Source organism: Rhinatrema bivittatum, unplaced genomic scaffold (genome assembly GCF_901001135.1).
Source record: "Rhinatrema bivittatum unplaced genomic scaffold, aRhiBiv1.1, whole genome shotgun sequence".
In the NCBI taxonomy this organism is placed as follows: domain Eukaryota; kingdom Metazoa; phylum Chordata; class Amphibia; order Gymnophiona; family Rhinatrematidae; genus Rhinatrema; species Rhinatrema bivittatum.
Window position 1 is genome coordinate 5,419 of NW_021820693.1, and position 288,358 is coordinate 293,776.

Consider the following 288,358-nt stretch of genomic DNA (forward strand, 5'->3'; position numbering starts at 1 on the left):
TAATACTGCCAGACTGTAGGTGGCACCAGCCTAGATATAGGTGGAGTTTGGTTTGTAAACTTCTGTCTCCATCTGCTAGAGGGGGGGGGGGGGGGCAAAACCCAGGAGTCTGGACTGATCCTCGGTACTACAGGAACGAAAATTAGCAAAAGGTAAGGACCTAATTTTCTTTTAGATGCTTCTGTAGGGAAGAATGTAGCAATCTGTTATGGGTCAACTCCCCAGGGAAGAGGAGTTGGCAGTCTGTTCGATGATACTCTTCTGAGAAGAGGAGCTAACAATAGATATATTGTACTTTACTACTGAGATAGCAATCTATCATGCCTCCGCTACGGAGAAGCAATCTGTTGTATATAGGCTGCTGGCAAGTCCCATAGAAAAGAGAAGGTAGCTATCTATATAATGCTTCCGTAAGCGGTGGTAGTGGTCAGTAGTGGTTGGCTCCCACAGAGTGACAGTAGTGTAAGGAATAACCACTTGGAGGAAATGGTGAATCCCTGGGCCAATGGCAGATGACAGCACCCCCAGGAGGAGATCCTGAGAGGAACCACTGGCTAGGCTAGAATATGAAATAAACACAATAGTTCTTTATTAGGCTGGAAGCTGAACCACCAGTGGTGGCAGTAGTGAGTCGATGTGTCCAGTGGGGCTGAAGTCCTTCTGATACTGGAATATAGTCTCTGGGTCGCTGAGCTGTAGAGAGAGACTAGAATAGTGAGTAGACAGGATATACTGGATACAAGACGGTACATTCACAATAGTAGATGTCTGCAATGGTCTCTATGCCACAAAGAGTCTTCAATACATTTAGGAACAGGAGCCGTAGGCGAGCACTGGTTCCTATAAACAGTCTGTAATAAGAACTCACAATAGTTGTATATGAAATGGCTTCTAGAGTAGAAGAGAGTCTGTAAAGGATTCTAGGAACATGGGCCCTCGTGGAGCGAGTACCAGTTCCTATCTGCAATCTTGCCAATATAACTCTCGATCTCCGTACCTGTGATAACGTCTTGGATGGAAGGGCGTCTTCAGAGCTATAGGAATGTAGGCCCTCGTGGAGCGAGTACCAATTCCTATCTACAATAGAACTCACTGAGTTCTCGTCTGCGATTGCTTCCAGGCAATGAGGAGTCTTCTGAGTATTCCGGCAATCTGAAATCAAGAAGAGAGAGTGGAGCCCCCGTGGAGCAGGTACTCCTGGTAAGTTTGAAAAGGCCGAGCAGTGGAGAAGGATTCCCCTCGCTGACTCTGATAGTTGTTGCAAGTATCATGGACTGCCGAAGCAAGTCCTGTTGGAGTTCCTTGCTAACTCGTTAGAGATTAGCAAACAAAGACCTTTTAAAGTGAAATTGGATGATGTCACTACGGGGGGATGCCCCCGAGGTTCGTGCCCTTGCTAGTACAAAGTCTGGAGTGCGTGCGCCCTTACGTCATCGGGAACATGGATCTATAGCGTCAAGCCAGCCCGGGGACACCGGGACCAAGAGGCAGGGAGAAGCCACCGCTGCATCTGTCCGTCAGAGCCGAATGGAGTCGCTCCCAAGGTAGAGAGGGTGGAGTGAGGGGCGAGAAGAGGCATGAACGCAACAATATATTTGCTTTATAAACCTTATCTACATTGATTGGGATTTTAATACCTAAGTATTTCATTTCTCCTCAACAGATTCTGGAATGCCCAGAAAACACAAGTTCGAACGCCTGTCTCTGTTCTCCAAGTCGTCTAGTTTATCACTGAACTCTGTAATCTTTTTTTCCTGGGCCACCATCTTACTGGCAGATGCTAGAGAATCATCTTCAAGGACAGATATGCGGTCTTCGACTTGATCCAGTCACGGAGCTAACTTGGTAAGTGTAGCATTTACTTCAGATAGTTGGGCTGCGATTCCAGCCAATTTTTTTGTCTTACGCTGCTAGGATTGTCTCTTATGTCAGCAATAGTTACCGTTGAAGGAGGGTTATCACTCATAATATCATTGCCGACTGCCATTTTGGGATCTGGGCCATGAGGTTTTTCCTTTTCTTTCTTACCTCCTTTAGTTGTCATCGTTAGGGAGGTTCTTTGTATATAATGCACTATTGACATATGCTTAACTCAGATTTGTAAAGCTTTCCGCTGGAGTCCGAGGAATCGGTGAGGATTTTATCTGATTGTGGGAGCAGGCACTTGGAGCCGACAAGAAACCCTCCTTCTCGGCTCACCACATCACGTGACTCCTCGGTAGATTTTAAAAGTGTTGCTCACGCAAAAACGGCCCCATACACATGTATTTTAAGAAGGTGGGAAGTACATGTGTCAAGAATAAGAAGGCAGAAAAGGGTGGGGCCAAGACTTACATGCATAACCCACAAATTTTTCAAGGCTGGCCAGGCAATGTGTGCCATGTTACCTACATCACTTTACTACTGGTCCTGATGAGGAACAAGTCTGGAGACTTTGGGCCAGATGGATCTTGGAGAGAGTATGTGTTGGAACCTTTATGTGCGTCTTCATAATTGACTGGGGGACGGAAAGAGAGGAGAGGGAGAGAGAGAGAAACAATCTGACACTCTATATATCTCCCATTGTAAGAGGGGCACTTTCAACTCAGGATGGGTTTTGGGAGGGTGGTGTTACATTGCCTGCATAATGCACAAGGGTATGTAGACCCTTGTAACACTGCCCCTCCCCAAAACCAACCCTGAGTTGAAAGTGCCCCTCTTACAGTGGAAGATTTATAGAGTGTCAGAGTCTCTCCCTTTCTTTCTCTCTCACCTTCTCCCTCTCCCTTCCCTGGTCACTTGTGAGGACTCGCATAAAGGCTCCAACATATACGCGTGGTAGGGATATTTTAAATGATATGCTTGCACGATATAAAACTGAGTGTATTTTTCCTTGCATGCTCAATGCTCGCTTTATGGGTGCATGCACGCTCCTTTTAAAATTTTCTTGCAAGGGAGAATATAATCCAGGGGATGAAGTTCTTCTGTGCGCAAAATAAGAGCTGAATCTGGGGGTGATCATATTGTTGGAATTATCCCTCGAGATTAGAATTCCCAAACCCAGGACACTCATTATAAGACACAACTCTATAGGACATGATAAAATTGTATGCCAAGCTTTATTTAGCAAATTGTGTATCTTTCCTTAGCATAAACTCGTGAACCTATCTTGGTATTGTGTGAAATAAAAAAAAAAAAAAGAAAAATAATTAAAACCCCAGCATGAGTGTGGTCACATGATGTATTGGGCTTGGTAAGATACATCACACAGCGCCGGGTGCCGCCTCCCTCATTTGAGCCTTTTTTCACTTTTTTAGAGTGCAATCCGCTCCTTTGTGGGTTACTGCTGTGGGACACGGTACAGTACATGCTGGTATGTTTTTGGACAGTTTTTCAGCGGGAATGGCTTTTCACTCCGTGAAACGGGAAAAAGGGAGGCTAAAACCCACATCTCTCAAAATGGCCGATGGCATGGGAGCTGTGTCAACAGAGGATTTGGATGCCATACTTGTGACAAAGCTAATAGAGGCTGTTGTGTCGGCCTTAGATGATCGTTTCGCTCAAATTTCCACACGAATAGAGGAATTAAAGTCCTCTCTTTCAGAGCTAGATCCTCGTTTGGATCATGCCGAGGGCAGAATTTCTAATGTGGAAGATGCTGTCCTGCAGTTAGAAAAACGGGTGCACAGCCTTGAAAAAGACATGCAAGAAAAAAACGTGAAGCTGGATGATTTTGAAACTGAGCACGCAGGAAGAATCTACCTTTTGTTAGTATAGTGGAGGATGATTCCACTATTGATGTGGCAAAGTTATCGGAAAACTGACTATTAACAGATTTGGGCCTTTCTGAACTTCAAGGTAAAATGATTTTTGAAAGAGCTCACCGTATGGGGCCTAAGGTGCCAGGGAGATCCAGGCCCAGAATTGTCATCGCTAAATTGTCTCAATTCTCAAATAAGGATTGATTGTTCTTGCCTTTTATAAAAAAAACAAAACAAACTATTGTTTTACAAGGAACACAAAGTGCTGATCTTCCAAGATTTTCTAACTGTGTGATGCTGCAACGATGCAAATTCTCCTCCTTTTGTTCCTGTCTGGCTCAATATAATATCCAGTTTCCTTTGCACTACCCTGCTCAACTTCGAATATGGTATCAAGGAAAACGGCATGACTTCTGAGTTGCTGAGGAAGCCCAGCAGTATGTGAAGCAATTACAGTTTAAGGAGATGTGAGGAATGGTATTTCAGCTCCCTTCCTTGGATACAGTATGTGGTAAGCCCGGCTGGACTGTTCGTTACCTTTTGATTTTCTATGCAGAGACTGTGGCTTATACTTTAACTGCACGGATTGTTTTGTTTTCCTTGGCTTCAAACTGTAGTTACCGTAGCTGGATTATCTTCTATTTTTTATTTTCTACATGGTAATGGGGTTTGCACAAAACCTGCAGGGATTAATTTCTTGATTTTACCTTTGACATGATCTGCTTTTGTCTCCATGCCCTTTTCTTTTTTCCCAGTGGCATATTGCTTTGGACAAGGATAATAGTAGCTGGAATGCTCTTTACTGTTTGACATTTTTATAAGTCAACTTGGCATAGCAGTGCTTTTGCAGGTCTGGCTTCATTAGGAGAAGCATACAGACATCGTTATTGTTGCGTCCATCGGTCTCAGACGGCTTCAACCTTTGTGCCTCACCTATTTCTCTGCTCTCCCCGCTAGCCTTGGGAAGATGGACACCGCCGCGTCTGCAAGCAGCTCTCTCCAGCGTCTCCAGAATGGCTATGGCGTAGCCTCAAGCCATGTTTCTCCTAAGGGCCTCCTAGGGTGCATGCGACCCACGTCTTTATCCACGTCATGGCGGAAACCTCGGGGGCGTCCCCCTCGAGTGACATCACGCCATCCGGGTATTTAGCCTGCCCGCGATTGCTAACTAATCGAGTTAGCAAAGACCATTATCTAGACAAGGACTCGGATTGGATCGCCTCTGGTCTAGCTACTCTGCCGCTTCCTTGCTGCTGCTGGAAGCTCTCTATTTTCTAACCTGGGCACCTGCTCCTCGGGGGCCCTTTGCTCTCTTCCAGGTATCCATCTGGAATTAGGTACTCGCTCCGAGGGCCTGCTCTCCCTGACTCGGTGCCGGAGTACTACTACTACTACTTCTGCCTGCTGGATTGTTCACCATACAGCTACATCTCTGTGAGTAATCTAACTTCTCAGTCTATCTCACCTACAGCTCCGCTGCGCTGGGAACCTGCATTTGGATCCCTATACCATCTCAGCGAGACGGGTCTCCTCTGCCGAGGGCCCCAGGACTGCTGTCTACGGATTGCCTCAAAACTGCCACCTCTGGTGGTATACTTAGCTGTACTAATAAAGACAAATCTCTGTGTTTGTGCATCCTGAGTCTAGTCCAGTACTGTGGCTCCTCACGGGGCTCCTCCCTGTCGGCTTGGTTATCTCCACAGTACCCAAGAATCCACTCAAACACCTCGAAGCCATAACAGATTGCTAACGCCATGGATTCGGCTCAGCTCACTGCTTTGCAGGCCATTCCAGGCCTGGCCCAGCGAATCGCCGAACAGCAGAATGCGCTGGAGAACTTGACGGCTGTATTTAATCAGCCACACACACAGATGAACTCATTGACCACTTCAGGTAAAGAAGTAACAACGCAAGAAGTAACGGTCAAAACTATTGTACCTCTATCTGCTCCTACTCACTTCACAAGGGAAGTTTGGAGATGTAGAGGATTTCTCAACCAATGTTGCATGCATTTTTCCTTGCAACCTAATCATTTTCCTACAGCCTATGCCAAGACCACCTACATCTTGTCTTATCTGGACGGAAGAGCGTTGGCTTGGGCCTCTTCGCTGTGGGAGCGCGATAACCTTATCCTACACGACCTTGCCGGGTTCCTTGAACTGTTCAGATCAGTATTCGATGAACCTGCCTGGCACACGACTGCAGGATCTTCAGTGGTTCATCTGAAGCAAGGTAACAAACCTTTATCTGACTTCGCCATAGAATTCAAGACACTGGCATCTTAGTTACATTGGGACCCTAAATGCCTGAGGACCCTCTTCTTTGAAGGACTGAACTCCCTTTTGAAAGAAGAGCTGGCAGCTCGCGAGATGACTGAGACCTTGGCTGAACTAGTGAAGCTGGCTACTAGGATTGATCATCGACTTCATGACAAGGTCCAAGAGACCAAGCCTCCCAGAAGACCCCTTCAGGGTGAAACTTGAGTTAAGTCAACTCCCAGGCCTACTCCTTCGTTCCCAGTTGCTGGTGAAGAAGAACCAATGCAATTAGGCCGCAGTCACCTGACTTCAAAAGAGAGAAGAACGTGAAAGAGGTTGGGCCTGTGCATGTATTGTGGACAAGCTGGTCATTCTGTGTAAACATGCCCTATATGTCTGGGAAACTGGTAGACCTAAGTCCTGTGGGAGGACTCTTCTTAGGTCTAACCGCACCCTCTCCTTCACTCTCTCTCTCCCTGTATCTTTGATCTGCAGACCTTTATAATACCAGACTCTTGCCCTTGTGGACTCTGGGGCAGGAGGCAACTTTATCTTGAAGTGACTAGTGGAAAACTTGCGGATCCCCACCACTACCATGAAGTCTTCACTACTCCTGTCTTCAATTCATGGGGAGCCCTTACCGGGCGAAGTAACCTTGCTCATCGAACCAGTGCAACTACAGACCGGTGCTCTCCATACAGAGGCTATTTTCTTCTTTGTGTTAGAGAAGGCCATGCACCCTTTAGTACTGGGGCTACTGTGGCTGCAGCAGTATATACCTCAATTCAACTGGGCCACTCTGGAACTTTCTCGTTGGGGTCCAGATTGCCATGGTAAATGTCTGATGGAGGTCTCTCTTAAACCCTGCATGCCAACTACCCTGTTGATGCCTGGGTTGCCGCCTCAGTATGCATCTTTTCAAGATGTATTTTCCAAAGAAGGTGCAGACGTACTACCTCCACACAGATCCTACGACTGCACCATCAATTTAAAGCCTAACACAGAACCATCCAGAGGAAGGGTTTATCCTCTCTCCATAACAGAAAATAAAGCTATGTATGAATACATTCAGGAGAATCTTCAGAAAGGCTTCATAAGACCCTCCAAGTCTCCTGCCGGCGCAGGCTTTTTCTTTGTGGGGAAAAGGATGGAACATTGCGTCCATGCATTGACCACAGAGGTCTAAACGAGATCACTGTGAAAGACCGCTATCCCTTACCACTCATCTCAGAGCTATTCAGTAGACTACAAGGAGCAAAGATATTCTCCAAGCTTGATCTCAAAGGAGCCTATAACCTAGTTCGCATCCGCTCTGGCGATGAATGGAAGACAGCTTTCAATACCCGAGACGGGCACTTTGAATATCTAGTGATGCCCTTCGGCCTGTGCAATGCACCGGCTGTCTTCCAAAACATGATGAACGACATTCTGCATGATCTTCTCTACAAATGTGTCATTGTGTACTTAGACGATATCTTGATATTTTCCCAGGACATGAACACCCATCTGGAGGATGTCAAAAGGGTGCTACAAAGACTTCGTGAGAACCGCTTATACGCCAAGTTGTTTAAATGTGAATTCCACAAAGAATCTGTGCCTTTCTTAGGGTACATTCTTTCAAATAAAGGTTTCCAGATGGACCCACAGAAGCTGGAGAGCATTCAAAAATGGACACAACCCACAGGTCTAAAGACTCTTAGACGATTTCTGGGATTTACCAATTACTACAGAACATTTATCAAGAATTACTCCTCTCTGTAACTGTTCCGCTAACAGCAGTGACTAAAAAGGGTGCAAACATCGCCAATTGGTCTACGGAAGCAGTGACTGCATTCCAGAAACTGAAAGACACCTACTCCAGTAAGCCATGCCTCAGACATCCAGATCCAACCCGGCCCTTTATCGTAGAGGTTGATGTCTCAGATGTGGTTGTAGGGGAAGTACTAAGCCAGTCTGGTGATTCTAAGACCTTGTTTCCATGCTCCTTTTTCTCCCAACGCTTCTCGCCAGTGAAGAAGAACTACGGCATTGGGGATAAAGAACTACTGGCGATAAAGATGGCATTCGAAGAATGGCGCCCCTGGCTTGAGGGTGCACAACACCAAATCACTGTTTTCACAGATCACAAAAATCTGGAGTACCTCTATCACGCTCAGCGCCTAAACCATTGACAGGCGAGATGGTCCCTGTTTTTCAACAGATTTGACTTTGTGCTAAAGTATCGCCCTGGAGATAAGAACGTCAGAGCAGATGCCCTTTCTCATCATTCCTCTCCGAGGATGTACCCAATGAATCTCAGCATATCATCGATCCAAAAAGAGTTATCTTGTCTGCTACAATCCGATAACTGTGGACAAGACCATTGTACCCAAGAATCTTAGGAAAAAGCTCACGACTCTAAACTGGCTGGACACCCTGGTCAACGCAGGGTGTCCTATGTGTCTATAGGAGGGAAGTCTTATATTGGGGCCACTGAGCACTCATCATTTTCCATTTTTGTGTATAGGAGCAGTCTTATGTTGGAGCTGCTAAGCCCCCATTGTTGTTCTGAGAGGGGTTGTTATGTTAAGGTCTAAAATGTCAAGATAAAGTGTCAAAATCATTTTCCTTTTGGTGCAGTGATTTTAATTTGTCAGCTTTCAAAATGTGAATAAGCAGCATCTCTCATATCTTTGTATTTTGCACAGTATAACAGGAAATGTGTTTCTGTTTCAGTTTCTGCATGCAAAGTCCGGCTTCTTGGGGTTTCCAGTTCAGTTTTCATCTGCATATTTCTATCTATAATTAGTGGTGACTTATTCTGTATTCGTCTGAGGGTTAATCCATATTCTGTCTGTATGATCAAGATAAGGTATTCTATTGGTGTAGTTTCTGTGTAGCAAGCTGTAGATGTCCAGCTTGTTCTGTATTCCAATAGGGAGAGTATTGTTCCCGCATCCACTGGGTCTTCTCCCTTCCAAATTGTGTACGGACGACAACTTCTGCCTCCGCTTCCACTGTCTCTGTCAATATCATCACCCGCGGCACAGACCACTGCCCAAGAGTTGTATCAACTCTGGGAGGACACTAAACGACTTCTACAATTAGCTGCCCAGAGGGCAAAGAAATGCTATGATGTCCACCATCGGGCAGCTCCCCAATTCAATCCTGGTGACAAGGTATGGCTGAGCACGCACTTTATTTGCCTGATGCTGCCTTCTGCTCATTTGCTCCCAGATACATCAGGCCTTTCCCCGTACTTCGTCGCCTAGGCCCAGTTATGTACAGCCTATGCCTCCCTACATCGCTCAAGATCCATAATGCCTTCCACATTTCTTTGCTGAAGCCGCTCATCCTCTCTGAATTCTCCAAAAAGCCACCTGAACCCCAACATCTGGTGTCAGAGGAGGACGTCACCTATCAAGTTCAGGATGTCCTGGATGTTCAAAAGCGTGGAAGATGATGGGAATACCTGATTTCATGGGAGGGTTTTGGACCCGAAGAGAATAGCTAGGAGCCTGCAGTTAATATTCTCGATAAAGAACTGATCAAGCAGTTCCACAGGTCTCATCCTAGGAAACCCAAACTTCCAGGAGGGGGCCCTAAGAAGGGGGGTACTGTTCCGCCCCATGGTCACCAGTGCATGCAACCCCTGTAGCTCACCTCCTTCTATTCAGTTTTGGCTCCATTGGGGGAACTCGCAGCCTCTGCCAGCTGTCATCGACCCTCCTCCCTCCGTTCCTGGGCGTCCCAAGGCAGCATGGACGCTGCCAACCTCCATCTTGGCCTCGGGGTTCCCTAGGCGCACATGCTCCCGGCCAGCTTTAATCACGTCATGGCGTGAACCTCGGGGGCATCCCCCTCAGATGATGTCATTCAACTCGGGTATTTAAACCCACAGCTCCAGAGCACTTAAGATTTTGGCAACGAGTTCATTCTTTGGAATCCTTCTCTCCATTGGACGTCATTCTGGTTCCTTCTTCCATGGCATGAGACTTCCAGGGTACCCACTCCTCGGGGGGGCCCCCCTTCTGTCTACGCGGGCTATCCGCTCCTCGGAGGGCTTTCACCTGAACTTCTTCCTGCCTCTGTTCCTGAGGTCTTCCCCCGGAACCTTCCTGATTTCTTACAGGCCCTTGTGAGTACCACTGCTATGACAACGAGAGGACCTCTCTCCGGTGTACCCCACCTTGCGGACCACTACCATGATTAAGCTGAGGACTCTCTCCGGTGTACCCCCCCCTTGCAGACCACCACCATGACAATGCTGAGGACTACCTCCGGTGTACCCCGCCTTGTGGACCACTACCGTGACAGCACTGAGGACTCCCTAAGGTGAACCCCGCTCCGCGGACCATTACCGTGACTTCACCTTGCCTCGCTGACATACTCTGTTCCACGGACTTTCAGACTTACAGAGTCTGTACCTATCTTGGGCATTCCCCGCCCTCTGGGTATTGCCATCATCTACTATTCCCGCCTCCTGGGGCCACTCTCTCTTCTCAATACTCTACTCCTGCTGCATCCCATCCCGCAGTCGAGACTTACCTCCCCGAATCGCAGGCAGGCTAACCGGACTGCCCGAGCCTCTAGGCGGTTGATGTTCCACCCTGACTCTTCTCTGTTCCACCGTCCTTGGGCGGTGATCCTCTTTGCAGTGTGCTCCCCATCCGCTCAGACTGGCATTTGTGGTGAGCAGGGTCCCACGTTGGAGAGGACATCTTCGCCCCTCGGCTCGTGTGGTTTGACTGCAAACCACCACCTTAGCTGGATCCGGACCCTGGCTGGTAGAGGAGAGGCACGAGTAATTCCGGAAGCGGGGGCTACATCGAGAGAGGAGGAGCGTTGCAGAGGTCTCATATGGGCCCACACCCATGCAACCACTTCCAAGGTGGATGCCATGAGACCCGAGGACCTGCAGGTAATCCCAAGCTGTGGGCCGGCTGGCACTCAGCAAGGCCCGGAGACGAGTCTGGAGCTTTAACCTTCTCTTGGAGGTGAGGCTGACTTTGGTCTGCCTGGGTGTCGAACCTGGACTCCCAGGTATTCCAGTGATTGGGAAGGCTGTAGGCAACTCTTGTTTAGGTTGACTACCCATCCCAAGCTTTTTCAAAAGGGAGATCACTCTGTTGGTTGGCCCGATGGCTCTCCTCTCATGACTTCGCCCTGATCAGCCAATCATCTAGGTAGGGATGACGAGGATTCCTTCCCGCCTAAGCGCCGCTGCTACCACTACGATCACCTTGGTGAAGGTCCGCAGCGCTGTGGCTAAACCCGAAGGGCAAAGCCCGGAATTGGAAGTGCCGGTCCAGAACCTTGAAGCGTAGGTAGCGCTGATGATCCCGATGGATCGGGATATGCAGGTAGGCTTCCGACAAGTCCAGGGCCGTGAGGAATTTCCCCTGGCTGTACTGTGGTCTTGACTGAGCGCAGTTTCCATGCGAAAACTTCGGACCTTCAAGTATCGGTTGACTGACTTGAGGTCCAGGACGGGTCGGAAAGTGCCCTCTTTCTTGGGTACCATGAAATAGATGGAATAATGCATGAATAAAGCTAGGGGGAGGGTTTAGATATGGCTGGGGGGTGGGTTAGGTAGGGGAAGGGAGGGGAAGGTGAGGGGAGGGAACGGAGAGAGGCTGCGCGGCTCGGCGCGCGCCGGCTGCCCAAAATCGGCAGCCTTGCGCGCGCCGATCCAGGATTTTAGAAGATACGCGCGTATCTTATATAATCCAGCGTACTTCTGTTTGCGCCTGGTGCGCGAACAAAAGTACGCGAACGCGCTGTTTTTAAAAATCTACCCCCAAGTGTTTAAATCCCACTGCCACTCCTTATGACCTTGGGCAAGTCATTTTACTCTACATTGCATCAAGTACAAACTGAAAGGCCAATGCAATAATCTTGGCACTAGTAAAATGTGTGCTGGTTTTTAGCATACTAATGATATGCTAATGCATTGGGAGTTGAAAAGCAAGTTAAAACTGTGAAATGTGCATTTGGCACAGGTCGAACCCACATTTTAACTAGGGAAGGGGGTGGAGGCATCCTGGACAGGTTATCCGGGTAAGTGGCGGCCGCCACTTACCTGAATAAATGCTGGTTTATCCGTCTATCTGGCAGTGAGAAACAGCCTCCAGATAGATGCATAATCAGTACTTACTTATTTATTTTATTTATTTATTTATTTATTGAAAAACTCTTCTATAAACCGTCGTTAAGTTACTTTCATCATCACAACGGTTTACATAAAGGCACAAATACAATATAATTGGTATAGATTACAAGAACACAGTGCCAACCTGGAACGGTAAATTTTTTATAAGAGAAAACTAGGTGTAAATTAGAGTTTATACATGGGGTTAGGTATCTGTTACGTGGTTCAAGTCTATATTTAATATGTATTTGGAGACATAAGTGAAAAAAACGGATTGCTTAGTGCTATCTTATCTATCGGTTGTTTTCATCCTTCTCTTTGTCGTTATAAAAAGCTTGTTTAAAAAGCCAGGTTTTCAGATTGGTTTTAAATAGGTTCAGATTCCTCTGTAGTCTTATTTCAAGTGGCATGGAGTTCCATAGCACAGGACCAGCCAAAGACAGAGCTCTCTCCCTTACTTGCGTGAGGCGTGCCGATTTAACAGAAGGGACAGTTAGCAGTACCTTGTTTGCGGATCTCAGGTTTCTGTGTGGTACATGTACGCACAGAGCTGTGTTAAGCCAGTTGGCTTTTTCATCATGGATAAGTTTATGGATTATACACATTGCCTTGTATTGTATTCTTTGTTCGATTGTGAGCCAGTGTAGTTCAGCGAGTGTTCCTGTGATGTGGTCTCTTTTCCTTTTGCCCATCAAATTTCTAGCAGCGAAATTTTGCAATATTTGTAGTTGTCTAATGGTAACTTGAGGTAACCCTAATAGCAGAGAGTTACAGTAGTCTATGCTTGTGAAAATCATTGCCTGTCGAACTGTACAAAAATTGTTCAGCATTAGCAGGTGTTTCAGTCTTCTAAGGACCATTAGTTTGGCGTAACGTTCTACTTATATGACTTTCTTGCACGGGTCATCGCTATTTAGCCGGATAAGTATTTTATCTGGCTAAATAGCAGCATGCCAGATAGCTGCAGCGGCTGCCGCCACTTGCCCAGAGATTTTCTATTTTTTTAAACATTTTAACTACTTTTTTTCATATCACTGGAGACTTAACTCCAGCTCTGGCCAGTGATTAGGTTTCTCTGCATCAGGAGGGTAATGCTTAATGCCCTCATTGCATGGGATTTCTATGTGAGGGCTCTAGGAAGTACTCCCACTTAGAAATGTCTAACTGGGTTAAAATAAGAGGCTGCTTTTGCATATTCCAGGGTGCAAGGAATTGCTGCCAAGCAAGGTAAGTATGTGTAGAAAAGTCAACAGAATTCTTCATGGCTATACAATCTTTAGTCTGCATTCTTCCATCACAGCTTGTTGTGTCCGTCGCTGTCCGATGTCTCTGCTCTGACCACCTTACCTCGTTGGTGACTCCCTTCGGGGTTGATGGAAGGCTGGCTGCTGCGGTGTCTCCATGCCGTCCTCCTCTGGCATTCCCAGACCGGCCGACGCTGCAAGCCGCCATGTTGACCAGATGCCTAAGGACGCGCGCGCCGCGCGCAGCCCGACTGATGTACCAGCATTGGAGCGACCCTCAGGGGCGTCCCCCTGAGATGACGTCACCAGCTCCAGATATTTAAGGTCTCAGTTTTCGCTAGCAAGATGAGTTAGCAAGGGATTGGTTTACTTAGCTTCCTCCTGGTCGCTGCGGATGGAATTCGCTGTCCGCAACCCTAGCTACTCTGCCTCCTCAGACTTCACTAGAGGTACCCGCTCCTCGGGGGCCTCGCTCTCTCTTTTTCTTTTCAGGTCGTAGTCCAGAACCGGTACTCGCTCCTCGAGGGCCCACATCCTGCACCTGCTCCTGAATACCACTTCTGCTAAGAAGTCATCGCTGCTTACAACATTAGTGAGTTTCCATCTATCTCTCAGAGCTTTAACTGGGACCAGGTACTTGCTCCTCAAGAGCTTACTGCATTCCAACTCCTGGGTTGCCTTAAGAGATTATGGTGTGAGTGTTACCAACAAGGACTTGTTCCAGAACTCTGCATATCCTACCTACTCACTTTCTTAGTTTCTCTACAGCTCAGCCACCCTGGGATTGCTGTTCCAATACCTGAGGGACTACAGCCCAGCGGGCGCTTCTAGCTCACTACTGCCACCTTTGGTGGTTTAATATATTGCTTACTAAGAAATCTTTGTTGCTTAACATCAGTGAGTCTTTATCTCTCAGAGCTTTTCCTGGAACCAGGTACTCGCTCCTCGAGGGCCTAATGCATACCAACTCCTGGGCTACCTTAAGAGACTATTGTGTGAGTGTTACCATCAAGGACTTGTTCCTGAATGTCGCATGCTTTGCCTACTCACTTTCTTAGTTTCTCTACAGCTCAGCCACCTTGGGATCGTTGTTCCAGTACCTGAGGGACTACAGCCCAGCTGGGCGCTTCCAGCTCACTACTGCCACCTCTGGTGGTTCACTATAATGTCTAATAAAAGAACTAGTGTGTGTCTGTCTCTTACTCTAAGCCTGACCATTGGTCCCTCTCGGGATTTCCCACAAGGGCATGGTCACCTGCCACTGGTCCAAGGATCCACCCACAACTATTCTAAATAACAACAGATTGCTAATTACCAGCTTTCACAATAGAGCTTTCTGACAGATTGCTAACCCCCAGCTTTCACAACAGAGCTTTGTTAACAGATTGACATCAGAATGCTAAATCCTAGCAGAACATACAACAGATTGCTAACTCCAAGGATCAAGCTTATCTCCAAGGTTCCATCTTAACTCCAAGGATCCGGCTTGTCTTCAAGGTTCCGGTTTACTCCATGGATGGATCCGACTTGTCACCAAGGTTCCGGTTAACTCCTAGGATCCGGCTTGGCTCCAGGGTTTCGGCTTGACTCCAGAGTTCAGGTAACTACATGGATCCAGCACAACTCAAAGCTTTGCAGGCTATACTGAGCCTGGCTCAGCGCATTGCGGAACAACAGGACACTTTGGAAAAACTTACTTCAGCTTTTCATCAGCTACACACACAGAAGGTTCAAAGTACTGCTTCTTAGAGATGTGAATTGAAACCGGATTCGGTTCGGATTCTGGTTCCGATTCACAAGTGGGTTTTTTCCCATCGGGCCCAATCGCGTTTTGTTTATCGGCTACGCCCCAGCCGATAAACAAAAAACCCACCCCAACCCTTTAAAAGTAACCCCTTAGCTTCCCCCACCCTCCCGACCCCCCAAAAAACTTTTTACAGGTACCTGGTAGTCCAGTGGGGGTCCCGGGAGCGATCTCTCGCGATTTCCCGCTCCGAGCCGAACTCCGGCTACTGGGCCGACAGCTGCCACTAATCAAAATGGCACCGATGGCCCTTTGCCCTTACCATGTCACAGGTATCCATGCCATTGGCCGGATACTGTCACATGGTAGGAGCACTGGATGGCCGGCGCTATCTTGTACTCCTACCATGTGACAGGGGCTGACCAATGGCACCGGTAGCCCCTGTGACATAGTAAGGGCAAAGGCTATCGGCGCCATTTTGCATACTGGCAGCTGACGGTCCGAGTGCAGGAGGTCGCTCCCGGACCCCCGCTGGACTTTTGGCAAGTCTTGTGAGGGTCAGGAGGGTCCCCCAAGACTTGCCAAAAGCCCTTGGTAGTCCAGCAGGGGTCCGGGAGCGATCTCCTGGACTCGGGCCATTGGCTGCCAGTAATCAAAATGGCGCCGATAGCCTTTGCCCTTACTATGTCACAGGGGCTACCGGTGCCATTGGTCAGTCCCTGTCACATGGTAGGAGCACAAGATAGCGCCGGCCATCCAGTGCTCCTACCATGTGACAGTATCCGGCCAATGGCACGGATACCTGTGACATGGTAAGGGCAAAGGGCCATCGGTGCCATTTTGATTAGTGGCAGCCGACGGCCCGGTAGCGGGAGGACGGCCCGGAGCGGGAGATCGCTCCCGGGACCCCCACTGGACCACCAGGTACCTGTAAAAAGATTTTGGGGGGGTCGGGAGGGTGGGGGAAGCTAAGGGGTTATTTTTGTGTGCCGTTTTTCCCGCCGTCCCCCAAAACGATAAAGGAACCCCCACGATCAATATCGTGGAGTTTTCCTATCGTTTTGGGGGGGCGCCCGATTTCTGACGATTTTGAAAATATCGACGATATTTTCAATCGTCCGAATCCCGATTCACATCCCTACTGCTTCTAACCATGAAAGTCAGTTACAAGAAGTAACTTTAAAGACTTCTGTACCACTGGCAGCTCCGATCCACTTCTCTGGAGAAATACAGAAGACTCATGGCTTTTTAAACCAGTGCTGCATGCACTTTACCTTACAACCATCTTTATTTCCTATTGCTCTTTCCAAGACTACCTACATCCTTTCCTACTTGGATGGTAGGGCCTTGTCTTGGGCATCTACCTTGTGGGAACACCAGGACTCTATTTTGCAGGACATAGAAGGATTTTTGGACTTATTTAAATCCATTGTTGATGACCCTGCTCGAAATTCTATAGCCGGTTTTGCTTTGGTGGATTTGAAGCAAGGCAACAGATTATTAGCTGAATTTGCCATAGAGTTTAAAACTCTTGTGGCAGAACTCTGCTGGGACCTCAAATGTCTCAAGATTCTCTTTTGCAAAGGCCTGGATACCCATTTAAAAGATGAGCTGGCTGCTTGTGAAACACCTGACTCGCTGAACGAATTAGTAGCCTTGGCTACTTGGATTGATCACCGGCTCCGGGACAAGGTGAAGGAACTCTGGCCTAGGATGTTATATGGGTTGAATCAGGCTAGCTCTATACCTGCACCTCGAAAGGTTCCAGTAATTTCTGCTGCTGATAAAGATGAACCGATGCAACTTGGTCGTGGACATTTGACTTCTAAAGAGAGAAGATTTCAGAAGAAGCGCGGACTCTGTATGTACTGCGGTCAGCCTGGCCATGATGTCTCTACATACTCCATTCGTCTGGGAAACGGATGGGCCTAAGTCCTGCAGGAGGACTGTTCTTGGGCCTTACTGCGTCTTCTCCTCCGCATTCTCTCCCAGTCTCTTTGACCTGTGGACCGGGTTCGGTTCAGACTCCTGCCTTGATGGACTCGGGGAAAGGAGGCAACATTATTCCTCAAACTCTAGTGGAATATCTGAAGAGTTCTCTCGCCTATTCAGAAGATCCACTATTGCACTACAACTTGAAGTGGGCACTGGACGTTTCTCAACACCGCCACTTCTATTGAAGAATGCTATGACATCCCCAGAAGCCCTTTCCATTGCTACTGATATTCATACGCCTTCAACTTTCACCTTGGCTCGAAGGCACTCAACATCATACCGTATTCACGGATCCTATACCTCAGAGTATCTCTGTTACACTCTTTCTTTTCGAAGGGTGTGCCTGATGAGCCACAGCACACATAGACCCGAAGAAGATACTCTTGGTAACTACCCAGTCCGTATCTGCTGGCAACACCATTAATTCTCATCCGGCTATATGTACTGGACTGTCATCTTTGAAGTGGTTTTTTGGACATTCTCTAACACCGCCACTTCCACTGCAGCTTTCAGTAATGTCCCCAGCAGCTTACCACTGCCAATGATTCCATAGACTGTGACTTCAGACCAAGGACATGCTTAAAGCGAGTGACTGTGCTAAGAAGTATTTCAATGCGCTCCTTGTGGAGGCTCCAGTCTTCAAGCCATGAGACAAGGTCTGGTTGCCAACCAAGTACCTCAGTTTCATCTACTCTCCTTTTGGGTTGCTCCTCGCTATGTGGGTCCATTCCCAGTTCTTCATCGTATTGGCAAAGTCACCTACCGTCTGAAGCTACCACCTGGTCAATTTCCATAACGCATTCTATGTTTCATCTGAAACCGCTCATACTCAGCGAATTGTCTTCAGTTCTCAAGATCCACCTGTCATCTATGCAGAAGACGACTAGAGATCAATATCAAGAGATACTGGATGTTCGTAAAAGAGGCAAGACTTTTGAATACCTTCTAAGATGGGAAGAGTTCGGCCCCAATGTACACCTTGAGAGCCTCAGACCATTATCTTGGATAAAGTGATGCTTCGTCGATTCCATCTCGCGCATCCTTCAAAACCCAAAACTTGTACCCGAAGAGGAGATCGCCCTTTGAAGGGGGGTACTATTGTGTCCGTCACTGTCCGATGTCTCTGATCCGTCCACCTTACCTCGTTGGCAACTCCCTTCGGGGTTGATGGAAGGTTGGCTGCTGAGGCGTCTCCATGCCATCCTCCTCTGGCATTCCCGGACTGGCCTGACGCTGCAAGCTGCCATGTTGACCAGATGCCTAAGGGCGCGCGCGCGGCCCGACTGTTGTACCAGTGTTGGCGTGAACCTCTGGGGTCTCTCCCTGAGATGACATCACCAACTACAGATATTTAAGGTCTCAGTTTTCACTAACAAGACGAGTTAGCAAGGGATTGGTTTACCTAGCTTCCTCCTGGTCGCTGCGGATGGGATTCGCTCTCCGCAACCCTAGCTACTCTGCCTCCTCGGACTTCACTAGAGGTACCCGCTCCTCGGGGGCCTCGCTCTCTCTTTTTCTTTTCAGGTCGCAGTCCGGAACCAGTATTCGCTCCTCGAGGGCCCACGTCCTGGACCTGCTCCTGAATACCACTTCTGCTAAGAAGTCATTGCTGCTTACAACATTAGTAAGTTTCCATCTATCTCGCAGAGCTTTCCCTGGGACCAGGTACTCGCTCCTCGAGAGCTTACTGCATTCCAACTCCTGAGTTGCCTTAAGAGACTACAGTGTGAGTGTTACCAACAAGGACTTGTTCCAGAACTCTGCATATCCTACCTACTCACTTTCTTAGATTCTCTACAGCTCAGCCACCCTGGGATTGCTGTTCCAATACCTGAGGGACTACAGCCCAGGCGGGCACTTCCAGCTCACTACTGCCACCTTTGGTGATTTAATATATTGCTTACTAAGAGGTCTTTGTTGCTTAACATCAGTGAGTCTTTATCTATCTCTCAGAGCTTTCCCTGGAACCAGCTACTCGCTCCTCGAGGGCCTAATGCATAGCAACTCCTGCGCTACCTTAAGAGACTATTGTGTGAGTGTTACCATCAAGGACTTGTTCCTGAACGCCGCATGCTTTGCCTACTCACTTTCTTAGTTTTTCTACAGCTCAACCACCTTGGGATTGCTGTTCCAGTACCTGAGGGACTACAGCCCAGCAGGGCGCTTCCAGCTCACTACTGCCACCTCTGGTGGTTTACTATATTGTCTAATAAAAGAACTAGTGTATGTCTGTCTCCTACACTAAGCCTGATCAGTGGTCCCTCTCGGGATTTCCCACGAGGGCGTGGTCACCTGCCACTGGTCCAAGGATCCACCCACAACTATTCTAAATAACAACAGATTGCTAATTACCAGCTTCAACAAAAGAGCTTTCTGACAGATTGCTAACCCCCAGCTTTCACAACAGAGCTTTGCTAACAGATTGACATCAGATTGCTAAATCCTAGCAGAACATACAACACAGCTCTCCTTTCCAAGAAGGCAAAACCATCACTAAACACTGAGCATGCACCAGAGACGAGAAAAACCTGATTGCCAGCAAAAGTCTTCTCATTCTGCTGGGTCCTGGCTATAAACCAGGACAAAATAATTTTTAATGCCTTGTAGAGCACACTTCAAACAAGTTAGGTAGGCTTGTTCTCCAGGCTTCATTCCGGATGCTTCCCCAGCAAGGTTTCAGATCAAGACTGCTTGCAATACACAGTTCAAACAAGTTAATTGTGCTTGCGCTACAGGTTTTGCTCTAGCTGCTTCCTTCAGCAGAGGGTTAAATCAAAACTACTTTCAATAAAGGGCTCAGGCAAGTTAGCTGTGCCTATATCCCAGGTGTAACCCCTCATCACAGGGTAAATACCAGTACGCTTACCCAATCGGTCATTCAGATGCAAAACTGGGCCTGTGGTGCTCTTCTATTAGCTAAGGAAACCCTTTCTGTCTGATGTACAAAGGGTTCCTGCTTATCCTTTTTTGACCAGTAGGGAGGGAGGGGAACTGCAGGGTTTTTGTTTTTTTTGTTTGGAATGACAATAGAGAAAGAATAGAACAATACTGCTGCCAAGAGACTTTTATAAAATGTAAAGAGTCGGGCTGGAGGGAGAGAAGGAATGGACCTGCAAAAGATTTGATTTTTTAATTGAAGAGTCAGGAGGGAGGGAGGGAGGGAAGGGACCTAATGACTCAGGTGTATTTTTTAAATATAAGGAGCAGGGAGGGAGGGAAGGAAGGGGTGTTCATTTCGCAGGGGGGGGAAGAAGTTTAAATTTGTGAGATTGGATCCCAGAGGTAGGAGGAACTCCTTTTTTTTAGGACTTAGATGTTTAGTGCTTGATTTTCAACACTAACCAGCTACATTTAGACTTTCTAAATCTTTATCCATTTTTTTAATTTATTGATTTTTAAAATTATTAATTATAAGTAAATAGGTTTCCACAAAAAGATATCAGTTCCTCATAATTACAAGAAGAAAGAAAAAGGAAATCAACAAACTATATGCCTGAATAAGTCCAAACAATTTGTTGCCAAGAACAGCACTCAGCAGAGAAGGATCAAAAATTGATGAAGTTTCAAGGAACTAAATCTAACATTTACATGAAGACCTAAAAGAAAAACAATCCTAATTGTTGTACCATTGTCAACTTCAGTAAAAAGAAACTATTTCCTTTTCTTTTCTATAACTTTAAAGACATCTGGAAATATACATACATGACAATTCAGGGAGAGCATCCATCACATCACTACTCCACCTGAAAGGTGAAAACAAATCGCTGTTGCGTCCGTCAGTCCTAGACGGCTTCGCCCCGTTTGCCTCACCTTATTTACAGCTCCTCCCGCTTACCTGGGAAAGATACCTACCACCGCGTCTACGAGCCGACCTCTATGGCATCCCCAGAATGGCTATGGTGCAGCCTCCTGCCATTGTTCCTCCCAGGCACCTACTAGGGTGCGGGCGCAACCCACATCTTTCTACCACCCTTGGCACGAACCTTGAGGGCATTCCCTCACGCTGATGTCACGCCATCCGGGTATATTACCTTCACTAATTTGCTAGCTCGTTGAGTTAGCAAGGACTCAAATCCATTCTTGTCTACGCTACTCTGCCGCTTCCATGCTGCTGCAGGAAGCTCTCTCTCTGCCCTTTGGGGTAACTACTAACCTGGGTACCAAGCTAAAAAGCCCTAATCTATTTAGCTTTTCTCCATAAGGGATGTTTCCATCCCCTTTATCATTTTTGTCACCCTTCTCTGAACCTATTCTATGCTTATAATGTCTTTTTTTGAAATAGAGTGACCAGAACTGCACACAGTATGCAAGATGTGGTCAGACCATGGGCATTATGTGCCCTCACCTCTTGCCTCACTGAACTACCTCTGCTGGGTAGACTTGCAGCTTCCGCCAGCTATCGCTGGCCTGCCTTCCCCTGTTCCCGGGCCTCCCTGGATGGTGTGGATGCTGCTGACCACCATCTTGCCTTCGGAATTCCCTAGGCACGCACGCTCTCGGGCCAGTCTTATGCATGTCATGGCGGGAACCTCAGGGGCGTCTCCTCCGGATGACATCATTCAGCAAGCACTCTTAAGCCGGCTGGCCCTGTCTGCCTATGACTTGGCAACGAGTTTCCTCATTGCTGAATCCGCTTCGCTCACTATAAGACTGCTTGTTCCAGTTCCTGCTTCCTCGGCGTGAGACGTCCCGGGTACCCGCTCCTCAGGAGCCCTTTCCTCATTTCTGGCTATCCGCTCCTTGGAGGGCCTTGCGCTTTGGACCGCTGCCTGTCCCATTCCCCGGGACTTCCTCTGGAACCTTCTACCTCTGCAAGTGAGTACTCCGCCTCGCGGACCTCTTCCTATCATCTCTACTGAGGAACCCTCATCATCTCTACTGAGAAACCCTCATCGGTGTACCCTGCTCTGTGGACCATTGCTGTATCATCTCTACAGAGGACTCCTCCTTGGGTATACCCCACTTCATAGACTTTGTGACACCGCTGTATCTGTGTGACTTTATTATTCACTTCCCGCTCGGCGGGCAGTGTCTCTCTATCTCTCTCCAGTAACTGCTATCCCACGCACCCAGCAGCTGAGACCTCGCCTACCGATGGTGAGGCTCACAGGGCTCCTCCCCATGGGCGGAACCATCTCTCACCTCGGCCCAGGGCCACATACCCACAAATCCTAGCATTATGATATTCTTAATTTTGTTCTCTGTTCCTTTCAAATAATTCTTAACATTCTATTTGCATTTTTGACTGCCCACCGCACACTGACCCAAAGATTTCAAGGTATTGTCCACAAGAACTCCAAGGTCCTTTTTCTGGTGGTGAATCCTAACATGGAATCTAGCATCATGTACCTGTAATGGGGACTATTTTTCTCTACATTCATTACTTTTCACTTGTCCATATAACATTACATCTGCCATTTAGAATCCCAGTCTCCTAGTCTCACAATGTCCTTCTGCAGTTCTTCACAATTTTGTATCATCTACAAAACTGGTCATCTCACTCATCATTCCATTATTCAGATTATTTATGAATATGTTACACATCACAGGTACCAGTACAGACTTCTGGGGCATGCCATTAATGATCTTTCTCTATTTGGAAACTATTTATTTCTACCTGTGTTTCCTATCTTTTATCCAGTTACCAATCCACAATAAGACACTGCCTCTGATCCAGTGACCTCCCAATTTCTTGAGGATCATCTCATAAGTGATTTTGTCAAATGCCCTGAACTTGGTGGTTGGGGAAACAGATAAGTATGTGGAAATAAGTGTGGGAGCTTGCTGGGCAGACTGGATGGGCTGTTTGTGTTGCGGTCCCGGTCGCCAGGCTAGCGACCGGGTCCTTACCTTTCTGCCGACTCCCCCGGGGCTGCCGCGATCCGCTGTGCCTGAGGCCTGTAGGGCCGCATGGCAGCGTCTCCCTCCACGTGGAGACGCCGCCGAAGGCCGAGCCTGACTCCTCCCACTGCCTGGGCACGCGCGCGCGCGAGGAGGGGGCTCTTAAAGGTCCAGCACCCGGAAGTGCTGAAACGCCCCGTTCCTGACGTCAGATGCTGGCTGGCTATTTTTTTTTTTTTTTTTGAATTTGAACTGTTTTATTGCTTAATATTGCAACATTACAAATGTCAATTCTGCATGTAAATGCATAACTTGTTATGTACTTGCATAAGAGTAATGAACAGCACAATAAAGACTTAACGTATAACAACAAACGCCTTGTCAAATGTCAATTAACTCACGTATGCACGGTATCAAAAAGGAACTTAGTAATACCTCAACAAGTACCTATAGTGCATAGATACAAGATTCAATTCCCTCTTCCCTCCCCCCCCTCCCTCTCTGTTTAACATGAGTGTTATAGAGCATGTAAAAATGAAAGCGTGTAATATTAAAGAAAAATGTCCTGTCCCATCCTGTACAATCTCCTGGGCCTGTCTGTCCGTGTAGGACTCTTCCCTCGCTTAGGGCGCCGAGGCACCCGCTGATGAAACCTGGCTTCTCTTCCAAATAGAAAACAATCTCCAGGTACTCCTGAAGGGGATCTCAGTGTGCCGAAGATAAGCTGTGATTTCAGCCAGTCGATAAATTTGCTCCACTTTTCGTTGAATATCCAACAACGAGGGAAGTCGTGGTGATCTCCATTGCCTTGCTATTTCAATCCTGGCTGCTGTAAAAATAAAGTTAACCATGGTATTGGTGTGTTCTTTTCCTTGATGTAAAGGGAAACCCAGCAGAGCTTGTTGAGGAAGGACTGATATGGGAAAATGATATAATTGGTTTAACCAAGCTTCCAGTTGTATCCACAGAGGGCGAATTTGGTTACACTCCCACCACATGTGAAAGAAACTACCCGTTGTCTGACATCCCCTCCAACAACTACCGGAAAATGAAGGATACATGTGATGTAGCCTCTCCGGCGAATAGTACCAACGAAATACCATTTTCCAACAATTTGCAATAATATGTGAGGCTATAAGGCCCTTTCCCATTCTAGAAAAAAGATCTTCCCAAGCACCCTGGGAAAAGGTTCTATGTAGATCGGTTTCCCATGCCCGTATATAAGTGGGTGTTTGGTACCATTCCTTCCCCAAGAATACATAAACATTGGAAAGTAATTTTGTGGTTTGGTGAGAATTTAAACATAAACGTTCAAAATCAGATGGCCCTTGTGCGAAGTGTATAGGTAAATGGTGGGAATGAGCAAAATGGCGCAGCTGTAAATACAAATACACATCAGACTGTCCTAAGCCAAATTTCTGCTGCAGTTCCGGAAAACCTATCATATGTTGTGCCCCCCAAAGCTGTCCCCAATTACAAATACCCTTCTTTTCCCAAGCCTTGAACGCTGGGTTTTCAAAGCCCGGAGTAAATAAGGAGTTAGCATATAAATAAGTGCTAGAATAATATTCTTGGGTCCCCACCAACCGGGATTTCCTGGTATCCCACAGCTGCAGAGATAACAGCATAGAGGGTGGCAAAACCTTCCAAGGTTGTGCAGTCCAGGTCTTTTTAGGTTGCCATAATAAACTAGATAGTGGAACATGGGCCAACAGCTGTTGGCTAAACACTATCCACGGTTTCTGCAAAGCAGGTCTATGCCACTCTATTAAGGTCTTTAACCTGGCCACCAGATAATATTGCTCTAAATGAGGGACACTCAGGCATCCCTGTATTTTGGATCGGTACAAAGTCGTGCAAGCAATTCTGGATCTCTGGCCTCCCCATACATAAGATAACAAGCGTTTCTGCCATTTAACAAGACTGGGTTTTGGAATGGCCAGTGGAAGCGTCTGGAAGAGATACAGAAATTTAGGTAAAATTGACATTTTTACAGCCGCTATTCTTCCAAACCAGGATATTCTATAGCGGTTCCATTCCTCTAAGTCTCTCGTAATCTGAGCCCACAATCTATCGTAGTTAAGATGAACCATATCTTGCGTGACGCTTAGATATACCCCCAAATATTTAATAGATGATTTTGCCCAACGAAATCGGTATTTCTCCCTTAAAGAGTTTTCCAAAGCAGTAGAAATATTGACATTGAGTAGTTCGGATTTTTCCCAATTTATGCGGAAACCCGAGACTTTACCAAAGGCCTCCAAATCCTGGGAGACCAGTGGCAAAGATCGCTCCGGTTCTGTGACCAGCAGCAAAATATCATCTGCAAAGAGAGATAATTTTGTCTCAAAGGCCCCCACTCTTATTCCCTTAATTTCTGGATTATTCCGGATTTTATTTGCTAGAGGTTCAATAAAAATAGCAAATAACAAGGGCGATAGGGGACAGCCCTGTCTAGTACCCCTTTGTACTGCAAAAGTGGATGAGTAGCCCCCATTTACCTTTATACACGCTAAAGGATGTTGATATAGCTGGTGTAGCCATTGAAGAAAGTTAGCACCAAAATTTAAGCGTTGTAGCAAAGCAAATAAATAAGGCCAATGAACTACATCAAAAGCCTTTTCAGCGTCTACCGAGAGAGCCACCGCTGGCAGCTTATTTTGCTGGACCCACCAAATCATATCCATTATTTTATGCACGTTGTCACTAGCTTGTCTACCTGGTATGAACCCAGCTTGGTCTGGATGAATAATTTGTGCCAAAAACCCATTCAACCTGTTGGCCAAAATCTTTGCCAAAATCTTCAGATCAATATTAATAAGGGAGATTGGCCTATAAGAGCCACACGCGGTAGGGTCCCTTCCGGGTTTGGCCAAAATCGTAATACCAGCCGTATTAGCTGTAGAGGAGAGCGAATTACCTTCCCTTAAGGATTTAAAGAACTTAGCCAAGACAGGAGCCAACAAAGGAGCAAATTGTTTATAAAATCTCCCTGTATAGCCATCGATGCCTGGAGATTTACCTGGTTTTAATTCTTGAATAACTTTCCGTATTTCTAATTCTGAAATATCTTTATCCAAAATAAGCCTCTGGGAGGGATCTAAAATTTGTAAATCGGAATTATCCAGATAACTATCTATCCCCTCCTGGGAAATCGTTGCATTAGCAGAATATAATTCAGCAAAATATTGCTGAAAGCGCTGTCTAATTTCTTTACCATCCACAAGCATAGACCCGTCTGGACTTTTAATTTTTACAATAGACGCTTGATCCTGTTTACGCTTCAATTTGTGTGCCAGCAGCTTCCCTGCTTTGTTGCCCCCTTCAAAGTATTTTTGTTGAATCCGCTCTAACTGATATGCTATGGTGACGTTGTCAATAGCGGATATTTTAGACCGCACCTCCTCAATAGATCGAAGTAAACCCCTCCGAGTGGGACATAATTTGTGATTTTTCTCTAGTGTTGTTAACTGCTGCACTAAGTGTGATCTCTCACGAGCTCTTTGCCGCTTGACATAAGAGGCTCGAGCTATAATTTTACCTCTAAGTGTCGCTTTTAAACATTCCCAGAGCGTCCCCGCTGTGACTTCTCCAGTATCATTAAGCAATAAGTATTCCTGAATATCATTTTCCAGCTGAGACACAAACCGGGGATCATTTAAGAGGGAGTCATTTAATTTCCAAAATCTTATCCCTCTATCGTAGTCCTGGAGGTGCAGAGTGAACCAAACAGGAGCATGATCTGACCACACCATAGCCTCAATCTCGACCTCTTTTATCCTAGGGAGTAAACTCCTGCTACCCAGGAACATATCAATCCTCGAATAACTATTATGGGGATTGGAATAAAAGGTATAATTCCTGGATCTAGGAAAACGTGTTCGCCATACATCCACTAATCCCATGCCTGTAATCAAACGTTTAAGTGCTTGTCTAGCCACCCTAGGGTCCGAGCTAGTCCCAGTAGAAGTATCTTTACTGGGATCCAATGTGAGATTAAAATCCCCTCCAATAATTACAGAGCCTTCTATTTTGGACAACAGAGTACTGCTCATTTGGTTAAAGAAGTCAGCCTTATGATCATTAGGCCCATACACCGAGATCAAAGAAAGGATTTCCCCCCCCAACAATATTTTCAACATTACCAGCCTGCCCGATGCATCCATAAACTGGTCTTTAAATTCAAAATGCATATCCTTATGAATAAGAATGCCAGTACCCCGCATATTTTGCAGTGGGAGTGGCTGCAGCCCAGTATTGATAAGGAAATTTAGGGTGCCTCATTAAACCCAGATAGCGTTTTCGCAAATGTGTTTCTTGGAGAAACACCACATCCGCTCGGATGCGATCCAACTCCTTAAGCAATAAACGACGCTTACCTAGACTATTAAGCCCTTTAACATTAAGGGAATAAAATTTAAGCGTCGCCATGGTAACAAGACCCCCCCTTCTGTTTGCTGGAGTTTGCCACTGAAAATCCTTCCAAGTGCCAAACTCTGTGCCACAGCCATCTTAACTCCTGCATGTTAAACAGAAACAATCCCAACCCCAGCCCCCCTGGGGGGCTGGGGTTGGGATTGTGGGACCCACCCCCAGGGGATTGTGGGACCCACCCCCTGGGGGACCCACCCCCCGGGGGGTGGGGGACCTTCTGTGATCCCTGAAGCACAAACCCTGTGCTTCTATTAATCATGGAGGAAGTCAACCGTTACTCCTCATGACCCCGATCGGGTAGTGAATGCCAAAATCACCGCCTGTGTCACTCATAATACTGTCGGTCATGGCGAAACTGCAAGCCTACTGCGTAAAAATACGCAGTCAGTCCGGCAGGTCGGTCTGAGGCTCCTCCTCGGTATTCCGCTGGAGCCTTTTGCGCCCCTTCATGGCCCGCTGCCATCGAGGTTGAGCCTGAAGCGTGGTAGCGATGTGCGCCAGGGCGGCACCTGCTCCTTTTGGCGCCTGGGGAACATCAACTGTAAGACCAATCTCCTTCAGGATCCCGCAGGCTTCCAGGACTGTTTTTGCCTTATGTGTTGTGCCCTGAAACTGGAACGATAAGCCTCCCGGATAGAGCCACCGGTATCTAATATTGGCCTCCACAAGCTTCGCTGTGATGCAGCAAAAATCCTGGCGCTTTTTTAGAGTAGCTGAGGATAGATCCGCAAAAATGGCAATTTCATGCCCCTCCCAGGTCCAGGAACGCTGGCGCCTAGCAATGTGGTATAGCTGTTCTTTGAGAGCAAAAGAGTGGAAACACACCACAATGTCTCTAGCTCTGTTACCGATCCTGGGGCCCAGAGTTCTATGGGCTCTGTCAATAAGAATGGTAGGAGAGGCAGCATCAGGTTCAATCCCAGGGGATTCCAATAAAAAGGTCGCTATTTTCTCTACTACAGCAACACAGTCCTTATAGTCTTCTAGTTCCGGTACTCCTCTTATCCGGAGATTACTTCTCCGACTGCGGTTTTCCATATCTTCTACCTTATCTGCTAGGGCTAGGCATGTGGCTGATAGATCCTGGTAGCTTGATTGCATCTGCAGCCAGCCCTCCCCCTGGGTGTCCAGCCTGCATTCCGCCTCCTCCACTCTCCTGCCGAGCTCAGCAGTCTCTGCTTGCAGCCCTGCAATTAGTGAGGTAATCTCAGCTTTATACCCCTTAATATCTTGCCTGATCTCGACGAACCAGCTTCTGAGTTCTTCACGGTTTGGGAAATCAGATGCAGGGGCAGGCAGAGCGAGCACACCCTCTTCACTCTCCATGCTTTCAGCACTCTGCTCCTCCGGCGCCATCTTGTGGTTCCCTGCCTCGGAATCGCCGCTGCCTTTCATATAAGAAAACTTTTTAAAGTCAGCTGTCTTTCTTTTTGTGGCCATTCCGCCAGCCTCAGGACACCTTCCCCTCTCTGAATCGCGTGGTTGCCAGCAAAAACGAGCGGTTTTTGCGATTTTTTTTCAAGCTGAAACCCGCGGGGCTCACGGAGCTCTAGGTTTTTGCAGCTCCCATGAGGGGTGAAGTCACTTCCTCTCGCTGGCTGGCTATTTAAACCAGCGTCTGACTGCCTTACCTTGCCTTTGCAACGTGGTCGCTCCTTGAGTGGTTAGTTGCCTTGTTCCTGCTTGTTCCAGCCGTGCCTTGCTTCCAGCTCTGGTTCCTGCTGTTCCAGCCGTGCCTTGCTTCCAGCTCTGGTTCCTGCTTGTTCCAGCCGTGCCTTGCTTCCAGCTCTGGTTCCTGCTTGTTCCAGCCGTGCCTTGCTTCCAGCTCTGGTTCCTGCTGTTCCAGCCGTGCCTTGCTTCCAGCTCTGGTTCCTGCTTGTTCCAGCCGTGCCTTGCTTCCAGCTCTGGTTCCTGCTTGTTCCAGCCGTGCCTTGTCTCCAGCTCCGGTTCACGCTTGGTCCAGCTGTGCCTTGCTTCCAGTTCAGGTATCTGCTTGGTCCTGCCGTGCCTTTGACTCCAGCTCCGACTCCACGATTCTCCTTGTCTTCAGCCAGCCACGACCCTCGGACTTCTTCACGATTCTCCTTGTCTTCAGCCAGCCATGACCCTCGGACTTCTTCACGATTCTCCTTGTCTGCAGCCAGCCACGACTCTCGGACTTCTTCACGATTCTCCTAAGTCCCAGCGACTCGGACCCCTACGGGCTCCTCCTGGGGGGGTCTCGGGTTTCCAGGGCGAAGACGTCATCAATCTGCTCCAGCTAAGCTCCGCCTCCCGGCTCATTACCAACTGTGGACGTCGTCCATATCAGCCAGCCCAAGGGTCCACTATTGACTTTCTTCACAACATAACAGTTTGCAAAGGCCATGGACTCGGCGGACTCCTCTCCTATGCAGGCCATCCCTGGCATGGCCCAAAGAATCCAGCAGCAACAGCAATGTCTAGAAGTCTTGGCTGCTACGGTGGATCGCCTAGCCAGTCGCTTGGACGCCAATCCTCCACCGGTGGCACAACCTCCGCCTCCACCGGCAGCTCAAACTCCCGCGCAGACTCAGCTTCCAGTGCCTACACGTTATTCCGGAGATGCCAGATCGTGCAGGGCGTTTTTGAACCAATGCTTCATCCGCTTCACCTTATTACCGGGGCAGTTCCCGTCCGATGCCGTCAAGGTAGCATACATTTTGTCTTTGCTCGATGGGAAGGCCATGCTGTGGGCCTCACCCATGTGGGAGAAACAAGACACCATGCTGCACAACTTGCAGGATTTCGTGACTCATTTCAAACAGACTTTTGACGAGCCAGCCCGTGCAACTACCGCTACCACTGAAATCCTGCAGCTAAGACAAGGATCCCGCTCGCTAGCAGAATACGCTATTGAGTTCCGTACTCTGGCGATGGAACTCGGTTGGCAGGATGACTGCTTGCGGGGTATTTTCCTGGAAGGACTCGCAGGTCGTATCAAGGACGAGTTGATGGCTCGCGACCTGCCCCTCAGGGAGGATAGACCGACGATTGCAACAACGAACCAAGGAGGCTCGAGTTCTTCGTCGCCCCGTTTCGTTGGCACCCTCCTTCTCCAGGTCTATGGTTGTACCTCACAAAACATCATCGGCCACCGGCAGTTCCTCGGAGGAACCTATGCAACTTGGAAGGGCGCCTCTAACCGAGGAAGAGAAGAAACGCCGCCGCATCCAGGGTCTTTGCCTATATTGCGGCACTAAGGGTCATTTCCTTGGTCAATGTCCTGCAAGACCGGGAAATGGTCAAGTCTAGGGAGAAATGAGGAGATTCCCCTAGGCTGTGTCAATGCTGCTCCTCAATGTACAGTTCCTATAACGTTGGAGTATCCTGGAGGCTCCTTCCAGACGCTAGCTTTGATTGATTCCGGTGCCGGAGGGAATTTTATCTGGAAAGAACTGGTAGACCAGCTCGGACTACCTACTAAGCGCTGGAGACCTCCGTTACGGGTTACCTCCATCCGGGGAACCCCGTTACCGGGATACATTTCTGAAACCACGATGCCTCTCACTTTACGAACAGGTGTGCTTCACACTGAGACAATCTCTTTTTTACTACTCGAGAAATCTGTGCACCCTGTGGTCTTGGGACTTCCCTGGTTGCAACAACATGCTCCCGTGATCCATTGGGATTCCCTCCAGATTGCGCAATGGAGTTCTTACTGTTTCCAGAACTGCCTGGATCCTCTTCCAAGACCGGAGATAGTACTCTCTCACTCAGTCCTAGAACTTTCCCAGCCTTACCGGGAATACTCTGATGTGTTCTCTAAACAAAAGGCCGAACTCCTCCCATGCCATCGGCCTTTTGACTGTGCCATTGATCTCTTACCAGGCTCCACCCCACCACGGGGTAGGGTTTACCCTCTTTCACTGCCGGAGACCCGTGCAATGTCGGATTACATCTCGGAAAATCTTGCTAAGGGCTTCATTCGCCCCTCACACTCCCCTGCAGGAGCAGGGTTCTTTTTTGTATCCAAAAAAGACGGCTCCCTCAGGCCATGCATAGACTATCGAGGCCTGAATTCCATCACGAAGAAAGATCGCTATCCTTTGCCTCTGATCCCGGAATTACTCGATAGACTTCAGGGAGCTAAGATTTTTACAAAGCTGGACTTGCGTGGGGCATACAACCTGGTTCGTATTCGTCCGGGTGACAAATGGAAGACAGCGTTCAACACTGGAGACGGACATTACGAATATCTGGTAATGCCTTTCGGCTTATGTAATGCCCCAGCTGTCTTCCAGAATCTTATGAACGAGGTACTCCGGGAGATGCTTCATTCCTTTGTCATTGTTTACCTCGACGATGTCTTGATCTATTCCCAAGATCTCTCTTCCCATCGCCAACACGTCAAACGGGTTTTACAGGCTTTAAGAGACAATCATCTATACGCTAAATTTGAAAAATGCCAGTTTGAGTGTGAGTCACTTCCGTTCTTGGGTTACATAGTTTCCTCGTCCGGTTTCCAGATGGATCCAGAAAAGGTGGCAGCCATTACCAATTGGCCTCGCCCGTCTGGCCTGAAGGCTCTACAGCGATTTCTTGGCTTTGCCAACTTTTACAGGCATTTTATACCGCATTATTCCCAGAAGGTAGCTCCCCTCACTGCGCTTACACGCAAAGGAGTTAACGCTCACGACTGGTCCACTACCGCCTCGGATGCCTTTGAAGCGTTAAAACAAGCTTTCATAACAGCCTCCTGCCTACGACACCCAGATCCACAACGTCCCTTCATTTTGGAGGTCGATGCCTCGAACCTGGCTGTCGGCGCCGTTCTCAGTCAACACGATGCTTCCGGCAAATTGATGCCATGTTCTTACTTTTCTAAAAAGTTTTCACCCGCCGAATGTAACTACGGCATCGGAGACAAAGAACTCCTAGCCATCAAGTTAGCCTTCGAGGAGTGGAGGCAATGGCTAGAGGGGGCTAATCATCCGGTAACCGTGTACATGGACCACAAAAATTTATTGTACTTAGCCCAAGCTCAACGACTAAACCCGCGGCAAGCAAGATGGTCACTCTTCTTCAGTCGTTTCAATTTCCTCCTCAAGTTTCGACCAGCAGAGAAGAATGTGCGGGCCAATGCTCTCTCTCGTACTTCTCAGCCGGAGGAGGAGGAGGACTCGCCACAGACCATCCTGGACCCTGCTTGTATTCAACTAATTACCACCTCCATTGTTCCTACAAGTAAGACTACTGTTCCTAAAAGACTGCGGAGGAAAGTTTTGTCTTGGGGACATGACTCGTTGACCGGGGGGCATGCTGGTAGGCTACGAACATTGGACCTTATAAATCGTTACTATTGGTGGCCTGGTCTTCGACGTGACGTTTCCCTCTACATCAACTCTTGTCCCACTTGCGCCCTGCAAAAACCACTAAATGGTCCTCTGAGAGGCTTACTGCAACCATTACCAGTACCCACAGAACCATGGACACATATCGCCACGGATTTTATGGTGGAACTTCCGCCTTCGCAAGGCAAAACCGTGGTATGGGTCACAGTGGACCGCTTCTCTAAAATGGCTCACTTTGTGCCTTTGCCCAAATTACCTTCCGCCACCGAATTGGCTTCTCTATTCACACATCATGTATTTCGTATACATGGTCTGCCTCAGGACATTGTGTCTGACAGGGGCACTCAGTTCACAGCCAGGTACTGGAAAGCCTTATGCAAAAAGTTCAAGATCCAGTTGAGTTTCTCTACCGCTTTCCACCCACAAAGTAATGGGCAAACAGAACGCATGAATCGTTCGTTGAAGTTGTTCCTACGAGCGTTCATTAATCACAAACAAGACAATTGGGTAGAACTTTTGCCCTGGGCGGAATTCGCATATAATAATCAAATACATACGGCGACAGGGAAATCGCCTTTTCAAATCGTGTATGGTAAACAACTCAAACCACCATTACCTCTACCAGTACCAACCTCCTCACCTGCCGCTCAGGTTACCGCAGATCAACTGAGTAAACTTTGGTCCTCTGTTCAACATCGACTTCATAAGGTCGCACGCACTGCTAAACACCACTACGATCGTCATCGAAAACCTGCATTCACTTTTCTTCCAGGCGATCGAGTGTGGCTCAGTACAAAGAACATTCATTTGAGGCAACCGTCCAAAAAACTCTCACCCAAGTTCTGTGGGCCTTTCCGCGTAGCAGAGAGGGTAGGTTTGGTCTCGTATCGCCTTCGACTCCCTACCACTCTACGCATTCATGATGTCTTTCACGTCTCTCTTTTGAAACCAGTAATTCTTTCCAGATTTCACCCCAGACCGCTCGATGATGGTTCCACCACTACGGATGGGGATCCTACATTTCAGGTACGAGAGGTCCTTGATGCGCGCTTCGCCAACAGACGTTGGGAATATCTGCTGGCTTGGGAAGGTTGTGGCAATGAAGACAATACATGGGAACCTGCCCGCAACATTTTGGACAAGACTCTTCTGCAGCAATACCATCAGGACCATCCTGACAGGCCAAGCCCTTTGAAGAGGGGGCGTAAAGGAGGGGGTACTGTTGCGGTCCCGGTCGCGAGGCTAGCGACCGGGTCCTTACCTTTCTGCCGACTCCCCCGGGGCTGCCGCGATCCGCTGCGCCTGAGGCCTGTAGGGCCGCATGGCAGCGTCTCCCTCCACGTGGAGACGCCGCCGAAGGCCGAGCCTGACTCCTCCCACTGCCTGGGCACGCTCGCGCGCGAGGAGGGGGCTCTTAAAGGTCCAGCACCCGGAAGTGCTGAAACGCCCCGTTCCTGACGTCAGACTCTGGCTGGCTATTTAAACCAGCGTCTGACTGCCTTACCTTGCCTTTGCAACGTGGTCGCTCCTTGAGTGGTTAGTTGCCTTGTTCCTGCTTGTTCCAGCCGTGCCTTGCTTCCAGCTCTGGTTCCTGCTGTTCCAGCCGTGCCTTGCTTCCAGCTCTGGTTCCTGCTTGTTCCAGCCGTGCCTTGCTTCCAGCTCTGGTTCCTGCTTGTTCCAGCCGTGCCTTGTCTCCAGCTTCGGTTCACGCTTGGTCCAGCTGTGCCTTGCTTCCAGTTCAGGTATCTGCTTGGTCCTGCCGTGCCTTTGACTCCAGCTCCGACTCCACGATTCTCCTTGTCTTCAGCCAGCCACGACCCTCGGACTTCTTCACGATTCTCCTTGTCTTCAGCCAGCCACGACCCTCGGACTTCTTCACGATTCTCCTTGTCTGCAGCCAGCCACGACTCTCGGACTTCTTCACAATTCTCCTAAGTCCCAGCGACTCGGACCCCTACGGGCTCCTCCTGGGGGGGTCTCGGGTTTCCAGGGCGAAGACGTCATCAATCTGCTCCAGCTAAGCTCCGCCTCCCGGCTCATTACCAACTGTGGACGTCGTCCATATCAGCCGGCCCAAGGGTCCACTATTGACTTTCTTCACAACATAACAGTTTGATCTTTTTCTGCTATGTTTCTATGCTTTCTGAAAATCCAGACTCACCTTTGTCCGCATGTTTATTTACACCCTCAAAAAAATCTAGTAAATTGGTAAGGCAAAACTTCCCTTTGCAAAAACCATGTGACTCTCCTCCATTAAACCATGTTTATTCCCTGTCAGCTCTTCATTTTATAAAAAGCCCCCATGACAACAGGTATCTTCCTTTACACCCTTCTGATTCTTCATTAAAAAAAAAATAAACAGCAAGGAGTAGAGATGGCTGAGCAGAGATATGATAGAGATCTAATAAAAAAAGAGTTGAGTGGAATGGATAAACAGATAATCATTTTAAATACATACTTATCAGGATGGGTGGTGCTACAGTCAATTACCTCTAGCACCCCCTATACCCATATAATCCGAATAGCTCAGAAAAGACCCCAGGGATTTTCACAGAATTCGATTTTTATTTGTTAGACTTTTCAGGTTTATCAGATAGAATAAAATAGACAGTCCTTGCTGCTCAGCATCAATTTATATTGAATAAAGCTCTGCATCATTAGTAAACTTAACATATCAGAGACCTTGACTTGCTTAGGTTAGCTAACTAAACTTAGGAGATTACCTTCCATTTCACCCTCAAGCAGTCTCTGAGGAGGCAGTCTTTGCCTATGGGAGCAGGCGTTATTGGTCCCGGTCATTTGCTGGGCTAAGGCCGGTCTGAGCCTTGGAGAAGAAAAAGATAGGTTTGAGACAAACATCCAGGTAACAGCAGGACTTCTTACATGTGTGGAACACCAGAGCTCATCTGCTTCATCACAGGAAGGGGTGAGAGTGGGGTGGAGTCTCAAGCATGTTCTTCAGGTGTTAATGGTTCTTCTTTCACTGGCCCCATGAGCCCTTTCCTGGCTGCTTTAACAGGCAAAGCATGAATATGTAAGAAGCTCATGTATAGTCAAGCAGCAGGAGGGACAGGGTTGTTTCTCCATTTCAAACTGCTGGCCTCCCTTTCTCATTGGGGTTGTGGTCACTGCTCCTGCTGCATGATGACTCCAGACCAAGACATGATCTCAGTCCTGCAACCTCTTGACCTGTGAGCTGTCTTGCAGCATCAGCACTTTTCTGTGGGCTGACCTGTCTGATAAACTGCCCTTTGGATAGGCTATATTTCTTTTCTAGGCAGATTTGGGTTGTTTTCATGTTTGTGACCTGTCCCTGTCCTGGGTAGTCATAGCTCATTGTTTGAGGGAAAAAGCTGTAGCCCTTAAGTTAAACAGGCAGATCAGATAACCTTGGCATGTACTGTTATTCTGCTCAAATGTTCCTCCTCTTGTTTTTCTGTTGAAACATGTCGTCAGTGTCTATCTTGTGGGGTTAGTATTCATATTTGGTTGCATACAGTGGTAAAAACTTTTGATATCTCCTACATTAGGACTAGGAACGTTCATTCTCTTCCATAAATGGAGTTTCATCCATTCTGCTTCCCTCCAGTTTCTTGTTAACTAATGTTGGTCCTTCTCTGGGGTCTTCTTTAGTGAATACCGAACTGAAGTATTTGTTTAATATTTCTGCCATTTCTTGATCTGTCTCTACCCATTGATCTTTTTCACCTTTCAATTTTAGTATACCACTTTGGACTTTTCTCCTTTCACTGATTTCACTAAAGATGACCCTGGAGAAGGACCGACAATAGTTAACAAGAAACTGGAGGGAAGCAGAATGGATGAAACTCCGTTTACGGAAGTGAATGTATGGGAAGATCTAGGAAAACTGAAGGTGGACAAAGCCATGGGGCCTGATGAGGTTCATCCCAGGATACTGAGGGAGCTCAGAGATGTGCTGGCGGCTCTGCTGAGTAACCTGTTCAATAGCTCCCTGGAAACGGGAGTGGTGCCGAGTGATTGGAGAAGAGCGACGGTGATCCTGCTTCACAAGAGCAGGAGCAAAGAGGAGGCTGGAAACTACAGGCTGGTTAGCCTCACCTCAGTGGTGGGAAAGGTATTGGAGTCACTGCTGAAGGAAAGAATTGTGAACTATCTACAAGCAGCAGAATTGATGGACCAGAGGCAGCATGGTTTCACCAAGGGAAGGTCCTGTCAGACAAATCTGATCAACTTTTTTGATTGGGTGACTAAGGAATTGGATCGAGGAAGAGCGCTCAATGTCATCTACTTGGATTTTAGCAAAGCTTTTGATATGGTCCCACACAGGAGGCTGGTGAATCAAATGAGTTTAGGAGTGAGTGCCAAGGTGGTGGCCTGGATTGTAAACTGGTTGACAGACAGAAGACAATGTGTGATGGTAATTGGAACTTACTCTGAAGAGAGAGCGGTGTTAAGTGGAGTGCCGCAAGGATCAGTGTTGGGACCGGTCCTGTTCAATATCTTTGTGAGCAACATTGCGGAAGGGATAGAAGGTAAGGTTTGGCTTTTTGCGGATGACACTAAGATCTGCAACAGAGTGGACATGCCGGAAGGAATGGAGAGAATGAAACTGGATTTAAGGAAGCTGGAAGAGTGGTCAAAGATATGGCAGCTGAGATTCAATGCCAAGAAGTGCAGAATCATGTATATGGGGTGTGGAAATCCAAAAGAACTGTATTCGATGGGGGGTGAAGGGCTGATGTGCACGGAGCAGGAGAGAGACCTTGGGGTGATAGTGTCTAAAGATCTGAAGTCGGTGAAACAATGTGACAAGGCGATAGCTAAAGCCAGAAGAATACTGGGCTGCAAAGAGAGAGGAATATTGTGTAAGAAAAGGGACATGATTATCCCCTTGTACAGGTCCTTGGTGAGGCCTCACCTGGAGTACTGTGCTCAGTTCTGGAGACCGTATCTCCAAAGGGACAGAGACAGGATGGAGGTGTTCCAGAGAAGGGCAACCAAAAAGTGGAGGGTCTTCATCGAATGACTTATGAGGAGAGATTGAAGAATCTAAATATGTATACCCTGGAGGAAAGGAGGAGCAGAAGTGATATGATACAGACTTTCAGATACTTGAAAGGTTTTAATCATCCAAAGACAATGACAAAACCTTTTCTGTTGGAAAAAAATCAGCAGAACCAGGGGTCACGATTTGAAGCTCCAGGGAGGAAGACTCAGAACCAATGTCAGGAATTATTTCTTCATAGAGAGGGTGGTGGACACCTGGAACGCCCTTCCGGAGGAAGTGGTGGCCAAAACCGTGAAGGATTTCAAAGGGGCGAGGGATAAATACTGTGGATCCATAAAGTCTAGAGGATGTGAATGAAGAGAAGAGGCATGGGGGTGGCTTGCAGGAATGACAGCTACTACCTGGAGATTAATACCCTTATTCATTAAACATACTCACTGTTAATGTGACTCCAACATGCTCGATGCTTCAAGGCAAGAGGAAATGTGGAAAAAAAGGAGTTGCTTTCACAAAAAAAGCGGGGGAGTAGCTTGCTTGTTGCGGCGGTTACTACCCCAAACCAAATAAGACTGATACTTCACTTTCAATGCATATCCAGCATAGCTCTCTGCTTCACTGGCAGGGGGGGAAGAGGAAAAGAGGATTTATATTCAGGCAACAACCAACAAGGACTGAATTACATAGTCTGGGTAAACAAATATGCATTGGTGTAGCTTGCTTTTACAGAGGTTACTACCCTGAATCAATTAAGGCTGATGCTTCACTTGGAATACATATATCCAGCACAGCTCCCTGCTTCAACGGCAGGGGGGCATAAAGAAAAGAGGATTTATATTCAGATTTATATTCAGACAACAACCAACAAGGACTGAATTGCACAGGCTGGGTAAACAAATAAGCGTGGGAGTAGCGTGCTTATTGCGGCAGTTACTACTCCTAACCAATTAAGCTAGATACTTTACTTAGATGCAGCTCCAGCACTGCTCTCTACATCAGTGGCGGGGGTGGAAGGTAACTAGAACCAAAAAGTTACTAATAAGGGCCAAGAGTAACAGATAAGTATGAGAAAAAAGAATAAGTGTGAAAGCTTGCTGGGCAGACTGGATGGGCCATTTGGTCTTCTTCTGCTATCATTTCTATGTTTCTAGGTTTCAATGAAGCTAATAGGTTGCACATTTAAAACAAATTGGATAATGTATTTTTTTTCACTCAGTGCACAATTAAACTATGGAATTTGTTGCCAGCGGATGTGGTGAAAACATTTAGCATATCTAGATTTAAAAAAGGTTTAGGTAAGTTCCTGGAGGAAAAGCCTGTAAACCTTTATATAGACTTGGGAAAGCTACTGCTTATCACTGGTTGCAAACAAGAGGATTGAATCTATTCTTTGGGAAATCACTGGGTACTTGCGACCTGGATTGGCCACTGTTGGAGACAGGATGTGGGCTTAATGGACTTTTGGCTTCACCTAATATGGCAAGTCTTTGTTGCGTTGGAGGTGGATCCTTGGGCTGAGGTGGGGTTGACGCAACCCGTAGGTGAGGCCCTACAGGTACCCACCATCAGCAGGTGGAGTGGGCTGAAGCTAGAGGCCACTGGAGCTTCACCTATACCAGCCCACGTTCCCTCGGGTTGAGCCTTTGGGTGCCGGGGCTGTCAGGACTTAGGTGGGCCTCGAGGGTAGTTGGAGGATAATGGGTAAATTCAGCCCAGAGACAGCAGCCGGTAGATGGCGAAGTTCTATCTGTTATGGTGAGCGGTGTTTTGGGTGGCTCCCTGGGCACTGTGGCAGATGACCACACCCACGGGGAGGAGGCCCCGTGAGGAGCCACAGCACTAGGCTACACTCAGAATGCACAAACACAGTTAGTTCTGTATTATACAGGTTGAAGAGTACCACAGAGGTGGAAGTAGTGAGGCAGTCTGGTAGTTGCAGTCTCAGGACCTCGGCAGAGGGAGCCCTTATCACCCCCTTGGTCTTGGCAGGTTCCGAAGCAGGTTTTCCCAGCAAGGAAGTACTGTGGATGAGATAGACTGAGAGTTAGAGTACTCACTATGTGTTTGCTGTAGATATGGCAATTCCACCAGGTTGTAGAAGGAAGTGCAGGCAGGGAGAGCAGGCCCTCGAGGAGCGAGTACCTGTTCCCTGTAAGGCACCTGAAATAAAGGCAGAGGGCCCCCGAGGAGTGGGTACCCAGGTTAGCAGTTACCCCGAAGGGTGGAGAGAGAGCTTCCAGTGGCAGAGTAGCGTAGACAGGAATGGATTTGATGTCCTTGCTAACTCAGTGAGCTAGCAAATTAGAATAGGTTATGTATCCGGATGGCGTGACGTCAGCAACGGGGAACGACCCTGAGGTTCACGCCAAGGTTGGAATAAAGATGTGGTGACGCGCGCGCACCCTAGTAGGTACCGTGGAGGAGCATGGCGGGAGGCTGCACCATAGCCGTTCCAGGGATGCCGGAGAGAATGACTTGTAGATGGGCGGCGGTAGCCATCTTTCCTAGTAAGCAGGAGGAGCCGTGGAATAAGGTGAGGCAAATGGGGCAAAGATGTCTAGCACCGACGGACCGCAACACTATCCTGGACGGAATTCGGTACGGAAACTCGGGCATCAAGGAACAAGAGGAGACTGATGGTGGCCGAGAAATGAAAGGCCGGAGCCTTAGCAGTCCACGTCCAGAGGTAGGGATGAAGACGCCACTGAAGAACAAGAGTCAAGGCTGATGGGAAATGGAAGCTGAGGAAGGTAGCAAGCAATGAAGAACTCTGGACTTGGAAAAGCCTATGACGTAGTCACTCGTAGTAGTGGTCAGGGCACGGAGATAGCAGCACGGTCAGGTGAAGCAATGGTCAGGGCACGGAGATAGCAGGCAATGGTCAGGTTTGGAGAAGGCAGGCAAGGTCAGATGTAGCAAGGGTCAGGCTTGGAGAAGGCAAACAAGGTCAGACGTAGCAGAGGTTCAGGCTTGGAAGAAAGCAGGCAAGGGTCAGACGTAGCAGAGGTCAGGCTTGGAGAAGGCAGGCAAGGTCAGACGTAGCAGAGGTCAGCCTTGGAGATGCAGGAAGGTTAGGCGTAGCAGAGGTCAAATCCAGGAAGTCAATCCAACACAGAGACGAGATGAACAGAGGAACAGGAACCAGGACAAGGAGAATCAGGACACAGCAAGGCAAACGAGAGTAGCAACAAGTACTCGGAGAACGAGGAGACCTGTTGCAAAGGCAATGCTATGGAGTGAGGCCTGAGCTTTTAAACACTGCAGCCAGGTTCCGCCGCAGGCCCCTTTAAAACAGTCATCGATATCACACGCTCCTAGGGAGGGGTGTTGTGTGCTGCTGGTGGCGTCTCTCCGCGGCCTCCCGAGAGAGGCCTGACGGATGGAGGCATCCTGGCTGGAGGTCCCCGGCAATGAGGCAGGGCCAGAGGCGCTGGCGGGAGTCTGAGGTCGGGGCTGGCGGCCCACCAGCGCTAGCGACGGGGAGCTGGAAGCTGGATTCTGCTTAGCAAGGTAAGAGGACCACGTTGCGGAGCTGCCGGCGGGTGGCACGCGTAACAGTCTTTTGTCTTTATTGATTGCATTATCTGTTGTTCTGTATTTGCCCAAAATCTCCTGTTGGGGTGGGGAGCATTTTCTAAATGTAATAGATAAATACATATTTGAAAATAGCATTTGAAATGTGAAAAAATAATTTGTTTGAAAATTTAATTTATACATTTGATAGATCACCTTTCACAAAAACAATCAAAGTGGTTTACATAGAAATGTACATAAAGTATATAAATTGTGGTCAAGGCAAATATACAGGCTGATGCAATAAAGTGTGTTCAGCTGTGGGAGGTTAAACATTTTTTTAACCTGGCTGTTAAACTGTGTGCTAAATTTCTGTGCACGGGCTCTTACTGCACAGTTATTGCATCAAGCCTGATGGTAGGGTTGAAAATAGGGTTGGCTGAGATTCTAAGGAAAAGTTCAAAAGCAATTATTAGCCAGATAGATTTGGGAAAGGTGAACGTTATTCCTGAGAGTGAAATAAATCAACTATTTAGAATCTGCTGGGTACTTGTTGACCGAAATAGTCATTGTCGGAGACAAGATGCTTCACTCAATGGACATTGGTATGGCCTAACATGGCACTTCTTATGTTGTATGTATTATTTTAAGTTTAAATGCAACTTGTTCTTATTATTTATTAAAACTTTTCTATAACCGTCGGTATAGTAGAGCACCATCACAACGGTTTACAGTCAGGCACAAAATATGTGGTTTCTCAATTATCCATAGGGTGCCATTATTATACGGTTTACACGGTTCAATAATGTACTCTAAATGGGGAATGGGTGTGTTACAATTTATGATTAGCTGTCTTTCTAGTTTAATACTTAATTGTGAGAAAATAATAAAAATAAGCAAATTCTGCTTTTTTTCTTGTTGACTTCCTGCTTTGTGTATGTGTTGTTATTCCGCTACCTCACTTTCAGGCCTATCCAGTACCGAGCGGTAGGAAGAGCTTGCATTAGTGCCTACGGCACCCGTGGTTACCGCCCCGCACAGTGCAGCTCACCTACGCTCGATCCTGAAGCCTAATTATATGTAAATGTAAGCCGCGTCCGAAAAGCCTTAGGCCCGCGCAACCCAGGATACTGGATAGAGCGCCTGACAGGATCCTGGGTGCGCGGGCCTAAGGCTTCACGCCACGACTGGTATCTGTCATTTCAAAATGTCATTTGAAATGACAGATACAGAAGTCAACGGCGGCGACAGCGCAGGAAGCAACGGCGAAACGACTTGTCAGTGTCCCCCCTCCTCTCGGAGGCAGGGCGCGAAAAGCTGCTTGCTCCGGGAGGAGGGGGGACACTGACAGCGGCGAAGCAACGGCGAAGACAGCGGCGAAAACGACTTTTCAGTGTCCCCCCTCCTCTCGGAGCAGGGCGCGAAAAAGCCGCCTTTCTCCGGAGGAGGGGGGACACTAGCACGGGGAAGCTTTCCCCAGCCCGGACACCTGAGCATGAACACGATCTGGCCTCCCCTTAGCTCCTCCCACAAGATGGCCGCCTGCACGGGGAAGCGTGCATTGGCCGCTGAAGACTGATGTCGTGACGTCACGTCTTCAGCGGCCATTGTACGCTTTCCCCGTGCAGGCGGCCATCTTGTCGGAGGAGCTAAGGGAGCCAGATCGTGTGCCTGCTCAGGGCTGATGGCTGCAAAAAAGTAAGTTTTGCCAGTGTCCGGGCTGGGGGAAAGCTTCGCCGCTGTCATCTCGCACCCTCCCCCCCCCCCCCCCTCCCGGAGCAGGCTGCTTTTCGCGCCCTGCTCCGGGAGGGGGGGGGGGGGTAGAAGAGATGACAGCGGCGAAGCAACTTACTTTTAGCTTTTAAGTTTTTGTTTCGCTTATTTTTGGATTCGCCGCTGTCATCTCTCCGCCCCCCCCCCCCCCCCCTCCCGGAGCAAGGCAGTTTTTCGCGCCCTGCTCCGGGAGGGGGGGGAGAAGAGAACAAGCGGCGAAACAACTTACTTGCACGGGGAAAGCGGTCCTCCGTGGCAGCCCCAGTCCTCTCCCCTCCTCCCGAAGCCAAAAAAAAAAAAAAGCTTTTTTTTTTTGGCTTCGGGAGGAGGGGAGAGGACTGGGGCTGCCACGGAGACCGGCACCCATGATCGCGGCCGGGGCAGGTGAGCGGGGGCTGGGGGAAAGCTTGCCACCTACCCTTACCCATGCCTCTACCGCCTGGGTCAGGGTAGGCGGTAAGTTTGCAGGTTAAACGCGCAACAAACGGCAGGGAAAGGTAGCGTTAGTCGGGGCGCGGGTTACGGGATGCTAGGGGAATAGCTAATTGGCTCGTTGCATGCAATATTGAGCTAATTCGCTCGTTTGCATGCAATATACATGCCGCGGGCGGAAGGGGTTACCCGGGGAATTTAGGACTCGGTAGGAGTAGGTTAAAGGGGATTCGGGATCGCAGGAAGGGCTAACGCTGGCCGGAAACGGAGTTAAAAGCGGCTTAGGAGCAGGGTAAACGCGGCCGCACTTTACAGGATAGGCCTGTGTGAAATGCATTTTTGAAGAGCCATGTTATTAAGCATTTTTTAAAGAGTTTTAAGTCCTTCATTAGTCTTAATTCCAGGGGTAATGTGTTCCATAATAATGGTCCTGCCAAAGATAGTGCTCTCTCTCTCTAACTTGGGTCAACTTTGCTGTTTTGACTGAGGGTATGGTTATGGTTATCAGAGCTTTATTGGCTGATCTGAGATTTCTTTTGAGGGACAGGTAATCGTAATGCGGTGTTTAGCCAGTCAGAATTTTCGTCATTAATTAGCTTATGAACTGTGCATAGTGTTTTAAATTGAACTCTCTGTTCTATTGGGAGCCAGTGTAGATCTGCAAGTGTTTGGGTGATATGATCTCTTCTGCCTTTACCAGTAAGTATTCTGGCAGCCGAGTTCTGTAGTATCTGCAGTGGTGTGATAGTGGTGTATGGTAATCCTAGGAAAAGTGTGTTACAGTAGTCCTGGCTGGCAAATATTAATGCTTGTAGTACTGTATGAAAGTGTTCCTGATTTAATAAGGGTTTTAGTCTTCTAAGGACCATTAGTTTGGCGTAGCCTTCTCTTGCTTTTATTGATATGTGTTGCTAAGGCTCAGTTCAGTGTCTATAATTACTCCTAGGTTTCTAGCTTTCAGATCGATACAGTAAAGTGCAACCGCGGTTACCCTGCTCCTAACTCGCCTTCTACTCACTTTCCGGCCGCATTAGCCCTTCCCGTGATACACTATCCCCTTTAACTCATCCCTACCGCCTCTTAAAATCCCCGGGTAACCCCCTTCCGCACGCGGCATGTATATTTAATGTAAACGAGCGAATTAGCTATTCCCTCCCATACAGTAACGCGCGCCCCCGACTATCGCTTTTTTACTCTGCCGTTTTGCCGCGCGTTTACCCTGCTAACTTACCGCCTACCCTTACCCCAGCGTTAGAGGCAGGGGTAAGGGTAGACGGCAAACTTTCCCGCAGCCCCCGCTCACCTGCCCTGGCCGCGTCCGGTCTCCGGTGCAGCCACAGTCCTGTCCCCTCCTCCCGAAGCAAAAAAAAAAAAAACCCCGAAAAAAAAGTAGCAAGAGAGCGAGGGGAGAGACGGGCCTGCCAGTCCCTTGTCCTCTCCTCCCGAAGCAGGGCTCGAAAAGCAGCCTTGCTCCGGGAGGAGGGGGGGCAAGTTTAAAGCGACGAAGGCGACTTACTTTTGCAGCCCCCTCCCCTCTGGACATTGGCGACGACCGCGGCTCCTGCCTCCAGCTGTCAGACAGACGCATCGCACGTGGGAAAGCGGCCCCTATGGGTGCAATTGGCTGCTCAAGACGTGATGTGCCATGCCGTGACGTGACGTCACATGCTCAAGACGTGATGTGCCATGCCGTGACGTGACGTCACATGCTCAAGACGTGATGTGCCATGCCGTGACGTGACGTCACATGCTCAAGACGTGACGTCACATGCCGTGACGTCACGTCTTGAGCAGCCAATTGCACGCATAGGGGCCGCTTTCCCACGTGCGATGCGTCTGTCTGACAGCTGGAGGCAGGAGCCACGGTCGTCGCCGATGTCCGGAGGGGGGGGGGGCTGCAAAAGTAAGTCGCTTCCTCGCTTTAAACTGCCCCCCCTTCCTCCTGGAGCAAGGCTGCTTTTCGCGCCCTGCTTCGGGAGGAGAGGAGAAGGAACTAGCAGGCCCGAGCCTAGGATTGCCTGTCTCTCCCCTCGCTCTCTTGCTACTTTTTCGGGGTTTTTTTTTTTGCTTCGGGAGGAGGGGACAGGACTGGGGCTGCACCGGAGACTGGACGCGGCCAGGGCAGGTGAGGCGGGGGTTGGGGGAAAGTTTGCCGAGCATCGGAGAACTGTCCACTTCCTGGTACCTGTCATTTCAAATGTCATTTGAAATGACATTTGAAATGACAGATACCAGCGTGGGCCGTGAAGCGTTAGGCCCGCGCACCCAGGATACTGTATAGGCGCTCTATACAGTAAAATGGGTTGCGCGGGCCTAACCTTCGCCTAACGCTTCGCAGACGCGGCATGCATTTGCATGCAATTTGAAGAGAGTATCGAGCGGTAGGTGAAGAGAACTGTGCGTGCGGGGAACGAGGGTGCGCCTGGCACTGCTGCACTCTTTCTAACGCGGCATAACTGTATCGACCTGTATATCAGTTAATTCTACTGATTTGTCATTTTTAAGTTGAATGGGATTTTGAATTCTTTCGATGTTTTTTTCGTTCAAGATGTATAAATTCTGTTTTTTTCAATGTTGATTACTAGTTCCATTTGGTTTAATAGTTGTTTAATTATGTCTAGGTATAACATTGCAAAGTTTAGTGTTTTTTCAATTGATTCTTCAACTGGTAGAATTAATTGAATGTCATCAGCATATATGTAGTGTATGATCCCTAGCCCAGCCAGTAGGTGGCAGAGGGGGAGCATGTAAATGTTAAATAGGGTTGCCGAGAGTGCCAAACCCTGGGGGACTCTTATCATGAATTATGTTGTCTGTTTATTTTGCTATGCACAGCTCTTATTTGTACTTGAAATTGCCTGTCTCATGCTTTGTTAACCGTTGTGATGGCTACACTGAATGACGGTATACAAAAACCAATGAATAAATAAAATAAATAAATTATAATAGCCTTATGACTCATTGTGACATACATTACATAAATACTGTGCTAAAACAGTAAAATAACATAAAAGTATAATTAACAATATGTCAGCATTAACTAAGCAGGGCATAAAATGTAAAAGAACAAGGTTAATAAAACCAGAAAAAATGCAGTTATCAATATATCAGCATTAACTAATGGCTGGAAAGAGTAATAACCATAAAAGGATTTGAGCAATAAAGGTAATTACTAGGACATCTATCAACAGTTAAAGATTGTAAGCCCTCTATAGACAGGGAAAATATTTACTGTACCTGAAGTAACTCATCTTGATCTACAAGTGAAATGGCATGAACTAAATAAAACTTTTTTTTTTACAAGAAGTCACAAAAGTGGAGTATTAGGTTAGCATGACAGCTATTCCTCAACTTCTATCTTGTAATAGATAGGCATCTGCTATATAGTGTTCCACAAATAATCTTTTAGCCATCCCAACAATGATAAGGATGCCTTTCTCATTTATGCATTTAGACCCACTTTTTAAGTGGATCTAGAGAAATAAGCCTTTTGAAATTGACAGATGCCTGGAAAGAAACGCAGTGGGTAAAGCCAGGAAGCCTCTACACTTATAATCACATTCAGATCTGCAGAGCTTAAAGGGAGGTGATAAAGATCTTGCAGGAGCAATGGGACTATTAGTAGCCCTATAAACCTACTTGGGTCAAGGAAATCATTGAGAAGAACTGTGACGACTGGGTCCATCAAAATATGATGAAGTGGATACAGAATGACCCAAAGTTTGTTCACCTTCTAAGAATTAAATTGTTCCAGCAAGTTTTGTCACACATAGAACATGCCAGGTGGGATACCATGCAAAGATGCAGTGAGTCATATGTATTTCCTGATGGAACAGAGACATATTACGTGTGCCGTCTGTGGCAGACCCGCAGCACAGCCCCTTACCTTTCTACAGTAACTCCATTTCCTGGTTCCTCCTCGCTGGCGGTGGTGGGCCGTCAGCTTCATCCTCGGGCCATCTTTAAAGATGGCGACGGCGATCCAGTGCTCCTACCATGTGACAGGGGCCGGCCAATGGCACGGATACCCTGTCACATGGTAAGGGCAAAGGGCCATCGGCGCCATTTTTATTAGTGGCAGCCGAATGCCTGAGAGTGGGAGATTGCTCCCTGTGCCCCCACTGGACCACCAGGTAATTTTAAAAAGGTTTTTTTTTTGGGGGGGGGGGTTCGGGAGGGTGGGGGGAGGCTGTCAATTTAAAGGGGCGGGTGGTTTTTTTTTTTTTTTTATCGGGCCATCGGCGTCATTTTTTTAGTGGCAGCCAAAATGGCACCGATGGCCCGAGAGTGGGAGATTGCACCGGGACCCCCCCCCCCCCACTGGACCAACAGGTAATTTAAAACATTTTAGGGGGGTTCGGGAGGGTGGGGGATTCGTTTTAAACGGTCGGGGTGGGTTTAGGGGTTGTTTTGGTGTGCCGGTTTCCCCGCCCTCCTCCCTCCCCTGATTTACGATTTTTCATGATAAATCGGGGGAATTTCTATTGTATCGCGACTCTAACGATTTTTGACGATTTAAAAAATATCTGACGATTTTTTTAAATCGTCAAAAAACAATTCACATCCCTAACGGTTGCCGGTGTTGAGACCATTGAGAGCCCACTGTAGTCTTCAAATGTGTAGACGAGTGTTTTGCATTGTATATATTGCTGCGGACATGTGACCCAAAAGAGTGAGTATGTGGCGTGCGGACGTCCTCCTCAACCTCTTTGTGTTGCAAAGCAATACTCTTAGAGTGTTTGCTCTGTCCCTTGGTAGAAAAGCTCTGCTCTGTTGTGTAACTAGGTGAGCGCCAATGAATTGTAGGGATTGAATTCGGTGTAAGATTGGACTTTTGAAAATTTATTATTTATTTATTATTTATTTGTGGCTTTTATATACTGAACTTCGTAAGGAACATCAGATCGGTTTACAGTAAAACTTCAAAATCAGCAACCAAAGGCTTTACATAGAACTAATGAGAAAACAGTGATTAAAACTTCAAATTAACAACGAGGCTTAACATAGAAACTTAAATAATAATTATAGGTGAACAGAGATAACATTAGGAGAAATGTTTTGGAGCAGTAGCAAGAGGGAAAGATTGGGATGAGGAGAGGGGGAAGGGGAGGAGAAGGCAAAATTGCATGGGTTGCAAGGATTTATTTACAAGATATACAATTGTGTGGATATATAAATAAATAATGACATAATAGATGAAGGCCTAGTGTTTGAAGGCAATGAATAGTTTGATGGACCTGGTTCTCTAGCATTTGTGGGCTTGATGCTACTAGGAGCCAGTCATCTAGATATGGGAAAATTTGTATTTGTTGTTTTCTGAGGTGGGCCACCACCACTGCCATGCATTTTGTGAAAACTCTCGGTGCAGTCGCTAGACCGAAAGGTAAAACTTTGTATTGGTAATGCCGGCCTTTGCATTGAAAACATAGGTATTTCCAAGATGCCGGGTGCATTGGGATATGTGTGTACGCATCCTTTAGGTCTAGGGAACACTTCCAATCTGCAGGCTGGAGGAGTGGTAGAATGGACTTTAAGGATACCATTTTGAACTTTTCCTTTACTAAGAATTTGTTGAGCTCTCTGAGATCTAGGATTGGACGTAGATCGTTTCTCTTCTTTGGAATGAGAAAATATGGGGTGTAAAACCCCTTGTTCCATGAGGAATGGGGTACATGCTGTATCATTTTTTGATGGAGTAGGTGAGTTATTTCTTGTGATAATTGAAGGTGATCCTTTATGTTGACTCATGGTGGCTGTAGGTATGGAATTGAAGGAAAAGTGGAGAAGAGAAGACGGTATCCGTGCTTTATGATGTCTAGTACCCAGCGGTCCGATGTTATATGTGACCATGCTTGGTAAAATAAATGTATTCTCCCCGCTATGATGGTCGTAGCAGGGGGTGGCCGTGTTACGTTCAAAAAGACGTCTGGGTTTTTGAAGCGGACCCTGTAGCTTGTGCTTGTGTGTGTTGATTCCGTGGTTTACCCCTTCTTGGTTGTTGTTGGGATATCTGTTGCCTTTGTGGTTGCTGATAAGTTGATGACCTATAGTGGATGTATGGCCTATATTGTCTTCTCTGGAATGGTTGCCATCTAGGTTGTGTGTAAAACCTCCAACTTGATGCAGAGTAAGTCGGCGGGTTCACCAGAGATTGCACTGCTACTGATTGTTCCTTTAATTTTGAGACTATTTCTTGTAATTGGGTTATCTCCATGGCATGGTAAGTTCGCGAGTTTGTCGTGGACATCTTCTCTTATGGCACTTGCTTTTAGCGATGCTATTCTCCGTGCAGCTATTGCTGAAGCCGAGGTACGGGATGTTGTTTCAAATGATTCAAAAATGGACCTTAAGAGATGACGCAAGCCTTATTCCAAATTTAGTACTGGCTGAGGCATGCTCAAATCTTCCATCGAAGATGGCAGCAGCAGCATCTTTACCTGTTGTAGACAATCATATAGGTATTGAACAATGTAGAATTGATGTTGTCCTATACGGGCTGCAAGCATGGATGACTGGAAAGCCTTTTTTGCAAAGTAGTCAATGCTAGAGATGTGAATCGGAACCAGAATCGGATCCGATATCAGTTCCGATTCACATCTCTAGTCAATGCACTTATGGTCCTTTCCTGGTGGAGCATTAGAATGGGTTCTTGACTTCTTTGCCTTTTGTAAAGCAGATTCGACCACTATTGATTGGTGTGGAAGTTGCGGAGTGGCATAAAAGGGTGATTGTTTCATTTTATACTTCAGGTCAATCTTTTGAGAGACTGGTACTATGTTATGAGGGGTTTCCCAGGCCTTTTCCAGTAGACTATCAAGTACCTTATGAGATGGTAAGCTAGTGGGTTCATTAGGTAAGTCGAATATTTTCAACAGATCCAGTGTGTCTGATCTTGGATCAGGTATCTTTTGTATTTCAAAATGAAGGGCAGTACCTACTTTCTCAATGAATTTTGGATATGCCAAATCTTCTGGCGGTGAGTGTGGCTGTTGGTGTTCTTCTTCAGGCTCCGATGGGTATCCAGTTGAAGATGACGGAGTAGAAGGATTCGATTGGGGGTATTGAGGCAGATCCCTTGGGTCTGGTTTAGTCGGCCGGTGTGGTAGTGGTAATTCTGGTTCCGGCGAAACCGGTGTAGCAGGAACCGGAATTGTTGGGGAAATACCCAATGAAGGAATTGCGGAGCCCTCCGGAGAAGGAAGGGGATGCTGTGGGACCTTGAGAGTATCCTGTAAGGACATCATAAACCCTGATAATAGATTAGAAATCTGCAATAGGGTTTGCTTGGAGTCTTCTGGTATTTGGGATCCTAGGCCATCACTGGGAGACAAATGAGGGCTTTGTGGTGGATCAGTAATTGGATCCAGTCTTCGTTTTTTATGTATTGGTTGTCCTTCATTAGAGTATTGTGAAGCAGGGGAAGATGAGGAACTTAATGAAACTGGTCTGTCTTCCTCTACAGACGAGCTGTCGGAGTATAATGTTATGCTATGTTGTGTAGGTTCTCCAAGTAGATTAGGAGTACCTAGTTGTGAGGAGGTACGACTTAATGAACGTTCGTGTACATTCTGTCTGTGGTCTCTCTTACGGGAGTGTTTTGAGCTCCGTACTGTTTCCCTTGACCCGTCTGGCAGCCTGTATATGAGTTCGCGATGAGATCATCTTGAGGAATGTAGATGCTCCATCGATGCCCCTCTAGATGCATACGAGTGTCTATGATGGCTAGTATGCCTTAGAGGATGTGTCCTGTGTCCTGAGTGCTTCGAAGCCGCTGGATTCCCTTCAATGGAAGATCCCGCTGGAGAAGACAGATGTCCTAACCTTCGATCCAGCTTCGGATCATGCGTCGACGCCCTTCTCGGTATTAAATGCAGATCTCTGTTCAGGCTATGCGTCGGCGTCGATGTACGCTCCGTTGCTGTATGCGCCGGTGACGATCTATAGTCCTGCGTCTGTCTATGCACTGGTGCCGATTGCTGAGTCTGCGTCGTGAGGTGCGTCTTCTGTGTCGAGGAGCGCACCAGCGTTGAGAGGCGTGCCGGCGTCGAGGGGCGCGCTGACGTCGAGGGGCGCGCCGACGGTGAGGTGTGCGCCGGCGGAGGGGCGTGCCGACGGTGAGGCGTGCGCCGGCGTCAATGATTTCTCTCTGTGCGTCGGTCTTGCATACTGCGTCGGCATCGGAAGCTCCGATGGTAGCACCTGGAGAAGTTTCAGATTCCCCTCGGTGGTATGCCTCGACACCTTCAGGGGTTGTTCATTAATTGAGGCTGCGGATGAAGGCCGTGTGGAAATTGGTCTTTTACTGCGCTTTTTCTGGTGCGTCGTCGGTCCTGGCGACAAGAGCAAGTCTTCTGGTGGGGCATAAGAGTCCCTAGCCAGTCTCAATTTTTCAATTTTTTCCGCTCTTAAGCGTCTCGCTCTTGGCGACATTTTACCGTAACACAAATCATGCCCATCTGTTAGGGACATCACCTTACCGCAGGGGCAGGGCTTGAACCCTGATGGCCTTGTTCGTTTTGGGGTAGCGGTGTCCATGTCGTTATTTAAAATCTCTTTTTATTTTGATGTCTGTTGACTGAACTGAGGAGAGTGGAAGCTCCGCGAGCGATCCCGTGCGCGGAAAAAAACAGACTGAGGAGAATCTGTTTATTTCCAGCGCTGGAACTCTCGCGCAGACGCACAGTGTAACAGCTTAGAGAAGCTCCGCCTCCCGGGTAACCGCGCTCTCGGTTTGGTGAGGCTGGAGGACGATCCGATCCTGCGACGCTACCTGGTCGGCGCCCAGGTGACCCGGGTAGTGGACTTGCTAGGTGCCCCGTCCCGCGTAATCGAGCACCTCCTGAAGAAGAGCCCGACGCTCTCCGCCTTCTAGCACGGGTCACGAACAAGGGGGCCCCACGGCACCCCCCAGCCCTCCGGCGCTGATGTCAGGTTTGCTGACGAATTCGGGCCCCCTCGTCATGCTGACGTTCCTCCTTGCGCCCACAGTCTTTAGCAGGCTGTGGGAACTGCCCGTAGCGGATTTCCGGACCGTGTCCTGGAGAGTCCTCGCCTGGCTGGTTGTGTATACCGTGCACTGCCTTGCCCTCGCTCCGAGGCCCGACACACCCTGGCGGGAGGTGTTGGGGCCGAGGGGCGGGGACGGGAGCGGGCCCCGCTGGGGATCCTTCTATTCAGAGATGATCCCCAGCTATGAAGGGGACCGCTCCTGGAGGCTGGTGCATGGCGCCGTGGCCACCGGGTTCAAGGCGCGGGTTTTCCGGGAAGACCCCTCCTGCCTATTCGGCTGCGGGCAGGAGGAGGATGCCTTCCACCTGGGGCTTCAATGTCCCAGGCTCACCCCCTTCCTGTCCTTTTTAAAAGGTTTATTTTTGGGCTGATTACATTTCACCCCCGCACCACCTCATCTACGGGCGCGCACTGAGGAGGGGGCCTCTGCGCCAGAGGGACGCCTTGGTCAACTTTCTCCTGTCCGTCGCCAGATCCTCAGTCTGGCGGTCACGACAGGGGATGTTGGCCGAGGGGCGGTCCCTCGGCTGATAGCAAAGCACTTCTGCGCGCTGTCCACCGGGCAGGTGGAAGAGTTTACCCACCGGTGGGCAGGGGACAGGGTGCTCTGCTCCCCTCCCCTCCCTCCCCTTTTTGAGTTAATCCTTAAGATTTGAGTTCTTTGTGTTCGAGTTATGTTTTAGTTTGTGCACTTTTTGGGTGTCCCTTTCCCTCCCTCCCCTCACCCCCCGCTAAGGATCAAAGCGAAGGGGGTGAGGGGGCCCTTCCCCCTCCCGGTCCCAGTAGGGATCCCTTCCCCTTTTTGGCCAGTGACCCCCCCCCCCCTTTTTTTTCCCTGCCCCATCCCCCGCCCAGTTGGCGGACATTGTGGGCCCCCTACCCCGAGGTTGTCGGGCCCCCCCTGCCCCTCCCCTCCTCTCACTGCCGTGAGGTTTGCAGGTGGCTGTTGGCCGAGGAGCACACCAGTGCAGGGTGGTTGATGGCCAAACCCCTTTTCCAGGTAAGGATGCAGCACGGGTTAGCGCCCCTGGTGACGTACCAGCGCCTCTCCCCAGAACCACACCGGGCTCGGAGGCAAGGCTGAAGCCACAAGGAAACCTGTAGCCTTTAGTTTGAAACCCCCCCTTGTTTATAATACTGTCTGTCCCTGCGTGCCCTTCCTAGGGGGCGCCAGGGAATTGATTTTTTTCTGTTTCTTTTTTCTCCTTTCCCTCTTACTTTAAGGGGGCGGGGCAGCCTTCGGCCGCCCCCGCCCCTCCCCGGGTCTTCAAAATAGGCTCCGCCTCCCGGGCCTCATCGGACAGCCCTGCTCTCGACGGGAAAACCAGAATCCTAACGCCACCCCTAACTTTTCTAATTTTTGGTTTAGTGCCTGTGTGTTTAGCGGGTGGCTGGAGCTGAGTCCATAGCGTTCAGCCTTCCTCTCTCTGCCGATGGCCGAGTGCCGCACGGATTGCCTGGAGCGGCCGCTCTCCCGCACCTACCGCCGCCTGGGAGCGCTGGTCGCCTCCTACCCCTACTGCTTCCTGCTGCTGCCGCTGCTGATCTCGGCGGTGATGGGCGTCGGCTTTTACCGTCTGCCCCAGGTGCGGGCCAACGACATCGAGGGGCAGTTCACGCCGCTGGGGGGTCCGGCCAAAACCGAGAGGGCCGTGATCGAGAGGCTCTTCCCCACCGACGACTCGGCGCGGTTCTCCGCCCAGCGGCTCTACACGCAGGGCACCTACGCCGCCCTCATCGCCGTGTCCCGCACGGAGGACATCCTGAGCCCGGCGGCCCTGCAGGAGGTGCTGGAGCTGGACAGCGCCGTGCGGCGCGTGAGCGTCTGGGGCCTGAATTTCAGCGAGTTGTGCGCCCGCACCGAGGCGTCCCACTGCGCCCCCAGCAACCCCCTGCTGGAGCTCCTGGGCAACTCGGCGTCCCGCATAGACAGCCTCAATCTCACCTACCCCGTGTACAGGGACGGGAGGCGGTCCATTTTCCTGGACCCCTATCTAGGAGGCGTCAGGCTGAGTCCCCCAGACAAAGTGCAGGAGGCCAAAGCCCTCAGATTAATTTACTATTTAAGAGAAGACGCACCGGCAGATCGGAATCAAAGTTTGCAGTGGCTGCAGAATTTCATCAGCTCCTTTCCTGATTTACTGAAGAATCTCAGCTTAACTTCTGTTCAGGTAACATCAGACTTGTATTCGTCTGCTAAGTAGAACTGGCTGGGTCCCAATATTAACTTTTTGATTTGATGTTCTATCTACCACATAAGGGCAATATTCAAAGGTATGTAGCCAGGTAGCTCACAAGTTATCAAGCTAAATGCCGAGTTTTAGAAGGCGGGTCAGCTTCTTCCTCTCTCTCTCTCTCAGCAATGCCAAGATTTAAGCATGGAAGGGGGACCGCCGTCTCTCATACCCCAAGTCAGCCTCCTCATTGCCTGTATGTCTACCATCTCAAAAATGCATACAAGTATACCATTCCCGGGATCATCAGGGGTTGCCTTGTAACCGAATCTACCGGCATTGCTGTAGGTCTAGGGCAACAGCTGAGACTGCTAGGAGCAGTATAATTGTGCCACAGCCCTGTGGCCTTTGCATTTTTGAGGCGAAAATCATGAAGGCAATGATGAGGTCAGTTTGGGAGGTTTGAGGAGAAGGATCTCTTTCCATGCTTAAATCTTAGCATCACCTGGAGCCTGCCTCCTCAGGCCTTTGACCCATCATTTTGGTTTATCTTTAGGAAGAGCTTGGGAATGAGGGTCATGGGCTTACCAGGCTCATTTTGCAATTCACTAGGGGGGGAGAGAAGAACCTTGGCTGTGGGGTCAGACTTTTTTTTTTTAATATTTATTTATTTATTTAACTTCTTTTACTATACCCATACTAATATGTAGGTGCTTAACTAACTACATTCTTTTGAATACAGTCTGTTAAGTCTAAAGTTATCTGGCTCTAGCCAGAAAGCTTTAAACCTAACCAGTGATATTCAAAAGATGGCCAGTTAGGTTTAAAGTTATTCTGCTAAAGGTAGCTGGATAATGTTATTGAGGGATATTCAATAGGACATTTATCCTTCTGAATATGTAGGTTAACAAAAGTTACCCATTATATGTTTTTTTGAGTAATGGATTCCATATTTTCAAGACATATTAGGTGGAAAATGAGGACTCTGAGTGATTTTTTTTTTTTATCCACACCTATGCATGAGCTGCACATCCAGGGGTGGATTGCAGGAAAATAACCCTGGATATTTTTTTCAAAATCAATTCACAGGGTATTTATCTGAGTCCTTCGTATGTAATGCATGTTTGAGCAGTTTCTAAAAGGTAAGCCAAGCTGACCGTTAAGAGGTACATTATGTGACCTGCAGTCCCCCTTCCATCCATGCAATAAACTGGGTCCACCACAAGCTTTGTTACATTTCTAGATTCCTGGTCTAGTGTTAAAATCTCTTGCCAACTAATCAGCTCTTGAACCAATTGCCAAGTAATGAGACAACCATACTGCCAGCCATTGCCAGACACATTCACACATGGCCTCTCAGATACAGACACCCACTTTGTCTGAGAGATAGTGTGTGTGTGTGTGTGTGTGTGTCTTTCACTTTGACACAGACACACATACCCTCACTCAGGGTGTGAGTGTGTCTTTGTGTCAGAGTGAGAGAGAGTGTTTGTGTATATGGGGGGTGCGGGGATGTCTTTCTCCCTCAGACACAAAGTATGTGTGCTAGTGTCTTTCTCTCTGACACATATACAATTCTCTTTCTCTCTCTCTCTCTCCCACACACATTCTGGCTCTTGGACTGCTGCTCTTGAGCCCCCGCTTCAGCACTGCCATATTATTATGTAAAGCTTTTGCTTGCTGGCAGCCCTTCCTGTCTGCATTATGCCCCTCCCTTCAGGGACAGATTTAAGTATTAGGATTTGTGGGTTTTGTGGACCCTTGGCCCGAGGTGAGGGTTGATGCTACCTGAAGGGAGGAGCCCCACAGGGCCTCACCATCAGGAGACGAGGTCAGCTGCAGCAGGGGACATGATTGTAGTTCAGTAGAGTGAGAACATCTTGCGTCACTGCCACGTGATCGCAGATACCTGCGCTGAGAAGTACTGTGAGGCGTCCTGAGGAGCGGGACGAAGAGGCACAGTCCAGGGAGTCATAGTACTAGGCAGGACTGAAGGTACAAGGTACCAGAAAAGGAACTTCTGAGACAGAGGTGCGCTAGGCATGACCCGGGGAGCGCAGAGACTGGATCTCTAAAGGAGTGATGCAGAGACTGTCCCGAGGGGCAGGACAGTGTAGCAACAGAGTCTCTGGTGTGATGATGTAGGGGCTGCCCCGAGGAGTGGTGAAGCGCAGAGTCAAGTCTCTGATGTAGTGACGTAGGCTGCCCCGAGTAGCAGGGAAGCATAGAGTAAGCCACTGGTGCCAAGGTGTAGAGACTGCCCCGAGGAGTGGGGAGGCATAGAGTCAAAATCCCCAGTGTGGTAAGGTAGAGAGTGCCCCAAGGAACGGGGAAGCGCAGAAATGGGATCTCTAATAGGCAGTGCTGAGGCAACCTGGAGGAGCAAGTCTGCAGGATCTCTGGTGAGGAGCACAGGGGATACCCTGAGGAGCAGGGAAGCCTAGAGACCAGGTCTCTTGAGGAAAGCGCAAGCAGGCCCCCGAGGAGCGGGTACCCGAGCTAGAGTCCAAATCCACAGGTGGAGATCCAAGGCTGGAACCATGGGTCTGGAGAGAAACAGGAACAAGCACCAGTGAGGCGAAGCAACTCGTTATCAAGTCAGTTTGCATAGGCTGATGGAGGTGCTTAAATATCCCCAGGTAACTCCTACCCACAGCGAATTCCCCCCTTCAGAATCATCCACCCAACCCTCCTAGCTAAACCCTCCACCACTCTGAGAATATCATTGGGACCACAACAACCACAAAATAATCATACGCCAACCCCTCACCTCCTCCCTCCATGAATACCTACTACAAACTGCCTCCACCATTCTGCAACTCCATCACACATAAGAAATACAACCCACCTCAATGTCCACGACGCCTCACAGCCATCCCCACAAACCCAAACATTCACATGGCAGCTCTCTCAATCCTAACACTTTTTCTGATAAACGCTCAGTCCGTCTCCAAGAAAATTCCCATTCTACATGACTTCCTAATGGACAACTGCCCAGACATCCTCTGCATCACCAAGTCCTAGCTCAAAAACTCAGACAAAGCACTAATAAACCAATTTCCTCATTGAACATACAATATCTTCTCACTGCCTAGACCAAAAAAAAAGAGGCAGCCTACTCCTCCTGGCCTTAAAAAAAATTCAAGCTCATATACCACCTCATCAACTTCTATCTCCTCTGGAAATAGGCCTCTTTAAAGCAAAAAACCTTCAAATCTCCCCGCTGAAACTCCCTGCTGAAATGCCTGGATCTCAATCTATCCTCTCTCATCACAAACTCAGACCACCCTCCGACTGAAAACCAACCACATAGAAACCAATAACACCAAAAAATACATCACATTCCCTAAACCATGCTCCAGCGAAGACCTAACAGAAGCCCTCCCCAATGTCTTAAAATCCCTAGACCTCAACGACGCAAACACTGCCATCAACTCATGGCTCAACATCAACTCCAAAGTTGCAAAATCCAAATGCCCAATCATCACTAAAGAAATCAATACTGATAACCCCCACAAAACACCATGGTACAAACCAGAACTTAAAAACACCAAGCGACTACTCAGACAAGCAGAGAAAAAATGGAGAAGACACCCAACCCCACTCCATCTGGACAAATAACAGAACGCAACTCTACATTTACAAAGCAGACACAGACAAAGCCAAATGAGAATACTACACAAAGGAAATCCACGATCACCAATTTAACCCCAGAGCCCTATTTGACTTTGTCTCCAGACTGACGCAACCAAGCCACAACCCACCTATAACAGAGAGCCCCCCTAAGGCATGTGAAGAACTTGCCCAGTTCTTCACTGATAAAATCACAAAATTAATAGCATCAACCCCCCAAGTAAGCAAGGAAATGCTAAACCCTCTGGCCACAACAGCCCCCACATGGACCAATTTCGAGCTCATCGCCTCAACTGAAGTTCAAAAAATCATACAAAAAATAAACCCAGCCACCCACCCCCTTGACCCTATCCCAGTCAAAACCCTTAAACAAGGCATCTTCCCTGAAGCCCTGAAATGTGTCGTAATCAAACCCATACTAAAAAAAAACCTCAACTGGACCCCTCTGACCCAGCAAACTAAAGACCCATTTCAAATCTGTCTTTCATAGCGAAGATCATGGAAAAACTTGTAAACCATCAACTCTCCGAACACCTGGAAACCCATAAAATACTATACCCCACTCAACATGGCTTCAGGAAGTCACTCAGCACTGAGACACTCCTACTATCCCTTGCAGACACAGCACTCAGAGGACTAGATGCCGGTCAATCCTACCTTCTGATACTACTGGACATTTCTTTTTTTTTTTTGTTTAATCTGTTTTTTATTTGGTTTGCAGATCACAATAAGATACACAGCAACATGTAAGAAATAGCTAACAGCAAGCTAACATCAGGCTTCCATCTGAACAGAAAAGAAGACAGCATAAGGAATAACAAACATGATCAGGATAGCCAACAGAAGCAGCCCCTGAAAGAGCACACTAAATGTATGAATCATAGTGTAAACCCAAAATTACAGGATAAACATAATAGCAAACGAACTTTAGTAACCTCCCATCCCCCACCCCCCTCCCCTCCCCACACTGGGTTGTGAGATGCAAAATAAACAGTAAAGTGATACTGGTAAAATGCGGACTAGAACCACCATCATTATTATTAGCATGACTCCTCTAGTACTACGAATCCGACGTGGAAATGGAATCATCTAGCCATTTTTGATATGGGCTCCAGACAGCTTGAAAGGAGGAGAGACGGTTCCGATGAACGGCAGTGAGTCTGCCCAATTGGTATAAAGAAAATAGACGATGTTGCACCGCGGCAAGCGATGGAATCTTAACCTGTTTCCAATGTAGAGCCAGTTCTGTGCGCGCAGCAATAAAGGATTGCAAAAGCAATTTCTGGTGTGTGGGAGTATGTTCTTTCATAGGCACACCCAAGAGAACATGCCAGGGCTGCACCACACAGGTGACATGAAGTAACTTAGATAACCACTGGATCACCTCCTGCCAGTAGCTCTGAATGGTGGGACAAGACCACCACAGATGTAGGTATGTACCCTGGGCCCCACAGTGTCGCCAGCAGCAATCAGGAATATGGGGGTAGAACCTATGTAATGCGATAGGGGTGTAATGCCACCTATAAAGCATTTTATATTAATTCTCTTGTAAACCCGCAGAAATGGAACATTTGCCAGCAACAGAATAAATGGAGTCCCAGTCATGCTCATCTAGGGAACCCGGGAAATCTAGATCCCATAGTACTTTATATTTATGAGTTACCAGCGATTTATTGTTGAACATAGCATACATTTTGGATATGATCTCCTTCATAAACGAAGCGTGTTAACATAGTGTCGCGAATAGAGTGTTTGTGGTCCGCAAGGTGCCACGCCGCATTCCGGCATGTATGAAGGAGGCTACCCTGGCGTATAATAAAAAATCCAAAGTGATACCTGGGTGTAAATCATTAAGTTGTATTCTAGATAGCAGCGTACCCTGCTGTATCACATGACCCATACATAGGACCCCTGACCTTTGCCAATCTTTAAGACCCAGAGGTCGTTCAGTTCATGGCACTACAGTGTTTGTGAATAAGTGGGTTAATAAAGAATACATTTCAGGGCCCACTAAATCCTTTTGCCAACGATGCCATATGCGCATCGTGGTTCGCAGGGCGAAGGGATAATAACCAAACTCACCCCACGTGGCCCTGGGCTGCCAAGGGAGTGCCTGAAGAGGAAAGGTCCCCACCAACCCTTGTTCAAACCTCACCCACTGGGGGATATCCCGGGATCCATGAAGAGCCACCAGAGCCCTCAGCTGAGCTGCATAATAGTACCACAATAAATTAGGCAAATGTAGACCTCCCCTATTCTTAGGCATATAAAGAATAGACCTCGCCACCCTAGGCGGGCGTCTCCTCCAAATGAATCCACACAGTAATTGCTGCCATTGTTTAAGCAAGAGAGCGGGGAGACAAATGGGAATAGTGGTAAAAAAAATATAAGAATCGTGGTAAAACGTTCATTTTGATAATAGCCAGGCGACCCACCCACGAAAATACCTGGCGATCCCAACGTCTCAAATTCTCCTTTATGTTAGTCACCAAAGGGCAATAATTTAGGGTATACAGTTGGCTAACATGGGATCCAATTTTATTTATTTATTTATTTATTTAGCATTTTTATATACCGACATTCTCGATACAAATATCAAATCAATTTTAACCCCTAGATATTTCAGAAAGGAGGGAGCCCATAAAAAGGGAAATCTGGGCTTGAGGGCTAGTGCTACAGCAGCCGGCAGAGTCAAGTTAAGTATCTCCGACTTATCATAATTGATACGCATACCTGAAACGGCCGAAAAGCTGTGCAATTCAGCCATTACCCCTTGTAAAGAGGCTTCAGGATTAGATAACGTCAATATAACGTCGTCTGCGAAGAGAGAAATTTTTGAGTGGACCTCGCCGCCCCAGATCCCTTGAATAGTCCCCGCCTCACGAACCCTAGTGGCAAATGGTTCCAAGAACAGTGCGAAAAGCAGTGGAGAAAGAGGGCATCCCTGACGCGTTCCTCTCTGTATGTCGAAGAGGGGACCATATCCGCCATTAACCTTTACCCGAGCCATGGGGCGCTCATATAGTTTCCGTATCCACCCCGTAAAAGCATCCCCAAAACCCATTTTTACCCAGGACTTTGAACAAAAAATCCCAGTGGACAAGGTCGAATGCTTTATCTGCGTCAAGAGCTAAAAGTACAGCTGGGATTCCTTGTTGGTGAACCAAATCAACTATGTTAACAATCCGTCGCACATTATCGGCTGCTAATCGCCCGGGGACAAAACCCACCTGGTCATTATGAATCAGTTCGGGTAGAACCCCATTAAGTCGGGCCGCCAGTACCCTGGCCAAGATTTTCAAATCAATGTTGATTAATGAAATAGGGCGATAGGAGCTACATTTAACGGGATCCCTTCCCGGTTTAGCTAAAACAGAAATCCCAGCGGTGTTGGAGTCACTCGTAAGGGTTCGTCCTGTAAGGAGGGAATTAAAAGCTTTGGTGAGTGGGCCGGCTATTTGGGAGGCAAACTTGCGATAATAAGCTCCCGTGAAGCCATCCAATCCAGGCGCCTTACCAGGCTTGAGTTGCTTAATGGCCGCCAACACTTCGTCGACCTCTATGGATTTATCTAATAGAGATTGCCATCGCTCACTAAGTACAGGCAATTGAACCGAGCTTAAGTACTGCTCTATTTCCGCCTCCTGTATATGGGAAGCCTGGGTGTACAGGGTGGCGTAAAAATCAGTAAAGGCCTTTCTAATGTCCTCCGACACAGTGATCACCTCACCTTGGGTATTCTGGATCTTGGAGATGAGCGTTCTAGTTTGGGCCGCTTTTAACTGTCTGGCCAAATACTTTCTGACCTTATTCCCACCTTCATAGAATTGTTGCTTAAGAAGCATTAAGTGGTGGCTAATAGCCGTATCCTCCATGGCTCGCAATTTGTCTTTAAGGAGCAATATGCGCTGATAAATAGCTCCAGATTGTGTACGGCTATGAACCTGGGTCAAATTAGTCAGCTCCGCTAGCCAAGCGCGACGCTGGCTCTCCCTTTCCCGATTACAGAAAGCAGCCCGCGCTATACACTCTCCCCTGATCACCGTCTTGGAGCACTCCCAGACTACCATTGGGGACATACCTTCAGTTTGATTAGTGAGGAAGTAATCTTTCATCGTTTTTCCCAGCTGCTCTATAAAGGGTGCGTCCTTAAGCAGACAGTCATTAAGACGCCATGGGCGAAACCCCCTATTCAAGTCCCTAAAGTGACACATCATCCAAATAGGAGCGTGGTCAGACCAGGTAATATTATCAATATCGGTTCGGGTAACTGAGTTCAATAAGGACCTAGACATAAAAAAGCAATCTATTCTTGTATATGTGCCATGAACATGGGAATAAAATGTATAGGCCCTAGATTTCGGGTATCTAGCCCTCCAAACGTCCGCCAGACTCCAGTCCTCCAAAATTGCATTCCACAGGTTTCTAGTTTGGGGATCCGCAACTTTCCCAGAGCTGGAGTCGAGCGAAGGGACCTGCACAAAATTAAAGTCTCCCCCAAGAATAAGTTCCCCTTCTACATGCTGCGTCAACATGCCCCTTAACTCCCGAATAAAATGCGTTTTGTTAGCAGTAGGGAAATACACATTAACCAGAGTAAAGACCTGTTTGCCCACTCAGATCCTAACCAGCACATAGCGCCCCAGGGGATCACAAACATGAAACAACTCCTCATGAGCGAAAGTGGAGGCAAAGAGTATACCCACCCCGGCATATTTTGAGGTTTTGGTACTGGCTGCCCAGTGGGCCGTGGGATACTGCGAAAGTGCAATAACCGTTGGTGATGTTTCCGAACCTGCGTTTCCTGTATGAAAACAATGCCCGCCCCCTGTCTGGATAACTCCCTTTGTAATAGGGTGCGCTTGCGCGGAGTATTGATCCCCTTCACATTAAGAGAGAAAATCTTGGTCGCCATGACTAACTATCATAGTCCCACACCACCTCCCCCCCGCACCAAGAACCAAGGAGCGGCACCGCTGGCTACCAACCCGCTGCTGTAATCCTCGATCCCAGGCCAACACCCGCATCCTCCAATACATATAACAATACCCGCCTCAACCAGTATCCTACAACTACCAGTGTAACCCCTTTTGAATTCTATAGTATCCCACTCCCTCATGGAGGGATACTCCACCTCTGGAGGTCTGTTGTAGTGCGCACGGTAACGGCCCCCCCCCCCCTACAACTTCCCCTCCCCCCCGCTATAGCGAACCATGAACATTTGTAAAGCAGTAACACATTAGAGAACCTATATGCAACAAAACTCAGCAGAAAAACAGTTCACGTTCCATAAGCGTGAGAATAACCGGACCCCTGGTACCGCACAGGAGTCTATTCCAACCAGATAGCACGGCTAAATAAGTGATAGCCGCACTGCCGCTGTTTTAAAGAATCAGTACATCCTGTTGAACCGAGTGAAGTAAAAAAGTAATTCCTTGTCCGAAGCGGCGGTGCTGCGTACTCCAGGCTGTCTACGCAGACGCTTTCCTCCTTTCTCCGCTCGTTGCCATCTGGGTGCCTCATCTCTTCTTATCGAGGGCTTCTGTGCTGTTGGCAGTTGAAAGCGAACTGGCAGCTGGGCTTTGGAAAAAACTCCCGGTGCCTCGTCCAAAGATGTAATCTTATACCCCACACCCTGGACCTGAAAGGAGAGCCCAAAAGGGTAGGTCCATCGATAGCGAATGTTCTGCTCATGCAGCTGCGCCGTGACGTCCCACAGTTCGAATCTTTTCTTCAGGGTGACTGGCGACAGATCCTGATAAATGGAAATTTGATGGTTTTGCCATTTAAGTTCTTTGAGGTTCCGGGCAATATTGTATAGCTTATCCTTAAGAGGGAAGCTAGTAAAGCACAGCACAATATCCCTGGGCCTCTGATCAGACCTGGGCCCCAATGCTCTGTGTGCCCTCTCAAATTGTATATCAGTGCCATTGGTGGTATCCCGCGCCTCCCCCCTCTGGCGCTTGCTGGAGAATAAAGGTGCAAATTTTTGCCGCCGTCTCCGCTGCCTCCGCATACTCCGGGAGTTCTGGCAAGCCCCGAATGCGCAAGTTGTTACGCCGGCTTCAATTTTCAAGATCCTCTACCTTATTTTGCAGAGTAAACAAATCTGAGGAGCAAATGGCTTGCTGAGAGATAAGGGAGTTGATAGATTCCCCGTGGCCGTCCAGCCTGTTTTCTGCTTCATACACCCTGTTCCCCAAGGCAGCCAGATCATTCTTCAGGTCGGCCATAGACGTCATTAAGGCATCGCTGTGCTGTTTTAAGTCGGCCCGGATCTCCAAAAACCAGTTTCTGGCCTCTAATTGAGTGAGTATCTCGGATGGGGCAACAGGGGTACTCGCCGGACCTGCGTCTGCAAGCTGCTCCGTCGCCTCCCCCGAATCGCGCGGCTCGCGGCCTCGCCACCATCTTGCCCTGCATCGCCCGACAGCTTCTCATATGAAAACTGCTTTAAGTCTGTGGTTTTGCGTTTGTGGGCCATCGCGCCTGAAATCCTGGGGTGTCACACTCACTTTTATGAAGAAAATCGCCGGGTTTGGGAGCCGAAATCAACAGAATAATAGGTCTCCGGGCGGGAGGGAGCACGGAGCGGAGTCGTCACACGTCCACACTCATGCGCGGCGAACAGCGCCCCTCATACTACTGGACATTTCTGCCACCTTCGATACCATCAACCACGACATCTTACTAGCCCGGATAAGGGAGATTTGATTAGGTGACACCACCATAAAATGGTTCGGCTCATACCTATCAAACAGAACTTACAAAGTAAGACTAAATACCAGTGAATCAAGACAATCCCTCCTCTCACATGGCGTACCACAAGGATCATCACTCTCCTCCATTCTGTTCAATATATACATGCTCCCCCTCTGCAAACTCTTCTCCTACTACGCCTATGTAGATAACGTCCAAATCCTACTCCCCATGAAAGAAAACATCCAAAACACCCTACTACAATGGGAGTCTTATTCTTCCCAAATAAAAAACCTCCTTACTCAGATATCGCTCACACTCAACCACACGAAAACCGAAATACTACACATAACAAACAAACCCTCCACAAAGAATATCCAAGACCTCTCGATCACACAACCAAACAGTCAATTCACATCCGCAGTAAAAGACCTAAGAATCACACTAGACTCCGAAAACCTAAAAAGACACATCAATGCAACAATAAAAGAGGGCTACATCAAACTACAAGTCCTCAGAAAACTCAAACCCCTCCTCTTCAACCATGACTATTGGACAGTACTGCAATCGCTCTTATTCTCCAAGCTGGACAAATAACAGAACGCTACTCTACATTTACAAAACACACTCCCTCCTCCTCGGGCTCCCTGCATCCTCCCTTAAACCTCTTCAACTACTGCAAAATGCAGCAGCCAGATCTCTCACAAACAACAAACAATCCACCCACATCACACCCATTCTTAAAGACCTCCACTGGCTACCCATAAGCCACAAAATACAATACAAAGCCCTAACCCTTATGCATGAGACCATCAACAATAAAAAGATCGAATGGCTAAAACGCCTCCACCCGTACAACTCTCAAAGAGACCTCCGATCCAAGAACACTGGTCTGCTAACAGTTCCCACCACCAAACTGGCCCACTGTGCCACAACCAGAGAACGTACCATTTCAATAGCTGGCCCTTCACTATGGAACAAACTACCCACACAACTCAGATTGGAACCTTCAACCCAGTCTTTCAAAAAGATCCTAAAAACTTGGCTATTCCAGAAAGCCTTCCAACCTACGAGTTAATGGCTCCAACTTATCACCTTGTACCCTTCCCACTCCTTCCCTTTCTCCTGACTAACACTTTCCCCCTACAACCACCCACCCACAGCACACCCGTGCTAAGCACCCAACCAGCTCCTCCTTTCCCTAGTCACCCACACAATTTCAATTACCAAGTCATTATCCAAGTGTTTCAACTTCACCAAGCCAACCCTTCAAACGCTCCATATATTTCAAACGAAACTTCCAATTTGTTAATTGTTTCACTGTTACAATGTATATCAAACATAAATTCCAATCTGTTAATTAAGGTTCTCAGTTACAATATATTAATTAAGGTTCTCTGTTACAATGTAATAATAATGAGACACAGTTGTCTTATTCCATGAGTTAATCTGTAAAACGATGTGATATGCCATATCGAATGTTGGTATATAAATAATGATGATGTCATCAGTCGGTGACTGCCCTGGGATTCCCGCCATTGGCCCTTTAAATAGAGTCCAGATGGTGTGCATGTGTGCCTAGGAAGGCCTGGAGTTGGAGCATGGGCCAGTGGTGTCCCAGCTGCCATGTGAAGCAAGGAGGGCCAGGAACAGCACGGTGACAATGGCTGGCCAGAGCCACGAGTTCCCCTGGAGAGGAGGGCCAGGCATGTCAGGATGTAAGTTGGGTTGGCCATGGGTGGCCACGGCCGACGGTCATAATATTAAGATTTTGCCATCTCTAGGCATTTTTGGTGCTTTCTCACACACACGCACACACCCACCTCCTGTAAGGGTCTGCTGGTCCTTCAGTGGTGTGGCACTTGTACATGCCCCCCATTTTCCCACCTTCTGTAGCCACCATCTCCACTCTATTCTTCCAGACAGTGCAACACTCAAAGCTGGGTTGTGTAGGTAAGCAATATTAGCTTACATAGACAGCCTACCTTTGAGTCCTTCTAACTTGCTCTGGGGCAGCAGTATATATGTTGGAAGCTGGATTTTCAAAGCCTGCATAGAATTGCCTAGTTGAAATGTTTTTTTAAAAAACTAAGCTTTCATTTGCCTGCTTGAGCAAGAGCTGAGGTGGCAGGAAGATCTTATCCAATCAATTCAGGGCAGCATTCCTCAGCACGCTTTCAGCAGTTTTGCAGAGCAATGTTTCTGGGGTAGCAGCCCGGCCCGGTACAAGAGTATTCAGCACCCTAGACAAATCTTCAGTCATGCACCCGTCTACCCCAACATAATTATTGGTGGCAGCTCTAGCACAGCGCTCCCTCCTATCTGCAATAGCGGGTCCAGCACAGCGCTCCCTCCTATCTGCAATAGCGGCTCCAGCACAGCATTCCCTTCTTTGGCAATATGTGCTCCAGCATAGCACAGCAACTCTGAACCTCGCACTGCTGGATTTTAATCCCCCCCCCCCCCCCCCCCCACCAAATTTTGACACTCTAGGCAACTGCCTAGTTTACCTAATGTGACCCTGGTAGCAGCAGCTGATTTTTGGGGGCAGACTAAGGCAGCTACAGGGGTGACTTGATTATTAGGAATGTAGATAGCAGGGTGGCTGGTGGGCGTGAGGACCTCCTGGTAACTTGCCTGCCTGGTGCGAAGGTGGCAGACCTCACGCGTCACCTAGATAGGATTATAGACAGTGCTGGAGAGGAGCCAGCTGTTGTGGTACATGTGGGCACCAACGACATAGGAAAATGTGGGAGGGAGGTTCTAGAAGCCAAATTTAGGATTTTAGGTAGGAAGCTGAAATCCAGAACCTCAGGGTGGCATTCTCTGAAATGCTTCCTGTTCCACGCGCAGGTCACCAGAGGCAGGCAGAGCTCCAGAGTTTCAATGTGTGGATGAGACGATGGTGCAGGGAAGAGGGATTCAGCTTTGTAAGGAACTGGGGAAACTTTTGGGAAAGGGGGGAGTCTTTTCTGAAGGGATGGGCTCCACTTTAACCAGAGTGGAACCAAGCTGCTGGCACTAATTTTCAGAAAGGAGATAGAGCACCTTTTAAACTAGAACAAGGGAGAAAGCTGGCAGTCACTCAGCAGCGCATGGCTCGGAGAGAGGTATCTGCAAAGGATACTAATGAAGCAGGAGAGTTAGGGCATCCCAACAGAGTGCTTCCATTAAAAGCAAACATAATCCATGTGCCTATATGTAAAAAATCACCTGAGCTAATGATTTCCGAATTATCCCTAACAACTGAAAAGCAGGTTGTTAATACAAACAAAAAACACACTTTGAAATGTCTGTATGCCAATGCCAGAAGTAAGATGGGAGAGTTAGTGTGTATAGCAGCAAATGATGAGATTGACATAATTGGCATCACAGAGACTTGGTGGAAGGAGGATAACCAATGGGACAGTGCTATATCAGGGTACAAATGATATCACAATGATAGGGAGGATCAACTTGGTGGGGGTGTGGCACTTTATGTCTGGGAGGGTATAGAGTCCAACATACAAGAGACTAAATGCTCAGTAGAATCTATATGGGTAGAAATCCCATGTGTGTTGGGTAAGAGTATAGTGAGAGGAGTATACTACTGTCCACCTGGACAAAATGGGCAGACAGATGATGATGAAATACTAAGAGAAATCAGGGAAGCTAACCAATTTGAAGTGCAAAAATAATGGGAGATTTCAATTACCCCAATATTGACTGGGTAAATGTAACATCAGGACTTGCTAGAGACATAAAGCTCCTGGATGTAATAAATGACTGCTTCATGGAGCAATTGGTTCTTAGTGGAACACAGAATTTGGTGAGAGAGGTAATGGTGGTGGGGCCACTTGGCAACAGTGATCATAACATGATCAAATTTAAACTAATAACTGGAAGGGGGGCAATAAGTAAAGCTGCAGCTCTAGCACTAAACTTTCAAAAGGGAAACTGTTGTGAATAAGCTATTTTAGTGGACCCTTAGGCCGGCCTGCAGGAGACTGGGGAGAGATGGACTATAGTCTCTACTTGAGGACAGGCCGGGAGGCAGGTACCAGGCAGGAGATGGATGTTGAGCTTCACCCTGGAAGCCAGTACTCCCCTGGGAGGAGCCCGTAGGAGCCCAGCTGCTGGGACTTAGGAGATCACGGAGACTGGGACTGAAGCAGGCGGGCAGAGATCCGGACTAAGCAGGAACTAGAACTGGTGAGTGCTGGAAACAGACCGGAACTGAAGCAGATGGGTTACTGGGTCCATGCTGGCACTGGAACTAGGCAGGAACTGAAACCAGGCTGGAACTGAAGCAGGACAGGTTAACCAAGCAGGAACTAAAGCAGGACTGGTTACTGGATCCAAACTGGAACTGAAGCAGGACAGGTTAACCAAGCAGGAACTGAAGCAGGACTGGTTACTGGATCCAAGCTGGAACTGAAGCAGGACAGGTTAACCAAGCAGGACTGGTTACTGGATCCAAACTGGAACTGAAGCAGGACAGGTTAACCAAGCAGGAAATGAAGCAGGACTGGTTACTGGAACCAAGCAGGAGCTGCAACAAGACTTGAATACTGAAGCGTAGCAAGTCTCAGGCAGGAATGGAGCTGCTAACGCAATAGCACACTCCGGGGCACGGAGCAACTGGGAACCACAAGGAACCTCATTGCAAGGCGAAGTTCTAGGCTCCGCGGCGGCCTTACATAGGCCGCAGCGTCTGACGTCAGGGGTAAGGCGGAGCCTTCAGTGGTGGGAAAAGGCCTTCATAAGCGTGGCTCCTGCGCGCGCTTGCGCCTAAGGAGAAGGCGTCCAGGAAGGGCTTCTCGGCGGCGTTCCCCCTGCCGGAAGGCCGTGAAACAGGATGCAGACTCTCGGAGACGGAACGGGACCAAGGAGGTGAGGGCCGGGTCGTGACAGTCACAACCGGGACTGTAACAGAAACTTTGATAAAATGAGGAAAATAGAAAAAAACTAAAAGGTGCAGCTGCAAAGGTTAAAAGTGTTCAACAGGCATGGACATTGTTTAAAAATACAATCCTAGAGGCGCAGTCCATATGTATTCCACACATTAAGGAAGGCAAAACAATTACTGTCATGGTTAAAAAGTGAGGTGAAAAAGGTAATTTTAGCCAAAAAAAAATCCTTCAAAAATTGGAAGAAGGATCCATCTGAAGAAAATAGGATAAAACATAAGGATTGTCAAGTTAAGTGTAAAACATTGATAAGAAGGGCGAAGAGAGAATTTGAAATGAAATTGGCCATAGAGGCAAAAACTCATAATTAAAACTTTAAATATATCCGAAGCAAGAAACCTGTGAAGGAGTCGGTTGGACCATTAGATGACCAAGGGGTTAAAGGGGCTCTTAGGGAAGATAAGGCCATTGCAGAAAAACTAAATGAATTCTTTGCTTCTGAGTTTACTAATGAGGATGTTGGGGAGATACCAGTTCCTGAGATGGTTTTCAGGGGTGATGAGTCAGATGAACTGAACGAAATCACTGTGAACCTGGAAGATGTAGTAGGCCAGATTGACAAACTAAAGAGTAGCAAGTCACCTGGACTGGATGGTTTGCATCCTAGGGTACTGAAGGAACTCAAAAATGAAATTTCTGATCTATTAGTTAAAATGTGTAACCTAGCATTAACATCATCCATTGTACCTGCAGACTGGAGGGTGGCTAATGTAAACCCAATATTTAAAAAAGGCTCCAGGGGTGATCCGAGTAACACTAGACCAGTGAGCCTGACTTCAGTGCCAGGAAAAATAGTGGAAACTATTCTCAAGATCAAAATCGTAGAGCATATAGAAAAGCATTGTTTAATGGAACACAGTCAACATGGATTTACCCAAGGGAAGTCTTGCCTAACAAATCTGCTTGCTTTATTTATTTATTTATTTGTTTGTTTGTTTGTTTATTTATTTATTTATTTATTTATTTAACGCTTTTCTATACCGACATTCATGGCTGGATGACCATATCAGATCGGTTTACATCGAACAGGGGAACAGTAACAAAACACAGTAAAAAATAGTAAAACCCGGAAGAATAAAGTTACATTTAACAAGGTTGGTAAACTTGGAGGTAAATACTGTTGGAAGGAAAAGGCATAGGAACGCAGTAAACCAGAAGAGCAAACAATATGATAAAGGGTCTTATTAAGTACTGGAGGAGGTACAGTGATTCATAGTTCAAGATTCATAGTTTCTCATAGGAGAGCTGTTCATAGGGGAAGGGGTTAATAAACATGTGGCTAAAGGTGAACCAGTAGATGTAGTGTATTTGGATTTTCAGAAGGCATTTGACAAAGTCCCTCATGAGAGGCTTCTAAGAAAACTAAAAAGTCATGGGATAGGAGGCGATGTCCTTTCGTGGATTACAAACTGGTTAAAAGACAGGAAACAAAGAGTAGGATTAAATGGTCAATTTTCTCAGTGGAAAAGGGTAAACAGTGGAGTGCCTCAGGGATCTGTACTTGGACCCGGTGCTTTTCAATATATATATATATATATATATATATAAATGATCTGAAAAGGAATATGATGAGTGAGATTATAAAATTTGCAGATGATACAAAAGTATTCAGAGTAGTCAGTTAATTTAACCCCCACCCGGACGGTCTCGGCCCCGATCGCGCGACTGCTCCGGCTCTGGCAGAACCTACAAAAAATAAAAAGAGAAAAAGAAACCGCGCCGAGGCCCGCCCACCACCCAGCGGACAACAATGACTTTACTGTATCGCATCGCATAACCTATTCTATCTAATTGCCTACCCGCACTGTACTATTGCATTTCTCTGTTCACTGGTATTCATCTGACCAACTGCTTTCATCCGTTCACTTACATCCTTCTGTTCAACTGCATTTATCTGTTCAACTGCATTTATCTGTTCAACTGCATTCAGCTGTTTCAACAGCACTACTCTGCTCAACCGCATCTCTCTGATCACTTGCAGTCATCTATTTTCAATTGCATTAACCTGTTCAATTGCTTTACTGTGCCCGTATCGTACAACCTGCCTCTCTCCCCAATACACATCTACTAGCCCCCCTCCCAATAATGCCTCCACACACTTACCTCTGCCCCCCCAATTACCTTTTCAGATACCCCTCAAAGCTATCCCTCCCCCCCTACAGCCAACACAACACCCAAAAAAGGCGCCTGACCCCCATCCCCATATCTCCTAACTCTCAAGCCCTCACCCTCTCCCTCATTTCTCTCCTACTCATTAACGCCCAATCCCTGAAGCAAAAAACTCACCTTCTCCATGATATTTTAACTGACTCCAAACCAGAAATTTTTGCAATAACTGAAACATGGTTTAAACCCTGTGACACACCCCTCATTAACCAACTGCCTACTGAAACCTATGACATTTTCTCTATTCCCCGCAAAAAGAAAAGAGGAGGGGGCCTTCTCCTCATAGCTAAAAGAGAATTCAAACTCACCTCACAACCCTGCAACATTCCCAATCAATACAAAGTAGGCTTTTTCAAATCGCAATCTCTACAAATCTGCCTTATCTATACCCCTCCTGGTCTACTAGAAAAAGACCCCTCCCCCCTCATCGAATTCCTCACCGCCTCTCTCTCCCCCGACATCCCCACGATTATCCTTGGTGATTTTAATCTCCATGTCGATTCCACTCCACAATTCCCACCATGCGAAGCCTTCATCTCATCCTTAGACGCAATGGGCCTCACCCAACTTATTCAATCCCCAACCCACAAAGCCGGTCATACCCTCGACCTTATTTTCACTAACTCACTCATCAACGTCATCCACCCCCCTACATGCCTCCCTGTCCCCTGGTCTGACCACTCCATTATCAATACAACCCTTTCTCTACAAACCCCATCCATCTCCTCTCCCTCTCAGCCTAAATCCTTCCAACTTCGTAAAACCTGCCCCCTAGACACCCTTGCAACGGCTTGCTCCAACATCCCTAATCACATAGACCTGGAGACAGCAGACAGCGCCATATCCTCCTGGACAGAAACTACCCAAAAAATCGCTAACAACCTATGCCCAATCATTCAAAAAACAATCACACAAACCAAATCATCCAAAAAACCCTGGTACACCCATACGCTCAAATCCCAAAAAATCCAGCTTAGAGCAGCTGAAAGACACTGGCGCAAACACCCCTCTCCTGCCACAAAAACCATCTATTACCAACTCATGCACACATATAGAAATTCCATTCAAACAACCAAAAAAGAATACTATGCTAAGAAAATTCACCACCTCCAATTCAACCCAAATGCACTATTTACCCTAGTCTCAAATCTCACCAAACCTAACACGTCTACACCCCAAGTCCCCTCCACACAGACCCGATGCAATGAAATTGCCCTCTTCTTTAAGAACAAAATATCCAACATCACTGCCAAGTTCACCCCTAATACCAAGAACCCCAACACCAACAGCATAACCCCTCCCACCCCACATACATCCACCATCCTCGCTTCATTTGAACCCTCCTCAACTCTAGAAATAGAGAACATCTTAAAAAAGATGAGACCTTCCTCCCACCCCTCGGAAACCATCCCAACTAAACTTCTTCTCGCTATTCCTAAAACAATAGCCACCACACTCTCCAAAATCGTGAACTGCTCCCTGGAGCACGGCCTGGTCCCTAACTCCCTGAAACAAGCTGTGGTCAAACCCATCCTAAAAAAACCCTCCCTTGATCCCTCCAATCTATCTAACCTCCGTCCTATCTCCAACCTCCCTTTCCTCTCCAAAGTCATTGAAAAACTAGTAAACTCCCGTCTCTGTGACTACCTAGAAGAATCCAACATACTCCTACCCACACAATACGGTTTCCGTAAACACCTCAGTACGGAATCCTTACTCCTTTCCCTTACAGACACAATCATCAAAGGAATGGATGCCGGTAACTCCTACCTCATTGCCATGCTAGATATTTCCGCCGCATTCGACACCGTAAATCACAACATCCTCATCAACACTCTCATCAGTATAGGAATTTCAGGTACTGCTCTTTCTTGGATAAAGTCCTTCCTCCAAAACCGTACCTACACAGTCCTCACCGACAATTTTACATCCCTCCCTGTTAATCTCGACTGTGGCGTTCCCCAAGGATCCTCCCTCTCTTCCACCTTATTTAACATTTACATGCTCCCCCTCACAAACCTCCTCTCCAACCTTGGGATCACACACTTCATCTATGCCGATGATGTGCAAATCCTCATCCCTTTCAAAAACTCTGTTCTCACTGCACTCCAAAACTGGAATACCATTCTCGCCTCCATAAACCAGCTCCTCACTGACATGCACCTAGCCCTCAATCCGCAAAAAACTGAACTCCTCCTCGTCTCCTCTAGACATGCAGCCACACCCACTCTCTCCACTCTCCATTCCCCCAACTTTCTCTCCGACACAAGAAACCTGGGTGTTATACTTGATAACCAACTAACCTTCAAACCACACATCAAATCTATCCTTAGCAGCTGCTATTTCAAACTTCAAACCCTCAAAAAACTCAAACCCCTTCTCTACTTTTCCGATTTCCGCACGGTACTCCAATCCATAATTTTTTTGAAAATTGACTACTGTAACGCTCTCCTACTTGGACTCCCTTCCACCCACATCAAACCTCTACAACTCCTCCAAAACGCTACTGCACGCATCCTCACCAATGTCAATAAGAAAGACCACATCACTCCCACCCTCATTGATCTCCACTGGCTTCCCATTCACTCACGAATTATTTACAAGACCCTCACCCTCATCCACAAAAGTATTACTAACGAACACTGCAACTGGCTAAACCCACCCTTCCTCCCTCGTACCTCCACAAGACCCACCCGTGCTTCCCTCCGTGGAACCCTTATCCCTCCCTCCATAAAATCCACTAGACTCATCTCCACCACCAATAGAGCCCTTTCCCTTGCAGGCCCCTCCCTCTGGAACTCTATGCCTCTTGACCTACGTACCGAAACCTCCACACCTACTTTCAAAAAGAAACTCAAAACCTGGCTTTTCCTCCAAGCATACCCCCATTCTTCATCATCTTCACCAACTAACACGCTAGCCCTACCATCATCCCTCTCCAACACCCCCCTTTCAGGACCTACACTCAGCATCCCCCCCCCCCTCTAAAGTTTCCTACAACTCCTGTATATAACCAGTGTACAACTTCTGTATATAACCAATGTACATATTTCTACCTCGAATCCCTATTCACATTTTATCCCCTTGTATCTGTTTGCACCCCCCCCCATCCCTCCCCAGTTACTTAGTTAATTGTTCTGTTACTGTGTTTTACGTTATATAGCGTTATCTGTAAAGGCTATGCCTATATATCTTCTGTTGTAAGTTACTTGTAAACCGGCACGATGTGCAAACGGTTGCCGGTATATAAAATTAAATAAATAAATAAATAAAATAAATAGTTAAATCACAAGCACATTGTGATACATTACAGAAGGACCTTGCAAGACTGGAAGATTGGGCATCCAAATGGCAGATGAAATTTAATGTGGACAAGTGCAAGGTGTTGCATATAGGGAAAAATAACCCTTGCTGTAGTTTACACGATGTTAGGTTCCATATTAGGAGCTACCACCCAGGAAAAAGATCTAGGCATCATAGTGGATAATACTTTAAAATCGTCGGTTCAGTGTGCTGCAGCAGTCAAAAAAGCAAACAGAATGTTAGGAATTATTAGGAAGGGAATGGTTAATAAAATGGAAAATGTCATAATGCCTCTATATCACTCCATGGTGAGACTGCACCTTGAATACTGTGTACAATTCTGGTCGCCGCATCTCAAAAAAGATATAGTTGCGATGGAGAAGGTACAGAGAAGGGCAACCAAAATGATAAAGAGGATGGAGCAGCTCCCCTATGAGGAAAGGCTGAAGAGGTTAGGACTGTTCAGCTTGGAGAAGAGACGGCTGAGGGGGGATATGATAGAGGTCTTTAAGATCATGAGAGGTCTTGAACGAGTCGATGTGAATCGGTTATTTACACTTTCGAATAATAGAAGAACCAAGGGGCATTCCATGAAGTTAGCAAGTAGCATATTTAAAACTAATTGGAGAAAATTATTTTTCACTCAATGCACAATAAAGCTCTGGAATTTGTTGCCAGAGGATGTGGTTAATGCAGTTAGTGTAGCTGGGTTCAAAAAAGGTTTGGATAATTTCTTGGAGGAGAAGTCCATTAACTGCTATTAATCAAGTTTACTTGGGGAATAGCCACTGCTATTAATTGCATCAGTAGCATGGGATCTCCTTAGTGTTTGGGTAATTGCCAGGTTCTTGTGGCCTGGTTTGGCCTCTGTTGGAAACAGGATGCTGGGCTTGATGGACCCTTGGTCTGACTTAGCATGGCAATTTCTTATGTTCTTATGTGCGGGCCACAACAAGGTGCCTTGACTTTTGGTCACTAAGCCACTGTGGCTCCTGTTGTGCAGGTCTCACGGTAGCATGTTTTGTGCAGGCAGTCTCACTTTCCAGCCTTTCAGGGTCTCCATCACACCCTCTTCATTAGGATAGTACGGAAGGACTGTACACCGGCCTTGAGTCCTTCCATGCTATCCAAATGAAGAGAAAGTGGTGGTGGTGGCCCTGGAAGGTAGAAAAGTGAGGTTGCTTGCACAAGATCCATGGGACCACCAATTTCTGTACCCAGTGCAGCTGCAGGCAAAAACATAAAATAAACAGGTGCAGGCTGATTTATCTGCTGTGCCTATACCAGCCAGTCGCCAACTTTAGAAATTTGATTCTAGTCTAAGGCCAAAGATAGAATTTCCTTTTGTCCTCACTTCAAGCAGATATACTGCACAGGGGTCACCACCAAAGTGCAGAGACACCCTAGTGAAGGAACGCGACCTGAGCAGGAGCTGAGCAGAGGAAATCACGTGAGCAGAGTGACCAGCCCGCCGGGGGCATGCCCAAACCCCCATAGTGCAATCTACTCGTGCACATCCATGTCCCAGAAATTCCTCCTTTAGTTTTGGCCTGAGTGTAACGTCGGGGGTCCATATTCAAAAGGATTTGTCTGATTAAGTTTCAAACTTAAGTCTAGCGTCACTAAGCTGCAAGGTTTTTTCGCAGGTGGGGGTCCCACTATTATGCAGGGTGTGTTGCCGCAATAGGGTGTTGCCACCTCCCCCCCCCCCCCCCCCCCCCCCGAAGCCAAAAAATAGAAACTAGAGTTCTGGCCCTCACCCCAGCATGTGGCCGAGGTCCGATCCCTGGACCTTACCCCAGTCACATAGCTGGGGCAAAGTCAGGTCGCCAACCATTTTGTGAAATGGCTCAGATAGGGTGGAGTGTTAGTGATCAACCCCAGCCCCAACGCAGGAGCATCGACTTAAATTTAAGTTTCGGAGGGGGCTGGAGAGGGTCAGGGTGGAGGGCATGTGCTGCGAGGAGGGTAGGGGTGGGCTGGGGGCCAGGACTCTAATTTCTATTTTTTGACTTGGGGAAATGGGGTTGGGAAAGAGGCCAGGACCCTATTTTTATGTTTTAAGCTCTAGGAAGCGTCCCAGGGCCATGATGGTCTTTGGGGAAGGAGATGGGAGGGGAGGGTGTATTGCCATACACCTATATTTTTACTTTGTTTACATTTTGGGGGTGTCAGGGCCACCTCAACTAGTGGCCCCAGATTGAGGCAAGGGTCAGCACTGACCCCTGCTCAACCTCATCACTTGCCCAGGACTCTCTTTTTTTTTGCCTCCCAACTCACATTCATTTACTGTTTTTCTGGTGGCTGACCACCTTCTCAGTTGGCAGCGATAAAATTTGTATAGGATTGCCAATGTATGGTCTTCTTTGCATGCATTTGTATTATTCGTGCATGCAAATCACATGCAAAGAAGTCCATTATAATAGGGGAGGGAGCCTGGATGGGGAGATGCACAATATACACGATATAATGCATGTTAGAGCACTAATGTGGCTTGATGCATCTCCCAGTTACCAAGATAAATCTGGCATTTAAATATAATTTCCCCCTCAATCCTCTGATTGGTCAAGTTTTATTTCTATGAGTCATTATCAGCTAAAACCTAGTTGGATAGAAAAGCAAGTGAACCAATGTGTTCCTGGGTGAAGCAAAGTTATCTGGCTAACTTAGACCAATATTCAGCTCTTATCTAACTAAGGAGGTCATTTATTAAGCATTTTTCCCATAGACACAGAATGGGAGAAAACCTTTAGTAAATGAAGCGTAACTCATTTTTCCATACTTTTCTTTAGAAACCAAAAATAAACCAAATGCACATTTAGGGGGACTTCCTACACAAATCCACATTAATCATATCACCAGGGCTGGATTTAGTCATAAGCAACATGGGCACTTGCCTTGGGAACCAAATTCTAAAAGTGTCCAAAAACTGGGAGTCCCCCCTGCTGCTCTCTGCTTTCCAGGGAGAGAAGAAGAAGGAAACTCCTTGCCTTAAGTCCTCTGCCTATGGGTGCCGTCATCTTAAATCTGGCACTGCACACCACAAATATATTTTCTTAAATAAAAAGAATAACACATGGCAATAATGCAGTGGTGGACAACTCATGATGTAGAAGCCAGTGTTCTAACAGCATTGCTTAATGGCTAATTCCCAAATTAATGACATTATTGTGATGATCATTGACATCTTTGCTGTGGTTGGTCTAGTCCAGAAGTTCCCAAACCTGTCTTGGGGGATCTCCAGCCAGGCAGGTTATCAGGATATCCACAATGAATACGTTTGAGATACAGTAAAATTTGCATGCTATGGAGGCAGTGCTTGCAAATTCATCTCAAGCATATTGTTTGTAGATATCCTGAAAACCTGCCTGGCTGGGAGTCCAAGGGTAAAGGGCTTCTGTATCGGCCCAGCCACAGTATCAGATAATGCTCCAGTAAGCTTAATATTAAATGTGGAGGAAAGGAGAAATACAAACTTTCCTATCGTGTAGCCAGATGGACTCAGAACAAATAGGTATAGTATGCTCGTGCTAGCAGTTGGAGACGGATCTGACGTCAGCATGGGTATATATACCCCCACAGGAAGCGTAGCAACTCAGTAATTTCCGTCTCCAAAGCAGTTTGGAGAGCCTGCACGCTCGCTGAGCGTGTTTCCAATCTACTTTCTATTTTCTTCTTACTATATTTCTACAGCACCATCGAGCCCCGCGCTCCTGCGGTGATACCAATCGGTCCCTCCCCCAGTTGAGCTTCCCGGGGTGATTTCCGTGATCCCCTGGAGGTTTAAGACCTCGGTCCGGTGGCCGAATCGCGGCAGGGACGTAGCCCCGGGCGAGGCTCGGGCGTGGCGAGTGAGGCGCCTCGGTCCCGGCGTGGATGAGGCAGCGGGTGCATATCCTCAAATGCGGCGGTGAAGGTACTTGCCCTCTCCCCCCGCAGCCGGAGACCGCCCGGGTTCCAGCCGGGAAGCGCCGAGGATCAGGTAAGGCGTACATCTCTTGCTTTTGGTCTCCAAGGAACCGAGGATCGGCGGCGTGGCTTGTAGGCGGCACGCCGTGGTGGGCGCCATTTTGTTGGCCTTGTTCAGGTATTGAGCACCCGTGATAGGCGCCTGTCTATGACTAAGCGCAGATTATATACATTTTTTGCTGACCGCTTATTGCTGAGAGCATATTGAATACCATTGCGTGTGTATTACTAACCGCTTATTGCTGAGAGCATATTGAATACCATTGAGCATGTATTGCTAATCGCATATGGCTGAGAGCAGACTGAATACCATTGAGCGTGTATTATTAACCGCTTATTGCTGAGAGCATATTGAATATCATTGAGCGTATATTGCTGACCGCGTATTATTGTGCGCCTGTTCTATTAAGCGTATATTGCTGTCGCATATTATTGTGCGCCTGTTCTATTAAGCGTATATTGCTGCCGCATATTATTGTGCGCCTGTTCTATTAAGCGTATATTGCTGCCGCATATTATTGTGCACCTGTTCTTTTAGGCGTATATTGCTATCGCATATTATTGTGCGCCTTTTCTATTAAGTGTATATTGCTGCCGCATATTATTATAAAAGAAGGCTTTCACAAACTTCAAATATTAAAACACCTAAAACCACTGCTTCACCCCCATGATTTCAAAACCGTCCTACAAGCCCTCATATTTTCCGGCTTGGATTACTGCAACTCCCTACTGATCGGCCTTCCAAAATCTTCTTTGAGACCCTTGCAGCTTCTTCAGAATGCTGCAGCCAGAGTACTAACAGGTAAAAGAAAAGCGGATCACATCACACCTGTTCTCAACCAATTACAGTGGCTCCCTATTGATAAAAGAGTAGAATTCAAAGTTCTCTCTATACTCCACAAAGCAATATACAAAGCAGACTACACTGCCTTTGACATCATTCACATACATTACTCTCAATGAACAAGAACTACTAATAAAATTCAACTAGTGATTCCCTCACTTCCACAGGCCAAATTATCCTCCACCAGAAACAGAGCCTTCTCCATTATTGGCCCAAAGCTATGGAATTCGTTACCTCACTTCCTCTCCAATCAAGAAAACGTAAAATCATTCAAAAAAGACCTAAAATCCTGGCTACTCAGCAAATCTTTTAAGGACAACACTCAATGACTTTAAAGTACAATTAAAGTTCAATAACATAGCCTGCTATCTTTCAATATCCCCCTAAGTCAATCTCCCCTATTTCATGATACAGATGCCCCCTTTCTACGATGTTCCCAGATCTCTCTGTTCACCTATTCAGGGTATCTACCCTGTGTTATCTTGTTCCGTTCATTCTCCTAGCTATGTCATTTCTCATTATTGTTAATTTTTTAAATTTCAAACATCGTTCAATGTAACATGTTGTTTTGTATGTAAACCGGAGTGAAGGCAACTCTGCTATACCTCGGTATATAAAAAATGCTAAATAAATAAAATAAATTGTGCGCCTGTTCTATTAAGCGTATATTGCTGCCGCATATTATTGTGCGCCTGTTATATTAAGCATATATTGCTGCTGCGTATTTGTGCGCTTAAGCGTATATTGCTGTCGCATATTATTGTGCGCCTGTTTTATTCAGCGTATATTGCTGCCGCATACCATCCTGCCTCCGGCATTAATGCCCTCTGCCTATGCTCCAGATGACAGCTTAGAGCCACGCACAGTGAAGACCCAGACTCCCTATGTGCCCAATGTGAAGAGGCCGTGGGACACTCAGGCCAGGACCAGTCTCAGCCACGATTTCCTGACAGTTCCCCAGGGGCTACCCCGGATTTAGCGGGCAGTCTCGACCAATCTGGAATCCCGGGGGATCTTGTACCCCGGCGATTAGAGACCGCCTCAATTTCCTGGGTGGATCTCTTTAAGGGGATTCATGCCTTCGTACAGATGCAAACGGCTTCCCGTCCAGGCCCTGCTGTTCCTGCTGTGGCTGCGACTGCTGCGGCTGCTGCTGCGGTTGCGGCTCCAGCGGATCCTGTTCCTGGACCTTCATGCCCTTATCGTGAGCGGGACCTCCCGCCGCTAGACAGTCCGGATCAGTCTGACCAGGAGGTTTCACCGGACGAGTCCGAACTCCCGGACGAAAGGGAGCTTCCCTCAGGGATTGAGCCATATAGAACCATGAGGCGGTTCTTCCCTAAAGAGGATTTTTCCGACCTGGTGTCTCAGTGCCTGGCGGAGTTGGATATTACAGGTCCTAGTGCTACGGTACCCTCTGCGCAGAACCCCCTGCTGGAAGGTCTTCGTCCTACCGCCCGCCATTTTCCATTCTTGCAAGCGGCCTCCTTCAAAGGGGGTCGGGCCCTGAGGGGCATGTACCCCCTGGCACCGGCTATCCAGGAGCTGCTGGCGTGCCCTCAGGTTGACGCCTTGATTAGCGCTGTGGTCAAGCGCACTACCATTCCAGTTGAAGGGGGGGGGGCGGCCTTCAAGGAGCCTCATGACCGGCGACTGGACGCCATTCTGAAACAGACTTTTGAGGTGGCGGCTTTATCTTTGCGGATCGCAACCTGCTGCACAGTGGTGACGCGTTCCTGTTTGTTGCAGGTCAGGAACAACGCTCCAGCAGCAGACATGGAGTCAGCTCTCTCGTTCCTCACGGATGCGGCATCAGACCTAGTCCGGACAACAGCCAAGGGGATCTCATCCTCCGTAGCCGCCAGGAGGCAGCTCTGGATCCGGAAATGGTCAGCCGATGCTCCTTCAAAGACACGCCTCACCAGATTGCCCTTTAAGGGCTCTTTCCTGTTTGGCAGCGACCTTGACAAACTGGCCAGCACATGGGGCGCTTCTCCAGTACCTCGACTGCTGGTTCAGAAGGAACCAGCGCGCCTTCCCAAGGCCCTCCAGGGGTAGAAGCTCCCAGCGCTTCATTCCCTACAGGAGTCGCTACCAGGCACCTCGTCCTCAGGCCCGGAATCAGTCCTTTCGGACCAAGCAGTGCAAGAGGGGAGCAGGCTCAGGCTCAGGTCCTGGCCGCACCTCACAATGAGAATCCGCCGATTCATCTGGGGGACGGAGCCATAGGGGGGCAGGTTAACCCTCTTCTACCCCAGATGGGTCGAGATTACGTCGGACCAGTGGGTCCTCGCCATCATCCGAGAGGGGGTATTATCTGGACTTTCATCACCTCCCTCCGGACAGGTTTGTGGAATCTTCATGTCCCATACACAAGAAGGCAGCATTGGCAGCTACCCTGGCGAGGCTCCTATCCTTGAAAGCCATCATCCCAGTACCTGCATGGGAAGTGAATGCTGGACACTATTCCATTTATTTCATGGTACCCAAGAAAGGGGGCACCTTTCGGCCCGTACTGGACCTCAAGTCAGTCAATCGATACTTAAGGGTCCCGAGGTTTTGCATGGAAACTCTGCGCTCCGTCAAGACCGCAGTACAGCCAGGAGAATTCCTCAAGGCCTTAGACTTGTCGGAGGCCTACCTGCATATTCCGATCCATCTGGATCATCAGCGCTACCTACGCTTTAAGGTTCTGGGACGCCACTTCCAATTCCGGGCTCTGCCCTTCGGGTTGGCCACGTCACCACGGACCTTCACCAAGGTGGTCGTAGGGGTAGCAGCGGCACTCAGACGGGAAGGAATCCTGGTCCATCCCTATCTAGACGATTGGCTGATCAGGGCGAAATCATGAGAGGAGAGCCATCGGACAACCGACAGAGTGATCGCCCTTCTGGAAAGCTTGGGCTGGGTAATCAACCTCAGCAAGAACATAAGAACATAAGAACATAAGAAATTGCCATGCTGGGACAGACCAAGGGTCCATCAAGCCCAGCATCCTGTTTCCAACAGAGGCCAAAAACCAGGCCACAGAACCTGGCAATTACCCAAACACTAAGAAGAACCCATGCTACTGATGCAATTAATAGCAGTGGCTATTCCCTAAGTATAATTGATTAATAGCCATTAATGGACTTCTCCTCCAAGAACTTATCCAAACCTTTTTTGAACCCAGCTACACTAACTGCACTAACTACCTTCTCTGGCAACAAATTCCAGAGCTTTATTGTGCGTTGAGTGAAAAAGAATTTTCTCCGATTAGTCTTAAATGTGTTACTTGCTAACTTCATGGAATGCCCCCTAGTCCTTCTATTATTCGAAAGTGTAAATAACCGAGTCACATCTACTCGTTCAAGACCTCTCATGATCTTAAATACCTCTATCATATCCCCCCTCAGCCGTCTCTTCTCCAAGCTGAACAGCCCTAACCTCTTCAGCCTTTCCTCATAGGGGAGCTGTTCCACCCCCTTTATCATTTTGGTTGCCCTTCTCTGTACCTTCTCCATCGCAACTATATCTTTTTTGAGATGCGGCGACCAGAATTGCACACAGTATTCAAGGTGCGGTCTCACCATGGAGCGATACAGAGGCATTATGACATTTTCCGTTCTATTAACCATTCCCTTCCTAATAATTCCTAACATTCTATTTGCTTTTTTGACTGCTGCAGCACACTGAGCCGACGATTTTAAAGTATTATCCACTATGATGCCTAGATCTTTTTCCTGGGTGGTAGCTCCTAACATGGAACCTAACATCGTGTAACTACAGCAAAGGTTATTTTTCCCTATGTGCATCACCTTGCACTTGTCCACATTAAATTTCATCTGCCATTTGGATGCCCAATCTTCCAGTCTTGCAAGGTCCTCCTGTAATGTATCACAGTCTGCCTGTGATTTAACTACTCTGAATAATTTTGTATCATCCGCAAATTTGATAACCTCGCTCGTCGTATTCCTTTCCAGATCATTTATATATATATTGAAAAGCACCGGTCCCAATACAGATCCCTGAGGTACTCCACTGTTTACCCTTTTCCACTGAGAATATTGACCATTTAATCCTACTCTCTGTTTCCTGTCTTTTAACCAGTTTGTAATCCACAAAAGGACATCGCCTCCTATCCCATGACTTTTTAGTTTTCGTAGAAGCCTCTCATGAGGGACTTTGTCAAACGCCTTCTGAAAATCCAAATACACTACATCTACCGGTTCACCTTTATCCACATGTTTATTAACCCCTTCAAAAAAATGAAGCAGATTTGTTAGGCAAGACTTCCCTTGGGTAAATCCATGTTGACTGTGTCCCATTAAATCATGTCTTTCTATATGCTCTACAATTTTGATCTTGAGAATAGTTTCCACTATTTTTCCCGGCACTGAAGTCAGGCTCACTGGTCTATAATTACCCGGATCGCCCCTGGAGCCTTTTTTAAATATTGGGGTTACATTGGCCACCCTCCAGTCTTCAGGTACAATGGATGATTTTAATGATAGGTTACAAATTTTAACTAATAGATCAGAAATTTCATTTTTTAGTTCCTTCAGAACCCTAGGATGCATACCATCCGGTCCAGGTGATTTGCTACTCTTTAGTTTGTCAATCTGGCCTACTACATCTTCCAGGTTCACAGTGATTTCATTCAGTTCGTCTGAGTCATCACCCCTGAAAACCATCTCCGGAACTGGTATCTCCCCAACATCCTCAATAGTAAACACGGAGGCAAAGAATTCATTTAGTCTTTCTGCAATGGCCTTATCTTCCCTAAGAGCCCCTTTAACCCCTCTGTCATCTAATGGTCCAACCGACTCCCTCACAGGTTTCTTGCTTTGGATATATTTAAAAAAGTTTTTATTATGAGTTTTTGCCTCTATGGCCAACTTCATTTCAAATTCTCTCTTCGTCTGTCTTATCAATGTTTTACACTTACCTTGACAATGCTTATGTTTTATCCTATTTTCTTCAGATGGATCCTTCTTCCAATTTTTGAAGGATGTTTTTTTGGCTAAAATAGCCTCTTTCACCTCACCTTTTAACCATGACGGTAATCGTTTTGCCTTCCTTCCACCTTTCTTAATGCGCGGAATACATATGGACTGCGCCTCTAGGATTGTATTTTTAAACAATGTCCAAGCCTGTTGAACACTTTTAACCTTTGCAGCTGCACCTTTCAGTTTTTTTCTAACTATTTTCCTCATTTTATCAAAGTTTCCCTTTTTAAAATTTAGTGTTAGAGCTGCAGATTTACTTATTGTCCCCCTTCCAGTTATTAGTTTAAATTTGATCATGTTATGATCACTGTTGCCAAGTGGCCCCACCACCGTTACTTCTTTCACCAAATCTTGCGTTCCACTAAGAATTAAATCTAAAATAGCTCCCTCTCTTGTAGGTTCCTGAACCAATTGCTCCATGAAGCAGTCATTTATTACATCCAGGAACTTTATGTCTCTAGCAAGTCCTGATGTTACATTTACCCAGTCAATATTGGGGAAATTGAAATCTCCCATTATTATTGCACTGCCAAATTGGTTTGCTTCCCTGATTTCTCTTAGCATTTCATCATCTATCTGACCATTTTGTCCAGGTGGACGGTAGTATACTCCTATCACTATACTCTTACCCAACACACATGGGATTTCTACCCATATAGATTCTACTGAGCATTTACTCTCTTGTATGATCTTTATCCTGTTGGACTCTATACCCTCCCGGACATAAAGTGCCACACCCCCACCAAGTTGATCCTCCCTATCATTGCGATATAATTTGTACCCTGATATAGCACTGTCCCATTGGTTATCCTCCTTCCACCAAGTCTCTGTGATGCCAATTATGTGAATCTCATCATTTGCTGCTAAACACTCTAACTCTCCCATCTTACTTCTTAGACTTCTGGCATTGGCATACAGACATTTCAAAGTGTGGTTTTTGCTTGTTTTAACAACCTGCTTTTCAGTTGTTTGGGATAATTCGGTAATCATTAGCTTTGGTGATTTTTTACATATAGGCATAGGAACTATGTTTGCTTTTGATGGAACCTCTCTGTTGGGATGCCCTAACTCTCCTGTTTCATTAGTATCCTTCAAGGATACATTTCTCCGAACCATGCACTGCTGAGTGACTGTCGGCTTTCCCCCTTGTTCTAGTTTAAAAGCTGCTCTATCTCCTTTTTGAAAGTTAGTGCCAGCAGCTTGGTTCCACTCTGGTTAAGGTGGAGCCCGTCCTTTCGGAAAAGTCTCCCCTTTCCCCAAAAGTTGCCTACAGCCTTCCCAGTCGCTGGAATACCTGGGAGTACAGTTCGACACCCAGGCAGACACAGTCAGTCTCACTGCCAAGAGAAGATTAAAACTTCAGACGCATATCCGGTACTTGATGGGAGCCAGTCGGCCCATAGCTTGGGATTATCTGCAGGTTCTCGGCCTCATGGCATCCACCCTGGAAGTGGTACCTTGGGCAAGGGCCCATATGAGGCCTCTGCAACGCTCCCTGCTCTCTCGCTGGAGCCCCCGTTTCCGGAACTATTCCACGCCCCTACCTCTGCCTGCCAGAGTCCGGACCCAGTTTTGGTGGTGGTTGCAGTCCAACCACACGAGCAGGGGGTCGAAGATGTCCTCCCCCACGTGGACTCTGGTTACCACAGATACCAGCCTGAGCGGCTGGGGAGCACACTGTGAAGGCCTCACCGCACAAGGGCGGTGGAACAGAGAAGAGTCAGTGTGGAACATCAACCGTCTAGAGGCTCGGGCAGTCCGATTGGCATGCCTTCGATTTGCTCACAGGCTGAAGAACAGAGCAGTCAGAGTGATGTCCGACAACGCCACCACGGTGGCATACATCAACCGTCAGGGCGGAACCAGAAGCCGACAGGTATCTCTGGAGATAGCCCCGCTGATGACTTGGGCAGAGGCGAATCTTCAGGACATCTCCGCCGTCCACATTGCCGGGAAGGACAACACCACGGCAGACTTCCTCAGCAAAGAAAGCCTAAATCCGGGAGAATGGCAGCTGTCCCCCACAGCCTACCAGATGATTGTGGATCACTGGGGTATTTCGGACCTGGACTTACTAGTGGACAAGTCCAATGCTCAAGTACCCAGATACGTCAGCCGCAAGCGAGATCCGTTCTCTCAAGGGATCGATGCCCTGGTTCAGCCATGGCCTCCAGGGGTCCTGCTATACGCCTTTCCTCCGTGGCCCCTGCTGGGCGCCATCATCCACAAGATTCAGAAACACCGGGGCCTAGTTCTTCTAGTGGCACCAGACTGGCCAAGAAGACCCTGGTACGCGGACATGAGAAGACTGCTGGCAGGGGAACCCCTTCCCCTGCCTCCTCTCCGGGACCTTCTGCGTCAAGGTCCCATCCTCCACGAGGATCCAGCTCAATTCTCTCTTACGGTCTGGCCATTGAGAGGGCTAGACTGAAGAAAAGAGGTTACTCGGAGCCCGTGATAGATACTCTCCTCCGAGCTCGCAAGTTTTCCACATCCCTCACCTATGTAAGGATCTGGAGAGTGTTTGAAGCATGGTGCGACTCTCATGGCACCAACCCACACGCGACCACAATCCCTATTGTGTTGGATTTCCTGCAAGATGGACTTCAGAAGGGTCTCTCCCTCAGCTCCATCAAGGTTGAGGTGGCTGCGCTGTCTTGCTATGGTCCCAGGAGGGATGGCAAGACCATTGCCACGCATCCAGATGTTTCTCGCTTCCTGAAAGGAGTCAAGCACATTCGTCCGCCACTGAAGTGGCCAGTGCCTTTGTGGAACCTCAACATAGTTTTGGATTTCCTCGCAGGATCCACCTTCAGACCCCTTCGAGGCCTGTACCTCCATTCTCTCACTTTGAAGATGGTGTTCTTACTGGCTGTATGTTCAGCACGCCGCATCTCAGAGCTACAAGCACTGTCCTGCCGTGATCCCTTCCTCAGGATCACTCCCGAGGCTATCCATCTTCGTACGGTTCCCTCCTTTTTACCTAAAGTGGTTTCACAGTTTCATCTTAACCAAACCATATCATTGCCTACCACGGCGGGTTTGAAGAAAACTGACGACGGGTGTTTGTTACGCCATCTCGACATTGGCAGATTGCTGCCCAGATATTTGGAAGTGACACAAGAAGTACGTACGACGGACCATCTGTTCGTCCTGCACAGCGGGAAGAAACGAGGTGAAGCGGCCTCGCGGCCCACCATCGCCCGCTGGATTAAAGAAGTTATCAGAGCGGCCTACGTAGAGGCTGGGAAGTCTCTGCCTCTACAGGTGAAGGCTCATTCAACTAGAGCACAAGCGGCATCCTTGGCAGAATCCAGGATGCTGTCGCCTGCCGAAATATGCAAAGCGGCGACATGGTCCTCCCTCCATACCTTCTCCAGATTCTACCGTCTGGATGTCCAGGCCAGGGAAGACACAGCATTTGCGAAGGCAGTCTTACGAGGTCCTCAGGCAGCCTCCCGCCCAGTCCGGGAGTAAAGCTTTTGTACATCCCATTTGTTCTGAGTCCATCTGGCTACACGACAGGAAATGGTGAGATTACTTACCTGATAATCTCATTTTCCTTAGTGTAGACAGATGGACTCAGCATACCGCCCAGCTGCCTGGCTATATAGGGTTCTCCGATTCAAGGTAAGCCTTATCACTTCTTCCATGAGTGCGTCCACTCTACCTGGTGTCAACGCCTTCCGGTTGGGAATGCTGGCGGTCTCCAGCTACTGACCATCGGTCAGGGGAATCCTGTTTTTCACTATTTCATTGATTGTCAGCACATGTCTATCCATAACAGCTTTTGCAAGGAAGATTACTGAGTTGCTACGCTTCCTGTGGGGGTATATATACCCGTGCTGACGTCAGATCCGTCTCCAACTGCTAGCACGAGCATACTATACCCATTTGTTCTGAGTCCATCTGTCTACACTAAGGAAAACGAGATTATCAGGTAAGTAATCTCACCATTTTTGTGGCGAATGAATCCAGGCATAGCAAAGGATAGTGAGTTTTGTGAACTGTTAAGAGTTGAATGGAAGAAGTATTGTCAATTTAATGGCACCTCAGAAGTGACCCCTACAATTATGTGGGAAGCAGGGAAAAGCATTATGAGAGGGGAAATATTGGCCAACATAGCTAAAAAAAAAAAAAGGAAGCAATGGGTTGTAGAAATTCTTAAACTGACTGCCTTATTTTGCTCTTTCAATAGAGTGTACATCTCAACAATGTCTGAAAATCTTAAGAAGGATTTACATTCCACCAGAGCTTCCCTAAATCATTTACTGTATCTTAAGGCTATTTGATCAATACATTTTTTTGTTTCAATTTTACAAATATGGTAATAAAAACAAGTTTGCTTACCGCAAACATTTCTGTAGATAGCAGGATGAATTAGCCATGCTGTCCTGGGATCTGTCAATCAGGTCCGGGAGGCGGAGCTTGATAAAGCAGAGGTTAGCTTTTTGTTCCCTCTGCAGCTGCGCGTGGGTTCCCGCGCAGGAAGTACAGATTCTCCTCAGTCTGTGATTAAGCAGTGATGGTTTGAGTAGCCATGGTGATTGCCAGGGAGGCGGGTGGGTCAGCATGGCTAATTCATCCTGCTATCTACGGAAACAACGTTTACGGTAAGCAAACTTGTTTTTTCCCGTCGATAGCAGGCTGAATTAGCCATGCTGTCCTGGGAGTCGCAAGCTCCCAATCACGTTCGGATTGTGGCAATCACTTGAAATGAGATGCTGCGGCTTGTAGGATTGTTTGTCCTAACTTTGTATCCGAAGCTTGTTGATCTAGGCAGTAATGCGCTGTGAAGGTGTGTAAGGAAGTCCATGAGGCCGCCTTACAGATGTCTATAGCTTGTATATTCTTGAGGTGCGCCCACGACGTTGTTATGGCACGAACCTGGTGGGCTCTGGGTTTCTGCGAAAGAAGCAGGTGTTGTTTGTTGTAGCAGAATTGGATGCATTGGACTATCCAGCTTGATATGGTACGTTTCGTGATCAGTAGACCCAGTGCCTTAGGGGCAAAAGAAAGAAATAGTTGAGACGGACGTGATGGGGAGGTCGTTCTATTTCTGTAGTACGCTAGTGCCCTTTTACAGTCCAGGGTGTGGAGTAGTGTTTCCCGTTCATTGGCATGGGGTTTTGGAAAAAAAAGTCAGCAGTTCGATATTTTGGTTAAGGTGAAAGTGAGAAATAACCTTCGGTAAAAACGATGGATGCGTTCTAAGCACTACCTTTTGATGAAAAAATTGTAAGTACGGTTCATAATGAACCAACACTTGTAATTCACTGACTCGTCTTGCCGAGGTGACTGCTACTAGGAATACCACCTTCCATGTCAGGTATTTTATGTGTGCTGACTCCATCGGTTCAAAGGGAGGAAGCATCAGTTGTTCTAAGACTGTGTTGATATTACATGGAACTGCTGGTTTCGTGGTTGGAGGTCTAAGGTGCAATAGTCCTTTGAGGAACCGGGAGAGGAGAGGATGAGCCGATATTGTGACATTATTTTACGGTCTGTGGTAGGCCGCATTAGCACTTAGGCTTAGCCACGGCTTCTATTCGCGTTCACCTTTCTCATATAGAGTATGTAGATAGTCTAATAATTGCTCCGGTGTGCAATCCATGGGTGATATGTGATTGGACGTACACCACGTAGTATACCGTTTCCACTTGTAATTGTAGTTCTGCCTAGTGGAGGGTTTCCTCGACTCCAGAAATATAAGTTGTGTGCTGTGGGATACGTTTTGTTCCGTCAGTAGCAGCCTGTCAATCTCCACACTGTTAAGTGGAGGGAGGAGTGCAGCGGGTGTAGAAGAGTTCCCTGTTCCTGAAGCAGAAGATCTGGTCGATTTTGGAAGACGGATTGGCGTGTCGCTGGATAAGTGAAGGAGGTAACTGTACCATGGCTGTCGAGGCCAAGCCGGGGCAATAAGAATCATTTGAGCTCTGTCCACTATGCATTTCTGAATTGTCCTGGTGATCAGGGATATGGAAGGAAAGGCATATAGCAGACCTGTCGACCACGGAATTAGGAACGCATCTTGAGCTATTCGGAGTTTGCTGGGTCATATGGAACAGAAACTTGGAAGTTGTGTGTTGCTTTCCGTCGCAAAGAGATCGATTGATGGTGTCCCCATCTGTTGAATATACAGAGTGCTACCTCCGAATTGAGGGACCATTCGTGGGGATGGAAGAAGCGAATTAACCCGCCCGCTCTCGTGTTTGCGATGCCTGGTAGGTTAAGTGGCTTGTAGGTGTATGCAGTGTTGGTGTGCAAATTGGAAAATGAATAGTGTTTCTTTGCACAGGGCCCAGGAACCCGATCCCCCCTGTTTGTTGATGTAGAACATCGCTACTTGATTGTCCGTGTACACCATGACCCTGCGGCCCTGCAGAAATTCCTGAAATGCCTGTAGAGTGTTGCGAATTGCTCTGAGTTCTAGCAAGTTGATTTGTAGCTTCTGCTCCGCTAAGGTCCATAGGCCTTGTGTCTCATGCACCTCTAGATGAGCTCCCCAACCCTTCCGTGAAGCGTCTGTAGTTAGGACTGAATTGTGGATGGGTGGCCGGAACAACGCTCCCTTCGCTAGTGTGGACGGATGGAGCCACCAAGAGATGTCCCTTCTCATTTCTGTTGTAAGGACGATTGGTTGTGTGAGAGGTTGAGTGTGTTGCTTCCATTGCCGCTTCAGTCCCCACTGCAGGCGTCGTCTCATGTGTAACTTGGTATTTGGAACCAGGAAATTGGCCACTGCCATGTGTCCTAGAACGACTAGCACTTGTCGTGCCGAGGTTAACTGTTTTGCCTGCAAGCTCTGCAAGAGTTGTCTCAACTGTATTTGTCTGTCCAGTGGCAGATATGCTCTGGATTGTCTGGTGTTCAGATAAGCACCTATGAATTGCAGCTGTTGTGTCAGTTGCAGGTGAGATTTTTGGAAGTTGACTACTAACCCCAATTGTTATAAGCATTGAAGGATCTGGTGGAGCTGACTCAGGAGCAGTTCCTGAGTCGGAGCCACTATTAGCCAATCGTCTAGGTAAGGGAAGATTGTCATCCCTTGTTGTCTGAGATGAGCCACCACCACTACCTTGCACTTGGTGAATACTCTGGGTGCAGCTGATAACCCAAAGGGGAGTACCCTGTATTGGTAATGCTTGTGTTTGTAGCGAAAACATAGGTACCGCCATGAGGAGGGTTGGATTGGAATGTGAGTATACGCATCCTTCAGGTCGATTGAACACATCCAGTCGTTGGGTTGCAATAGTGGTAGAATCGACTTCAGGGATACCATCTTGAACTTTTCCTTGACCAGGAATTTGTTGAGTTCCTGAAGATCTAAGATGGGTCGTAGGCCCCCCCGACCTTTTGGGAATCAAGAAATAAGGGGAATAAAATCCCTAGTTGCGATGATTCTGGGATAGGAGTGTGATGGCCTTCTCCTTGCATAAGTTGGAGATCTCTTGTTCGAGTTGTGGTTGAGCCCTCGTGTTCTGTAAGGTGGCCAACTGGGGTGATCTCTGTTTCGTTCGAAATTGAAGACAATATCCTTGACTCATAATATCCAACACCCATTGGTCGGATGTTATTCATTCCCAAACGTGAAGGCAAGACTGGATCCTCCCCGGCGGCGGTACGAGGTGTGATGGTGGCTTTAATTTCAAAAAGACTGTGTAGGCTTAGGCGCCGCGGCTTGTTGTTGGCCTTGTTGACGCTGTGTACGCGGCTTGCCTCTACGAGGTAGCTGTGATTGTTGTTGGTGAGTTTGTGGCCTCTAATAAGTAGCATATGATTGAGACCGATATCCTTGATACAATCTATAAGGTCGACGTCCATACGAAGATTTACGAGCATATGGGTAGAAGCGCTTGGAGGATTGATAAAGTCGGCTGAGATTGTAGTGACTGCACCGCCAAAGCCTCATCCTTTAGCTTACCCACTGTTTCCTGCAGTTTTGTGCCAAAAAGGTTCTCTCCAGTGCATAGGTGATTGGCCAGTTTCTCGTGGACTTCTTCCCTGATGGAACTAGAACGGAGCCACGCCATCCTCCGTGCCGCTATGGCCGTTGCTGAAGCCCTAGAAGAAGTCTCCATGCCCTCATACACTGATCGGAGGAGATCAGTGTATGAGGGCATTCTTCCATGTCATGTAGGGTTTGAGGTGGTAGTTCTCCCGTCGTTGAGAGCAATCCTTTCGTTGCCTGAATGCACTCGTACATATATTGCACCATATAGAACTGATGATGCATAATCCTTGTGGTGAGCATCGCATTCTGATACATTTTTCGCCCCACTTCATCTAGGTATTTGTGGTCTCTGTTTGGCGGATAGGTCGCCTGAAGCTTAGGTTTCCTAAACCGTTGCATTGCCGATTCTACTACTACGGAATCATGCTGAAGTTGTGGGAGTGCGTAAGGTATATCCTTCCTGATACGGAATTTAATGTCCGATTTCCTGGAAACCGCCTGTAATGCCTGGGGTGTTTCCCAAGACTTTAGGAGTAGATGATGGAGTAGATCATGCGGAGGAAGTGTGGTAGGTTCCCCGGGAACATCGAAGATTTTTAGCAATCCAAGGGTTTCCGTCCTGGGTTCAGGTTCTTTTTGAATCTGTAACTGGAGGATGTTGCCCATCTTCTCCAGAAACTGTGGATATGATAGGTCTTCCGGTGGGGAATATGGTTCTTGTCCCTCCGGTGTGTCGGATGGAAAACCTGTTGATGAGGCTGGGGACCCTGAAGGGGAGTCATACTCTTCCCGCGAGTCCAAATGTGCCGGTGAGTGATGTGGGGTTATCTCTTTCCTGCCGAGCCTCTCGGGGGCGTAGTCGTAGGTTCGATCATTGAATCTGAGGATGCTTTGCCTACAGTAAATGAAGCTTCCAGAGTTTCGTAAAATCCAGCTAAGGATTGAGATAACTGTCAAAAGGCATCTTTGGTCACCTGCGGCATGATACGCTTAGTCGTTTTTTGTGGCTGCTGGTTCTTGAGTGGTTAAGAACTCTCTTCTTGTACCTCTGAGGCACTCGTCGGTGACAGAGATGTCTGTGACGAAGTGAGGCAGATTGGTGACGCGACGCCAATGATGACCTAGAAGTGGATGGACTGACGTCTGTCGCCCTGTGTTGTCTGGCTGACTATGCGTCCTGTGTCTACGTTTGTCTGGAGTTTCGTTTTTTGGACTCTGGACTTGTGTGTCTCTCTTGACCTGGGCGAGGTGTTTGACCTCCTGTGTCTAGAGTCACTGGAAGTAGACTGTGATCTATCATGGTGTTTACGCTTACGACTCTTGTCCTCTTTGGTTTGTACCGGTTTTCCTGATAAGGAACATAATTCTGGTCTTCGACCTGTCTGAACTGTGATCAAGGACCTTCCTGGCGCCGATGTTGTCTTGTGCGCCACTAATTCCGCTGTTAGTGTAGTCGATTGCTCCGGCGCCGTGTGGCGCGCCAATAGTTCCGGCGCCATGTGGTGCGGCGCGCCGAAGTCTCCGGCGCCATCTTGCGTGCCGCATCGTGCGGCTCCTTTCTGTGCGCCGAAGTATGCTCCTTGTGATGGGATGGGCACGGCGCCGATTTTGTCTGAGGACTGCGCCGAAGCGCTCATTGTGTCCTGGTTATGCTTTTTCGGCTCCTGGTGGCGCGACTATCTTCCCCGTTTCGACTCCCAGCTGGAAGTCGAGTGAATAGAAGACGGGCTTCGGTCGGGTACGTCAGAGCCCTGCTTTCCCCGTATCTGGATTTGTTTTGGTTCTCTCAGCCGAGAGTTATCCGATGATGTCGCCCTTGGTACTGAATATTGCAGTTTCTTCACCGGGCCCAGTGAAGAGTGGGCCTCCAAGGGTTCTGAAGTACTCAAGAGTTCCTTTAGCCGATAGGCTCTCTGATGTTTGGCCCTGGGCGACATTTTGGCGCAAAATTGACAATTTGGAACATCGTGGTTGCCGCCAAGGCAGCGGTAACACCGGTCATAGCCGTCCGTGACAGACATCACCCTGCCACAGCGGCAGCGCTTAAACCCCGATTTCAACATGAGGAGAAGCAGCTCCGTGTGCGATCCCGCGCGTGGAAGAAACAGACTGAGGAGAAGCTGTACTTCCTGCGCGGGAACCCACGCACAGCTGCAGAGGGAACAAAAAGCTAACCTCTGCTTTATCAAGCTCCGCCTCCCGGACCTGATTGACAGATCCCAGGACAGCATGGCTAATTCAGCCTGCTATCGACGGGAAAAACTAGGAATTATTACGGACATTCTTATAATTTTGGGATTCTTGTCGCCGATTCAGAGCAAATTTTAGAGGTATTTAAGTTTTACTATCAAAGCTCTATAGTACTGAAACATCAAACCAAGCTGAAAGACAAATTCTTCCAGTACATCCATCTTCCTGCTGTTTCTAAATAACATGTAGAAAGATTAAATAGTATCACCAAAAAAGAGCTAATTATTTTCCATTCAATAAATCACCACAACAACAAGGAAAAAAGAAAAAAGAACAATTGTACCACAAGGCTGTGCTCAAAAAATTTTTTTTAAACTAAAATTGACCGTATCGGCAAGCCTGGCGACAAAACCCTGTCAAATATGAAACAGGGATTGTCCGGACTTCTCATCATTTACAGTCAACTTTGAAACTCTATTTTTTATTGTACTTTTTTAAAATTTAATTTTTTAGTTGTTTTTTCAAATTTTTCTAAATGTTTTCCATAAAATTTTGAATCTAGAGCAATATATTTCAATTTTAATTGCAGTCAAGAGGACTGTAGTTCACTATGTCCAGGGACAAGAAAATCTCATAAATCTCGACACCCGGCCGATGTTTCGCTTTCGCTTCATCAGGAGCGCATATTTTCTTCAGGTATCTCCCGTCAGTGTTTATCTCACCGGGAGGACACCCGGCCGATGTTTCGCTTTCGCTTCATCAGGAGCGCATATTTTCTTCAGGTATCTCCCATCAGTGTTTATCTCACCGGGAGCATACTTCTTGCCCAGATAATATTTCAAACAATTGAAATGGACTTGTAATGACACCCGCCGGTATTTATTTCTACGGGGGATGTCCGCTGCAATTCAAGAGCGGTTGTATTTCTTATACCCGCCAAATTTTCGGCGGTGTCTCCTCGCATTATTGCCCACAAGTAACCTTCATCGCGGACGTGCACCGTCTCAATTCACTTCCGGACTGTTTCCTGCAAGTGTTTCCTGGACATAGTGAACTACAGTCCTCTTGACTGCAATTAAAATTGAAATATATTGCTCTAGATTCAAAATTTTTTGAATTGTTTGAAATATTATCTGGGCAAGAAGTATGCTCCCGGTGAGATAAACACTGACGGGAGATACCTGAAGAAAATATGCGCTCCTGATGAAGCGAAAGCGAAACATCGGCCGGGTGTCCTCCCGGTGAGATAAACACTGACGGGAGATACCTGAAGAAAATATGCGCTCCTGATGAAGCGAAAGCGAAACATCGGCCGGGTGTCGAGATTTATGAGATTTTCTTGTCCCTGGACATAGTGAACTACAGTCCTCTTGACTGCAATTAAAATTGAAATATATTGCTCTAGATTCAAAATTTTATGGAAAACATTTAGAAAAATTTGAAAAAACAACTAAAAAATTAAATTTTAAAAAAGTACAATAAAAAATAGAGTTTCAAAGTTGACTGTAAATGATGAGAAGTCCGGACAATCCCTGTTTCATATTTGACAGGGTTTTGTCGCCAGGCTTGCCGATACGGTCAATTTTAGTTTAAAAATTATTTTTTTTTTTGAGCACAACCTTGTGGTACAATTGTTCTTTTTTCTTTTTTCCTTGTTGTTGTGGAAAGATTAAATAGGCCAGTCTCTGAGCCAGAATTATTCAGAGTTAACTGCTCGTCTTATAAAATCCCTAAATTCCAGGTGCTTAAGCCCTTACAATGTATGTATAATTATGTTCTTCAACATGGGTTTGCCTCATCTCACATGAATCAGGCTATTATAATAGTCTTGCTGAAAAAGAGAAGGGTTGTGGGGAATCCGGTCTCATATTGTCTAATTTCGCTTCTAAATATATCTTATTTTTCGCTCCATAAGACGCACTTTTTTTCCCCCAAAAGTGGGGGTAAAATGTCTGTGCGTCTTATGGAGCGAATATAAAAAAAAATTAAAAATCAAACAACTCCCCCCTTCCTAAAGCCCCCCCCCCAAGACCTGCCAAAAGTCCCTGGTGGTCCAGCGGGGGTCCAGGAGCAGTCCGGGATCGATCTCCTGGACTTGGGTCGTCGGCCGCCAGTAATCAAAATGGCGCCGACGGCCCTTTGCCCTCACTATGTCACTGGGGTCGACCAGTGGCAGCGGGTAACCCCTGTGACATAGTAAGGGCAAAGGGATGTCGGCTGCCATAATCAAATGGCGCCGACAGCCCTTTGCCCTTACTATCGGGTCGATACAGTAACGTGCGGTTGAAGATTTCCCGTCTGTAACGTGCTGGGAGCGCACAATACAGACGAGTAAGGCCATCCAGCGATACAGTCTCCAGTTTCACGCGTCCTTAGCGCTTCCTAAAATAGACATATAACCCTTTCCGCACCCAGCATGTAAATGAACGAAAAAGCTGTATAATGAAGGAATTAGCTATTCCCCTCCGATACTGTAACGGGCGCTGATACTATCTCCTCAGTAACCCGCTGTTTTGCCGCGGCCTTAATGTGTTAGTTTACCGCCTCCCCCTAGTAGGAGTTAGTGTAGTGTAGTGTAAAAAACATTGCTTACCCGCCCTGGTCCCGTCCGGTCTCCGGTCCAGCCCGTCCGGTCCCCTCCTCCTGAAGCAAAAAAAAAACAAAACGAAAAAGTAGCAAGGCTCGGGCCTGCTACGGCAGTCCCTTCTCCCTTCCTCCCGATTCCGCACGGGCATCCATCCAGGCAGAGGGAGCCGACAGCGAAACGGCCTCCGGTTCCCTCTGCCTGGATGAACGCACGGCCCCCGCCGGAATGGATGCCCGTGTGATTTTGGCGCTCATGCCATGAGCGCCAAAATCGCACGGCCATTCATCCAGGCAGAGGGAACCGGTGGCGAAAACGGCCCACGGTTCCCTCTGCCTGGATGAATGCACGGCCACTGGCAGTGAAGGAATGGCCGTGCGATTTCAACGCTGAAGGCAGTCACATGCCGTGACATCACGGCACGGCATGTGACTGCCTTCAGCGCTTGAAATCGCACGGCCATTCATCCAGGCAGAGGGAGCCAGCGGCGAAAAAGGCCTCCGGTTCCCTCTGCCTGGATGAATGCACGGCCACCGGCAGTGAAGGAATGGCCGTGCGATTTCAGCGCTGAAGGCAGTCACATGCCGTGACGTCACGGCACGGCATGTGACTGCCTTCAGCGCTGAATCGCACGGCCATTCATCCAGGCAGAGGGAGCCAGCGGCGAAAAAGGCCTCCGGTTCCCTCTGCCTGGATGAATGCACGGCCACCGGCAGTGAAGGAATGGCCGTGCGATTTCAGCGCTGAAGGGAGTCACATGCCGTGACGTCACGGCATGTGACTGCCTTCAGCGCTGAAATCGCACGGCCATTCCTCCAGGCAGAGGGAACCGGTGGCGAAAACGGCCTCCGGTTCCCTCTGCCTGGATGAATGCGCCTGTGCGACCCGGCCCGCGGCCTACCCGCCCGATAGAACACGTGCCTACCCGCCCCCCGGATCCCGCCGCCTACCCGCCCGATCGAACACGCGCCTACCCGCCCGCGGCCTCGAACACCCGGCTCCCGCCGCTGGCCGCCTGGACCGGCCAGTATCGCCTGGACCCACGCGGCCCTCCGGCTCCCGCCGCTGCCTGGATGACTGCACGAAAGTGACAGGTATTTAAAAATTTTTTTTTAACACTCAGGTTTTTACATCTTTTTGGTTTTTTGGTTTTTTTTTTACACTTCCTGCTGCCTGTCATTTCAAATGTCATTTGAAATGACAGGTACCAGCGCACCCAGGTTACTGTATAGGCGCTGTATTAAGCGCCTATACAGTAAAATGGGTTGCGCGGGCATAACCCTTCCCTATCGCTTCACAGCCATGGCATGCATTTGCATGCAATTAGAAGAGAGTATCAGGCGCTAGGTCTAGAGAACTGTGCGTGCGGGGAGGAAGGGTGCGCCTGACACTGCCGCACTGTTTCTACCGCGGCCTTACAGTATCGACCCGTATGTCACAGGGTTTACCGCTGCCATTGGTCGACCCCAGTGACATAGTAAGGCCAAAGGGCCGTCGGCCCAAGTCCAGGAAATCGCTCCTGGACCACCAGGGACTTTTGGCAGGTCTTGGGGGGGGGGGGGGGTCAGGAGGGTGGGGGGTTGTAGTAAATTAATTTGGCGGGTCTGGGGGGGCGTCAGGAGGGGGGGTTAATTAATTTGAAGGGTTGGGATGGGGTGGGGGTTCCCACAGAAATAGAAACGTTTTCTGATCTGGGGAGTGGACCGAAATGGCCCTCCCCTGACCCGAAAAGAAATGGGGAAAAAAAAAATGTTATGTACTTACCTAATTTGCTCCATAAGACGCACAGACGCCTGGGAACAGAGCCGGTTAATCACACCATTTTTTTTTTCTAAATTTTCCTGCTCTAAATCCTAGGTGCTTCTTATGGACCGGTGCGTCTTATGGTCCGGTGTGTCTTATGGAGCGAAAAATACGGTAGATACAAATATGTTGGCTTCCATATTAGCAAAAGGTTCGGAACAGTTGTTCCCTCATTAGTGGGCCCTGATCAGACTGGGTTTGTACCTGGTAGATATGGGGTTAATAATGTGTGTAAGGTGATAGCGATTTTGGGGAAGGGAAGGACAGCTATTAAGGCAGGGATCGGGAACCTATGGCTCGCGAGCCAGATGTGGCTCTTTTGATGGCTGCATCTGGCTCGCAGACAAATCTTTAATAAAAAAAAAATCTAACAAAAACCCCCACCCTCCTGACGCCCCCCCCCCCCCAAAGACCTGCCAAAAGTCCCTGGTGGTCCAGCAGGGGTCCGGGAGCGATCTCCTGGACTTGGGCTATCGGCTGCCAGTAGTCAAAATGGCGCCGACGGCCCTTTGCCCTTACTATGTCACAGGGGCTGCCGTTGCCATTGGTTGACCCCAGTGACATAGTGAGGGCAAAGGGCCGTCGGCGCCATTTTGACTACTGGCAGCCAACAGCCCAAGTCCAGGAGATCGCTCCCGGACTGCTCTTGGACCCTTGCTGGACCACCAGGGACTTTTTGGCAGGTCTTTGGCGGGGGGGGGGGGGGGGGTCAGGAGGGTGGGGGGTTGTAGTTAGTATGGCTCTCACGGAATTACATTTTAAAATATGTGGCGTTCATGGCTCTCTCAGCCAAAAAGGTTCCCGGCCCCTGTATTAAGGGAAGTATGATATAAAGCCTAGACCTTTGATGAGGTTAATTGGCAGTACATGTTTTGGGTATTGGTACAATATGGGATAGAGGGTCCTTTCCTAGATTGGATTAAGCTATTATGCACAAACCCCAAAGCATGGATATTAGCAAATGGCACTTTGTCAAGAGAGTTCACTCTGGAAGGGGGGACAAGACAAGGGTGCCCTCTCTCACCACTTCTTTTTGGGCTTACGCTGGAACCACTGGCCATTGGGAGTAGACAGGTGTTGATATTATAGGGATACCAGTAGGCAGGCAAGAATTTAAAATGTGCCTTTTTGTGGATAACATCTTGCTTTTTTTGAATAATGTAAGCCAGGGTTTTTCTCTGCTTTTCAAACTTTTGCTGGGCTTACCATCAATTTTCATAAATCTGAGGCTACCTTTGAATTCAGCATTGAAGGATGGGTAGCAGGATCAATTCCCTTTCAAATGGAATATGCATAAAATAAAATATCTGGGAGTATGGATTCCTCATGACTTATTGCAATTATGAGATTAATTTTCGGGATTTTTTGGAAGGGTTTGCTCATGAGTTGCAAACCTGGCAGCACTGCCAGTGTTTGGAAGAAATGCCCTGTTTAAAATGATTATATTACGAAAACTGTGATATAATCTTTTAGATGTTGCCATGTTGGTATCGCTGCCTGACTTGGCTTACCGGAAATCTATATTTATATGATTCCTATGGCGAGGCAAGCATTCAAAAATTGAATATGGTAGGGTGGTATCAATGCCCCTAATTTTACTTATTTCAATTTAGCATGCCAGTTGAGGTACATTGGGGAATATATTGCGGGCAAATATAAATATGATGTGATTCACTTGTTGGGGAATTGACCTTCTCTTACTCCCCTTAGGGGCTTATTCACCTATCAGATGCATCTTTACCTAGGGAAGTGAGGGGGGATCATGTTGTTGAGGCCTGTAATAACTGCATGGAGATAAATGCATAAAGAAATGGGTCTCCCGGCAAGGGCTTCAATTCTGGACCCTTGGCCTGGTGCAGGATTGGTTCGGCCCTCCGGTCGGACCTGGAGAGCGCCTGCCACCAGGAGGCAGAGCACAGGAGGAGGCAGAGGCTAGCTGGAGCTTCGCCAATAGCAACCCGGGGTTCCCTCAGGTTGGGCCCTTGGTTTCTCGAGCTGCCTGGTCTTAGGTGGGCCTTGCAGGGTCTCCTAGAGAGGAAGTGCAGAGGAGTGCCCACCACGAACAAGGGTGCACAGTAGATGTCCAAACCAGTGTGTCCAGAGCTCACAGGAGGCCAGAACAGAGTCCGAATGAATAGCAAGAATCAAGGACAGAGTAACAGTTCAGAATGGTCAGCTGAAGCAGGGGTCAGTACTTGTAGTCAGGTCAGGCAGAGGTCAAGAATAGTCAGTTTCAGTCAGAGGTCGGTTCCAGGCAACGATCAGGAGTAGTCAGTGTTCAGGTAGAGGTCTGTTTCAGGCAGTGATCAGGAGTAGTCAGAGAATAGGCAGAGGTCATGTCAGGCAGCAATCAAGAATAGTCAGGAGCAAGCAATGGTCAGTACCGTGAGAACAGTCCGAAGGGTACTGCCAGGGATGGAGAGATGCTGGAATAGGAGACACTGGAACAAGAGACACTGGAAGGCAAACTAAATACACCGGAGTGTTCTACCTGATTGCCAAGGCGAGGAAGTGGTGTCAGACCATTTCCTTTAATACAGCCATCAATCAGGACGCGCCACAGAGGTGGGATCTGCCCCTGGCCCTTTAAGAGGCCGGGCAGTCAGTGCACACGTGCCTAGGGGCGGGGCCGACGCCACGGAGGATGCCGAGCCCCGCCGTGAGGCCTGGACTGGAGTCTGAGCGTGGGGGAGCTGGGGACGCCGTGAACTGGCTGCAGCTGCGAAGTGAAAGAGCACAGAGCTCGTGGATGGTCGGGAAAGGTGAGCAGGCTCGGCTGTGGAGTGAACGTGGCCGGAAGCGCAACAGTAACCCCCCCCCCCCCCCTTCTAGGCCTCTCCCTTACTGGCCTGGGTTTGTCAGGATGAGTCCTGTGGAATTCTGCAAGGAGGTCTTTTTCATAAATGTGGTGGGAGGGCTCCCAGGAGTTCTTCTCCGGCCCGAAGCCCTCCCACGACAGGAGGTATTCCCAATGACGTCTTCTACAATGGACGTCAAGAACCTCTTTGACCTAGAGGATGTCTTCGGGTTCAACAGTGAGTTAGGTAGGAGCATGAGACCGTCAAGAAGGCCAGGACAAGACTAGTGGTTTTAGTAAGGAGACATGGAATGTGTTGTGGATTCCCGTGGAGGTAGGCATCTGAAGTTAAGTAACTGCTCCTATTCTTCGGATGATTGGAAATGGTCCAATGAACCATGGAGCAAATCGCTGTAAAGGCAGATGTAATTTAATATGTTTTGTGCTGAGCCAGACTTTCTGGCCTGGTTGGAACAGCAGTGCAGTGCAATGGTGGGCATCAGTAAAGCATTTGGCTTTCTCGGCTGCCTGACCCAGTCTGTCCTTGACCTGATTCCAGAGATGAAGAATCGTCTGTACCATGGACTGGACTGCAGGCGAGGGTACTGAGTGGCACTGGAAGAGGCAAGTGTGGCTGGTGACCGAATACAATGGAGAAGGGAGAGTCGGTGGCAGAGGCGAGATGAGTATTGTGGGACAACTCTGCCCAGGGCAAGAGGTCGGCCCAGTTGTCCTGTTGATCATTCACGTAGGATCTCAGGAAGGTCTTTAATGAGTGGTTTGTCCTTTCGGCTTGACCGTTCGCTTGAGGGGTGATAGGCCAACGTCAGGTTCAGGGTGATGTCAAACTTTGTGCACAGAGACTTCCAGTGCTTGGCTGCGAATTGTGGTCCACGATCAGAAATGATCTCCTTGGGTAATCCATGAAGTCAGAATACATGATGCAGGAAGAGTTTTGCCAATTCAGGAGCTGAAGGGAAACTCTGTAGTGGAACGAAGTGGACCATTTTTGAAAAGCAGTCGATAATAACCCAGATGATCATATTGCCCTTTGATGGGGGTAGATTGATGATGAAGTCAGTAGAGATGCTTGAACAGGATTTGGTGGGAGCAGGAAGAGGTTGGAGGAGTCCCCATGGATGGCCAGTAGGTCCTTTCTGCTGAGCACAGATGGGACAGGAGTCCACATAACTGCAGGAGTCCTAACCATGGTAGGCCACCAGTAATGTCTTTTTAACATCTCAAGGGTCCGGCAGGGATGACCAGCCAACTTTGAGTCATGGGCCCAGCGGAGGACGCACTCTCGGCGACGTGGGACCACCGACTTCCCGGCTGGCACCGTGTAGGTAACTTCGAAGGTTATACAGGCTGGGTCAATGATGTGCTTGGGAATTTCGGGTGTATCTTCTGGTTCAAAAGAGCGAGAGAGCATCTGCTCAGGTGTTCTTTGGTGCAGGACGGTAGCGGGGTTCAAAATTAAAATGTTCAAAGAACAGCGCCCAACTGGCTTGTCTGGGGTTCAATAGTTGAGCTTCCTTTAAGTGTTCGAGGTTCTTATGATCTATGAAGATTGTGAATTTATGTTGGGCTTCTTCTAACCAGGGGCTCCACTCTTGAAGAGCCAATTTCACAGCTAAGAGCTCACGGTCACCAATCATGTAGTTTTGCTCTGCTGGCGAAAACTTGTGAGAGTAGAAGGAGCAGGGTACTAAGACCCCCTTAGAGGAATACTGGCTCAGGACCACCCTTGCCCCAATGGCGGAGGCGTCGACTTTGATGATGAAGGGATGGTTGAGATCTGGGTGACGAAGGGAAGGTCCGGTGCAGAAGGCCTCTTTCAAGGCATGGAAAGCAGATTGAGCCTTGGGGCTCCAAACTTGAAGGTTACTACCTTTTGTTAGAAATCTGCTAGGGAGTTAGCAATCTTATTGTGTCGCTCTAGTCTTGCTAAAGAGTTAGCAATCTGTTCTGACTCTGCTATGATCTCCACGAGGAGTAGCAATCTTGTCAATCTGATGCCTGAGGAGAGGAGCAATCAGATAGGAGTAGCAATCTGTTGAGAAAGCTCTGATGTTAGTTAGACTGCGGAGTAGCAGTTTTAATTTTCTTAGTCTGTTTCATTTCTTTATAGTTATTACCTTTACTGTAGAAAGTAATTACTATTACTGTAGAAAGGTTCTGTGATTATTCCTGTCTGTTTTTAATTTTCTTTATAGTCTGTATTTCATTTCTTTATAGTAAGTTATTAATCTAGTAAGTTGATTTGCTGTTTGAATAAAGCTAAAAGAAAAAAAAAAACCAAAAAAAGAAACCTCCAAGTAGACAGCTCTCCAGCTTTTCAAACACCTTTTAAACTCTCCCTTGGAGTTAGTTGGCACAAAAAATCGGTTCAAACTAAAATTGGGGCATAAAGACTGTTTTTTAAAACAATTGACCAAAAGCAAAGGCAACAGTCCAGAAGTGACGTAATCTAACTGAATTGGGTGTGTCCCAGACCTTGGGCAAGGTATTCGTAGAGGAGGGGAGCCATTGTGTTCCTGAGCACAAGTTGGAGGGGTTTTTCTCCTGGTGGACGTGTATATTACATTGTGAAATCTGCATTGTGGCTAAGTATATTTTTTGATTATTGCAAGGTTTTTGATTATTGCAAGGTTCTGTGATTATTCCTGTGGGTTTTAATTTTCTTAGTCTGTTTCATTTCTTTATAGTTATTACCTTTACTGTAGAAAGTAATTACTATTACTGTAGAAAGGTTCTGTGATTATTCCTGTCTGTTTTTAATTTTCTTTATAGTCTGTGTTTCATTTCTTTATAGTAAGTTATTAATCTAGTAAGTTGATTTGCTGTTTGAATAAAGCTAAAAGGAAAAAAAAAACAAACCAAAAAAAGAAACCTCCAAGTAGACAGCTCTCCAGCTTTTCAAACACCTTTTAAACTCTCCCTTGGAGTTAGTTGGCACAAAAAATTGGTTCAAACTAAAAATTGGGGCATAAAGACTGTTTTTTAAAACAATTGACCAAAAGCAAAGGCAACAGTCCAGAAGTGCCCTACTTTACCCAGCTTGTCCCAGGCTAAACTGTTTGACTCCCTCCCTCCCTACCCCTCTACCCACCCACCCCTGGGGCTTGTTTTCTAATAAAGACTGCCTAACTTCCCATTGGCAGCGAGATAAATTAGTACATTGGTAACAGTCAAGGAAATACAAATCACAAACTACCAAGATGAGGACTATCCAATGTAACTGCTGTAGAGCCTTTATTCTGAGGGAAAGCATCTGGAAACTTAGAGCTTGCCCAATTTGTGCACAACTCTCTTCCTTGAAAATGGAGCTGACTGAGATAAAAGCTCAATTAGCTTCAATTAAAAGTATTACACCCACATTGCATTACACAGATAATAATTCCCCAATATCACGGAAAAACCAGGAGTCAAGAAAAGGAGATCCATTAGGCTCAGGTAGGACCCAAAGTCATCCATTCTTGACAGATGAGCAGCCAACAGGTACACCCTCCCACTCAAACAGGTCATTAAGAAATTCTTTACAATCCAGGATTACAGTGGGCTCTGGTAGAATTAGACCTGTGATAAGGAGACACACAATGTACCAAATGCAAAAAGAACAAGCCCTCTCTATATTAAAAACTGAGGAAGTTCTTGAGAAAAACATTGCAGTATTACCAGAAAAGAGAGAAAAAACACAATGCATGCAGTATTTCAAGATCCATAACCAAAAGAAAAATCTAATTGAGATGGATAACTCTGTCAACAGTGGCACAACTACAAACAGAAAGAGTAAAGTGAATAACAAATCTCAACTAATATCTCATAAGGAGTCCAGGAAAAGCAATAACCTTAAAGAGAGTACCTGGAAGGCTATGACCACAAATGCTCATAGTTTGGGAAATAAAATCCCAGATCTGCAGGCCCTAATGGCTGAGGCAGAATTGGACATTGTTGCTATCACAGAAACATGGTTCACAGAATCTCATGAATGGGATACAACAATACCAGGCTACAACTTGTTAAGGAAGGACAGAGAGGATAGAAAAGGGGGAGGTGTGGCTCTTTATGTCAGAAACAACATCCAAGCATCTGAGCTACAAGGAAGTTGGGGTAAAGAAGAAGCTCTATGGGTCGACCTAAAAAAAAGATGACGGAGTGTCCATTTATATTGGAGTGGTTTACAGGCCTCCAAACCAAAAGGAAGAGCTGGACAGAGATCTGATTGAAGACATCCATAAGATAGGTAAGAAGGGAGAAGTGGTGATCGTGAGTGACTTTAATATGCCAGATGTAGACTGGAAAATCCCATCTGCAGAAACTAAAAATAGTAGAGCAATAATGGATGCCATGCAAGTATCTTTGTTCAAACAAATGGTGTTGGAACCCACGAGAGAAGGTGCTATACTCGACTTATTGCTCAATAATGCAGATAATGTCTCAGATGTCCAGGTGGGCGCCCACCTCAGCAGCAGTGATCATCGAACGGTATGGTTTAATATCACTAATAGAATAGGGAAAAGAACCACAAAGACCCGAGTTTTACAGTTCAAAAACACAGACTTTGAGGAAATGGGAAAGTACCTGGAGGAAGAACTTAAAGGATGGGAGAACGAGAGAGATGTGGATCAGCAGTGGACCAATCTAAAAGGAGCAATCACCAAGGCAACTGCTCTATATGTTAGAAACATAAAGAAAAGCAAAAGAAAATTGAAACCTATCTGGTTCTCAAGGAGGGTGGCTGACAAAATTAAAGCTAAAAGAACAGCATTCAAGAAATATAAAGGATCCCAAAGGGAGGAGCACAAAGAAGAATATTTGTATCAACTGAGGGAGACGAAGAAAACAATCAAGTTGGCAAAAAATCAAGCAGAAGAGAGGATTGCCAAGGAGATAAAAAATGGTGACAAAACATTTTTCAGATACATCAGCGAAAAGAGAAAGGTCCAAAGTGGTATAGTGAAATTGAAAGGTGGTAATGATCAATGTGTGGAGACAGACGAAGAAATGGCAGAAATATTAAACGAATACTTCAGCTCTGTGTTCACTAAAGAAGACCCTGGAGAAGGACCATCTCTACACAACAAGAAACTGGAGGGAAGTGAAATAGATGAAAATCCTTTTACAGTAGAAAATGTGTGGGAAGAGCTAAAGAACCTGAAAGTGGACAAAGCCATGGGGCCTGATGGGATTCATCCAAGGATATTGAGGGAGCTCAGAGATGTTCTGGCGGGTCCGCTGTGATCCCTAGAAACGGGAGTGGTGCCGAGTGATTGGAGAAGAGCGGTGGTGGTCCCGCTTCACAAGAGTGGGAGCAGAGAGGAGGCTGGCAACTACAGACCGGTTAGCCTCACTTCGGTGGTGGGAAAAGTAATGGAGTCTCTGCTGAAAGAGAGAATAGTGAACTATCTACAGTCCGGAGAATTGATGGACCAGAGGCAACATGGATTCACCAGGGGAAGATCCTGTCAGACAAATCTGATTGACTTTTTTGACTGGGTAACCAAGGAATTGGACCAAGGAAGAGCGCTCGATGTCATATACTTGGATTTCAGCAAAGCTTTTGATACGGTTCCACACAGGAGACTGGTGAATAAAACGAGAAGCTTGGGAGTGAGTGACAAGGTGGTGACCTGGATTGCAAATTGGTTGACGGACAGAAGACAATGTGTGATGGTAAATGGAACCTTCTCTGAAGAGAGAGCGGTTTTAAGTGGTGTACCGCAAGGATCGGTGTTGGGACCGGTCCTGTTCAATATCTTTGTGAGCGACATTGCGGACGGGATAGAAGGTAAGGTTTGTCTTTTTGTGGATGACACTAAGATCTGCAACAGAGTGGACACGCCGGAAGGAGTGGAGAGAATGAGACGGGATCTAAGGAAACTGGAAGAGTGGTCGAAGATATGGCAGCTGAGATTCAATGCCAAGAAGTGCAAAGTCATGCATATGGGGAGCGGAAATCCGAATGAACTGTATTCGATGGGGGGGGAAAGGCTGACGTGCACGGAGCAGGAGAGGGACCTTGGGGTGATAGTGTCTAATGATATGAAGTCTGCGAAACAATGCGACAAGGTGATAGCAAAAGCCAGAAGAATGCTGGGCTGCATAGAGAGAGGAATATCGAGTAAGAAAAGGGAAGTGATTATTCCCTTGTACAGGTCCTTGGTGAGGCCTCACCTGGAGTACTGTGTTCAGTTCTGGAGACCGTATCTACAAAAAGACAAAGACAAGATGGAAGCGGTACAGAGAAGGGCGACCAGGAAGGTGGAGGATCTTCATCGCATGACGTACGAGGAGAGATTGAAGAATCTAAATATGTACACCCTGGAGGAAAGGAGGAGCAGAGGTGATATGATACAGACTTTCAGATACTTGAAAGGTTTTAATGATCCAAAGGCATCAACAAACCTTTACCATAAGAAAAAAATCAGCAGAACCAGGGGTCACGATTTGAAGCTCCAGGGAGGAAGATTCAGAACCAATGTCAGGAAGTATTTCTTCACGGAGAGGGTGGTGGATGCCTGGAATGCCCTTCCGGAGGAAGTGGTGAAGACCAGAACTGTGAAGGACTTCAAAGGGGCGTGGGATAAACACTGTGGATCCATAAAGTCAAGAGGCCGCCAATGAAGAGTGGGTGACTCGCCAGAATGATGGCTACTGCCTGGAGACAATACCCTTATTCAATAAACATACACATGGTTACTGTGACTCCAACATCACTCTAAGCTTCAACAGCAAGAGGAAATGTGGAAAAAAGGATTTGCACTCACAAAGACGGGAGTAGCTGGCTTGTTACGGCGGTTACTACCCCAAACCAAATATCCAAATTACCACCTCCACCTTCCTCTATTCCTGATGCCTTTCAACTAGCTTGATCACTCCATTCTTATACTTCACTTTCAATGCATATCCAGCATAGTTCTCTGCTTCAACAGCAGGGGAAAAGAAAAACTGTTACTTCACACATCCAGCAGAGCTCTCTGCTTAAACGGCAGGGGAGAAGAAAAAAGGGTTCACACTCACAAAGCGGGGAGTAGCTGGCTTGTTACGGCGGTTACTACCCCAAACCAAATGTACCTGATACTTCACTCTCGACGCATATCCAGCATGGCTCTCTGCTTCAACGGCATGGGAGAAAGACTGATACATCACGAATTTCCAGCATAGCTCTCTGCTTCAACGGCAGGGGAAAAGAAAAACTGATACTTCACACATATCCAGCATAACTTCAACGGCAGGGGAGAAGAAAAAAGGATTCACACTCACAAAGCGGGGAGTAGCTGGCTTGTTACGGCGGTTACTACCCCAAACCAAATGTGCCTGATACTTCACTTTCGATGCATATCCAGCATAGCTCTCTGCTTCAACGGCAGGGGAGAAGAAAAAAACTGATACCTCACGCATATCCAGCATAGCTCCCTGCTTCAACGGCAGGGGAGAAGATAAACAACCAATAAGGGCTGTATAACATAATCTGGGTAAAAACAAATAAGCATGGGTGTAGCTTGCTTATTGCGGCGGTTACTACCCCTACTACCTCTAACTAATCAAGCTAGATATTTCACTTGGATGCAGCTCCATCACCGCTCTCTACATTAATGGCGGGGGTGGAAGGGAATTAGAACCAAGAGCTAAGAGAAACAGATAAGTATGAGAGAAGAAATGAGGGAAGCTTGCTGGGCAGACTGGATGGGCCATTTGGTCTTCTTCTGCCGTCATTTCTATGTTTCTATGTTATAGTTAACTCCTAAGGAAGGAGGAGTCAGCAATCTTATTAGAATCTGATATAGTTGTGGGTGGATCCCTGGGCTGGTGTGTTGTGTTCGGGCCTTCTCTTCGCCCTCGCTCCACCCTCTCTACCTCTTTGGCGACTCCCTCCGGGCCTGATGGACGACTTGCTGCCACGGCGTCTCCATGCCGCTTCTCCCTGGCGTCCCCGGACCGGCTCGACGCTGCGGATCTGCCATGTTCCTGATGATGTAGGGCGCGCTCCGAAGTAAGTAATAGCAAGGGTGCAAACCTCAGGGGCGTCCCCCTGTATTGACGTCATATGCTTCCAACATAAAAGGTCTTCTCTTATGCTTACAATTTGAGTTAGCAAGGACTACGAATCAAACTCTGTCAAGGAATACGGATTTGTCCAAGCTACTCTGCCTCCTCGGACTTACCAGGGGTATCTGCTCCTCGGGGGCCTCTCTCCTCGGAGGCCTCGCCCTCTTTTCTCTATTTCAGATTGCAGATAGGAACCGGTACTCGCTCCTCTAGGGCCCATGTTCCTGAAGACTCTGAAGATTCTCTACTGCCTAGAACAGTGGTTCTCAACCTTTTTTCTGTCAGGACACCTGACAGATGGTTCTCACATGCGTGACACACTGACCCATGATCGTCATGGGGCTAGATGTAAAAGTACAGTTTGCATCAACGGAACCCCCCTGACACACAATGGATGTAAAGCAGAATTATGACATTCCCCTGACACACAATAATGGATGTAAAGCAGAATTATGACATTCCCCATACAACTCACCCTACAAAAAAGATATTCTGGTTCTGGTGTCATCTCAATAACAGCAACTCAAACTCCTTCTACTTCCAGGCTCAATAGCCCTACTTATGAAAAGACAGCAGTTTACCACCAATGCATGTCCTCTTGAGAAAACACAACAAATAAGACTGATAAAACGCTTACATGCTAGTAAAATATCTCATCTCGGTAACAGACACAGAACCGACCTAACATACGCCCGGGATCTGTAGTAATGCACATAAACTAATCCGCACACAAACAGGAGCAACCCTATCTCTGAAAAGGCAACACTACAAATATTAAATCAGGCCCTAAAAACCAATACACCTCTTATTAGGAAAACAGAACTAGCAAGCAGCTATAGATCCCCACACAGAAATAATTGTAAAACTATACTAATAAGCAGAATAAATGTTTCAAAACAGTTATGAACAGAACAACATCCAACAATTAAAAATTCATAAAAACTATTAAACATTCTCCAAACACCAATAAAATATTTCAAAAAAAGCAGACACATCACATAATATTAAATAATTAAAATGGCAGTCAATCAAGAAAATAAACTTAAAAAGCCACCTTTACTTACCCCCTCCGGCAGCTCTCCTACTCCTCTTCCATGCAGGCCGTAGCACACAGCAGAAGCAGCAGTAGAGGCTAAGCTCTATACTCATGGTCCTCTTCCTTAGTGCCCATGTCTCTCACACACACACCATACCAGTCATGCCCCATGACCAGTTTCTATCTCTCACACACCAATCATCTCCCAAACAGTCTTTTACACACACACCAGTCACCTTCCTGAATAGTTTCTCTCATGCCATACACACACACAGGCTTCCCACTCCCGTGTTCTACTTACATATACTGGCTTCTCGCTCTCATAATCACTTTCTCTGTCTCACATACACTCACCAGTCTCTCACTCCCATGCTTGTTCTCTCCACATGCACAGGCTTCTCATTCCCATAATCACTTTCTTTCTCTCACATACACACAAACATACACCAGCCATCTGATCTCTCTCATGCATACACACACACACACAGGCTTCCCACTCCCATGTTCTGTCTTACATATACACGCCCAAAAAGCACAAAGGAAGGCGATCTATAAAAGCTGTCAGGATGAACAAAAGGATAGATGCCAATAGTCTTATATAATTCCTTTATTGAAGTGGAGACACAAGGGTAGCCCGACTCTGGCCGAGTTTCGCCGTCTGAAAACGGCTGCCTCAGGGGCTTACATATATTCTCTTGAGTTCCCAGTTTAAGTTCGAACAAATTGTATATAGAGGATCATATAAACCACTATATGATCCACAACAGTATTGAATCTTTTCAACGCATTCACGAAAGAATCTCCACTTGGGCGGTCAAACATTGTCAAAACAAGTGTCTCCACTTCAATAAAGGAATTATATAAGACTATTGGCATCTATCCTTTTGTTCATCCTTACATATACAGGCTTCTCACTCCCATGCTGTGTCTCACACACACACAGGTTTCTCACTCCCATGCTCACTCTTCACATGCACAGGCTTCTCATTCCCATAATCACTTTCTTTCTCTCACATACACACACACACACACCAGTCACCTGATCTCTCTCATGCATACACACACACACAGGCTTCCCACTCCCATGTTCTGTCTTACATATACAGGCTTCTCACTCCCATGCTGTGTCTCACACACACACACACATACACACACACAGGTTTCTCACTCCCATGCTCACTCTTCACATGCACAGGCTTCTCATTCCCATAATCACTTTCTCTCTCTCTCTCTCTCTCTCTCTCTCTCACACACACACGTCACCTGATCTCTCTTATGCATACACACACACAGGCTTCCCACTTCCATGTTCTGTCTTACATATACAGGCTTCTCACTCCCATGGTGTGCTCACACACACACACAGGTTTCTCACTCCCATGCTCACTCTTCACATGCACAGGCTTCTCATTCTCATAATCACTTTCTCTCTCTCTCTCTCTCTCTCTCACACACACACGTCACCTGATCTCTCTTATGCATACACACACACAGGCTTCCCACTTCCATGTTCTGTCTTACATATACAGGCTTCTCACTCCCATGCTGTGCTCACACACACACACACAGGTTTCTCACTCCTATGCTCACTCTCTTCACATGCACAGGCTTATCATTCCCATAATCACTTTCTCTCTGTTACACACACACACACACACACACACACACACACACACACACACACCAATCTCTCTCTCTCATTTCCATGCTTGCTCTCCACTGCACAGGCTTCTCATTCCCTGAATCACGTTTTCTCTCTCACATTCACACACACCAGTCTTTCTCTCACACACACGGTCAGCTTACCAACCAGTCTCTCTCTTATGCAGGCAGACACACACAGACTTCCCACTCCCATGCTCTCTCTCGCATAACCAGGCTTCTCACTCCCATGCTTTCTTTCACCCCCCCCCCCCCCCAACACCAGGCTTCTTACTCCCATGCTTTCTCACAGGGTTCCCTCAGGTTGGGCCCTTGGTTACCCGGGCCACATGGTCTTAGGTGGTCCTCACAGGGTCTCCTATAGAGGAAGTGCAGAGGTGTGCCCACCACGAACAAGGGTGCGCAGTCGATGTCCAAACCAGAGTGTCCAGTGGTCACAGGAGGCCAGAACAGAGAGTCCGAATGAATAGCAAGAATCAAGGTCAGAGTAACAGTTCAGAATGGTCAGTTAAAGCAGGGGTCAGTACCTGTAGTCAATCTAGAAGTAGTCAGGTCAGGTAGAGGTCAAGTTCCAGGCAGCGATCAGGAGTAGTCAGTGTTCAGGCAGAGGTCAGATCCAGGCAGCAATCAAGAATAGTCAGGAGCAAGCAATGGTCAGTACCATGAGTACAGTCTGAAGGGTACTACCAGGGATGGAGAGACGCTGGAACAGGAGACGTTGGAACAGGAGACGCTGGAAGGCAAACTAGACAGACCGGAGAGTACGACCCGATTGCCAAGGCGAGGAAGTGGTGTCAGACCACTTCCTTTAATACAGCCATCAATCAGGGCGCGCTGCGGAGGTGGGATCTGCCCCTAGCCCTTTAAGAGGCCGGGCGGTCCGCACGCGCCTAGGGGCGGGGATGACGCCATGGAGGACGCCGAACCCCGCTGGGAGGCCTGGACTGGAGCCTGAGCGTGGGGGAGCTGGGGATGCTGCGAACTGGCTGTGGCGTGAGAGAGCCCGGAGCTCATGGACGGTCTGGAAAGGTGAGCAGGCCCAGCCACAGAGCAAACGCGGCCGGGAAGCGCAACAGTGTTGGAACAATCAGGGGGAATGGACACTTTTTGCGAAGGGAAGGGATGCTTGATTTTGTAAAAAATGAGAAGGGAATGCAAGTTATTTGTTCTATTAACACTGGTTTGCATATTTGCTATTGTTATGATCTTGCTGCCAGCGAGAATATTTTTCTATGATGGCTGGATATTCCTTGTCTTATTCAATATAAAGGATTATGAAATAAAAAGCTCATCCCATATCTTGGCATTTGATTTTTACAACATTTCTCTTAAAATCTTATTGTTCATTTTATGTTAATCTGTTTCTTACTAATCCTAAAAAAATATGACACTGCCCTTCTTTTCATATTATTAAGCATATTTTATCTTTCAGATGCTTCAAAGCATATTATATTCAGGTCTTTTTCTGTCCCCAGAAGTCTCATTATCTGAGTTTGAACCTTGCCCAAGATCACAAGGAGCATCAGTGGGATTTAAACATTGGCTTACCTAGGTCTAGTCTGTTGTTCTAACCACTAGGCTACTCCTCCATATTAAACACCTATGCTCATGTTTCTGACTATAAAAATGTTTTCCAAATTAGAAATCTTTAATATTGGCATAAGAACTCACATACCATCATACCTTGTAAGAGTCAAGATTGTTCAACAGTGGTTTAGATACCTGGAACTTCAGGTAGTTTCAAAAATGCAAGATCACTACAAAACAAACTTCTCTCCTGTTTGCAAAATCTGAAAAATTGCATGGAAGGCTGATGTGGTTTACCCATCTCTTGGGCCTGTAGAATCGGTCATCTTAAACTGGAAGCCCTTCCATGCCTTTTAAATTTATTTCAGCAAGTCTTGTGCAATATTCCATTCCATGTGTTTTCCAACCTTAATAGCTGCACATCTGGCTTTATCTGGAACTATCTGGCACAGTACACTCTGACTGGCAAAATCATATAGCGGCTTGGCCTTGTCAAATCTGAAACTTTATTACTGGGTGGCCAAGTTGGTTAGTTTTAGGGACTGATTGGGTTCTGAAACACCACCCCCCCCCCCCCCCTCTTGTGTTACAACACTTTGGCATGTAAAGGGCCTTAAATTTTATTGACCAAGTTTGGCAAGGTAATAATGTCAGGAGCGATTTTCTAACTGTCCTCAGTGAGACATAGTTGGTAGGTGCTTTTTACCTGTGAACTTCACCCCAATTTTCAAAGAAAAAGTACGTACGCACATACTTTCACCTTGAAACTTACTGCGGGTACAAAATAGCTGTGGACACTTGTACCTGCTTTTTGTGTGGGTATTTTTTCATGGGAAACAATGAGCTTAGGTTTGAAAATGCAGTCTGAGTATCATTTACTAAGCCACAGTATCTTTCCTCTCCACTACCGAGTGCCGCAGCTTAGTAAAACCTAAGATATTTTCCCTGGTGGTAAAATACCTCAGGAAAAAAATACCATGGGTTAGTAGACCCCTAAAAATTCCCCATGATTGCAGTTCCACAGCTTGGGGCCACTACCTTGTTAAGGGTCCAAGAGGCCTGAAGTGCCACACCCCCCAATGTGGCAAAAACCCTGAGGGTGTTGAGAGAAAAACCCCCTGTCCTAAACAAAGCATCCCAGTAGACAAAACAGAAAAGAAAACATTCAAATAGTTGTGGCGCAGACCCCTCCCCTCCCTTATAAACCCCGCCCTTTTTTGAAGCATTCCCACCCAGGCCTCTGACCCCCTTTACCACACCCCCCTTTGCCATATCTTGCAATCCCTGATGAGCTAGTGGGGCCCAGAGCAACCCTAGGCTCAGCGCCCTGTACTGACGCTATAAAAATGATGCTGGCCAGCTAGTTTTCTGCTTACGATCCTATCTGGATGATCAGAAGCCTGGGGAATTTTAGAAAAAGGGGTGGGGTTTGGGGGGCGTGGCCTTCGCCATGACTTTTCTGTGGTAGCTGAGTGGGACAGGGTCTGACAAGTCCCCCAGAAGGTTTTTCACACTGGGAGGAAACTTTAGCCTAATTGGGCCCTTTAACTGATAGCTATGGGAGCATAGGTGGTAGATTTATACATGAACACAAACTGTTTGGTCCTTCACCAGAAACTTGCTATCATTGTTCTTCTTATACATAAATACAAACTGTTTGATCGTTTACCGAAGCAGAGAGTATTGCTATCATTGTTCTTATTATACATAAATACAAACTGTGTGGTCCTTTACTGAAGCAGAGACTATTGCTATCATTGTTCTTATTATACATAAACACAAACCGTTATAATATTTACCGAAGCAGAGACTATTGCTATCATTGTGCTTATCCTCTGGTTCTCCCTCTTGCTGTACCCTAGGCCATTGGGTTGGGTTTTCTGCATCTTCCAAACATAATAAATTAGCCAATTCATGTTTCAAGGCTCACCATCATCTTTTTCTGAAAGACTGAGCCCCCAGCTGGATTTCTGGAAGCATCATGTTGCAGTTATTGCTAGTATAGAAAATTTAACCTGTGCAGTTAAGGATGAACTTAAAAAATGTAAACAAATCTGGGACCTTTACTAGTTCTGGCATTACCAGGGGTTGGGGATTAATTGCTACAGCATGCTTTTATTTGTCTTCTTCTCTGTTGTGCTGGTTTTCAGTTTCTTCTTCCTTCTACTATGGATTGCGATCGATACATGGAATTATGTTTGCATTTTTATGATTGTATATTAGTTTTAAAAAAGAAACACGGATCATTTTATAATCATATAGGCGTTTATTTAATTTAGTGATGTAATATATCACTAACTAAGTAGGATCAATTTTAGAACAGATAACCAATAAAGGCCTAAACAAAACATGTCATTTGTCTAAAATCCTATGTTACTATAAATGTAGCTTTCTGAAAAACACTGCATTATTTCATGGTTTTTGTGACAAAATGCACTGAATAAAACAGAGTTTAACTAATAATATTTTTATGACAGGTGTCCTACTTTACATCCTTATCCCGACAGGAGGAGTTTGAAAGAAATGCATTGTCAACAATCCCTTTGTTCTCCATCACATATTTTCTGATCATAACCTTTTCAATTGTGTCCTGTATCAGGTATGTTATTCTTATCTTGTTTGTTTTTTTTATTTTTTATAGCTAGTAGTGATTTTATCTGTTATGCCTAACAAAGGGGGTCATTCACTAAGCTGCGGCATTTTTCTCCAAAGAGAAAAATGTCATGGAGTCACAAAGGCACAGAAAATGACTTGGCCGCTTTGTGACTCTTGCAGTATTTTTCCCTTTGGGAAAACACCAGAGCACGTGGTAAAATACTGCAACCAGAGTATTTTGCCACAGTGAAAAATACCGTGGTAGCAAAAACCCCCAAAGCAGCGTGCAATGGCAACTCCAGAACTGTGAGGTCACCATTGCTTAAAGGGGCTGTTCAGCCCCAAGTAAGCCCCCACCAAGTAGTAAAAAGCCCAGGGGATCTACATAGATCCCTTGTCCCACTCTCCCCCCTCCACCAATACTATCCCTGGAGGTGGCTACTGTAGCCCAAAAAAACCTTTTGATGATTGGCACATACCCAACCCCAATGCTCAATCCCTCCTCTATATGAAAAAAGTTAATTGATGGGGCAAAGGCCAAGGGGCACATTTTAGAAAATGGCCACCATCAGGCCTGGAGGCTAATGGGCACTCTGGGCCTCTACTAGATCATCCATGCACTTTTTCATGGGGCTATCATGGCCACCTCCAGGGGCTGCAGGGAGATGGGTCAAGAGTTCTGTGCAGACACCAGGCGATTTTTACTGCTTTTGGGGAAGGATTACTCGGGGCCAAGCAGTCCCTTTAAGATAGGGTCCTGGATGCATCAGGATATGCATTAATGTCCCGATGTAACTGGGGGAATTTGCTACAACTCTTGAGTTATAGCTAGCTTCACTTCAAATAACTCACCTTGCAAATTTTTTTGCTAAGTTGTGTTATTTGATTTGCATAATTTAGGGTTTAATAATTCATAAATATAGTTTTGCATGCTAGTGAGCTCATTTTAATATGTACTATCCCAGGGCTCATTTAATGCAAGATATTTCAAATATTTCGTGTTATCCCTGTATTACTGCATTTACCATGGAAAAAACTGTGTTTTTCACATGATAAATGAACTAATGCGACTTGGTGAATGAACCCCAAAGTTCAATCTCCATTCTCCAACAAAAGCTTTTAGATTGAGAACAATAGATGCCAACACTCGTAGATATTATAGTGAGGAAACCATAGCATTGCTATGGAGCCCAGGTCCAGACAGGTCACAACTCCGAGAGGAAGAACTGACAGAAACTCACCCAGCAGGCCACATACTACAGGGGAACAGTAGGACCAGAAAGAAAGCTAGACCTTTTAGGGGAGATGTCCTGGGACTCTTGCTCCCCCAAAATATTGTAAAGGGGGTAAAAAACAGTACTTGGTAATATTGTGAGGGCAAGTCTGGAGGTGTTGATGGGTGCTGATGAGATGAGAGCTGCTGCTGGGGCTGACTGACAGAAGGGCTATTATAACTAATAGTTGAGGCCGCAAAATCCCTGACAGGAATGGATGACAGTGTTCCTGAGGTCGGAGGAGCTGATTTACAGAGCTAGTCTGTTCTAAGCAGTTCTGTTGTGTTTTGTGTTGTTTTGTTTTGGGGGTGAGGGGGAGTTGTTGCTGCCATAGCAGAGAGGAGGCAGTGGGAGAATGTAGCCGAGATGTGATCTGTCTTCCACTGTTGAAGGCTGCTTAAAGCAGGCTCTGGGGAGGAAGAGGAAGCGACAGGGAGCAGTGGGGAGCTCCTGCTGCTCCTGCTGAGACTTCAGGTGGCTGATTGATCAGGCAGCAGAATCACTGGGAGAGCTCCACTTTAGGCCTGGGACGATGGTGACCACACTAGTGACATCGGATATGAAACTGGCATACAGGTCCTGACACCACAGCACTCGCTATCATGGGAAGCATACATTTTAAAATAAATAGAGGCCAGTCTAGATGCAGAATATGTTTTTCTGGCTGTTCACCGAGTACCTCAACCATTCTCCCCTCCATGAATCTGGTCTCTTTATGTCCATATTAGTGCTGGCATAAATAAACTCTCCAACAAAAAGGCATTCATCAAACTGTTCATATTTTTCATATGTTACTTATATTGGATATGAGCAATGCAATTTTTAAAAACCATCATGACACCTGTTAAGTGTAGAAATACCGTATTTTTCGCTCTATAAGACGCACCGGACCATAAGGCGCACCTAGGATTTAGAGCAGGGAAATTTAGAAAAAAAAAATGGTATGCTTAACCGGCTCTGTTCCCGGGCGTCTGTGCGTCTTATGGAGCAAATTAGGGAAGTGCATAACGGTTTTTTTCCCCCATTTTCTTTTCGGGTCTGGGGAGGGCCATTTCGGTCCACTCCCCAGATCAGAAAACTTTTCTTTCTATTTCTGTGGGAACCCCCACCCCATCCCAACTCTTTAAATTAATTAACAACCCCCCCCTACTGACACCCCCCCCCAGACCCGCCAAATTAATTTATTACAACCCCCCACCCTCCTCACCTCTCCAAGACCTGCCAAAAGTCCCTGGTGGTCCAGCGGGGGTCCAGGAGCTGTCCGGGAGCGATCTCCTGGACTTGGGTCGTCGGCCGCCAGTAATCAAAATGGCGCCGACGGCCCTTTGCCCTTACTATGTCACTGTGGTCGACCAATGGCAGCGGTAACCCCTGTGACATAGTAAGGGCAAAAGGCCGTCGGCGCCATTTTGATTACTGGCGGCCGACGACCCAAGTCCAGGAGATCGCTTCCGGACCGTTCCTGGACCCCCCGCTGGACCACCAGGGACTTTTGGCAGGTCTTGGGGAGGTCAGGAGGGTGGGGGGTTGTAGTAAATTAAGTTGGAAGGTCTGGGGGGGTTGTTAGATTTTTAATTTTTTTTTATATTCGCTCCATAAGACGCACAGACATTTTACCCCCACTTTTGGGGAAAAAAGTGCGTCTTATGGAGCGAAAAATACGGTAATTTTTTATTCATACGCTTGAAACAAGGTCATATACTATCATTGGTCTCTGATCACAATTTTTTTTTTTTTTTACGGTATTCAGCACTTGAATCTGTTATCAGCATGAACATACTGAATTTTCTGATGCCACAAAACAAGTAACTTCCAGTGTAGAGTGCACCCCTGACACAGAAACTATTCGAAACAAAGTTATGTTGGGTTGCAGATTGCTATCTACAAGTGCCAATATTGAATGATTTACTGTTCCTCCAACATGAGTGAAAAGGGAGGCTTTTTGAGGGAAGTGATCTTAATTTACTTATTTTATTTGTAAAAAGAAATACCGTAAAAAAGTGGTCACCCCACTCCAAGGTACATCCAAACTCTAAACTTGTATGGAATATCCAGCCAGCAACTAGGTACACACATTTTAGAGGTCATACAAATCAGTCACTGTGGACTTTACTTTGTACTGGCTGAAACCTGGTTATTTTTCAAGTAAACTTCTTTTACTGTTTGCAGCACCAACTGATATGCGGATTGCGCGGATTTTGTGAGGTAACCTCTGCCTAGGTTGGCCTTGTAGGAGAACCTGGTCCCATTGCAAAAGACCAAAAGACCAGAGACTTTATTCCCCCACCCAGGCTGAATGAATCCAATGCTTTCTGAGGTTGGAAAGGTGATTCTCTGTTTATTTATTTATTTTTAACTTTTATATGCAGACATTCTTACATCAAATGCAAATCATACCGGTTTACATTAAAACAGAAAATGCAGGAAATAAATTTCCATAGTCTAATACAATGAACATTTATAACTAAAATTGTAAACAAGCCGTAAAGGTAAGAACTTGGAAAAAAAAGCTTAATTAGCAAAATAATAAATGGAAGAATTTTAAATGAAGCACGAAGGGGTGCACAAAGGGGAGAACCCCTTTGTTGTGCCCCTTCGGCGCGCGGCGCCTGGTGGTGAGGCGCTTTTCAACTGCCGACAAAGCTCTCAGTGACGTTGTGGGGGGGGGGGGGGAGGCGTGGTCTCCCGATCGGGTTCCTCTCAGTCACACATCTCACTATTTCCCCTCACCTCCCGATGTTCATTTCCCTTCTTTTTTCTCATGTTGAGGGGTGAGTTTACTTCTAAATGTGGGGAGACCTCCAAATTTGTGTCCTTTTTTATTCTATGATATTTTGGGCGGGGGAGACTCAGAAGTTATTATTGCTTGACGTATTGGGGAAAAATTGTCTATTAAACCTGCATTTCTACCATATGACCACAGGATGGGGGTGGGGTTTGGTGTAGTATAAATCAATGGTTTAGCTGGTGGGGTATGGAGATGTGTTAAGTTGGTATTGCCAAGGGATTTTGTTGTGGGTTTCTCTTTAAGAGATTGGGGTGATCTGATTGGTAACCTAGGAAGATATAAATTCTTAGTCCGTTTGGCAGGAGTTGCCCTTTCTAGGATGGAGCTTGGGAAGAGAGGAACCTCCAGGGTGTAGTGGTCCTGGAGTAGCCAGCCAGGGGCTGGTGGGGCCCAGGGACTCCTCCAGTATGAAATGGGCTCTGTAGGGGATTTTCCCTTCATGGGAAAAGGCTTGAGGCCATGGAATAGAAGAAGGGTTTCCTCCCCCCAAAGGAAATGTCCAAGTGTAAAGGAGTAGAAAGTTGGTGATCCCTTCCCTTGAGGAACTGGTAGGGAAGAGGGGTGGAAGAGGAGGTACGTCCTCCTCTCAAGAAATACAGTACCTAGAGAAGTGGTGGGGTATCTTGAGATGAGGGGAACCCCAGAGAGAGATGGAATATAAAGGAGACTGGGGAAAATCCTGTACACTGCTGGTTGAGAGGCCCAGGATGAAGGAAAGCAAAATTGCTTACCTTGTAATAGGTGTTAGCCCAGGACAGCAGGATGTAGTCCTCACATATGGGGGACGTCATTCACGGAGCCCTTAAGCGGGAAAAACTTCTGGCAAGTTTCTAGAAGCTTTTAACTGGCTGCCTGAGGCTACTGAGCATGCCCGGCATGCCATGATATTCCCCTGCCACAGGGGTCTCACTTCAGTCTTGTTTGTAGCAATAAGTGTTAGCAAAAATAAAATAATAAAAGGCAGAGGCCCAACTCCGCGGGGTGGCGGGTGGGTTCTGTGAGGACTACATCCTGCTGTCCTGGGATAACACCTATTACAAGGTAAGCAATTTTGCTTTATCCCAGGACAAGCAGGATGCTAGTCCTCACATATGGGTGATTAGCAAGCTTGAGGCTGAGTCATTGTCCATGTAGGTAGCAGTGATGCATTGTTGAGGAAATGAGGCAGCCGAAGATCACAGCAGGTTGGTTGTAGAAGGAGTTGGGTTTATACTGGAAACAAGTTCTTTAAGACAGATTGTCCATAGGCTGAATCTTGTCATCCTTCCTTGTCTAGACAGTAGTGAGCTGCAAAGGTGTGAAGAGAACTCCATGTTGCTGCTTTACAAATGTCAATAATTGGCACTGAACGATAATGTGCTACTGAGGTTGACATTGCTCTTACTGAATGCGCCTTTACTCGCCCTTGGAGAGGAAGGCCTGTTTTTTCATAGCAAAACTGTATGCAATCTGCTAACCAATTGGATAGAGTATGCTTTCCCACTGCTTTACCTGGCTTATTTGGATCATAAGAGACAAAAAGCTGATTAGATTTTCTGAGGGACGTAGTGCGATTCAAATAAAAAGACAATGCACGTTTACAGTCCAAAGTATGTAAAGCTCTTTCCCCCTGGTGAGAATGAGGTCTTGGAAAGAAAGTGGGTAGAACTATGGTTTGATTTAAGTGGAACTCCGTAACTACCTTGGGAAGGAACTTTGGGTGTGTACGGAGGACCACTCTGTCATGTAGGAACTTTGTGTAAGGCTCATACGTGACAAGTGCTTGTAACTCACTAACCCTTCTAGCTGATGTAATGGCTATGAGGAAAATAGTTTTCCATGTGAGAAATTTAAGATCACAGGAATCTATGGATTCGAAAGGAGAACGCATTAATCCTGTTAAAACCAAATTCAGATCCCATTGTGTGACTGGAGGCCGAATTGGTGGTTTAAGGTGAGTTAGACCTCTCATGAATCTACTGACTAGAGGTTGTGTGGATATAGGTGCATCTCCTATCTTGTTATGATAAGCTGAGATTGCGCTCAAATGTACTCTGATTGATGATGTCTGAAGACCAGAGTCTGATAGAGAGTACAAATAGTCTAGAAGAGAAGTTGTGGGGCAAGTGAAAGGATTGATATTCTTTTGCTTGCACCAGAAAGTAAATCTTTTCCATTTGAAAGAATAATTCTTTCGTGTGGAAGGTTTGCGTGAAGCCATAAGTACTTGAGAAACATTATTCGAAAGATTGAGTGGTTGTAGGATTAAGCTTTCAACATCCATGCAGTCAGGGATAGGGATTGAAGGTTGGGATGGCGCAACCGACCCTGATCCTGAGTTATGAGATTGGGAGCTACTCCCAGGCGTATTGGATCCCTGACTGAAAGGTCTAGCAGTGTGGGAAACCATACTTGTCGAGGCCAATACGGGGCTATGAGTATCATGGACCCCTTGTCCTGTTGTAGCTTCACCAGTGTCTTGGTGATAAGCGGTATTGGAGGATATGCATATAGTAGGCCTGAGTTCCAAGGGCGAGCAAAGGCGTCCTTGGCTGGTTGGTTCTTCTGTTTGTGTAGATAACAGAAATTGTCCACCTTGTGGTTCAGATGCGACGCAAAGAGGTCTGTTGTTGGTTGTCCCCAACGTTAGAATATTTGGGTCACTATTGAGGGATTCAGAGACCACTCGTGTGGTTGAAACTGGCGACTGAGTCGGTCTGCTAGGACATTTTGAATCCCTGCTAGGTAAGTGGCCTGTAGGAACATTGAGTGGTTCAAGGCCCAGTCCCATATTTGTGCAGCTTCTTGACAAAGGAGATACGAGCCCATACCTCCCTGTTTGTTGATGTACCACATGGCTACTGTATTGTCTGTCTGGATGAGCACAGTCTTGTGCGAAAGGCAATCCTTGAACGCATGCAGTGCATAACGTATAGCTCGAAGTTCCAGAAAATTGATTTGATGTGTGGCTTCGAGTGTTGTCCAAGTTCCTTGAGTTTGAAGAGAGTTTAGGTGAGCTCCCCACCCTAAGGTGGAAGCATCTGTAGTTAATGTTATCTGAGGGACCGGTTTTTGGAAGGGTAGGCCCCTGCGTAAATTGTCCTTGATTGTCCACCATCGTAGCGAAGAGCGTAGTTGGTGGGTTACTTGGATCTGATAATGTAGTGGTTGGATGGCTTGGATCCATTGTGATCTCAGAGTCCATTGGGTGAGTCGCATGGCAAGTCTTTGCCATAGGCGTGACGTGAACCGTCGAAGCCATGTGGCCTAGTAGGATGAGAAATTGACGAGCTGTCGCTTGTGGTTGTATGGAGATTGAGTACGCCAACTGGGACAGCGTAAGTGCGCGGTCTTCTGGAAGAAAAGCTTGTGCAATGATTGTGTTTAATTCTGCTCCTATGAATTGGAGTAGATGAGACGGGTGCAGGTGGGATTTTTGATAATTGATGAGGAATCCCAGCTGGTGAAGTAACTTTATTGTGTAATGTAGAGAAGTTACTGCTCCTTGTTGTGTTTGACTCTTGATTAGCCAGTCGTCGAGATAAGGAAAAACATGCACACCTTGTTTGTGCAAATGTCCTGCTATTACTGCCAGGCATTTGGTGAATACTCTTGGAGCTGAGGCCAGGCCGAATGGTAGTACTCTGTATTGGAAATGTTGATGTCCTACTGTGAAGCGCAAGTATTTGCGATGAGGCGGGAATATAGGAATGTGTGTGTAAGCATCTTGAAGATCCAGAGAACAAAGCCAATCTCCCTTTTGTATTAGTGGCAGCATGGTGCCTAGCGAATCCATTCTGAATTTTTCTTTTCTTAGGAATTTGTTGAGATTTCTGAGATCTAGAATAGGGCGTAGGCCTCCGGTTTTCTTTGGAATGAGGAAATACCGGGAATAGAATCCTCTTCCCTTCTGGGTGTGTGGTACGTGTTCCACCGCTTTTGATTTCAGAAGAGTAGATAATTCTATTTGTAATTGAGGTATGTTGAGTTGGGAGTTTTGTGGTGGAAACTCCTGAGGGAGAGATGTGAAGTCTAGGCGGTAGCCGTGATGAACAATGGACAGTACCCAATGATCTGTTGTAATGTTTGTCCATTCTGTGTAAAAATGGGAAATTCTCCCTCCAACTGGCAATTCGGGATAAGGGTTGGGTAGTTGGCTCTGAACTCTGGGATGTTTTTCAAAAACCAGAGGTTGCACCTGTCTGAGGAGGCGGCTGTGGCCTTGCCGCTCGCTGTTGCCTTTGTTGTGGGCGTTGTTGAGACCTTGGAGGTCTTGACCTAGAGGTTTGAGGATAGTACCTCTTTGGCCTGTAGAAGGGACGTTTGGGTTCCCTGCGTTGTGGTCTGCGAGTGGTATGAGTCGCAGTGTCATGAGGTAAGGTTGATAGTTGCTTTAGGGTTTCAGAATGTTCTCTGAGCTGGGCAACGGCATCTTGCACCTTTGTGCCAAATAAGTTATCTCCCTGGCAAGGAAGGTCGACTAACTTGTCTTGTACCTCCGGGCGTAAATCCGAAGCCTTTAGCCAGGCCCACCGTCTTGCAGTAATGCCCGATGCAGCTGTTCTAGACGATGTTTCGAAAGCATCATAGGCTGCCCTTACCTCGTGCTTTCCTGCATCTAGGCCCTTTTGCACAATTTGCTGAGCTGCCTCCTGTTGTTGTTGAGGCAGAGATGGTAAAATCTTTCTATTTGCTTCCAGAGATTTCTCTGGTGCTGCGTCATATAAAGCTGATATGCAGCAATCTTTGAGTTCAGCATAGCTCCTTGGTAGATTTTTCTTCCCATTAAATCTAGAAATCTGCTATCTTTTCCAGGAGGGATGGATGCATGTGTTTTGGATCTGCGAGATTTCTTCTGTGCAGATTCTACTACTAGGGAGCTGTGAGGAAGTTGAGGCTTTTCGAAACCTGGGGCAGCTTGCACAAGATAAGTAGAGTCTACTCTTCTGTTTACTCCAGGAGTTGTGCAAGGGTGTTCCCATATTCTTTGCTGAAGTTGTAAAAGTACTTCATGCACTGGGATTGCTAAGTTGTGCTTAGGAGGATTCACAAATTGCAGTATCTCAAGAGTTTGTTGCCTGTCATCCTTTTCAGATTGTAGCTGAAATGGTATGGACTCTGACATTTCCTGTATAAAAGAGGAAAATGAAAGATCCTCTGGAGGAGACTGTTTTTTAGTTTGAGGCGGAGTATTCTCGGATAAAAAATCCTCTGAGGAATGCTCTGATCCTGTGTCTGACCATGTGTCTGACATGTGTTGGTATTGAGGAGTTTCCAGTGTTATAGTAGAGGGAACCCCTGAAGGTCCCTGTACGGGGATCTTGAGGGTCTGATGTAGTATGTTCCTCCTCATCCTCTAGTTCATCTTCTTCTTGACCAGGTGCTATGGGCAAGGATGCTAAGAGGTCTTGGTACCTTTTAGTAAGCAAGGTATGTAGGCTTGCTTCAGATGTGGAAGTATCAGGAGCAGGAATGGAAGTATGCCTAAATTTTCCTGATGCCTTTTTTGGTACAGTTGGTCTTTCTTGTACAGGCGGTCTAGTTGGAGCTAGAGTGTACAAGGACATCGATGGTGCAGGAGTTGGCATCGATGAAGTTTGAAAAGTAAACATAGAGATTGGAACCATCGATGAGATGGGTCTAGATGGTATCGTGGTCATCAAACTTCTGGTAGGTATCGATGTATCTAGTAAAGCTGATGGTACTGTCATCGAAGAGGTAGTGTATGGCATCGATGAAGTCATCGTTGTCATCGGCGTTGATGGGATCGCCGGCATCGGCTGAGCAGCCGGTATGGTAGTTGGAAACATCATTACATCTTCCGGCATCGACACCGCAGTCGGCATCGACAGGGTTGTCGGCATCGACACTGTAGACGGTATCGGCATCGACTCGGCGGTCGGCATCGACTGTAAAGTCGGCATCGACCCGGAGGTCGGCATCGATCCTGTGGTCGGCATCAGCGATGACGCCGGTATTTTATCTTTTAAGGCATCGTTGACTATCCGTGTGATTAACGTAGTCAATTCTGTAACCGATGTCGATGGTATCGATTCCTGTCCGGGTGTTACGGAGGTCGATATCAATTTTTGTTTTTTAGGGACCGGTTCCCCCGGCGGTGGCAATGGAGGAATGGAGCGGTGCCGTCGGTGCCTATGTTTGGAATGTGGTTCATAAACCGACTTTGTGGATGATGCAGAGGGTGTTGGAGAGGAGGCATCTCCGGAACCTTCCGGGATCCTCTTCTTTAGTAAAATCTTTTTTGTGAGGCCTACCGGTGACGATTTTGTCGATGTCGTTGGCGATGGCGCTGTTTGGATTTGGAAGATTTGCGCCATTTTCTCTTGGCGGAGTTTCCTGCCTTTCACCGTCATCTCCTGGCATTGTGAACAGGCGGCGATGTCATGTTCTCCGCCGAGGCAACGAATGCATTCGACATGCGGGTCCATGATGGACATCGTGCGGTTGCAGGCCGGACACTTCTTAAAACCCGAAGTCTTTTCTGTCGACATCCGTTGATGAAAAATGAAGTTTATCCCAGGACAAGCAGGATGCTAGTCCTCACATATGGGTGACGTCATTCACGGAGCCCTTAAGCGGGAAAAACTTCTGGCAAGTTTCTAGAAGCTTTTAACTGGCTGCCTGAGGCTACTGAGCATGCCCGGCATGCCATGATATTCCCCTGCCACAGGGGTCTCACTTCAGTCTTATTTTTTCCGTGCTGCTAACAGCATCACGGTTTATATAGGAGCCCTGTGAGTTACCTCACAACGAGAAAAAATTAAAACAAATTCCGCCCTTTACGGGTCTTACTTGTTTGTCACCGGCCGGTGACAAAAAATATCTATACGTTTTTTCACTAGAAAAAACTTCATTTTTCATTGACGGATGTCGACAGAAAAGACTTCGGGTTTTAAGAAGTGTCCGGCCTGCAACCGCACGATGTCCATCACGGACCCGCATGTCGAATGCGTTCGTTGCCTCGGCGGAGAACATGACATCGCCGCCTGTTCACAATGCCAGGAGATGACGGTGAAAGGCAGGAAACTCCGCCAAGAGAAAATGGCGCAAATCTTCCAAATCCAAACAGCGCCATCGCCAACGACATCGACAAAATCGTCACCGGTAGGCCTCACAAAAAAGATTTTACTAAAGAAGAGGATCCCGGAAGGTTCCGGAGATGCCTCCTCTCCAACACCCTCTGCATCATCCACAAAGTCGGTTTATGAACCACATTCCAAACATAGGCACCGACGGCACCGCTCCATTCCTCCATTGCCACCGCCGGGGGAACCGGTCCCTAAAAAACAAAAATTGATATCGACCTCCGTAACACCCGGACAGGAATCGATACCATCGACATCGGTTACAGAATTGACTACGTTAATCACACGGATAGTCAACGATGCCTTAAAAGATAAAATACCGGCGTCATCGCTGATGCCGACCACAGGATCGATGCCGACCTCCGGGTCGATGCCGACTTTACAGTCGATGCCGACCGCCGAGTCGATGCCGATACCGTCTACAGTGTCGATGCCGACAACCCTGTCGATGCCGACTGCGGTGTCGATGCCGGAAGATGTAATGATGTTTCCAACTACCATACCGGCTGCTCAGCCGATGCCGGCGATCCCATCAACGCCGATGACAACGATGACTTCATCGATGCCATACACTACCTCTTCGATGACAGTACCATCAGCTTTACTAGATACATCGATACCTACCAGAAGTTTGATGACCACGATACCATCTAGACCCATCTCATCGATGGTTCCAATCTCTATGTTTACTTTTCAAACTTCATCGATGCCAACTCCTGCACCATCGATGTCCTTGTACACTCTAGCTCCAACTAGACCGCCTGTACAAGAAAGACCAACTGTACCAAAAAAGGCATCAGGAAAATTTAGGCATACTTCCATTCCTGCTCCTGATACTTCCACATCTGAAGCAAGCCTACATACCTTGCTTACTAAAAGGTACCAAGACCTCTTAGCATCCTTGCCCATAGCACCTGGTCAAGAAGAAGATGAACTAGAGGATGAGGAGGAACATACTACATCAGACCCTCAAGATCCCCGTACAGGGACCTTCAGGGGTTCCCTCTACTATAACACTGGAAACTCCTCAATACCAACACATGTCAGACACATGGTCAGACACAGGATCAGAGCATTCCTCAGAGGATTTTTTATCCGAGAATACTCCGCCTCAAACTAAAAAACAGTCTCCTCCAGAGGATCTTTCATTTTCCTCTTTTATACAGGAAATGTCAGAGTCCATACCATTTCAGCTACAATCTGAAAAGGATGACAGGCAACAAACTCTTGAGATACTGCAATTTGTGAATCCTCCTAAGCACAACTTAGCAATCCCAGTGCATGAAGTACTTTTACAACTTCAGCAAAGAATATGGGAACACCCTTGCACAACTCCTGGAGTAAACAGAAGAGTAGACTCTACTTATCTTGTGCAAGCTGCCCCAGGTTTCGAAAAGCCTCAACTTCCTCACAGCTCCCTAGTAGTAGAATCTGCACAGAAGAAATCTCGCAGATCCAAAACACATGCATCCATCCCTCCTGGAAAAGATAGCAGATTTCTAGATTTAATGGGAAGAAAAATCTACCAAGGAGCTATGCTGAACTCAAAGATTGCTGCATATCAGCTTTATATGACGCAGCACCAGAGAAATCTCTGGAAGCAAATAGAAAGATTTTACCATCTCTGCCTCAACAACAACAGGAGGCAGCTCAGCAAATTGTGCAAAAGGGCCTAGATGCAGGAAAGCACGAGGTAAGGGCAGCCTATGATGCTTTCGAAACATCGTCTAGAACAGCTGCATCGGGCATTACTGCAAGACGGTGGGCCTGGCTAAAGGCTTCGGATTTACGCCCGGAGGTACAAGACAGTTAGTCGACCTTCCTTGCCAGGGAGATAACTTATTTGGCACAAAGGTGCAAGATGCCGTTGCCCAGCTCAGAGAACATTCTGAAACCCTAAAGCAACTATCAACCTTACCTCATGACACTGCGACTCATACCACTCGCAGACCACAACGCAGGGAACCCAAACGTCCCTTCTACAGGCCAAAGAGGTACTATCCTCAAACCTCTAGGTCAAGACCTCCAAGGTCTCAACAACGCCCACAACAAAGGCAACAGCGAGCGGCAAGGCCACAGCCGCCTCCTCAGACAGGTGCAACCCTCTGGTTTTTGAAAAACATCCCAGAGTTCAGAGCCAACTACCCAACCCTTATCCCGAATTGCCAGTTGGAGGGAGAATTTCCCATTTTTACACAGAATGGACAAACATTACAACAGATCATTGGGTACTGTCCATTGTTCATCACGGCTACCGCCTAGACTTCACATCTCTCCCTCAGGAGTTTCCACCACAAAACTCCCAACTCAACATACCTCAATTACAAATAGAATTATCTACTCTTCTGAAATCAAAAGCGGTGGAACACGTACCACACACCCAGAAGGGAAGAGGATTCTATTCCCGGTATTTCCTCATTCCAAAGAAAACCGGAGGCCTACGCCCTATTCTAGATCTCAGAAATCTCAACAAATTCCTAAGAAAAGAAAAATTCAGAATGGTTTCGCTAGGCACCATGCTGCCACTAATACAAAAGGGAGATTGGCTTTGTTCTCTGGATCTTCAAGATGCTTACACACACATTCCTATATTCCCGCCTCATCGCAAATACCTGCGCTTCACAGTAGGACATCAACATTTCCAATACAGAGTACTACCATTCGGCCTGGCCTCAGCTCCAAGAGTATTCACCAAATGCCTGGCAGTAATAGCAGGACATTTGCACAAACAAGGTGTGCATGTTTTTCCTTATCTCGACGACTGGCTAATCAAGAGTCAAACACAACAAGGAGCAGTAACTTCTCTACATTACACAATAAAGTTACTTCACCAGCTGGGATTCCTCATCAATTATCAAAAATCCCACCTGCACCCGTCTCATCTACTCCAATTCATAGGAGCAGAATTAAACACAATCATTGCACAAGCTTTTCTTCCAGAAGACCGCGCACTTACGCTGTCCCAGTTGGCGTACTCAATCTCCATACAACCACAAGCGACAGCTCGTCAATTTCTCATCCTACTAGGCCACATGGCTTCGACGGTTCACGTCACGCCTATGGCAAAGACTTGCCATGCGACTCACCCAATGGACTCTGAGATCACAATGGATCCAAGCCATCCAACCACTACATTATCAGATCCAAGTAACCCACCAACTACGCTCTTCGCTACGATGGTGGACAATCAAGGACAATTTACGCAGGGGCCTACCCTTCCAAAACCGGTCCCTCAGATAACATTAACTACAGATGCTTCCACCTTAGGGTGGGGAGCTCACCTAAACTCTCTTCAAACTCAAGGAACTTGGACAACACTCGAAGCCACACATCAAATCAATTTTCTGGAACTTCGAGCTATACGTTATGCACTGCATGCGTTCAAGGATTGCCTTTCGCACAAGACTGTGCTCATCCAGACAGACAATACAGTAGCCATGTGGTACATCAACAAACAGGGAGGTATGGGCTCGTATCTCCTTTGTCAAGAAGCTGCACAAATATGGGACTGGGCCTTGAACCACTCAATGTTCCTACAGGCCACTTACCTAGCAGGGATTCAAAATGTCCTAGCAGACCGACTCAGTCGCCAGTTTCAACCACACGAGTGGTCTCTGAATCCCTCAATAGTGACCCAAATATTCTAACGTTGGGGACAACCAACAACAGACCTCTTTGCGTCGCATCTGAACCACAAGGTGGACAATTTCTGTTATCTACACAAACAGAAGAACCAACCAGCCAAGGACGCCTTTGCTCGCCCTTGGAACTCAGGCCTACTATATGCATATCCTCCAATACCGCTTATCACCAAGACACTGGTGAAGCTACAACAGGACAAGGGGTCCATGATACTCATAGCCCCGTATTGGCCTCGACAAGTATGGTTTCCCACACTGCTAGACCTTTCAGTCAGGGATCCAATACGCCTGGGAGTAGCTCCCAATCTCATAACTCAGGATCAGGGTCGGTTGCGCCATCCCAACCTTCAATCCCTATCCCTGACTGCATGGATGTTGAAAGCTTAATCCTACAACCACTCAATCTTTCGAATAATGTTTCTCAAGTACTTATGGCTTCACGCAAACCTTCCACACGAAAGAATTATTCTTTCAAATGGAAAAGATTTACTTTCTGGTGCAAGCAAAAGAATATCAATCCTTTCACTTGCCCCACAACTTCTCTTCTAGACTATTTGTACTCTCTATCAGACTCTGGTCTTCAGACATCATCAATCAGAGTACATTTGAGCGCAATCTCAGCTTATCATAACAAGATAGGAGATGCACCTATATCCACACAACCTCTAGTCAGTAGATTCATGAGAGGTCTAACTCACCTTAAACCACCAATTCGGCCTCCAGTCACACAATGGGATCTGAATTTGGTTTTAACAGGATTAATGCGTTCTCCTTTCGAATCCATAGATTCCTGTGATCTTAAATTTCTCACATGGAAAACTATTTTCCTCATAGCCATTACATCAGCTAGAAGGGTTAGTGAGTTACAAGCACTTGTCACGTATGCGCCTTACACAAAGTTCCTACATGACAGAGTGGTCCTCCGTACACACCCAAAGTTCCTTCCCAAGGTAGTTACGGAGTTCCACTTAAATCAAACCATAGTTCTACCCACTTTCTTTCCAAGACCTCATTCTCACCAGGGGGAAAGAGCTTTACATACTTTGGACTGTAACGTGCATTGTCTTTTTATTTGAATCGCACTACGTCCCTCAGAAAATCTAATCAGCTTTTTGTCTCTTATGATCCAAATAAGCCAGGTAAAGCAGTGGGAAAGCATACTCTATCCAATTGGTTAGCAGATTGCATACAGTTTTGCTATGAAAAAACAGGCCTTCCTCTCCAAGGGCGAGTAAAGGCGCATTCAGTAAGAGCAATGTCAACCTCAGTAGCACATTATCGTTCAGTGCCAATTATTGACATTTGTAAAGCAGCAACATGGAGTTCTCTTCACACCTTTGCAGCTCACTACTGTCTAGACAAGGAAGGATGACAAGATTCAGCCTATGGACAATCTGTCTTAAAGAACTTGTTTCCAGTATAAACCCAACTCCTTCTACAACCAACCTGCTGTGATCTTCGGCTGCCTCATTTCCTCAACAATGCATCACTGCTACCTACATGGACAATGACTCAGCCTCAAGCTTGCTAATCACCCATATGTGAGGACTAGCATCCTGCTTGTCCTGGGATAAAGCAAAATTGCTTACCTTGTAATAGGTGTTATCCCAGGACAGCAGGATGTAGTCCTCACAGAACCCACCCGCCACCCCGCGGAGTTGGGCCTCTGCCTTTTATTATTTTATTTTTGCTAACACTTATTGCTACAAACAAGACTGAAGTGAGACCCCTGTGGCAGGGGAATATCATGGCATGCCGGGCATGCTCAGTAGCCTCAGGCAGCCAGTTAAAAGCTTCTAGAAACTTGCCAGAAGTTTTTCCCGCTTAAGGGCTCCGTGAATGACGTCCCCCATATGTGAGGACTACATCCTGCTGTCCTGGGCTAACACCTATTACAAGGTAAGCAATTTTGCTTTCCTTCATCCTGGGCCTCTCAACCAGCAGTGTACAGGATTTTCCCCAGTCTCCTTTATATTCCATCTCTCTCTGGGGTTCCCCTCATCTCAAGATACCCCACCACTTCTCTAGGTACTGTATTTCTTGAGAGGAGGACGTACCTCCTCTTCCACCCCTCTTCCCTACCAGTTCCTCAAGGGAAGGGATCACCAACTTTCTACTCCTTTACACTTGGACATTTCCTTTGGGGGGAGGAAACCCTTCTTCTATTCCATGGCCTCAAGCCTTTTCCCATGAAGGGAAAATCCCCTACAGAGCCCATTTCATACTGGAGGAGTCCCTGGGCCCCACCAGCCCCTGGCTGGCTACTCCAGGACCACTACACCCTGGAGGTTCCTCTCTTCCCAAGCTCCATCCTAGAAAGGGCAACTCCTGCCAAACGGACTAAGAATTTATATCTTCCTAGGTTACCAATCAGATCACCCCAATCTCTTAAAGAGAAACCCACAACAAAATCCCTTGGCAATACCAACTTAACACATCTCCATACCCCACCAGCTAAACCATTGATTTATACTACACCAAACCCCACCCCCACCCTGTGGTCATATGGTAGAAATGCAGGTTTAATAGACAATTTTTCCCCAATACGTCAAGCAATAATAACTTCTGAGTCTCCCCCGCCCAAAATATCATAGAATAAAAAAGGACACAAATTTGGAGGTCTCCCCACATTTAGAAGTAAACTCACCCCTCAACATGAGAAAAAAGAAGGGAAATGAACATCGGGAGGTGAGGGGAAATAGTGAGATGTGTGACTGAGAGGAACCCGATCGGGAGACCACGCCTCCCCCCCCCCCCCCCCCCCCACAACGTCACTGAGAGCTTTGTCGGCAGTTGAAAAGCGCCTCACCACCAGGCGCCGCGCGCCGAAGGGGCACAACAAAGGGGTTCTCCCCTTTGTGCACCCCTTCGTGCTTCATTTAAAATTCTTCCATTTATTTTTTTGTTAATTAAGCTTTTTTTTCCAAGTTCTTACCTTTACGGCTTGTTTACAATTTTAGTTATAAATGTTCATTGTATTAGACTATGGAAATTTATTTCCTGCATTTTCTGTTTTAATGTAAACCGGTATGATTTGCATTTGATGTAAGAATGTCTGCATATAAAAGTTAAAAATAAATAAATAAACAGAGAATCACCTTTCCAACCTCAGAGAGCATTGGATTCACTCAGCCTGGGTGGGGGAATAAAGTCTCTGGTCTTTTGGTCTTTTGCAATGGGACCAGGTTCTCCTACAAGGCCAACCTAGGCAGAGGTTACCTCACAAAATCCGCGCAATCCGCATATCAGTTGGTGCTCCAAACAGTAAAAGAAGTTTACTTGAAAAATAACCAGGTTTCAGCCAGTACAAAGTAAAGTCCACAGCAAAAATAGAAACGTTCAGTAGACACAAGAAACAGATTCACAACAAAGTCCAAGCAACTCCATAGTCAAGAAGAAAAAAAACCCACCTCTGTTCTTCAAAACCGTTCCTAATACTTTCACAAGGCACAGTTCTCATGCAATGTAAGTTTGTTCACGTTAAGTTGCTGCCCAAGACCAATCTCCCCACTTTTAAACAGTGGAAGAGAAGATCCTGGTTCCCTCCTGTCTTCCTGGTAGAAGGTTTCTCTTGTCTTCCACTGATTGTCAGAACTGGAAACAAAGGGCCGGTCGCAGCCACTTGTTGTTCCTTCCTGTCTCCCAGTACAGGCCTTTCAGATTCAAAATCTTTCAGGAAAAGTCCTTCAACAGACTTCCCCAATATTCCTGCCAGTGTCTCGTGGGAGGTAATTTTATACTTCCAAACTGTCTCATCCACTCTGGGGGAAGAACTACCTGTCCTGTCATTCTAGTAATTGCATCTGCAGCCTTGAGCTTCCTCTTATGGGACCTGCTGCACCCACTCCCACCTCCAGAACTGGTGTGAAATATTCTCCACCGATGTCTTCTGGAAGCAGTGCCACATTCTGGTGCCTGTACAGGTCCTTCTCTGCTTCCTGACACCTGTACAGCGTTTTCACTGCTTTTCCCCATTTTTAATACTAGTCCAGGGCCTTTCTATTCTTTGCGGCATCTGTGGGTGCCTTCTCTGTCTCCTCCCACTGCTGGCTTTGGCAGAGGTATTTTCCACCTCCTGGCACAGACTAGGGCCTTGTCTGCATCCTCCCATTACCAGCACCAGCACATGGTCTTCTCCATTTCCTCCTTGGCACCAAAGCAAGGTCTTCTACTTCCACAGCATCCTATGGGAAATCACGGAAATGGAAAGGGCTCTTAGGGATGTTATATTGGGCTTTATTTGTTTTAACCAATAATCAGAAGCTCTAACTATAATATTTTGTATGACAATACATAGCAATTGTAACTAGATACTTTTTAAAACATTATTTAAATAGCATTGAGCACAGGTGTCATTCTAGTTACTAGCTATTTGGATTATGCTGTAATGTAGTTAATTTTACTATGTGTACAGAATTACCATATTCAGTGGATTGCCTGAAACAGATCCCAACACTGCTCCAATTTCATGCATGCAGTAGGAGCAATGATGATCTAAAGGCTAAACAGTAAAAATAAGAAGGATGGTATCCTAAATTTATGAGCGGTATCCTTTTCATGCAAACTTTAATTTAAGTTGGTATTGGGATCTGATTCAGGTGATCCATTGAATACTGTAATTCTCATCTGTAGGTGGACTTTATATTTAGTTCAGGATTATCATGTTCATCTCAAAGAGGATATTTGTGTACATTCTTTTAGGTTGGACAGCGTGAGAAACAAAACCTGGGTTGCCACGTTTGGAGTTATTTCTTCTGGCTTAGCTGTGTTGACCAGTTTTGGACTAATGATGTTCTGTGGAATACCATTTGTCGTTACTGTAGCAAATGCACCATTCCTTATTTTAGGTAAGTAAAAAAAGCTCAGGGACAGAAAAGAATGACTAAAGGCATTCTGGGACAAGGACTAAGGCATTTTGTTTACATCTATATCCCCTAGAACCAGTCTAGTAAGAAATTCTAAGTAGTCCCAGAGAGCAAACGTTTCAAAAAGATGTTATTGTGAGAGGAGCTATAAGATGAATAATAAAGCCAAAAGAATAGTAATTTTGCAAATGATAATACATTTTTGAAACTAGGAAGTTCCAAATAAGCTAAGATGGTAACTTTAAAGCAAGTGCATGGGTGCCCAGCACCTCATATTTTGGAATTTTAAAGTACATGTGTACAATTTAAAATATGCCTACCTTACATATGGGTGCTCCTAATTTTAAACAGTTACTCGAACAAACATAAATCATGTATCTAACTTAAGAACTTGTTGGTTCAACGCACACAGGGAAGCGAATTTTAAAACATTTTCACGTGAAGGACATTCCCAGTTTTACCCATTAGTCCACCAGTTTTCCCAGTCTGTCTCAAGGTCATCTGGACCCTTCTGATTCTTCAGCCTGTACTCCCCCCAGTTGACCCAGACCCCTCAGCCAATCGATTTAGGCCTTAATAGAGAATTATGAAGCAGAAATAATCAGATGTGACTCATAGCCTGCTAATCGATGCAGTGGCTGGTTTTAAAATACAGAATTATGCGCATAACGGTAGGCGGAGATGGATTTAGTATTTTGGCTCACCTAGACACTGTTGATGCTGTTGCCCCATCACTCCCCCCCCCCCCCCCCCCCCAAGGTTGGACAACAGGGAGCAGAAGGTCCTGTGGAAGCTCAGGGATACATTCTGTGACAAAAATATAAAAATTCCAAAGCAAATTGGCAAACATTTCCATCTTTTGTATCACATTATAAAAATAAATGTGTTTTACACTATAATTATTAGTATAATTAATGTTATTTTTATTGGTGAAGAAAGGTGATCTCAAGTAGTGGTACAGGGAGAAGACATCAGGGATGGGGAGAGGAAGGGGGGAGAATCGAGAATGGGGGAGGAGAGTGAGAAGGAAAGAGGACTAAGGATTGGGGAGATGAAGAAGATTAAGAATCTGGGATAGGGAAGAGGAGGAAAAAGGGATATTCTTGTATTGAGGAAGGAAAGGAAGGAGTAGGAAGGGTTGGCGACTGGGTTCCAGGATCTGGGGGACAGAATCCAAGATCGAGGGAGGGAGGATATGAATTGCACTGGGTGGGGAAGAGAGGAAGGAGCTGTCCCTACCATGCTCTGGTCCTGCTTCTCCTTGCATCTCTTCTCTAACATCCCACCCAATAAGATATACACGTACACACTTGGTACCAATCCCTTCTCTCTCACACACTCCAAAACTGCCCCTACCATTGTTCCCCTCTCTCTCACACACAGAGACATAAACTCCCCCGCTGATCTCCCTCATCCTACAGCCTCTCTTCCCACCTCCAATTATCTTTACTCAGTTCCTTCTAATGTCCCCAAAATGATCCTTGTTTGCTCTTTCTGCTGTAGGCTTGCTCCTTCTCCTCTTTTTGTTCCCTTCATGCTTCCTGGAGGGCCTGAGCTGAATCAGGAAACAGAGGGAGATTCAGCACAGCTGAAAGGCAGCCAATCTTCAGCCAGACTGCTGCCCCCCCCCCCCCCCCCCCCGATTTCTGCCGCCCTAGGCAGAGGTGTACTGTGCCCATTGACAAATCCAAGCCTGACTGTTGGCCCCGCCCCAGAATGTCCATGCCCTGGCCCAACTCCACCCCTTTTTTTTGGCTTGAGCACGCACATGTACACGCATAATTTGTGGCTTCTAAAATACATGTTCCTCACGCATAGGCCAGATACTTGTATATTGGCCTTTTAGCATGAGCAATGCTTTTAAAATTCACTCCTAAGGGGTAGATTTTAAAAAAAGCGCGATCAGCCTACTTTTGCTTGCGCATCAGACTCAAGCAAAAGTACGCTGGATTTTAGTAGATACGCGCGGAGCCGCGCGTATCCACTAAAATCCTGGATCGGCGCGCGCAAGGCTATCGATTTTGTATAGCCTGCGCGCGCCGAGCCGCGCTGCCTCCCCCCGTTCCCTCCAAGGCCACTCCGAAATCGGAGCGGCCTCGGAGGGAACTTTCCTTTGCCCTCCCCTCACCTTACCCTCCCTTCCCCTACCTAACCCACCCGGCCCTGTCTACACCCCCCCCTTACCTTTGTCGGGGGATTTACGCCTCCCGGAGGGAGACGTAAATCCCCGCGCGCCAGCGGGCCTGCTGCGCGCCGGGCCGCGACCTGGGGGCGGGTACGGAGGGCGCGGCCACGCCCCCGGGCCGTAGCCACGCCCCGTACCCGCCCCCAAAACGCGGCCGACACGCCCCCGAAACGCCGCGTCGACCGGGCCCGCCCCCGACACGCCCCCGACACGCCCCCCTCCGAAAACCCCGGGACGTACGCGAGTCCCGGGGTCTGCGCGCGCCGGTAGGCCTATGTAAAATAGGCCTACCAGCGCGCAGGGCCCTGCTCGCCTAAATCCGCCCGGTTTTGGGCGGATTTAGGCGAGCAGGGCGCTGAAAATCCGCCCCTAAGGTTTTATTATAAGACTACCATTCAAATTGGAATGTATTTTGTAATGTATTTCCTTATAGCAATTTAGTTAAGATGCATTTGCAAGGGGTCTCCAAAGGTCACACAAAAAGAAAGCCAGACTTGCTGATTATTCCTACAGAAAATACTTAGATATTACCTTCAGTCCAGCAAACACTGAATGAAGATAAAGATGGTGGGAGTGGGATTCACGTGATGCCATGTGAGTGATCAGACACGTGGCTGATCGCTCCGGGGACCCCACTCTGGAAATCTTCGGCGTTCTGCTACAAAAAATCATTTTCTGCCTCTCACGCCAATCGTACCTGATAGCCGACTTCCCCGGGCACGTCCGGTGCTCACTATCTATTGAAAAAACGCTGGCATAGCAACGAAAACGGGCCGCAAGGAAAAGGAGCGGATGAAAGGGCCTGAGAAAAAAATGGCTGACGCGCCGGAGACACCGCTGGCAGCGGACCCGGCGGATTTGGCAGGGGAGGACATCGCAGCAACAGTGATCGCCACGCTAGACGGCAGGCTCACACAGCTTTCCTCCCAAATCATAGGAGTCAGCTCCCAGCTTGCTGATATTCAAACGCAGTTACACGCAGCTGAGCCCCGGATCTCAGAGGCAGAAGACAAAATGGAGGCGCAGGGACAGGACATACAAAGCCTTCAGAAGCTCCAGGCCTCCATCCAATGTAAACTAGATGACCTAGAGAACAGGTCCCGCAGGAATAATTTGAGGATCCTGGGGATTTCTGGTAACATTCCCGATTATGAGCTTGGTATGCGCCTGGAAGCCTGGTTAAACAAAACACTAAAGCTGGGTAGTCAACATGGGCTGCTCTGCCTCGAGAGGGCACACAGGCTTGGCCCCCCACTTGGAGGAGGGAGGGGGTGGCAAACAATAGGCCCCGAGCAGTCATTTTCAAAGTTCTCAACTTTGCCCATAAGGTGCAGATACTGAGGGCCTACAGGTAAACCTCTGAGCTGCTTTTTGAGGGCAATAAGGTGCTCCTATTCCAGGACTATTCAGCTTTTGTGGCAACGATGAAGAAAGCTTTTGCTCCAGTGTGCTCCCAGTTAGCGAAGCTGAAGATAAGGGCAACCTTGATGTTCCCAGCCAAACTGCATCGTACTTATAATGGACAGACCCATGTCTTTACTGAGGCTTCCGCTGCACAGGCTTTTCTTCAGGATATTCCTTCTGGCTGAATAGTACTCTCCAGATACCTCCATTTGAATTCTCACTGACGATCTGATATTGTTGTTTTCACATTGGGAGAATTTTCAGGTGGTTGCTATATAGATGGTCAAGTGCAGAAGGACTTATTCTGTTTTCATTCTTTTCTGAGAGGGGGTCCTAATTTACATACTGGGTGTGAGGGAGGTTATGGGATGCAACTTATGGTATGTGTTCTGTGGCTTCCTACACTTTATACTGGGATATATAGAGGGTCACGCACCATAGGGGACCAAGATTTCTCAATATTGTTTAATTCCTGTTACTGTTCACAATGTTTTTCAAATTTTGATTGACACCGTGTATGTTACTCATATGGGTGGGGGTCTAGGCTGGGGGACCATCATCCATATCGATACATATGGAAGATCATTTAAGATGATCTGTGACATTACATACAAGACTGTCTAATGTCAGATTTTGCACTCAGAATGTCTGTGGTATAGGTTCTGTGACGAAACGCTATAAGATTCTACAAGCCTTACGGCGGTATAAAGCACATATTGCCATGCTACAGGAGACTAGACTCTCTGATTCAGAACATGAAAAATTGACTAAACAGTGGGTGGGGAAATCCTTTTATGCTTCAGCATCCTCTAGTAAAGCGGGGGTGGCCATACTCGTCCACAAGTCCATTCCCTTTGGTGTAATTTAATCTGTGGTGGACCCGGAGGGCAGATATCTATTCTTGGACATCAAGATATATGGGAAAAGGTTGTTCCTGGGTAATGTCTATGCACCCAGCACGTACTCACCTGCTTTCTATACAAAAATCTTGCGTGTCCTTCAAGATTATGCCCACCTTCCCCTCATACTGGGGGGAGACTTTAATGCTGTACTCGATTCGTCTTTGGATCGGCAACCCTCGGGGAGGACCTCTAGGCTAGACTCAGCAAGGGGCCTGTCCATCCTGTGTAGACTCCTGGACCTTACGGGTAGCTGAAGAATGCTACACCCTGCTGATCTTAATTACACTCACATCTCACGAGCCCACGGGTCCCAATCCTGTATTGATTACCTCTTGATCAGCTCCAGTTATTTTTCTAAAGTAACGGGAGCGGAGGTAGGGCCTTTGGCCATTTTGGATCACGCTCCAGTAGGGACAGACGTTGCTGGTTTGGACAGGTCTGGAGGGGGTAGGTGTTGGAGGTTCCCTGCTAAACTCTACTATGACGAGGGGTTTAAATCGTCCATACGGGAGAAAAGGAAGGAATATGCTTATTTCAATCAGCAACCCTGGGGGGATCGATCTCTTTTGGGACGCTGCAAAGGCGGCCTTAAGGGGCGAGGTCATTGCTTATACAGCCCGAAAGCATAAAGAATTATCAGTGGCCATCATTAGATTAGAAAGACAGCTGCATAAAGCCAAGGCTCGCTTCACCGCTGTTTCCTCCAGGGAAAATCGCATGTCATTCTACTCCATTCAAAGCACCCTACATGATTATATCCAGCAAAAAACCCAAAAAAGCCTTCTTTACTATAAACATAGACTGTTCCAATTTGGCAATAAGGCGGGAAACCTGCTAGCGGGACTGGTGAAGACATGGGAAGGGAAATCATATGTTTATTTATTTATTTTAGATTTTTTTTATACCGGTGTTCCTGTATGAAATAAAGATCACATCGGTTTACATTGAAACAGAACATAAATTCGCCTAGAGGCATTACATAGAACAAGGTTACAGAACTTGGAACAGGGTAAACTAGTTCTGAAAATAACATTGTAAATTTATGAACATAAAGAAAAAACATAATGGCTTAAAGGTCTCATTGAGCATCAAAATCAAAATCATAAAAGCAAAACAGTAAATGTCACATGTGTCCTGCAGCAAGAGAATAGATACAGAGTCAAGTAGTAGAATAGAACCTGGGGTATGCAATGGTGAAGAACTCTTGCTAGCTGGAGGGGAAAAAGTGCTCATGGTCCTGGAAAAGCTTGTCTAAAGAGCCAGGTTTTAATTTTCTTTTTGAATGAAGAGTGGCAGAGCTCTAGACAGATGTCTGGCGGGAGCGCGTTCCATTGAACGGGGCCTGCTGTAGATATGGCACGTTTCTGAAGCGAGGATTTTGTTGAAGGTATATAGAGTGTGCCTTTATATGCTCCTCTGATAGGTCTAGATGAAGAGTGAAGACGTAAGAACATAAGAAAATGCCATACTGGGTCAGACCAAGGGTCCATCAAGCCCAGCATCCTGTTTCCAACAGTGGCCAATCCAGGCCATAAGAACCTGGCAAGTACCCAAAAACTAAGTCTATTCCATGTAACCATTGCTAATGGCAGTGGCTATTCTCTAAGTGAACTTAATAGCAGGTAATGGACTTCTCCTCCAAGAACTTATCCAATCCTTTTTTAAACACAGCTATACTAACTGCACTAACCACATTCTCTGGCAACAAATTCCAGAGTTTAATTGTGCGTTGAGTAAAAAAGAACTTTCTCCGATTAGTTTTAAATGTGCCCCATGCTAACTTCATGGAGTGCCCCATAGTCTTTCTACTATCCGAAAGAGTAAATAACCGATTCACATCTACCCGTTCTAGACCTCTCATGATTTTAAACACCTCTATCATATCCCCCCTCAGTCGTCTCTTCTCCAAGCTGAAAAGTCCTAACCTCTTTAGTCTTTCCTCATAGGGGAGTTGTTCCATTCCCCTTATCATTTTGGTAGCCCTTCTCTGTACCTTCTCCATCGCAATTATATCTTGTTTGAGATACGGCGACCAGAATTGTACACAGTATTTAAGGTGCGGTCTCACCATGGAGCGATACAGAGGCATTATGACATTTTCCGTTTTATTCACCATTCCCTTCCTAATAATTCCCAACATTCTGTTTGCTTTTTTGACTGCCGCAGCACACTGAACCGACTATTTCAATGTGTTATCCACTATGATGCCTAGATCTCTTTCTTGGGTTGTAGCACCTAATATGGAACCCAACATTGTGTAATTATAGCATGGGTTATTTTTCCCTGTATGCATCACCTTGCACTTATCCACATTAAATTTCATCTGCCATTTGGATGCCCAATTTTCCAGTCTCACAAGGTCTTCCTGCAATTTATCACAATCTGCTTGTGATTTAACTACTCTGAACAATTTTGTGTCATCTGCAAATTTGATTATCTCACTCGTCGTATTTCTTTCCAGATCATTTATAAATATATTGAACAGTAAGGGTCCCAATACAGATCCCTGAGGCACTCCACTGTCCACTCCCTTCCACTGAGAAAATTGCCCATTTAATCCTACTCTCTGTTTCCTGCCTTTTAGCCAGTTTGCAATCCACGAAAGGACATCGCCACCTATCCCATGACTTTTTACTTTTCCTAGAAGCCTCTCATGAGGAACTTTGTCAAACGCCTTCTGAAAATCCAAGTATACTATATCTACCGGTTCACCTTTATCCACATGTTTATTAACTCCTTCAAAAAAGTGAAGCAGATTTGTGAGGCAAGACTTGCCCTGGGTAAAGCCATGCTGACGTTGTTCCATTAAACCATGTCTTTCTATATGTTCTGTGATTTTGATGTTTAGAACACTTTCCACTATTTTTCCTGGCACTGAAGTCAGGCTAACCGGTCTGTAGTTTCCTGGATCGCCCCTGGAGCCCTTTTTAAATATTGGGGTTACATTTGCTATCCTCCAGTCTTCAGGTACAATGGATGATTTTAATGATAAGTTACAACGTAGTTGGGTGCTTAGGTGAAGTGGGGAGATATTGTGAATGGATTTATGAATTAATGTGTGCACTTTATAAAGAATCCTTTGCTTAATTGGCAGCCAGTGGAGGAGTTTGAGTATGGTGGTGATGTGATCTCTTTTATTCGTATTGGTAAGTATTCTAGCTGCAGAGTTTTGTACCATTTGGAGGGGTTTGATGGATGAGGATGGGTCCAAAGAGGAGCGAATTGCAATAGTCTATTTTTGATAATATAATGGCTTGTAGAACCATCCGAAAATCATTGAAATGAAGAAGAGGTTTCAGCTTTCTCAGGACTTGTAGCTTGTAGAAACAGTCTTTAGTGGTGGTGCTTATAAATTTTTTAAGGTTAAGCTGATTGTCTAGCATGACACCTAAATCTCATTCATGAGGTGAGTGATTTATTATAGGAATGGTTGAAATGAGTGGGTCAGCTGGGTTTAGCAACTTGTTAAAGTCTTGATTGATAATTAGGATCTCTGTTTTGTTGTTAAGAATGAGGCTAAGGCTAGAGAGAAGATGATTAATCTGTTGCAAGCAATTGTTCCAATGAATCAGGGTTTTGTGTAAAGATTCTGTGATTGGGATGGGTATTTGGATGTCATCCGCGTGGAGGTAGTGTGTTAGATTTAGTTTATTAAGTAGTCGACAGATAGGTAAAAGGTAAATGTTGAAGAGGGTTGGGGAGAGAGAGGAACCTTGAGGGACTCCCTGGTTGGAAGGGACTGGTTGTGATTCTTTGTTGTTTATCTTTACCTTGAATTGTCTATTTGCCAAGAAGGACTTGAACCAGCTGAGAACTGTTCCCTTAATGCCTATGTCTGCCAGACCTTTTAATAGAGATGAGTGGTTGACAGTGTCAAAGGCCGCAGAGAGATCTAATAGTATCAAGAGATGTGGTTGTTTTTTGTCCATATTAGCTAGAATAGTGTCGGTAAGAGAGATAAGTAGAGATTCTGTACTTAACGATTTACGAAAGCCGTATTGGGATGGTGCAAGAATGTAGTTTTCTTCCAGGTACTCGGATAGTTGTTTATTGACTATCTTTTCCATAAGTTTGGCGATCATTGGCAAATTGGCTATTGGGCGGAAGTTGGCTGGATCTGTGGTCGGTAGGTTCGGTTTTTTTAGTAAAGGTTTAAGAATAGCTAGTTTAAGTTGATCGGGAACTAGACCTTGGGAAAGAGAGCAATTAATAATGTCTGCAATTGGCTTTGATATGGTGTTCCTTATTGCGATGAGGAGGTTAGTTGGAATTGTGTCTAAGGGATGAGAGGATGGTTTCATTTTCTTGAGTATGTTTTCTATCTCAAGAGCTGATGTGGTCTCGAAGGTTTCCAGAGTCAAATTTAGTTGAGGTGGGGTAGAGAGCGGGAGTGGGGGAAATGAACTAGATGATGAGAAAGAGATAGTCAATTTGTCAATTTTTTCTTTGAAGTATTTGGCTAGTTCAGAGGCTTTGAGCGCTTGATCATCAGGGATGGTAGGAGGGGATGGTTTAGTGAGGGCTGAGACGTAGGAGAATAGTGCTTTAGAATCAAAGATGAAATGATGTATTTTCTTCGAGAAGAAATCTCTCTTTTTTCTAAGTATGGTGAACCGTTAGGCATTGAGGGTGGTTTTATAAATAGCTAATGATGTGGGGGATGGGTTTTTCCTCCATGTGTGTTCTTTATTTCTTAGCTCTTGTTTAAGCAGCTTCAGTTCTGGGATGAACCAGGGTTTCCTGTTAAGGGATTGTGGGATGACACGGGGCAACTCCGGACAGATACTAAGGATATATGGAAAATTTTTGTGGATTATTATCATAAACTTTATTCGGCGGATCCCAGTAATCGCCCAGACATTCAAGCCTACCTATCCAAATTGAAGCTCCCTCGGATACAGGAGCAAGACTTAACCTTATTAAATGCTCCTTTGGGAAAAATTGAACTGGAATTGGCTATTAAATCCTCTACCTTGGGTGGGTCACCAGGCCCTGATGGCCTCACTAATGAGCTATATAAGGTGCTGGCCGATCTCATTAGCACCCCTATTCAGCGAATATATAGACACGCTCTCTTCACCCGATTTTCAGGCCTGGCAAGCCAATAAGGCTACAATAGTAGTACTCCCTAAGCTGGGATGCAGTCTGGAGTTGCCTGGTTCATACCGACCTATCTCCCTTATCAATTGTGATTTGAAACTGATCGCCAAGGTGATGGCCGACCGTTTTGGCCTCCTTTATCGCCAAACTCATATTCTCTTCACAAGTGGGATTTGTCAGGGGCAGACAAGCGATAACTAATGTTCGCATACTGGCTTCCATAGCCCTCTCACGAAAAATGCAAATTCCTTCCTGGTCAGCTTAGATGCCGAAAAGGCTTTCGATAGTGTGAATTGGGTTTTTCTGTTTGAAACACTGAGCCATTATGGCTTTCATGGTCCCTTTATATCATTCCTTCATACTCTCTATGATAATCCTCGAGCTAACATTTGGGTGAATGGGGAATTGTCCCAGAGTTTCACATTGGAGCGGGGTACTAGACAGGGATGTCCTTTGTCCCCCCTCCTATTTGTTCTCTCCTTGAACCCATTATTGCGCATCTTGGAGGAGAGCAAGAATATTGAGGGGATTCTGATGGGGATGGCGACGTTTAAATCCGCGGCTTTTGCGGATGATCTCTTGCTCCACCTGACAAATCCCACCACCTCTCTACCCGCGGCTCTCCTGGTTATTGAGAGGTATGGCACTCATGCTGGTCTCTGCTTGAATCTGGACAAGTCCGAGGCTATGGTTATAGGACCTGCTGACTGTATCTCCTGGAGTGGGGAATTTCCTTTAAAATGGGCAGGAGATCGCATTAAATATCTAGGGGTATGGGTTCCCAAATTTCTAGAGCATTTGTATGAAATTAATATATCCCCTTTGCAGCAAAAAACGGAACGAACTTTATCTGCTTGGTTTCCTCTTCCCCTCTCTCTGATTGGCCGCATACACCTCCTGAAGATGACGGTTCTACCCCGGTGGCTATACATGCTTGGTGTTCTTCCCCTTCTCCTTATGAGAGTGACTATAGCTCAATTCCAGAGAGCAATGTCTAAATTCTTATGGCGGAGGAAACGCCCGAGGACTGCATTACAAATATTGATGAAACCGCTATCAGCGGGCAGTTTGGGTCTTCCAGACTTGAAACTTTATAACCATGCGATCAACCTGAGACGTATAGGAGATTGGATCTTGGGCACGCAATTTTTTTCGGACACCCCTTTTGAATCTCAATTGTTGTCTCAAGTCTCGCCTCGCCTCGCTATGCCCTGCACGTTCCCTATATATCCATATCATTTGTAATAGGATCGGACTTACTACTGCGCCTGCTGCGGCAGACCTGGAAGTGGCTCATGTGGAAAGTCTCGCTACCGGATAGGGTATCACCCTTTCTCCTGTTTTGTGGCAACCCAGCGTTCCCAGCGGGTTTGGACCCCTCCAAATTTTGTTCTTGGGAGCGTTGCACAGATGATGTATGTGGATTGGAGGACTCTTGCAATTTCCTGCACTTCGCTCTTTCTATGGCCTTGCTTCCACCGATCATTTCCAATACTTGCAAGCCCGACATTATGTACGTTTGCTGGGTCTGCCTCTCTTCTTGGATCCAAAGTGGCAACTCTTTAAAAACTTGGTTTGATCTTGACAGTCCCAGGAAGCATTCTATTTCTTACTTCTACAAACAGCTGGAGACTGCCCATAAGCGCTGGACTCTGGAGAAGGCGCAGGCGAAATGGCAGGCAGAGCTTGGATGACCACTGCCCGTCGCTGCGGTCGGCCTTCACTGAGACCAGAAAGACGACGGGCAATACGCTTCTCAAAGAAACCCGTTACAGATCATCTATTGAATGTATATTTCTCAACATCAAACATAAGGCCATTGCAGAAAGACTAAATGAATTCTTTGCCTCCGTGTTTACTAATGAGGATGTTGGGGAGATACCAGTTCCGGAGATGGTTTTCAGGGGTGATGGGTCAGATGAACTGGACGAAATTACTGTGAACCTGGAAGATGTAGGAGGCCAGATTGACAAACTAAAGAGTAGCAAATCACCTGGACCGGATGGTATGTATCCTAGGGTTCTGAAGGAACTCAAAAATGAAATTTCTGATCTATTAGTCAAAATGTGTAACCTATCATTAAAATCATCCATTGTACCTGAAGACTGGAGGGTGGCCAATGTAACCCCAATATTTAAAAAAGGCTCCAGGGGCAATCCAGGTAACTATAGACCAGTGAGCCTGACTTCAGTGCCGGGAAAAATAGTGGAAACTATTCTCAAGAACAAAATTGTAAAGCATATAGAAAGACATGATTTAATGGAACATAGTCAACATGGATTTACCCAAGGGAAGTCTTGCCTAACAAATCTGCTTCATTTTGTTGAAGGGGTTAATAAACATGTGGATAAAGGTGAACCAGTAGATGTAGTGTATTTGGATTTTCAGAAGGCGTTTGACAAAGTCCCTCATGAGAGGCTTCTAAGAAAACTAAAAAGTCATGGGATAGGAGGCGATGTCCTTTCGTGGATTACAAGCTGGTTAAAAGACAGGAAACAGAGAGTAGGATTAAATGGTGAATTTTCTCACTGGAAAAGGGTAAACAGTGGAGTGCCTCAGGGATCTGTACTTGGACCGGTGCTTTTCAATATATATATAAATGATCTGGAAAGGAATACAATGAGTGAGGTTATCAAATTTGCAGATGATACAAAATTATTCAGAGTAGTTAAATCACAAGCAGACTGTGATACATTGCAGGAGGACCTAGCAAGACTTGAAGATTGGGCATCCAAATGGCAGATGAAATTTAATGTGGACAAGTGCAAGGTGTTGCATATAGGGAAAAATAACCATTGCTGTAGTTACACGATGTTAGGTTCCATATTAGGAGCTACCACCCAGGAAAAAGATCTAGGCATCATAGTGGATAATACTTTAAAATCGTCAGCTCAGTGTGCTGCAGCAGTCAAAAAAGCAAACAGAATGTTAGGAATTATTGGGAAGGGAATGGTTAATAGAACGGAAAATGTCATAATGCCTCTATATCGCTCCATGGTGAGACCACACCTTGAATACCGTGTACAATTCTGGTTGCCGCATCTCAAAAAAGATGTAGTTGCGATGGAGAAGGTACAGAGAAGGGCAACCAAAATGATAAAGGGGATGGAACAGCTTCCCTATGAGGAAAGGCTGAAGAGATTAGGGCTGTTCAGCTTGGAGAAGAGACGGCTGAGGGGGGATATGATAGAGGTCTTTAAGATCATGAGAGGTCTTGAACGAGTAGATGTGACTCGGTTATTTTCACTTTCGAATAATAGAAGGACTAGGGGGCATTCCATGAAGTTAGCAAGTAGCACATTTAAGACTAATCGGAGAAAATTCTTTTTCACTGAACGCACAATAAAGCTCTGGAATTTGTTGCCAGAGGATGTGGTTAGTGTAGCTGGGTTCGAAAAAGGATTGGATAAGTTCTTGGAGGAGAAGTCCATTAATGGCTATTAATCAATTTTACTTAGGGAATAGCCACTGCTATTAATTGCATCAGTAGCAAGGGATCTTCTTGGTGTTTGGGTAATTGCCAGGTTCTTGTGGCCTGGTTTTGGCCTCTGTTGGAAACAGGATGCTGGGCTTGATGGACCCTTGGTCTGACCCAGCATGGCAATTTCTTATGTTCTTATACAAAGCGGGAATAGCTACCTCTGATGCGTGTATCAAGTGTCACTCAGCGGGAGCATATTTGGGCCATTCTTTTTGGAGATGTCCGGTTATTCAGATTTTCTGGAGAAAGGTTTACCACTCTGCTACTAGCGTTGTGGGCTTTCGAATTGCATTCTCCCCACTAGTGGCCCTTTTTGGGACCTTCCCTGTTCCATTAAAGGAAAAAAGGGATTGCTCCTTTGGATTACAAAAGTCTATCTACTAGCTTGTAAGGCTATCCTGGCAGTTTGGCGGTCCCTGGCAGTTTGGCGGTCCCCTTTGCCTACTGGAGATCGTCAATAATAAATCTACTCACTATGGAAACGCTGGCTAGCAGTCACTTGCCAATCCGGACATGGAGAGCAATCTCTGCAGTCTGGCTCCCGTTCATCCAAACTCTGCCACAAGATTCGAAAAGCCTTTTCCTTAATCGTATAGACATCTGACATTGAATTACATGGTGTTTTCTGTATTTTTTTTATTCCTCTTACAATGTTGTTGTTTTGAATGTATGCCTAGGTTCCCTTAGGTGCACGGTGTGTGTGTGTGTGGGGGGGGGGGGGCATTGGGATAGGCCCATAGGGGCACAGGGGGAGGAAGGGTTGATCATAGTGGCTTCAGAGTGTATGGTATGTAACAGCTCACATTATGTACCATATGTTATGCTATGCTGATGTTCATGTATTTATTTTATAAAATAATAAAAACAGATTTACCATAAAATTAAGAAAAGAAAAAAAAAAGGATGGTGGGTGTTCTTAGACGGGTCCAAGCTAGGAAATTCTAATAGCTTTCTTGGTCTGGCTGATTATTATTATATGATCTGCAGTTCATATGCCTGTCAGTCTCGGGTGATGAATAGATTGAGGCATAAGCTGGACCTCTTTCTAAACCTTCTCCCCAGTTACAGATGATGTATAGATGGGGGGGGGGGGGGGGGGAAGGAGCGTACGCTGGGCTTCTTTCTGAAACTTTTCATTTGGCCCGGTTCTTACAAGCATTGTGCTTTTGTTGTGTCTTTACCAGTGTCACTGTCTGTGGTTGTGTTATGGTTATGAGGTATTGGAATGGATTCTTGGGTACTGTGGTGATGGCCACTCCCACGGGGAGGAGCCCCATGAGGAACCACAGTACTAGGCTAGACTCTATACACTCAGACACAGAGAAGTTTGTATTTATTGTACAGCTCGATGGTACTGCCCGGGGAGTGGGCAGCAGTGGAGGTAACCCAGTGAAGTAGTCCAGGGGTCCTCAGCAGAGGAGACCAGTCTCACACTCAAGTAGGTGAATGGCAGCGTGGGACCTGTCCCAGCGTAGCAGGACAGGTCCTGGATGAGACACAGAGCGCTGAAGCTGAAGATGAGACAGACTGAAAGGGTTAGTACTCACAGAAGCTATATAGTTGAAGGTTCAGGCAGGCAGAAGTTGTTCACTGGCAGGCACCAGAATAGGGAGAGCAGGCCCTCGAGGAGCGAGTACCCGGTGTCCCAAGATAGATACCTGAAATAGAGCAGAAGGGTTCTCGAGGAGTGGGTACCCAGGTTAGCGAAGAATTACACCAAAGGGCAGAGAGCTTCCTGCGGCAGCTAGGAAGCAGCAGAGCAGTTTAGACTGGAGGCAATCCAATCTTTCCAATCCTTGCTCACTCTGTTAGCAAATGAAGGGCAGGCTAAATACCAGGATGTGGTGATGTCACTCAGAGGGGACACCCCCCAAGGTTCCTGCCATGACGTGGATATAGATGTGGGTGGCGTGCGCACGCGCACCGTAGGAGGCCCTCAGGAAAATCATGGCGAACACTGTCGTCGTTGCCGATCCAGGGACACAGGAGAGAGCGGCATGAAGACGCGGCAGCAGCCATCTTCCCAAGGCTTGAGGAGAGAGAAGGAAGAAAGGTGAGGCACAGAGGTCGAAGCCGTCTGAGACCAACAGACGCAACAGGTTGTTTTCGTAAGGGGCAAATGTCCCTGTGAGCCTGCACACCTTGCAGAGCCTGCAGTTAGTTGTTCCTGGAGATAAAGTCCATAAACCAGTATTAGCCATATAGACTTGGGGAAGCCACTGCTTATCCTGGTTATGAGCAAGAAGGATTGGACCTATTCCTTGGAATCCTTGGGATACTGCTGAGTATTTGTGCCTGGAATGAGGCTGCTAGGCTTGGTCTGACCTAGTATGACATTTCTTATGCATTTATGTTCTTTCATTGGTGTTAGCACATTCAGAAGTTTTCCAGCTTCCTTCAGTTTCCATCTTTGATGGTTCAATATTTAGCATGAGTCTGTCTTCTGCCAAGAGTGATTCCTGAAGACTTAGAGCAAAGGTTCCCCAGCCAGTCAGGTTTTCAGGATACCTACAATGAATATGAAGGAGATAAAATGTCAATGCTATGGAAGCAGTGCATGCTAATCTATCTCATGAATATTCATTACAGACATCCTGAAAACCCGATTGGCTAGTGGTCCTCCAGGAAAGGTTCGGGAACCATTGACCTAGAGTAAGCTTTAGGTGCAATAAATACAAGAAATCATGATATTTGAAATCCATGTTTAGTAGGTGGCATACAAAAGTGTATAGATAAAGGTTTACAACAGTGTATGATAAAGTAGAGAACTTGTTAGAGGCCAGGTGTTTCATATTGTTATGTATTATGTGGTACATCGCTTAGAGCAATTTTTAATCCATGAAGCAATGTATAAATATTATTAAATAAATAATATTCAACACTGTTGACGTGTCCAAGTCCATTTGCAAACCTATCCACCCAAGCCTCTGTAAAAGTTATATCCCAAAATGGAGGCAGAAAATCCTCAGCAAATTATTATGAGGCTGATGTACATTACGACCCTTAAGAGAAACATGGGAGTAACCTGCACAGAGTGGCAGTTACTTCCTTAAACTTGCTGGGTAGACTGGATGGACCATTTGGTCCTTTTCTGCCGTTGTTTCTATGTTTCTGTGTTGTGTTGCACTTTGCAAAAGGGTTAACATGAAAATATGGCAAATAACCCACACTGTTCTATTTTGAAACTTTTGCACACTATTTGCCTTTTTATGCACATTATTTATATTGCATAGTTCATTGCAAAATCTATGCTAAGCTAAATAATGAGCTGCATAATTATGCAAATCAGCTCTATCTAAATAACATGTAAAAAAACAAATTTCAATATCATGAGAAACTTAACTATATCTCTTTGAAGTGTAATTAAGCTATTTTGTGATAATGACCATCCCAACATGTGAAATTTAATGTGTAATATTTAATTTAGAATTATTTAGTATGCAATTAACATAGGCAGTTATCATGCTTTAAATAATGGGATAAAGGCCCATTTTATTCATTGGCCTCTATATTTTTTGTTTAGACTGTATTTGGGACTGGCACACTGCATTTTCCGTCTGGAAGCCAAGAATTCATAGGCCTTCTCAAGGAAATATTTACCTTTTGAACTTTCGTCAAAAGTACCATTTACGTTTTGATAAAACAAATTAAAGGCATCAGTGAAATTTAAAATGGCAGGTGCTACTGACATGTGAAAAGCTCTAGTGCTCAATGCTTCCAGTCTGGGGCAGTGTAAAACAATGTGCTTCTGTTGGCCTATTTGTGCAACCAATACCAGTTACTGCTATACTTTCAAATGCTTCAAAACGTGTGATATAGCTGAGGTAAGCAGAATAAAATTACAGCAGGCAGTTCACTGTCACTTGAAACAAAGTTGAAAGGGTCACCCATGAGATTAGAAGGACTTCTTTGTCCCATTTACCTTCAGAAGATTAATGCAATTTATTAACACTAGGCCAGAGAGATCTGGTTTTGCACTATTACTCTGTAGAATAAGCACAAACTTTCAGGTCGATACAGTAAGGTCGAGGTAGAAACAGTGAGGTAGTGTCAGGCGCACCCTTCCTCCCCGCACGCACAGTTCTCTTCACTAACTCCCCGATACTCTCCTCTAATCGCATGCAAATGCATGCCGCGGCTTTAAAGCGGTAGGGAAGGGTTATGCCCGCGTAACCCATTTTACTGTATAGGCGCTTAATACAGCGCCTATACAGTAACCAGGGTGCGCTGGTACCTGTCATTTCAAATGACATTTGAAATGACAGGCACCAGGAAGTGTAAAAATCAAAAATTTTAAATACCTGTCGGAGGGCCGCGTGGGTCCAGGCGGCCGGCGGGATCCGGGGGGCCGGTGGTCGCGTGTTAAATCTAGGCCGCGGGCGGGTGGGCGCCTGTTCCAGGCGGCGGCGGGTGGACGCGCTTTAGTTTCAGATGGCAGCGTGGGTCCAGGCGGCCGGGGGCGGTGGGAGCCGGGTGGTCGCGTGTTAAATCTAGGCTGCGGGCGGGTGGGCGCCTGTTCCAGGCGGCGGCGGGGGGACACGCGTTAGTTCGAGACGGGCGGCGGGTGGTCGCGTGTTAAATCTAGGCCGGGTCCGCACAGGCGCGCATTCATTCCCCACCGGCAGTGAATGAATGCGTGCCTGTGCGACCCCTGCGATTCGGCGCTCATGGCGTGACGTCACGGCATGTGACTGCCTTCAGCGCCGAATCGCAGGGGTCGCACAGGCGCACATTCATTCATTCATCCAGGCGGAGGAGCCGGCTGCTTTCGCCACCGGCTCCTCCGCCTGGATGAATGAATGCGCGCATTCATTCACTGCCGGTGGGGGCTGCCGGAGGTGCGCATCCGGCCTAGATTTAACACGCGACCACCCGCCGCCCGCCGGCCGTCTCGAACTAACGCGTGTCCCCCCGCCGCCGCTGCCGCCTGGAACAGGCGCCCACCCGCCCGCGGCCTAGATTTAACACGCGACCACCCGGCTCCCGCCGCCGCCTGGACCCACGCGGCACTCCGACAGGTATTTAAAAATTTTTATTTTTTCTTCTGACAGGTTTTATGTGTCCCACATCATTACATTTTCTCGATCATCTCTGTATCGCTTTTTTTTTAAATTGTGTTTTATTGTTTTTGAGTATCTTAAGCGGTGTCGATGGATTTGTTACTAGACTCACAGTCCTAACTCCTACTAGGGGGAGGCGGTAAACTAACACGTTACGGCCGCGGCAAAACAGTGCGTTACTAATGAGAGAACCTGAGTGCCCGTTACGGTATCGGAGGGGAATAGCTAATTCCTTCATTATACAGCTAATTCGTTCATTTACATGCCGGGTGCGGGAAGGGTTACGCGTCTGTTTTAAGAAGCGCTACGGACGCGCAAAACTGGAGACTGTATCGCTGGTTTGCCTTACGCGTCCGAATTGTGCGCAGCGAGCTCCTTACAGACGAGAAATCTTCAACTGAACTTTACTGTATCGAGCTGTTTATGAGTTGGATTTTAAAAGCCTTACGTGTGCCAAAGCCGGGAGATATGCGTGTTTCTCGGCTGATGCACGGACTTTAAGAAACACCCCAGTACGTGCGTATCTCCTGGGACGCGCACAAATCAAAAAGTTCAAAAAAGAAGCAGGGGCATGTCGGGGAGACCAAGAGATGTGCGCTGAGGGTCCCTACTGCATACATTTACTTCTGCTATGGCTGGCATGTAAGTAAAAAAGTAAAAAAAAATCAGTGCTAGTCAGTAGGGTTTTAAGGGTCAGGTCTAACAGGGGAGAAGGGAGCCTTTACAACTTGGTGGTTAGGAAGACGTATCCCTAAACTGGGCGAACTGGGAAAAGGGTCATTCCCTGTACGTACCCGGATCAGTCCAGACTGCTGGGTTATGCCTCCCCTCCAGCAGATGGAGTCAGAGAGAAAACTGAAAAGCACCCCCTATATATACTGGTATATGCCACCTGCAATCCTTCAGTATTTCCTCTGACTCCAGCAGATTGAGAGGCATAACCTGCGGTCCTGTCTGTTCTGGCTAGCTTTCTTCTGAAAACATCTTCAGGTGTTCTTTATTATTATGCTGACTAGATCAACTGGTTTTCTTTCTTTGTTTTAGTTAAAAAAAAAAAAAAAAAAAAAGGTACAGTAGATATTTAGCTTAGTGGTTGTTCTGTTCGGTTAAGCGCAGCATTAAGGCAGGCGTTGAGAGCACTGCTCTCACTGATTTTCCCGGAATTAGTGTGTCCCTTTTTGGTCCTGGGGGAGAGCTTACCGGTGGGCCGGACACCCTCCCCCCCCCCCCCCCCATTGCGATTTATACTGGAGTTTTTACTCTGAAGGGGGCTTTTCTTTCTGTTTGTTAAAAAAAAAAAAAAGCTTAATAATTGGGTTTACACCCGCTTGAGGGACACTTAAGTCCTGTTGGTGGCAGGCAGTGCTCTGACTTACAGCCCCAGCCTGCCGCGCTTTTTTATAGCCTGACCAGGGACTCCGGAGGGGGTGGCCGATTTCACCCAGCGTAATCAGCTCTTGCCGGAGTACTCACTTTTGGCACGCTTTTCTTTGCCGGCTTCTGGATGCCGCGTTCTACGGCCTGCGGGAGGGTGGGGGCGCGACTCTCCCGAGAGGGTCTCTGCTCCTGCTGCATTCCCAGGGGCGAGGGACCCTCTCGGGGGCCGAGCGCTGCCGGCAGCGGTCCGTCTGTGTCCTCTTCAGCGCGGCTGGGGAGGGTGTCCGGAGCTCTATCGTCGGCCCTGCCTCCCAGTGAAAGTGAGGCGGTGGCCATCTTGGACACGCGGCAGGCTCCCGATTCAGCGTCGGAGGAGGAGGATTCTCCCCCTCCCTCACCGCCTGCATTAAGCCCGCGCAGTGGCTCCGATTTCGAAGCTCCTCGAGCCCGACCCGCGGGGGGGGGGGGGGGGGGGGGCACATTTAAACAGCCAGTACCTTTTTCTTCAAAATTTGTGCTTTTAATGCACAAGGCTTTTTTAGAGGCAGAGGCAGGTTGGGAGCCAGATGACTCCACCCCCTACAAAGGTTCCTAAGGTGACTCCGGCTCAGGAGAAGGCCGGGGCTCAAGAGAAAGCCGGAGCTCGTCCACTAGGGGGTACAGGTGGTCCGGCGGACCCGGATCTCACCCAGGACTTGCCGGATGGCGCAGGGACGGAGGTCACCGACGCTCAGGGGTCTCAATGGGGACGACCCCCTGGTTTTGCGCCTGTTTGGTAAAGATGAGCTCAACTTTGATCCTTCATGTTTTGAAGGAGTTAGAGATCCCGGCACCGCAGCAGGAGACGGATACTTCCACGGGGGATGTAGCGATGGCGGGTCTGAGGGCCCCTCCACAAACCTTTCCTTTACATCCCAAAGTGTTGCAGATCGTCTCTAAGGAATGGGACGTTCCGGAAGCATCCTTGCGCATGAGCAGGGCGATGAATAAGTTATATCCCCTGCCATCGGAGTCCTTGGAGATCCTCAAGGTCCCTTCGGTGGATTCGGTGGTCACAGCCGTGGTTAAGCATACTACCATTCCCGTCACGGCAGGGGTAGCCTTGAAAGATCTCCAGGACCAGAAGTTGGAGATCTTATTAAAGCGCATCTTTGAGGTGGCGGCATTGGGGGTCCGGGCAGCGGCTTGTAGCAGTTTGGTCCAGAGGGCCACTCTCCGCTGGATTCAACAATTACTTACAACACAGGAACTTCCGCCGGCCGAAGCAGAACAGGCCACCTGTGTGGAAGCGGCGGTCTTTTACACTGCGGATGCCTTGTAAGATTTGCTATGAACCTCTACCCGCACTATGTCATCGGCGGTTGCAGCTAGGCGTTTGCTTTGGCTCCGTCGTTGGTTGGCGGATGCCTCTTCCAATTCGCGTCTAGGCTCCTTTCCCTTCAAGGGTAAGTTGTTGTTTGGTGAGGAGTTGGATCAACTCATCAAAGACTTGGGAGATAATAAGGTGTATAAGTTGCCGGAGGACAAGCCCTGTCAGTTTCGTTCCTTCGGCAATTCCCAGACTCGGTTTCGGGGGCAGCGCCGGTTTCGTATGGGAAGGGGAGGTCCCTTTCCCCAAAAACAGCAGAGGTCCAGGTCTCAACCTTGTACTCCTTCCTTTCGGGGCAGACGGCCTCAGCGATTGGGATCCTCGCAGAATTTTGCCACCGGCAAACCTACGCAATGAAGGCGCGCAGGCCCATTCCTCCTTTCCGCGCATCGGGGGTCGGTTGTCCCTGTTTTGGGAGGAATGGGTCAAAGTCACTTCAGACCAATGGGTCCTCCGGGACCTTTTTATGATATTGCCTTGCGGTCCTCGGGAAAAGCAACTGGTTATCGCCCAAACTGTGGACCGGTTGCGGACCCTGGGAGCGGTGCTGCCCGTTCCACTGGCCGAGACCAGGACAGGCCGGTATTCCATTTACTTCGTGGTCCCAAAGAAGGAAGGCACGTTCCGGCCAATTTTGGATTTGAAAAGAGTAAACAAGGCTTTGCGCGTTCCTCGGTTTCGCATGGAGACACTACAGTCTGTTATTGCGGCCATCCACAAGGGAGAATTTTTGGCTTCTTTGGATCTAGCCAAGGCATATCTTCACATCGGAATCAGGGAACGTCATCAGAGGTTCCTAAGGTTCATGGTGTTAGGGGAACACTTCCAGTTTTGCGCCCTTCCGTTTGGGTTAACCACGGCTCTGAGGGTGTTTACCAAGGTTCTCATGGTAGTCGCGGCTTTTCTGCGACGTCAAGGAATTCTGGTGCATCCCTACCTAGACGATTGGCTCATCCGGGCAAAGTCGGAGGACTTGTGCAAGCGGGCGGTCCAGTTGGTAGTGAAGCAACTTCAGTCGTTAGGTTGAGTAGTCAACTTTGCAAAGAGCCAGCTGGTTCCGAGTCAGCATTTGGAGTTTTTGGGAGCCCGATTCGATACCTTGGGTGGGCAATGTATTCCTGACTCAGCAGAGAATGGAAAATCTGATGGTTCAGGTGCAGAACCTACTAGGTCTCCCGTTACCTACTGCCTGGGATTATTTACAAGTCATTGGGCATATGGTTTCTACTCTGGAGATGGTGCCGTGGGCTTTTGCGCACATGCGTCCTTTGCAAAGGGCTCTTCTTTCTCGCTGGGACCCGAGGTCCGAGGATTACGGCTTGGAGTTGCCACTGATGGAGCCGGCACGGTCAAGCCTAGCCTGGTGATTGATCCCAGACCATCTCTTGCAGGGAGTGGACCTAGATCCTCCTCCGTGGGTTGTCGTGACGACGGATGCCAGTCTGCCAGGCTGGGAGCGGTCTGTCAATCCAGAGTGGTGCAGGAGACGTGGACTCCTCGCCAAGCCTCTTGGTCCATCAACCGTCTGGAGACCAGAGCAGTATGTCTAGCCTTGCGCCACCTTCTCCCGATGGTACAAGGTCGGGCGGTATGAATTCTGTCGGACAACGCGACCACGGTAGCATATATAAATCGCCAGGGCGGCACAAAAAGTCGGCCGGTGGCGGCTGAAGCGTCGTTGTTGAAGGCCTGGGCGGAGCGTCATTTATCCCGCATCGCGGCCACCCACATTGCAGGCGTAGACAACATTCAGGTGGATTTTCTCAGTCGACAACACTTGGACCCCGGAGAGTGGGAGCTGTCTGCCGAGGCAATGGGTCATCACCCTGCGTTGGGGGGGTTCCGCGTCTGGACCTGATGGCGACTCGGCTAAATGCAAAGGCAGCGCGTTTCTTTAGCCAAAGGCGGGAACACGGATCGGAATGAGTAGATGCACTCGTGCTTCCATGGCCTGGTCACATCCTCCTCTATGTGTTTCCTTTGTGGCCCCTAGTAGGTAAGGTGTTAAGGCGCATAGAATCCCATCGCGGTCGGGTGATTCTAGTGGCTCCAGAGTGGCCGAGGCGGCCATGGTTCGCGGATCTCGTCAATCTCACGGTGGATGGGCCTTTATGTCTGGGACATCTTCCGAACCTCCTTCGACAGGGGCCGGTATTTTTCGACCTGGCGGATCACTTTTGTCTGGCAGCTTGGCTTATGAGAGGAGGCAGTTGAGGAAGAAAGGATACCCAGAAGCTGTCATTTCCACACTTTTTCGTGCACGTAGGCCTTCGACTACGCTTACTTATGCCAGAGTGTGGAAAGTGTTTGACTCATGGTGCAGTGTCTCCGAAATATCGCCACATCGGGCTTCTGTAGGTCATATCCTTACGTTTTTACAGGATGGATTGAAGAAGGGTTTGGCCTACAGTTCTCTGAGAGTTCAGGTGGCAGCTCTGGGTTGTTTGAGGGGTAAGGTTGAAGGGTCCTCTCTAGCGTGTCACCCAGATGTGGCCCGATTTTTACGTGGCATTCGGAACTTGCGTCCTCCTCTGAGGGTTCCTTGTCCTTCCTGGAATTTGAACTTAGTTCTCAGAGGCCTCAGAGGCCTTAGTTCTCAGAGGCCTCTTTGAACCTCTTAGGCGGACCTCCTTAAAGGATTTAACACTCAAGGCGGTGTTTCTGGTGGCCATCGCGTCTGCACGTCGTGTTTCTGAGCTACAGGCTCTTTCTTTTTTTTTTTTTTTTTTCAATTATATGTTTATTGATTTTCATATATTAGACATGAAATAAAACATAATTATTAAACTATATCATAGAATCATTTTCTTTACAGATCAAAAACTTTCCATTAATATTTATAGTCTAAATTATGATATAATCAAACAGAAATCTTTCAATCATTATCTTAAACCAGAGGCATATTGAAAATAAAATTGGGAGATATAAAGAAACATTATCTAGAGTTTAACATTGTATTCCTGCATTAAGTCTATGCTTCACCATTGGGTTGTGGGGGAATTACTTCTAATCTCTTTTGTTCTACAAATGTTTTTAGATGTTCAGGGACAAAGAAAATGTATACATCTAATTGTTTCCTGATCACACATTTACATGGATATCGCAGGGTAAAAGTGAAACCCATCTCTATCAGTTCTTGTCTATATAGCAAAAATTCCCTTCTTCTTGCCTGTGTAGTGATTGATAAGTCAGGGAAGATCTTAACCAAACTTTCGTGAAACATGATAGGGTACTTGGCAAAATATTGTTTCATAACATTATTAAGATCATTTAAATTAAGAAAAGTTACCACTAATGTACCTCTATCTATTATCAAATTGTTGGTACTTTCTAAAAAATTTGTGAGGTTGCCTTGAAAAGGCATTTCCTCAGCTCTTAAGTTTGGATCTTTTTTAGGAAGAAAATAGCAATGGGTAATAACAGGACTTGGTGAGAGAGGTAACAGGACTTGGTGAGAGAGGTAACGGTGGTGGGGCCGCTTGGCAATAGTGATCATAATATGATCAGATTTGATTTAATGACTGGAAAAGGAACAGTGTGCAAATCCAAGGCTCTCGTGCTAAACTTTCAAAAGGGAAACTTTGATAAAATGAGAAAAATTGTTAGAAAAAAACTGAAAGGAGCAGCTACAAAAGTAAAAAATGTCCAAGAGGCGTGGTCATTGTTAAAAAATACCATTCTAGAAGCACAGTCCAGATGTATTCCACACATTAAGAAAGGTGGAAAGAAGGCAAAACGATTACCGGCATGGTTAAAAGGGGAGGTGAAAGAAGCTATTTTAGCCAAAAGATCTTCATTCAAAATTGGAAGAAGGATCCAACAGAAGAAAATAGGATAAAGCATAAACATTGGCAAGTTAAATGTAAGACATTGATAAGACAGGCTAAGAGAGAATTTGAAAAGAAGTTGGCTGTAGAGGCAAAAACTCACAGTAAAAACTTTTTTAAATATATCCGAAGCAGAAAGCCTGTGAGGGAGTCAGTTGGACCGTTAGATGATCGAGGGGTTAAAGGGGCACTTAGAGAAGATAAGGCCATCGCGGAAAGATTAAATGATTTCTTTGCTTCGGTGTTTACTGAAGAGGATGTTGGGGAGGTACCCGTAATGGAGAAGGTTTTCATGGGTAATGATTCAGATGGACTGAATCAAATCACGGTGAACCTAGAAGATGTGGTAGGCCTGATTGACAAACTGAAGAGTAGTAAATCACCTGGACCGGATGGTATACACCCCAGAGTTCTGAAGGAACTAAAAAATGAAATTTCAGACCTATTAGTAAAAATTTGTAACTTATCATTAAAATCATCCATTGTACCTGAAGACTGGAGGATAGCAAATGTAACCCCAATATTTAAAAAGGGCTCCAGGGGCGATCCAGGAAACTACAGACCGGTTAGCCTGACTTCAGTGCCAGGAAAAATAGTGGAAAGTGTTCTAAACATCAAAATCACAGAACATATAGAAAGACATGGTTTAATGGAACAAAGTCAGCATGGCTTTACCCAGGGCAAGTCTTGCCTCACAAATCTGCTTCACTTTTTTGAAGGAGTTAATAAACATGTGGATAAAGGTGAACCGGTAGATATAGTATACTTGGATTTTCAGAAGGCTTTTGACAAAGTTCCTCATGAGAGGCTTCTAGGAAAAGTAAAAAGTCATGGGATAGGTGGCGATGTCCTTTCGTGGATTGCAAACTGGCTAAAAGACAGGAAACAGAGAGTAGGATTAAATGGGCAATTTTCTCAGTGGAAGGGAGTGGACAGTGGAGTGCCTCAGGGATCTGTATTGGGACCCTTACTGTTCAATATATTTATAAATGATCTGGAAAGAAATACGACGAGTGAGATAATCAAATTTGCAGATGACACAAAATTGTGCAGAGTAGTTAAATCTCAAGCAGATTGTGATAAATTGCAGGAAGACCTTGTGAGACTGGAAAATTGGGCATCCAAATGGCAGATGAAATTTAATGTGGATAAGTGCAAGGTGATGCATATAGGGAAAAATAACCCATGCTATAATTACACGATGTTGGGTTCCATATTAGGTGCTACAACCCAAGAAAGAGATCTAGGTGTCATAGTGGATAACACATTGAAATCGTCGGTTCAGTGTGCTGCGGCAGTCAAAAAAGCAAACAGAATGTTGGGAATTATTAGAAAAGGAATGATGAATAAAACGGAAAATGTCATAATGCCTCTGTATCGCTCCATGGTGAGACCGCACCTTGAATACTGTGTACAATTCTGGTCGCCGCATCTCAAAAAAGATATAATTGCGATGGAGAAGGTACAGAGAAGGGCTACCAAAATGATAAGGGGAATGGAACAACTCCCCTATGAGGAAAGACTAAAGAGATTAGGACTTTTCAGCTTGGAGAAGAGACGACTGAGGGGGGATATGATAGAGGTGTTTAAAATCATGAGAGGTCTAGAACGGGTAGATGTGAATCGGTTATTTACTCTTTCGGATAGTAGAAGGACTAGGGGACACTCCATGAAGTTAGCATGGGGCACATTTAAAACTAATCGGAGAAAGTTCTTTTTTACTCAACGCACAATTAAACTCTGGAATTTGTTGCCAGAGAATGTGGTTCGTGCAGGTAGTATAGCTGTGTTTAAAAAAGGATTGGATAAGTTCTTGGAGGAGAAGTCCATTACCTGCTATTAGGTTCACTTAGAGAATAGCCACTGCCATTAGCAATGGTTACATGGAATAGACTTAGTTTTTGGGTACTTGCCAGGTTCTTATGGCCTGGATTGGCCACTGTTGGAAACAGGATGCTGGGCTTGATGGACCCTTGGTCTGACCCAGTATGGCATTTTCTTATGTTCTTATGTTCTTATCATTTTCTAGCAAACTCACTGCTTCTGACAGAAATCTTTTCAGCGTTTCCATCAATGTCTGCCCAACCACCCGGGGGAAATTGAGCAAACGGAGATTTAGGCGCTTGCTATTATTTTCGAAGATTTCTATTCTTCGAGATAGTGAATCTCTATCCTTTACTACCAAGCTTTGAAATTCTGAATTCTTTTTCTCCCTGTCTTCTAGTAATGATATCCTTTCCTCTGATTTTTTCACAACATCTCGGATTTCCTTAATATCCTGCTGTCCTTTCCCTGCCATTGTATCCACTTTCCTGTCTAACCCTTTTATATCTGAAGACATTTTATTCATAATGTCCCACAACAAGTCCAATGTTACCACGGTAGGGCGTTCGGGGGTCACTATGGAGTCACCAGCTGAGGCTCGATCTTGTGTCTCATTTCCAGCCCCTCCTGTGATATTCTCAGTGTGGGACTGTGGCTCAGCTATATTGAGCTCCTCAGGTGAGTCCATTTTAGGGCCCTCTATTGCCCTACACAAAGGTGGTCTGTCCAGATTCGGACTCAGTGATGCCTCCTCCATAGACTCTGATACTCCTCCCAAAATACCTGAGCCAGCGGTATCCTTGGCCACTGGGGTTGATGCAGGTATTGACAAAAACCGAACAATTTCCTGTTGGATCGGTGAAGGGGGAGGCAGGGAAGGAAACACCCTTACTCTCCCCTTCCGTTTTGGCGGCATCGTATATCTGAAATTACTTATATCAGGATGTTCGTTCTTTGCTACAATGTTAATAGTTACTTGCCTCTGTGGCAGCAGACACTCTGGCAGGACTTCACCTCCAAGCCTCCCAACGCCGAACTAAGCCACACAAAGCCGTGCGCCCCTTGAGTGTGCGCGGCTTTGGTGGCGCGCCGGCGACGGTGGCGCGCCTATTAGGGACGCTGTTCTTGTAGCGTCTCTCGGCCCCTCCCGCTGACGTCAGGGTAGCTGCCAGGAACCAGAAACCAGGAAATAGAAAATTAAGGCTCTCCGGGTGCTTTCTCCCACCACAATCGCTGCAGCTCAGGTGCCTCTACGACGCCGCTCTTGTAGCGTCTCTCGGCCCCTCCCGCTGACGTCGGGGTAGCTGCCAGGAACCAGAACCAGGAAATAGAAAATTAAGGCTCTCCGGGTGCTTTCTCCCACCACAATCGCTGCAGCTCAGGTGCCTCTACGACGCCGCTCTTGTAGCGTCTCTCGGCCCCTCCCGCTGACGTCTGGGTAGCTGCCAGGAACCAGAAACCAGGAAATAGAAAATTAAGGCTCTCCGGGTGCTTTCTCCCACCACAATCGCTGCAGCCAGCTACAGGCTCTTTCATGCAGAGAACCGTTCTTGCGTATTTCGGAGTCCGGCGAGTCTTTGTGTACGGTACCTTCCTTCTTACCTAAGGTGGTATCGGCCTTTCATGTTAATCAGATGGTGGAATTGCCTTCCTTCTCGGCGACAGAACTACAGTCTTCTCAAGGTCCATATTTGATGCGTTTGGATGTCCGTCGAGTACTCCTGAGATATTTGGAGGTCACCAATGACTTTCGGAGGTCGGATCACCTGTTTGTTTTGTGGCAGGGTCCCAAGAAGGGACTGCAGGCATCCAAGGCAACTATTGCCCGATGGTTGAAGAGCGCTATCGCGTCCACATACATTGGTTGCGGTGTCTGTTCCTGAGGGGCTCAAGGCCCATTCCCTGCGTTCTCAGGCGACTTCATGGGCTGAAAGTCAACTGGTTTCTAGCCAGGAGATTTGCAGGGCGGCCACGTGGAAGTTGTTGCATACCTTCGCTCGACATTATCGGCTCGATATTCGGGGGCCATCAACTGTCTCCTTTGGAAGCAGTGTAATTCGAGCGGGACTCTCTGGGTCCCACCCCATTTAAGTCAGCCCAGGTACAACCCAGCAGTCTGGACTGATCCTGGTACGTACAGGGAAAGGAAAATTAGTTTCTTATCTGATAATTTTCATTCCTGTAGTACCAAGGATCAGTCCAGACGCCCACCAGAGACTGTGTTTTAGGAGAGTCCGCTCAAACTCCTTTCTTACCAGTTTTTCACTCTGTCTGGTATCCGGTAATTTGATCCGGTAAGTGGTTACCCATTTCGTTTCTGGTTGGGTTTGGTTAATTATTTGAAGAATGTTACTACTTGACTTTAAAGAATTTTACTACTTGATCTAGTCAGTTGATCTAGTCAGTTGCCATATTTAATGATTGGCTAATTTAGCGGAGCAGTTGTCTTACATTCCTTCTGCTTTGAAATCGATTATACTGAAGGATTGCAGGTGGCACACCAGGATATCTAGGGGGTGCTTTTCAGTTTTCTCTGACTCCATCTGCTGGAGGGGAGGCATAACCCAGCAGTCTGGACTGATCCTTGGTACTACAGGAACGAAAATTATCAGGTAAGAAACTAATTTTCCTGTATCTTACAAAATTCCTCCCCACTTACGAGGTAGAGTCGGCGTTTCCTCCTCACCTTTTACTTTTATCAATTTCCCCTCCCCCTCCCTCCTTTCTAGACCTCCCTTACTATCTGATATTACCCTGCTGTACCCTCTATTCCCCCTCTCTGTCCCCTTCCCCCCAACTTCTAATAATTCTTACTTGTTAAGAGTTCTATAAAAAAAAATGCTGTAATCTAAGATAATGTTATTCATTTTAATTTTAATACTTGCTCGTGTTATCTGTATTATTAACTAGTTATTGTTTCTCCTATACTTGATGAGTTCTCTGTAAAGTGCTAATAAGCTAAGTTTAAGTTTCAATGTGAATCGATGTGATACTCAGTGTATGTCGGTAAATAAAAATTTGCATGCACGTGCGCACGTCAACATAAAATGGAGTACACATGTGCGCATGATCAGCCTATTTTATAACATACACTCATTTAGGTGCATATGTTATAAAGTAGAACCGGTAAACACCACGGATTGTTAATTCTTTATTCAGCACTAAGCATCAGTAAAGCCCAACTCAGGCCAAGTTTTGCTCAAGAGAGCTGCTTCAGGGGCTAATGAAAACACATATAAAAACATATATATAAACAAATAAATACATGTAAATACATTTAAAAACATTTGACATATGAGGCATATATACCAACATATAATAAAATAAAAATTATAATAAATCATAGACATACAAGAATGTCAAAATATAATTAAAAACAGAAAGGAGAACAACTTTCTTTCTATATGTATGATTTCAATTATGAAAATGTATGGATTAATGTTTATTGTGAATGTAAATTGTTAATAACTAGCATAACATAGACTGCTCAAATTAAAAATGGACAGTATGTATCTAAAAATATAATTCAATACCTATAGCATGAGATGCCAAGGTTGTTACGGCGGTGGCTGCTGTGCTACCGCCTCACCACCAGGGGTCCCTCTAGGGCTGGCTTTCCTGACAGGCCCAGTCCATCTCCTATGTCCACTCTATGCTCTGGGTGTTACGGCGGTGGCTGCTGTGCTACCGCCTCACCACCAGGGGTCCCTCTAGGGCTGGCTTTCCTGACAGGCCCAGTCCATCTCCTATGTCCACTCTATGCTCTGGGTGTGCCCTCTTAACCCTGCCTGACAGTTGCCTCGGGGCTTCGGCATCGAGCTCACCTGGGCTCCCTGCTCTAGCCTGCCTTGCGCGGCCTTCGGGCCATTCCTTGCCTTGCCTTGCCTTGCGTGGCCTTCGGGCCTATCCTTGCCTTGCCTTGCCTTGCGTGGCCTTCGGGCCTATCCTTGCCTTGCCTTGCCTTGCGTGGCCTTCGGGCCTATCCTTGCCTTGCCTTGCCTTGCGTGGCCTTCGGGCCTATCCTTGCCTTGCCTTGCCTTGCGTGGCCTTCGGGCCTATCCTTGCCTTGCCTTGCCTTGCGTGGCCTTCGGGCCTATCCTTGCCTTGCCTTGCCTTGCGTGGCCTTCGGGCCTATCCTTGCCTTGCCTTGCCTTGCGTGGCCTTCGGGCCTATCCTTGCCTTGCCTTGCCTTGCGCGGCCTTCGGGCCTATCCTTGCCTTGCCTTGTGCGGCCTTTGGCCTTCTTCCGTGTGTGTGTGTGTGGCCTACGGGCCTTCTGACCTGCCTTGCCCCGTCTATGGTGTGTGGCCTACGGGCCTTCCGTGTGTGTGTGTGTGGCCTACGGGCCTTCTGACCTGCCTTGCCCCGTCTATGGTGTGTGGCCTACGGGCCTTCCGTGTGTGTGTGTGTGGCCTACGGGCCTTCTGACCTGCCTTGCCCCGCTATTGGTGTGTGGCCTACGGGCCTTCCGTGTGTGTGGCCTACGGGCCTTCTGACCTGCCTTGTCCTGCTTACTGTGCCCTGACCCAGCCTGGACCCAGACACTGCTGACTGCCGCCTGCCCTGACCCAGCCTGTACTTGACACTGCCACTTGCCGCCTGCCCTGACCCAGCCTGTTCTAGACACTGCCACTTGCCGCCTGCCCTGACCCAGCCTGTACCAGACACTGCCACTTGCCGCCTGCCCTGACCCAGCCTGAACCCAGACTCTGATTCTTGCTGCCTGCCCTGACCCAGCCTGGCACCTGACTCTGTTCGAGCTTCCTGTCTCTCTCCACCTGGAGCCACCCTGCTGGGTGGTGTGCACGACTCCTGTCCGGAGCCCAAGCGTAACAGTATGCCGAAGCCATCACATTTTCCAGGGGAAGAGATAAGTCTGTGTCCTGCCGGTGAGTCAACTTTTCACTAATTCAAGATGCCTCCTTCTTTAAAGTTTTATACCTGCAGTTCCTGTCAAACTTTGAATTATCCTAGCTATCAGAACTGTCTAGCCTGTGAACTTGTTGGTCAGGAACACTGGTCATGCAATAACTGCAACAAGAAAAATGTCTCTGTCTATCAGGAGTGTTTGAACTGTCTGGCTCCTAAACCAGGGTGGTGGAAATGCTCCTGTCTCCCGTGTTTGTTACCTCCAGGCAAACCCTGCCCCTGTTGTTCTGCTCTAGGACCAGCTGTGCAATTAGAAAAGGCTATCAGCTCTCCTAACCAGTATTCTGTTTCTGGCTCAACTAAAACAGACATTTTTGCTGGCAGTTTGAGGGTAGAAAAACCCAGGACTTACCTGGCCAAGAAGGCTTCTGTGAGACCAGTGCTAGAGCCTCGGGAACAGGTTTCTCTACAACGGAGAGAGCTGATTAGCTCTAGCAGGGCTCAGCTTCCCACAGCTGCCAAGTGGACACTAACGAGCACCTTCCCTAGACGTCCTAGAACTGCCTGTGCCTTCTCTAAACTGCTCCTCCAGAAACAAAATCAGGAGCATCAGACTTTGGCTCGAGGTATCAAGCCCACGGCAGTACAATCTGTGTCTTCCATGCACACTACCTTTAACCATGCTACTCTGCCATCTGAACCTGCTGCACTACCCCGAGAAGAGCCTGAGTCTGCTGAACCGGCCCTGCTGCCGTCCTCGGAGGGGTCCGCACCAGCCCTGCTGACAGACTTTCTAACTCTGCCATCTGAGCCTGCCGAACCGGCCCTGCTGCCGTCTTCAGAGGGGTCCGAACCTGCTACAAACGCCCTTAGAGGGGTCTGAACCGGCCCTGCTGCCGTCCCTGGAGGGGTCCATACCGGTCCTGCTGACGCCCCCGGAGGGGTCCGAACCAATCCTACTGACAGACTTCCTGAGTCAGCCATCGGAGTCTGCTGAACTGGTCCTGCTGCCACCCCGGGAGGGGTCCATACCGGTCCTGCTGCCACCCCTGGAGGGGTCCATACCGGTCCTGCTGACGCCCCGAGAGGGGTCCGAGCCTGCTTCATCGCCCCGAAAGGGGTCCGAGCCTGTTACAACGCCCCGAAAGGGGTCCGAGCCTGTTACAACGCCCCGAGAGGGGTCCGAGCCTGCTTCATCGCCCCGAGAGGGGTCCGAGCCTGCTACAATGCCCCGAGAGGGGTCCGAGCCTGCTTCATCGCCCCGAGAGGGGTCCGAGCCTGCTACAACGCCCCGAGAGGGGTCCGAGCCTGCTACAATGCCCCGAGAGGGGTCCGAGCCTGCTTCATCAGCCCCGAGAGAGGTCCGAGCCTGCTACAACGCCCCGAGAGGGGTCCGAGCCTGCTACAATGCCCCGAGAGGGGTCCGAGCCTGCTTCATCGCCCCGAGAGGGGTCCGAGCCTGCTACAACGCCCCGAGAGGGGTCCGAGCCTGCTACAATTGGCCCGAGTAGGATCCGAGCCTGCTGTACTGGCCCAGCTGCCGCCCCTGGAGGGGTCTGTACCGGTCTTAATGCCGACCTTGGAAGGGTCCGGACCGGTCCTACTATCGCCTCAAGAAGGGTTACGGACTATTTCTCTGCCCCAGGTGGGGTTTGTGTTCCCCTTGTCACCCCAGGAGGGGTTATGGAAATCTGCACCGCCTCTGCTACCCCAGGAGGGGTCTAACCCTGCCGCCTTGTCCCAGGAGGGGTTATGGACTATTTTTCTGCCCCGGGTTGGGGTTGTGTCTGCCTTATCACCCCAGGTGGGGTTATGGACTGCCTTATTTCCTCGGGAGGGAGTTGACCCTGCCGCATCACCCCCGGAGTGGTCTCCCGGTATTCTTGATTACCTCCTGCACAGATGGGATCCAGGAGGAGGGGGAGGCCTTGAGGGGGGGTACTGTTACGGCGGTGGCTGCTGTGCTACCGCCTCACCACCAGGGGTCCCTCTAGGGCTGGCTTTCCTGACAGGCCCAGTCCATCTCCTATGTCCACTCTATGCTCTGGGTGTTACGGCGGTGGCTGCTGTGCTACCGCCTCACCACCAGGGGTCCCTCTAGGGCTGGCTTTCCTGACAGGCCCAGTCCATCTCCTATGTCCACTCTATGCTCTGGGTGTGCCCTCTTAACCCTGCCTGACAGTTGCCTCGGGGCTTCGGCATCGAGCTCACCTGGGCTCCCTGCTCTAGCCTGCCTTGCGCGGCCTTCGGGCCATTCCTTGCCTTGCCTTGCCTTGCGTGGCCTTCGGGCCTATCCTTGCCTTGCCTTGCCTTGCGTGGCCTTCGGGCCTATCCTTGCCTTGCCTTGCCTTGCGTGGCCTTCGGGCCTATCCTTGCCTTGCCTTGCCTTGCGTGGCCTTCGGGCCTATCCTTGCCTTGCCTTGCCTTGCGTGGCCTTCGGGCCTATCCTTGCCTTGCCTTGCCTTGCGTGGCCTTCGGGCCTATCCTTGCCTTGCCTTGCCTTGCGTGGCCTTCGGGCCTATCCTTGCCTTGCCTTGCCTTGCGTGGCCTTCGGGCCTATCCTTGCCTTGCCTTGCCTTGCGCGGCCTTCGGGCCTATCCTTGCCTTGCCTTGTGCGGCCTTTTGGCCTTCTTCCGTGTGTGTGTGTGTGGCCTACGGGCCTTCTGACCTGCCTTGCCCCGTCTATGGTGTGTGGCCTACGGGCCTTCCGTGTGTGTGTGTGTGGCCTACGGGCCTTCTGACCTGCCTTGCCCCGTCTATGGTGTGTGGCCTACGGGCCTTCCGTGTGTGTGTGTGTGGCCTACGGGCCTTCTGACCTGCCTTGCCCCGCTATTGGTGTGTGGCCTACGGGCCTTCCGTGTGTGTGTGTGTGTGGCCTACGGGCCTTCTGACCTGCCTTGTCCTGCTTACTGTGCCCTGACCCAGCCTGGACCCAGACACTGCTGACTGCCGCCTGCCCTGACCCAGCCTGTACTTGACACTGCCACTTGCCGCCTGCCCTGACCCAGCCTGTTCTAGACACTGCCACTTGCCGCCTGCCCTGACCCAGCCTGTACCAGACACTGCCACTTGCCGCCTGCCCTGACCCAGCCTGAACCCAGACTCTGATTCTTGCTGCCTGCCCTGACCCAGCCTGGCACCTGACTCTGTTCGAGCTTCCTGTCTCTCTCCACCTGGAGCCACCCTGCTGGGTGGTGTGCACGACTCCTGTCCGGAGCCCAAGCGTAACAAAGGTAGCCTGCATCCAGCAAATCGGCTTCACTGTTTGTGCTAGAAATCAAGCATAACACCATTAGTTGCAATAAATGAATATGCCCAAAAAAACTATTAATTATCTTAGGCACCATGGTAACAGGCACAATGAACCTTATAAATACAAACAGGGACACCAAGTAACTCAAGCATAACAACACTAGTTACACCAAATGAATGTAACTGAAAAAGATTGAGTATCTTAGGCAAAATGAATCTTACAAACACAAAAAGGGGAACCAACTCAAGCATAACACATTTTATAATAAATGAATATAACTGGAAAAGACTTAGGCAACATAATTTCTGGCACAATGAATCTAAAAGCACAAAACAATGGAATACCAAGTAACTGTGCAAATCAGAGGCATAATAAAAAAACACTTTAATTGTGGAACCAAACCTTGAAGTTGATATGTAAGCAAGCAGTTTAGTATTATGCTTCAGTTACTTGGTTCCCCTTTTTGCGTTTGTAAGATTCATTTTGCCTAAGATACTCAATCTTTTTCAGTTACATTCATTTGGTGTAACTAGTGTTGTTATGCTTGAGTTACTTGGTGTCCCTGTTTGTATTTATAAGGTTCATTGTGCCTGTTACCATGGTGCCTAAGATAATTAATAGTTTTTTTGGGCATATTCATTTATTGCAACTAATGGTATTATGCTTGATTTCTAGCACAAACGGTGAAGCCGATTTGCTGGATGCAGGCTACCTTGGCATCTCATGCTATAGGTATTGAATTATATTTTTAGATACATACTGTCCATTTTTAATTTGAGCAGTCTATTTATGTTATGCTAGTTATTAACAATTTACATTCACAATAAACATTAATCCATACATTTTCATAATTGAAATCATACATATAGAAAGAAAGTTGTTCTCCTTTCTGTTTTTAATTATATTTTGACATTCCTGTATGTCTTTCTGATTTATTATCATTTTTATTATTTTATTATATGTTGGTATATATGGCCTCATATGTCTTAAATGTTTTTAAATGTATTTATTTGTTTATATATGTTTTTATATGTGTTTTCATTAGCCCCTGAAGCAGCTCTCTTGAGCGAAACTCGGCCTGAGTCAGGCTTTTCTGATGCTTAGTGCTGAATAAAGAATTAAGAATCCGTGGTGTTTACTGGTTCTTTTTTCTTGGTTGCTACCGCAATATTGGACCAGTTTCTGGTTTGTTTCTTTGGACCTATGTTATAAAATAGCCCTGTCCTTTGGCGTAAGCTGGCAAAGACACACATGTGTGCTCCCGCAGCATTTAAAAGTTATTGGCCCTGGCTGTAGGATACAGGCTCCGTCTTTACAGACAAACTTTACATCCTGTATTCCAATAACTATTCATATAACTTTCTAAACAAGAGTAGATAATATGGGCAGCCAGGACCTCACTCACTCGCAACCACCCTATACATAGAAATAACTACAAAGACATTATGTTGGGTAAAACAAAGGCCGCAGCTTTAATGATAAATGGTCTGAGCCTCATGCATATACAAAACAAATACTGCTCTCAGATTTCAGCCATTTCACTCCCCCCAATCTATCCGCCACTTTCCGGCAGGATAGCCTTTACCAGCCACTCGGCTCGAAGATTTGGCCCCACACTCCAAGTTCCGGCTCCCGCCGCCCTCCTGCAAGGAGCCAACCTGAGTGGACCCCCGCCACCAACCTGCAAGGGGTCTGGCCCAGCAGTCCCCACCTCTTTCCAGCAAGGGACCACTCCCTGACAACAGCCCCAGTTGTCAATCATCATTTGCATATTGCTGAAATCCTTTTAACATAAACCATAACTTTAAACTCTAATGGTTCGGACCAAGCGCCAAAGACACAGGCATCCGATGCCTGTGACCCCCCAAAGATGCGGCCCCGCTTATCTCGGAAATAATGCCTCCAGAACCTCCTGAATGGAATTTAGAAACAGGTCCATGCCTAAGAAGGAGAGATGAACTCCATCATTGCCAAATAATCCGGTTAACTTACCCCAGGACCAGTCATGGCGAATGTGCCGACCCCCCCCCCCCCAAGCGTGCCAACCAAGATCCAATTTGTTGGTTCGCTTTGGACCTGCTTCTTCGCCACTTAATGTTTTCCCATTCAGCAGGTCTGACTATTATGTCCGACCAACACAAGATGGTAGTAGGTAATAATATCGAAACCGTCATCAAGTCCTTGCGGACTATGCTGATAAATTGCCTACCAGCCATCCGTCCCCAGTCGTTTCCCCCCAAATGAATCACCAAAACTCGAGGTGCGTTGAGACGTGTACACTCCTTCTTCACACACGGAATCAGCTCGTCCCAAAGCATGCCTCTCCGCTCCAACCAGTGCACTCGCACCCCTCTGCTTTGTAAATCCAAATGGGGACCATAAGGTTGAGCACGAGCATGCTTGTGTGCCCAATGAATATAAGAATGTCCGATGATCCACACCGACATATCAGCAGGCACCGCACCTAAAAGAAACAGAGATTAGGCACCGTTCATTCATGCCCAACTTCAGGGCGGATATAACTCCGGTACGCACCCGACCGCCATCGTCCAATTCTCTGAATCACTCCCCCTGATAATCCCGCGCTAGCTGCAGATGTTGCTGCCCCAATTCTAAAAGAATGCATCCCAAAACGACACCAATCTAGACCCACCCTGAACAAAACTTGACGAAGCACCATCTCAAACTGATACTTAGTCAACTGACGAAGATTCTCGTGCACCAAAAACTGAACTGCCCCTCCTAGTCGCAACTGACAATAATTTGCTGCATTTGTAACTGGGCAGGTTACCAATCCTGGCACAGCAGCCAGCACCACTGACAATCCTCGTCCCTTCTGGTCCGTCTTAGATCGTGGAATACAAATCACCACCGATCTATTTGTCACGATTACATTCTGCGCGAGAAGGCCTGGGTAATCCCTGCTGCTTGCAGCTCGGGCCACTAATTCACTTACTCTGAATGCGCCAAAAAAAGCGAAAACAAAAGCGAGACGAAATAACAGCGTTTCGTAAACAGACGAGCAAACTGACGACAAGGCTCCCCATAACCGGATCAAAATATCATGCGTGATTGGCAGACGATTATCCAACCTTTGCACCGCTTCTCTTTACCAACCAGTTAATAACCGGCGCACTATAAAACGCCCTGATGGAAAGCCCCATCCATGAGCCCTCATAAAAAAGGAAAATTCCGCCAATTGCCGGCCCACCGTTGCCCTCGAATACCCATTCGCTCTAGTCCGTTCAATAAAGCGCACCAACGCAACATCAGAAATTGGACCACCCTGCCAAACCAAGGAAGACAAAAATGCAGTCACTCTTCGGGCCCCCCCCCCCCCCCCACATAACCTGTCCATGTAGACGGTGCTAATGAAGCTCGCAGCATGTTCCAGGCTTCTGGGAACCAAATCTCCAAAGGGAAGGATGGCACTGGCGTTCCACAGAGCTCCACCTCCGGAGCCAATTCTCGAAATACTTCCCACTTGAAACGAGAAAGAGAGTCGGCCACACCATTAGAAACCCCCGGCACATGCCGAGCCCATATTGTCACATTCAAGGACATACAACATAAGATCAAATCTCTCAGCATCTCCGAAACTCTGAGGCACCTCGTCGATCTCTTATTGATGACCTCGACTACCCCCATGTTATCACACCAAAACACGACTCTCTTACCTCGTAACCGCGAACCCCAAATGTGCACCGCTACCACAATCGGAAATAGTTCCAAAAACGTAATGTTTTTGGTAATCCCAGATTCTACCCATACCTCCGGCCATCTGTCCGCACACCAGGACCCTTGGAAATAAGCTCCAAATCCTAGAGAACCCGCTGCGTCAGTGAACAGCTCCAAATCATGATTAGACGACGGATCGGATTGCCAAAACGCCACACCATTAAAACCAACTAAGAATTTATCCCAATTTGCAAATCCTCTCGCATCGATCTAGAAACCCGAACACGATGATGACACTTTCTAATGCCGGACATGGCATACGACAGTCTTCGCAAGAATACACGACCCATAGGAAAGGACAAATTATGGATCAGTCTAAATTTGCCTGCCTCTCGCTTAGGAATCACCGCCAACGGTGACAATACCAAATTCTTTAAAGGAGCTGTTTGGAACGGACCAGCAATCCTACCCAAGGCGATCTCCTCCTGCAATTTATCCTGTACCACTCCCACTAAACGCCGCACCGATGGGCAATTATTCCCCCCCCCCCCCCCCCAAAAAAAAGGGATGTGGAAACCACTCGTAAAACCTTGAATTAGTAAATCTGCCATCCCTCTGTTCTGGTAAATTCTTAACCAGGGCAGCACGGCAGCAATCCTAACCGGAGTCATCGCCAATTCACACCCCCGGTTTACCCAGCCCTTTTGTGGCCTGAGTCGAGGGGAGACCCTCGCCTTGACGCTTGAGGCATCATATGGCGGGATGGGCCGCTCCACAATTGGAACAGGCATGACAGAATTTGCAATCAGGGAAGTTGCAGTTGGAGCGATTAAATCGCTAGCAAACATCGCTACGCCCTGCACCACATTTCCCTGTACCCCCGCTTGGGGATTCCTTCCAAAAGGACCGCCCCAAGCCTCCTCCGGAAACCAGGCCCTGCCCCGACCCTCCCCCCGACACCTTGGAGGCCATCTGTGTTAACCATAATCCGACATCCTGAGTACCCCACGACATAAATTTATTCTCCTCCATCCGGTCGCGAAAGCGCTGATCATAATTCAACCACGACCACCCTTCATATGTTTTACTTGCCGCTAAAATGGAATCTGCATAAGCCAACAATGATCCATACTGTGAGGGATCCTTTTTTCCTACTACACTCGCTAACCGCAGGAAAGCTCTCATCCAATTATGAATATTACGTGCAACTTTCTGCTGCGCGCCTGGAAAACGTTCACTCTTCCCCCGTTTCTTCTTCTCTTTGCGCCTCCCGCGCCTACCTTCTAAAAGCTGAAAAATATCTATAAACTGCCGACGCCAAATACGCTTACGTATGGACTTAGGAACCTCTTCCCACAATTCCGTCAGAGCCACCAAGGCCGGGGCTCCATGCACTGTAGTACCCCCCACCGCTCCACCTTTTCCCGACGCACCCTCCTCGGATGTGCTAGAAGACGATGAAGAGGATGAGGAAGAAGAATCTGACGAGCTAGATCTCTCCCTTTTCCTTTTCTTTTTAGCCTTTCCCAACCTGGATAACTCCCCTTTTCCACAACTCCCCCTTTCCTCATCTTTGCTCTTCTGCACTTCGAACACGTGCCCCAAATCCTCCCTCTTATCTGCTCTTTCTCCGCTCAAACCTGTAACCTTTTGCTTAGGAACATCTCCCCGATCGAGTCGTGGAAAAATTACAAACTCACCTGCCGGGTCAGACTCCACAGCCACCGCTCCTGCCACATTTACCCTCTCTCGCTGTCCAGTCCGAACCTCTGCAGGTGCCACAGTCCGCCATGCCTCCTGTCGCGAAGGACCCAGCATAACTCCATCATCCACTGCCCGATCCACCTGTGAAGACACAGCAGCAGAGGAGGGAAAAGGCCCCAAACCAGGCACAACGTCCGACTCCCCCTCCAACCCAGGTCCCTCCTTCTCCCAATCTCTCCACCCCTGAAAATCCCCCAAAGGTCTTTCCCTGCTGCTTTCCCCACCCCCAACCATGACAAATCACCGGTAAGTAAATTGTTATACCCACGCTGCGCTGCACCCCTAGACATGTTCCTAAAGCTCTCCTGTCCAACCCTGCCCCTCACAGACCGCAAGCCCTCCTCATGCCCTCGGCTAGCACCTAACCGCCCCAAATCACCTGTAAAACCTTCAACCTGCGCCCGAGCCAGAGGTCTGTAATTCATTCTATCCCCACTAACTGATATACGTCCCCTCCGAGCCACACCCACCCCTCGGGCACCCCTTAGACCATCTCCTTCCAAACATTCCAGGGACGCTCCTCTACCCCTCCTCCCCCGAGAAGGAACCCTGAACAGCAATCCTTCCTGCATGTCCTCGCTCCTCCGGTCACCTCCTACAGTGCTTGCCAACTCAGCCTCCCCCCCCTCACCGACTTCCAAGACAGCTTGAGCTTTCCGGGCAGCAGCCCCTGTCCCGCGCTGCACGACGCCACGGCCTGAACCTGAAATCGGCTCCACCTCCCCCTCAGCTGCCGCTACTCCCCTCCGCTGTCCACCCCGCCCTTTTCCTCGAGGCCTACTAACTCTCACGGACCTCCCCCTGTCAGCCCTAATCAAATCAATTGCGGCCGTCATGAAAGGCACCTCGGCAATACCTCTGATGTCAGGAATCTCTCCACCAGCACCCTCCGCCTCGTCGCCGCCGGCCCCGCCCCAATCAAGGCTAACAACACCGCTCACCCATTCCGAGCCTGCCTCCCAGTCTGACTCCGCCGCCGCTCCCTCACCCGGCACCCACGCTGCCTCCTCGGAGTCCAACGCTCCTGCCATTTCTCCTACGCGCTCGACCTCCGCCTGCTCACGCGACCTGGCCATGACAAACTGGAAAACCACCGAGCCCGGACAACAAGAATCAGGAAATAAACTAGTAAGCAAGTTTTTCTGACTTGCCTCGCCGCCGCGCAACTGCCGACTGCTTCACTGCTTCATCCCCCCACCTAAATTTAAATTCAAATTTTTGTAGCCTATCATCCCCCACCTTCTAAACCCCCCACTAATATCCCACCAATCCCTGACCGCCACGATCTCCTCGCAGGCGACACTAACCCTCCCCCTCCTATGCTGCCTCACTGAACAGCATTCGCTAACTTCCCGTGGCCGAGACCTGCTTAACGAGCGGGCCTGGGCCCACATTATTTTGACCTCGTGGACACTAGGTCCACTTAGTCTACTATGATGAGTGCACAGAACTGTAGTCTTTCTTTTATTAGTTTTATTATTTTTTACAGAACATATGGGAGGACATTCTTGAAGTTTTGCGCATAAAAATAGCTTATACACGTGTAAGTAGCATATACTCACATATGTTACTTTATAAGCATCAAGAGTTTGCACATATTTTCCATTTGGCATGTACATTTGACCAGCAGAAAAAGGGCGGGCTAGAGGTGTTTCAGGGTAGGGTTCAGAAGCACGTGCGGTAGTTGCTATTTTATGAGAGATGTACGCATATGCATTACTGATCTCTTTACACACCATTACACCTGTTGATTGACTCGCACAAGGGAAATCAGACTTCTCTCTTGTTTACAGTTTTTGGGTGGGTGGTCTGGGTGAACTGGTGGGGGTTTAGGGTGAAGTGTTAGAGGGTCTAGATGAACTGGGGAAGGAGTAGGTGAACTGGCAAAGGTATGAGCAAACTGGTGATTCCAAGCACGCATGCAAGTATGTATTTTCAAAACTATATACCGCATATTTATTTATTTGTCGAGTTTTTTATGCCGTCATTTGGTTTCGCCATCATAATGGTTTACAAGTTTTGAAAGAAAAAACTGTTAAAAGTTAGTAGAGGCATTAACAAACAGAGTTCACTTATAGAATTAGTAAGATTGAACATGAAATTCTTAAAGTAGCAAGAGGTTACATGGTGGGGTTAAGTATGGAGGTTAACGCATATGTTTGATAACAGGGGAGAGCAAAGAAGGGGGAAGGCCTACTGAAGAGGGGGTTAACAGTCCTAAAGAGGGACACCCTACCTACCCATTCAAGAAATTTAAAAATGGCTACACTGTTGAGTTTTGGAGCCTTGGAGACACTGCAAGGTCAGGAGGGAGGGAGCTGCCAGAGAGCATAGTGAAATCATTGTAAGTTTGCCATGGCTTAGCCATGCATTTTTTTCAGTGCGCTGAGAAGAAGAGCTGCTTATGTTGTGGTTGGCCCAGGTAGGGAGCTGCTTACTCTGTGGCAGAACTGTACATGGGAGGAGCCACTAACCCTGAAAGAGTTGCTACCCTTGGGCTTCAGGCCAAGAGGAGTTCTTGCTGGCACCGTAGCCTCTACTCCGGGAGAGAGATCACAGCTGTTGCCTACCTGGAGGAAAAGGTAAGCTGGGGAGAGGAATGGGCAAAGAGGCCAGAGGTAACAAGGAGGTAGAGGGAGGTGGTGGGGAAGGAAGAATAAAGGAAAAAGGTGGAAGAAAGTTAAATAAGCAAATCAAATCATGAGAAAAGAGAAAAAAAACAAGCAAACTAAGAAAAATACAAAAACAGAAAAAAAATTAATGAAAATAAAATGCAAAAAAAAAATGTTTTGCAGGGTGGAATGAAGTTTTTCTCTGTGCCTAAAACAATTTTGGCTGGCACCTGGTTTTTTTTTGGAAAAATTTTCCAACCCTTACCATTGTGGTGCTGCATGCTCTATGTGTCTGGCTGTGGTGTATCTCTCTCTGAGTCTAGATCTCTCTGGGTGTGGTGAGTCTGTCTCTGTATTTGTCTAATGTGTTATGTCTGTCTGTGTGATGTGATCTGTCTGTGTGTATCTCTCTCTTTATCCCAGGACAAGCAGGATGCTAGTCCTCACATATGGGTGACATCGGTAATGGAGCCCTTTGACAGAAAACTTTCTGTCAAAGTTTCTAAAAGCTTTGACTGACACTGGCACACTAAGTGCACTGAGCATGCTCATCATGCTATGATCCCTGCGTCCACAGGGGTCTCCCTTCAGTCTTCTTTTTTCCGCTCTGCAGTAAGAATAGCGGTTGGAGCTCTGTGAGGATTTTTAACATTTTTTCTCACGGAAACACTTAACTTTTTACTTCAACAAACACTTTTCCCTGCACGGGTCTCCCTCCGCATACGTTTTTACGATGCTCGGTGAGTACTTTGATTTATTTTTTCGGTCGGTTCCTGTCACCTTCTGGCCTGTTAACCGACTGAGGCCTCCCTCTCCCTCTTTTTTCAGTTACCTTCATAGCCTGCCAGTGTGTCTCTGTGACACTCTGCTGGTTATTTCTGTAGTGGGACAGGGATTTTTTCTCAGGTCCTTAGTTTCCCCGGTACCCTCACGCAGTCGATGCCCCATCGCTACCGTCAGTACCCCTCCCCCCGCGGGACACTGATGCCATCCTCCCTCCAAGGCACTGTTTCTTTTCCTTAGAACCGGGACACTCTCAGCGATGCCAGGGTCACTCTCATCGATGCCATCCCTTAAATTATGGATGTCATCGGTGCCCTACACCTTTCCATCAATGCCCAGACCCTTTCCATTGGTGGGCATCGATGGCCAGGGGTGCCGGGTCGATTCCATCGAAGGCCAGGGGTGCCGGGTCGATTCCATCGATGGGCATCCCTGCCAGTGCCAATCCCTTGACTGGCTTGGATGCCAGGATGGATTCCATCAATGTCATTGTCGATTCCACCCATGGGGTCCATGTTGGCATCCATTCCATCGGTGCCCACGTCGGTGCCATCGACGCCTACATCCATGGCGCCGATGCCATGTACTCCTTTGCTACCAGAGTCGGTTCAATCGATACCGTCAACGTCCGTGGCCATACGATCGATCCCCAAAGCTATGCCACAGAGGGCGTCGGTGCCCGCCTCCATACATCAATGCCCTCGACACCCACGTCATTTCCATCGGTGTCCTTGACGTTCCTATCGATTCGGTCTTCGACTCAGTCAATGCCAGTATCTCTCTCCGATAACAGCGATGTTTTTCGACTTTTTCGATGCCACATCGTTTCAATAGATACCTACGCCTATACTGTCAGTGCTTCATCACTATCATCTTCCTCTGGCCGAGTTATTGACGTTTTTTCATCCTTCGATACCGTCAATACTAACATAGCACCGCCACATAATACCCTCGCCTCCACACAGTGCTCCATGCTTTGGGTTCTTTTTAAAGCCCCGTATTAACTTACGACACTACTCAGTGTCAGGAGCAGAGTCTGCGTGCGGACAGTCCATCATCGATCACCATCCACGACAGTGAGGGCTCCCACCTTGGCGCTGGGGAAAGACCAGGCCAAGCACCATGGCACCCATCGTTGCCGACACAGTGATCGTCCGCCGCTGACACTATCCAGCACATCGGTGCTATCCTTTTCGATGCTGGACAATGCTCGGGCAGAGCAACATCGCCACTGCCATTAGCACTGTTCCGTACAGTTTTGGCAGTCCTGGGTGATCCAGAAATACCGGATCGAGGTCCAATGGATTCTGCATTGACGTCACGACACATCGAGCCGCTGCGACGAGGGAAGGAACATGAGCTCGTTAATCAGCTCCCCTGTTCCTGGCGTGCCCCATCGTCAAGTGGTGCGGGATTCTGGCCTTCTGTTTTCAATAGCAGTCGAAATGCCACTCACGCCCGGCCTGTTTCCTCTGTACCTGTGCCACCATACCAGGTTTCAGAGTGAGATGGACGTTTATGTCCCCGGCCTACCCCTCGAGGACTTCGGAAATAGACAGGGCCAGCAATCTTCACCGGCTCGACCTGCGGCGATCTACGTCGGATGGTAAGTAGTAAAGTACCCGCTTCGGTGGCATTCCCATTGAGATGTGTTCTCCTATTCGATGGTTCGAAAAGTTCTGGGTCATGTGCACTTCAAGAACTGTATTAGTGTCACGTATCGCTATGCTAGCTATGGCAACCACTACACCAAGAGAACCCCTCTATCATTTCTTTGGGTTTGCAATAGGGCTTCCTCCCGTTTCAGTAACAAGACCCTGTGCTGATTTATGCTCTGACTTCTGGTTCCTACTGTCAACCAAAGTTACAGGTGCATTCGCTGTTCTGCAAACATGTCATTCAGCAACCTTTGCCTTTAGTACGAGTCCACCTTGAAGCCTGACGACAGATCTCAGTGTCTCCTTGTACAGCACACAGAAATGCGGGCACTACTTTACCGCTCACACTCCCGTGGGAGCTTACATGATATCCTCCATTGGGACACCTCCCGGTCTCCCATCGGGCCGGATATCAGAGCAGCCACCCCACCTTGTACCACCGGTACACTCCCCCGGGCGCAACGGAGCGCAGAGAGGAGAAGGGAGGCAGGTTGGGGAGTTTTAATTACACTGTTCTTTCTTTCAACAGTAAGTAGTAACTCTCCACACAGCATGGACCTGAGAAACACAAACTTTCTTCGGAAGGCACAGGTAAACTGGTAACTCTCGTTTCCATGCTTCCAGATTGCAGTAAGTACATTACTCTAATCTTTTTATGTGCTTCTAGTGAGTCAACAATATTGCAACCCCAAGCTCTGCTGTTGGCACAAGCTTCCGTAACTGGAGTATTTCTTTGAATCTCGGTGAATGCTGTTCTCTGCGGAGTGCAACATCATTTACTTTTTCCTCGCATGGACAGCTGCATAACCACAGTCAATGCAAGGAGCTCTCACTTCTTCATGACTCACTATACATTTCCTAACTGGGATTACTGTCACTACCATACATCCCTTATACAACATTTCTGGACACCACAGTCACAATGACCTTCCTGTCCAGCATACACGCAGACATTCCAATAAATTCTTACATGTCCCGGTGTGTTTTTTCCATAACCTCAGCCCCTCAATTTTCATTGCCGGGCTATGGGGTTTTTTCACTATGCACTTTACTCATAGATCCAAAACTGCTATGGGTTACATTCAGTGAATTTGCATGGTCAGTGGGTCTAAGCTGTTCTTCTGCTTTTGTCCCTCATTCTTATTCCAGATATAGAACCAAAATCCTGGTCTGATCCTGCTCATGCTCACATTTACTTCAGGTTGGAAGTTTGACCACAAATCTTCTCAACACAATATGCATCTGTTCCGCTCCAAGCAGTTGCACATAAACTTACTGGATCTTGTACCATGAGTTATACCCTTATGCCTTCTAATACTGCCTGCAACAATTCTTTGTGCATACAGACAGACAGCATAGGGATAATGTGCTTTCCAACATACAAGCATACACAACATCCTAGCTGCTCTGCAATTAAGCTGCACAGCTTTATCCTTAGCCCTCGCTCACTTTATGCATCCTCGGGCCACTGTTCTCAGACACTTACTGAACGCACTAGCAGACCTTCTCCAGATAGGTCCATCCTCTCGAATGGTCTTGGACATGTGTAGCGAGAAAAATCTTCTAGAGCGGAGGTCAACCAAACTTGCCCTCTGCTTCCAAATCTAACCATACGGTACATATATTCTACTACCTACACATGGTTCCACTGCATTCACATTTTCGCCTTTCTTCCATCAAGGGCCTCCTAAATGTGCCTCTTCCGCTACCTCTCATAACCAACACTCTTATCATGCTGAGCCGGGACGGAGTTCACTGTTCCTCAGGCCCTCGTCCTGCCCGAGACCAGTATGCTTCCCATACTTCATAGCCAAAACTCTCGTGAACCTACAACAGGACAGAAGGACAAGTATGACGAGCTTTGACAAGTATGGTTTCCCATATTCCTCGACCTCTCGATCAGAGACCAATTCGCCTGGGCACAGCGCCCACTCTCGTAACTTGGAATCAGGACAAGTTGTGTCATCCCAACCTAACAACTCTTGCCCTGACAGCTTGAATGTTGAAATTCTGCAACCACTTAATCTTTCAACACAAGTCTCTAAAGTTCTCGTAGCTTCATGAAAGCCTTCCACACATAAACCTTACCACTTTTAGTGGACTAGATTTACCAAGTGGTGCACACAAACAGGTTTTCACCTTTTTTCTTGCCCCACTCCTTCTGTACTAGATTATATTACCTTCGGATTATGGTCTCCAGACATCCTCTGTAAGAGTTCACCTAAATGCCATAGCGGCATATCACAAGGAAATAGGGGATACGCCAATAACAGTGTGACCCCTAGTATGTCGGTTTATTAGAGGCTTACTTCACCTTAAGCCCCCCATTCGACCACTGGTCATTAAATGGGACCTAGTGTGATACATTCCTGCGACTAGAACTTTCTTACCTAACAAGTATTTCTAGTAGCCATTTCCATTGGGTACGAGGGTCAGTGAGTTGCAACCTCTCGTCACATACTCACCCTACATAAGCTTCCTGCAAGACACAGTAGTCCTTTGCACTCACTCCAAATTCTTACCAAAAGTAGTAACAGATTTTCACTTAATCAGTCAATAGTCTTGCCTGCTTTCTTTTCAAGACCTCTCTCTGTAGCCAGGGAGAGAGAGTCTTATACACCTTAGACTGAAAATGTGCACTAGCTTTTTACCTGAACCGCACGGCAGTCCATAGGACATCCAACCAACTCTTTGTTTCTTTTCACATAAAATGAACCAAGAGTCGCAGTAGTAAGGCGGACTCTCTCCGACTGACTAACAGTCTATCGAATTCTGTTATGAAAAAGCAAACGTTCCTCTCCAAGGGCGAGTAACAACACACGTAGTAACGGCTATGTCTACATCAGTAGTACACTATCGTTCAGTGCCCATTATTACCATATATAAAGCTGCAACATGGAGTTCCCCTCACACCTTTGCAGCTCTTTATTGCTAGGGCAAAGAAAAACGACAAGATTCGGCCTCTAGATAATCTGTTTTACAGAACTTGTTTCCAATATATTCCCAACTCCTTCTACATCCATCCCTCAGTCTCTTTTTTTCCGCTCTGCAGTTAGCATAGCAGCTGGAGCTCTGTGAGGATTTTTAACAAATTTTCCTCATGGAAACACAACTTTTCACTTCAAAAAACACTTTTCCCTGCACTGGTCTCCCTCCGCGTACGTTTTTACGACGTTCGGTGAGTACTAATTTTTATTTTTTCAGTCTGTTCCTGTCACGGCCTGGCCTATTAACCAACTGAAGCCTTCCCTTCCCCCCTTTTTTTCAGTTAGCTTCACACAGCCTACGAGTGTCTCTGTGACACTCTGCTTGCTCTTTGCTAGTGGGATAGGGACCCTTCACGGTTTTCGTTAACGTTATGACCTCTACAGCTTCAGGTCCTCCGTTCCCCGGTACCCTCACGCAGTTGATACCCTATTGCTACCGTCGGTACCCTCCTTAAACCTCCCTGGTTTTCATAGGTCATCAGCGCCCCTCCTCCCGCGGTGCCCTAATGCCATCCTCCCTAATTTGTACAGTGCTCCCAGGCTTTTTCCTCCTACGCACTGTTTTTTTTTCCTTGGGCTCCTCGATGCCGTCCCTGCCTGGCTGCATGCCATTGACGCACACTGTGTTAGTCGCTGCCATGCATGCTCGGGTCGACGCCACCATCGCCCAAGACATTTTTAACGATGCCAGGGTCACGTTCATGGATCCCTTTTTTAGGGATGCCATCGATGCCCCACCCTTCCCATTGATGTCTGGACCTTTTCCATCGATGGGCATGGGTGCCGCATCAATTCCCAAATGGGTGCCATCGTCCATGGGTGCCCATATCGATATCGTCAATGTCCGTGGCCATGCAGTCGATGTCCGTGGCCATCCCACGAAGACATCAGTGCCCGCCTCCATACATCGATGCCCTCGACACCCTTGTCATTTCCATCGGTATCCTTGACGCCGTCGATGCCGGTATCTTTTTCAATGACAGCGATGTTTTTCGACTGTTCGATTCCACATCGTTCCATAGATACCCAGGCCTGTGCTGTCAGTGCCCATCACTGTCATCATTCTCCTGGCCAGTCATCGATGTTTTTTCATATTTATTTTTTGACGATATCCTAGAGGCCACTTCGGCTGCCTTGAATACCGTCAATACCGACGTACCACCGCCACATAATGCCCTCGCCTCCACACAGTGCTCCGCGCTTTGGGTTCTTTTTAAAAGCCCCGTATTAGCTTACGACACTCCATTGTGTCAGGAGCAGAGCAGGCGTGCCGACAGCCCGTCATCGATCGCCTTCCAGGACAGCGAGGGCTTCCATATCGGCGCTGGGGAAAGACTGGGCCAAGCACCGACCCATCATCGCAGACACAGTGATCGTCCGCCGCTGACGCCATCCAGCACGTCGGTACCCTCCTTCTCCAGGCTGGACAACGCTCGGGCAGAGCAACCTCACCTCTGCCATTAGCACTGTTCCGTACAGTTTTGGCAGTCCTTGGTGATCCAGAACTTCCGGATCCAGGTCCGACACATCGAGCTGCTGCGACAAGGGAGTGGAACATGAGCTCCGTAATGGGCTCCCCTGTTCCTGGCGTACCCTACCGTCAAGTGGTGCGGGATTCTGGCCCTCTGTTCTATGAAACAGTCGAAATGCCAGTCACGCCCGGCCTGTCTCCTTTGTACCTGTGCCACCATACCGGGTCTCAGAGTGAGATGGATGTTTACGTCCCCGGCCTTCCCCTCGAGGACTCCGGAGATCGACTGAGTCAACATTCTTCACCGGCTCGTCCTGTGGTGATCCACGTTGGATGGTAAGTACCCGCTTCGGCGGCATTCCCATAGAGATGTGTTCTCCCATTCGGACCATGGTTCGAAAAGTTCTGGGTCATGTGCCTTCAAGGACTGTATTAGTGTCATATATCACTATATTAGCTATGTTAGCCACAATACCAGGAGAACCCCTCTATTGTTTTTGGGATTGCAGCAGGGCTTCTTCTCTTGTCAGTAACAAGTCCCTGTGCCGACCAATGCTCTGACTCTTGGTTCCTCCTCTCAGCCAAAGTTTAGCTGCATTGGCTTATCTGTTTAACATGAGATTTAGCAATTATTGCCTCATGTACAAGTCCACCTTGAAGCCTGGCTACAGGTTTCAGTGTTACCTTGTGCAGCACACAGAAAGGCGGGTACCACTCACCGCTCACACTCCTGCGGAGCCTACGTGATATCCTCCACTGGGACACCTCCTGGTCTCCCATATGGTCAGATATCAGAGCTGCCACCCCACCTTGTACCAAAGTTCCGGTACACTCCCCCAAGCGCTTCGATGTGCAGAGGGGAGAAGGGAGGGGGGTTGGGGAGTTTTAATTACACTATTCTTTCTTTCAACAGAAAGTAGTTACTCTCCGCACAACCTGGACTTAAGAAACTCCAACTTTATTTAGAAGTCGCAGGTAAAGGATGTATCTGGTTACCATCACTCTATATTGCAGTAAGTACATTACTTTAATGTTTCTATGTGCTTTATGGGGAGTCAATATTACAACCCCAAGCTTTGCCGCTGGCACCAGCTTCGGTAAGTGAACTGTCTCTTTACATCACTGTCAGTAAATGCTGTTTCTCTACGGAGTATAACATCATTCACTTTTCCTGGCATGGACTACTGCTTACCAACATTCAGTCCATGCAAGGAGCTCTCACTTATTCATGACTCACCATACATTACTAACTGGGATTACTGTCACTTCCATAAATCCCTTCTGCACTTCTGGACACCATAGTCTTAAGACCTTCTGGTCCAGCATGCGCACAGATGTTCTAATGAATTCTTACATATCCCTGCGCATATTTTCCTTAACCTCAGCCCTTCAACTTTTCATGGTTAGGCTATGGGGTTTTTCCCACTATGCATTTTTTCTCATTGTCCAAAACTGCTGTGGGTTATATTCAGTGACATTCTGTACTCAATGGACCTAAGCGGTTTTACTGCTTTCGTCCCTGATTCTTATTCCAGTTCGAACTAGGACCTAGTCTCCTACTCATGCTCGCAATCACTCAGGGTTATAAAGTTTCTCCTGAAAGCTTCTCAATCCATTATGCGTCTATCCTACTCCAGGCACAGTTTCTCATAAACTTTCTGGACGTTGCAGTCATGAGTTATACCCCTATGCCTTCCAGTACTGCCTCTGCAAAAATCCTTTATGCATACAGACAGACAGCATAGGAACACTGTGCTTTCCATCTCATGAGAACGCACTACCTCTTAGCTGCTCTGCTATACAGCTGCGCAGCTCTACCCTTGGCCCTTGCTCACTTCATGCATCCTTGGGCCACTTATCTAAAGGGTTTAATGAACGCTCTATCAGACCTTCTCCATGTAGGTTCTATCCTCTCAAATGGTCTCAATTACATGTGTGCAGGGAAAATCCTCTAACGCTAAGTTTAACTAAACTTCCCTCAGTGTCTGCATCGTACCTTCTGATGCTCAGATTCTGCTCCCTGCACATGTTTCCTAAGCGTTCCCTTAGATGCCTTTCTTCCATCAAGGTCATCTTCTATGTCTCTTCTGCTGCCTCTCGTAGCCAGCATTATTCTAATTTTGACCTGGGATGGGGTTCAGTATACCTTCTCCCCACTCCCTGACTGAGACCAATATGCTTCCCATACGTCTCAATCCATCATACCAGTAACCTTTTACCTTTCACCAGTCAGTCCCAAATTATAGACTCACTGCTGTTCTTAGGTTCTGGTAGCATCACAAAACCTTCTATACATATATCCTACCGTTTCTATGGCAGGCTTTACCTCATGACGCAAAAAAAAAGAGAGAGGTGTATTACCCCTTTTACTTTTTTCACCGCTTACTCCTTCGGATTCTGTTCTCCAGACATCCTCCACATGCATACACCTTTCTCTTAGTTGGTGTATCGTTTGGGAGTTGGGTTCCCGTTTACGGTAACCCTCTCTGAGTCAGATTACCATGGATTATCCACTGATCAAGCCGCCTCTATTTCTCTAATCACGGAATGGACATATATATTCTCCTTATAAGTCTCATACTTTCTACATTTGAGCCTTTCCATTCCTCTCTTGCACAGTTTGGCAAGGGAAATTCTTTCCCTCTGAATGTCGTTCCTGCCAGCAGTGTCAGTGAGTTATGCTCTTTTTCCATACTCACCTGACTCCGTTCCTCCGTCACTGAGTGATTCTACGCATTCAGCTTTCTATCCTTTTAAGGTAGACGTTGCATCTCTCTTTACTCAGGAAATACTCTGCCCAAATTTCCTAGTCTCTCTCTCTCTTGCTCTAGGGGAGAGTAGGTTTTCCGCATTCCTGGACAGTAATGCTGCGCTTTCATTCTATCTAGATCGCACTGCATTCCATGCGAATTCCACTTGCCTCTTTCCTCCATAGCAGGAGTCAAGCTGCGACTTCCAGTGGGCAAACAGACCTAATCCTTCTGACTAGCGGTCTGTATTTCCTTTCCGACCAACAAGCAGACCTTTCACTACAACACTGTGTGTATCCACATACTGTTGCTTCCGTAAAGCAGCAACATGGAGTTCTCTTCATACCTTTGCAGCTCTATTGTTTAGACAAAGAAGGAAGACAAGATTCAGCCTATGGGACAATCTGTCTTAAAGAACTTGTTTCCAGTGCAACCCCAACTCCTTCTACATGCAACCTGCTGTGATCTTCGGCTGATTCATTTCAACAACAATACTTCACTGTTGCCTCAATCCTAAATGACTCAGCCTCTAGCTTGCTAATCACCCATATGTGAGGACTAGCATCCTGCTTGTCCTGGGATAAAGCAAAATTGCTTGCCTTGTAATAGGTGTTTTCCCAGGACAGCAGGATGTAGTCCTCACGAAACCCACCCGCCACCCCGCGGAGTTGGGCCTCGATGCATTTTCACTTTTATTTTAGTTTCGCTTGCGCTTTTAGCTATAAGACAAGACTGAGGGAGACACCTGTGGCTCACAGGGATAATTGCAGGCTGAGCATGCTTAGTGTGCCAGTGTCAGTCAAAGCTGCTTTGAAACTTTGACAGAAAAGTTTTCCGTACAGGGCTCCATTAATGATGTCACCCATATGTGAGGACTACATCCTGCTGCCCTGGGATAACACCTATTACAAGGTAAGCAATTTTGCTTTATCCAGTCTCTAGCAGCACAAATCACACTGAGAAGCAATGTGGTTTCTAACTTCTCTACTGATAGTTGGTTGAATGACTGCAGATAAATAAATAAAAGGACAGCAGAAAGATTAATACATTTGTGACTTCACTTTTCTAACAAAGTCTTTGAATTTAATGAAAGGCAATTCCTTAGAAATCAATTTCCTCTCTTTCTAGTTACGCAGATTGAAGAAAGCATAATTCTCCTTCCAACTCCCAAAGTTTTTTTTTTTTCTTCTCCCCACTGTAGAATAGTTAGAATAAAGTTCCAGATATTAATCAGAATGTAAGTCCCAATTCTTATACTTTTCCTGAAGTCTTCTCACTTATCTTAAATTTCCTTATGAAAGTACCAGTGGACTTCCTCAGGCTCTTCCTAGGTGACAGATGCCTCTTCCCACAGTAGATGGAAACTGATTCCCTGGTACCAAGGGCACCCAGTTCTAGGAGGAAAAACAATTGTCTTTGACTCCAAAATAGGGAAAACAAAACAAGAGACAGGAAGGGTGGAAAAAACTTCCTTGCCTCAAAAATTGAGGAGATAGTAACTGATAGAAAAATCAACCGAAAGACGAAACTCCTCTGCATCGGGTCATCGAAAGGACTATCCCCTGAAGGAGGGATAGAACACAGCCAGAGTCCTCCCTACCCCTTGATCTAACTTTGCACAAGGGTACCAAGGATCTCACAGGGAAAATCTCAAAAATAGGATCAAAAGAGTAGTTTCAGATAAGTCAGTCTGGCCAACTGGCTTTACAGGAAAAAAACACATTGGTTTCTCTCTTCAATAAGTTACAAAACTTAACAGACGACAGAGAACTCCTGCCTTCAGGAAATCTAACTAAAAATCCCGCACCCTAAGATGGTGCCTGGTAGTGAAAAAAACTAAAAGGTGAATTTTAAAAGCCCAGCGTGCACCAGAATTGGGAGATGAGCGCACGAGTCAGGCTCACATGCTCCCACCAAGTTTTAAAAAGCAGCCTAGATGCGCGGTTATCTCCTGCTGCGCACACATCTCACTTAATTTCAAAAAGGGGTGAAATTTGGGTGTGGTCTGGGTAGAGCATGGGTGTTTTGGGCATGGCCAAGAGATGCACCCTGGCACGCACCCAAGTCCACTGCGGCATAAATTTACTTCTGTATGTATGCATGAAAGATATTCACCCATTTTGGGTGGCCCCCAAAAATTATATGAATGAAAGGGGGACCATAGCTCAAAACGTTTGCTCATCCCTACTTTCTGCCTCCATGTATAAATCTGGGTATTATCTCCAATACCGCGGGGATGTAATGATAACGCCCGCGGATGAAATCAATATGAAATGAAATCGAGAAACAATCCCTTGGAACCCGGAGCACCGGAATACAAACTTGATATCAGAGAGGACCCTGAGGCAGTTGGGATGCGAAACGTGATCACGTTGGACCGAGCTCTGCTATCTTCCCAAGGGGAACACTCGCACTTAAACTGAATAGAGCTGAACTGAGCCCACCATTTAAGGGAAGTATCTAATATTGGGGAATAATAAATGCTTTAAAGAATTTCTGTGTGCTACGATATAACACCAAATTTTAATATAATATAAAAAAAGAAAAAAATATTTTTTAGTGTTCGACAGTACACGACAAATGATTAAAAATCGTTCTTTAGCAGTCTAACAATGGAGCAGTAATGCCCAAAAACAATACAGGGCGTTAAGGTCGTCTATGAAATACATAAAAAATTTATGAATGTTGGGATTCTGCTATAGCTCATATAGTTAATTTAAAGGCAATTTTGTATTGACATCATTCTGAATATATATTTTTTATTGCACCTAAATTATATACATGTATGTTTGCAAAATAAAGTATTCATTTTCTTGCATTGGAAATATTTTCATCTACTGAAACATGAGTGTACATTTGGAGAAGAACAATGTGGTATTTTACAAACTGTACATCAGTAGTATAATGGGTACCCGATCAATCAAATTGATTGACATGTGAGATAAGGATGACAGCAGCCAATCAGCGTTCACTTTCGGTCTAAGCCCCGCCCACTCCCCGCCCACTCCCCATAGAAGTGAATGGGGGCGTAGCCACACCCCAGACCCCGCCCCAGACCCCATCGATGCTCTTCCCCCCCCCCAATAGAAGTGAATGGGGAGCCCCTCCCACACCCCACCCCCAAACCGCCCCCATGAGGTCACGGATGGCCCCGCCCACACACCAACCCCAAGCCACACCTCCTGTGACGTAGCGGGTATGACATCACCGGAAGTCCACCCCACACCGCCCCCCAAAAACACACCCCCTCAAACGTCATCAGAAAGGGTTCTGTCGCTTTTTTAATGATGTCAGAATTAATGGACTCTGGCTGTTTTTGATGATTTCACCGGAAGTACAATACAAAAGTCCCGAAATATGCGCTACTAGAACATCCTGATGCCTTTTAATGATGTCAGAGCCGGAAGTATGCTTTTAAAATGCGTCCCTAGAACATCCTTATGTCTTTTAATGATGACAGAGCAGAAAATATGCTTTTTTCTAGCCCCTCTGTTTTTAAAAAAAAACCAAAATACAAGCTGTTAGGAGGCAGGAAAACTGTGGCTCATTCTGTTGACAAGGATTTGGTTTTTAAAACAAATGATTGTTTGAAGCTACCTGTGGTGAACTGCAGACAGGGTTTTTTTTTCAAAGACCAGGGACCGGAGTAGTTAATGGGTACGCTGTCACTCAAACCCCCAAGCCAAAACCCCCAGTGATGTCACCAGAAGCCCAAGCCCACCCCTCCAAGCCCTTGCTGTAGATAGGCATGCCCCAATAAAAGTTACCAGACAGCTGGCAGGAAGCTGTGACTCATTCTGTACACAGAGACAGGGAGAATCTTTCAAAATGAATGCATGCCGTGAGTGGGCAGTTTTATATGGTGTATGTTTGTTGAATGCATGGTGTGGAATTTTAACATTTATTGATATGAAGGGTTTGAAGGGTTAAGATTTTCCAGCGATTTACTCAAGCTGCATGTATTGTACAGAAGATTAGTTAAATCACATTTTGTATAAAATTATATTTGTGTATTAAACTATTTGTAAATGACTCTTTGATTAAAAGATGATTTAAATATTGTAATTTGAATGTTAATCTTACTCTTTCTTTAGTCGTAATGAATATGTATGTATGAGAAAATTTCAGTGTTTTCCTTCGTATATATTTGCCTAGTAATTTTATAAGAGGCCACTCCTGCAGTTAAATCACTGTTTTATCCATAGATACATACATATTCAATACACAAACTGATTCACGACGAAAAAGCAGAACGGCTGAACACAGCACTTCGAGTACACGTACCACATAGAAATTTAAGATCAGCAAACAAAGCTCTCTTAACCATTCCATCTGTAAAAACAGCAAGACTAACCCAGGTTAGGGAACGTGCACTATCTCTGGCTGGTTCCATAATATGGAACACTATGCCCCTCGATCTAAGACTCCAGAGAAATTATAAACTTTTCAAAACAAACCTCAAAACCTGGCTTTTCAAACAAGTCTTTACAAAGAGAACGGCGCAAGCAAATAAATAAGGAAGAGCAGGCATAGAGCACCCAGCACATAATCTCCAGATACCTACCTGGAAATTATTTTTATCCCACAGATAATCGTAGTCAATCCGAAATGATGAAAATCAACCACTTGTACTCTCCCCTATTGGCACCCTCCTTGTAAAGTACGATCTTTTTCTTTGCTATATGTGCCCTATTGTAAACCGTTATGATGGTAAATAACTTAATGACGGTATAGAAAAACTTTTAAATAAATAAATAAAAATAGAAATGCCTTTGAAAATTAACCTCCATGGGCCTGATATTCAAGGCCATTTATACACATAAAACATTTTATAAAATAGCCCGGGGTTCAGTGTGCATAAAAGTGTGGATGAGACTGGATTTTTACTCAAATTGTGTAGGTGTGTTCGAGGGGCAGAGCTGGGACTTATGGGCCCTATTTTTTTATTTTTAAAAGCATGTAATTTTTACATATTTGGACTTCATGCCTGAATTCTCTTCCTCCCAGAGGAAGAAGTCCTATTTTGAATGATTTCTGTTTCTATTGCGTTATATGATAAGAAACATAGAATTGTACTTATCTGTATATTAGCCATGCTGCTGGGAGCAGGAAGATGAGGTTCTATTCAAACATTAATATTCTTGTTGAAATGTTATTTGTTGTTTATCACTGACATGGTATGTTCAGCACTATGTATTACTGTGTCAAATTTGCTGTATTCTTTTTAATAAAAATATTTTAAATCTAAAAATATGGCCATAAGTTAAGTTGCAACCTAAGAATAACAGGTGTAACTTTATGTAAGTTATTCTGTTTACCCACAAATTTTTCAAAGTGAACTTAGGTATACAAGTTTGATTTGAAAATCTGGGATAAAGTCAGCGCATACAAGATCCACAGTCTTTACCCAGCCATACAGTCATAAAATTACTCTCTCTGAGCCTCACTTTCAAACCTGTCCTCAGTACAGCATCTACATGCAGAAGTGGATGCATGGAAGTGAATACTAGTATTTTATAAATTGTGCACAGCAGATGTAAGTAGTATAATGGGTACACAATCAATCAAACTGATTGACAGGTGAGATAAGGATGACAGCAGCCAATCAGCATTTACTTCTGGTCTAAGCCCCGCCCACACCCTGCCCACTCCCCATAGAAGTGAATGGGGGCGTAGCCATGCCCCTCCCACCTCATCCCGCCCTCGACCACGCCCCCAGGCAACACCCCTTCCACCCCTGGCCACAACCCTTCCACCCCGGCCCCGCCCCAGACCCCATCGATGCTCCTCCCCCCAATAGAAGTGAATGGGGAGCCCCTCCCACACCCCACCCCCAAACCGCCCCCCATGAGGTCACGGATGGCCCTACCCACACACCAACCCCAAGCCACACCCCCTGTGACGTAGCAGGTATGACATCACCGGAAGTCCACCCCACACCACCCCCCAAAAACACACCCCCTAAAACGTCATCAGAAAGGGTCCTGTCGCTTTTTTAATGATGTCAGAATTAATGGACTCTGGCTGTTTTTGATGATTTCACCAGAAGTACAATACAAAAGTCCCGAAATATGCGCTCCTAGAACATCCTGATGCCTTTTAATGATGTCAGAGCCGGAAGTATGCTTTTAAAATGCGCCCCTAGAACATCCTTATGTCTTTTAATGATGACAGAGCAGAAAATATGCTTTTTTCTAGCCCCTCTGTTTTAAAAAAAACAAACCAAAATACAAGCTGTTAGGAGGCAGGAAAACTGTGGCTCATTCTGTTGACAAGGATTTGGTTTTTAAAACAAATGATTGTTTGAAGCTACCTGTGGTGAACTGCAGACAGGTTTTTTTTTCAAAGACCAGGGACCGGAGTAGTTAATGGATACGCTGTCACTCAAACCCCCAAGCCAAACCCCCCAGTGATGTCACCAGAAGTCCACCCCCGCCAAGCCCTCGCTGTAGATATGTGTTTCACATAGGCACGATCAAAGCTGCAAGACAGGCTATAGGCAGACAGGCTTTTTTTTTTTTTGCAAAGACTAGGGACCGGAGTAGTTTTTCGGGTACGCTGTCACTCAAACCCCCAAGGCAAACCCCCCAGTGATGTCACCAGAAGCCCAAGCCCACCCCTCCAAGCCCTTGCTGTAGATAGGCATGCCCCAATAAAAGTTACCAGACAGCTGGCAGGAAGCTGTGACTCATTATGTACACAGAGACAGGGAGAATCTCCCCACACCCCTTCCCTCCTCCCCTCTCTGTAGATACATGCCTCAATCCTCCCTGCCAGCCTAAAATCTGGGCAGAGGATAATTGAAAGCAGTGGGGGGTATAGGTTTGCAATGGTAAACCACAAGGCTTTAGTTTTGTTTTAAAAAAAAGCAGACCTCTGTATTTTACAGCCAAATAAAAAAACAAGAATGCACCAGCGGATCTTAAAGAAAATTTATAATGATCCAGGATCTACCTGTAGTTTTGGCGGTATAACACCTCTTTTGCAGGCAGCTAAAACATGTATGCCGTCTGTGACCAAGAAACAAGTGATTGATTGGCTTACAGAACAAGATGCTTATTCTTTACACAAACCTGCTAGGGTACGATTTAAAAGAAATAAAACCATAGTGCCAGATGTGGATTGGCAATGGCAAGCAGATCTGGTTGACATGACAGTCATGTCTGGTTATAACAGAGGCTACAAATACATTTTGACGGTGATAGATGTTTTGTCAAAATACGCATGGTCTGTGACCCTAAAAACAAAAACAGGTCGTGAAGTGGCCGAGGCCTTTGAAAATATATTTAAAGGTGGCCGTGTTCCCAACAAAATACAAACAGACAGAGGTAAAGAATTTTTAAACTGCTCTGTGAAGAGTTTGTTAAAATACAGAGGCATTCATCATTTTGTGACCAACAACAATGTTAAGGCAGCAGTTGTGGAGAGATTTAACAGGACTTTAAAATCCAAAATGTGGCAATACTTTACAGCGCGCAACACTTTTCGACATGAAGACGTGCTTCCGGCTTTTATGAACAGTTACAATCACAGTTTTCACAGAACAATACAGGCCCGTCCCATCGATGTAACAACCTCAAACTCTCTGCGGTTCTGGAAATAAATCTACGGCAATAACAACAAACCTGAAACTGCTAAGCCTTTTTTAAAAAAGGGGGATCATGTTAGACTGTCAAAAACTAAAGGGAAATTTGAAAAAGGTTATGAACAAACATGGACAGATGAGATATTTATAATAACTGACGTCTTAAGCAGGGGACAGAAAACAGTGTACAAGATACAAGATTATGGTGAGGAAACCATTCAAGGTTCTTTTTATCCTGAAGAATTACAGAAAGTCAGCTCTCAACAGGACAGAATATACCACGTTGATAAGGTTCTAAAGGTAAAAGGGAGAGGTAAGAACAAGCAGTGCTTTGTGAAATGGCGAGGATGGCCCGAAAAATTTAGCAGCTGGATAAAAGCATCAGAGATTCAAAACATTTGATTTGAAAAGGCCTTGTCTCATAAAAAGAAAAAAATGAATGTAGGGGGATTTTACATAACGCTGCCTAGTAACGCCTCTGTGAGAATATTTCCACAAAACAACAGCTCTAATTTCACCACACAATTAGCTAGACCTTTGGACCTACAGGGCCCGTGGGAAGTGGGTCTGGTGGAAATACAGTACCCGAACACATGGGATAATATTAAAGAAGATCATAAATATATTGTCACCACGGGTGAAGGAAGCACGGAGCATCACTTTGTTGTACGAAGAGGGTATTATGCAACCGTTCAAAACCTGACGGATCAAATGAACCACGACATGAACAGTGTCCTCAAATCCATGGCACCACGAATCATCTATGACCCCAATATCCGAAGAATCAAATTAAAATCAGAGGACAAAGCAGTAATTTCTGCAGGGGGTGACTTAGCGACCATTTTGGGGCTAGAAGCTAAAACGAATACGAACCGCTCGCTATTTCCAACGGATATCACAGGAGGGTTTAATACCCTATACCTGTAACAGGATATCGTAGAGCACCAGTTGGTGGGAGACCATTTTGTGCAGCTACTTCGCTGTGTTCCCACTAAAACGGGTAAGGACGAGTTTATCACCTTCACTTATGATAAACCGCATTATGTTCCTGTGAACAAGCAGCACATAGACACCATAACATTTGAAATAAAGACGGACCAGAACCAACACGTCTCATTTCGCTATGGGAAAGTGATCCTTAAGCTACACCTGCGACCCCGGAAAACTATTTTTTAAAATGGTTGTGGTTAAAGACTATGGGGACCCTGGCGCATACAGAAATTACAATACAGCACAGGCCGGTGAAGGCCTTTCGGGGTATTATGGAGCTCCAGTCATGTACGGGGCTGGGATAGGCGGTATTTTTCGTAGTCTCTTTAGAAAAGCAATACCTCTTTTGAGAAGGGGTTTTGAGATTGTTAAACCTCATGTGAAAAGTGCAGCAAAAAACATCGCCAAAGATGTTATGGGCCGTGTCACAACGGCAGTTCTGCATAAAATGAACAATAACACAGAGCAGGAGGGGTCAGGATTAGTGGTTATTAGAAGAGCTGTTAAAAGAAAGAGAACCAATCAACAGGGACCTCCTGAACCTTTTAAAACAAAGAAGACCAAACGTGTCAAGTCTCAAAAGACTAACCGCAAGGCTAAGAAGAGAAACCTCTCCGCCAAGAAGCAAGATATATTCTAAAAAACTATGGCTTTTGTACATCAGGAGTCTGAAGAATGTTTGAAATCCGAACTGGATCTGTTTCAACTGGCCCCCACACAAACCAGCATAGAAAAAAGTGTTTATGTGGAGATTCCACCATTATCTGCCTTGTCAGAAACAGCCCCTTTAGATTTTTATATAGCCGGACATGGCGAGGATTACCTGGATTTGAACAACACGTTGCTGTACCTGACCTGCAAAATCGTGAACGAAGATGGGTCCGATCTTGATGTAGGGGCCAAAGTAGCTCTCGTGAACTATCCAATAGCCTCTATTTTTAGCCAGCTGGATGTCACTCTCGGAGATAGACTCATTAGTCAGAGCAACAACTGTTACCCTTACAGAGCCCTCATAGAACTGTTTCTCAATTACGGTGAGGGCCCTCTCAAAACACAGTTTACAAGCGGCCTATTTTATAAAGACACAGCCGGAAACCATGAAGTGAGAAACAGTTCTATGAGGGTTCTGTAAGGGTAACAGTTGTTGCTCTGACTAATGAGTCTATCTCCGAGAGTGACATCCAGCTGGCTAAAAATAGAGGCTATTGGATAGTTCACGAGAGCTACTTTGGCCCCTACATCAAGATCGGACCCATCTTCGTTCACGATTTTGCAGGTCAGGTACAGCAACGTGTTGTTCAAATCCAGGTAATCCTCGCCATGTCCGGCTGTATAAAAAAACTAAGAAGATCCCATGCTACTAATGCAATTAATAGCAGTGGCTATTCCTAAGTAAACTTCATTAATAGCCGTTAATGGACTGCTATTAACAAACACTAGTTTGTTCCCCTTATCCTTCACAGGCAACTTATATACTTTACATTTTCATTACCCATATACACAGCCAGTGAATACATTATTACCCATTTCCTTGCATCATAGTCTCATGACATCATTACATCATAGAACCAATCAGGCAGGAGATTTATTCCTTCATATAAAAATATACTGATTAGTATGCCCCTTTTCTCCATCTTAGATCTTATCCTCCGTTTTAGATTCAAGGTCAGGTTGCCCTTTTCCCTCTATCTTAGATGGAGCATCATGTGATGTTTTTTACTCCTTCAACTAGAAAAATATGTTTATCTCCTACAAAAGGGGAACAATTGCAATTTCATTTTAATCCAATACCCCTGGTGCAGACTTAAAATATTCTTGTTTTCAGATAGTTATGACTTAATCTAACATTTTAGATAAGATCATAAGACTTAGACAGATACAAAACACATATTGATAGCTCAGCTATCTGTCCCACAACAATACTCCATTTTGTGTAGCTGACCCTGAGACATAGGCCCAAGAAAACCTAGATGGTCTTTAACCTATCTCATATTCACAGCTCCTCCCTTATCTTGGATCTTCATAAAAGGGTCAGCACAAGGCTCAATAATCCAGACACTGGCATGCCACATCATCTTTTCCCATTTGTTTGATCTTGGTCATTTCAATTTGTTCACAGAACATTGGTAAATCAATATTGACTTCACATATTTCCATGGCCATTATGAGAGAAGTCATTTATGGTATTAATGGAATGAGTGATTTGTCCAGAGTTGTCTACTTAGGTACAGCATGAAACACTAATTACGTGACATACTCCTCCCTTTTCTGCTGAAAGGATGTCTAATGCCATCCTGCTAGGGATCTGCATTCACCTTGCAGTCCTGCAATGACTGTACCCATTTTCCTTGACACATTTTCCACCACTTCAGACAATTATTTCTCATTTACTGTTGACATGGACACATCCATCTTCAAAGAGATTACTCCTGCTTCTGGCATCATGACACCTAAAAAAACTTTTCCAAAATGTTGATTCTGACCTTTTTACTCTTTTTCCAGGATGCTATACAATTAGGGAGATTTGGTCTTTAGTATTCTGGGTATGTGTGGGGGATCGAAGTTTAAAAACCGTAAATTGTGCCACTGTGTATCTTAAAGTAATTAATGATAATCATCAGATTTATGCATTTTAATTGCTTGCATAGAAGTTAAAAAGAACTGTTCCCTATTAGCATATACTTTTGCATTTATCTTATCCCATCTATTATTGGTGTACACAATATGGGCCGGATTTTAAAAGCCCTACGCGTGTAAATCCAGAGGATTTACATGCATGCACGTGTAGGGAGGGTTACGCGCACCGGGCCTATTTTAAAAAGACCCGGTGGCATGCATAAAGCCCCGGGATGCGTATAAGTCCTGGAGCTTTACTAAAGGGGCAGTCCGGGGGCAGGGAGGAGGCAGAGCCAGAGGCCTCCGACCACAGTGGCCATTGCCGCTTTCTCTCTCTGTAGGCAATATGGCTGCCTCCAGTGCCGAGGGCCTTGGCGTTTCCAAACCAGCATGGGCGTCCCATCCACCATGCTCACTCCTGAGACCTCTTAGGACGCGAGTGCGCACATCTCCTACGCTCAAATACACGTCAAGGAGGGAACCTCGGGGGCAGCCCCACCTCATGACATCAGTACCTCCAGGTATATCTAGCCTCCGCCTCCGCTACCACATTGAGTTAGCAAAGACTTTGCTTTGCTACTCTGACTGCTCTAAGCTGCATGCTTAGATGCCGCTTTCACTCTCTAAGGGCCTCGCTCCAGCAAGAAGCTCTAGATACCCGCTCCGTGGGGGTCTCTCGCATCCAGCTTCTCTTCGGGGCTTCTTACTAACTAAGACAACCGTTCCTCAGGAGTCTTTCTCTCTATTCTACTTTCAGGATATTGGACTTTGGGCACTCGCTCCTCGAGGTCCTATCTACCTTTATATCCTGCACCACAGACCTTCGGTCCCACCATTCTACCACCAGGAAGAAGCCTTCATTCTGTAAGTACCTCTACAATCCGGCGCTCCAACTCCACCCATCAGCCGTGGCGTTACCCGCACTAGGGGCTCCTGCCTATCGTGGACATCTGGGTGAGACTACACTTCTGAGCCTGTTGAACGTACTGGCACTTCATGAATCAGTGCCTTACCTTCCTGCTTTCACCATCTATCTACAGCAGTACAATAAAGACTCTATCCATACTGTGCCTGCTATCGGTGTAGGCCCATTGCAGTGGTTCCCCAAGGGGCTCCTCCCCGTGGGTGGAGTCATCTCCACTGCGACCAAGGGTCCACAAGGCCACAAACACAACAGGAAGGGGTGGGAAGATCAGGCTAGGGGGAAGGGAAGGTCTCTCACAGGCCGCTCCGATTTCAGAGTGGCCTGGGACAAAATGGGGGAAGGCAGTGAGGCTCGGCACACGAAAGGTGCACAATTGTGCACCCCCTTGTGTGCATCGACCCCCGATTTTATAACACACGGGGGATCCCCCCCAAGACTTTCCAAAAGTCCCTGGTGGTCCAGCGGGGGTCCGGAGCAATCTCCTGCACTCGGGCCGTCAGCTGCCAGCATTCAAAATGGCACCAATAGCTTTGCCCTTACGATGTCACAGGGGCTACCGGTGCCATTGGTCAGCCCCTGTCACATGGTAGGAGCACAAGATGGCGCCGACCATCCATTGCTCCTACCATGTGACAGGGGTTGACCAATGGCACCGGGAGCCCCTGTGACATCGTAAGGGCAAGGCTATCGGCGCCATTTTGAGTCGTAGCAGGCCCGACACCCCAACACCACAGAGGGAGAAATCGCACGCAAGACCCCGCTGGACCATTTAGTAAGTCTTGGGGAGGGATCGGGATGGTGGGGGGTTGTAAGAAAGTAAATGTGGAGGGTTGGGGTGTGTGTTTGTTTTTTTTTTTAATAAATGTGCCCCCCCCCCCCTCCACTAACCTGAAAAACGGATTTTCCCCGAAGCTCGAGGAAAATCCGTTTCGTGGTTCAGGCCCCCCCCGAACCACTGATATTCAGCATATCGCAAATATCTGCCACCATTCACCCTCTCCCTTCCAAAAATATTCTGGGTGACTTACACACTTCATAAATAATGAATTGTGGGGAATGACTAGATAAATTGTCACTGCTAAAGTTTTTTACTTTACATGTGTTAAACTGAAGTAACATTTAAATTAGATTGTTTAGGTTAGTTTTTGGATGGGAAGATAGTTATGAATTTTGGAAAAATACCATGAGCCAAGAGGAAAACTAGATGATATTCTGAGCAAGAAACAGAGAACTGTATCCTGGAGGTTTTGTATTCTTGCAGGATTCAAATCCATGAATCGGGGCATAAATTCTCAGAGTATTTCCCCACCACCACCACCACCACCACCTTCACTATCATCCTCCTCTAATCCTGTTCCCCTGCGGATTCTCTTCCTGATCCTATTCCACTGCCTTCCACCCTCACCCCATCACCCCATCACCCCCTCCTCAAAAAATACATACTTTGGTCTTTCACCCACCTTCTAGTTCTCACAATCAACCAGCTATCATGGGTGATAGGTTTGGCAAATTCTTGTTGATGCCAACTCAACTTTGGTCCTATCCCCTCACCCTTTTCTTCATGCCCTCCCCTCCTTATCAGGTCTGCCTTCTACACTTACAAAGGCTTTACTAACACCAGCTGTCTCATCCACTGCCCAGGATATAGGTAAATGAGATGGAAGCACCGTATTCTCAAGCTCATGTGGGTAGCAGAAGAATGGCCTGAGACAGCTACTGCTCCTTCAGCAGCAAGAAATTTTGGTAGGGAAAAAAGTAGTGCCCATATCACCATGATTCTGAAGAAGCTGCATCGGCTTCCTGTTCAAAGCAGGATGACTTTTCTTTTCTTCAAATATCTTTATTGAAGCATGGTAATACTTTGCAACAAAATTAGTAAATACAACCAAGAATACGCCTCCAACTTTTTTCCCCATTTTGTTGAAAACCTCCCATCCCCCCAAACCCCCCCCCCAGCCCCCTCCTTACAGAGAACCGCAGAGATAAATATGTGAAAATCAGGTATAGTCAATCACCTTGTATGATCATAAAACCAGCTGAAATCCAGCTTAGAATACCACTTCTGTAAGGCAGAATAGTTATGCCCAAACCCCAGTATGAATAGGAAGAAAAAGAAACTATTCCTTCAGTTCCTGAGCCCCGGGCAGCAGAGCCAAATCTTTGATGAGCTGTGGAAGAGTTTGATAATAACCATCCCAAATCTCCTGAAAAAGGCGTTTTTGCAGGGACTGAACCGCTTATACATGGACCCATATTCTAGTTGATATAGCTCAATCATTAGAGTGGCCCATAATGCCCGAGTAGGAGGATTATTGTCAATCTATCGCAGCAGTATGCACTTTTTTGGCAATCAAGCAGGTTTTAGACATAAAACCCCACGTTGCAGGAAGGAAAATTAGTTTCTTACCTGATAATTTTCGTTCCTGTAGTACCAAGGATCAGTCCAGGACACCTGGGTTGTGACTCCGCACCAGTAGATGGAGACAGACTAAAACTTGTGGGTGGAGCCATATATGCCCCTGTGCCAGTCACAGCCCCTCAGTCATACGGAATGTCAAAGTAGAACATAACCAGAGAACCAAACTAGCTAGTAACCACAAACAAAACGGGGAAGAACACCCCTTCTGGAAACAGACTCCCCAACCGAGAGAGCGAACAAGCGGAACAGAGTAAGTTAGAACAATGAGCGGACTCTCCATTACTTCAGCGCAGCACTGCGGGCGGGATCCTGGACTGATCCTTGGTACTACAGGAACGAAAATTATCAGGTAAGAAACTAATTTTCCTTTCCCTGTACGTACCAGGAACAGTCCAGGACACCTGGGATGTACCAGAGCAAACCTACTGAGGGTGGGAAGCAGAGAGTCCCGCTCGGAGTACCCTCTCTTCAAAACCCCCGGGATCTGTAGCCCTGACATCCAACCCGCAATGCCTGAACAAGGTATGCAACGACTTCCAGGTAGCTGCCCCGCAAATCTCTTGAGGCGACACCTGCGAAGCTTCTGCCCAAGACATTGCTTGAGATCGAGTCGAGTGAGCCCTCCGGCCCACAGGAAGTGGCTTTCCACGCATCAAGTAGGCCGAACCAATGGCCTCCCTGAGACAATGGGCGATCGTAGTGCGAGACGCTGCGGCCCCTTTCCTTGGACCAGAGAACAGGACAAACAGATGACCCGTGATCCGAAACGGATTAGTGACCTCCAGATACCAAAGGAGGGATCTCCGCACGTCTAGCTTCCGTAAGTCCCTTGCTTCTGGAACGGAGGTCGCCCCACCCGCGAAAGCGGGCAGCTCCACCGATTGATTCACATGAAAAGACGACACAACTTTCGGAAGAAAGGAAGGAACCGTCCGCAGAGAAACACCGGAATCTGAAATACGCAAGAAAAGCTCCCTACAGGATAGGGCCTGTAGCTCGGAGACACGCCGCGCCGAGGCAATCGCCACCAAGAACGCCGTTTTTAAAGTGAGATCCTTAAGCGTTACGCGTTGCAAGGGCTCAAACGGTGCCGCACAGAGAGCGGAGAGAACCCAATTGAGGTTCCAAGCCGGACAAGGGAGCCGTATAGCTCCCCGAAGAAAACGAGAAACATCCGGGTGAAGCGCCAAGGACGCACCACGGACCTTACCTTGCCCATTCCTCAAGGACCACCCAGACACGGACATAAGCCAGAAACGTCGACTGTTTCCTGGAACGCAGCAACGTAGCCACCACCGCATCCGAGTAACCTTTACTCTTCAGGCGCCTCCTCTCAAAAACCATGCCGCGAGACAGAAGTGATCCGCATCTTCCAAACAGACGGGGCCCTGGCGGAGTAGGCCCGCCATTCCTTGGAGCCGAAGGGGCGCCGTTACTGCCAGCTGGACGAGGTCTGCGAGCCACGGCCGGCGCGGCCACTCCGGTGCCACCAAGAGCACCTTGGCCGGGTGCAACTCTATGCGCCACAGAATCTTGCCGATCACCGGCCACGGGGAAACACGTAGAGCCACACGTCCGTCGGCCAGGGAAGCACCAACGCATCGACGCCTTCTGCCCCCCGTTCTCGACGTCGGCTGTAAAATCGCGGAGCCTTCGCATTGTGCCATGTGGCCATCAGATCCAGGTGGGGCACACCCCACGTTTCGCAAATGAGAAGGAACGCTTCGTCCCCCAGCTCCCACTCTCCGGGATCTAGACGATGACGGCTGAGAAAATCCGCCTGAACGTTGTCGACTCCCGCAATGTGAGATGCTGCTATGTTCCTGAGATGCAGCTCCGACCAGGCCATCAAGCGTTGAGCCTCCTCCACCACCTGGGGGCTCCTCGTTCCGCCCTGGCGGTTGATGTAAGCCACGGTGGTCGCATTGTCCAACAACACCCGGACTGCCCTTCCCCGCAGCAACGGAAGGAAGTGTTGTAAGGCCAGACGGACCGCTCTGGTCTCTAGGCGATTGATAGACCCTTGGGTTTGCGACACCGATCATTGGCCTTGGGCCGAACTCCGTAGGCAGACCGCTCCCCAACCGGAGAGGCTGGCATCCGTGGTTACCACTGTCCAGTCGAGTGCCGGAAGGGAGACTCCAGAAAACAGATGACTGGGATCCAGCCACAAAAGCAGGCTGGACCTCGCGTGACCCGCTAGAGGAAGCGGAAGGTGGAAGTCCTCCGAGCCCGGCTTCCAGCGGGCCAGTAAAGAAGACTGTAATGGTCGCAGGTGAGCGAACGCCCAGGGGACCAGCGCCAGCGTGGAAGCCATAGATCCGAGGACCGTAAGGTAGTCGCAGACCCGCGGTCGACGGAGCGACAGTAAACGCTGTACCTGAGATAGCAGTTGGCATACCCGGTCGCGTGACAGGAACACCGTGCCTTGCTTCGTGTCGAACCCCGCTTCTAGATATTCAAAGGTCCGCGTGGGTGCCAGATGACTTTTGCTGAAGTTGACCACCCATCCTAGGGACTGCAGGAGATGGAGAACCCTGTCTACTGCCATTCGACACTGATTCCCGGACTTCGCCCGAAGCAGCCAATCGTCCAGATAAGGATGGACCAGGAGACCTTCCCGGCGCAACTGCGCTGCCACCACCACCATCACCTTCGTGAATGTACGGGGAGCCGTTGCGAGCCCCAACGGGAGCGCCCGGAACTGGTAAAGCCGTCCTAGAATGCAGAACCTGAGGAAGCGTTGGCACGCCGGCTGAACGCCTATGTGAAGATACGCCTCCGTGAGATCCAGGGAGGCCAGGAACTCGCCGGTCCTACCGCGGCGATGACCGACCAAATCGTCTCCATTTTGAAGTGAGGAACGCGCAGGCATCGGTTTACCCCTTTGAGATCCAGGATTGGTCTGGACGAGCCGTCTTTCTTTGGGACGATGAAGTAAATGGAGTAACGGCCTCTGCCGTGTTGGCTGACCGGGACGGGGGAAATGGCTCCCAATGCTTCTAAGCGTCGAATGGTGCCTAGCACCGCCGCCCTCTTCTCGGGGGCCTTGCAGGGCGAGACAAGGAACTTGTCCGCTGGAGTGCGAGCAAAATCTAACGCGTAGCCGTATAATATTACGCTGAGGACCCACTGGTCCGACGTTACACCGGCCCATCTCCCGAAAAGACATCAACCACGCCCCGACGTTGGCAACGGAGTGCTGGGGCTGCGGCGGGAGATGGGCCGACCACTCTTCATTGTGACGACTTGGGCCCCGTATCGCCAGGGGGCCTCCTTGCCTCCCGAAGCGCTTTCCCCGAAAGGACTGCTGCTGCCACTGCGGAGTACGGGAGGAAGCAGACCTATATGCGTGCCCGGACGACCGTTGAGGACGCGACTTCCTGGGACCCCGAAAGCGGGACCTAGCCGAAAAAGAGACCGCGCCCTGGATCTATCCTCGGGCAGCCGAAAGCCCTGTTTTCCCCCAGGGAAACCATCAAGTCATCTAACTCCTTGCCAAACAGCAACTTGCCTTTGAACGGTAGCGCCCCGAGGTGAGCCTTGGAGGAGCCGTCTGCCGCCCAGTTGCGTAGCCACAGGAGTCTGCGCCGAAACAGCAGCCACCATGGATCTCGCCGAAGTGCGCAGCAGATCGAGGAGCGCATCTGCGCCATATGGTATTGCTGCTTCCAACCTATCCGCCTGCGCTGCCTCGCCAGCAGAAAAATCCGCATTGGCCTGGAGAACTTGGGCCCAGCGCAAGCTAGCTCTCATAGCGAAATTCGTACGGATGGCGGCTCGAATACCCAGCGCGGACACCTCAAAAATCTTCTTAAGTTGCACTTCCAGCTTCGTGTCCTGAAGAGTCCTGAAGATCTCTGAGGGCTGTCGCACCTGTGACTGGAATAGTGGATCTCTTTGTTACCGCAGAGACCGCCAAATCCACCTTGGGGAGCTTAAGAAGGTCCAGCGCCTCCTCCGGGAGCGGGTAAAGCTTGTCCATGGCTTTGCTGACCTTCAGACCCAATTCTGGGGTGTCCCATTCCCGGAACAGGATGTCCGTGGAAGAAAAATGAAACGGAAAAACCACTGCAGGGCCCGTGAGGCCTAACAGGACCGGATCCATGTTCGCCTCCTGCCGAACCGCTACCGGAGGTGCTTCTATTCCCAATTCCTGGAGGATGGCCGGAACTAGGGGAGGCAGTCCCTCCCTGCGGAAAAGCCGGACCACCTTGGGATCGTCTTCCTCCACTGAAAGCCTAAACTGGCCTAAACCAAAAGAAAAACCAACCCTGACGGAGTACCAGAATCAGGGCAGGGAGGAGCTGTGACCGGACCTGCACCACCTACTGGAGACAGAGTAAGACTGAGGGGCTGTGACTGGCACAGGGGCATATATGGCTCCGCCCACAAGTTTTAGTCTGTCTCCATCTACTGGTGCGGAGTCACAACCCAGGTGTCCTGGACTGATCCTGGTACGTACAGGGAATGAAGTTTAAACATTTTTTCCTTTGTCTTAAATGTCTGTTTTAATTGGGTCCCAATTCTCTGATTGATTTATTAATTTGCTATAAACCGTCCACAGTCTTAGGATCTTCACAACAAACCTTGTGACCTGTTCCTTCAGTTGGCTCTATTAAATTGATTACTGCAAGCAGAGAGCCTTTATCAATTTTCCCTGGGCTTATGGAATTCCATTCCACTGAAGACATATCGAGCAACCAACTATTCAGCATTCAGAAAAAAATATTAAAACATAACTATTTGAGCAGGCTTTTGGTTAGGTTTACTGGAGAAGGAGTTTTATTGGATTTACTAACCTTTTGGTGGGCTACTGATCCTAGTTGATTGGTTGGTGATTTTTTTTAGTGCATATTCATTGTGCATGTCCTGAAAACTTGACTGGCTGTGGGGTCATCAGGGCAAGTTGTGGAAGCTCTAGTATACATGCAGCTTGCAGCCAAATTATTTTAAGGAGGTACTAAAACTGACTGGCATGCTGGCATATTGACCCTGGAAATACACAAATTCACCTCCTGCCCATGCTGGGCCCAGAGTGCACTATCACTATATCATTTCCCAGGTGCTGGGTAGCATCCATTGTCACAGTGCAGAGCCAAAATCAGACCAGTGTCTCCTTAAGCCTGAAAAATGTTGAATCAAGGTTTGAACATATTTAATGAAGTGCAATTCAAGAAAGTTCTTGCTGAATTTAAGGTCTGTAATGAAGCCTGCACTTATCTCTTCTCCCTTACCCAGCCCTCATGACATCACTTTGAAACAAATAGTTATTTTGGAATTTTTTATTATCTGTTTCAAGGTTACCTTAGCTTACATCATCTTTCTATGTACTTGATTGTTATGGAAATTTTTTAATGACTTGCACTTAAACTTTGTTCCCCTCTCATCTCTAGGAGTTGGTGTGGATGATATGTTCATCATGATCTCCTGCTGGCAACAGACTAAAGTAAAAAGCACAGTTAAAGACCGGATGGCTGATACCTATGCCGAGGCAGCAGTGAATATAACAATTACCACTCTGACCACTGTTTTGGCCTTCTATATAGGGATTATGACTCCTTTTCAGTCAGTAAGGTCCTTTTGCATCTACACTGGCACTGCTATCCTCTTTTGCTATTTGTACAACATCACATGCTTTGGGGCTGTTCTGGCTCTAAATGGCAAACGAGAAGAAGACAACAGACATTGGCTGACTTGCAAAAAAGTGAAGGAAGTTACTCAACCTGAACGGTCCTCTGCTTATAACATGTGCTGTGTGGGAGGAGCTTTCGATAAGACAACTGGTGCAGAAGAAGAGCATCCAATGACCATATTCTTTAACAAGTATTATGGTCCTTTTCTTACAAACAACTGGACCAAAGCATTTGCAGTGCTGTTGTATGCTGGATACTTGGCTGGTAGTATTTATGGTTGTTTTCAGATGCAGGAAGGGATAGATCTTCGAAATCTGGCCACTGATAATTCTTATGTTGTTCCATTTTATGATAGTGAAAAGTTATATTTTTCAGAGTATGGTCCCAGAGTCATGGTCACTGTTACTGAAGAATTATCCTACTGGAATTCATCTGTCCGTAATGAAATTGAAAACTGTATAGAGTCATTAGAAAATAATTTGTATGTTAACAGACACTTCTCAGAATCCTGGCTGAGAGTATATGAGATGTTGTCCAAAAACCTCAATATAAGTATAAATAATGCAGGTACTTTTAATAAAAATCTAAATATACTATTTAATTTGTTTCCAGATTTTAAGCAGGACATTGCTTTTGCAAATAATAATACAATAAATGCATCACGTTTCTTCATCCAGACAGTAAATGTTACGACTGCAATTGATGAGAAGGCTGTGTTAAATCAATTAAGAGAAGAAGCAAAGAACTGTAAAATTCCAATTGTAATATATCACCCAGCATTTATATTCTTTGACCAGTATGTTGTAATAGTTGAGAATACCATTGAAAATGTTATAATTGCAACTGGAGTGATGCTGGTAATCTCTCTGTTATTAATTCCCAATCCACTATGCTCCTTGTGGGTGACATTTGCAATCGCTTCTATCATAGTTGGTGTTTCAGGTTTTATGGCTTACTGGAGTGTCAGTCTAGATTCCATATCTATGATTAACCTTGTCATTTGTATAGGATTTTCAGTGGATTTTTCAGCCCACATTTCCTATGCATGTATTTCTAGTAAGAAATCTAGTGCAAATGAAAAAGTAATTGATGCATTACACATTCTTGGCTACCCAATTGTGCAAGGTGCTCTCTCCACAATATTAGGAATCGTTGCCTTGTCTGCAGCAGAAAGTTATATCTTCAGAACCTTTTTCAAGATAATGTTTCTTGTAATATCATTTGGTGCTCTTCATGGACTGATTTTTATCCCAGTGTTTTTAACCTTTTTTGGAATCTAACAAATCGTGCTGCAGTATAGAGGAAAATAATAGTAGTAGCTCCAGAAAAAGCCCAAATGTTTTGAAATGTGAAAACCAAGTTGAGGATATAAGTGTTCAGTCCTTACCAGGGATCGTCACAGCATTTCCAAGCGTTATCCATATACCTGCTGGAAACCGGTACACTGTTTTTAGTTACACATCCCAAAATGGACAAGGTAATTTTATTCCTTCGGCTCTTGAACCACATAGTGGCAGTAATAACTTACACCTTCGAACTAATTCAGCAATAGGTTACAAAAAGCAAAGGGAGGGTCACGTGATGTGGATAGACTGAGCAAGACGTGTCTAGCTCGGCTCTGGATGCCCGCGGCCTAAAAAACGGTCAAAATACCCACTCGCAGCTCTATCGAAGTGACTAAGTGGATTCCTGTAGTGCCTGCATATGTCGATTGTCAATTATATGCAGAAAACTCCTCCATTGAAGACGATTCGGGGGAGCCGAAAGGAGAAGGAAAAAATTAAAGCAGGAAGGGACAAGAGGGTGACCGGAACCCTACCGACTAAAGATCCCCCTTTACAGGAGCAGTCTAGCAACGATCAACTTCTGGGCGAATCGTCATTGCTAAACTTCTCAACTTTGCCCAAAAAGCAAAAATCTCTCAAGCGGCACGAAACAATCAAGAAGTTTTCTACAATACGCATAAAATTAGAATATTGCAGGATTATTCTACAACGGTGGTGACACGCAGAAAAGCTTTCTCTCCAACTTGCTCTACTCTTCATCAGAAGAAAATCAAATTTGCACTGAGCTATCCCGTGAAATTGCGCATCTGGCATGAAGGGCAAGTATGACTGTTTGAGGAGCCTAAAGCAGCGCAGGAATTCATTGCAACCCACTACAGTCACTGACAAATTAACCTTCAGGACATAACCCACATCTTTTTCAATGGATGTGACTTCTCGTACCTCACACGCCAGTGTAAACCACCTGGTATCAGCGGTCAGAGCGGTGCTTGTTTCTGCTGAGAGAGGGGATAATATTATAAGTAATACCGTTTCTCCCTCCCGTTTTAAACATGTGTAAACACTTGGACTGCTGCATAATTCCAACGCAAGGCTGGGGGTATTATAAGCCTTCAACATTTGGCACCCCGGTTTTCCCTCTAAGAATGTATGCAGGCTCAAATGAAAGTCTAGAGCCTCAATTGGTAAGGCAAATCATGCATAACGAGGGTCTACCGTGGGTGGCTGGTATGCGGGGCAAAAAGCAAACTTTACAGTTGAATATGTTACCGTTGTGAATGCTAAGTTTATGGTTATAAACTCATGTTATCTTATATGTGAAATACCTTCTTTACAGGTTCTAAGCTAGAGGTTAATACACAGTTCAAAGATAGGTGGCATGGCATCCAACCACGGAATACACGTGATTTGCTTCCCATAAAGGGACTTATTCTATAAGAACTAATGAATAAAGGGGAAAAGGAATATAGGGGTGAGAATTGGGCAGGTGGGAAGGGAAAAATGGAATGCGCAGAACGACTGGGATTGGGACAAAGGGTGGGTGTGGGGGATTGTCACATGGACTGCATTGTTGCACCGGGCAAGGGATCGGATGTCACTTGGGTACATCTCTATGGTACTGGATGGTGCACGGGGAACCAGAAGAGCTATTATGGATGACAATTAGTACAGGAGGTCGGGTTAGGCTGGGAGCCTGCCTCCGCTTCACTTTCCTTTTTACCATTTTTCACATCTGCTTCAAATATGGTTGGGACGGTAAATGGGGGGTAAATTCTGCTTAATTTCATGGAACGTGGATGGTATAGGGTCCCCAATTAAACAAAAAAAATCTTCCATCAATTGCGCCGCTTAAAGGCCAGCATAGCCTGTATACAGGAAACGCATCTGACGGCAATTGAGAGCGCAAAACTGCGTAGGGAATGGGCTTCTGCATGCTACTTCTCACCAGCTAATGGCAAAAAAGGGGGCGTAGCAATATTGGTAAATAAAAACACTCCTCTCACTGTAACCAGAGAGATACATGATGCTGATGGGAGATATATCATTATAGTGGGCACTCTGGCAGATAAACTGATCACCCTATGCAATGTCTATGCACCCAACACTCCAGACCCGCCCTTTTTTACAAATTTAATCAATGTCTTGCTAACAAATATTCAGGGAGACCTACTAATCGCAGGGGACATGGACAGTGTTCTTGATGCCCAGTTGGACAAATCCCATATTCCAAAGGGTTTCCACTCAAAACAGACCGTGGGAGTGGGTCTGTTGTGCAAGAGTTTAAGGCTTTTAGATCCCTGGTGCATATTACACCCAGATGTTCGTGATTATACTCACGTGTCAAGGGCATAAATATTATATCCAGGATTGACTACATACTCTTGGCAGAGCATATGTTTGCCAAAGTAGCAGCAGCGGATATGGGGGCCATTGCTATCGCTGACCATGCCCCAATTTGGGTGGATGTTTGGTTCACAGATGAAAGAAATCATAGGAAACCATGGCGGCTTCCGGGGCACCTTTATAATGACACGGACTTCCACCAGTTCTTCAAGTGAAATGGGATAGTATGCTGAGCATAATAGAGAACACATTGATAATCCTTTACTATACTGGGAAAATAGCAAAGTAGTACTTTGGGGAGAAATAATAGCCTACACCATACGAAAGAGTAAACAACTCAATGCGTCCATTTTACTCTTAGAATCCAAACTCCAGAGAGCAAAGAAAGATTTGGCGGGAAACCATAATCCTGTACACAGGGAAACTTATACTGCATGTCTTTAATGCGCTCAATACACACTTACATGAGAGGGCCCAAAGATCCATGGCCGCTTCTGACCACTACTTCTTTAGGTACGGCAATAAATCTAGTAAACTTTTGGCAAGATTAGTGGCGATAAAAAGAAAAAAAAATTACATAAGTTGTCTACGAACAGATGCAGGTCTACAAGTTACGACGGCATCAGAAATCCTTGAAACACTTAGGAAATTCTATGAGGGGCTTTATAGAGAAGACAGAGTAGGGGGTGCGGAGGAGGAAGATTTATTCTTCCAGGATCTAAAAATACCAAAGTTATCCCCTACCCAGCAGGAATTCTTAATCAAACCTATCATGGACAGGGAATTACAAGAGGTAATAAAAACCGGGAAAAGCCATAAGTCATCTGGCCCCGATGGGTTTCCGGCGGAATACTATAAGAATCTCCAGACACGAGTTACTACATCGGTAGTAAAATTTTTCAACTATGCGTGGCAGGAAGGGGGTTTCCCACAGACTTTCAACAAAGCCTTTATCACTGTTTTACCAAAGCCCAGTAAGGATCCTCTTCAAGCCGCATCTTACAGACCCATATCACTCTTAAACTATGACTTAAAACTCTACGCACGGATTCTAGCACTCAGATTAAATGCAGTTCTGCCTTCCATAATATCACCCTCTCAAGTAGGCTTTGTAGGGGGACGGAATGCTGGAACCCATGTCCTTCGCTTACTTACGACTATTGAGACCTCGCGCCGCCAGCAAAGGCAGATAATGGCGGTGGGATTTGACTCGAAGAAGGCCTTCGACAGAGTTTTCTGGGAATATATGTTTTCAGCTATGTCGCGTTTTGGTATCCCGAGTCAGCTCATCAAGGCCATCACTCTTCTATATAATAATCCCATTTCACATATTTCAGCTAATGATGCAATCTCTGGCGAAATCCATATCCAAAGAGGGGTGAGACAGGGATGCCCCTTATCTCCCATTTTGTATATTATTTCGCTTGCTCCCCTATTAAGAAGACTAATGGCCTCACCGGATTTACAGGGGGTGACTTTTAAAGGAGTGGATTTTAGAGTCACAGCTTTTGCAGATGATTTTAGTGATATTAAGTAACCCAATAACAGCGCTCCCACATGTACTCCAGATACAAAGGGAGTTTGGAAAGTTTGCTGAATTAAAAATTAATGTAGAAAAATCGGAGGCATTAGATGTACTGGGTACTCTTCATACAACTTGGCCTGGGATTTTTCCATTAAAGTGGGTGGGGAATTCCTTAAAATACTTGGGAATTCATATTCCGACAGACCCCGGAAAGTTGTATTCCTTAAATGTTACACCTTTAAAGAACAAATTATTGAACAAATTACAATCCTGGAAAACTTTACCTCTTTCATTATCTGGAAAGATTCTATTGGTAAAAATGATGGAAATTTCCAAATGGTTATATTTATTTGCTATGTTACCAGTATGGCTGAAGAAACAGGATGTGGCCGATATCCACACTGCGTTCCAAAAGTTTTTATGGAGAGGTAAACGTCCTGAATTCCCTTGTCAGTTCTTATGAGATCTAGACAAGAAGGGGGTCTGGGATGCCCAGATTTACGAACGTATAATTACGCCAGTTTACTTAGGCATATCAGAGACTGGATCTATCATACGAACTATTGTTCACCTGTTTTGCATTATGATACTTTGGTTATCACCCTTTTCAGCCAGTGCAGTGTTGCAATCCCCGGCTACATTGCTGCCTACAGCCATTACTTCCAGTGTGATTGTCTTTCCCTTTCGAATGGTATGGAAACGCTTATGCAAGTTATTAAAAGTCGATCCACAGTTTACGGTCTGTCTACCTATACAGGGCTGCCCATTATTCCTCCCAGGTATGCAACAACTGCCCTTTAAAAGATGAGCACAGCAAGGGCTTTTCAACGTCTCGCAAGTCCTAAACATGACCATATGCCCGATCACACCTTTTAGTTTTCAGGAATTGCAGAAGTACCATCTTCGACACACAGATTTTTATTGTTATCTACAATTGCGACATTACATTACGGATCAACTGCTGGTTAACTCCCAATTCATGCCCTCTCAGAAGCTTTCGACCATCATACAGGGCCAGGATGGCAAGCGCTCTCTGCTCCCAATATTACTCCGAGTTGCTAGCTATCATTCACCCTCAGGAAGCAGACACTGCGGTTCAAAAATGGAATAGATGGCTTCCTCAGAAGATCACACAGGCTGAGTTTTTACACTGCCTTAAGATCATTCCTAGCCTTGTTGAAAATGTAGTTCTACGAGACAAGTTATATCAATTTTATTACCAGGCATTTTATTCACAGAGCACTGCTTTTCATATGGGAGTAATACCGAATAAATCATGTACCAGATGCGCGGGCGCTGACCCCAACTTCTACCATGCAATCTGGTTGTGCCCTGCCGTTCAGAGTCTATGGAGCTATATGCAAACGATAGTGATGTCCATGTGGGGTATATCTTTGTCTTTGAATCCCAGGATTTGGCTCTTTGGGCTGGTAAACGACGCTAGTCATACTTTGGATTGTTATCAAGTGCAACCTTTCCAAAAATTACTGCTGGTGGCGAGAGTCTCTATCTTAGCCCTGTGGACAGAGCCTCAACTGAATTACCAGACCATATGGAAAAAAATCCTGAATTGGCCACTCCACATGGAATATCAGACGGCAGGGCAGCGAACTACAAAATATAAAGAGCGGACTGCACGCATCTGGGAGACACGTCCAGTTGCTTCCCAAGGAGTCCCGAGATTACCTTCCAAGTCTGGACTTTAAAAAGTCATAATCAAGGCATGATGGATTGGTGTAAAGGTAAATTTCACTCGGTACTAATTATATTACTTTTATGTTAAAGGGACAACAATGGGTGCACCTGGAGAGTCATCATTGATCTTCAATGCTCCCCCCTCCCCTCATTGTTTCACCATCATTGTTCACCATCTCTGTTTTTGGTATTGGCAGCTGAAAATGTCATACCTGGTGTGTTTTAGTGCCTTAAAATATGTTCGAACAATTTCTGTACCCCTTTGCTCCTTTCAGCACACATCAGTAAAACAAGTGCAAGGGGTACTTCCATTCTATTCCAGGAAATCGAGTGTCTCCTTTATGCAAAGATGTTTCTAATGCTCTGTAAGTAACTCCCTTTAGTGCACCCTAGTCCAGTCTAGTCTAGTCCCGACTATTTAGCTGAGTCTAGGAGTCAGGTAGTATATTTTGTGGCCATGTGACAGGGGAAAGGCGGGGGAGTGGGGGGGTTTGACCTCAGGTCGACAATAGGCCAACCTCAGGTTGGAGAGGGTGGGGGACTTCGGGCAAGGGTTGGTGGGTTATAAAATAAAATCCTAACCAAGGTAATCGAGGCTTCGTTGGTCTGACAGGAAATATCACACATAAAAAATCGGAAACAGAGGTCAGGAGGCTATGTATAGTGTCTTCAATGACTTATATTGGTTATATTTATATATAGGTTTCAACTTTGTTACACTCTTTGCTCTCTAGAATCATTGTGTTTTTGCGTAATGTTTATTGATGTCCAATGTCTTGTTTTCTGTATATGATTACTTGGTTAATAAAGATACTCCAAACAAAAAAAGCAAATGGAACAGCAATGTTATCAAAACAATATAGATCCAGATTGCCCTTAATTGTTTTCTAATATGCTAATTAAAATATGGTTGCAAACTGCAGCTAGATTTGAAATTGGACATAATATGAGCACAGATCACTGGTTTTGGTACTTGAGATGTATCATTATGCTCCAATTTAGGCAGTTTATGCTCTACTGGAAGTAATTTATGCTCCAGGTAAATGTATTTTGCTGCTATAGAATATTTGAATTTTGTTCAGTTACTACTAGAACATAAACTTGATGTATAGTATTTTCAGAAATATCAGGTCCAAAACCTACAGATATATTTTATATTTTCCTTTAGAGATATTAAAGTATTTATATTAGAAGTTTCATGTCATCCATCAGAGGGTTCCCTCAGAAATTACTTATTTTTACAAAATTTGCCTTCATTTTTTCTACAGATCAATGAAGTCTATTTTGCTTAAATTAGAGAATTATAGTTGTGACCCACAACTCATCTTGGTGAGATGGCAGCTCTCATGTTCCAGGGAATGGACTGACAATTCCCATTGAATGACGCCTGTCCACCATCGGGAAATAGGAAGCTAAGCACATGATAGGAATGTGAGTACATTTTGGGAAAAGGAAATGGCTTGAAGAGCAGTAACAAAGGAAGGTGGGTCCTTCTTGGCAATCTTCACACACTCCCCCCTTTCAAAAAGGCACAGTCACACACAGAATGAATGTAACAAAATGTTACATAAATAAATAAATGTTACATAAATCACAAAATGCTTTGTATGGTACCTCGTCATACTTCAGGTTAACATACTATGTTAAAGTTCCTATCATTTTTCTTCTTGTTCCTAGTTATACGCCTCCTTGTTTTATTGTAACTGTTATGTTATTTTAGCACCTATTATTTATTTCGTTCAATGTTTCCGTTTATCACCCCACTGTTTATTGTAAACCGGCATGATGTGATACCCTCACAAATGCTGGTATAGAAAAAACTAAAATAAATAAATAAATATCAACAATATTGACCAACCTGAACCTAAACAGTGTCTAAACATACACGCCAGCCCTTCCCCCCAGTCTCGGGGCCATCTACCACCAGGTCCCAGCAGTAACACTGCCTGCAGCCCACCAAGGCTTCAGACGCTGCTCTAGTGGGGCCCCCCACCACATTCCAGGCCCTTTCTGTCAAATCCCAAAAGGAAAGGCGCGGCAGCATGATGACCTGACTGTACTTTGCGTAGTAGTCGCCAGCTAAAATGTATGTGTGAGAATGACTTGAAGCTTGACTGGGTGTGTGTGTTTGTGTGTATATGAGGGAGCCAGTGAGAGTGAGAGCATGTGTGTGTATGAGAGAATCCAGGGGAGTAAGAGCTTGTGTTGGGGGGGGGTGGTGGAGAGGGTCTTAGAGCCCCAGAGTGTGCCTGTGAGAGAGCATGTAGGTGTGTATAAGAGCATGTGTGTGTGTGTATGTGACAGTGTATGTGAGAGAAAATGGACTTGCGAGTATGTGAGAGAGAGAGAGGATAAAGTTTGTGCGGCCTCTCCCCCCCCCCCCCCCCCCCCCCAACTCCCTAAACCTCGACAATCTCAGGGTGACTGGAAATCAAGAGTTCCAAGGTATGGACAGCAGTGACTTTTTTAAATCCTTATTTGTTTTAATTATTGGGTGTTATTTGATATATGTGCTGTTTTGACATATTTTATTTGACATATTTAAAAAATGTATATGATTTTAATTAATAGAAGTTATTTATCAGTAGTTTTAAAATATTATTTTATTAGTATGGTTTTACTATTATAATTGATGCTTTATGTTTCTTGAATTTATTTGTTTTAGTGAGGAATGGTGGTTCTGTGTATCCATTGTTACATAAAGTGTATGGATGCTTGGGGTTTCCATTTCAGTTTTTGTTTAATTTGTGATCCTTTATTCTGTATTTGGTGAGGGTTTGTCTCTGCTCTGTGCGTGTGACCAAAATGAGAGATTCTGCTAGCATGTAGTGTCTGTGTAGGGATTACAGGTACAAAATTACATAAGAACATAAGAAAATGCCATACTGGGTCAGACCAAAGGTCCATCAAGCCCAGCATCCTGTTTCCAACAGTGGACAATCCAGGCCATAAGAACCTGGCAAGTACCTAAAAACTAAGTCTATTCCATGTTACCTTTGCTAATGGAGGTGGCTATTCTCTAAGTGAACTTAATAGCAGGTAATGGACTTCTCCAATAACTTATCCAATCCTTTTTTAAACACAGCTATACTAACTGCACTAACCACATCCTCTGGCAACAAATTCCAGAGTTTAATTGTGCATTGAGTAAAAAAGAACTTTCTCTGATTAGTTTTAAATGTGCCCCATGCTAACTTCATGGAGTGCCCCCTAGTCTTTCTACTATCCGAAAGAGTAAATAACTGATTCACATCTACCCATTCTAGACCTCTCATGATTTTAAACATCTCTATCATATCCCCCCTCAGTCGTCTCTTCTCCAAGCTGAAAAGTCCTAACCTCTATAGTCTTTCCTCATAGGGGAGCTGTTCCATTCCCCTTATCATTATGGTAGCCCTTCTCTGTACCTTCTCCATCGCAATTATATCTTTTTTGAGATGCGATGACCAGAATTGTACACAGTATTCAAGGTGCGGTCTCACCATGGAGCGATCCCTGTAGGGATAGGGAAATACCTATAGTACTTGAATGTAATCTGCTTTGATGTACATTTTGAAGTGCTGAAAAGCAAAATGTAAAAATCTAAAATAAATAAAAAAAATAAATCTATAGCAATTGGGTTTGTTTTGTTTCCCCAGTAGGTGGAGTATTGGTATTCAGGGACCCAGTGTAATATTTACCTGTGTTTTTTCACAGGTAGGGTTCTTGTTGTTTGAATCCTTTGTATTACCTGTTATGTTATCATAGGTTTGCTGTATACATCTTGAGAATCTTTTTTGCGGGGTTCATATTAGTTCACAACATGTCTGGCAGTTGAAGGTGTTTGTGCTCCTATTACTATGAGATGACTCCAGAATTTGAAAATATTTGTTTTGTTTGATGAGCTGTAAGGGAAATATCCAAGCTCCATTGTTTGGGGGAATTTCCGTGGATGCCCAGTGCATTACAGAACTGGAGGTGCAGGATTTATATTGACATTCTGTTCCTTCCTGTATACATTCCATTCTTCACTCTCATAGCCATACAGAATTAGTTGAATGAGGCTATCAAATAATTTTTATAGTTTTACTAGAAGTGTGAAACGAGACAGATTTTTAAAATTACGCATAAGACCTTTTGGACTTTCTTATTGAGACTTTATAGAGCCAATCGTAAAGCAGGGGGTCTTGCTATGGAGGAAGGTGTGATGAGGAAATGTCATTTTGGCTGGAACCCCCCCCCCCCCCCCCCAAATTATTCTGTCTAGAGATGCCTCTGATTTTCTGTGACCTTAAGCATTAGTACAAGAAGGATGAGAGGGGGGGGCGCTGGAGAGGCACACAAATGCATTGGCTCCCGGGTGCCGGGGACCACACCTTGCTTCCAAAGAGGCTGATAACTCAATTTGGGTCTCCGCTCCACATCAGGCCATCCAAAACTCATGCCCGACATTATATTCATCAAGATGCCCAAATCCTTTCTCTCTGCCACTATGAATTTGTGACAAGTCTATACCTCTACATGAATCAAAATGGTTTCCAGTAATCGCCGCCTCCTTAACTGCTCCATCATGACCTGCAGCAATTGTTTCCAGCATATTTCTCAGATACCGAATCACTCAATTCATCTGTTCTTGGCTACCACGCCCATATTTGCCTTATGAACAAATAAGAGGCCTCCTCTGAGCCCAGTGTAGGAAAAGAAATGGTCCATGACCCATGCACAGGCACACCCTTGGCCACTAGATCCTCCAGCAACCCTAAAAGAAAACATAAACAGACAGAATTATGCATCAAAAACTGGAGGTGCCCCCATTCCCAGACAAATGTAGACTGCAAAAGTCCCTGGTCACCATTGGCCAAAACTCCAAATCTCCTCATCGGACACACCCGCTTCTGCCACATTAGTAGCTGTTCCCATCTGAAAAGAATGCATCCCATAGGTCTCCACATTCCAAACCATTGCTTGCTTGAGCATCTTGTCAAACTGATAACGAATTACCAGAGACTCATATCTATCCACCAAGAATTGCCTCTTATCTACTGACCATGAACCCTCAAAAGCACATGCGTTATCCACTGAACATGCTGTCTTGTGTCTCAACTGATACAGTGTGACAACCTTCCCTTACCCCTCTGATTCATCTTCCACCAGTGAATACACAAATGAACAAACTTATCCGACACCAGGACATTCTCTTTTTAACAACTCTAATGATCCAGGCTGCGATTCTGATCCTACCACTAATTCCCCCACTCTCATGGCACCAAAAATTGCAAATGTGAACACCATCCTGAATAAAGAACTGCTTCATATGCTGACCAGCACACACTGGACAAATGCCTGATATGGTCACAAACTCCTCGTAACTTATCAGCCGCCACATATCCACCACCATGTCCCTCCCCTTTCCCAAACTCCCAATTTGTGCCTGATCGGAAAGCTGACCTCAGGATTACTCATATCCATCACCTTCTGAAAGAATGAAAACCCAACCACATGAGACCATACAGTTGTCAATGAGTATCCAGACTACTTTGCCTGCATGATGTACTTGTTACGGCTGTGGCTGCTGTGCTACCGCCTCACCACCAGGGGTCACTCTAGTGCTGGCTCTCCTGACAGGCCCAGTCCATCTCCTATGTCCACTCTATGCTCTGGGTGTGCCCTTATAACCCTGCCTGACAGTTGCCTCGGTGCTTCGGCATCGAGCTCACCTGGGCTCCCTGCTCTAGCCTGCCTTGCGCGGCCTTCGGGCCTTTCCTTGCCTTGCGCGGCCTTCGGGCCTATCCTTGCCTTGCCTTGCGCGGCCTTCGGGCCTTTCCTTGCCTTTCCTTGCCTTGCGCGGCCTTCGGGCCTTTCCTTGCCTTTCCTTGCCTTGCGCGGCCTTCGGGCCTATCCTTGCCTTGCCTTGCGCGGCCTTCGGGCCTTTCCTTGCCTTGCGCGGCCTTCGGGCCTATCCTTGCCTTGCCTTGCCTTGCCTTGCGCGGTCTTTGGGCCTTCTTCCTTGATTTCCATACTTGGCCTACGGGCCTTCTGTGTGTGTGTGGCCTACGGGCCTTCTGACCTGTCTTGCTCCGCTTATGGTGTGTGGCCTACGGGCCGTCTGTGTGTGTGTGGCCTACGGGCCTTCTGACCTGCCTTGCTCCGCTTATGGTGTGTGGCCTACGGGCCTTCTGTGTGTGTGTGGCCTACGGGCCTTCTGACCTGTCTTGCTCCGCTTATGGTGTGTGGCCTACGGGCCTTCTGTGTGTGTGTGGCCTACGGGCCTTCTGACCTGTCTTGCTCCGCTTATGGTGTGTGGCCTACGGGCCTTCTGTGTGTGTGTGGCCTACGGGCCTTCTGACCTGCCTTGCCCCGCTATTGGTGTGTGGCCTACGGGTCTTCTGTGTGTGTGTGTGTGGCCTACGGGCCTTCTGACCTGTCTTGCTCCGCTTATGGTGTGTGGCCTACGGGCCTTCTGTGTGTGTGTGGCCTACGGGCCTTCTGACCTGTCTTGCTCCGCTTATGGTGTGTGGCCTACGGGCCTTCTGTGTGTGTGTGTGGCCTACGGGCCTTCTGACCTGCCTTGCCCCGCTATTGGTGTGTGGCCTACGGGTCTTCTGTGTGTGTGTGTGTGGCCTACGGGCCTTCTGACCTGCCTTGCCCTGCTTACTGTGCCCTGACCCAGCCTGGACCCAGACACTGCTGACTGCCGCCTGCCCTGACCCAGCCTGTACTTAGACACTGCTACTTGCCGCCTGCCCTGACCCAGCCTGTACTTAGACACTGCTACTTGCCGCCTGCCCTGACCCAGCCTGAACCCAGACTCTGATACTTGCTGCCTGCCCTGACCCAGCCTGGAACCTGACACTGTTTCTAGCTTCCTGTCTCTCTCCACCTGGAGCCACCCTGCTGGGTGGTGTTCACGACTCCTGACCGGAGCCCAAGCGTAACAGTACTGAATAATGGCGAAATCCAAAACCAGTCTGCCTTCCCAACCATGCTCCCAAAAAAACCCCGGAAACAGCACCTCTGCCTTTATCATAGACTGCCTAAGTTTCTTTCTTTCTTTCTTTCTTTCTTTCTTTAAGTTTAGGACTTATAGCCCACTCTATCCATAGTTGTAGGTAAGTAACACAATAAAGTCCATAGTGCAGTGGAGGAGTAGCCTAGTGGTTAGAGCAGTGGGCTCCTTGTGATCGTGAGCAAGTCACTTTACCTTCTGTTGCTTCAGGTACAAAATTTGATTATAAGGCCTGTGGGGATAGGATAGTACCTGAATGTAATCCACTTTGAAGTGCCAAAAAGCAGAATATAAAAAAAATACTCAACTGCCGCAGGTATTCTAGAACCAGTGCTCCCAACTCATCCGTTGCAGGACAGCATGTCTCATTGTGAATGAGAAAGAGCATCAGCAATTGAGTTCTCCACTCCACGAACATGTCTAGCCCTAGCTGTGATATTCCATTTCAAGCACAATAACACAAATTCCCTAAAAAAATGCAAACTGCTCTCATTTGGCTTTCCATTAATAACCACTACCCCCCATATCCCAGACCTGCATATGGTATCCGGAAACCCCACTCAAACTCCTTCCTCAAAGTATCTGCCTCCATTTTATTTGGGTAACTCTCCAACCAAGCAGCATGGCAACCAGTTGAATTGTTTGACTCTCTGCCCTACCCCTCCTGAGAGACATTTACTGCACTTGGATGCTGGATGATTTCCTCTACATGCGGAGCAGGCTTAATATAATTTACAATCCGGGAAGAGGCAGGGTGATTTATTAAATTGCCAGCACATATCCTTCCCTATTCCTTGCCCTTTGAGCTGAATGCTAGCCTTTCCTGGTGTCCCAGTCCCTTTTAAGAACTGAAAAGAACTTCCTTTTTGTCCCTAACCCACCTTTACCCTGTTCCCCCAACATGCCCCATGTTAGTCACCTGGATTAACCATAAATTAATGTCCTGGGTTCCTCAAGACACAATATGGCTTTCTTCCATTTTGTCTTAAAATCTCTGATCATAATGCACCCAAGCCCATCCCTCATTAACTTTAGAGGTACCCACAATACTGTCAGCATATGTTAGCAGGGTCCCATACTAAGAAGTCAAAATGCCCAACCATGCTGACTAATCTTATAAAACACCTCACCCAGTTCAATATGTTCCCAGGTACTTTTTCCTTATCACCTTCCTCTTTGCCTTTCTTCTTTTTCTTCATTCCATCATTCTTATCCCCATCCCCATTCCCATTCTCCAGTAACTTAACTATATCACTTTAGATCTCTTTCTAAGTATCCTCAACCCCCTAGGCACCTCCTCCCATAACTCCAGGTGATCCATGTCCTGCCTCAGACCTGCTATTTGCTCACCATGATTCACTCTACACAGGGACTAAGAAAATGAGGATGATGCAGAGGATGAAGGAAAGGAACTCAAGGATAATAAGCATTGCCCCCTCGACCACTTCCTCTTATCTACCCCCAAACTGTTCCTGGGCACTGGACTCCGCTCTACCACTACACTGCACCATCTCATCCTGGGTAGGGCTGCCAACTTTCAACTGTGAATCTTCCAAACACTTGGGCTCTGCGGAGTATTTCCTAAATGTCCTTCCACAACTTTTATTACTTGCCTTATTACTAGAAAACTGTGCACCAAATGCTCCAAAATACAAAAAATATCAATAACATTTCATAGAACTATCAGGAAAACTACAATTACTTAACTGCCTTTCCACCATTAGGAAAATTTGTCTTTTTTTTACCTATCACAACCCTTTACCCTCCCTGCCATCCCAGGACTGGTGCAAGGGTATTAGGTGCCTTAAGCTAAGCTTACAGCATTGTGCAACCCCTCTCTCTCCCCCCCCCCCCCACCCCCCGGCCACACATATCTCACCTCAGTCACACATGCAGAACACAGACAGATCCTTTCAAGATGCAGAATAAAGAGGCTATAATGTATGAACAGAAACATATAGACAAAAAATGAATGGGAAACTGCAACAAGCCAAACTTTATATATAATGCAAGAATGCAAAAACAGAAACATCATCATCCCTCAGAAAACATCAAACAATAAACCAAGAAATATAAATCATAATAGTGAAACCATACTAATAAAAATAATATTTCAAAACATTTGATGACTAGTATAACATCTTATAATTAATAACTCATATTAACATTTTTAAAAATTTACCAAACACCAATAAAATATTTCAAAACAGCAGACAATCAAGTAAAATCCAATAATTAAAACAAAGAGGGACAAAAAATATCCCCCGGTCACCTTTCCTGAGAACTTTGGATTTCCAGTCACCCTGAGATTGTTGTGAATTAGTGAATGAGGTGTAATGCACACTTTATACTCTCTCTCTCTCTCTCTCTCTCATATATATGAACTCCCTAACATACACATATTCATTCTCTCTCACACACACAAACACACAGGATCTCTCATGCTTAGTGGCTATCTCACTCACAGGCTCTCTCTCCTTCTCTCCCTCCCTCTCTCACACACACAGGAACAATCTCAATCGCTGGCGAACTCTCTCCCTCCCTCACACACAAGCACTCTCTCTCTCTCTCTCCCTTCTCTCTGACACACACACACACACTCTCTATCTCTCACACACACAGAGGCTATCTCTCACTCACTGGTTTTCTCTCCCTCTCTCTTTCATACACACACAGGATCTCTTACTCTCTCTGGCTCTCCCTCTCTCACAATCACACAGGTTCTCACCCTCAATAGTCCTCCCTCCCTTGCACAGACACACACATGCTCTCTTATCGGCTCTTTCCCCCTCCTCCATACATACACACAAGCTCTCTCACCCTCACTGGCTCTCTCTCCCTCACACACTCACAAGCTCTTTCACATTCACTAGCTCTCTCACACACACACAGGCTCTCTCACATTCACTGGCTCTCTCTCACACATACACACACATAGGCTCTCTCGTCCTCACTGGCTCTATCTTCTGCTCTCACACACAAACAGGTTCTCTCACCCCCACTGACTCTCTCTATCCCTCCCTCACTCAGATCATGAAGGTTCTCTTTCACACCCTCACACATACACACAGGCTCTCTCACCCTCACTGTCTCTCTCCCACTCACACACATATGCAGGCTCTCTCACACTCATTGGCTCTCTCTCTCTTACACACATGTACACAGGCTCTTTCATACTCACTGGGCATTGGCTCTCTTACCCGCACACACACACACACAGGCTCTCTCACATTCACTGACTCTCTCTCCCTCACAAACATACTCATAGTCTCTCTCACCCTAACTCTCAAACACTCACAGGATCTCCCACATTCACTGGCTTTCTCAATCTCCCTTACACAGAGACTCTCTCACCCTCCCTCACACACTCTAGCTCTCTCTCTCCTTCACACACAGGCTCCCTCACACTCATTGGCTCTCTCTCCCTCACTCACACACACATACACAGGCTCTCTCACGCTCCCTGACTCTCCCTCATACACACATTCACACATACACAGGCTCTCTCACACTTATCATCTCTCACACATACACACACTGCAGGCCTCTGTTTCAGCAGCCAAAAATGCTGAAAGCCTGATTAGGCCTCTTGCTGTTGTACTGCAGATGGGTGGGGAGATGATGATGCCCCACAGCCCGCACATCTATTTATATTGTGCTGCAGGCAGGAGGGAGGAGAACCCAATGGCACTGCCTAGCTTCTTTTAAAGCACCATGGGCAGGAGGATGGATATGTCAACGCCCCCCACCCTCGGCTTCTTTCTACTGCACCATGGGTAGGAAGGAGAAAATGCTGACAGCCCTGCCTGGCTACTTTCTGTTGCACATTCTCATTGGGGACAGTGAGACGGTGCATGATTTCCTTAACGCTGTTGCGACCGCCTTCGCATCCTGTTGTAAGGATGTTAATTGTTTTTCTTACTGTATAGCCTGTTATATGTAAAGCCTGTTGCTAATTTATTGTTTTACTGTAAACCGAGGTGATGTATAACTTTACGTACCGTGATATATAAGAATCTATAAATAAATTAAATAAATAAATAAGCATGGGGTGCGGTTGCTTGCTCTATAGGGATGTGAGCCCTTGGACCATGGCACGGCTCAGGGAGGAACCCCAAGACGCACACCATGGGAGGTGAGAGTGTCCAAGCATGGGCAAGAGCTGGAACAAGACTGGACCAGGGTCGAGATGTGGAACATTGAGGAACTGGAACAAGGCAAGCTCAGACCTCCACTGGACCTGCACGCACAGGTGAGAGCCAGCAACGCAATGCTGGTCTCAAGAGTAGCCTTCTGGCCACTCGGTAGTCCTTACGGACCCCCCGCTTGGGAATGACGAGTGCATGAGGCCAGACGGAGGCTAAGGGCAGGAGCATGACAAGACATGGACCTGAGGACTCAAGGAACTTGGAAGACTCAGACGAGGATTCAGGCACTAGTACAGGGTGAGTACTGCACCGCAGCGTGCCCTACACAGCCACCCATGGCTGGTCGTGGAGCACACTGGAAGTGAAGCATACTCCAGACGAGAAGAAGAAGATTTGAAGCTGGAAACATGCTGAAGATTCAGGAGAGGTTTGCACCGGGGCGCGCCCTACACAGCTGCCCATGGCTGGTCGTGGACCACACCGAAGAGGAGCAGGTTCTGGCTTGAGTCTACGGTATGGACGGAAGCATGAGCAAGAAACTCCAAAGACCGGGAACAGATTTCAAGGATTCAAGACTCAGGATTCAGGAACAAACCTCAGCATTAAAATCAAGGGCCTTCCAGAGACTTGCGCTGCAGAAGTGAAGACAGGCCTTGTGCCACAAAGTGCCCTACACAGTCCCCCATGTGCTGCTCATGGACCACGACGGTGGCACCCCAGGAAAGTGGACGAGCAGGAAACCTGGAAGCAGGACAAAGAGCTGGAGATGGGAACATCAGGACCAGGACTGGAACAGCAGGGACATGAAACGACGGACACATGGAACATCAGGAACACGGAACAGGTGACAAAGGAGCTCCGATGAGGAACAAGACCAGGAACATCAGGAGCATCCAATGAAGAAGACCAGGAACATCCAACAAAGATTCCTAGGATTCACAAATTACTATTGTCACTTTATAGCAGACTACTCCACGCTGGACACTCCTCTCACCACCATGACAAAGAAAGGAACTGACCTTTGGGTCTGGAGCCCCAAGGCACAGTCTGAATTCCAGGCATTAAAAGAAGCCTTCCGTATTGGTCAGTGTCTCCATCATCCAGACCCAAGCCGGCCCTTCCTTATTGAAGTTGATGCATCTGCCATCGGAGCCGGGGCAGTCTTGAGTCAGTACTCTACCAAAGGAACCCTGACCCCTTGTTCCTTCTATTCCCATAAATTCTCGCCCACAGAGAGGAATTATACAGTCGGGGATCGTGAACTGTTGACAGTGAAGCTTGCCCTCCAGGAATGGCATCCCTGGCTTGAAGGGGCACAACACAGGTTTACTATTTTTATTGACCATAAGAACCTATAACACTTGAAGGAAGCCCAGCTGCTCAACCCAAGTCAAGCCCGCTGGACCCTTTTCTTTGCACACTTCAATTTTGAGCTTCGATATCACCCAGCGGCAAAGAACCTCCGTGCAGGTGCGCTCTCACGTTCCCTAGAGCTGGAGGATACACCGGATGCCTCCGGATGACGTCACATAACAGGACTATAAGAAGCGAGGCCCTGTCCCCAGGACCTTGCCTTGGCAATCGGGTCAACACTTCGGTGTAGCTAGTTTGTTGTTTCTGCATTCCTGTGTTCTCCTGTTTCCTTGATCCAGTCTTTTTCCAGTGTTCCTGCATTCCTGTCGTGTTGCAGCGCTTTTGTATTCCTGTTTTGTTCCAGTGCTACTGCGTTCCTGAGTTCCCGTGGCACACTCTGTGTTCCAGTACCTCTCCTAATTCCTGCTCTCCGTTCCTCCTCCTGTCGTACCTTCTCGGACTGATTCACGGTACTGACCTTTGCTTGCTTGACCTTGTTTGACCGCTGCCTGGAACCGACCACTGCCTGCCTTTGACCACATTTGACCACTGCCTGGAATTGACCCTTGCTCATCTTGACTATGTACGGACTGATCATTGGACTGACCCTTGCTTTGTCTGACCACCTTCGGATGGATACCCTGGCTTTGACCCTTGTGCTGCACTCTGACACTCTGTTCACTCCTGTGACCACCAAACTGGCCTGCTCTGATACTGCTTGTGGCCTACCTCTGATTCGACCAGTAGGCGCTGTCTATCTCGCCCAGAGGACCTTCACTTCCTATCTCATTACAGAGGTCTCCAGTGACCCTATCGTCAAGAGCCACGCAGCTTTGCTCGTGGTGGGCACACCCCTTCACTACCTCTCAAAGGCTACCCAAGGGCTCAACCTGCGGAAACCCTGGATTGCTATTGGCGAAGCTCCAGCTAGCCTCTGTCTCCTTGTGTGCTCTGCCTCCTGGTGGCAGGCGCTCTCTGGGTCTGACCGGAGGGCTGTACCAAACGTGCTCCAGGCCAAGGGTCTACCTCCAGCGCAACACTGGGGTAGGTCACTCCAGAAGGGGAAAACTAAAAGGGGTTGCCCTTTGCGAGCTCCTTCAGGAGTGATGGGGAGCATGGAGCATTTTGTGCTGCTGAGGGGTTTTTGTATTTTGTGCTGCTGAGGGTTTTTTGTATTTTGGGGAAGGAATGTATTTATTTATTCATTGTTTGATTTAATTATGTGATGCAGCCTGTTTTTTTCCCTATTGAGAATATGAGATGGGGTAGATCTATATTTAAGGGCTTTTAAATTGTTAATTGTCTATTGTACCTGAAGACTGGAGGGCTGCCAATGTAATGCTGATCTTTAAAAAGAACTCCAGAGGTGACCCAGGAAACTATTGACCAGTGAGCCTGACTTCAGTGCCAGGAAAAGTCATACAAATTATTCAAAAGAACAAATATCACAGAACATATAGAAAGATATGGTTTAATGGGACACAGCCAGCATGGATATACACAACATAAGTCTTGCCTCACTAATCTGCTATATTTTTTTAAAGGATTAATAAACATGTGGATAATGGTGAGCCAATGGATGTAGTATATTTTTAGTTACTTCAATTTCATTATTGTATGTTAAACGCTAATGGATGGTCCACGGTCTGTACAGACTGTTTCTCCATCAATCCTGTTATTTGTAATTTATTCTAATCCTAGTTAATAATGTCAATTGTAAAGCCTGTTGCTAAGTTATTGTTAAATGTAAACCGCGGTGATGTATATCCTTACGTACTGCGGTATATAAAAATCTCTAAATAAATAAATAAATAAATAAATAGTGTATTTGGATTATCAGAAAGCATTTGGCAAAGTCTCCCATGAGAGATTCCTGAGAAAATTAAAACGTAATGAGATAAGAAACAATCTCCTATTGTGGATTGCAAAGTGATTAAAAGATTAGAAACAGACATTAGGTCTAAATGGTCAGTTTTCTAGATGGAGAAGGTAAACAATGGGGTGCCTCAGGGATCTGCACTAGCACTGGTGCTTTTTAATATATTTATAAATGAGTTGGAAAAGGATACAATAAGTGACATGATAACATTTGCAGATGACACAAAATTAATCAAAGTTCTTAAATCATAAGAGGCTTGTGAGAAATTACAGAAGGACTTTGTGAGACTGGGAAATTGGGCATCCAAATGGCAGATGAAATTTAATGTGGCAAGTGCAAAGTGATGCACATAGGGAAAAGTAACCCACACTATAGTTATATGATGTTAGGTTCCATATTAGGAGTTATCATCCAGGAAAAGGATCTGTGCATCATCATGGGCAATATTTTGAAATCTTTGGCTCAGTATGCGTTGGCTGTCCAAAAAAGCAAACAATATTAGGAATTATTGAGAAAGGAATAGAGAATAAAACAGAGAATATAATAATGCCTCTGTATCACTTCATGATGAGACCGGACCTAGAGTATTGTGTGCAATTCTGGTCACCATATCTCAAAAAATATATAGTTGAACTGGAAAAGGTACATAAAAGAGCAACCAAAATGATAAAGGGGATGGAAAGGCACCCATATGAGGAAAGGCTAAAGAGGTTAGGGCTGTTCAGCTTTGTTAAGAGATGGCTGGGGAGGGTGATATAATAGAGGTATATAAAATCATGAGTGGACTCGAACAAGTCAATATGAATCTGTTATTTACTCTTTCAAAATATGCAAATACTAAAGGACATTTCATGAAGATAGTAACTAGCACATTCAAAACAAATCAGAGGGCATTCTTTTTTACTCAATGCACAATTAAGCTCTGGAATCCATTGTCAGAGGATGTGGAAAAGACAGTTATCATAGCTGGGTTTAAAAAGTTATGGGCAAGTTTCTGAAGAAGTCCATAAAATGTTATTAACCAGATAGATTTGGGGAAAGCCACTACTTATCGCTGGGCATTAGCAACATTGGATCTGTCAACTGTTTGGGATCCTACCAGGTACTTGTGACTTGGATTGGCCATTGTGTTGTGTCTGTGGACCCTTAGGTGTAGTGATTCCACTCACAGGAGGGCCCCATGCGTGGCCTCATTCACCCAAACACCGCTGACCCTGACCCTGCCTATGTTCCTTGCGGAGGTGAGCCACCACCATTGCCATTACTTTCTCTTGCAGCTCAGGAACACAACCAATACCACAAGATCTTTGTGGCCTGTGGGCTTCCATCTTCATTGCTGCTCTGACATCCTCCATCCTTGCTGGAGTCTTTCCCTGGGCATGCATGCCTCAGTCCTGGAATTGGGGGCCTGCAGTGGGAAACGCCATGGCGCCTCTCAATGATGTCTCCAGCCAGCCCTATAAAAGGGCTCTTCTGTTTGCTTCCTGTTGCCTTCGCAAGATCTTCTGTGTCCTGTTTTCATCATTGGAGGACCTCCATGTCTTTGTTCCTGTGATGTTCCTGGTCTCTCGACATGTTCCTAATTCCTGTGTTTTCTGAGTTCTGGTCAAGTCTTCGCCTGGTTCCTGAATCCAAATCTTCATCTCATTCCTGAATTCAAGCCTTTGCCTTGTTCCTGGTTCCAGCCTTCATCCAGTCTAGAGTCTTCAGAGTCTTCATTGCTAGTTTGTCTTCAGAAGTCCTTCCTTGGTTTTAAAGTCTGAGCCTGAGTCTGAGTTCCTGAGTCTTTGTCTGAATCCAAGTTCCTAAGTCCTGTCCCTGGTATCTGGAGTTCTCTTTCCAGCTTCCATCCTGTTCCAAGTCTTTAAGTCCTGTGCCTAAACCTGTATTGGCATGGTCCACAGCCAGCCCTGGGGTTGTGCAGGGTGTGCAGCAGCGCTAGACTCTCTCAGAGTCTTTATCATGTTTCCAAGAACAGAGCCTTCAACATGTTTCCAAGTACTGAGCCTTCATCTTGTTCCAAGTCATCAGCGTCTTGTGCATATCACCAGAGTCATCTTCTGAGTCCTCAACCTTCGTCTGTCCTCACACACAAACTGCTTCACAGTGGCAGTCCAAAAGGGATTTCAGATTGGCTGGGGGGCTAACCCAGAGACCAGGTTTGCATTGCTGGGTCTCAGTTCCTGGTGCGTGTTGGACATCTAAGTGTTCCTATTCCAAGCCAAGAGTATTCCTATTTCAGCCAGCCCATGCCCAGATGCATTCGCCTGCCAGTGGCATGGACCTCAGCCAGCCCCCGGGTTGTGTTGGCTGCATTGCAACACAGGGACTCATGCTCTTGAGCTCCTGTCTGCGCTTGCAACATTAGGCTGGGGTGAGGTTAGCTCTACCAGGCAGACAGGCAGACAGGCAAAACTGGAATCCAAGCAAGGGTCAGTGGCAGGCAGCAGACAAGTGAGAGTGGAAGTTGAAACAAAGGTCAAAACCAGATATCAGTCCGAGGGGCTCATAAGCGTAAAGCGGGACAGGCTGAACAGGCAAGGCAAGTTCAGGCAAGGCAGACAAGGCAGATTCAGGCTGGGAAGATGAAGTAGGTTCAGGTTGGGCAGATGAAGCTGGAACATGCTGGCGATATGCACTACCAGGGGTAGCTGAACTGTTGCTGAGGCACTATAATGCGTCTGAGGCAGACATGGGGTTTTCCTGCTGCAAGCCTTTTAAATGTCCCAAGGTCGATGCGCATGTGTGCTAGGAGAGGCTAGCGGTGTCCTGCCACAAAGAATACGTTGTCAGGTAAGAAGCACGACTCACAGCATGGACCTGCGAGCCATAAGACACAACACATTATTGGAAACAGGATACTGGGCTTGATGGACCCTCAGTTTGACTTAGTATGGCAATTCTTATATTCTTAAGCAGTGTATTTTTACTTTTATTATATTCCAAAAAGTGTGGTTTAACACTTGTAACAGTTTGTATAACTAACAATACTATATCTCAAAAATAATATAATTTCGTACAAAGCAAAAATTTATATGTTAGAGTACCAACAATGCACCGGAGCTCCACTTGCACTCAAAATGGATCAGCATACACAAAAGTGCAATAAATACTTAATTCCTGGTAGAGTGTGAAAACAGTCACTTCTAATATTTTATTATGGCAACTCCTTAGTTTAAATACAAACTCTTATTGAAAGTCCCCCAACACGGTCCCGTGTTTCGCGACCCGGCTGCTTCAGCGGGGAATTAATTTTAACAGCGATCTGAAACAACACAAAAGTAAATAGCCAGGAATAGAATGGTCTGGACAGACAAATGCCATTGAAGGTGCACTAATGCAATTTAACAATATTTGACAATGTACAACGATCATAGCTGTGTCAGTCTGACATGGTTTTGTAGCAGAGTGCACCCGCGTAGGCATATTGCAAAGGATTTAAACGCTAGTTTTGGGCGCGAAAATCACATCAATTGCTAACCAGATGTATTGCCCAATCGGCGTCGGCCTAACGTGCCGACGTCATTGACCCTAAAAGGAGTTTGCAGCGGGTTCCCCGCTTACGTAGAGTTAGACTGTCCCTCACTATAGTTTACGGGACTATGTACTATATCAACCCAACAGAACCCCCCAGGACATAAAGCTTTGTACTGTCATAAAAAATGACTCCATTCAAGTTCACTGTTAAGCCCATTTGGGGCTACCGTGTTTAGGCGGAAAATCCATCTTTGTTCCTGCCGTAGGAGGATGAGGGGAAAATCCCCTTCTCTTGCTGGGGGAACAATGACATCAATTACGAAAAAATATATGTCAGCCGTTGTATGAGACATTTCTGACCAATGAGCGACTAGTGGGGCATTTTCCCTCTTGGTATTAATACTTGATCTGTGTTCAATAATACGAGTTTTTATACTCCGTTGTGTCTTGCCGACATACAGTAACTTACAGGGGCAAATGATGACGTACACTACCCCGGTTGAGTCACAGTCAGAGGTGCCACCTAATGTGTATGTATGGTTTGTGTTGGGATGTGTGAATTGTGTAATGGTGGAAGTATGAATGCAAACTGAGCAATGACCACAGGGTCTATGCCAGCCCTCCTGTACTGTTTTCCTCGGAGTGTCTGCTGAATCATAGAAACATAGAAACATAGAAATGACGGCAGAAGAAGACCAACCGGTCCATCCAGTCTGCCCAGCAAGCTTCACACATTTGTTCTCATACTTAACTGTTTCTCTTGGCTCTTAGTAACCTTATGTTCTAATTCCCTTTTCACCCCCACCATTAATGTAGAGAGCAGTGCTGGAGCTGCTTCCAAGTGAAATATTAAGTTTGATTAGTTGGGTAAGCGGCAGCATAGCTCTCTGCCATGAAGCAGAGGGCAATGCTGGAAATGTGTGAAGTATCAGTTTTTCTTTTCCCCTGTCATTGAAGCAAGGAGTCATGCCGGACATGCACCGAAAGTGAAGAATGCCTTGAAAGTCACATTAACTATCATCAAATATTGAAAAGCCTAATAATTGGTAATACCTATAAGCCCATGAACCCATCCCTGTTTTTTTTTCTTTTTTTCTTTTCTTTTTTTAATTGGGAGATGGATGCCCTTCATCCTTCTACTCTGTGAAGGTGGACACCTACCACCGGCCACTGGCATCCCGCTCCGTTAATGCCTCTGTGGCTACTGCCGCTCCATGCAGTGTTTTACTACCTGCTCTTTATATGCGTCCTCTAGAACTGATGGATCCCATCCCTGGGTTTTTTTATTATTTATTTAATTGGGAGATGACAGCCCTCCATCCTTCCGCTCCGTGAAGGTGGACACCTACCACTGGCCACTGGCATCCCGCTCCGTGAATGCCTCTGTGGCTACTGCCGCTCTGTGCAGTATTTTACTACCTGCTCTTTATATGGACACCTACCACTGGCCACTGGCATCCCGCTCCGTGAATGCCTCTGTGGCTACTGCCGCTCCGTGCAGTATTTTACTACCTGCTCTTTATATGTGTCCTCTAGACCTGATGGATCCCATCCCTGTTTTGTTTTTTGTTTTTGTTTTTTATTTAATTGGGAGATGACAGCCCTACATCCTTCCGCTCCATGAAGGTGGACACCTACCACTGGCCACTGGCATCCCGCTCCGTGAATGCCTCTGTGGCTACTGCCGCTCCGTGCAGTATTTTACTACCTGCTCTTTATATGCGTCCTCTGGACCTGATGGATCCACAATATTTATCCCATGCCCCTTTGAAGTGCTTCACAGTTTTGGACTTCACCACTTCCTCCGGAAGGGCATTCCAGGCATCCACCACTCTCTCCGTGAAGAAATTCTTCCTGACATTGGTTCTTAGTCTTCCTCCTTGGAGCCTCAGCTCGTGACCTCTGGTTCTGCTGATTTTTTTCTGTTGGAAAAGGTTTGTCATTGTCTTTGGATCGTTAAAGTTTTTCAAGTATCTGAAAGTTTGAATCATATCACCCCTGCTCCTCCTTTCCTCCAGGGTGTACATATTTAGATTCTTCAATCTCTCCTCGTATGTCAACCGATGAAGACCCTCCACCTTCCTGGTCGCCCTTCTCTGTACCGCCTCCAACTTGTCCTTGTCTCTTTGTAGATACGGTCTCCAGAACTGAACACAGTACTCCAGGTGAGGCCTCACCAAGGACCTGTACAAGGGGATTATCACTTCCCTTTTCTTACTCGATATTCCTCTCTCTATGCATCCCAGCATTCTTCTGGCTTTTGCAATCGCCTTGTCGCATTGTTTCGCCGACTTCATATCATTAGACACTATCACCCCAAGGTCTCTCTCCTGCTCCGTGCACATCAGCCTTTCCCCCCCCATCGAATACAGTTCATTCGGATTTCCACTCCCCAAATGCATGACTTTGCACTTCTTGGCATTGAATTTCAGCTGCCATATCTTCGACCACTCTTCCAGCTTCCTTAAATCCCGTCTCATTCTCTCCACTCCTTCCGGCGTGTCCACTCTGTTGCAGATCTTAGTGTCGTCCGCAAAAAGACAAACCTTACCTTCTATCCCGTCCGCAATGTCGCTCACAAAGATATTGAACAGGACCGGTCCCAACACCGATCCTTGCGGTACACCACTTAAAACCGCTCTCTCTTCAGAGAAAGTTCCATTTACCATCACGCATTGTCTTCTGTCCGTCAACCAGTTTGCAATCCAGGTCACCACTTCGGCACTCACTCCCAAGCTTTTTGTTTTATTCACCAGTCTCCTGTGCGGAACCGTATCAAAAGCTTTGCTGAAATCCAAGTAGATGACATCTAGCGCTCTTCCTTGATCCAATTCCTTGGTTACCCAGTCGAAAAAGTCAATCAGATTTGTCTGACAGGATCTTCCCCTGGTGAATCCATGCTGCCTCTGGTCCATCAATTCTCCGGACTGTAGATATTTCACTATTCTCTCTTTCAACAGTGACTCCATTACTTTTCCCACCACCGAAGTGAGGCTAACCGGTCTGTAGTTACCAGCCTCTTCTCTGTTCCCACTCTTGTGAAGCGGGACCACCACCGCTCTTCTCCAATCACTCGGCACCACTCCCGTTTCTAGGGATCTATTGAACAGGTCACACAGCGGACCCGCCAGCACATCTCTGAGCTCCCTCAGAATCCTTGGATGAATCCCATCAGGCCCCATGGCTTTGTCCACTTTCAGATTCTTTAGCTCTTCCCATACATTTTCTACTGTAAAATGATTTTCATCTATTCCACTACCCTCCAGCTTCTTGTGTAGAAATGGTCCTTCTCCAGGGTCTTCTTTAGTGAATACAGAGCTGAAGTATTCATTTAATATTTCTGCCATTTCTTCGTCTCTCTCCACACATTGATCATTTCCACCTTTCAATTTCACTATACCACTATGGACTTTTCTCTTTTCGCTGATGTATCTGAAAAATGTTTTGTCACCATTTTTTATCTCCTTGGCAATCCTCTCTTCCGCTTGACTTTTTGCCAACTTGATTAATTTCTTCGTCTCCCTCAGTTGAATCAAATATTCTTCTTTGTGCTCCTCCCTTTGGGATCTTTTATATTTTTTGAATGCTGTTCTTTTAGCTTTAATTTGTCAGCCACCTCGTTTGAGAACCAGATAGGTTTCATTTTCCTTTTGCTTTTCTTTACATTTCTAACATAAAGAGTAGTTGCCTTGGTGATTGCTCCTTTTAGATTGATCCACTGCTGATCCACATCTCTCTCATTCTCCCATCCATTTAGTTCTTCCTCTAGGTACTTCCCCATTTCCTCAAAGTCTGTGTTTTTGAATTGTAAAACTCGGGTCTTTGTGGTTCTTTTCCCTATTCTTTTAGTGATATTAAACCATATTGTTTGATGATCACTGGTGCTGAGGTGGGTGCCCACCTCGACATCAGAGACATTATCTGCATTAGTGAGCACTAAGTCGAGTATATTTCCTTCTCTCGTGGGTTCTAATACCATTTGTTTGAACAAAGCTACTTGCATGGCATCCACTATTGCTCTACTATTTTTAGATTCTGCAGATGGGATTTTCCAGTCTACATCTGGCATATTAAAGTCACCCACGATCACCACTTTTCCCTTCTTACCTATCTTATGGATGTCTTCAACCAGGTCTCTGTCCAGCTCTTCCTTTTGGTTCGGGGGCCTGTAAACCACTCCAATATAAATTGATGCTCCATCATCTGTTTTTAGGTCTACCCATAGTGCTTCTTCCTTGCCCCAACTTCCTTGTAGCTCAGATGCTTGGATATTGTTTCTGACATAAAGAGCCACACCTCCCCCTTTTCTATCCACTCTGTCCTTCCTTAACAAGTTATAGCCTGGTATTGCCGTATCCCAATCATGAGATTCTGTGAACCATGTCTCTGTGATAGCAACAATGTCCACTTCTGCCTCTATCATTAGGGCCTGCAGATCTGGTATTTTATTTCCCAAACTATGAGCATTTGTGGTCATAGCTTTCCAGGTACTCTCTTTAAGATTATTGCTTTTCCTGTACTCCTTATGAGACTTTAGTTGAGATTTGTTATTCACTTCACTCTTTCCTTTTGCAGTTGTGCCACTGATGCCAGAGTTATCCATCTCAATTTGCTTTTTCTTTTGGTTATGTATCTTGAAATTCTGCATGCATTGGTTTTCTCTCTTTTCTGGTAACACTTCAATGTTTTTCTCTAGGACTTCAGTTTTTAATATAGGGAAGGCTTTTTGTTCTTGTTGCATTTGATACTGTGTGTGTCTCCTAGTAACTGGTCCAATTCTACCAGAGCCCACTGTAATCCTGGTTTTTAATGATTTACTTAATGACCTGCTTGAGTGGGGGGGTATACTTGTTGGCTGCAAATCTGTCACGAATGGGTGACTATGGGACACATGTGTAATCCTACCTGAGCCTACTGTATTTCTTTTTCTTGACTCCTGGTTATTCTTTGGTATTGGGGAATTATTTTCTGAGTAATGCAATGTGGGTGTATTTTTTGTAATTAAAGCTAATTGAGCTTTAACCTCAGTCAGCTCCTTTTTCATAGAAGAGAGATGTGCACAGATTGGGCAAGTTCTACGTTTCCAGATGTTTTCCCTCAGAATAAAGGCTCCACAACAGTTGCAAAGGATAGTTCTCATATTGGTAAAGTTTTGGGTTGGTGATTCTTAGATGGTAACAATTTACTAATTTATCTTGTTGCTAATGCTAATTTAGTCAGTCTATATTAGAAATTAAAGGCCAGGGGTGGGTGGGTAGAGGGGTAGGGAAACAAACAGTTGAACCTGGGACAAGCTGAGTAGAGCAGGACACTTTCTGGAACTTTATTCGTCCTTAAGCTATTAAAGATCCCTCAGCACTTCTGTGCCAATATTAAGCAGATTATTAAAGAACAGCTATACAAAATAGAAATGCAGTTATACTGGATCTTAAAAAACAGACAGTTTGCAAGGAACCAATTATAATTATTATATAATAACAGACCTAGAGAAAGGTATAAACTGAGCAGTTCTACTTCACAGAGAACTCAGATATTAATGGAGCACAGAGCAATGATCAGAAGGAAAAGTGAAAGTAAACCAGCAGGGTTTTGGGGTTTTTTTTTTTGTTTTTGTGGTTTGTTTTTTTCCCCCAGAAAGACCACCACCAAAATTAAGAGTAAGAGCACTTGAAAGAAGGGAGATTGAGAGACTTTTTCCCCAGAAAGAGCACCACAGAAATTAAGAGTAAGAGCACTTGAAAGAAGGGAAATTGAGAATTGAATCAACTAATATGTCCCTTACATTTCTACCCCTTCGGTAGGTGAATCTAAGATCCGAATTGAAAAGTTTGTCTAAGGCTAACGCCGTCCAGTGTTCACATATGAGTGCAGAAATTGTCTTACTCTGTGTAGAAAAGGGTAAGATACAGTTGACTGTAGGGTCATGATTCTGCGATTGCGGAAGGAATAAAAGATCTCTATTAGTATATAGAGCTCTTTTGAATGCTCTCTTCAAAACCTTATGAGGATATCCTCTTTCCTGAAACCAAAGCATCATTTGCTGGGCTTGAAAAATGTATTCAGATGTAGAAGAACACAATCGCTGGAGTCTGAGAAACTGATCAGTGGATATATTATGTTTTAAGTGGTAGGGGGTGAAAGCTATCAAATGCTAGGATAGTGTTTCTATCAGTAGACTTACGATATAGTGAAGTGCTAAATCCTGCATCCTGGTAGGTGAGAATGACATCCAAGAAGGCTACCTGCCTATGATGTATGCAAAAATTGAATTGTAAATTGGGGTTACAATGGTTAAGCCAATCAATAAACCCAAAAAATTGTATGTCTGTTCCTAACCAAATAAGCAGCACGTCATCAATGTATCACAGCCATTTATTGGCCACCACTCAGATCCATAAATATACTGTTCCTCGAAGGCTGCGACATAGAGGCAGGCTAGGCTCGGAGCCATTGTGGCCCCCATCGCCGTACCCTTAATTTGTTGAAAAAACTGAGATTGGAACTGAAAGAAATTTCGTGTCAGTGCCAACCTTGCCAATTGAACCAAAAAGGATGTGGGTACTCTTATCAGAGTTGTCAGAGTGTCCAGAATGTGTTCAATAACTGATAATGCCTCCTCTTGAGGTATATTAGTGTACAATGATATTATGTCAAGTGTCACCAAATAACATGGACCATTTGGAGGATCACAATTATCCAATAGGGTGATTAGATGGGATGAGTCTCTTACGTATGATTTACTTAATGCAATATTAGAGTACCTACATGAGTTTGGCATTTCATACATAAGTTAAAAGATACAATGCCCATGCTTGCAACTCTATAGGATGCAAAATAGCTCCTATCTAAAATTTTGTATTGCATATCCTGGAGTTTAGAGTTAATAGTAATCCACAATAATAATCCACAATAATAATCCACATAATAATCCACATAATAATAGTAATCCACAATAATAATCCACAATAGTAATCCACAATTCACAATTCCAATTCTTCAACATAATACACCACCTAAAAGAATTTCTTTCCGACATGCCCAACAACACAACCTTAAATCCCTAACTTCAATTTTGATCACTACTTCCACGCAACTTCTAGGCCTCACCCTTTTCTCTTTAAGCCTTTTCAATGCTCAATCTCTAACGAAAAAGTCTGTAATCTTAAATGACTACCTCATCGACGTGAAACCGGAGATATGTGCGATCACTGAAACATGGTTAAAACCATCAGACACAGCAATAATTAATCAACTACCTACAGAGGCTTACGACTTCTTCTCGCTTCCTCGTCATAAAAAAAAAGGGAGGAGGTATTCTTTTAGCAACTAAAAAGGACCTCAGATTCTCCCTACATCAATCCAATTCCAATTCAAAACTTGAATTCGGCTTCTTCACCTCAGACAAGCTCCAAATCCTTCTCGTATATGCTCCCCCAGGACTCTTGGAATCAGATGCTTCACCACTGGTCGAATTAACCTCCTCCCTCATCAACTTTGACTCGCCAGCTATCATTCTAGGTGATTTCAACATGCACGTTGATAACCCTACTGTTGGATTCGTGGACCCTTGGGCTGGTCGGAACCAAAGGAGAAGTCTGCTGTAGATGGTGGCAGCAGTGGCCCCGACCGGGAGGCGGCAAAGACGGGCCTGGAACTGGTTGTAGGAGGAACTCTGGAAGCCCTATGCGACCAAGGGCTTTGGCGAGGAAGGTGGAGATGGCGGAGCTGGTCCGGTAGTAGGAGGATCTTCACCCTGGAAGCCGATCCTCCCCCGAGAGGAGCTCGTAGGAGTTCGGCCGCTGGGACTTAGGAGATTCACCCTGGAAGCCGGAGTCCCCCCAGGAGGAGCCCGTAGGGACCCGGCCGCTGGGACTTAGGAGGGCCCGCGAGGGCCGAGGCTGTTGAAGTCCTAGTGCCGAAGAGTTGTCGCTCGCCGGTCCAGAGTCAGGAACCAATGGGTCACCGAAAGCCAGTCCGAGGTCAAGAGCCGAAGAGTCAACGTAAGCCGGTCCGGGGTCAGAAGCCAGAGAGTCAACGCAAGCCGGTCCGGGGTCAGAAGCCAGAGAGTCAACGCAAGCCGGTCCGGGGTCAGAAGCCAGAGAATCTTCGTAAGCCAGTCCAGAGTCGAGAGCCGGGGAACGTCGAAAGCCAATCCGGGATCAAGAAGTACAAGGAATCAAAAGGACAGGAGAACGCAGCAACTGGAAGCAGGAAATACCTGGGAACCCCGTTGCAAGGCGTTGTTCTGGTCCAGCTGCAGGGCTTAAGTACCCTGCAGCGTCTGATGTCATCAAGGGGCGTCCCCGAGGTTTCCCGCGCTGGCCCCTTTAAATCCTGGCCTCAGACGCGCGCGCGTCTAGGGGGCGGGGCCAGACGCCGAAGGACGCCGGCTGCTCCGGCGAGGCAGCCACGAGGCCGCAGAGGGCCCTGCAGGCCCGGGGGAAGCTGCCCGATGCTGGGGCCGCGGCTGCGGGGGTCCCCGGAGGCCCGGGGAACACGGGGCGATACCGGAACCGCGCTCAGGTAGGCAGCGATCCTGGGACCGACCCGGGATCGCAACAGTACCCCTCCCCCTACGCCCCCTTCCGGGGGGTCGGGGCTTATCCGGGTACCGGACATGAAACTGGCGAAGGAGATCCTTATCCAGGATGTGGGATGAGGGCTCCCACGAATTCTCCTCAGGGCCATAGCCCTCCCAAGAGAGAAGGTATTCCCAGCGATGCCGACGGAAGCGGACGTCCAGGACCTCTTTCACTGTGTACGTGGTCCCAGGATCCGAAGCAACCGAGGAGGGCTCCGGAGGCAGAGGATGAAAGCGGGAGAGGACCACCGGTTTGAGGAGAGAAACATGGAAGACGTCGTGTATCCGCAGGGTAGATGGCAGACGTAAGCGGTAGGAGACCGCGCCAACACGCTCGGCTACTCGGAAGGGTCCGATGTAGCGAGGGGCCAGCCTCATGGAAGGGATCCGGAGCTGGATATTTTTAGTACTGAGCCAAACTCTCGATCCGGGCGGAAATACCGGAGCTGGTCGGCGAGACTTGTCCGCGTAAGCCTTAAACCGGGCGGCGGTTCGGTGGAGTTTCTCCTGAGTGGTGTGCCAAAGCTGGTGAATCTGGTCGGCCGTCAGTTGAGCCGCTGGAGAAGAGGTGGACACAGGCAACGGTAGTGGAGGTTTGGGAACCTTCCCATAAACCAGCTGAAAGGGGGACTGTAGCGTGGCGGAGTGGCGATGACGATTGTAACAGAACTCGGCCCACGGAAGAAGAGCCACCCAGTTGTCCTGCTGCTCCCTGACGAAGGCGCGGAGAAACGCTTTCAGGGTTCGATTCGTGCGTTCCACCTGCCCATTGCCTTGGGGGTGGAACGCCGTGGTCAAGTCTAGTTGGATCCCAAACTTCCTGCAGAGCGCCCGCCAGTATTTTGCCGTGAACTGGGGGCCACGGTCCGAGGCGATATGCTGAGGCAAGCCGTGCAGGCGGAAGACGTGGTGGACGAACAGATCAGCCAACTCAGGGGCTGTGGGTAACTTGGCAAGGGGCACAAAATGAGCCATTTTCGAAAAGCAGTCAATGGTGACCCACACCACCGTCTTTCCTTGAGACGGGGGCAACTCGACAATGAAGTCCGTGGAGATGTGGGTCCATGGCTCCGTGGGAACAGGGAGTGGCTGAAGTAGGCCCCAGGGGCGACCCGGCAGAGGTCTTTGCTGTGCACACGTGGGACAGGACTGTACGTAGAGGCGAACATCCTCCTTCACCCGTGGCCACCAATAGAATTCCGTGAGTAATTGGAGGGTCCGGGCGACCCCGGGGTGTCCTGCCGTCAGTGAATCGTGTGCCCAGGCTAGGACCCGTCTTCGAGCACGCACTGGAACTACCACCCTCCCTGCTGGTGCTACTTCGGTGGCTGTCAGTTGGACTTTGGCCGGATCCAAAATGTATTGAGGAGGGTCGGGACCGTCCTCAACCTCAGAGATACGTGAAAGGGCGTCCGCCCTAGTATTCTTGGCTGCTGGCCGATAGCGAAGCACGAAATCAAATCTGCTGAAGAAGAGGGACCAGCGTGCTTGCCGAGGATTGAGCCTCTGTGCATGGGACAAATATTCAAGGTTCTTGTGGTCCGTGTAAACCACGATTGGGTGTTGGGCCCCCTCCAGCCACTGGCGCCATGCTTCAAAGGCCAACTTGATGGCCAGTAGCTCTTTATCCCCGATGCCGTAGTTCCTCTCGGCAGGCGAAAACTTCCGGGAGAAGTAGGAGCATGGCTGGGATCTCCCGTCCTTGGAGACCTGGGACAGGACGGCCCCCACGGCCACGTTGGAGGCATCCACTTCCACGATGAACGGAAGTAGGGGATCCAGATGTCGGAGGCAGGTGTCCTTGAGGAAGGCTTCTTTTAGGTCCTGGAAGGCCTGTACGGCAGGTGGTGGCCAACTTCGTGCATCTGCACCCTTGCGCGTGAGGGCAGTTAGGGGCGCCACCAAGGAGGAGTAACGTGGAATGAAGTGGCGATAAAAGTTGGCGAACCCTAGGAACTGCTGGAGCGCCTTTACTCCCACAGGCTGTGGCCACTTCCGGATGGCAGCGACCTTATCGGGGTCCATACGGAAGCCGGTGGAGGAGATGATGTAACCCAGGAAGGGCAACGACTCCTCCTCGAACTGGCATTTCTCCAGTTTAGCGTATAATTGGTTCTCTCTTAATCTAAGCAAAACTTGGCGTACGTGTTGCCGATGTTCTTCAAGGTTCCGGGAATAGATTAATACGTCATCCAGGTAGACGATGACTGAGGTATAAAGAAGGTCGCGGAGGACCTCATTCATTAGGTTCTGGAATACCGCTGGAGCGTTGCAGAGACCGAACGGCATGACGAGGTACTCATAATGACCGTCCCTGGTGTTAAAGGCGGTCTTCCACTCATCGCCCGGTCGGATTCGCACGAGGTTGTACGCCCCTCTAAGGTCCAGCTTGGTGAAAACGCGCGCTCCTTGTAGGCGATCCAAGAGTTCCGGAATCAGAGGCAAAGGGTAGCGGTCTCGTCGGGTAATCTGGTTCAGGCCCCGGTAATCAATACAGGGCCGGAGAGACCCATCCTTTTTTGCCACGAAGAAGAATCCGGCCCCAGCCGGCGAGTTAGAAGGTCGTATAAAGCCTCGGTCTAGGTTCTCTTTGATATAGGCGGACATAGCCTTGGTCTCAGGTAAGGATAGCGGGTATACTCGCCCACGAGGGGGCGTGGAATCGGGAAGCAAGTCGATTGCACAATCAAAAGGACGATGCTCGGGGAGCAATTCGGCCTTCTCTTTAGAAAAGACATCCTGGAAGGCCTGGTACTGCTCCGGTACCGCGAGGGGAGTAGCCAAAAGTGGGAGAGTCTGTAGCGGGCGAGCAGGAAGGCAATGATGGGCGCAGCCTGACCCCCATGAGGCGATCTGGAGTGAAGACCAGTCGATTACTGGCGAATGCTTCCTTAGCCAGGGTAGACCTAAAACAAGTGGATGAATAGACCTCTCCAGGATGAGGAAGGAGATCTCCTCCTTATGAAGAAGTCCGACCTGAAGCTGGACTAGTTGGGTACGCGTGGTAATGGTCCCTGGGAGGGGAACCCCTTGTATGGATGATACCCGCAGAGGTGGCTCTTGTGGCACCACAGTAAGCTGTAGTTGTTGTACCAGATCCCGGAGGATGAAATTCCCCCCGGACCCGGAGTCAATCAGTGCCAGGGTATCAAACCCTCCACCGGGAAGGCATAGTCTTGCTGGGACCGTACATGGGGAGTCCGGAGAAGTACTGCCTAGAATCAGCTCCCCAGTTGATTCTAGGTCCGACCGTTTCCCGGCCGCTCGGTACACCGAGCCAGGAAGTGCCCCTTACCACCGCAGTAAAGGCACAGGCCCTGCGCGCGGCGGCGCCTCCGTTCCTCGGCCGAGAGGGGGCCCCGGCCCAACTGCATGGGTTCTTCAGGCGGGGAAGCAGCCGCCGCAGGAGGCGAAGCTCGAACCCGAGGTGGCGTGGTTCGACGGGCAGACTGTCCTTGGGTGGCCCTTCTTTCTCTAAAACGGCGCTGAATGTGCCGATCCACGCGCCCGGCCATTTCAATCAGCTCCTGGAGGTCATCTGGGAGGTCCCGAGCCGCAAGTTCATCCTGGAGCCGAGGGGAAAGGGCTTCTAGGAATATTCCATGCAAACTATCCTCCCCCCAGGCCAGCTCGGTGGCCAAGGTCTGAAATTCCATCGCAAATTCCTCGAGGGGGCGATTGCCTTGCTTCAGCTGGAGGAGTTCAGAGGCGGCTGTGGAAGCCCGGGATGGTTCGTCATAGATCCGCCGGAAGGCCTTGACGAACTGTACGAGATTATTCAAGCGGGAGTCTTGGCGCTCCCACAGAGAGGAAGCCCAAGCCAGGGGTTTCCCGTCCAGGAGGGAAATTATGTAAGTCGTCTTGGTCCTATCCGTGGTGAACTGCGCCGGCAGGAGGTCGAAGCGGATATAACAGTGGTTGAGGAATCCTCGGCACGCCTTCGGGTCTCCCGAGTACCAGGGAGGTGCTGGCATCTGTACTGGGACTGACGAGCCCGCATGGACTTGCGAGGAGGATGAGGCGGGGCGAGCCGCGGAGGCTCCTTCAACTCGATCCGCCAGGCGTTGGACAGTGGACATTAGGGTATCGAGGCAAGACTGTTGCTGCTGAAGCTTCTGGGCTATGCCTGGAATAGCCTTGAGGCCGGCAATATCCGCCGGGTCCATGGCCTTGCAATCTGTTGGATTCGTGGACCCTTGGGCCGGTCGGAACCAAAGGAGAAGTCTGCTGTAGATGGTGGCAGCAGTGGCCCCGACCGGGAGGCGGCAAAGACGGGCCTGGAACTGGTTGTAGGAGGAACTCTGGAAGCCCTATGCGACCAAGGGCTTTGGCGAGGAAGGTGGAGATGGCGGAGCTGGTCCGGTAGTAGGAGGATCTTCACCCTGGAAGCCGATCCTCCCCCGAGAGGAGCTCGTAGGAGTTCGGCCGCTGGGACTTAGGAGATTCACCCTGGAAGCCGGAGTCCCCCCAGGAGGAGCCCGTAGGGACCCGGCCGCTGGGACTTAGGAGGGCCCGCGAGGGCCGAGGCTGTTGAAGTCCTAGTGCCGAAGAGTTGTCGCTCGCCGGTCCAGAGTCAGGAACCAATGGGTCACCGAAAGCCAGTCCGAGGTCAAGAGCCGAAGAGTCAACGTAAGCCGGTCCGGGGTCAGAAGCCAGAGAGTCAACGCAAGCCGGTCCGGGGTCAGAAGCCAGAGAGTCAACGCAAGCCGGTCCGGGGTCAGAAGCCAGAGAATCTTCGTAAGCCAGTCCAGAGTCGAGAGCCGGGGAACGTCGAAAGCCAATCCGGGATCAAGAAGTACAAGGAATCAAAAGGACAGGAGAACGCAGCAACTGGAAGCAGGAAATACCTGGGAACCCCGTTGCAAGGCGTTGTTCTGGTCCAGCTGCAGGGCTTAAGTACCCTGCAGCGTCTGATGTCATCAAGGGGCGTCCCCGAGGTTTCCCGCGCTGGCCCCTTTAAATCCTGGCCTCAGACGCGCGCGCGCGTCTAGGGGGCGGGGCCAGACGCCGAAGGACGCCGGCTGCTCCGGCGAGGCAGCCACGAGGCCGCAGAGGGCCCTGCAGGCCCGGGGGAAGCCGCCTGATGCTGGGGCCGCGGCTGCGGGGGTCCCCGGAGGCCCGGGGAACACGGGGCGATGCCGGAACCGCGCTCAGGTAGGCAGCGATCCTGGGACCGACCCGGGATCGCAACACCTACCCCATCCCCTAACTGTGAAACACTACTCACAGCCTTCACAGCGCTAGGCTTCACTCAATTAGTTAACAAACCTACCCACAAAGCCGGCCACACGTTAGACCTGATCTTCGTTAACGCTGCAATCAAGCCCATATCTATCCCAAATTGCACAAAGGTCCCGTGGTCAGATCACTACCTCATAACAACTTCATTCTCTATAAAAGATACCAACCCGGCTTGCATTCCTTCGCCCTCCTTCAAATACAGGAAAACTTGCTCCCCAGAAGACCTTAACAATCACCTATCACCACTACTCCACCAACTGGACCTTACAGATCCGAACGCAGCACTTCGATCATGGAATACAATCACCGAAACTATAGCTAACAAGCTATGCCCTCCTATTACAAAAAAGCCACACCAGAATTCCTCCAAAAGACAGCCATGGTTCTCCTCAGAACTAAGAAAGCTCAAACTCCAACTAAGACAAAATGAGGCTAAATGGCGCAAAAACCCAGGAACCAACACCCTTTTAATCTACAAATCATCTCTGCATCAATACAAATCAAGCACCTTAAGATCCAAGAGGGACTACTACGCCTCGAAGATACACAACCTTGTATTCGATGCCAAAGCCCTCTTCAGCTATGTAGCCAACCTCACACAATTAAACCAACCAGAGATTGGTCATGACCAAGCTCAATCGAAAGCGGAAGAATTAGCTCTATTCTTCAGCAACAAAATCAATACTCTTCTATCGCAGCTCCCCACGAACCCCACTGTTCCACTAACCACTCCTCAACCCTCAATCAACTACACTCGGTTAGAAGAACTTGACACAACTTCATCCACTGAGATCCAAGGAATTCTAAGGAAAATGAAACCTTCCTCTCACCCTTCGGATCACATCCCAGCCAAACTACTACTATCAATTCCAGAATCTATCTCCAAAACCCTGGCAGATATCATAAATTGCTCCCTTACACAAGGATTCTACCCTGACAACCTCAAACTTGCCTCACTCAAACCCCTTCTCAAAAAACCAAATCTCGACCCAAACGATTCTAACAACTTTAGACCGATAGCTAACCTCCCATTCATAGCCAAGATAATGGAAAAATTGGTAAACTCACGACTCTCAAACTACATTGAAGATAATAACCTTCTATTCCCATCACAATACGGATTCCGTAAAACCTTAAGCACGGAAGCCCTCCTCATCTCTATGACTGACCACATCATCCTAGGCTTAGACAAAGGACAAGCCTTCCTTCTGATACTACTCGACCTTTCGTCTGCATTTGATACGGTCAATCACTCCCTCCTCATCAACCAACTAACAGCCATAGGTATCTCAGGCACTGCCCTATCATGGTTCAGAACCTTCCTCAGCAACAGAGGATATAAGGTTAAGATTCATAATAAAGAATCCTCTCTTCACCCCGCGTCAGTAGGAGTCCCTCAGGGCTCATCCCTGTCTCCTACCTTGTTTAACATTTATCTGTTACCCTTATGTAAACTTCTCACTGACCTCAATCTCAAACACTTCCTCTACGCTGACGATATCCAGGTCCTGATCCCCATCGAAGAGTCGCTCGCAAAAACACTGTCTCACTGGGAAACCTGCCTCCAAAATATCAAACAGCTTCTCACAAGTCTCAACCTGATACTAAATTCATCAAAAACTGAACTTCTACTCATCACACCAGAAAACAGCTCCCTCACACACACTCATCCTACCGTACCAAATACTACACAAGTGAGAGACCTAGGAGTTCTAATTGATAATCACCTAAACCTGAAAGCTAACATCAACAAAACCACCAGAGACTGCTTTTATAAGCTCCAAGTGCTGAAAAGAATACGACCTCTCTTCCACACACATGACTTTAGAACGATTCTACAATCAATCATTTTCGCAAAGCTGGACTATTGTAACACCATCATGCTTGGTCTCCCTTCATCACACACCAAACCATTGCAAATGGTCCAAAATGCCTCCGCCCGTATACTCACTAACACCAGGAGAAGAGAACACATAACCCCTATCCTGATGGACCTTCATTGGCTGCCCATCCACTTCAGAATAATCTACAAGGCCATTCTCACCATTTTCAAAAACATCCATCAATTAGTTCCAATCGATCTCCATATCCCCCTCCGATTACACTATTCAACAAGACCGACAAGAGATGCTTACAAAGGATCACTTCAAGTACCTCCAGCCAAAACTACCAGACACATCACGCTTAGAGATCGGGCATTCTCCACAGCCGGTCCAACTTTATGGAACTCCATTCTCCCGGATCTCAGAATGGAACCCAGCATTTCAACATTCAAGAAAAAACTCAAGACGTGGCTGTTCACGCAGGCCTTTCCTAACTCCAACATTATTTAACTCCCATCAATCAACTCGCTTCGCTAGTAATAGCGTTAATAGCCACCTCTTACAATGTTATTTATACAATGTTATTTATACATATATATAATTATCTGATCTCCATTTTCCTTCTCACTCCAAGTTATTGATTTCCTTGTTATATGTAACTGCTTTTCTGCACTATTGTTCAAATTGTAAAGTTTTATTATAACTGCACCCCTGTTTCTTGTGAACCAGCATGATGGGACTACTGTCTTGAATGTTGGTATATAAAAAAGCTTAAATAAATAAATAAATAAATAAATAAATAAATAATCCAGTATAAACGTGAAAACATTATTCCTAAGGCGTCACTTATATTTTTGTGCCAGATTCCATAGATACTTATCTGTCAAATACATGAGCACTGTTGTAGATGGTTTCTCCAATTGTAATTTATACCAATAAGAAATCTTATTAGTCTTCTGCTGTAAGCCCATGCCCTTAAATAAATTAGAAACAGAATGGACAGTAAACATATATGAGACTTTTTGATTTTGAAGAAAAAGTATAGTGTCGAATTTGAAGATAAGCATACAAATTCAACATAGGTATTTTATAGTCTTTTCTTAATTGATCAAAGAAGAATATGGTATCAGTGGCCTTACAATATAACTCAGGGACCTGTTTAACTCCTTTAGAACTCCAATCTTAAAAACAGAATAATGTAAACTGGATAGAATGTTGGGATTCCCTGTCAAAGGTAAATAATCAGTAAATAAACAGGATGATCCCCATCATGAACATACAAATTTCCATGCCCATTTTAATGGAGAGAAAAAAGGATGTGATTTAACAAAGAAGGAATTTCAGCTTAGGACAAATGTAAAGTTCCCCACATAGAGAAGGGGTATAAAACAGAGTGGGTGGCAGACAGGGAAAACCAGAGGTACAATATTGAAATTTCTTCAATTCCCATTCCCATACAAACCAAAACTGACATGTTAAATTGTAAAAGCGAAAATCTAGTAGTCATATACCACCTAAAACCCTATCATTGAAAAGGGTTTGCTAACTAATATACCTTTCCTTAGACTTCCGAGAGAAAGATTTTAAACATTGGATATCTTTCTGAGTAAGTCAGCAGGGCAGCATCTGTAATTTATACAATTTTGGTGTTACGCCCGTCGGTCGCAGATGGCTGTGACTGCTGTTGCTCACCTCCTGTTTCACTGCTCTGTCTCATTTGGGTAAAGTTGGAGCATCCGCTAGCTACCTCTGACCCTCCTGTCTCCGTTCTTGGACCTCCCAGAGCAGCGAGGACGCTGCTGACTGCTATCTTACTCTCAGAATCCCTTAGACGCGCGCTCATCTTTGGGCCAGCTTTAAGCACATCATGGCGGGAACCTGTGGGGCGTCCCCCTCGGATGACGTCATCAATCTCTGCCTCTTAAGCCTGCTGGCCCTGACCTTCAATGACTTGGCAATGAGTTTCCTCATTGCTGAATCCGCTCCTACCACTTCGGACTTATCCAGTTCCTGCTCGTTGGTGTGAGACTGTCTGGTGACCCACTCCTTGGGAGCCCCTTCTCTGTCTCTGGCTATCTGCTCCTCGGAGGGCCTACACCTTGGATGCCTGCTGTTCTACTGGAGACTCTTCTATAGTGAGTACCCTCGTTCTGCGGACCAATGCCGTGATAATTCCATGAAGGATCACGGCATTGGTCCGCAGAACGAGGTACTCACTATAGAAGAGTCTCCAGTAGAACAGCAGGCATCCAAGGTGTAGGCCCTCCGGTGTATCCCGTGCTGTGGACCATTGCCGTGGTAATTCTACAGAGGACCTCACCTGGTGTACCCCGCTCTGCAGACCATTACCGAGACTACTCTACAAAGGACCCCTTCGTGGTGCACCCGCACTACAACTTTAGCACCATTTTGTGACTGTGTGATTGCCAGCACACTCCCTGCTCCGCGGGGCTGTGCCTTAGCATACTTGAGAGACCCAAGAACCTTTACCAGCCCATCCGGGCCCTGTCTCTCTATCTCTTACTCTCCAGTTACTGCTGTACTACGTACTTAGCTGCCAGACATTGCCTCCCGACGGTGAAGTTCAGTGCGGCTCCACCCCTTGGGCAGTACCATCTTTCACCTCTGGTCAAGGGCCCACAAACACACACAAAACCTAACATTTGGTAATAGGACCATTTTGAACAATGCCACTCTACCAAAAAAATGACAGAGGCAGTTCCATCCAAGGTTGAAGCTGCAATTGAAAATAATTTATCACAGGGGTTAAATTTAACTTATAGAGGTCTGTAACCTTAGAAGAAAGTTCCAATCCCAAATAAGTAAAGTGTGAGGAGGTCCAATGTACAGGGAAAACTCCCGGACCTATAGTATGGGTAGACCAAGTTCAAAAGTAAAGCCTCAGACTTATGAAAACACTGGGCAACAATGAAAGTGTTACTGATCTAAAAAAGTCCTACTCTGTAGTATCTTGATGTGCTGAACACGAATATGACCATGAAAAGTTTTTATTGGCTCTCGTTTTGAAGATATTTAATATAGTTCACTTTCTATGTTTAGTCATGTAAATTTATCCAGTAGGACTGTAAATAAGCCTAGAATGATGTAATATTGCATCATATTGCATATTACCATCATGCATACATCATCCAGAGTTTATTACATCATTTTCTGATGCAATGCAGTTCTACTGCCATGCTGCTGCTGAGTAAGCTGACGTCAGCAGTGTACTATATGAAGCCCAGTCAGAAAGGGTGAGCATTTGAAATATTCATGCTGGCTGACTACTGCTGGACACTCCGCAGAGATGCTCCCAAACAGGTGTACAAGAGACAAGCAAAGAAATCTAAGACGTAGTCTATGACTTCATTTTTCAAACGGTATTAACCATAGGTCTCCTACTATTGGCATACAATTCATGATGTAATTATATTATTGCATATTACAAAAAACTAGAGCCAATTTTGCATTTTCACAGTCACATTCATGTTTAGCACATGGAAATTTATAAGAATTGACTAATTTCATTTCAGTAACATGACTTTTGTAAAAATTTGTTGCCCAGTGAAATTGAAAGACTTGCAAAAGATCCAAAACTGTAAAACATTTATAATATATTTGACAATGATGCAATAGGGTTGACAATAAACAATAAAATACCATCTCCAAACAACCCAAAAGAAACCCCTGACTATCATGACACCCTCTTATTTAATAGCCAATGGCTCAACTGTTAAAACATAAAGGAAAGGAGATAAAGGGCATCCCTGCCTCATATCCCCTTTAGGGTGAAGGAGAGGGTAATATGTCCATTTATTGTTAACCTAACTAAAGGATTAGTATAAAGAGATGGATCCTTTGTAAAAAGACTGCATTAAATCAGTATTGATTTAAAATCTAAAATATATATCTCCTTTGGACTTTATCAAATGTTTTTTAGCATCCAAGCTCATAAACAAGCCTCTCTTATTATGGAGACAGGGATCTCAAAGCGCATGCACTAATTTTCAAATGTTACAGACCCCCATGTCTTCCTTTCACAAATTTCACTTGATTGGGTGTGACTAAGTCAGGAATAATATAGCTCAATTTAGTTGCCAATACTGAGGATAGTATTTTAAGGTCCACATTTAATAGAGATATAGGATGATAACTCTCTGGGTTTGTTAAATCTTTACCCTTCTTAGGAAAGACCATTATGAGGGCCTAATTCGAGTCAGGCAGAAAAGAACCCTTCTCCAAAGAGTAATTATAAATTTGTAGTAAAGGCTCAACTATTCTAGACCTGAGTAGTTTATAAAATTCTGACTCAAAACCATCTAAACCAAGGGTCTTCCCCAATTTCAATTTTTGAATAACAAAATCAACTTCAGATTTAGTAATAGACTTCTCTAAATTAGATTTTTGGGCTTCTGATCAGCTAGATATTTGAAAACCAGCAAAAAATTGATCCTTATCAAAATCTATAGAGGAATGTTCAGAATAAAGCTGAGTGTAATAATCCAAAAATATTTGAGCCATCTCCACAGTTTCCTTGGTATTCATACCTTTAGAATTAAACATATTAGTTATAAAATATTTTGGCTGTGCACTGTGAATAAGTCTCATGAGAACCTTATTAGCTTTATTTGCATAGGAAAACATCTTGACCTGAAACCTTTGAATGAATCTTTGTGATCTCTGAAATAGCAAATGATTTAGTTGACTCTTTAAATAATCCATTTCTTGTTTATCTTTCACTAGGCCAGACAGAATATGCCTCTTTTTAGCTGCTTGTAACTCTTGAGTAAACCTAAGAATGTCAGCATCATGTTTCTTTTTTACTTGGGTCATATATGAGATGATTTCCCCCATCACTACTGCTTTCCCAGCTTCCCACTATATCTGTGGTGAGACTCCAGTGACATATTAAGTTCAATATATTGTTGCCATTTATTTTCCAAAAATGTTTTAAAATTTGGTCATAATATAAAAATGTTGGAAAGCATCACAGAGTACTTTGAGACTCTTTTTGTCTCACCAATATCTCCACTATAATAGCAGCATGATCTGAGAAGGCCATCATTCCCAGTCGTGGCTGATCTAATTTTAGGAAATAAAAATACAGAGATACAAATGTAATCAATATGTGAGTAGGAAGAGTGTGGTGCTGAATAAAAGGTAAAGTCCTATTCATCATGGGGAAGCACTCTGTAGGCATATAACAATTGCAATTATTTAATCAAAAAGGGTAATGCCATGACTTTACTAAGATGTCTTGAAGATCTGGGTGGCTTAGCATTCATAGGGGGATCTAAAACTATATTAAAATCTCCACTAGTAGCAAAGCATGGTAATGAAATTGGCTTAATGTAACAAAGAACTGCGGCACTCGTCTTAACAATCAAAACCAAACGTCAAAAAAAGACGAGATAGAATATTCTCCACTGCTGTGCAAACTTTTAGTAGATGTCAGATTTTCATAAATTGAAATGTAACCGCATCAGCAAGCCAGACGGCGGCAGTGCAAATCACTTGCCGCCCGGACTACTCGTCACTTGCGGTGTAAAAATATTGAAAATTGTATATGAAGAACAATCTTGAAAGTTATATCTAGAACTATCTTAGGATATCAGCTGGTCCCTCAAGGTATGCTTCAGAAAATCCCCGACAGCGGCCGGTGTTTCGCAATGCTACAATCGCTTCCTCAGGAGAACTCTTATGGATAGTTAAAGCAGGTGCTGATAAACAAGAAATCGGATTGTCAATAGTATTTCGAACACAATCAGAAAAAAATATACTTATCTTAAAGCGGCACAGCATTCACACCTTCTATACGGACGAAAGCGTCTCAAGCATAATTGTGAACGGGACAGCAAGAGCCTTGAAGACGCCGTGTCTTTAAAAAGCTCGCGTTTCTTAAGCGTGATGACGTCAGAGTACCGCGAACGTCGCTGACGTATCTGACGTGATGTTACCATGGTTGCAAGTAAACAGTCCCAAAGGGGAAAAAACCAACGATTAAAGAAACACTTGGAGTTCCAGAGAAGAATTGAGACCTTCAGGTTCCACGCAGCCAAGTCGATGAATCCAACGTTGTTCGGCTTGAAGGAGCCGAACGTTAAAGTCCCCTCCTCTCCAGCTAGGAGTGAGTTGTTCTAACACACAAACTTTCAGGTCATCAAAGGTATGTTGTAATTGAGAGCAATGAGCAGTGAGCGGAGCTGTTAACCTGCCTGTAGAAATACATGATCGATGCTCAATTAAACGAGTCTTCAGTGCCCGTTGTGTTTTGCCAACATACAGGAGATGACAAGGGCATTGTATGATGTAAACCAGGGGTCCCCAACCACCGGTCCGCGGACCGGGACCGGGCCATGGGAGTTTTTTGCCGGTCCACGGCGCCGCTGCTCTTCCTTCCCTGCTGCCATTGCCGCTGGGCTATCAGCACGTTCAAGCCCAGCGGGAACGGCAGCGGTGCAAAAAAAAAAGCTGTGGCATCCGCGGCTGGCCTTTTCTTCTTCCCGCGCCTGCCCCCCCCCCCCCTCCGTGACCCGGAACAGGAAGTGATACGCGGTGCACGGGAAGAAGAAAGGCCGTGCCGCGTGATAAACTAGCAGCGGCCGCTGCAGCATCGGCCCCCAAGCTATTACAGCAGACGGTAATAGGGAAAGGGGAGAGCAGCAGGAGCCTCCCGTGATCGATGGGATTCTTCCTTCTTGGCCTGCGGGGGCTGGAGGAGGAGGTGGTGCAGCTACCGTTTGTGCTCGGGGGGGGGGGGAGGGGAGAGGAAGTGAGTGAGAGAAAGAGAGAGAAGCAGGCAGCCAGCATGTGTGTGATTGACTGGTCAGAGAGCTGATGTGTGTATGGGAGAGACAATGAAAGTGATTGCTCAGGGAGATGACTGATGTGTATGTGAGAGTGTGAGACATTAGTCAGGGAGGTGACTGATGTGTGTGTGTGAGAGAGAAAAAGCATGGAAGTGAGAAGTCTGGGTATGTGAGAAAGCATGAGCGTAAGAAGCCTGGTGTTGTGGGGGTGAAAGAAAGCATGGGAGTGAGAAACCTGGGTGAGTGTGCATGCATGAGAGAGAGAGACTGCTTGGTAAGGTGACGGTGTGTGTGAGAGAAAAAGACTGGTGTGTGTGAATGTGAGAGAATGTGATTCAGGGAATGAGAAGCCTGTGCACGTGGAGAGTGAGCATGGAAATGAGAGAGACTGGTGTGTGTGTGTAACAGAGAGAAAGTGATTATGGGAATGAGAAGCCTGTGCATGTGAAGAGAAGTGAGCATGGGCGTGAGAAACCTGGGTGTGTGTGAGACACAGCATAGGAGGGAGAAGCCTGTATATCTGAAAGAGAACATGGGAGTGGGAAGCCTGTGTGTGTGTGTGTATGCATGAGCAAGATCAGGTGACTGGTGTGTGTGTGAGAGAGAGAGAGAGAGAAATAAAGTGATTATGGGAATGAGAAGCCTGTGCATGTGAAGAGTGAGCATGGGAGTGAGAAACCTGGGTGTGTGTGAGACACAGCATGGGAGCGAGAAGCCTGTATATCTGAAAGAGAACATGGGAGTGAGAGACTGGTGAGTGTGTGTGTGTGTGAGAGAGAGAGAGAAAGAGAAAGTGATTATGAGAGTGAGAAGCCCATATATGTAAGTAGAACACGGGAGTGGGAAGCCTGTGTGTGTGTGTATGGCATGAGAGAAACTGTTCAGGAAGGTGACTGGGTGTGTGTGTGTGTGCCAAAGACTGTTTGGGAGATGATTGGTGTGTGAGAGACAGAAACTGGTCATGGGGGCATGACTTGTATGGTGTGTGTGTGAGTCATGGGCACTAAGGAAGAGGACCATAAGTATAGAGCTTAGCTTCTACTGCTGCTTCTGGTGTGTGCCACGGCTTGCAGGGAAGGGGAGTAGGACAGCTGCTGGAGGGGGTAAGTAAAAGTGGCTTTTAAGTTTATTTTTCTTGACTGCCATTTTAATTGTGTGATGTCTGCTTTTTTGAAATATTTTATTGGTGTTTGGAGAATGTTTAATAGTTTTTATGAGTTTTTAATTGTTGCATGTTATTCTGTTCATAGCTGTTTTGAAACATTTATTCTGCTTATTAGTATAGTTTTACAATTATTTCTGTGTGGGGATCTATAGCTGCTTGCTAGTTCTGTTTTCTTAATAAGAGGTGTATTGGTTTTTAGGACCTGATTTAATATTTGTAGTGTTGCCTTTTCATAGATAGGGTTGCTCCTGTTTGAGTGTATTGCATAATACAGGTGTAACTGAGTGCAGATTAGTTTATGTGCATTACTACAGATCCTGGGAGTATGTTAGGTCAGTTCTGTGTCTGTTACCGAGATGAGATATTTTGCTAGCATGTAAGCGTTTGTATCGGTCTTATTTGTTGTGTTTTCTCAGAGGACATGCATTGGTGGTAAACTGCTGTCTTTTCATAAGTAGGGCTATTGAGCCTGGAAGTAGAAGGAGTTTGAGTTACTGTTACTGAGATGTCACCAGAACCAGAATATCTTTTTTGTAGGGTGAGTTGTATGGGGAATGTCATAATTCTGCTTTACATCCATTATTGTGGGTCAGGGGGGTTCCCGTGGATGCAAACTGTACTTTTACATCTAGCCCCGTGACGATCATGGGTCAGTGTGTCACGCATGTGAGAACCTATGGAGAGTTGAGTCACATTCACATTATAAATGTCATAATTAAATGATAAGTGTGCACTAAAATCTAACCGCCTCCATAACCCCGCCCTCATATGACCAAAGCCCCGCCCCTGCCCCGCCCTGCCGGGCCATGGAAAAATGGTCTTGCTTGAAGCCGGTCCCTGGTGCAAAAAAGGTTGGGGACCACTGATGTAAACAACCCCTGTGGAGCGACAGTCTGTGAACCGTTTAAGAATGAAGGTAAAATCCTTTCTCGTGAAATGAATGGCTGATGTATCAATCATCACGTGACACACTGCACATGTGCCACAGGAAGTATGAGCTCCTATCACGTTAGCTGTATGGGGTACTGTAGAATCGGAGTGAACCAAGAGATCTTTCATATTGGAACTCCGAGTGAAGGAGAATCTCAGAGCATCCTGAAATTCATCATGTGTCTCTAAAATGTGCCAGTTACGATGTACAATATTTTTCATAATCCGTGTCATAGTAGAGAAAGGCATGACATAAGTCAAAATATCTGCAGATTCTGTTGAACGAGGTAAGAAAAGCCACTCTCTATTGGCTTACCATAACAATCAATTGAGAAAAAGGCATGATTATATATGTTGGGTGTGTATACAAATCTACCAGTAGAATCCGAGATAACTTTGTCAGTTTGAAATGGGATATTCATATGGATTAAAATTATCACACCCCATTGCTTAGCTGTAAAAGAAGACGAAAAAACATGAAATTAAACTCCAGGGAGGAAGATTCAGAACCAATATCAGGAAATATTTCTTCATGGAGAGCATGGTGGATGCCTGGAATGCCCTTCCAGAGGAGGTTGTGAAGACAAAAACTTTGAAAAAATTTAAAGGGGCATGGGATAAACACTGTGGATCCTAAAGGTTAGTGGACAGAAATGAAGAAAAGAGCACATGGGGATAACTTGCTGGTATGGCGGTTAGGGATGTGAATCGTGTGCCCAATCGTTTTAACGATCGGGTTCGGCTGGGGGGGGGGGGGGGGGATCTGATCATTAGAGATGTGAATTGGGATTGGTTCCAATTCCAATTCACATCACTAATTTTTTTTAGTGAGGCCTGCGCTGATAAAAAAAAAAAACCCACCCCGACCCTTTAAAATTACCCCCTTAGCCTCCCCCACTCTCCCGCCCCCCCCCCCCCCAAACTTTTTACACATACCTGGTAGTCCAAGGGGGCCGCGGGGAGCGATCTCCCATTCCCAGGCCATCAGCTGCGCTAAAAAAAAATGGCGCTGATGGCCCTTTACCCTTACCATGTGACAGGGTATCCGTGCCATAGGCCGGTCCCTATCACATGGTAGGAGCACTGGATGGCTGGCGCCATCTTTATGAGTGGCAGCCGATGGCCCGAGAGCGGGAGATCGCTCTCCGCGCCCCCCCCCCCCCGGACCACCAGGTAATTTTAAAAGGTTTTGGGGGGGGGGAGGCTAAGGGGGTCGGTTTAAAGGGTTGGGTGGGTTTTTTTTTATCGGGCCATCAGCGCCATTTATATTAGTGGCAGTCAAAATGGCGCCGATGGCCCAAGAGCAGGAGATTGCGCCAGGACCCCCCCCCCCCCCCCCCACTGGACCACCAGGTCATTTAACATTTTGGGGGGTTCGGGAGGGTGGGGGAGGGTAAGGGATTGGTTTTAAAGGGTCGGGGTGGGTTTAGGGGTTGTTTTGGTGTGCCGGTTTTCCCGCCCTCCCCCCAAATAATTCCCGTGCCCGATTTAACGATTTTTGACGATAAATCGGGGGAATTTGTATTGTATTGCGCAATCTAACCATTTTTGACGATTTAAAAAATATCGACGATTTTTTTAAATCGTCAAAAAACGATTCACATCCCTAATGGCGGTTACTACCCTTAACCAATAAGCTTTCCTACTTTGATGCAACTCCATCATTGCCCTCAGCTTCAAAGGCAGAGAAAAAAGAGGAAAAGAGGAATTAGTCAAAAAGCAAGCAATAAGGATGTTGAATTTTACAGTGTGGGGAAAACAAATAAGCATGGGGCTAACTTGCTGATGTGGCTGTTACTACCCTTAACCAATAAGCCTGAAACTTTTGATCCATCTCCAACATGGCTCTCTGCTTCAACGGCAAGAAGTGATGGAGAATTGGACTCAAACAACAACTAACAAGGGCCCTGACTTTGATGGTTTGGGAAGCTGATAAGTTTGAGGGAGACTTGTATGGCATAGCAAATGCTACCATACGTATGCTGGTATAGTCACACAAGGGTCAAAAGACAAACTACCTCTTCGTTACAGTAATGCAGAATATACACAAAAAGAGAACATATTCAACAAATAAATTTGTTTATTCGTGTGTACCAATTACCTGTCTAACATTAAAATCTCTCTAACACACTCAACCATCACACATACACCCACATCTAAAACCAATATTCATCAATAAACATGAAATATTCTGTATACAATGTATATAATGTTTAAATTTAATTTTTTAAATATTTTTTAATTTTTATAAAGTGCTGATGTTAGTCCTGAACATCCAACAAAGTCTGAAGCAGGCTGAAGCGGAGTCAGAGGCAGGCAGCAGGCTGAATCGGAGTCGAAGGCAAACCGGAGTCAGAGGCAGGCGGCAGGCTGAAGCGGAAGTCAAGGCAAACCGGGGTCAGAGGCAGACGGCAGGCTGTAGCAGAAGTCAAGGCAAACCGGGGTCAGAGGCAGGTGGCAGGCTGTAGCAGAACTCAAGGCAAACCGGGGTCAGAGGCAGGCGGCAGGCTTTAGCGGAAGTCGAGGCAAACTGGAGTCAGAGGCTGGTAGCAGGCTGGAGCGGAGTCAAGGCAAACCAGGGTCAGAAGCAGACAGCAAGCAGATCACCAAGAACGCAACTAAGAACAACTATGGAGTTGTGAACCTCGTTGAAAGGCGATGAGAGAGAGTTTGAGCGCCGCTTATATCGAGACTTGGGCGTGTCGTCAGCAGCGCAGGCGGAGCCAGGCTTCCGGGAGCTGAGCGCTCAAGAGGGACGTCCTCGCGCGCGCAACGAACGAGGAGCAGGCCCGTAATGGCGGACGCCACGTGGAGTGAGAGGTGCCCCCAGGGTCCGGAGCGGGTGGAACGCGGAGATCCCTGAAGCGGAGGTAGGCGGATTTGAGCCCCCGCGGGAGGGAAGCGGTGGAGACCGCAACACTTACACTTTACCGGGCTTGTTTTCATGCGAAAGTAGCAGAGTTGTATACATTATTCAATGTCCGTGTGGTTTAATATATGTGGGACAAACCTGTAGATCGGTTAGAACTCGCATTATAAAGCACCGCAGCTGGATTAAGGCATTAAAAGAACACGCTCCTCTGGTAGATCACTGGAGTGAGTTTGACCATTCATGGAAGGATATTAAGTTTTTTGTTATCAAGAAAATTTGTTTGAAGAATGGCAGAGATTTGTCTGCGGCTTTGCGACATGCAGAACAAGGCTTCATTTTTAAATGGAATACTACAATCCCGCAAGGACTCAATGGTCCGGTTGAGTGGAATGCATTTTTTAAGTAATGTTTGTTTTTTCTGGAATGTGTATGACTTTAAAGGCATGGATAGGGTCTTGTGGGTCAGCTGACTTTAGTGAGCATATATAACATTGGGAAGGGAGTTGGACGTCAATTACGCTCTTTTCAAACGTGAAGTAGATGTCATTTCCGGGTAAGTGTTCGTTGAGAGACCGCGTTGGTGAGTTGATGAATTTTTGTTAGCTTATTGGGAAAGGATTTGACCATTTAAAAGCATTTTTATATGTCATAGATGGTGAATTCCCCTCCGGGATTTGATGTGGTATGAATAATATTGATTGATCGTGTAATCATTCAGCTGAAGAATTTTTGAAGGTATCGTAGGCTCTATGATTATGACTATACGGCTATTCTGGTTTTTGGTTTCAAGTGCGGGCAGTAAGGATTATTTTTTGTCATTTCTTTGTAGAATTAGATATCAATTGGGGCTATAATCTTCATAAACTCAATATGAGGAGTTAAGAGTGGATATTTGGGCGTGTGATGTAACATATCTGAGATCAGGATATATACTGAGCAAGTGGGTGGTAAGCAATATAAATCTTTTGGCTTTCTGCATGTTAATAAGGTACCTATCCTTGAGTAAGATGTTTATTGTATTTTCATTAATGTTTACTTAGAGTTTTTTTGAAGTTGATGACGATATTAAAGATATTTGTTGGAAAGGACTAAACAGGAAGAAATGTAAAGGATTTACCAGGAAGAAATACAATATTGTTTGGGAAGTCATTTCGGTTGTCCTTTGATGTTTAAGTCCATCCCTGAAGAAGCCTTTAAGACAAAACTGGCGAAACAAAGATCTTTGTTAGATGTTCAGGACTAACATCAGCACTTTATAAAAATTAAAAAATATTTAAAAAATTAAATTTAAACATTATATACATTGTATAATCACAAAATTATATTTAAAAATTATATACATTGTATACAGAATATTTCATGTTTATTGATGAATATTGGTTTTAGATGTGGGTGTATGTGTGATGGATGAGTGTGTTAGTGTTGCGATCCCCCCTGCTGCTGCGCTACAGGAGGTCTCTTACCTTCCTCCAGAGGCCGCTCTGAAGCCAGGGCCTCGCCTATGTTCCATCCGGGACTTGCTCCAGGGCCTGAGAGGCCTAGCTGTGCCTGTGGCTTGCATGCCTCTGCGTTTGGACTTCCTGGTTTCCTATTTAAGGCTTTGGGGAGGAGGAGGAAGTGGGAGTGGCCAAAGACCGCTCCACCCCCAGAAATAGACAAAAACAGAAGGCGAACAAAACAAAGGATAATAACAAAAGGAAGGAACGACTGTTCCCAGGCACCCCCGAATGAAGGTGCCTGAGACAAAAAAGAAACAGTAAGGGAAGGAAGGGAACCGGAAACGACTAGAAAGGAGGCAGGAGTGGTCTGAAAACCATCCTGCCGCTCAAAACAAACAACAACACAGAAAGGAACCGTAAACAAAAATAGGAACCAACCAATTCCCAGGCACCTCCTAAAGAGGATGCCTGGGACTAAGAAAATAATAATCAGAAAATAATAAAGAAAAAAGCAATAAGAAGGAAGGAAGAGGGTCACAAAGGGAAGGAACAACAAACTCCCAGGCGGCTCCTGGGGAGAGCGCCCGGGACTAAGAAGAAAATAAAAAGGGGGGGGGGGGGGGGGGGGGAAGGACGAATAATACCAAAAAGGAGGGGAGAATGGCCACGGGACCACTGTGCCCTCGGAAAAAGCCAAAAGAAGAGGGAAGTCTGAAACATCAAAAAAAAAAGAAGACAACAATTCTCAGGCGCTCCAGAAAGAAGCGCCTAAGACAAATAAAACAGAAAAGGAGGGAAGGGGGAAAAGGAAAAACCTTAACAAAGGGCCACAAGACAAACTCATGGCCAAAACACAGTAGAAGTCCAGACAAACAAACAGCCACTTACCTGCCTCTAGGTGCTACGTGAGTCCCTGCCGGCAAGGCCCACATGCAGGATTCACAGCCCACTCCGACGGCATTCCAAGGGGGGGGGGACGGGGACACAGGGAGGCAGTCCACGCCGACGCCGTCAATTGGCAAAAGACCGCCAAACCCTGTGAAAAAGAAAGGGGGGGGGGGGGAGGGAAGGGGGGGGGGAAAGGGAAAGGCGGGGGGGGGATGGGGACGACGGCCTCAGGGGTAGGGGGCCCGCAAATAAACCGCCACGAAGAGCAGGGGATGGGGCAGGGAAGGGGAGGGGTCGCCGATAAGAAAAAAGGAAGGGATCCTAAGAAGGACCAAGGAAGGGGGGGGGGGGGGGGAAGGGCCCCTTCACCTCACCGCTTTAATCCTTAGCGGGGGGTGAGGGGAAGAAAGGTATAAAAAACAAAGGGGAAAAGGAACACCCAAAAAGTGCATAAAAACAAAACAAACTATAACGGAAAGAACTCAAATCAAAGGGATTAACTCAAAAAGGGGAGGGAGGGGAGGGGAGCAGAGCACTCCGTCCACTGCCCACCGGCGGGCAAACTCCTCTACCCGCCCGGCGGACAGAGCGCAGAAGTGCTCCGCCGTCAGCCGGGCGCGCACCGTCGAACGGAAGAGGACCTCGCACCCCAGGGACCGGCCCTCGGTCAACATCTCCTGCCGTGACCGCCAGACTGAGGATCTGGCGGCGGACAGGAGATAGTTGACCAAGGCGTCCCGTTGGCGCAGAGGCCCCCTCCTAAGTGCGCGCCCATAAATGAGGTGGTGCGGGGTGAAATGTAACCAAAACCCTAAAAATAAACCTTTCAAAAAGGACAGGAAGGGGGTGAGCCTGGGGCACTGAAGCCCCAGGTGGAAAAGGTCCTCCTCCTGCCCGCAACCGAACGGACAGGAGGGATCCTCCCGGAAAACCCTCGCCTTGAACCGGCCGGTGGCCACGGCCCCGTGCACCAACCTCCAGGAGCGGTCCCCTTCGTAGCCGGGGATCAGCTCAGAATAGAACGATCCCCAGCGGGGCCCGCTCCCGTCCCCGCTCCTCGGCGGCAACACCTCCCGCCAGGGAGTGTCTGGCCTCGGAGCGAGGGCGAGGCGATGCATGGTATGTAGCACCAGCCGGCCCAGGACCCTCCGGGACACGGTCCGGAAGTCCGCTACGGGCAATTCCCTCAGCCTGCTAAGACTGTGGGCGCAAGGAGGAACAGCAGCAGCACTTCGAGGGGGCCCGCCGTCCTCGGCAAACCTAGGCCCTACAATCAGCGCCGGGGGGCCGGGGGGTGCAGTCGGGCGGGGAGCCCCGGGCTGCAGCGGGCCCGCCTCGCTCACGACTCTCGCTAGAAGACGGAGAGCGTCGGGCACAAACTTGAGAATGTGGCCGACGACTGAAGGCGGGCATCTAGCATGTCCCCGACCTTGGTCACCTGGGCGCCGACCAGGTAGCGTCGCAAGCCGACGTTCTCCTCCAGCCCCTCCAAACCGAGAGCGCGGTTATGCAGGAGGGGCTCCCCCAGGAGTTCGCCCGGCTTGCTCGGCAACCCCCTGGTCAGTCCCAGCAGCATCCAAGCCTTCAGCATCTCCCGGTAGAATCCCGGCAGCCGCGAGAGCCTCTTGGGGGTGAAGCCGCTCGGGTCTAGGACCAACAGCTGCCAGTCGTACCGCAGGTTGCCCGTCTGGCGCAAAAAATGGGTCGCCAGCGGGCGCCATCGCGGAGCGGGGTCCGCGTACAGGTATCTCTGCAGGGTCTGTAGACGGAAGGTGTGCACCCGACTTCTCAGACACACTAGCCCGTGACCGCCCTCTCCCGACGGGAGAGCCAAGACCCCGGCAGAGACCCAGTGCTTCCCACCGCCCCAAAAGAAGTCCAGCAGTTTCCTTTGAGCACGAGCGAGGAACTCCGGGGGCGGACTCAAGGCGGTGAGGCGGTGGTACAGCATGCTCGCCAGCAGCTGATTCACCACCAAGGCCCGACCCCGGAAGGACACCAGACGCAGCAGACCCCTCCACGCCCCGAGGCGAGCTTCGAGTTTCTCTCCGAGCTCGCTCCAGTTAACGGAGGCGGTGGCATCCGCGACGGACAGGTGGACGCCGAGATACTTAAGGGTCTCCCTGCCCCACGACAGGGCAGGGAGATGGGTGTCCACCCCCTGCGGCCCTACCAAGAGGCCGGAGCTCTTATCCCAGTTGACCTTGGCAGACGAGGCTGCGGAATAGACCTGCTGGCAGTCCCGCACCCTCTGTAGGTCAAGCGGGTCCTGCACCGCCAGGAGCACGTCGTCGGCATAGGCCGAAAGGGTGACCCGCAACTCGGGCTCTCGCAGCACCAAACCGACGAGCCGCCTGCGCAGAAGACACAGGAACGGCTCGATGGCCAGCGCGTAGAGCTGACCCGAGAGGGGGCACCCCTGACGCACTCCCCGCCCGAACGCCAGGGGCGCCGCCAGGGACCAGTTGACTTTAACCAGACACTCTGCCCCCGAGTACAAGAGGCGGAGGTACCCCACGAACCCGGGTCCGAAACCGAACGCTCGCAAAGTACCCATGAGATAATCGTGATTGACCCTGTCGAAGGCCTTCTCCTGATCGAGGGACAAAAACGCCGCCGACAGACCAGACCTACGGGCGTGGTGAATGAGATCCCGGACCAAAAAGATGTTATCAAAAATAGTACGACCGGGGATCGTGTAGGTCTGGTCGGGGTGAATAACCTCCGTCAGCACGGAAGCTAGCCGCAGGGAGAGCGCCTTGGCCAGAATCTTATAATCCGTGCAGAGCAGGGAGACGGGGCGCCAGTTCTTGAGGCAGCGCGGGTCCCCCTTCTTGGGCAGGAGGGTGAGCACCGCGCGCCTACAAGAAAGGGGCAGGCACCCCGACTCGAGGGCTTCGTTTAGGACCCGCAGGAGATCGGGCCCTAAGACGTCAAAAAAGAAAGAGACGAACTCGGCGGTGAGCCCGTCGATGCCAGGGGACTTCCCTCTCGGCAAGCGGCCCAGAGCCTCGACGAGGTCTCCCAGGCCCAAGGGTAGATCGAGCCAGGCTCGGCTGACCTCGCTCACCGCCGGCAGCCCCTCCCATAGGGTTTGACAAGCGTTCGGATCGATCGGGTCCGGGGAAAAGAGAGCCTCGTAGAAATCACGGACCTCCGCCCTGATCTTACTCGGTTCGTCGAAGAGGGTCCCGTCGGCAGCCAGCAGGCATGCTATCTGCTTCCGGTTACCTCTCCTCTTCTCCAGGCCATAGAAGAAGGGCGTGCCGCGGTCCATCTCCCGCAGGACCTGGACGCGCGACCTCACGTAGGCCCCGCGTCCTCGTCGCTCTTCGAGGTGGCGCAGGGCCAACTTCTTCTCCTCGTACTCGAGAAGCACAGCCGGGTCGCCTCCTGGTCCCCGAGCGTTGCCGAGGCGCCCTTCCAACTCCATCACCGCCCCCGAGAGGCGACGGATGGCGAGGCGCTCTTCGGCGTTAACGCCCCTGGCGCGTTCTTGACAGAGAACCCGGAGACGGACCTTGCCCACGTCCCACCACTGAGCGAGAGAAGCAAAGTCCGCCTCCCGGCGGCGCCAGTCCACCCAGAACTCCCGCACCGCCGCCACCAACTCGTCGTCCTCGAGGAGCGAGTTGTTGAAGTGCCAGTGGGTCGACCTGGGCTTGGCGGGGCTGAGCACGACCCTCAGGACCACCATATGGTGATCCGAGAGGGCGGCCGGCTCCACCGTACACTCCGTGGCCCGGTTCATCAGCCAACGGGACAGATACCACCGGTAGATGCGGGAGCGACACACACGTTCTCCGCCCACCCTCACGAAGGTGAAACCGGAGCAGGCGTCCGGGTGCTGCACACGCCAGACATCCGCCAAGCCGCCGCGCAGAACGGCCTCCCGAAGGACCGCCCGCGCGCCAGAGAACTCGCGCGCACCCCCACGATCGAGCGGGCCGAGGGTGACGTTGAAGTCCCCCCCGAGCGCCACTTCCTCGTCGGGGTCCAGCGAGTCCAAAAGGTCGGACAACCGGCGAAAGAATACCGTTTGTTCGGCCGAGCCGCAAGGGGCGTACACGTTGACGCAATTCACCGTGCAGCAACCCTCTAAGCTCAGCCTCACGTGCAGTATCCTGCCCGGCACGACGGCCTCGACGCTCAGCACCTCCGTCTGCGAGACCCGCGAAATCAAGACGGCCACCCCGCCAGCCACTCCCGAGTCGTGACTGAAGGCCATCTCGCCGTCCCACTCCAGCCGCCAGGACGCTTCGGCGGCCGGAGTGGTATGGGTTTCCTGTAAAAAGGTCACCGAGTACCCTCCGCGCTTGAGGGCGACAAGCACCCAGTGCCTGCGGAACCCGGTCTGGCAGCCGTTGGCGTTAAAGGTGCAGAACGTGAAAGCCATTCTCTGTCAAGAGGGGTAACACGCGCACGACCGGCCCCGTCACGGAGCCGGCCGAAGCGCGCACGAGCGGTCGTGACCGACTAAGAACTCTCCTCGCCGGGGCGGGGGACGGCCGAGGGGCGGTACAGCCGCCCGCCCCACGTCCCCCTCCCCGACTGAGCCGTGAGCGCGGACCTACCTTCATGGCGGAAGGGGTCAGAAGCGTCTGCGGGGGAGAGCGGGGGTCGAGAGGCCGGCGCGTCCCGTGTCGGCGCGCGGCCCGCTTTCCTCGGCCGCTCGCTCACTCGCACTCGCCCCTCTCCCCCTCCTCCTCGCGTCATCAGATCCCCCAAGTCCCGGCCCCGAAGGAGACCGGGACCTGTTCCCACGAACTTCGGAAAGAGCCCTCCGGGAACGAGAGCTCCTCCGGCGGTTCCTCCGAGAGGAGGACGAACGACCGCGCTCACCCTCCCTCCCACCCCCCGCAGGGCGTCGGCCCGCACTGGCGGGTGCTGGGCCACCCGGGGCAGGGAAAGAGGGATAGGGAGGGCGAACGAAAGAAAGAAGGGAGGGGATGGGAGAGAGGAGGGGAAGGAGAGGGGTAGGAACGGAAGGGAGGGGGGTGGAAGGGAGGGGAGAGAGAGGAACGGAAGGGAGAGGGGTCCGGGGAGCGGGAAGGGAACTCGACGGAGCGGGCCCTAGGGCGACCCGCTCCGAAGGGGGAGGAGGGGACGGAGGCGGAAGGGAGAGGACCTCCCCCTCCTCCAGCTCAGAGAGAGGAGGAGAGGAAGGGGAGGGAGGAAGGGGATGGAGAAGGCCAGACAGGAGCTCCGTCAGGGGCAGGCCGGAGGGCCCCGCGCCCCGGTCGGGACCCCGCCGAGACGGGGCCCCTTCCGGAGGCGGAAGCACGACCGGCCCCTCCGCCGGCGGAGCCGGGGTAGGAAGGGCAACAGGAGGGGCTTCAGGGGGAAAAAACACCTCCACGGTCCGAGGGTCCTCCGCCTCGCCCACCGAGCCGTCCCCCTCCGTCTGGACGGGAGGGGGGACCGAGATGGAGACGTCAGGCTCGGCGGGGGTCGGCGGAGGGGGCTCCCCGGCCGGGGGCGGTAGCGACGGTGGAGGCTCACCCGCCTCCTGCTGATCAGGAGGGGGCGGCAGCGGTGGAGACTCGCCCACCTCCCGCTTGCCAGGAGGGGGCGGAGATGGTGGCGGCAGGGGTACTTGTACCGGGGACTGGGGAGGGCAGGCCTCCGGGGAGGCAGATGAAACACCTCCCACGGGGGGGAAGGGCGAGGATGATACTACCTGTCCCTCGCCCTCGGATCCCACCTGGAGCCCGCCCGACGGGTCCCCGGTGTTTTCCCCGCCATCTGGGGAGACCCCGCTTTCCGGGGCCTCGGAGCTAATCCCCGGGGCCGACTCCAGCTCCCCGCCCGGAAGACCGGGCCGAGGGCCCGAGGGCCCATCCCTCACGCCCACGGCCTCCGCGGCGACGACAACCGCTTCGTCGACCGGCGATGGACTCGGGAGAGAAGGAGGGGGTACCCCGGGCACCTCGCGGGCAGGGCGGGGTTCACCTAAGCTAGCCTGCGGGGGTGACAGGGAGAGGGCCGGCTCCGATCCCGGGCCGAGCCCCTCCTCGTCCGAGGAGGGGGCGGCCCGAGGATCGTCGCCCGGGGCCTCTCCCCGCGTGAGCTTCCTCCGCTTCTTGGTCAAAAGAGCGGAGGGGCCGGCGCGCTCCGACTGGGGAGCGGGCGGAGGAGGCGTGGGCGACACCTCCATCCCCTCCAGCACGCACACGCAGTCCTCGCTGACCGGCGGGAGAGACGAGGCCGCCTCGTCGTCCACGCTGTCGCCCACCTCCACAAAACAGGCGGGAGATGGGGGAGGCGGTGAGTCGGAGGCGGGGGCCGGCCCTAAGTCCCTAACTACGGGGCCCGTCCCCCTCGCCTCGTCCTCTCCCTGATCTAAAATAAGAATCGGGGCCACAGAGCTCCCTTCGACAGGGGGCTCCGGGACGATGATAACAGCAGTGGACCGCGGCCCAGGGGCGACCGCGGGAGGGAGCGGGGGAACGGCGACCCCTTGCCGGTCACCAGATGGAACAGGAGGACCCCCTTCCGCAGGGGCAGCCGCCCTCTCGGCCCTGGCGCGGGCCCTCTCCCTCTTGCGCCGCTGCCTGGAGGAGAGCGGCGCGGTCACGGGGAGAAGGGCCTCGGGGTCGGGCCCTTCAGGTCGTGGCTGGGCCGCGACGGGGAGAACCGTAACGGCGGTCGGCTGAGGGGGTGCGGCGATGGGAACGGCAGGTGCCGCGATGGCGGTGGAGCCTCGATCGCGGGCGGGGGCGGACGCGGGCGTCGTGGTCCCGCCCCGGGCGGACGCCCTCGAGGGAGCCGCGGCTTCGGCCCCGCGAGGGTGGCAGAGGCAGGGGGTGCCACGGCGGCGGAGGAACGCATCTCCGCCGACCAGTAGATCTTAAAAGGCACCCCCTGATAGGTGACAAAACGCCACCCCTCCGGCCGCATCACCTCCGCCGACAGACGCAGCCACGCCTGCCGACGGTAGGAAGACACGTGCCGCAGCTCCCGCTCCCGGTGCCCCGCCGGGATGGCCGTGACGGGGGTCGTAAAGGCCCCCAGGGCACCGAATTGGAGCTGGAGGAGGGCGTCGGGGATGTGGGGCGGGACGTTGGAAAAAACGACCCGCGTCCCTTGGCCCACGATGGGCTCCACCGCATGATACACCCCCTCGACGACCAGTCCCTCCACCACGGCTTTGTGCACCGAGGCGAGGGACCGGACAAAAAGCACGACCTTGCCGTACATCCTCCCCGCCGACACGACCTCGGTGGGCCCGACCAACTTGGCCAGGGCGGCCGAAAAGCGGAGGGGGTCCGAGGTGACCAGCTCTTGGCAGCGCAGGCCGTGCCGTAGGGTGATGCCGGTGGAGCCCGCCGCCGCAGAGGAATAAGGATCCATGTGCGGGGCGGGACGCCCACCGGCGCCAGGCGCCGCCGCGACGGCGGCGTAGCTGGCCTGCGCTGCAACCGGACGGGGAGGGGGGGGTGGCGGGCGGAGGCGTCGCGGGGCCCCCAGAGGTCGCGGGGTTGGGCGAGGCGATGGCCGTGGCGGAGGGACCGCCGGTGGCAACGGCCGCGGTAGGGAGGGGGAGAGGAAGGGGCGCCGCAGGAAGGGCGGCGGACGCGGCGGGCGCGGCGGACACGACAGCAGCCGCCTTGGCTCGCCGCGAGGTGACGCTCGCCGCCCTCTGCGGCAGGGGAGAAAAAGAAGGAGGAGGAAGAAAAGCAGCGGGTTCCGCCCGCGGGGGAGGAATGAAGGGATTACCTCCCGCCCAAGTGGGGACAGGGACGATGACGGTCCCGTCCTCATCCTCCATGAGCTCGCTTACCGGGGTGAAGTGGAAGGGGGTAGGCGTGGCCGCCAGGGAGCCCCCGGAAGAGGGGAGGGGCGAGGCGATGTGCTTCACCTTTCTCACCCTCTTGCCGGCGGGCTTCGCGGCCAGCGCCTGAGGGGGGGGAGGGACGTCAACCTCCAGAGAGGGACGGGGCGGGGGTTGGGAACCGGCGGCTGCGGCGGGGCCAGGAGGACCGTCCCCCTCCACCCGGGGAGGCGACAGCGGAGCGAGAACGCACGCCGCCACCCCCGGAAGGCGAGAGGGGGCGGAGGTGAGGACACGCGAGGCGGCCTCCAGTCCGACCATCGCCGGAAGGGGGGGGGGGGACGGGAAGGGGGACGGGAAGGGGGACCGGAAGGGGCGGAGCTCCAACCCCCGAGGAGGGGCGGGCCGGCACGGGGGCAGGAGGGTTCCCCGCTTCCGCCCGGGAAGGCGAAAGCGGGGCTAGCACACTAGCCGCCACCCCTAAGAGACGGGAGGGGTGGACGGGGAGGACGTGCGGAGGCGTACCCTCCCGCGGTGCCGCCGCCTGAGATGTATCGGAGGGGGGAGGAGCACCGGCCCCCGAGGAGGGGAGGGGCGATGGGAGGGAGCAAGCAGGCGTGGAAGGGGAAGGGTCCGTCACTTCCGCCCGGGAGGGCGAAAAAGGAGCGAGCACGCTCTCAGTCACTCCCAAGAGGCGAGAGGGGGCAGTGGACGCAGGAGGAGCACCGGCAGAGATGGAAGCCATGGCAAAAGAAAAAGGGGAAACAAAACCAAAGAGAACAAGACAAAGGAGGGTAAGCAAAGAGAAGACACACAACAACAAGGAGGAGGGGGGGGGGTAACCAGAACCTAACGAAAGGGGAGGGAAGGGGAACAAAGGAAATGAAACCCAAAGAGCCTTGAAACCTTGGGCCCTAGGGGGGAGGAAGGGGGGTCAGCACAAAAAACCAAGTAGCTGACAGAAGTGGGGAGGGAAAAAGTAAAAGGGAGCTAAGGCAACTTGAGCCAAAAAGAAAAAGGGGAAAAAAGGAAAAAAAAAACTAAATGGCCTTGGGGGGGGGTAAACTCAGGCCTAAAGGGTGAGGAAGGGTGGTCAGCAGAAAACAAACAGGAGCTGACAGAATGGGGGAGGGAAAAAGGAAAAGGGAGTTAAGGCAACTTGAGCCAAAAAGAAAAAAGGGGTAAAAAGGAAAAAAACTAAATGGCCTTGGGGGGGTAAACTCAGGCCTAAAGGGTGAGGAAGGGGGGTCAGCAGAAAACAACAATAGCTGACAGAGGGGGAGGAGGGAGGGGGAGAAAGAAAAAGTACCAAACCCAAAGAACAATTAAGGAGGGTTAGGAGCTGGCAGGTGGGAAGGGTGGGGTAGGGAGCTGCAGGCAGCTGCAGACAGCTGATTGCAATGAAGCAATCAAGCTAGCTGCCTGCAGTAAGGAAAGAAAAAAAAAGGAATCAAACAAACCAACTAACAAACAAAGACAAAACAACCCAAAGAACAGGACAGTAAAGACAACCAAAGGGGGAAGACAACAACAATGCTAAGTAAGTAAACAAAATTAAGTAAGAGGGGAGGGGGGAGGATGGAAGGAACCCCAGGAGGGAGGCTCCAACTACCTCAACCCTCCTTACTTCCTGGTCTGGGACCGCTTGCCTTCCTGCAGGGCCTGTAGCCCCTGTGGTACTGGCCACAGGGGGACAGGTGGAGGACCTCCCGATGTTGGGGGAGCAGCACCTGAGGAGAAAAAACAAGAAAGGGGGAGGGGGGGGTGAGTAAAAAAGAAACAGGGAGGGGAAGGGGAAAACCTAACCTAAAAGACAACAACACAGAAGGGAAGGGGAAGTGCTGCAGCACTTGAATGTGTGTGAAGGGGAGGGAAGGGAGGGAAGGCAGGTGCTGGCCCTAGGTGAGGTCCGGAGGGTCCTGCAGGCCAGAGGATGGCTGTCCCAGGGGAGGGCTGCTGGAGGTCCTGCAGTAATTCTGCCTGGCCTGTAGATGGTAGTGAGGTCCAGGCAGAGAGGAAGCAGCAACAGCAGCAGCAGGCTGGAAGGGCTCCAGGGGCCCAGAAAGCAGCAGCAGGGGCCCAGGAGTTAGCAGGGGCCCAGGAGTTAGCAGGGGCCCAGGATGCAGCAGCAGGGGCCCAGGACTTGCTCCAGGGCCTGAGAGGCCTAGCTGTGCCTGTGGCTTGCATGCCTCTGCGTTTGGACTTCCTGGTTTCCAGCCACGCCCGTTTCCCTAGGGGCTGGCCCGCAGCTCTCTACCCCAGTTATAGGACCAGCGGTGGGCGGTCCTGGCAAGCTCCTCCCAGGGAGTTGCCTTCTACCTCCAGTATTTAAGGACTTTCTGTTCACTTGCAACTGGCCTTGGATCTGAGCATTACAGTCGCCTGTAACCTAGCTGATCCAGGTCCTCCATGTCTTGATGGCGCCTTGTCCTGTCTCTGCCTGATGTTTCTGATGTCTTCGTGTCTCTGCCTTGACCTTCGTCCTCGTCTGGTTCCTGAGCCTTCTGTCCTGTTGGGCCCTGGAGTGGCCAACAGGAGGGATTCGTCCCATGGGCTCTTGAGCTTCTGCCAGCCGAAGGGGCTTCGGATGTGAGTATCCCAGCATCGGAGTTTCTGCTCGCCTGGACCTTTCCTTCTTGCTTCAGCCCTTGCCCTGATGTCTTCAGTGTCTTGCTTCAGCTGTCTTGGATGTCTGCTTCAGCCCCCGTCTGATGTCTTCTGTATAAGGACTCTGTCTGCCCTCGCCTCTGTCTGGCCTGCTGCCCATTGCTGTTCCCTGCGGCGGGTCCGAAAGGGCCGGGAACAGTCGGAGGACGGTTCATTAGTCAACCCAAAGGTAGGCGCTAATTTCTCCGGACACCGGGAAAGTGCACAGAAAAGCAATAAAAACTGCTTTTCTGTGCATCCTCCGACTTAATATCATGGCGATATTAAGTCGGAGGTCCCGAAAGTTAAAAAAAGTAAAAAAAAATAGAAAAAAAAAATTAGAAATAGGCCTGCGACTCGCGGGTCGAAAACCGGATGCTCAATTTTGCCGGCGTCTAGTTTCTGAACCCGTGTCTGTCAGTGGGTTTGAGAACCGACGCTGGCAAAATTGAGCGTCGGCTGTCAAACCCGCTGACAGCTGCCACTCCTGTCAAAAAAGAGGTGCTAGGGACGCGCTAGTATCCCTAGCGCCTCTTTTTACCGCCGGCCCTAATTTTAAATAAGTTAAAATACTGTATCGCGCGCACAGTAGAGTGGCCTGTGCGCGCGATTTTACTGTAGCAGCCCGTTTGTGAGTTTAGAAAAAGAATATATTGGAGAAAACTATTGTCATTCAGATTCTGGCATCTTAATATAAGAGAATGACAACATTGTTAAGCAGAAGATGAAGTTCCTTTTGTAGTAAACATAAAAATAACAGCTATTTTTTTAAGAAATAAAATTACATTAAGCAAGACACAATGGAAAACAGTATGGCCATAAAGAACGTCAAAGAAAACAAGGGGACTGCAGCTTGCGTATCTCCTTCCAGTTCCTGTTGTTGGGATATTGATGTAAAATAGGACACCTGTTGTAAAAATGTACATGATTAAATAATCTGTTCAATTTTTAATCCATTTATACCTTTGGAAGATTGCAAATAATTATTCAGAGGCTATCCTTTAGCAGTATGAGGGGAAAAAAAGCTGCAGGTTGATTATCACCAGTTCCCTGTACGTACCCGGATCAGTCATCCGTTGGTACTACAGGAATGAAAATTAGCAGATAAGAACCAATTTTCTTATACTCAGACATTTACTTAGTTCAGGAACCCTGCAGAGCTGATGAATTAGAGCACTGGTTGTCAATCTGGGAGTAATAATGGACCCAGAAATCAACCTGAAGCAACACATATCTATAAAAGTAAGAGAAGACTACGCAAAACGTATGGTCCTCAGAAGATTGAGACCATTACTCACACCTGCCCACTTCAGAACAGTATTGCAAACACTTATCTTTTCTAGCACTGACTACTGCAATGCACTCTTACTAGGACTCCCAAGCACATCGATAAGACCACTCCAGATACTTCAAAATACTGCAGCCAGAATACTGACGGGAAAAAAGAGGAGGGACCATATAACTGAAACTCTAGCAGACTTACATTGGTTACCCATCGAATAGACGAATACAGGATAAAATACAAAGCCTTATGCACCATACACAAACTAATATATGATAAAGAAGCAGACTGGCTAAACACAGCCTTACGAGTACACGTTCCACAAAGAAACCTCCGCTCAGCAAACCTCCGCTTCAGTAAAGTCAGCAAAATTAACCCAAGTGAGAGAAAGGGCTTTATCATTGGCTGGGCCCATACTATGGAACACGATGCCCCCTGAACTCAGATTACAGAATAATCTCAAAACTTTTAAGAAAAATCTAAAAACATGGCTCTTTAAAAAAGCCTTCTCTAAAGAGTGTGGAGGGTAGAGAATGAAAGTACAGGGTAATGCAGATGAGAATGAATTTACTCAATCCTACATTTAAGAAGTAATATTTCAAAGCGATAGTTACTCAATAATATACCTGGACTTGACCAACATTACTCAAATAATGATTTTATTTATGAAATTGTAACCGAACTTTATAGGCACCTGTTAGAATGTAAGATATCCTACATTTACTTACCTTAGTCTATGTGCCTATTTGTAAACCGTTGCGATGGTATATAACTTAGCGACGGTATAGAAAAGTTTTTAAATAAATAAATAAAAGAGTAGGTTTGTAATTTATACAGCTATTTTGGTTATAAGGCCCTTTCCCATGAGCTATAGATGTCACAAATTGGAAGAGAAAATCATTACAGTACAAATTAGACCTTTCTGAAGGGTATGTACTGCATCTCTCACATGTGCCCTGATATAATAAGGTGTGCTTGGAGGTTAGCAAATGTTAATGTAAGGTTTTGTACACATTTTTGCATGTACAATTTTATTTCTGATTTAACAAGAACTTTAGTGCACAAAATATGAGCACATAAACAAATTTCAGCAGCCCAATTAGTATTGGGTGCATTCTCTTGTGAGCATGTGTCTTCCTTGCTGCAATGCCTCCATTACCTAGAGAATAAAATTTCAGGTAATTGTTCTGCTCTACAAAGCAACTAAGGAAAATGTCCTGGCCTATTTGTTATCATTATTTTTTTTTTAATTTTTTATTTTCAAGTTTTTCAAAACTTATTTACCAGGAAGAACACCTTACAGAAAAAACAATGTCAAAAAGAAACAATAACAGTCAGAATTATCCATATTTCAGCATATAGATTTGACATTTAAATTATAAGAAAAAACAATTTGGCAATTAGGAGGCATGGTTTCCGCATCATTTTTTTCTTTCACACCAGTCCTATTGGAGTTTCCTTAGGGTTTTTATCAGCTAGGAATGTTTTCATTTGATCAGGTTCAAGAAATATATAATTCATATTCTGATACCTGATGCAAGCCTTGCAGGGGTATTTCAGAGTGAATCTGGCTCCTATTCTGAGAGCCTCTGGCCGCATCAAGAGGAACTCTTTCCTGCGTGTCTGAGTAGACTTAATTACATCTGGGAATATCCAAATAGGAAGCCCATAGAACGGGACTTGACGATTTCTGAAAAACAGTCTCATGATGTGATTTCGCTCTGAATGAAATGCGAATGAGACTAGCAGGGGTTTCCTCTGATTTATCTCATGTTCAGAAGACATTTCCAGTATATCAGTGAGATTCAAATCAGGACTTTGTTGTTCTAATTGAGAAGCTTGTTGTAAATAAAATGCTTTAACAATAACCGGTAAAGCTGTATCCGAAATTTTTAAATTCTTTTTCATATAGAGTTTGAAAGTTCCAAAGGTGCAATAGATTTGATTACTGGAAAATTAAGTATACGTAAATTGTGAGCCCGCAGGGCATTTTCAACAGCTTCTAATCTTCTGAATGTTATATTCTCTGAAAGAATTAAATTTTCTTGTTTAACCTCCACTGAGGAAATTCTTTTTTCCAATACTTCAGTTTTACTTGTATATTTAGATATTAAATTATTATTAATCAAAGTCTGATTTTGAATTTCCACAGTTGACTTGGCAAGTGTTTTCATTGCTGTTTCTATCCCACTTAACATATTCCAAATTCCCTCCAGAGATATTACATCAGGTTTCAAAGTAGGGGAAGCTTCTGAAATCTCTCGAAGCTGATTTATTCCCTCCTCTCCAAGGGCTCCCCCTCTCGACCCCATACCTTGATCTGTTGCTATGACGGCTGCTTCTAATTCCTGAGGCGTTGAAGTCCTTAGTGGGTCCTCCAGACCTACAAGATGTTCTCCTCTACTCTCTCCTAAGGTCTCCTTGTCTCGGGTCTCCAAACCTCCATCTCTGGCCATCATCATGGCCGCTCCAGCTTCAGACGAGGCTGGGCAAGGAATCGCAATATTTTGATGATCCGGGGCTTAAGGTAGTATCTAGGGTCAAGGGGGCCGGCGCTTGCTCCCGCGTCGTGCCTCCAGTGGCCAGGCTCTCCGGATTGATTGATGAAGTTCCCGCAAACAAACCGGGGATAGTAGGCTGTCGAGGGTCGGCTACAGGTGAGTTGAGATTCTCACCTCTTAGCCGCCCTTTTCTTTTAGTATGCGGCATATTTTCATGAAAAAAGAAGAAGAGGAAATCCAGATTTTGACAGCGTTTCTCTCCGGCGTTTTAAGCAGGTTCACACCGCGGCGGCCATCTTGCCTCCATTGTTATCATTATTTAAACAGTATATTGCAATTCAGTTGTTACATTCTGCTAGTGGCAATTACTTGGAAGTCCCTAGTGTGATGTCAGTTCATCTTCAAGAGACAAGACATCATACCTTTTTTATTATTGTCTCTGTCCGATGGGATGGCCTGCCTGAGGAATGTAGAACAATGACACATTTTAAAACTGTTTCACAAAAAATTGAAGACCTTTTTATTTCAGAAAGCTTTTCCAGCTTCTGTCATTTTGGCCTAATAGCTGTTGTTAGTTTTATTTATCCTCAATGAATTTTACTTATGTTGACTTAATTTTAGTGTTTTAATTGTGATAAATGTTTGTTTGTTAATTTCTTCTGTTACTTGTCCTTTTGTTATATGTTACTTATTGAACTCTGCTTAGCATGACTTGTTTCTATAAGTGGAATATAAACTTTTTAAAATAAGCAAATGAGTAAAATTGTGCACAAATCAGAATTCTTCCATATAAATCTCATGTTAATCAAGGTGTTAGCTATTTGTCCCAATGCAGAGAGGTGTATAGGTTTAACTCATGTTTACCTAACTCTGATCAGAGGTGGAATAAAGTTTCTGGGGCCAGTGCTAGTCTATAGGGCTGAACCTGGAGTTCAGGGTACAGATGTTCTATACTCGGAATTTGTGTGCATAAAATACAATTTGTGCAAAAAGCATGTTCTCTGTTTATAAACATGATTTGTACAGCTACATCATGTTTTATGTGCAGAGAACATGCTTTGTGCATATATCATGTTTTATTTTCATAAAACATTTTGTGCATGTAAGTCATGTTTTATATGTGCAAATCATGATTTGGGCACATAGCATATGTTTTCTGTGTGCATGATAAGCATGTCTTTGTGCTCACATTTTTTGGTTAGCGTGCTTTATAAACTCCTGATGCATTAGTATACCATTATTTTACTGCATTGAGTTAACTCTTTTTTTAACATGTGAGTAAACAAAATTCAATACACATTTTTTTTTATCATGCCTTGTTACATCAAGGCCATAGAGGGGTGACATATGCTCAGCTGGAAGAGAACAAATCTTTCAATTGGGTTGATTGAGCCTGTCTTTTTCAATTCAAAGCTTCTTGACTTTGAATGTGATAATTTATAAAATCATGCCATATTCCAGGTCATTAGGGCAAAAGGCATCTAATTGTATTAGAAATGTTAACTTGATATTCTCTCTGGACAGGAGAGAATATCAAGTTAATCATTTTGGTTGGGGGAGGGGAAGCCAGCAAATTAACCAAGCTCCTCCCACAGCCCTCACTGCCAATTTCTTTACAATGATGCAGAAATGGATCCAATTGTTTGGGCACTATTGGCCTGATTAAAAAGAACTTCCAAGCATGCCTCATTATGTTGCCTGTATATATTATATACACCATGCATGCTCTGGAAGGGAACTATGGCAGAATTCAAGAATAAAGAAACACACTTTTCAGTGGTACTCCATTTTAGACAATTGTACATAAGAACGAATGATACAAAATTATTCAGAGTAGTTAAATCACAAGCAGACTGTGATACATTCAGGAGGACCTTGCAAGACTGGAAGATTGGGCATCCAAATGGCAGATGAAATTTAATGTGGACAAGTGCAAGGTGTTGTTACTGTAGTTACACGATGTTAGGTTCCATATTAGGAGCTACCACCCAGGAAAAAGATCTAGGCATCATAGTGGATAATACTTTAAAATCGTCGGCTCAGTGTGCTGCAGCAATCAAAAAAGCAAACAGAATGTTAGGAATTATTAGGAAGGGAATAGTTAATAAAACGGAAAATGTCATAATGCCTCTATATTGCTCCATGGTGAGACCGCATCTTGAATACTGTGTACAATTCTGGTCGCGCATCTCAAAAAAGATATAGTTGTGATGGAGAAGGTACAGAGAAGGGCAACCAAAATGATAAAGGGGATGGAACAGCTCCCCTATGAGGAAAGGCTGAAGAGGTTAGGGCTGTTCAGCTTGGAGAAGAGACAACTGAGGGGGGATATGATAGAGGTCTTTAAGATCATGAGAGGTCTTGAATGAGTAGATGTGACTCGGTTATTTACACTTTTGAATAATAGAAGGACTAGGGGGCATTCCATGAAGTTAGCAAGTAGCACATTTAAGACTAATCAGAGAAAATTCTTTTTCACTCAATGCACAATAAAGCTCTGGAATTTGTTGCCAGAGGATGTGGTTAGTGCAGTTAGTGTAGCTGGGTTAAAAAATGGTTTGGATAAGTACTTGGAGGAGAAGTCCATTAATGGCTATTAATCAAGTTTACTTAGGCAATAGCCACTGCTATTAATTGAATCAGTAGCATGGGATCTTCTTAGTGTTTGGGTAATTGCCAGGTTCTTGTGGCCTGGTTTGGCCTCTGTTGGAAACAGGATGCTGGGCCTGATGGACCCTCCGATTAGTCTTAAATGTGCTACTTGTTCTTAACATAAAATATGCCATACTGGGTCACACCAAGGGTCCATCAGGCCCAGTATCCTGTTTCCAACAGTGGCCAGTCCAAGTCACAAGTATCTGGCAAGTACCCAAACATTAGTAAATCACAAGCTACTATTGCTTATTAATTACCGTAATAGCAGTTTGTGAATTTTTCCTCTAGGAACTTATTCAAACCTTTTTTAAACCCAGTTACACTAACTGCTGTAATCACATCCTCTGGCAATGAATTCCAGAGCTTAACTATGCGCTGAGTGAAAAAGAATTTTCTTCGATTTGTTTTAAATGAGCTACTTGCTAACTTCATGGAATGCACCCTGGCTCTTCTATATCTGAGAGAGTAAATAACTGATTTACTTTAACTAGTTCAAGACCTTTCATGATTTTGAAGACTTCTATCATATGTCCTCAGTCATCTCTTCTCCAATCTTAATAGCTCTAACTTCATTAGTCTTTCCTCATAGGGCAGCCGTTCCATGCCCCTTATCATTTTGATCGCCCTTCTCTGCACGTTCTCCAGTGCAGTTATATCCTTTTTGAGATGCAGCAACCAAAACTGCACACAGTATTCAAGATGCAGTCTCACCATGGAACGATACAGAGGCATTATGACATCCTCCATTTTATTTTCCATTTCCTTCCTAATAATGCTTAGCTTTCTGTTTGCTTTTTTAATCACTACAGCACACTGAGTTGACAATTTCAATGTATTATCCACTATGATGCCTAGATCTCGTTCCTGGGTGATAATTCCCAAGACAGAACCTAACATTGTAAAACTACAGCAAAGGTTATTTTTCCCTATATGCATCACTTTGCACTTGTCTATGTTAAATTTCAACTGCCATTTGAAAGCCCAATCTTCCAGTCTTGCAAGGTCCTTCTGTAATGTATCACAATGTGCTTGTGATTTAACTACTCTGAATAATTTTGTATCATCTGCAAGTTTTATAATCTCAATCATATTCCTTTTCAGATCATTTATATATATTGAAAAGCACCGGTCCAAGTACAGATCCCTGAGGCACTCCACTGTTTACCCTTTTCCACTGAGAAAATTGACCATTTAATCCTACTCTGTTTCCTGTCTTTTAACCAGTTTGTAATCCACGAAAGGACATTGCCTCCTATCCCATGACTTTTTAGTTTTCTTAGAAGTCTCTCATGAGGGACTTTGTCAAATGCCTTCTGAAAATCCAAATACACTAGATCTACCGGTTCACTTTTAGCCACATGTTTATTAACCCCTTCAAAAAAATGAAGCAGATTTGTTAGGCAAGACTTCCCTTGCTGCTTCAGTTCCTGCTTGGTTAACCGGTCCTGCTTCAGTTCCAGCTTGGATCCAGTAACCAGTCCTGCTTCAGTTCCTGCTTCAGTTCCAGCTTGGATCCAGTAACCAGTCCTGCTTTAGTTCCTGCTTGGTTAACCTGTCTTGCTTCAGTTCCAGCCTGGTTTCAGTTCCTGCCTAGTTCCAGTGCCAGCCTGGACCCAGTAACCCGTCTGCTTCAGTTCCAATCTGTTTCCAGCACTCACCAGTTCTAGTTCCTGCTTAGTCCAGATCTCTGCCCACCTCCCGTGATCTCCTAAGTCCCAGCGGCTGGGCTCCTACGGGCTCCTCCCGGGGGAGTACCGGCTTCCAGGGTGAAGCTCAACGTCCATCTCCTGCCTGGTACCGACCACCCGGCCAGTCCTCAAGTAGAGACCATCTCTCCCCAGTCTCCTGCAGGCTGGCCAAAGGGTCCACTAAAACAGCTTATTGACAACAGTTTCCCTTTTGAAAGTTTAGTGTTAGAGCTGCAGATTTACTTATTGTCCCCCTTCCAGTTATTAGTTTAAATTTGATCATGTTATGATCACTGTTGCCAAGTGGCCCCACCAACATTACCTCTCTCACCAAATCCTGTGTTCCACTGAGAACCAATTGCTCCATGAAGCAGTCATTTATTACATCCAGGAGCTTTATGTCTTTAGCAAGTCCTGATGTTACATTTACCCAGTCAGTATATTGGGGTAATTGAAATCTCCCTTTATTATTGCACTTCAAATTGGTTAGCTTCCCTGATTTCTCTTAGCATTTCATCATCATCTGTCTGACCACTTTGTCCAGGTGGACAGTAGTATACTCCTCTCACTATACTCTTACCCAACACACATGGAATTTCTACCCATATACATTCTACTGAGCATTTAGTCTCTTGTATGTTGGGCTCTATACCCTCCCGGCCATAAAGTGCCACACTCCCACCAAGTTGATCCTCCCTATCATTGTGATATAATTTGTACCCTGATATAGCACTGTCCCATTGGTTATCCTCCTTCCACCAAGTCTTTGTGATGCCAATTATGTCAATCTCATCATTTGCTGCTATACACACTAACTCTCCCATCTTACTTCTTAGACTTCTGGCATTGGCATACAGACATTTCAAAGTGTGTTTTTTGTTTGTATTAACAACCTGCTTTTCAGTTGTTAGGGATAATTCGGAAATCATTAGCTCAGGTGATTTTTTACATATAGGCATGGACTATGTTTGCTTTTAATGGAACCTCTGTGTTGGGACGCCCTAACTCTCCTGCTTCATTAGTATCCTTTGCAGATACCTCTCCCCGAACCATGCGCTGCTAAGTGACTGCCAGCTTTCTCCCTTGTTCTAGTTTAAAAGGTGCTCTATCTCCTTTTTGAAAATTAGTGCCAGCAGCTTGGTTCCACACTCTGGTTAAGGTGGAGCCCATCCCTTCAGAAAAAAAGACTCCCCCTTCCCCAAAAGTTTCCCCAGTTCCTTACAAAGCTGAATCCCTCTTCCCTGCACCATCATCTCATCCACACATTGAAACTCTGGAGCTCTGCCTGCCTCTGGTGACCTGCGCGTGGAACAGGAAGCATTTCAGAGAATGCCACCCTGGAGGTTCTGGATTTCAACTTCCTACCTAAAATCCTAAATTTGGCTTCCAGAACCTCCCTCCCACATTTTCCTATGTCGTTGGTGCCCACATGTACCACGACAGCTGGCTCCTCTCCAGCACTGTCTATAATCCTATCTAGGTGACGCGTGAGGTCTGCCACCTTCGCACCAGGCAGGCAAGTTACCAGGAGGTCCTCACACCCACCAGCAACCCTATCTACATTCCTAATAATGAAATCACCCCTGTAGCTGCCTTAGTCTGCCCCCAAAAATCAGCTGTTGCTACCAGGGTCACATTAGGTAAACTAGGCAGTTGCCTAGAGTGTCAAAATTTGGGGGGGGGGGGGGGAGATTAAAATCCAGCAGTGCGAGGTCCAGAGTTGCTGTGCTAAGCTGGAGCACATATTGCCAAAGAAGGGAATGCTGTGCTGGAGCCGCTATTGCAGACAGGAGGGAGCACTGTGCTGGACCCGCTATTGCAGATAGGAGGGAGCGCTGTGCTAGAGCTGCCACCAATAATTATGTTGGGGGAGAGGGGTGCATGACTGAAGATTTGTCTAGGGTGCTGAATACTCTTGTACCGGGCCGGGCTGCTACCCCAGAAACATTGCTCTGCAATACTGCTGAAAGCGTGCTGAGGAATGCTGCCCTGAATTGATTGGATAAGATCTTCCTGCCACCTCAGCTCTTGCTCAAGCAGGCAAATGAAAGCTCAGTTTTTTAAAAAACATTTCAACTAGGCAATTCTATGCAGGCTTTGAAAATCTGGCTTCCAACATATATACTGCTGCCCCAAAGCAAGTTAGGAGGACTCAAAGTTAGGCTGTCTATGTAAGCTAATATTGCTTACCTACACAACCCAGCTTTGAGTGTTGCACTGTCTGAAAGAATAGAGTGGAGATGGTGGCTACAGAAGGTGGGAAAATGGGGGGCATGTACAAGTGCCACACCACTGAGGGACCAGCAGACCCTTACAGGAGGTGTGTGTGTGTGTGTGTGTGAGACAGCACCAAAAATGCCTAGAGATGGCAAAATCTTAATATTATGACCGTCGGCCGTGGCCACCCAGGGCCAACCCTACTTACATCCTGCCATGCCTGGCCCTCCTCTCCAGGGGAACTCGTGGCTCTGGCCAGCCATTGTCACCACGCTGTTCCTGGCCCTCCTTGCTTCACATGGCAGCTGGGACGCCACTGGCCCATGCTCCAACTCCAGGCCTTCCTAGGTGCGCGTGCACCTAGGGCGGCCTGGAGTCGGGAATCCCGGGGCCATCCCCGACTGATGACATCATCATTATTTATATACCAACTTTCGATAAAGCATATCACATCGTTTTACAGATTAACTCATGGAATAAGACAACGGTATCTCATTATTACATTGTAACAGTGAAACTTAATTAACAAACTGGAAGTTTCGTTTGAAATCTATGGAGCGTTTGAAGGGTTGACTTGGTGAAGTTGAAACACTTGGATAATGACTTGGTAATTGAAATTGTGTGGGTGACTAGGGAAAGGAGGAGCTGGTTGGGTGCTTAGCACGGGTGTGCTGTGGGTGGATGGTTGTAGGGGGAAAGTGTTAGTCAGGAGAGAGGGAAGGAGTGGGAAGGGTACAAGGTGATAAGTTGGAGCCATTAACTCGGAGGTTGGAAGGCTTTCTGGAATAGCCAAGTTTTTTTTTTTCAATTTAATCTTTATTAATTTGATTGATTACATCATGAAAAAACATTTACAAATATGTACTCCAAATATTTAAAACAAAAACATGTTTTTACATTTCCAAACAAATGTATTAATTGGTGTACATAAAACATAATTGGGGGAGAATTCAACTTAAATTTTAAGGAAAAGAATATCTATAGGTCTCACCTAGATCACAGGAGACCATATCTAGATATTACTTAAACATAAAAGGAGAAAGGAGATTCTAATTCCCTTAAGGACCCTTTATCTACAATGTATTTCAAACTACTGATACCGCTTTATCCAACAGGAATGTCTCTAAGTGCGTTGGATCCGTGAAACCAAATTTTTTCCCCCTATAATTAATGTAACATATGCATGGAAATTTTAAAAAGAAAGTTGCCCCTAGAGCCACCAGTCAATGTTTTAAAGCAAGGAAGGTTTTCCTCCTTGCTTGGGTGGCTCTGGCAACATCCGGGAAAATGTGGATCTTGGATCCACAAAAAGAAACATCCTTATAGGAAAATAATTTTCTGAATAGTTTATCTTTGTCCTGTTCTGACTGGAAAGAAATGAAAAGAGTAGCCCTATTCTCAATTATGTCCAGAGACTCCTCCAAGAAGGTAGAAATACCTAAACTTGGAGGATTCTCCAACCCACCATTTTGAATATTTCTTTCTTCCTAATAAAATAATATATTTTAGATAGATTAGGAAATTCCTCATCTTTATACATTAAAACTTCCCTAAGAAATTTTTTAAACATTTGTAATGGTGAAAGTAAACGAGCGATTGGGAAATTTACCAGTCTCAAATTTTTTAACCTCAATGAATTTTCCATTCGCTCCAGTTCCTTGTGGATATTTAAAACTATCATGTATTTATTACCTGATGACTGAACTACTTGCATTTTCTCTTTCAAATCCAATAACTCTTTTTCACACATTGAAACTCTTGTCCCTTGCTCATTAATTTTCTCAGTATTAACATTTATCACAGTAGACAATGATCTATTCATTATAGCAATGTTATTATCTAGTTTAGAAATAATCTTCCATACATCAGATAATGTAACATTATCAGGAGTGATATCCTTAATAATGCTACTAGAAAGAGCTGGTAAAGATTCACCTGATAAAACTTCAATTAAAGATTTCTCAGTCCCTTGGTTTCCAGCTCGAGTTATCAAGCTTACTTCCAAGGGATTAATTCCTACCAGATCTGACGCCAGTTCAGTGGATGGGCTCTTACATGGCTGTGGAGGTAAGATGGGTCCTTCTCCTGGACTAATGGAAGCCAACAATGAGCTCCCCATTACTTCCCCATTTGGATCAATCCTCTGCCTCACCACATGTTGATCCATTGGGCCGGTGCTTACATGAGGCACTGGTGACGATGTCAAATTCCTTGCCTTTCTCTTCTTCCTCATCCGAAGAATAGTTGGCAGCGACAAGACTCCTGGCCAAACACCCAAACTCACCCGAACTAAGCCGGACCAAGCCGCGCGGCTTAGGCGTCGTGCCGGCGGCGTCTGAGCGACGCACAGCTGATGGTTTTAAAGAGCGTAGCCACGCCCCTTCGACATGCTCTACATTGTCTCTCCCTGCCGCAGCTGTTACAAAGTCCCAGGGCTTCTTCTCAAAGTGAGTACCCAAGTCTCACCAGCTGTAATCAAAGGGAGCCCTCCTTAGCGGCAGTCACGGGGAGAGGTGGCCGACAGCCTGCTCCTTCTCCTCCTCTCTCTCCCCAGCTAAAAGAGCACAGCTGATGGTTTTAAAGAGCGTAGCCACGCCCCTTCCGACGTGCTCTACGTTATCTCTCCCTACCGCAGCTGTTATAAAGTCCCAGGGCTTCCTCTCAAAGTGAGTACCCAAGTCTCACCAGCTGTAATCAAAGGGAGCCCTCCTTAGCGGCAGTCACAGGGAGAGGTGGCTGACAGCCCGCTCCTTCTCCTCCTCTCTCTCCCCTGGAATAGCCAAGTTTTTAGGATCTTTTTGAAAGACTGGGTTGAAGGTTCCAATCTGAGTTGTGTGGGTAATTTGTTCCATAGTGAAGGGCCAGCTATTGAGATGACACATTCTCTGGTTGTGGTACAGTGGGCCAGTTTGGTGGTGGGAACTGTTAGCAGACCAGTGTTCTTAGATCAGAGGTCTCTTTGAGAGTTGTACGGGTGGAGGCGTTTTAGCCATTCGATCTTTTTATTGTTGATGGTCTTATGCACAAGGGTTAGGGCTTTGTATTGTATTCTGTGGCTTATAGGTAGCCAGTGGAGGTCTTTAAGAATGGGTGTGATGTGGGTGGATTGTTTGTTGTTTGTGAGAGACCTGGCTGCTGCATTTTGCAATAGTTGAAGAGGTTTAAGGGAGGCTGTAGGGAGCCCGGAGGAGGAGGAGGGAGTGTCTGTTTTGTAAATGTAGAGTAGCGTTCTGTTATTTGTCCAGCTTGGAGAATAAGAGTGATTGCAGTACTGTCCAATAGTCATGGTTGAAGAGGAGGGGTTTGAGTTTTCTGAGGACTTGTAGTTTGAAGTAGCCCTCTTTTATTGTTGCATTGATGTGTTTTTTTAGGTTAAGTTTGGAGTCTAGTGTGATTCCTAGGTCTTTTACTGCGGATATGAATTGACTGTTTGGTTGTGTGATCGAGAGGTCTTCTTGGATGTTCTTTGTGGAGGGTTTGTTTGTTGTGTAGTATTTCGGTTTTCGTGTGGTTGAGTGCGAGTGATATCCGAGTAAGGAGGTTTTTTATTTGGGAAGAATAGGACTCCCATTGTAGTAGGGTGTTTTGGATGTTTTCTTTCATGGGGAGTAGGATTTGGACATTATCTACATAGACGTAGTA

The 288,358-nt window shown here is 47.2% G+C and overlaps 1 protein-coding gene across 1 annotated transcript; it reads left to right on the forward strand.

Annotated features, from left to right (window-relative positions):
* The first annotated feature begins 53,676 nt into the window (after positions 1 to 53,676).
* LOC115081956 (patched domain-containing protein 3-like) lies at positions 53,677 to 210,834 on the forward strand. The gene is made up of 4 exons (XM_029586196.1): positions 53,677 to 54,583; positions 117,220 to 117,341; positions 136,827 to 136,972; positions 209,275 to 210,834. The coding sequence occupies exons 1-4, from the start codon at positions 53,846 to 53,848 to the stop codon at positions 210,792 to 210,794; spliced, it is 2,526 nt and encodes an 841-aa protein (XP_029442056.1). The 5' UTR covers positions 53,677 to 53,845; the 3' UTR covers positions 210,795 to 210,834.
* The last annotated feature ends 77,524 nt before the right edge of the window (positions 210,835 to 288,358 follow it).

Coding starts and splice junctions, on each gene's coding strand:
- LOC115081956 (XM_029586196.1), top strand. CDS start 53,846: ATGGCCGAGTGCCGCACGGATTGCCTGGAGCGGCCGCTCTCCCGCACC. Junction 54,584..117,219: donor TCAGCTTAACTTCTGTTCAG/GTAACATCAGAC, acceptor TTTTTATGACAG/GTGTCCTACTTTACATCCTT. Junction 136,973..209,274: donor TGCACCATTCCTTATTTTAG/GTAAGTAAAAAA, acceptor TCTCATCTCTAG/GAGTTGGTGTGGATGATATG.